Source organism: Eumetopias jubatus, unplaced genomic scaffold (genome assembly GCF_037043125.1).
Source record: "Eumetopias jubatus isolate StellerSeaLion01/CBP00866 unplaced genomic scaffold, mEumJub1_p1.0 scaffold_17, whole genome shotgun sequence".
Lineage (NCBI taxonomy): Eukaryota > Metazoa > Chordata > Mammalia > Carnivora > Otariidae > Eumetopias > Eumetopias jubatus.
In genome coordinates, this window is record NW_028274823.1 from 57,786,570 (window position 1) to 58,071,848 (window position 285,279).

The window sequence follows — 285,279 nt, forward strand, 5'->3', positions numbered from 1 at the left end:
GCGTTGACTCAGACATGGGCAATAAACTCATGCCAGCCTATTCAAATAACTACTGTATTTCATTGATTTTATGATGCTTTTTTTTTTTTACATTTTACTATCTCTAGAAATCAGTATGCATCTTCCAATCTATGACATCATCAATTCAATGAAAGATAGTATTTATGAAGCATTTATTATTGAACAAGAAACTACATTAGTTGTGGAATATACACGGCCCTTGTCCTCAAATATTTTCCAATGAAGTTGCAAGATAGACCGTGACAAAATTTCAAAATAGATGCTAGAGACATTGTTCCCAAACTGTGCACCAAGGTACCCTGGGACAAGTCAGCAAGTGTTTAAGTTTTCAAGGGAAATAGAGTGATACTCAACCTCTGTCGGACCCTGCAACAACCAGGTCAAAGTGTTCCTACCAGGAGTTCATGACAGATTGTACTATCTTCTTTCTCATGATTCCATATCCTACAAAGCTGAGTTTTTGGTTGCTGCTGTGATTAAAGCAAAAGCCAGGGAAAAATCAATGTGGAACAGAAAATGAGAGTGGCAGTGTCCAACCTGATTCTAAGGTTTGAGAAGTTGTGCAGTGCCCAACAGGTGCACACACCCTCTTTGTAATTCATTGTGGCTATTTAAGAACGGGATACAAATATTCTTTTTTCTTCTTATTCACGTATTAGTTTTTTTTTTTTCAAGTAGCTCTTAATTGTTAGGATATAAATACTAAGTTGTTCGGACGTCACCACTTCATAAATAGAACTGATAGGCATTTCTTCTGGCCTAGGCGCTTGGAGGAAAAATGGTGGAGACACTAATTTCTCTGCGAACTGAGAAAGTCTGGGAACTTCCCTGTTAGGGCCCATCACCAACAGGCTGAAACATAATTATGACTTGCTCAAGGTCACTCTGAAGCAAGGAAAACAAAAAAGTTAAACAAGTTATTTAAAATTTTGAGTTTAGGGGTGCCTGGCTGGCTCAGTCAGTAGAGCGTGTGATTCTTGATCCCAAAGTTGCTAGTTCGAACCCCACATTGGGTGTGGAGATAGATGACTTAAAAATAAAATCTAAAATAAAATTTTGAGTTTATTTTATCTTTAAATCTAAGTAATATTTGCACAAAGTAATATAAAGCAAAAAGGTAAAGAAATGCATAAAATGAAAAGCAATAGTCTCCCACCCCACTCTTCCTACCCCCAATCTCGCTTCCAGAGGTTATTCTGTAACAGTTTTATAATTTTAGTTCTGGTGGTCACCTCCCAAGCTCTAGTGTTTATCCTTTTACTTTGTGATTTATTTCCACTTTTAGACAGTCTGTCAATGCCTAAGAAGGGCAAGAACTTTCTCCTCCCTTTTCTAGCTGCTGACAGCATACTGCTGTTTTTATTTCCTCTGCTGATTACCTTGGGAACTTTATTTATTTTTAAAGATTTTATTTATTTATTTGAGAGAGAGAGAGAGAGAGCATGAGCGGTGGGGGGGAAGGAGTAGAGGGAGAGGGACAAGCAGACTCCATGTTGAGCACGGAGCCCGATTCGGGGCTTGACTTGGGGCTCGATTCCATGCCCGTGAGATCAGGACCTGAGCGGAAATCAAGTTGGACCCTTAACTGACTGAGCCACCCAGGCGCCCCTACCTTGGGCACTTTAAATAACACAGTTCAAGCGCTGACTCCCCCAACTTCAGGTGTTCCCTCCTGAGCCACTGTTATGTAGGATGGGGCTGTGCACCTTGATCTCTCCCTGAACCCCCACTCCCTTCCCCCTCCCCATTCCTACCTCCTCTGCCCCCCTCCCCATTCCTACCTCTGCCCTCCCTGCCGCTATTGTCCCACGCACAAGCTTTATGTTTGGTTCCGGAATCACAGTGAAATCTTCATTTTGGTTCTAGGCTGAGGTTGAAAATGAAATGCTCATAGGCACCATTTATATGATTAAGACTTTGTAAAGACTTGCCCTTCAGAATCGAGTGGGTACTGGCTCTCATTTCCTTTCTGTGGTCCGGCACTGGGCGCCTCGGGTCTCAGTATCAACGAGTGGATCCTCTTTGTTCTGAAAACGTGTTGTTCAAAAATCATTCCACATCTCACGTGGCTTCATGTTTAGATCCTGTCTTTCTTACATGGCTCCCCGCCGCCCCCAAGTTCCGAATCCCTGTCGGCTCGGGTGGAGGGCAGTAGCTGTGTTCTACAAAGCAGCCGGGAACCCCGAACTAGTGAATAGTGAACACGGCTCCTAGGGGAAACAGGGTTAGGTGGCCGCAAGCCTCTGGTCACCACTTTTTCATCAACAGAAGCAATACACAACCTTGTTTTAAGTGTGCTTCTGTTTAAAGACACCTGATATAATATGTATTGTTGATTCATCAACATTGAACTCACAGGAATTAGCGACTCTCACTTAACCTTGAACGAACCTCCTCTAACACACGTATTTCCCCCAGAAGTCACATTTATTTGCAGCCTTCTTGTACTCAGGAACACTAGACGGCACTTCAGGATGGTGCCTGGGGGCCATTTCGAACAGTGGAGTCACCCATGGAAAGCACATAGATGTGCAAACCATGACACTAAACAGGCCATGGAAAGGGCATGGGTTTCCTGAGTGGGAGATGAAAGAGGAAGGCCAGCCTCAGTAGAACTCAGCTGGGAAGGTGAGTGATTCCGCTCAAATGTTTTGCTGCCCTGTGTGTGTCTTTGCAAGACTGAAAAAGCATTGATTTGGGGATGACAAATAAAGTTTGGCAAGCAGGCAGACTCCCCAATATGGAATCTGTGAGTAACGAGGGTCAACTGTGCTTTCCTTCGTTCTCGTTGACAAAAGAGAAGTGTGGCTTTACCACATCCTAAAAATCACCCAGCTTCTCAGTCATCGTTCTTTGCAGGGGCCACTCTCTTCCCAGAATCTTTTATCCTGAAGTCCTCTGACCTCTGACCTCATGCTCCAGTTTGGAATGGTCGCTTCACCCGGTGGTCATCCTGGGACTGCCTTCCTGGCTCATCCCTCACCCAACCTCCTCCTCCTTCTCGGCTTACTGCCTTGTTTGCTTGGGGTCAGCCTCCTGTCATTCTTCAGAGACAGTACAGGGAAGTACCTTTTGGTTTCTTTCTTTTCTTTTTTTAAAAGATTTTATTTATTTATTTGACAGAGAGAGAGAGCACAAGCAGGGGGAAGGGCAGGCAGAAGGAGAAGCAGACTCCCTGCTGAGCAAGGAGCCTGATGCGGGACTCGATCCCGGGACCCTGGGATCATGACCTGAGCCAAAGGCAGACGCTTAACCGCCCGAGCCACCCAGGCGCCCCTACACTTTGGTTTCTTCCACAAATGGGACTGTCTTTACTGAATGATCTTTGGAAGAGCATTTGGTAGGGGTTATAATTTTTATCATCAAAATCATTTTGCTTCAACATTTTGAAGCCATCAATCCATTGTTTTTTTTCATCCAGTGTTACAGATAAGTGTGGTGTCCCCAACCCCCCAAGCTTTTTAGATTGTCTCTTTCTGTTCTAAAATTTCACAAGGATGGATCTAGGCGTGGGTCTTCCCCGAACCCATTCACCCCGCTCAGCCCTTGGCGATAAAGCCTGTTAAATCAATCAGAAGACTGGTGTCTTTAATAACTCCGGGCATTCTCTGTTACAGACTTGATCATTCCGCCCCATCGCCTTATTCCTCCTGCCGGTCCCTTCTCTTGCCGGAATGCCTGTAAACCAGGGGTTGGAGCTCCCGGATTGCTCCTCCAAGTCTCCCATCTTTTTCCATTTTTTTTTTCAGTCCTCTTAACATCTAATTTTGGCAATCATATTATTCATTTCCAAGAGCTCTTTCTTGTTCTCTGGTTGTTCCTTTTTTACATCAGCCCCTTCTTTTATGAGCGCACCATGTCTTCAAGTCTCTCTGAGACTAGTTAGGGTGTGTTTACGTGATCGTCTGTTCTGGAAATTATTTGATTCAGTCGGTCATCCCATGTATTTATTTTCATCTTTCTCTTTCACGTCAGCTTTCCTTCAATGTCTGGTGAGCTCTGGTCATGCCTTCGTGTTTAAGAATGAAAGACAAGGCTGATCATTAGAGGCAGATAGAAAAGCTTTCCTCAACTGTTGTCAGCGAGGCATGGATCCTGCCTGGGACCTCTGGGTGCGTGCCTAGGGCCTGCCATACAGCAGGCACTGCCTGCGCGCCCAGTCAGGGACTGAGAGCCCCCAAATGCCAGAATGAGAAAGCATTACTTTGTGGAGCTGCAGACGTCCTAGAAATTCTAGACCTGCCCTGTAGTTGTTCAATTTCTCTCTTTTTTAAAAAATAAGCCTTAACAGATTCCTTTTTGTAAATAAACAAATTTATTTATTTTGAGGGGGGAAGGGGCAGAAGGAGAAGGAGAGAGAATCTCAGGCAGGCTCCACGCTCAGTACAGAGCCCGACGCAGGGCTCGATCTCGGGACCCTGAGACCACGACCTGAACCGAAATCTAGGTGGACGCTTAACCAGCTGAGCCACCCAGGCACCCCACATAGTTGTTCAACTTCTTTAGAGAGGAAACCTCAGATTGTTAGTTGGGGGGATAAATGCGGGATTGCCAGAAACCCTGCCGGGAGGAGGGGAGGCAGAGGGACCAGTTCAGCCGGCCGTTCTGGACGCAGACTCTCAGCAAGTCCCCGCCTCTCACCCTAACCACCTTCAGTGCAGCTGCCACTTGCCTTTACTCTTGCCCATGGCCTCCCGTGCGACACTGTCTGCATGGTCCGAGGCACTTTCAGTCTTCAGAAACTTGTTGAAATCACCCACCTGCTGAAGATCCACACCAGCCCCCTGCCCCTTTGCTGTTTGGTGTTTATTTACCTTGAAATTCTTTACCATTGTTTTTGGGGGCTCCAAGAGAGGGGAAGCACTTGTGCTCTGTCCATCACGTAGAGCTGGAAGTGGAAGGTGTCATTTTAACTTAACATCTTAGCAAACATCATTTGGGAATCAGCCTAGAAATGAGTACGCTGGTAAGGAGAAAAAGCTCAACTGTTTTATAATTGAATAATAATGTCATATTGAAAAATTTAGATCACTTTCATCACCAGGTGAGTCATTGGTCTTGAGATAATTGAGGAATATAAAATTTCATATCAAGAGATTATGTGAGACCCCTTAGTATAACCAAATCAAATTCAGTGTGTCTGTATTTGCCCGACTGTAGCATATGGGATTCCTATAAACAATATTTATAATTATACTGTTATCCCAGAAGGGAGGAGAAAGAAAAGAAAAATCCCAAGCATTTGCCCTTATTGAATGAACTGCTTTTGGTGGGAAACAGCAAACTTTGCTTAACACCCTGACTGCCTGCCTTCATGAAAAGACAAAATAGTCTGGTTTCTTTGGACTAGTATTTTCTTTAATTTAAATACGTTCTTTCTCAAGCATAAAGAGCTGATCAAGAGGAACCCATTTTTTTTCTGCCTCAGACAACTTCTTGAAATTTGTATTACATGTAAACTGATGAGGAATATGACACACTCTAGCCAATTCGCAAGACGGTCCATTAGAAGCCGCCAGCAATCCTGATTTCAATAACCATTTTTCTGCTGCTAAGCTGCCGCAAAGCGGCTTTTAAAAAGAGAGAGCAGTCATTTGAGATTGGGAACGGTCACTGTGGACCGCGTGTCACAGGTGAGGGTTGGCTGGGCTGAAGAACCACCCTGACAAAGGATCTGGAATTACAAGACAGCTTATTTTAAAGTACTCTTTTGAGCTTGTTCTCTTCAGAAGTATACAGATCAGGGGTTGTAGGGAGGGAGTGATGGGGAGCAGCAAAAAGGTGATGGGGAGCAGCAAACGCTCACGGGGCAGGCTTGGGGGGGGGCCCATCTGCCTGCAGGCTGCTCCCGGGGGATGGAAAAATCTGAGGCAGAGCAGGGGTCCAGCTGCCTCTTCTTTAGTGAGGTGGGACCCTGGGGCTGGCAGGGGAGAGGGGCTTGACCCCTGAACATCAACAAGTCTGGGACCTTGTTCTATCCCTGCACTAGCAGAAGCCTTGGCTCCTGGAAGATTCTCCCAAAGTTTCTGTTGAATAAGTGAGCAGAAGAGTGAGTCCCCATAAAAAAGTATATGAATCAAAATGCTTTATCTATATATTACTTTAAACCTGGAAATAAGAGGTCTTGTAGCTTTTTAGTGATGGGAATGATTTTTTTTTAAAACTTTAAGTACTGTTTTAAAATTGCTGAGATGTATTCATTTTTTCATCCCCATGATATTTCTCTAATCTGTAGTATCGTGCTTCAGAATATCTCATATTGTAAATATTTATGAAAAAATGAGGTAGACACCGCAATGAAGCATCTTCACTCTGTCAGTTCAAAACTCTCCTTTGGGAGAATTAAATGAGATGAAATAAAACTCGGTAGGACATAAGGGAATTCAATACAAATGTATTAACTATATGTAGAAATATATTTTTAAAGGACATTAAAAAAAAAACCCTCTTAGCCTCACACCTAATAGAATTCTAGTGTATTTTGGTGTGTTATGTGTTACCCTACTACGTACTGTATTAAAATAATAGTTAGTATTATTTTGTAGCTGTAAAAACCATTCTCAGTAACACTAGCTAAATCACCTGCTCTATTACATTTCCATTTATGAAGTCCAAGGGCAAATCATTATTGCACAAGTAATACTTTCCAAACCGTTTTCATCCAAGGCCATCTTCAAGTGAATGAGAATGGTCAATAATTTTATCGTCATATATGTTAAAGCACATTAACAATTTATAATGTAAAGAGCTATATCAAATGCAATTTCATCAAAATGACACACAGATCAAATTAACGAAATTAACCAACCGTGAACGTTAGAAGCAAGCATTAACCCAATTTATTTAAATTATACTATTGGGTTACAAATCATTCCCTTTTTAAAAAGTCTTTCAAGTCATGTCCTGGAATAATCTGGGAGGAAGTCACCTGCCAGTGCATTCTTTATAATCCAGGGTCAGAGCGTGTGTGGCCAACTCCTTCGAGAGGGGATGGGGAGAGGAGAGCAGAGCATGGGTGGGGGGCGCAGATATGGCGTGGATTTAGGGTATATGCTGCTAGGGCGGTACTCAGTGACTTTTAACAGGTTTTGTTACCTTTGTTAAACGCGAGCTCAAGTTACTTTTTAAAAAAGACAAAAGGACAAGTTGATATATATTTAGTCTCTTCGTTATTAGCCTGCCATTGTCTAATATAAGTATATTTGGCTACCTATGGTATCGGTTGGATGAGAAATGAATATAAGTGAATGAATAAAAATAATTTTTATTCTTATTGGATCTTAGTCATGCAGCCCAGAAGAAAATTGTCTTCCTGAGTCTATTTATTCATGGAAAACAAAATAAAAAACAAACCCTTTACGGGGTCCAGCCTGGTCTCTTATCTTTTTGCTCTTAGGAATTGCAAACAGGAACAGTGGGCAAGTTGTCCTGTTTCTTCAAAATCGAATAGTTTCAAATTAGTAGTGAGGTTTATTGTTATCAACGGTGGCCTCTTGCTTCTCTGAGCAGGGGACCGACTTTGAGCCAAGATGAGCTTCTCAAATGAAGGGTGAGGAGATGCGGGAGTTTGCTTTGGGGCTGGGATTGAGCGTACCAGTACCAGACAGCAAGTAGACTGTAGCCCTCGGCGCTGCCTGATCCACCAGGGGCTTCCAGAGACATCCATGAGTGCTGGGCCCGAGTACATAGTGGGGACGGTTGTGGGCACTCAAGGCAGAGGCAGCGGCCCCGGAACCCCTCTTCCTCCATCCCTCCCTTGCTTGTCCCTCCCACCGTTTTCCTTACTGCCAGTCCTAAGGCAGGGGCTGCGCTGTGGGTGCAGTGGGGCTTGGGGGGGCTGTGGCTCCCACCGCCGTGTTCTATGCTGGTGATAGGCAGTGTCCTTCCCTGGTTATGGCTGTGTGCGGACTGGGCCTTGGCAGTCTGTATCGCTGCACCAGGTAAGGGCAACCATGAGGTGCCTTTCCATCTATGGGTGGAAGCTGCTAGACCTCAAGGGTGCAGCAAGATGGCAGATAGGAGGTACAGGGGACCAGAGCAGGGAGGGGGGTGTGGTGTGAGGCGGTGGGGGCTCCAGTCTTGCACCCACCACCTGTGGCCCTTAGCAAACTCATTGATTTTTTCAAAACCTCCCTGCCCAACCCTCCCAACTTTGCTCAAACAACAAACAAACAAACAAACAAACAAACAAAAAAGAACAATCTTTCAGGAGCTCCAACATATAAAACAGATGGAAGGAAGGGGAGCAGTCCTGGATGGAGTTGAGATGTGCCTGAGAACTTTGATGGCTGGGTTCCCACCTTTCCTGCTTTGGGCGTCTGAGAAATGACAGCCATTACACCTGCTGACCTGTGAGGTCCTTTCCGCCCTGAAAGATGCTCTTATTCTATGAAGATGCTCAAAAGGTCCCTCCTTCTGACCCCCCTCTGTTACATCCACAGACATGGAACAACCCGGTAGAATGAAGTCATATCCAGATGATCTTTCCTTTGAAGTGACTATCTTGTCATCCATAATTGTAGAAAAGAAAAACCAGACTTGAAAATTCTACTTTGCTTTGTTCCGGAACTGCCTCTTCTCCGCCCCAAGACAATAATCTACAGTGTTCACTGAAGAGCAGCGGGGGTGAAATCCAGTTTTGTAGCAAGGGAACAACGCTGGAGTTGGTTAGCACAGCACGGAAATTCTGGAAGACTGGAAGATTTGCAAGTTTAGCATACTGGAGGGGGACCCCGTGAATTATCATCTGATCTTAAAGTTTATGTTGTATATTATAAAAGCTATTGGAATTTACCTTTTCATATTCTACTACCACTATTTAATTTTAATGGCTTTATTGAACAGTGAAAGCAGCACAAAAAAGACGTCGCATAATATATGCCATTATTAGGGCCAGGCCAGTAAACGCAGGGCCTGGGTTTCCCAGGATCAGTTCGATTTTACTTTGTTACGTTTTTGTCCAGTTGTTATGGAAACACCCCAAATTTAGGTATCCAAACTATATCATCAGGACTGCCTCTTTTATCCAGAAACAAGCCCCAGATCTCTGATCAGATCATGTGTTGCAATTTTGGGTTAAACAATATTGTCGCCATAGCTAATCCTGGCGTCCCCGGAATGAGCTGGAGCGAACGTCCCTGTGCTGAGGCTGGTGGTCCGACGCGGATTTCCACATACACACTTCTGTCAAAGCATGAGAATTCTGACTTGAATTACTTCCTCCATTCCAAGTCCAAATTGGCAACGCCAGTCAAATAAATCGGGCAAAGTATGATGGATGGTGGGATGGATAAATGAACAGCAAGGGCTTCAGCGAAACCACCAAATTTATCTTATTTAATACTTTGTGACAAGACAGTTTAAAGTACAGTGTTGTGTGGCTCAGTCGGATAATCTTTATCTTTCATCGGACAGAGGCAGGTAAAATGGTGAGGCAGGGAAGTTTTTAAAATAAGACTTTGCATAATGAACATAATCTGAGAATCGCTGGGATGGAAGCAGCCCCTTGTTCTCACCCCAGGGAGGGGAGGATGTGGGCTGTAGAGTGAGGGTGCCTGGGTTGCGGTCCCAAGTCTACCTCCAGCTGTGGGCCCCACTTGACCTCTCTTTTTTTTTTCCGTGAGATGGGTCTGATAATAGTACCTACCTATCGCGCTGTTGGAAGAACGAAAGGGGTGAATACATAAAATGTGTCTGGAACAGTGCCTGGCAGGCAATAAGGCGTTTAATAAACATTAGCCATCGTGACTTATTTCCACAGAAGAAAGTTCTAGAGGACGATTTTCACGGAGTGCAGGCTGGCATTTCCCATTTCAAAAGCAACTATGACAATACCGTAGCGCTGGGTGTTCTGTGTATACCACGAGGCTTGAGCTCAGCAACATCTTCCTAGGAGCTTGTATAAAGGGGTGGTGATGAAATTAAATTTCCACCCTGGGGAAACTCCGAGAGCTACCCAATCTACTGAGAACTTCAAGACAGTGAGTACTTTTGTTTCTTCCAAGGCGCGGCACTTTGGGGCCCCTCCTAGTCTAATTCTGTATTCCCAAATTCCATGTGTCTGGGAATTCACAATCATCACATGGTTAGAATCCTAGGATTTCATAAAGTCATGATCTAAGACTGAAAGGGACTGGAGTGATCAAGTATTTTTAGTGCCCCCTCCTGATTTTAGCCACTGTAGAAGGTGTGGCATGGGAGGGGCGGTGGTCAGTAAACAGCTGGTCCATGACCACACAGTTCATGTGAGACCAGACCTACCACCAGCCCCCTCACCCTCACTTCTGGAAGCCTGGTCTGGGGCTGTTTTTCCTGCACTCGGTTATACCTGGCAGTGTTATGTACTCAGAAGCATTTGGGGGGCTCCTTTTGTGACTTTTTGGGGGGAGGAGAAATGAATTATCCTCTCAAACACTCATCTTTCCCTCCAACATAATTCCCAATATACATTCCAGTGTGCACCCAGGAGAAAAAAAAAAAAACCCTCCATCCTGAAGCTTTCACTAGTTTCCTTTTTTTAAAATACTACTTTCCAATATCGTTGTTAGAAGTTACGTCCTCTACTGGCTCATTTTTTTTTCTCTTCTAAATCTAATTTAAGATATTCACAGAAGCATAGCGATCAAACAAATTGTAAACTGTAGGTTCAGTTCGCTCCTCAACTTGAACCTCAGCAGCGCAGGCCGACCTCAGCCTCGCGAGGGAATTTACGTGATGACGTGATGACGTTGAAGAAAGAGGAGGAACTCTGGGTGGTCAGGCTTCCTTGGCCCGCCTCGGACCCTTTCCCCATCTCCTCCAATCCTCCTGCGTTCTCTGCTGAAGCCTACTCCCAGCTCTCTTCCATTTTAAAATTCTATTCTCCCTTTAAAAATTGTTGTAGCATTTTATTGCGGCTGTTATTACACATTATCAATCACTTGTAACTTCTTAATTGTATTTAGTTATGCAAGTAATACAGAAATTAATTCAAATTGTAAAATTTCAAATGTTGTAACAATGGTTACAGATGGGTATGAATAATTGTATGACTAAACTCTTCCTTGACAATCCCTCCAGTGCTCGTCTCTTTCAGTGGGTGTCTTTATAACCTTCCTCTCTATTTATGCGTGCATTTTTACTTACAGAAATGCATAGTATTATTTTGGTTTTTTTTTTTTACATAAATAGTACCATACAGTATGTATTGTTCTGCAATTGTCTTTTTCATTAATAATATGTCTTGGTGACCTTTCTGTCTCAGTATATACGGGCTTACTTCATTCTTTTTAACTGTTGCCTAATCTATCCAGAAGATAGATGTACTGGATTTTATTTAGCCATTCCCTATGATGGCCATTAGGTTGCTTTCAGTTTCAAAACTACCAAAACTCTACAATGCGAGGGAATTACCTAATCTGAGCATACACGTGCCTGCTTCCCTAGGATACATACCAAGAAATGGAATCGCTGGGTCATAGAGTGTGCACATTATTAATTTTAACAGTGCTCTCCAAATTGGCTGTACCAGTTTACACACCTGTTAGCAGTGTAAGAAAGTACCCGGTTTCCCACTCAGCTTGCCAAGATTAATCACTTTTTACCTTGTCTTACCTGCATATATATTTTATCTCCTAGGCTTGGAATGTAAGCTCTCTGAGAGCAGGGCCCATGACTTCCCCGTATGTGCATTTTTTCCCCCAAACGGAGGTGTTTAATAATTGGTTCTCAGTAAATGTTTGTGGAGTGATCTCCAACTACAACCTTTGCTCATCTCTGTGCAAAAAAAAGCACGTTTACCCAGAGCGCATCTTTTAGGTGATTTCTTAAGAATGAAAAACATTTTTTAAAAAGTTGGTTGGATTTTTGTACATCCTTCTCCCTGGACAAGTTACAGATATCTTTCATTTAAAGTTGCCTGCTGAAAACAGGATTCCCTCCTGCTCTTGCTGGTAGGAGGCAGTGAAAACAGACCTGGCTGTCTCAGACAATAGCTAGCAGGGTGTCCCAGCCACTGGGAAAAGCCTCAGAATCCCTGGGAACTAGATAGAAGATGGGATGGGGAGGGAGTAAGGTCAGACTCTTTGGAACATTCTGGATCCAAGGAGGGAAATTCTTTTACAGAGTTTTGAAATAGAGGAAACTATTAATAATGTCCAAACCCCGGCAATAAATGGATCCAGGTGAGGAAGACCTGTGACAGGCTAGCAGAACTGGAGTGGAGAACTGGAAATAAATGTATTTTCAATTTGGATCCAGGAAAGGGAGGTTTTAGAGGTGTGAATTACTGGATGCAAGATAAACTTTTCCTCCAGGCAGAGCCTATATTTATTTATATGATAATCTTGGGCTAAAGCGATTCTAAAAATCCATGAGCGTGGTTCCAAATCTTGCCGTCTGAACACTCATTTGAAAAAAAGGAGTTTTCCAAAGGGGCTAGAGATAACTTTCAGTTAAATATGAACGAATTGAGAATTGCGTGTCGCTAAATAAGAAACAGCACAAACCGAGGCGCATTTCACTCTTGATAACGTTTCCCTAGCTCTCGCCCACTGAACTGTTTCAATAGCAACTGTGCAGCCCAGGTCGGGTACAGTTGTATTTGGACACAAACACAAATGAGGAAAGTGAGGAAACCGTTTGCTAGGGTGGACTGACCGCCTCCAGGGGCGTGGGGGGCGTAGGCGCGGGCCCTGTCTGGAATTCCCCTGGGCTGGACGGGCACGGCAGTTCACCTGCGCCGCTGGAGTGCGGGGACCCTCTTTACCGTCGGGGCTGCACCGCCCCAGACACACAGGGACACGCACTTTCGTTTCTCAGCTCGCATCTTCTGGCCCTTTTCACCCCTTCGCGCACCATGGGACGGTTGTCACCAAACCCCAGCAGTGACCGGGCCGAAATCAAGCCCCCGGTGGCCCAGGTCGCGGCCGCAGCAATCAGAGACTGGAAACTCCTGGAGGGGAGGTGCATTTGGCCTTTTGGGGGCTCAGGGTCCTTTGGCCATTGTTGGGAGGAACAAAGAGGGCAGGAGCGGAGGGCGCCCCCATGAGGCAAGGCGGGGAAGGACACCGACCAGCAAGATTTAGGCGGCGGGCGAAGCTGGCAGCGGGTGCTCGGGGAGAGCGGGCTGCGAGCCGGGGAGGCAGGGCCGGTCCCGCCCGCCGCGCCCCGCACGCGCCTCGCGCGCCGTCTGGCGCCCGCCGCAGCCCTTTCCTTCGTCGCGGCCACTTTACTTTTATCCCCCTTTTTTCCTTTTATTATTATTATTATTGTTATTATTATATATATTTTTTCCCGCGCAAAGCGGGAAGCGGGGACTGCCCAAGGGAGCGGCGGAGGGGCCGCCATTTCCCGGGGAAAGCGCAGCGCGCGGCGGCACCGGGCGCCCCGGAAAGGGAACCGGAGGGGAGTGCCCGGCCCCGAGCCCTCCTCCGCGCCGGCCGGGGGCTCACGGGGCTCGCGGCGCCCGGCTTACGCGCAGCAGCTCCCGGCCTCGCCCCCGCCGCCCGCGTCCCCGGCCTGACCTTCCGCGGCGCGGCCCGCCCCCGGCCCCCGGCCCCGGGCCCCTTCCCTCCGGCCGGCGCCCCCGCGCCCCTTCCATTGTCAGCCCGGAGCGGGCCGGCGCGCAGCCCCGCACCCTCGGAGGGCCCCCCCCCACCCCCGAGCGGCCCACCGCCCCGGAGCAGTCCCCGCGGCGGCTGGGCGCCTCCCTCCTCCGCTCCGGCGCCCCGAACTCCGCATCCCGGGAGCCCTCGGCTCCCTCCTGGGCCGGCCTCGGCGCGGCCCGCCGCTGGACCCCGCATCCCGCCGCCTCCTCCCTCCTCGCCCAGGATGCCCCCCGCTCCTCGCCGGCCGCGGCAATTTTACCGCTTCTTTCGCACCCCCCCGCCCCCCGCCTTTATTTCGCGAGGAAGCAAGTTGGGCAGCTTGATTTATTAATTCTTCTGTCTTTCTTTTGCGGGGAGGGTCGGCTATCGGGGTGCGCCCGCAGGGGCCGGGCGGCGGGAGAGGCAGGGGTTCTCTCCGGCCCCGGCACTGCCCCCGCGGCGCGTTTTGTCTCCAGCCCCCGGAGCCCCCTGAACAATAATGCCATCGCCATGGCGGGCTCACCTGGTGCTGCGCCGCCTGCTCCGGGCGCCCGGTGCCCTCGGCGCGCCGCTCCCGGGGCGCAGGTTCGGCCCGCGCGGCGCCGGTGCCGGGCAGGACTCTTTGCCTTTCTTTGGGTTCTATCGGTGCTTGTCAATGGCGGCAAGCGGCAGTTCTCCGGGCCGCGGATAGTAGCGGGGGGAGGAGGAGGAGGGAGAAGGGATTGCTCCTTCTCCACATAACCACCTCTAGGAGGAGTCGCTCAGCCTCATCCCCCGCCAGCCCAGGCTCCGCGACGGGTCCGGGGCTTTCGGTGGGGCTTGATGAGCTATTGTCCTTCAGGAGCATTAATGATGAAACCGCCGCGGCCTCCGCGTCGCGGGCGGATCTGCCGGATGCGCTGAGGGCCACTTGCTAAGATGAGGCTTTCCCCAGAGCCGGGGACAGAAGCACTACGGTCACGATCCGGAGGCTCCGGATAGCAGGATCCACCTTTGGTGGAAGAAGACGGCGTGGGCGTTCATCATCGGGCAGTCCTGGGCAGAGCCTTAGAAGGTTAAAGCCCAAACGGCCCCCTTCGATGGTCTCGTGTCCTCAAATAATAACAAATACTGTACAGGAACATTCGTGTCTGCCACTGGGGCTGTTGCATAGGATGGCCACGGCCACGAGAACTGAGAATGTGTATCCATGCCTGTTGGCTTTTTATAAATTCAGACCAGTTTAGATTCCAGCGTCGCATAATTTTCGCAGATGTATGTTTTGGTGGGTGAGACATAATTTTAAATTCTGTTGCTTTCTCGTGTGTTAATTTGTAATGTCGAAGCAGGTATTGAGATTGGCACGGGGCTATTGTCTTAAGGACCAAATGTTAGTTTCCGGGAAATGTATTTTTACAGGGATGTGGCGGACAATATCAGGTGTGATCATGGGATTAGTAGTAGCTCTGTTCTACTGGAAGCCAGTGCTGTCCTTTGTAACTGGAGATGCAACCCCGGGGCTCCATGGCTGGGGGTGAGTCAAAGGAATGTGTTTATTGCTGGGAGAAATGTTCACTTGCTATGGGCCATCCATGCTTCCTCTGGTTTCTCACCCATGAGTCAAAGGATTGTGAGAGGCAAAATTTTGACCTCTTTAAAAAAGAGAAACCGACAGGAGAACACAGTTCTCCAACATTGATCAAATGGGTGCTTTTCAGAGCCTTTCCCATTTGGTAATATTGTGTACATTTGCCCCTATAAACCTGCAAATGTTTAGGCAGTGGGGAATATTGGGGTGACTGAGAGCCTCCAATTGCCTGAGTGGGAAAGAACCCAAATGCCCAGCTGCCCTCTGGATTTACACTAGTCAGTGGGGGCTGTTGATGGAATTAGTAGATAGCGCTTTAGACCATATGCATTTTGAACAAGTGTTTTGCTGAGAAATCTATCGACTTCCCAAAAGATCATGCATGTATCAGAAAGGTATAAACAAATCTCCGTTTGTTTAAATCTCATATGGCTTCTCAAACTATCCTGGACACAATGGTCTCAGTTTATGGAGACTTCCTTCACTCTTCTGCCTGTCCCTTTTACCCTCTCTGTGTTATGACCTCACTGTTCTTTGTCTTTGAAGGTACTCTCCAGGTCAGAAATCTAGTCAGGATAAAGTCCTCTTTTCCCGGGACATATATTTAAAGGGTTTCAAATGATCCCTTGGAGCATCTCAAATGATTTCCACTTCCCTGTTCTAGAGGAAGTGCCTATCTCCCTTCTCATACAGATTTCTGGTGTCCATTCTTGATCAGAAATAACCTCCAGGCCAACATTCAAAAGGGTTCAGGAGCTGTCTGGGAGTGCTTGAAAAATACTCCTACCCTGTGACCCACTCAGCCAGGCTGACTGAGATATAGTTGAATAATTCATCAATATATATTAAATTCACATTCTCCCTGTAACTTCGCAATAAAAATGGTACGTGTGGTCATTTTTATGTGCATTTTATGTAACTCATTTCATCCTAGCATTTTGTTCTGTGCTATCCTGAGAAAGGCTGGTCTAAGAATTTACTGGTCAGCATTCTCCCATTTCCTACCGGTTGTTTTCTTCCGATAGATGATGTAGTCACAACTCAGGGAGTCAAGGGGGGGTGTCAGCTTCATAAGACTCTTCTTGTTCCTTGAATAGAAGGGATCATAGAGTTCACCTGCCTTTATGTTATAGGAAGAAATTTGATATTCAGGTGGGTCAGGTGACTTAGTCAAGGCCACGTGGGTGAAACTCCAGTGCGCTTACGGATACCCAGCCTAAAGCGGTTTCCCCCAGCTCCAAACTTCAGAGGATGTATAGGGGACAAATAAGCAACCTAACATGCAGAGCTAGTTAAATTATACAAATTTATTAGTGGACATTTGACGCATGAACAAAAACTTAACCCAGATAATATTGTGTAGTTAAAATACATTTAAAATGGTCAACATAATTAGAAATTCATCAGTAATTGTAAGTTCTGCAGTGGCCTCTAGCTCAGGGAATCGCAGACAAGGGGAATAATAAATAGTAATAACGAGAGTTCACACTTAGGAATTTTTCCAGAATGCACCATACTTTCACCCTTACTAATTCATTTAATCCTCACAACAACTCTATGGGTTGGGCACTATTTCCTTCTCTGTATGGATGGAGAAACTGAGGCAGAGAGTGTATGCAAAACTTGCCTGAAGTTATGGAGTTAGGAAGTGGTGGTATCCAGTTCTTAGTCCCTGTGCTAATCTGGTGTGAGGGGTGTGTGCATTCACTTTAGGCAAAGAACTTTTGTGATTGGTCACAGGATGGAAAGTCCCTTGACCATTCCCAATACATATCCTCAAGGAGTCAGTGAAAAACCTAATTTCAGGAGGTTCGGTTGATTACCACTGCACTGAAAACATTTTCTTAAACTCCGACCTGTATATGTGGATAACATTATGAATAAAGGGGTTGATTGTGAGTTGACTCCATCAGCGACAAGGATGTCTAGCAAACATTTTATTGAGATGCAGGATGAACTGCTTCTCCACGTAGGGAGTCATGTAGCATGATTTAGAGATGGGGGGGCGGGGAAGAACCAGCCATGCAACTAGATTCATATTCTGTGGAGTCTACTAGTCATTCGTTCATAAAAACATCTATTTTAAAAATAGCTTCATCGATTTTGGCCCCCCAAACAGTTTTATTTTCTCGTGATCCCAATTTATGTGAATTGAGTGGATGTTTATTTTCCATGATTTGTTCTAATCTAGTTCATGACACCTATTATAATTTGTGATCATTTTACCCTTCTGAGATCTTGGTATGCAATTACCCTATTAATTTCCTGACCCTCGCCTCTTCCAGAAGGACTGTATCATGTGGGTATATATTTATATCTGGCCCACGTGAGTGTATGTGTATTATGTGTATAAGATTTATATATCCAGATTAATTTCATTTGAGAATTTCTGATCCTCTTTGAAGTAACTTGAGATTCCCGGGGAGTAGCATAAAAACAGATGGAAATCATTGGTTTAAGCTCTTCTTTGAATGTAAGTTTGGCAATTCTAGATGCTGTATTAATTCCATCAAGGCACCAACTGGCATAACTCTAAATAGCAACTCGGAGGCCTGAGGTTATGAGTGCAGACAAAGCACCAGGCTAAAAAGTACCCCACCATTCTAGGAAACGAACACAGCTTTTAAATGTACCCTATAACCTGAAAAATACTAGGCAATCTGAATTAAGATTTTTTACTAGCTAGAAATAATTAAAGTCTTCCCCGGTGTTATATTTTGAATAGCGAACATTTGATTAACATTTAATTAAGCATTTGATTTCCTTAATCAAAACTGGTGGCTTTAGGATCTTCATCACTTATGAAGGGGAATGATGTCTTTAAAGAAACACATAGGCACTTATTATGCCAACAAAGCCTATTCTTAGTAGTTCTGGTTAAAATGAACATCTTCGTCTCCTCACAAAAAGAACATCTTAATAGTCCAGGTTTTTAAAACAGCAACAAAATATGTCCTTTTTGATGCTAAGCCCTGGCCATTTGGTTCCGGGAGAAGGGGATTTATATGAGTGAGTATGTATGTGTGTGTGTGTGTGTGTGTGTGTGTGTGTGGAGATGAATATCTATGTATACACATCTCTCTATAAATTTATAAACATTTGGTGTGTGTGTTATGTGTGGCTATGTTATAAGATGGGTCATGATTGCTACTGCAGTAGGCTCAGAGTTAAGGGTGATTTGGATTTTAAAGGACTCTACCAAATGTTTAGCATTTAACCGATGATGAACTGTCCTGTAAAAGAAAATTAAGTGTTGCAGGTTTTTAAGAGAAATATGTTATCAGCCCTGAAGATGCAAAGTTGTGGTTAGGAAGAGAAGGCGCGGGGTGTCATTATTAATGGAAACAGAACCCGGAGCTAAGGGGAGTGTGCCAGTTGGGGTCTTGCTGTGTTCGGTGCCAGAGCTCCTCTGGGAGACCATCCCCTTACCTCCAGGCAGAACTCTTTGCCACGATTGTGATGGGAAGTGGCAGCATGCCTCTAGAGACATTGGACCTTAGCATCTGTGTTGGGAGATCTATGCAATGTGGACTCACACCCAAACAAAATTGCTCTTTACAATTTAGACCCATTCTAGAGAATGGGGGCACAGATTTTCCAAATCCACAAAAGCAGAATACCATAGTAAAACTGTAATTTATTTATACAAATGGTGTGTTTTTACAAAGGCCATCTGTCAGTTGACTCTCTGATCTAAAACAAATCTGTTTGTTCCCCCAAAAGAAATAACATGTCTGTTGAAAAAGGATTTATGGACGACAGGCTGCCCATTCCACCAGCCATTGGTATAATAGTAACTATTTATGATATATTTACTTCCACAGGAGTGCTGTGAGTGGAAACTATTACTTGTAAAGTATGGTAATTAATTTTCATTACCTCGAAGCCAAGAAATGGAGCCCAGTTGCATTTATTAAGATTATTGCATGAAAAACACATGTTTCTTCTGGGAAAAAAAAATCCAAATAAAAGTAGGCAGAGAGCTTTGGGCACGTGGTAGCTCACTGCTGTGATGGGTGGTGGTAGGGACATGGGCTTGCACTCAAGCATTGGATTCCTTTTTGGAGGACAAGGGGACAAATCATTATTGAATGACCCTGGCCACTTGATCCCTAGGCACCACTGATGGCCCTTATTGGAAATTAGATCTCACTAGTAATACTAAAAGGAACAAGGACTCTAGGCTGGGAGAGAGGGATATGGAAGAGGAGGGAAGACCCCCTGCTCCCATCTCCTGTACACAAAGGTGGCACTCAAGTGAATATTTATTAATATTTATTTCTAAATGGAACCTCATATTTTTTAACGGGCACTCTCTGCAAGAAACCGGGCCAGGTCACACGAGAAGTACAAAGAGGCATCTTCTATTCTCAGGAAGCTTGCCATCTATCTGATAACCGAGGGAATGGCAGTAGGTACAGAAATTATCAATGCGAAACTGTTAACAAGGGTTAGGAGTTACCTTGTCTCTGAACATCTTTCTTAAATTGACACCAGTTCCTACAAGCATTCTTCCAAAGCATTCTTAAAATTAGCTAAACCAGGTTTCCCCCCAAATGTCTTATTTTATTTTACTTACTTTTAATTTATTTTTTAGTTTTCAAACATTTTAAAAATAGGTAATACTTGAATAAAATAAAAAAAGTACCTAGGTCGACAATCCATAGGGTCCGTTCCCCTGTACCCCCCAGGCAGCCAGCCAAAGTTACGTTCCTTTGGTGTCCTTCCAAGCATGTACTTTTCTTCCTGTTTGTGGACAGAGGTCTTATCTGTCTTCCCTGGACTTTGGAAGAGTCCTAGTAGTCTGTCCTTCAGGGGACAGACTCTTAGCACGTGCACTGCTCTCTGCTGAGGTCTCAGGCAGAAAGGTGGACACAGAGGCTCAGAGGCAAGACACTGGTGAAGGTATAGATCTGGGATCTCCCGTCAGTGCTGCACAGGGAAAGACATTGGTCTCCAGACCTAGGAAAGTCCTCACATGGGATCAGTCAAAGCTCAGGAACACAACTGGCACCGAAATGCGTTTTGTCTCTCAGGCTGACAGTCCAGAATCCCACCTCTGAAGATAAGATAAGAGGACCGTCCCTTTACTTCCTGATGGATCCTCGGAGATGCCCAGATGCCACTCAGCTTTATTTCCCACAAATACCTCCTGGTAATGGGGCTAGAGATCAAGTGAGCTCTGCCTTGGACCCCCATTATGTAGACAGGTCTCTCAGGATAGTTAGACTGAGTCTGTTTGCCTCCAAGCTCCACACTGCAAAGGGCATCAGAAATGATGAGGTGGTTTTTGGTTGGGATCACATCCAAGGGCATTTCTACTTGGGACCTCTGCAGCCTGGGTCCACGGTCAGGGTCGCCTTCACTTAGGGCTGCTGCTCTCTGGTTGGGCTGCCATACTTCCCATCGGGAGGCTGGCCTCAGTCCAGCCCTTGGGGGAATCTGAGGGTAGTGGCCCGGGCATAGCACTGCCCCGGAGGCTGCATGGGCAGGAGGTTGATACAGCCAAAGCGTCTAGGCCTGTGGGAGAGCGGGGCTGGGGGCAGCTCATGGCTTCCTACAGCTGTTGAACTGTGGCCTCCTCAGCTCTGGTTTTCAGAACTTGCCTGCCCCTCTCCTACCCTTTATAGAGGAAATCCTGTGTCCACTCCTGGGCCTCAACATCACTTCCTGCCTCACCTAATTATTCCTTCGGTTTCATTTGTGCTGGGAAAGAGTACTCAAGGCAAGAGGGGAGGGAGTTCACGCTATAGGAGACTCGGTAACTCACACTTCTGCTATTCATAGAGGTTTCCACCTCAATTTCTTTCTTTCTTTCTCCCTCCTTCCCTCCCTTTCTTCCTTCCCTCCCCTTTGAAACTCTTAGCTTAGGTTCTTGGACACTTGGAGGTCCCCTGGGAGCAGTTAGGGCTCTTGGAAGAAACTGGGGTTCTGGAATGTTTTGTGTCAATGTGCATTTCTGTTGAGAAGATCCATCTTATGTTGTTGGCAGGTTCTCAAAGGGATTCCCGCCACAAAAGTTAGCTAATGCTGACTCAGTTTTCCCACATCGTCTCAGGCTCCTGTCCTCACCAGCTGAGCTCTGGTTCCACTGTTATGAGAAAATTGCATTCCTCCCTTTATGGTAGAGGTGGACAAACTTATTCCATAAGCCCGATAGTAAATATTTTAGGCTTCTTCATCATGAGGCAAAGCGGAGGTTAACATGTAGGTATCCATATAACGAGAGAGAAATTTCCGTAACAGTTTTATGGATAAAATGTTGACTATAATAACAGTAGAATACAATTTTTTTTTTGTAACACAGGTCTCCAAATGAGAAGAATGGAATTCTATCTTAGGGGTGATAACATTTCCCTTAATAGGGGTTCAAAGTTAGTGTTTGCAATCAGCAAAACCGGTTGCAAATGTTCATCTGCTAATGCATCCTGGCTAATCCACTGCCTGTATTCAGACTGCCATATTTAACTGGAGGAGATCCTTCATTACATGCAGAGGAGATTTCTTTTCTTTTTCACATAAGGGGAATAAATGGCTCAGGGATGGTCAGCAGGTGGAGGAAGAAACACACTTCTCTGTTGGGTAAGGAGATGAGCTGTTGGCACACCACCACACTTCCAACTTGTTTTATTTGTGTCCATATCATTCATGGAAGGAAAATGAGCTTAGAGATGAAAGGTGTGGCCCAGTCCCAGCTCCTCCACTGTGTGACCTTGGGCAAGTGATGGAATCTCTTTAAGTCTTAGTTTCCTCATCTATAAAATGATAATAGCAGTTAAGAACGGGGCTGGGGGGTGGTTACCAAATTCTGCTTTTGGAATTATGTCTTTAAAGATCTGCTGTAAAGTGAACCTAAAATGAATCTTTCAAAATGAATGTTACTTAATATATAAGCTTAATGTATTATAATATCAATAGCTTTTATTTATTGAACACTTTCCTCGTGCTTGGGACTGCAAAGGACTTCAATAATGGTAATGAGGTTAATACTAATAAACCCGATTGCATGCTTACGATGTGCCATGTACTACTCACTGATTTATAGGCACCAGCTCATATACTCATAATAACCACTTAGGACAGTTCCATTACCAAGAGAGGCTGGTGGTACCGCAACTTGCCTAAGGCAAGGGTTTACACCTGTCCCTATGCAGACTCTGACGTCTTTGCTTTTTGCTATTTTCTTCATTCCTTTCCACCTTCTCATAAAATGTTGTATCTGATTTTTAAAAAAGATTTTCTTTATTTATCTGACAGAGAGAGAGGGAGAGAGAGAGAGAGAATAAGCAGGGGGAGTGGCAGGAAGAGGGAGAGGGAGAAGCAGGCTCTCCAGTGAGCAGGGAGTCCCGAGGGGGACTCCATCCCAGGACCCTGGGATCATGACCTGAGTCAAAGGCAGACGCTTAACCAGAGCCACTGAGGCGCCCCGATTATCTGAGTTTTTAAAAAGTAAGCTCTATGCCCAACTCGGGGCTTGAACTCACAACTCACAAATGAGCCAGCCAGGCGTGCCCTCTGCGTCTGGTTTTTTAAAAGAAAAATTAAAACCAAGTAGGTGAGATTAGAAAACCTCAAATGGACCTTAAGCAAAACTTGTCTCTAACTTGAAACTTAACGGTTTTGAACCCATGGCCACAACACGGTTTAGGATCATGGAAGGGGACATGGGGTCATCCACTCTAACCCCCCGCCCAGCATGGGAATTCTCTATGTGACAGCCTGGGCAAATGGTCACTCAGCCTCTGTTCTAACACCTCAGTGGAGGAACTTTTACCGCTTTATTAGGCTATCTGTGCCACTGTTCAAGAATGTTAACAATGCGGGTTTTCAGACTCAAGCCCTGTATACGCTTGCCTTTGCCATGCTAAAGCCATCGAGTGCTGGCCCATCTCTCTCTGGCTCTCATCTCCCTCCCTTCCCCTTTCCTCCAACCCCTTTGGTAAAGAATTTAATGGAAATGGCATTTGAGCTGAGTGAGGACGGTGGTGCGGGGTGTGTGCGTGGGGGCGGGGCTGAGGGGCAGAGCGGAGGGGCGGAGGATCTGAGGCAGGGTGGAGGTGGGCCAGGCGGGGCGTGGTCCGTGTCCTAGCCGGTCGGTGGAGGCCTTAATGTAGGGAGCTTTGGACACCACGGTGAGGGCTTGGTCTTTCTGTGTTAAGCAGGGAGATCTTGGAGCTTCTTATGAAAAGAGGAATGGACAGTCTGAGCGCCATGCTTTGGGGATATCCCCCCGACAACTAGGGCCTGCACAATGGATAGCCCGGGCGGGAATCTCTGGAGCAGAGCTGGGCCCTTCCCAGCATGCTGTAGCATGTGTCCCCCGGCTCCTCGCACCCACAGGATCCTCTTTCTCTACGCACAGTAGAATTTTCTTTCCCCCCACCATATCACAGGACAGCTTATTACATTTTCAAAAACCAAGGATGTACATCAAAACAAGCATTCGGAATAAAAGAAGAACAGCCTTTGCAACGACTCACTGCAATTTATCTGGGGCAAGTTCACAGCCTCAGAGAGAATTTGTCGCCTAACCTTGTCTTGTGGGTCCCAAGTCACCCAGCCAGCCAGTGGCCCAGCAGGCGTCAGAACGGGGGCTTTCTGATAGAGAGTCCAAGGTCCTTTCCATTGCATCTAACGCCCCACTGAATCGCACCAGCCGTCTCCATATGTGCGTGTGTACAAATGCGTGTGTGGATACTACGTGCAGAATATCATATTACCACGCCAAAGGCTGGAGTAGACTCAAAATAATTCCACGTAAGAATTTTTGCAGTTGGGTTTTACGCAGAGGTGTGAAAACGGCCCAATCTCTTTATTGACTCGTGCTTATTTTCATAAAAAGATATTCTTCAAAGAGGCAGGCTGAGCAGATCCACCGAGAATCTTATGGTATGGTCACAGACGTGTGACTGATAGACGCGACCTCGCCCATTTTCCTGGAGATAGGATCTCACCCGCACAAGGTTGCAGCACCCTGTCCTTTGAGCACCGTTTTGCCGGGAGGACCGGTTCTCTTCCCAGCACACCACGCTGGCCCTCTCTCTGGTGATTCCTTTCATCCAGCTCATTAGATGGGGCTATTCCCCACTCCGTTCTGTTTGATGATCGTGAAATTGAGTGCTCCCAAATAATCTGACAAGTGAGCGAGAAGAACCTTATTTGGAGACGGAGGGGATGGTCACAATTAAGATCTTTAAGAACTTTCAAAAAGAGGTCCCCGCAGAGTGGCTTTGACAGCTGCAGCTCATTGAGATGAGAAACCATTGGCGCAGAACCAGCCAGTTCTGAACAGCAGGGTTTCCTGCTCTGTTCCAAAATGTTTATTTCTTTCCATGGTGGCTGCTGAAATGCAGGCTCTAGGAATCCTGCTTTAAATGTGCCACTGGGGACCCTGGGTTATTAAGGGTTATTGCTAGTGGTCCTCTGTCTAGGAAATGACTCGAGTTCTCCACCATGCATTTTTGAGTTGGCTCAGAGGACTGCATGGACTATGGAGTGATGTGTATGTTTGCTCTGCTAACCCATAGTCATTTGTAATGAGAATTATGTTGAGGACATACATAACCCAAAGACGCAAACGTTCAGGCACCAGACGCTCTCAGGTTTGTTTTTTTTTTTTCTTCCTCAGAATAAATTCTGTAGACTAATCCTCACACGCCAATGTTTCTACTTGCCAAGCAGAATGAGTGTTTGGATCACCTTAGCTCGTACCTACACACCCTTCAGAGGGTTACGGGTATTAATGATTCAATTGAACGAATAGCCCCCAATGCCTCTTTTGGAACTATTTAAAATTTTCTTATATTGTCCAATGTTAAATAAGATCCCAATTTTTCTACACCAAAAAAACAAATGATGTACTATATGTTGGCTAATTAAATTTTTTAAAAAATCCCATTTTTTGAATTCCGTCATCATGAAACAAACCCCGTGTTACACATAGTGAGAACATGATATCCCATGTTTTCACATTTGTGAACATCTTTTTTTTTAAATCAATAATAAAACTGGGCATTCTTTAAAAACAAAGTGCGCTGTAGCCCCTTTGCTGATCTTTTGAATGCGCGAGGTGTTTCCCTGGGAAATGCTATGAGGCTGATATTTTATGTGGCTAATCTTACTTGACTCAACCCTACGCATTCACAAACAACAGATGTTCATGGTATATTTTTCACTTTCCTGCTTGCTCTGTGAGCAATTAAGTTTATGGTAGGCTGTGCCTTTGTCAGGTCCTCAGATCTCTAGACAAACCTGGTATTTTCCTCTTGCTGATTTTTTTCTTCCCTCGGGATACAGGGTTTTGCTGAGGTTAGAGGTTTGTGGTAGTCTTCCTTTAGGTTTATTCTTGTTTTGGGGGTACAACTACTTCAGGCATAATGTTTCTGTTGGACGAAATTTGGAGGCACTCTGTACTTCTGCTTGAAATGTTGAAAACGCAGAATCTTTCCACAGAATTTGTAAATGCAATATGCAGTCTCCTGTTCACCAAACCACCACAAGATCTTCTGGACAATGCCAGGGTCTTCCAGAGAACCCACCCGGGTAGCTGATGGTCAGCTCTGCTTTTGGAATAACTGGTTCTCATCCCTCGTCTCTTGGCCAAATATTATTATTAGTTAGAATAACAGATCCATAAACATGTGATTTTAACTATCTTTAATTCAGTTCTGTCCCTGAAAGTTTTTGGTGAAAGCCTACCCTTTACTAGAATCTGGTTGCTAGCACACACAGCAACGCGTCTGGATCGGAACGGATAGGGCTGATGTAATCAAAACAAAGAAGCCAAGATAGTGAAGTGAGTCCCAAGGTATGAATCTTGGTCCTAAGGACAATATACACAATTTGCAGATTAAGTATTTCCATTCTAAGTGTTTATTGGTTTTATTTTTTTTCCTGATTACAAAAGTAAATCACATTTATTGTCAGCATTTTGGAAAAAATAGAAAAGTAATCATCATCTTTAATCTCAACATTCATAAAATAACCATTGCTGACACTTTCTTATCCTTCCAGTCTTTTTCCTAAGCATGTCTGTATCGTTCATAAAAAATTTACTTCAGGGGCGCCTGGGTGGCTCCGTTGGTGGAGTGTCCGACTCTTGGTTTCGGCTCAGGTCATGATCTCAGGGTCATGGGACTGAGTCCCGCCTGGGGCTCCGCTCTCAGCGGGGAATCTGCCGGAGATTCACTCCTGCTGCCCCCCACCCCTGAGCTCTCTCTCTCAGATAAATAAATCAGTATTTTAAAAAAATGAAAAATTTACTCTATATTGTTTTAAAACACATCATATTATAAAATAAAACTGATATATAGAAGATGACACAAATGTATAAGTTTAATATCAGGTATCACAAGGTGAACATTCTTGGAACCAGTATCATATAAAGAAACAGAACTTTGCCCACACCACCAGGAGTCACTAGATCTACCCCATCACCAACTCCAACCTCCTCACTTGCTACAAAAGTAACTACTCTTCTAGTTTTTGCATGACATTTTATCATTTATAGCTTCTATATATGTTATAAGCCCCATAGTATATTGTTACTATTTTCTCACTAAACTGTCAGTGATCTCTTCAAGAGATTTTTAAAAAAGGAAAAAAAAAACGCAACACTTTTCTATTTACCCAGATATTTACCATTTCTGGTGCTCTTCATTCCTTTGTCTCGATCCAGGTTTCCCTCTGTTGTAATTTTCCTCTTGCCTGCAGGACTTCCTTTAACATTTCCTCAAGGGCAGGTCTGTAGCCAATGCATTTGTTAGCTTCTTTATATTTGAAAAAAATCTTGGCTTCACTTTGGTTTTTGAAAGACATGTTTTTCTGGGTGTAATATGAGAGGATGATGGGTGTTTGGTGTTGTTTAGTACTCTAAAAGTGTTTCTCCATTTTTCTCTGGCTGGTATTGTTTCCATTCAGAAGTCGGTTGTGTTCTTATCTTAGCTCTTCTGGCTGTTTGTAAGATTTTTATCATTCTCATTGGTTTTAAGCAATTTGGTTATGATATGCTTCTGTAATTTTCTTCCTGTTGCTTGTGTTTTGGTTCATTGAACTTCTTGGATCTATGGGTTTAATAATTCTAATAAAATTCGGAAAAATTCAGCCATATTTCTTCAATCAGCTTTTGCTCCCTCCCCCGCCCCCCCCCCACCTTTAGGGGACTTCAGTGGCATATTTCATGCTGTGAGAAGTTATCCCACTGCTCACTGATTCTCTGGCGGAGGGAGTTCAGTCTTTTCTCTATGTGTTTCATTTTGGATAATTTCTATTGCTACGTCTTGAAGCTCGTTTTTTCCTGCAATGTCTAATCTGCTGTTCCTCCTGACCCGTGTGTTTTAAAAAAATTTCCAATCTTGCAGTTTTCATCTCTGGAAGTTCGTTTGGGTCTTTATGCTACTTTATTGAACACAAGGGCCGTAATTAGATTTGTTTTAGGTTCTCGTCTATGAATTCTCCTTCTTTCATTGTGGCATCTCCTTATTATGGGTCACATTTTCCTGTCCCTTTTCATGCCTGGTAATTTTTTTTTTTTTTAATTGGCTGCAGATAGTGGCTACAAATAGTTTAACATGTAGGGTGCTGGATAGTTTGCATTCCTGCAAATATTCTTGCGTTCATTTGTGGGATGCAGTGAGGCAACTTGGTAACAGTTTGATCACTTTGAGGCTTGCTTTCCAGCTTTGTCAGGTGGGATCAGAGCAGCTTTTGGTTTTAGGGCTGATTTTCGGGCGCTACTTAATGCCTCATGAATTACAGGGTTTTTCCACCCTGGTTGGTGAGACCATGGACTTGTCCTGGTTCTATGTCAGCTCCAGAAATTGCTCACCTTGCTCCCTTTGAGTGGTTCTTTTCACCAGATTTGGGTAGTTTCTTATATCTGTGTGCTGATCAGCACTCAAGGGTTTTCTCCGCAGACTCCTGGAGCTCTCTGTGCTCCTCTCCTCCCCTGTACTTTGCCACGTGGCCTTCTTGAACTCCAAGCTCGGTCTGTTCAACTCAGGAGGACTGAGAGGGGCTCCTCCTGTCTGCATTCTGGACTTGATGTTTTCTCCAGCCAGGATGCTGGGGCAACGATAAAGCCCATCTCATTTTCCCCCCCTCTCAGGGATCATTATCGTGTAGCCAGATAGCCGATGTCTAAAACCAGGTTTCCCCCGCTACATGTTGTCTCATGGTTTAGTTATTTCAGGCAGGAGGGTGAATCTGGTCCCTGTGACTCCATCTTGATGGGAAGCAGAAGTCCCTATCTTGACTTTTAGAGTGATTGCTTCCTTATGCTACTTTGTAGTTTTATCACCCAAATGTACATCTCTAGAAACTATACTTAGTCATGCTCATTAAAAAATTATCAGACATCTTTTAAGTCTCTTTTAATGCACAGAATCCTTCACCATGCCTTTTTTCCCTTGTTTCATTTAATCTGTGGAAGAACCTATAGTTTCTCATGCTGTGGATATTTGCTGCTGCATATTTGTGGTGCTGTTTAACACATGGCTCTGGTCTTTTGCATTTCCTGCAAATGGGCAGCAGATCCAGAGGTTTGGTCAGATCTGAGTTCAGTGTCTTCGGCAAGATCACAGTGCTGCTCTTTTTCATCAGGAGGCACATAATGTCTCGCCGTCTCTTTCTTTGTGATGTTACATTAATGCTTAATGCATAAATTTATTCATTCATTGAGCATTACAAAATGGTGATATTCTAATTCTTTAATTTCTTTTTCATTTTTTAGATGAAGTACCTTTATAAAGAGACACATAGCCTCATTACTATTTGATTACCCAGGGTACAGTTTATCTGGGAAGGCTGAATAAATGATTCATTTAAGATAATGAATTGGTTTCATATCATTCTCTCAAGATGACCCATTAGTTTTTTAAAAATCATTTTTAATAACATTATTAACTCATTGATTGATGGGTTTTAATCAATTGCAATTATTATCCTTTCTGAAGCTTAAATTGTCCCATCTTTTGCTGGGGGGAGCCTCTTCAAGTTGGCTCTCAGTCCTTTTTAACACCTTAGTAGCTTGGAAACCGCCTCTCTAGCCAGTGTGAGGAGATGTTCCAAGCTCATCTTATACAAATCTTGCCCCAAACCAAGAGTAGCAACTTCCCCAAGAAGCTCTTGTTTCTTTTTTGTGGAAAATGGTATTTCCAACAATCTGAGTGTAGGGATCAATCATTGCTAGTGGGTCAGTCTTGTTTTCAAGCTTCTTTAGTGAACAGAGCTAAATTTTGTATGTGTGCATGCCTTTAGGAGATTTAGATTGTTTCCGAACATCTCATGAATTCCTGCTGATCCTTCTGGGTCATACCCACAGAGTTGTGAAATCTAACCTCTTCTAAACGACATCTGCATCTCCTCTGTTTCATACCATGAATCCTGATTCTCAAGGACACAAGAGAGGATAGAATTAGGACATTCCACAATTACTCATTCACTTTATCTCTCACTCAAACGAAACACCTTCGGAAAAGTAATTGCGATGTTTCTACCACAAGTGTTATTACTAAGAACAGCGAAAGTACTTTTTTTTTTGGTGTAGTCTTGCCGTTCCGCCCCCATTTAAGAATAATGAACTATTATCTACCTTGTTTGAGCTTCAGCCATGGAATACTATAAACCTCTCTCTTTTAGGCCTCATTTAGTGTTATTGTTACAAATAACTACATGTTTACTACTGATCATCCTTCCTTACGTTAAATGTTTCTTTAGTCATTTTGCCGAACTGAAGTTCATTCATTTTTTTAAGTTTATTTTATTTCTGCACATCGGTCTTCTCTGAAGTTCATTCTTTAGTACGTTTTTCAGGGAGGGCTCATGGGACTGATATCCCCACGTTTTTGCATGTGGATAACATTTTTTGCCCCTTTACACTCAAATATCACTTTTGCTGCCTCTAAGATCCTTGATTTCCTCTTTTCTTCCTCTGACTATCTTAAAATTCTTCTGCATTTGCTCCTGGAGAAATATTAGTGTAGAACGGTTTCATGATAATCAAATTTTCTTTCTCTTATAATTCATCTGCCGTTTTGGCTAGATGCCCAAAGTATTTTTTTTTCTTTTTCTTTAAAGTTTAGTAATTTCATTAGAATATTTTGTGATCTGGGTCATCTGAGTCAATAATCTTAGGTACATGGAATGTGTTCTTTTCAAATGTCGTTCCAAAACTTTTTTTTTTTTTTTTCCCCAAGAAAGTTTACTCTGTTCCCCTGTCTTAGTTTTCTTCTTTGGAGATTTCTATTACTCATATACTGAATCTTCTTTACCTATACAGTAGTTCCCCCATATCCACAGGGGAAATGTTCCCAGACCCCCAGTGGATGCCTGAAACCCTGGAGAGTACTGAATTCTCTATATACTATGTTTTTTCTGTACATACATACTTACGATAATGCTTACTTTATAAATTAGGCACAGAAGAGATAACAATAATAACTAATAATAGAACAAATTATAACAGTATACTGTAAAAAGAGTTACGTGAATGTGGTCTCTGTCTCAAAAGATCTTATTGTACTGGACTCACCCTTCTTCTTGTGAGGATGTGAGCTGATAAAATGCCCACGTGACCAGCCGAAGTGAGGGGAATGACGTAGGCATCCTGACGTAGCGTCAGGCTACTATTGACCTTCTGACAACATGCTATAGCTTTAAAAAAGTTCCTGGTCTGATCATGCCAGTGCTTCCTGTCCTATCTGATTCTGGTTCTGATGCTTGTTCAATCTCTTTAAACCAAGTGTTTTGCTTTTTAGTATGCCTTGCAATTTTTTAAAAAAATATTTATTTATTTATTTGAGAGAGAGAGAGAGAGAGAGAGAGACAGAGCACGGGCATGAGTGGGGGTGGGGGCGGAGGGAGAAGCTGACTCCCCACTGAGCAGGGATCCCGATGTGGGGCTTGATCCCAGGACCCTGAGTTAGTGACCTGAGCTCAAGGCGGACGCTTAACCGACTGAGCCACCCAGGCGCCCCATGCCTTGCAATGTTTTGCTGAAAGTGGAACATTGTGTACTGAGTAAAAGAAAGTGCATCAAGAGGGTCTTTAATAATGTGGTGGGGAGCTGGAGCAGGAAACGAAGCGCTGTCTCGTCTTATGACTGAGTCCCAGTCCTTGGTGAGGCCCTGTCCCTGAGCTGTGAGCTTCATCAGTCCTCAGTAACCCCCGCCTCCTTTGGGTTTGACAGGATTGCTTGAGGGGGCTGGAGTTGGGTATTTCCCTTTCTCCAGGCTGGTTTGGCATTGATAAAACCCCGTGAGTTAGGCTTTGGCCGAATGCTTTCTCCTGAGGGTAGGCCTTGTTAAGAAGAACAGAATGTTCTGGCATATTTTAAAATGGTTCTTTTCCCCCCCTCCCCTGCTGGAAGCACGAAGGAATTTTTCTCTGATCTTCACTTTGAGGACCTTATCAGGCTCCCAGAGGAGGTAAAACGCACAAATGTGTGGGGGTTGCCCGGTGAGCGGTTCCCCTGGGGTTCCTAACTCAGACATGTCCACATGGAGCCTCCAGTGATTTATCATAATTGGGGTTTTCTTGCCCGGGCACTGATTCCCCCAGAAGTTTCTGGGATGTTGTGACTCTCTGTATCCACCTGTCTGTGTCTTCAGTTTTGGGGGGCTTCACTCTCCCATTTAGCACCTCAGACTCTCATTTAAAAGGTTTTACCGCCTTGGTGGGCCTGAAAACCCTGCTCCACTTCCCAGCTACTGTTTTCAAATTGAGAAATAGGGACATGGGGGAAAGGTGGGACCAGTATTCCCCTTCCTGGGCTTTCCTTTATTCTGAGTTCTTGGCTCTGTAGGTGCTGACGACTTTGATAGCGCTCCAACACCTTCAAGTAGATTAAAAAATGTTAGGCTAGGGGCGCCTGGGTGGCTCAGTTGGTTAAGCGTCTGCCTTTGGCTCAGGTCGTGATCCCAGGGTCCTGGAATCGAGCCCCGCATCGGGCTACCCGCTCAGCAGGGGAGCCTGCTTCTCCCTCTGCCTCTGCAGGCTGCTCCCCCTGCTTGTGCACCTGCTCTCTCTCTGTCAAATAAATAAGTAAACAAAATTTAAAAAAATTAGGCTAGCTTTTTTTTTTTTAAGATTTATTTATTTATTTGAGAGAGAGAGAGAGCGAGAGCGAGCATGAGTCGCGGGGAGGGGCAGAGAGAGAGAGGGAACCTGAAGCAGACTCCCCGCTGAGTGCGGTGCTGGATCTCACAACTCTGAGATCATGAGCTGAGCTGAAATCAAGAATCAGACACTTAACTGACTGAGCCACGAAGGGGCCCCTAGGCTGTCTTTTACAGTTTTTTCAGTAGAACAAAAGAAGCTAGGCTATCATTTTCAGAACAGAACCCGCTTCCCTGAGTTTGAATTTTGGTGAATCTTTAAGCTACTTTTCTAAGACTTCTAATTGCTTATTTTTTTTTTTTAAAGATTTTATTTATTTATTTGAGAGAGAGAGAGAATGAGATAGAGAGCATGAGAGGCAAGAGGTTCACAGGGAGAAGCAGACTCCCTGCTCAGCAGGGAGCCCGATGTGGGACTCGATCCCGGGACTCCAGGATCATGACCTGAGCCGAAGGCAGTCGATTAACCAACTGAGCCACCCAGGCGCCCCGCTAATTGCTTATTTTTAAAAAAATGGACCTCTTTCATGGTGTCTTGTACATTCAGCGTAGTTTCTGCACCCAAACATATCTAAGCAGTTGAAGCGTATGCTTTTGTTCTTTCAGTGTACTGGTGTCTGGTTCTTAGGATGTTCTTTCTCCTTTATGGAGCTTTGTGCCTTCACTTCTTGATTGTGAGCTAATCTCTACCAAGAGTCCTTTCTGTTGGAGTTCTGATACAGTATTTTTCTCATGGAGAAATTTGTATTTGCCTCTAGTAATACTCTAAGGGTTTCATGATCTCAGGGCAACTTTAGTGTTAATTTTAGGTTTATGGGTGGAGGGAGAATAGGATAGTAGTGGGGTGTCTTTTTGGATGGTGGGAATGTTCTGGAAGAGATAGTGATGGTCCTTACACAACTTTGTGAATAAATGAAAACCACTGAGTTGCACACTTTAAAGTGGTGTGAATTTTACTGTATGTGCAGTGTATGACAAAAACACGAAGAAAATCCAAGTTTCTGTACATGCAGGTAATGTAAATTCAGATTACACATCCCCACCGAGGGAGGCCCAGGTGGACAAGATGTGCGCTGCATGCCTGGGCCTGTGGAGAGTCTTTTTTAGTCCTTATTTAAAGACAGCGCAACAGTTCAAGGGGTTTTTATTCTGGCTCTTGCCTCATCTAATCCTTAGGCCTTGTTCCTGCCTTTGGTGGGTATTAAAATCCCAACCTCAAACTTTTATGCCTTAAGTCTAATACCTCTGTAAGTCACCAGGATTTTCTTCCTTCTTACCATTCTCATTTGAATTTTTTTTTTTCCATTTTTGCCCTGGGGATTTTTTTTCTCTTGCTTTAGGTTAGCTAATTATTATGAAAAGTTGGTTTAATATATTGTAGTGTCACTATAGTACATATGTTCAACACTTCCCCTGTTTTTGCTGCTACACAGAATACTGCAAGAAACATTCTTGTACACCTATTCTTCTGGGATCATCCTTTTAGTTTTTTTGTGAGGTCGAGTCTGAGAGGTGGAGGTGTTGAGTCTGTTGGGGAGAAAGGTTTTCTTTGCTCTTCAGGGTCCTCTGAGCCAGACTAAGAATTAAACTGACATGAGACAGATTAATAGGAGAAAATCATAATAAATCCTAATGCTTTTAAATCATACACCAAGCACCAATTGGCCCATAAAGATAATTCCCAGGCTCCCATGAAGGTGGTTCTAGCATCTGCTCACTTGTTCTGGAGTCCCTGAAACTTCAATTTTGTTCAGTCTTACTTTTTGGATTCACCTCTCAATTTTTATTGATTGATTGATTTTATTGATTGATTGATTTTGGCAGCAGTTCTTTCTGACTTAGGCTTATGACTCTCCCTTCTAGGATGCTAGCTTTCTTCTTCTCTCCCAGATTTTGACTGTCTTGACTGTCAAAGCTGTCTTGGATCTCCTCCCTCAGCCACTCCTAAGATCCACTCCTGGCCCAACTGTGATGGGCTGAAGTTGGAATAAAATAGCCATCTAGTCACTGAAACTTCTGTTTCTTTTGCTATCAGGGAGATAGCACTGGGGTTACGGAGAAGATGAGTACTATCTTAATAATCATATATGCAACTGACATTGATATTTTTATTTATTTTTCTAAAGATTTATTTATTTAGAGAGAGAGAAAGCAGGGGTAGGGAGGGGCAGGGGGAGAGGAGAGAGAGAATCTCAAGGAGACTCCCCACTGAGCTCAGAGCCTGATGCGGGGCTCGATCTCCCAACCCTGAAGATCATGACCTGAGCCAAAAATCAAGAGTTGGACGCTTAACCCTACTGAGCCACCCAGGGGCCCCTGACTTTGATATTTTTATGTGAATGGTAAGGAAATAGAGAGAATTGGCTAATGACCAGCATGAGAGTAAAGCTGTGACTTTTAAGCACAGAGGGTTTATTAGGAAAGAAAAAGTTTTATCGGGCAACATTTTGCTGCTTATTTTGATAGTTTTTAAACTGGAGGAGATGCAGTAGATGTTATATGCATGCATGTTAGCAACACATTTCAGTGTTTGAAAATTTTGCTAGTAAAATTTAAGATGCCTTGGAATGAGAAACACAGTCACGTGTCTCGCAATCTGCTTGAAAGACTGTAAATTACAAATGGTATTGTTTAGGAGTTGGCTGTGAAGTTGAATAGAGGTTATGGAGTCTGAAAATTATTGCTGGAAACTATAATTCTTAAGAAAAATGTCAAGGAGGTTCAGGAGTTTTGGAGCAGTATATGAAGAAGAGATCATTTCAATTCTCCCTCCTTGCTGGGAGAGTTGATTTTTCAACAAGGGGACAAGGGTGGACGGCGCTTCATGGAAAAAAAGCATTTTACGTCTGACCGCTGGTCATTATGGCCCAACCGTTGTTCTCTGAGAATTTGTTCTCTCTGTGGCGGTGGATGGTTTCCTGCTCTGAGTGATGTAGGGATTCAGAAAGATTTTTCTGTAAGTTCCAAATCCTTATGATTTATTTTATAAAAATTATTACATCCATTTTCTTGAATAACCTTTGAGATTGTTTGCCTGTTGTACTGATGTTATTTTTGATGATTAAAAAAAAATAATGAGATTTTGGGTGCCTGGCTGGTTCAGTTGGTTAAGCGTCTGCCTTTGGCTCAAGTCATGATCCCAGGGCCCTGGAATCGAGTGCCACATGGGGCTCCCTGCTCAGCAGGGAGTCTCTTTCTCCTTCTCCTTCTGCCCTCCCCGCCGCTCATACTCTCTGTCTCTCAAATAAATAAATAAATAATTTTTTAAAAAATGAGATTTCGGTATTCAGGAATGGACTGTCTTCTGTTTTTAATTTCCCTTGGAAATGGAAATATTTCTCAGGCTCCCTTTGGGAATGCAATTATCTGGTTAATCTTCGTGTGTTATAGAAGGAGTTTACAAAGCTTTTTATAGATATTTGTCTTGGGCTACTATAACAAAATGCCATAGACTGGCTGCCTTAAACAACAGGTTTTTATTTCTCATAATCTGAAGGCTGGAAATCCAAGATTAAGGTGATGGCAGATTTGGTTCCTGGTGAGAACATCTACCTGGCTTGCAGTCAGCCGCCTTCTTGGTGGGTCCTCACGTGGCAGAGGAGAGAGAGGAGAGAGAACTTGCTTCTTCTTTTTACAAGAACCCCCATTCCTGTCATGGCGGCCCCACCCTCATGACTTAATCTAAACCTGATTACCTCCTCACCTCCCATACCATCACATTCTGTGATAGGGCTTCAACCTATTTTTGAATAGATTTTAAATTTGAATTTTGAGAGGACACCAACATTCAGTCCATAACAGATCTTCTCATGCCTCTAAATTTCATTCCAAGGAAATGCCTCCTAACTCCACATTTCTAATAGAAAAAAATATACATAGCTCATATATACACACATATATAAGTTATATAGAGTATCTTGAAAAATATTTTGAAGTTGTACATATATATGATATAGGACATATTGGGTATGTGAAAAGTATTTTGAAGTTGTGCAAAGGACAATTTCTGGAACCACTGATCAGAATTTTTCTGTGTTTACTTGTAATAGACAATCCTCATCTTTCACACAAATGGTTTCCCATTGGTTTTTCTTCCCATTTCCTTTTCTTCCCTTTATTTCTTATCTATTGATAGAATAATTTTATTTTTTACTTTTTAAAGATTTATTTATTTATTTGAAAGAGAGCGTGTGAGTGGGGGGGGAGGGGCAAGGGGAGAGGGAGAGGAGAAGCAGACTTCTGCTGAGTGTGGAGCCTGAAGCTGGGCTTGATCCCGAGACGGAGATCATGGCCTGAGCTGAAAGCAAGAGCCAGATGCTCAAGCTCAACCAGGTGCCCCTTGATAGAACAATTTTAAAAGAAATATTGAAAAAAAAAATCAAATCCCATCACTCCACAGAAAGCACTTTTTGGGGAGTAAGTTCCATTTGTTAGTTTTGTACTTATATAATTAGAGTCTACGATCTTGTTTTCTGTTTATTTTTATTCCACTTACAACTGTCAAACACATTTCCCTAGTTACATCATGATCTTTTTCATCATCATGCGATTTTACGATTGCATGATAATTGGAAAGGATGAAATAGCGCATTTACTGAACCATTTTGATGGAAACCATTCTAAAGAGCAATAGAGAGAGATCCCCCCACCCCTTTCCCCCAAAGATGCAAGGGTCTTTTGGTCTGTATTCAAAAGCGCTAGGCTATTTTGGTGGATGCCAGTCAGAGAAATACCAGGTCTTTAGGGAATCCACAGTCCAGCTCAGAGACAAATTTTTTAAAAAAGTTTTTCATTACGGGGTGATGATCTCAGGGTCGTGAGATTGAGCCCAGAGTTGAGTTCCCCACTTAGTGGGGAGTCTGCTTGATTCTCTCTCCTCTCCCTCTGCCCATCCCCCACCATACACACACACACTCTCTCTCTCTCTAAAAAGTAAATAAATAAATCTTAAAAAAGTTTTACATTACAAAAACAAATCAAGCTTGCTACAAAAATTTTAGAGAGGAAAAAATAAAAGAAGAAAAATTAGCCTTAATTCCACCTTTGCTACTACCACTGTAGTATTTCCTTCCACTTTTGCTTTGTATTAGTACATTCTCCGCCCCCAAATTTGTTTTTTTTTTCGATTCTTTGTGTTCTGCCTTAAAAAAATCCCAGATTACACAAGTACATTCTTGCTGTAAAGATCAAAATAATGATTAAGTGGAGAGGACACAACAATGTTCCCCTTCATTCTAGCCTTCTAACCTCCCCTCCCTTTGGAGGTAAATTTCTATTCAATATTTGGTGAGCAAGATTCCAGTTTTATTCCTTTGCAGCTACATGTGTACAAGTATATATGTACATACACACACATATGTACATACATATAGCTATTTCTTTTCTTTTTGCAAATAGGATTTCTATATTGTTTTGTATCTTGGTTTTTCAACTTACAAGGTATCTTAGAATTAGTTTCACATTATTATTCTATATTCTCTTTAACAGCTGTTTCATATTCTATAGAAAGGATAATGCCAGAATTTAAAAATGTTTCTTTTATTGACGGACATATAGGATTTTTCCAATTTTTTTCTATAACAAACAACGTTACAGTGGATATTCTTGTACATTTCTTTTTGGAACATGTTTGAGAATTTCTATGTGGTGGGTCCCTTTAAGTTGAATTTCAACTTCACATAGTAGACACGTTAAAAATTTTGAGAGATTTTGCCAAACTGACTTGAATTTATCTCCTTTCTAATAGTATACTGGGGTGTTTGTTTCCTTTAATTCTTACCAAAGTTCACATCATTAAATAATTTTTTTGGTAACTTGTGCATGCTTTTTATTGCTTTAATTTGTATTTCTTTGCATTACGATAGATTGGGCTTCTTTCACTTAGCATGATGTTTTCCATATTCATCGATAGTGTAACATGGACCAGTACTTCACTTCTATTTTTGTTTGTTTTTTGGCTGGATAATATTCTTTTTTTTTTTTTAAAGATTTTATTTATTTATTTGACAGAGAGAGACACAGCGAGAGAGGGAACACAAGCAAGGGGAGTGGGAGAGGGAGAAGCAGGCTTCCCGCCGAGCAGGGAGCCCGATGCGGGGCTCGATCCCAGGACCCTGGGATCATGACCTGAGCCGAAGGCAGACGCTTAACGACTGAGCCACCCAGGTGCCCCTGGCTGGATAATATTCTGTTGTATGGATAATATACTACATTTTGTTTATCCATTACTCATCAGTTGATAGACATTTGGGTTGCTTATCCTTTTTTACTGTTATGAATAATGCTGCTATGAATATTAACATATAAGTGTTTGTGTGACCATGTTTTCAGTTTTCTTGGGTATGGTCCTGGGAGTGGAATTGCTGGGTCATATGGAAACTCTATGCTTAGATTTTTGAGCAATTGCAAACCTGTTTTCCTAAGTGGCTGCACCATTTTACATTCCCATTAGCCGTTTATTAGGGTTTCAGTGTTTCCAAATCCTTGTCAACATTTGTAATTACCTTTTTTTTTTTCTAATTATAGCCACCCTGGTGGGTGTGAAGTGATATCTCACTGTGGATTTGATTTAACTTGTTGATCATCTTTTGTACTTATTGGCCATTTGTATATCATTTTTGGAGTAATGTCTTTTAAAATTCTTTAACCGTTTTTAAACTGGGTTATTCGTCTTTTTATTGTGGAGTTGAAGAGTTCTTTGTATATCACAGATTCAAGGCCTTTATCAGATATATAATTTGCAAATATTTCCTTCCATTTTGTTAGTTGTTCTTTAGCTTTCTTGACAGTGACGTTTGAAGCACAAAAGTTTTCAATTTTGATAGAGTCCGGTATATGTATTTTTTAAAATTTTGTTGCTTGTGCTTTTGGCATCCTATCTAAAAAGGTTTTGCCTAACCCAAAGCCATGAAGATTTAATCCTATATTTTCTTCTAAGAGATTTATATTTTATGATCCATTTTCAATTAATTTTTGTAGATGGTGTGAAGTAGCTGCTCAGAGTCATTTTTTTCACATGTATATATCCATTATCGCAAGACTCTTTGTTAGAAAGATTATTTTCCCCTTTGAATTATCTTGATATCTTTGTTGAAAATCAGTTTATGTGAGGTTTTATTTCTGGACTCTTACAATGATATGTCTATCTTTTTAAAAATTTTTTATTGTTATGTTAATCACCATACATTACATCATTAGTTTTTAATGTAGTGTTCCATGATTCATTGTTTGTGCATAATACCCAGTGCTCCACGCAGAACGTGCCCTCTTTAATACCCATCACCAGGCTAACCCATCCCCCCACCCCCCTCCCCTCTAGAACCCTCAGTTTGTTTTTCAGAGTCCATCGTCTCTCATGGTTCATCTCCCCCTCCAATTTCCCCTCTTCATTCTTCCCCTCCTGCTATCTTCTTCTTCTTCTTCTTCTTTTTTTTTCTTAACATATATTGCATTATTTGTTTCAGAGGTACAGATCTGTGATTCAACAGTCTTGCACAATTCACAGCGCTCACCATAGCACATACCCTCCCCAATGTCTATCACCTAGCCACCCCTCCCCCCCACCCCCCACCACTCCAGCAACCTTCAGTTTGTTTCCTAAGATTAAGATGTCCTTATATCAGTGAGGTCATATGATACATGTCTTTCTCTGATTGACTTATTTCACTCAGCATAACACCCTCCAGTTCCATCCACGTTGTTGCAAATGGCAAGATCTCATTCCTTTTGATGGCTGCATAATATTCCATTGTGAATATATACCACATCTTCTTTATCCATTCATCTGTCGATGGGCATCTTGGCTCTTTCCACAGTTTGGCTATTGTGGACATTGCTGCTATAAACATTGGGGTGCACGTACCCCTTCGGATCCCTACATTTGTATCTTAGGGGTCAATACCCAGTAGTGCAATTGCTGGATCGTATGGTAGCTCTATTTTCAACTGTTTGAGGAACCTCCATACTGTTTTCCCCTAGGGGTTGCCCCAGCTTGCAGTACCACCAACAGTGTGGGAGGGTTCAGCTTTCTCCACATCCCCACCAACATCTGTCGTTTCCTGACTTGTTAATTTTAGCCATTCTGACGGGTGTGAGGTGGTGTCTCATTGAGGTTTTGATTTGGATTTCCCTGATGCCGAGCGATGTTGAGCACTTTTTCATGTGTCTGTTGGCCATTTGGATGTCTTCTTTGGAAAAACGTCTGTTCAGGTCTTCTGCCCATTTCTTGATTGGATTATTTGTTCTTTGGGTGTTGAGTTTGATAAGTTCTTTATAGATTTTGGATACTAGCCCTTTATGTGATATGTCATTTGCAAATATTTTCTCCCATTCTGTCGGCTGTCTTTTGGTTTTGTGGACTGTTTCTTTTGCTGTGCAAAAGCTTTTTATCTTGATGAAATCCCAATAGTTGATTTTTGCCCTTGCTTCCCTTGCCTTTGGCGATGTTTCTAGGAAGAAGTTGCTGCGGCTGAGGTCGAAGAGGTTGCTGCCTGTGTTCTCCTTTAGGATGTTGATGGACTCCTGTCTCACGTTTAGGTCTTTCAACCATTTGGAATCTATTTTTGTGTGTGCTGTAAGGAAATGGTCCAGTTTCATTCTTCTGCATGTGGCTGTCCAATTTTCCTAACACCATTTGTTGAAGAGACTGTCTTTTTTCCATTGGACATTCTTTCCTGCTTTGTCAAAGATGAGTTGACCCTAGAGTTGAGGGTCCCTTTCTGGGCTCTCGATTCTGTTCCATTGATCTATGTGTCTGTTTTTGTGCCAGTTACCATACTGTCTTGATGATGACAGCTTTGTAATAGAGCTGGAAGTCCGGAATTGTGATGCCGCCAGCTTTGCTTTTCTTTTTCAACATTCCTCTGGCTATTCGGGGTCTCTTCTGGTTCCATGCAAATTTTAGGATTCTTTGTTCCATTTCTTTGAAAAAAGTGGATGGTATTTTGATGGGGATTGCATTGAATGTGTAGATTGCCCTAGGTACCATTGACATCTTCACAATGTTTGTTCTTCCAGTCAATGAGCATGGAACGTTTTTCCATTTCTTTATGTCTTCCTCAATTTCTTTCATGAGTATTTTATAGTTTTCTGAGTACAGATCCTTTGCCTCTTTGGTTAGATTTATTCCTAGGTATCTTATGGTTTTGGGTGCAGTTGTAAATGGGATCGACTCCTTAATTTCTCTCTCTTCTGTCTTGATGTTGGTGTATAGGAATGCCACTGATTTCTGTGCATTGATTTTATATCCTGCCACTTGACTGAATTCCTGTATGAGTTCTAGCAGTTTTAGGGTGGAGTCTTTTGGATTTTCCACATAAAGTATCATATCATCCGCAAAGAGTGAGAGTTTGACATCCTCCTTGCCGATTTGGATGCCTTTGATTTCTTTTTGTTGTCTGATTGCTGTGGCTAGGACTTCTAATACTATGTTGAATAGCAGTGGTGAGAGTGGACATCCCTGCCACGTTCCTGACCTTAGGGGAAAGCTCTCAGTTTTTCCCCATTGAGAATGATATTCGCTGTAGGTTTTTCATCGATGGCTTTTATGATATTGAGGTAGGTACCCTCTATCCCTATACTCTGAAGAGTTTTGATCAAGAAAGGATGCTGTACTTTGTCAAATGCTTTCTCTGCATCTATTGAGAGGGTCATATGATTCTTGTTCTTTCTTTTGTTAATGTGTTGTATCACGTTGATTGATTTGCGGATGTTGAACCAACCTTGCTGCCCAGGGATAAATCCCACTTGGTCATGGTGAATAATCCTTTTAATGTACTGTTGGATCCTATTGGCTAGTATTTTGGTGAGAATTTTTGCATCCATGTTCATCAAGGATATTGGTCTGTAATTCTCCTTTTTGATGGGGTCTTTGTCTGGTTTGGGGATCAAGGTAATGGTGGCCTCATAAAATGAGTTTGGAAGTTTTCCTTCCATTTCTATTTTTTGGAAGAGTTTCAGGAGAATAGGTATTAATTCTTCTTGAAATGTTTGGTAGAATTCCCCTGGGAAGCCATCTGGCCCTGGACTTTTGTTTGTTGGGAGATTTTTGATGACTGCTTCAATTTCCTTAGTGGTTATAGGTCTGTTCGGGTTCTCTATTTCTTCCTGGTTCAATTTTGGTAGTTGATACATCTATCTCTAGGAATGCATCCATTTCTTCCAGGTTATCTAATTTGCTGGCATAGAGTTGCTCATAATATGTTCTTATAATTGTTTGTATTTCTTTGGTGTTGGTTGTGATCTCTCCTCTCTCATTCATGATTTTGTTGATTTGGGTTATTTCTCTTTTCTTTTTGATAAGTCTGGCCCGGGGTTTATCAATCTTGTTAATTCTTCCAAAGAACCAGCTCCTAGTTTCGTTGATCTGTTCTACTGTTCTTTTGGTTTCTATTTCATTGATTTCTGCTCTGATCTTTATTATTTCTCTTCTCCTGCTGGGTTTAGGCTTTCTTTGCTGTTTTTTCTCTAGCTCCTTTAGGTGTAGGGTTAGGTTGTGTATTTGAGACCTTTCTTGTTTCTTGAGAAAGGCTTGTATTGCTATATACTTTCCTCTCAAGACTGCCTTTGCTGCATCCCAAAGATTTTGAACAGTTGTGTTTTCATTTTCATTGGTTTCCATGAATTTTTTTAATTCTTCTTTAATTTCCTGGTTGACCCATTCATTCTTTAGTAGGATGCTCTTTAGCCTCCATGTATTTGAGTTCTTTCTGACTTTCCTCTTGTGATTGAGTTCTAGTTTCAAAGCACTGTGGTCTGAAAATATGCAGGGAATAATCCCAATCTTTTGGTACCGGTTGAGACCTGATTTGTGACCTAGGATGTGATCTATTCTGGAGAATGTTCCATGGGCACTAGAGAAGAATGTGTATTCCGTTGCTTTGGGATGGAATGTTCCGAATATGTCTGTGAAGTCCATTTGGTCCAGTGTGTCATTTAAAGCCTTTATTTCCTTGTTGATCTTTTGCTTAGATGATCTGTCCATTTCAGTGAGGGGGGTATTAAAGTCCCCCACTATTATTGTATTGTTGTCCATGTGTTTCTTTGCTTTTGTTATTAATTGCCTTATATAATTGGCTGCTCCCATGTTAGGGGCATAGATATTTACAATTGTTAGATCTTCTTGTTGGATAGACCCTTTAAGTAGGATATAGTGTTCTTCCTCATCTCTTATTACAGTCTTTGCTTTAAAATCTAATTTGTCTGATATAAGGATTGCCACCCCAGCTTTCTTTTGGTGTCCACTAGCATGGTAAATGATTTTCCACCCCTTCACTTTCAATGTGGGTGTGTCTTTGGGTCTAAAATGAGTCTCTTGCAGACAGCATATCGATGGGTCTTGTTTTTTAATCCAATCTGATAGCCTGTGTCTTTTGATTGGGGCATTTAGCCCATTTACATTCAGGGTTACTATTGAAAGATATGAATTTAGTGCCATTGTATTGCCTGTAAGGTGACTGTTACTGTATATTGTCTGTATTCCTTTCTGGTCCATGCTGCTTTTAGGCTCTCTCTTTGCTTAGAGGACCCCTTTCAATATTTCTTGTAGGGCTGGTTTCGTGTTTGCAAATTCCTTTAGTTTTTGTTTGTCCTGGAAGATTTTTATCTCTCCTTCTATTTTCCATGACAGCCTAGCTGGATATAGTATTCTTGGCTGCCTATTTTTCTCGTTTAGTGCTCTGAAGATATCATGCCAGTCCTTTCTGGCCTGCCAGGTCTCTGTGGATAGGTCTGTTGCCAATCTAATGTTTCTACCATTGTAGGTTACAGATCTCTTCTCCCGAGCTGCTTTCAGGATTTTCTCTTTGTCTCTGAGACTCATAAGTTTTACTATTAGATGTCGGGGTGTTGACCTATTTTTATTGATTTTGAGAGGGGTTCTCTGTGCCTCCTGGATTTCGATGCCTGTTTCCTTCCCCACATTAGGGAAGTTCTCTGCTATAATTTGCTCCAATATACCTTCTGCCCCTCTCTCTCTTTCTCCTTCTTCTGGGATCCCAATTATTCTAATGTTGTTTCGTCTTATCGTATCGCTTATCTCTCGAATTCTGCCCTCGTGATCCTGTAGTTGTTTCTCTCTCTTTTTCATAGCCTCTTTATTTTCCATCATTTGGTCTTCTATATCGCTGATTCTCTCTTCTGCCTCATTTATCCTAGCAGTTAGTGCCCCCATTTTTTATTGCACCTCATTAATAGCCTTTTTGATTTTGACTTGGTTAGATTTTAGTTCTTTTATTTCTCCAGAAAACGTTCCTCTAATAACTTCCACGCTTTTTTCAAGCCCAGCTAGTATCTTTAAAGTCATGATTCTGAACTCTAGGTCTGACATCGCACTAATGTCCATGTTGAGTAGGTCCCTGGCAGACGGTACTACCTCTTGTTCTTTTTGCTGAGGTGATTTTTTTCATCTTGTCATTTTGTACAGAGGAGAATAGATGAATGAGAGAACAGAATGCTAACAGGTTAACAACGTCCCCAGAAAATATACTCTAATCAAATCAGAAAAGACCTGAAACCGGGGGAAAAGAAAGGGAAAGAAAGCAGAAAGAAAAAAAAAAGAAAAAGAAAAATATAAAAACAAACAAAAACAAAAAACAACAGAATATGATCAAATATGATCAGGCTGGTGCATAAATCAGTGCCACACACTAGATTTTGTGTGTATTTTAGTCTGTTAGAAGAAAGTGCCTCCTAAAATTTTAAAGAAAGAAAGACATATATGTACAAATTAAAGGTTCATACGACGAAGGGATGGAATATGACTGTAAAGATGAAAATTATAAAAAATTTTAAAAAAGGAATCGATAAGAAGATGTTTGAAAAAAGAAAGAAGAGGATTTAAGAAAAGGAAAGAAAGAAAGAAAAAAAAAGGAGGGGGAGAGAATGTGATCAGGCAGGAGACTAGAACAAAGCCATACACTAGAGATTTAAGGTATATTTTGATATATTAGAAGAAACTGTATCTCAAAATTTTAAAGAGAGAACAACTTATATATATATCTGCGAAAAATAAGGGTAACTAATATGAAGGGATAGAATATGACTCTAAAAATGAAAAATAAAAATGTTTTTTTAAAAAAAGGATTGATAAGATGTTGGTTGAAAAAGGGAAAAAGAAAAATTAAAAAAAAAACCAGTTAAAAAAATTAACTTTGAGGGGCGCCTGGGTGGCTCAGTCGTTAAGCGTCTGCCTTCGGCTCAGGTCATGATCCCAGCGTCCTGGGATTGAGCCCCACATCGGGCTCCCTGCTCCGCGGGAAGCCTGCTTCTCCCCCTCCCACTCCCCCTGCTTGTGTTCCTTCTCTCACTGTGTCTATCTCTGTCAAATAAATAAATAAAATCTTTAAAAAAATATTATTAAAAAATTAACTTTGAAAGACTAATGAATCATAGTAAAAAAGCCATGAATTCTATGTGCAGTATTCCCCTAGCAATGGAGTTCTGCCGTTCTCATTGATCGGTAAACTTGGTCTTGGCTGGCTATTCATGCAGATCTTCTGGGGGAGGGGCCTGTTGCTGTGGTTCCCAAATGTCTTTCCCGGAGGTGGAATTGCCCCGCCCTTGTCGGTCCGGGCTAAGCAAGCTGCTTGGGTCTGCTCTCGGGAGCCTTTGTTCCCTGCAAGCTCTCCGTATAGCTTTGGAGGACGACAGTGAAAATGGTGGCCTCCCAATCTCCGCCCCAGAGGAGCCGAGAACTTGGGGCCCCGCTCCTCAGTGCGCCCCCAGAGAAAAGCAGTCACTCCCGTGTCCCCGGTCTCCAGCCGCACTCCGTGCTCACCCGGCCTGTGACCGAGCGTTTCTCTCTCTGGCATCCGACCCCTTGTGGAGTCTCCAAACCCAGCAGATCCCTGCGGTGTGCTCCCGCGCTTCTCCTCCCCGGGGAGGAAGGGGAGTCTCCCCGGATCTGCCGCTTGTTGGGTCCCTGCTGGAGGAGCAGTGGCCCGACTGTGTCACTGATCACCGTTTATGGCAACCCCGAGCTGAGAGCCTGCGCCTTGGCTCCGTCTCTGCAGCTGGCTTACCCGCTCTGATACCTGGGAGCTCTGCCGCACTCAGGCACCCCTGGTCTTTCTGTGACCCCAAGGGTCCTGAGACCACACTGTCCCGCAAGGTTTCCACCCGCCTGCTTAGCCACTGGAGCGACGTCCCTCAGTGGAGCCGACTTCTAGAAGTTCCGATTTTGTGCTCCGCGGCTCTATCACTTGCCAGAAGCGGCCCACGGAGGCCCCCTCCCCTGCCGTCTATCCTCCGGAATATCGCCTCGGATTCACTTCTCCGCACGTCCTACCTTCCAGTAAGTGGTCGCTTCTCTGTTCAGAGAGTTGTTGCTACTCCCTTCTTCAATCTCCTGTTGAGTTCGTAGGTGTTCAGAATGGTTTGGTCCCTATCCAGCTGAATTCCTGGGACCAGGTGAAATCCAGGTCTCCTACTCCTCTGCCATCCTGCTCACCCCTTGATATGTCTATCTTTATGCCGGTACCACATAGTCTTGATTACTGTAGTTTTATGGTAAATTCTGAAATTGGAAGGGTGAGTTCAACTTTGTTCAACCAAAAATTTTTTTGGTTATTCTGTTTCCCTTGGATTGCCATATGAATTTTAGTATCAACTTGTGAATTTCTGCAAGATAAAAGCAGCTGGAATTTTGACAAGGATTACATTGAATGCACTGATCAATTTGGGGACTATTGTCATTTTGAGAATATTAAGGCTTCTAATCTATGAACATGGGATGCCTTTCCATTTATTTTGGTCTTTAATTTCTTTCAATGATATTTTGCAGTTTGTAATGCACAAGTGTTGGATTTCTTTTGTTATATTTATTCCTAAGTATTGTATTCTTTTTAAGGCTATTGTAAATGAGTTGTTTTCTTAATTTCATTTTTTTGGATTATTCATTGCTAATGTATAGAAATACAATTGATATTTTGTATCTGTGTTGAACAAACTCAGTGAACTCATTTTTAACTCTAATACACTTCCCCTCCATTTTTTTCTTGCCTAGTTGTCTGGCTAGAACTCCCAGTGCAACGTTGAACAGAGGTGGTGAGAACAATAATCTTTGTCTTGTTCTTGGTCTTAGGGAGAAGGCTTTCAGTCTTTCATCATTAAGTATGATTTAACTGTGAGTTTTTCATAGGAGCTCTTTGTTAGGTTGAGGAAATTCCCTTCTTACTAGTTTTTGAGTGTTTTTTTACCATGAAAAGGTGTTGGGTTTTGTCAAACACTTTTTCTGTCTATTGAGATGCCCATTTTTTTGGTCTTTTATTATATTAACATAGTGTAAAGCATTAACTGATTTTCATGTGTTAAACCAACCTTGTATTTCTGGGATAAATCCTACTTGGTCATGTTATATAATCCTTTTCACATGTTGCTGGATTCGGTTTGCTAGTTTCTTTTTTTTTTTTTTAAGATTTTATTTATTTATTGGACAGAGGGAGTGAGAAAGCACAAGCAGGGAGAGCAGCAGAGGGAGAGGGAGAAGCAGGCTCTCCGCTGAGCAAGGATCCCAATGCGGGACTCCATCCCAGGACCCCGGGATCATGACCCGAGCCAAAGGCAGGTGCCCAACCATCTGAGGCACCCAGGCGCCCCTCGGTTTGCTAGTATCTTGTTGAGGATTTTTATATCAATATTTATAAGGGATATTGGTTTTCTTTTCCAGTGATGTTTCTGTCTGATTTAGGTATCAGGATAATACTGGTCTCATAAAATGAACCTGGGAAGTGTTCCTTCCTTTTCTATGTTTTGAAAGAGTTTTTGAAGGATCGGTGTTAACTTTAGTTTAAAAATCTGATAGAGGGGTGCCTGGCTGGCTCAATCGGTAGAGTGTGTGACTCTTGATCTCAAGATTGTGAGCTCAAGCCCTATGTTGGGCATAGAGCTTACTTTAAAAAACAAAGTTTAAGAAAAGTAAAATAAAAATCTGATAGAATTCACCAGTGAAGTCATCTGGTTCTGGACTCTTCCTTATGGGAATTATAAATTACTAATTTAATCTCTTGTAAGTATATTCAGTTTTCTATTTCTTCTTTAGTCAGTTTTGATAGTTTATGCCTCTAGATTTGTCCATTTAATTTAGGTTATCTAATTTGTTGGCATATAATAGTTCACAGTATTCCTTTTATTTCTGATAATTTCTTTTATTTCTGTAAGGTTGGTAATAATATGCTTTTAATTCTGATTTTACTAATTTCAGTTCTCTTTCTTTTTCAGTCTAGCCAAATCAATTTAAAAATTTTTAAAGGAAAAAATTTTGTTTTCAACGATTTTATCTATTTTTCTATTCTCTAGTGCATTAATTTTGGATTGAGTCTTTATTATTTCATTTCCTCTGCTTTTCTTGGATTTAGTTTGTCTTCTTTTTCTATTTTCTTAAGGCAAAATTTAGGTTATTAATTTGACATTTTTTTCCCTTTTCTCCCTCCCTCTCTCCCTCCCTCTCTCTTTCTATTTTTCTTTCTCTTTCTTTCTTTCTTTCTTTCTTTCTTTCTTTCTTCTTTCTTTCTTTCTTTCTTTCTTTCTTTCTTTCTTTCTTTCTTTCTTTCTTTCTCTTTCTTTCTTTCTTTCTCTTTCTTTCTTTCTTTCTTTCTTTCTTCTTTCTTCTTTCTTTCTTCTTTCTTTCTTTCTTTCTTTCTTTCTTTCTTTCTTTCTTTCTTTCTTCTTTCTTCTTTCTTTCTTCTTTCTTTCTTTCTTTCTTTCTTTCTTTCTTTCTTTCTTTCTTTCTTTCTTTCTCCCTCTCTCCCTCTCTTTCCTTCCTCCTTTCCTCCCTCCCTCCCTTCCTTCCTTCCTTCCTTCCTTCCTTCCTTCCTTCCTTCCTTTCTTCCTTCCTTCCTTCCTTCCATGGTTGTATTTTCATTTTCATTCACTCAAAGTATTTTCTAATTTTCTTGTGATTTCTTCTTTGATGCATTGGTTATTTAAGAGTGTGTTCTTTAATTACCTCATATTTGTGAATTTTCCAAATTTCCTCTGTTATTGACTTCTAATTTAATTCCATTGCAGTCAGAGAACATAATTTGTATAATTTCAGTCTTTTAACATTTACCTATTCTTGTTTTGTGGTCTAACTTATGGTCTCTTCTCAAGAATGTTTCATGTGCACTAGAGAAGAATGTGCATTTTCTTGTTTTTTTGGATGGAGTTTTCCGCAGATGTCTGTTAGATCTTATTTGTTTATAGTATTGTTCAAGTTTTCTCTTTTCTTGTTGACCAGGTACCTTGTTTTATGCATTATTGAAAGGGAATTTTTTTTAAGATTTTATTTCATTTTGAGAGAGAGAGAAAACAAGCAGGGGTGGGGGGAGGGGCAGAGGAAGAAGCAGAGAAGCAGATTCCTTGCTGAGCAGGGAGCCTGACGCGGGACTCGATCCCAAGACCCTGGGATCATGACCAGAGCCAAAGGTAGACGCTGGACTGACTGAGCCACCCAGGCACCCTGAAAGGAATTATTGATGTCCCCAAATGTTACTTTTTAATACTCGGTTTTTCTCTTCCATTCAGTCAGTCAGGTTTTACTTTATATATTCTGGGATCTGTTTTTAGGGGATACATGTTTATAATTTTAAATATCATCTTGATGGATTGACCCTTTTGTCATTATGAAATGTCCTTCTTTGTTTCTAGTAACAATTTTTGTCTTGAAGTTTATTTTGTTTGATATTAGTGTAGTCACTCCAGTTTTTTTTTTTAAGATTTTATTTTATTTATTTGAGAGAGAGAGAGAGTGAGAGAGAGAGAGCCCAAGAGGGGGTAGGGTCAGAGAGAGAAGCAGACTCCCCACTGAGCAGGGAGCCCGATGTGGGACTCGATCCAGGATCATGACCCGAGCCGAAGGCAGTCGCTTAACCAACTGAGCCACTCAGGCGCCCTCCAGTTCTCTTTTGATTACTGTTTGGATAGTATATCTTTTTCCATTTTTTTATTTTCAAAGCATTTATGTCTTTGAATTGAAAATGTGTCTCTTATAGATAGCATATATTTAGATCATACTTTCTGTTCATTCATTCATTCTGGCAAATTTTGTGTTTTGACTGGCATGTTTAATTAACATTTAATATACTTATTGATAAGGTGCTATTTGCATCTGCCCTTTTGTCAATATTTCTTTAAATATTCTTTTTCTCCCTTTCACTCCCTCTTCTTCTGAGACTCCTATTATGCACATGTTGGTATGGTGGGTGGTATCGCACATGTCCCTGAGGCTTGTTTAGTTTATTCCTTGTTTTTCTTTTCTGTCCCTCAGACTGGATAATCTCAATTGAATTATTTTCACATTTGCTAATTCTGTCTTCTGTATGCTCAAGTCTACTATTGAATCACTCTAGTGAATTTTTCATTTTGATTGTATTTTTTAACCCCAGGATTTCTATTTGCTCTGTGTAGCCACTGAAGTCTGTGCTCAGTTAGCTTAGACATCAGCTAATGATTAGACAGATTGCTCAAATGGCTAGACCCAATAAGTCTCCTATTCTTTGCCAAAGGTCTCTGTGTATGTGCTAGGGCATGTATTTAACACTCAGCCAGGTAATTTACAACTCTGCCGTAGCCCTCACTTACCGCCTGTACAGGGTCTTTTTTTTCTTTTAAAGATTTTATTTATCTATTTGACAGAGATAGACAGCAAGAGAAGGAACACAAGCAGGGGGAGTGGGAGAGGGAGAAGTAGACTTCCCGCGGAGCAGGGAGCCGACGTGAGGCTCGATCCCAGGACCCTGGGATCATGACCTGAGCCGAAGGCAGATGCTTAATGACTGAGCCATCCAGGCGCCCCACCTATATAGGATCTTAAGGTGCCAGAGGTGATAGTCAAGACCTTCTCAGCTCTTTCCTGAGCATGTGCATAGCCCCATGCATGCATGTGGTTTCTTAGATTACATATGTTGGAGCTTTTAAAATCCCCCATGGCCATTTCATTTCCCAATTTTTCCTTTCAAACTTTTTGGTTAGACTGTTGTTTGTCTCAATTGTTCCACACTCAATGCAGCCACAATGTTAAATAACCGCTGCTGATGGTTTTTGAAAAATGCCCCTTGAGAAGAGGCTGTTTACATTGGGATAACTCTGAATCTTGTCAATTAAAGATAAACCTATGAATAGGTCCTTCTAGAGAATGACCAGGTAATGGTCAGGTAATGACAATTCTTTGGAAATGTGGCCTTAAATGAGTTCCAATCTGGTTCGGCCTGCCAATCTCCCACCCTGACCCCAAATTTCTGCTAGGCTTCTGGTGTTCACTATGATTTCAGGCTGTCTGTCCACTGCTGAGCTGCGGAGGGATATATGGAGATAAGGCAAATCAAATGTCAGCCAGTTTTCTTGAGTAAATGCTTTCTGGATTGCTGCAAACGTATTAATTTCTAGAGTTTTGAAAAACTTGATTCTGACAATTTTTGCCATTGTTCTAGTGCTTTTATGGGGTAGTGGGCTTTCAGAACTGACAGTACAGCACACCACATCTCTTGTATGTGCACAGTTAATCAGTATTTTTATCTTCCTCTTATTCAGGATAGGGAGTAACATGAGGATGAGTTTATTTTCTCTTTCCCTAGGTCTCTACCATTTTCTTTGTTGAGATAGAAACTCTCAAAATTGGGAATTTTCTTTGTTCTAGATTGCTATCAGTAAAACAACAACAATTACTTAGGCTTAACTATACATTTTACTAATTTCTATGCACATACCAGTTTCTTATATCCCATGGTTTCCTTTTTGCTGGAGTACACTTTCTAGTAATAATTTCAGTGAGAATTCACAGTCTAAAATATTCTGAGTCCTGCGTATCTGAATGTCTTTATTTTGTTCTAATAATTGAACACTAGTTTGATTAGATATAGAATTTAGTTTCATAATTATTTTGCCTCAACTTTGAAGTTATTTGTACATTCTCTTCTTTTTAATATATTTTATTTAATTTATTTTTATTTTTTATTTTTAAAAGATTTTATTTATTTATTTGACGGAGAGAGACACAGCGATAGAGGGAACACAAGCAGGGGCAGTGGGAGAGGGAGAAGCAGGCTTCCCGCGGAGCAGGGAGCCTGATGCGGGGCTCGATCCCAGGACCCTGGGATCATGACCTGAGCTGAAGGCAGACACTTAACCGACTGGGCCACACAGGCACCCCTTTATAATATATTTTTAAAAATAATTTCAAACAAAGAAAAATTATGATAATATAAAGAACTCCTACCTAATCTTCATCTAGATTTACCAATTGTTCACATTTTCCCATATTTGTTTTATTATTTTATTTTTGTCTTTATGTCTTTCTATTTTTTTTTTCTGAACTATCTGAGAGCAAGCTATAGATATCCAACCCTTTACTTCTAAATACTTCAGTGTGTATTTTCTAAGGGCAAGAATATTCATGTATATAGCTATAATACCATTATGAACATGGGAAATCTAACATTGAACCATAGTGCTAGCTAATCCCCAAACTGTACTCAAGTGTTTCTAGTTGCCTTATCGTAAACTTGATAGTATTGTTTTTTCTGGCCTGGGATTCATTTAGTTCTCATGTCTCCTTAATGTTTATTCTTCGTTAACCTGGATCAGTTCCTCAGTCTTTCTTTGTCTTTCATGACGCTGGTATTTTTGAAGAGTACAGGCCTGTGTTGTTGTTGAATCGTCCTCCATTACGTTGTATTCTTACACCCAGTGTTGCTAGAATTTGGAGGTAGAGAGATGAATGAGAGTGTATTTAACTCAGCATAACCCACCCTCACTCTTGAAAAGCCAGGGGGATGTACAGTCTACTTTGGGAATGCCCAGTACCTAAACTCCTCAAGGCCTGTTCAAGCTCAGAATCCCTGGAGATTACATTTGCTAGCTCATTTTGGGGAGTTTGCTGCTCTCTCAGATGGAGCATGAGTTGGGGAAGAGACCTTTGAGTGTTGGTGCTATCCAGACCAATGTCTCCTCAGTCCCCATGTTACAAATCTACTCTCCAGGAGGTTGTATGCAGACTTTGTTCAACCACCCATACGGCTGTCAAGAGCAACTATCGTCACATTATATTGAAAACACCAATGGTGACAATGTGTCTCCAGCTGTACTATCGGCTGTGATAGTATCAGAAGAGATGTAGAGTCCAGTGACATCATCTTATGAAGAAGTGGGGCCTTAGGAGATGAAGCGCTGGGGATGGCCACATAGCTTGTTAGTGCCACAGCCACATCTTGAGTTAATATTTTGATTTATTATTTAAACTTGAAATGACTCAGCAATCCTAAGGAAATCACTGTTCAGCAGTGGCAAGAATACAGTGGTCATCTTAACTGTATGAATACTGGAAAGGGGGGGGTTGATAGATAGTCATATCTCCAGGACTAATATGCTGTGCATTTGCCAGCCCAATGACAAAGGTCAGGTGGATAATATGCATGGAGTATCATTGGAGGGGGCTCTATGAAGTCGAAAAAGAGACACCGTGATTCATTATTCTGAGAACATCTTAACTGTCAGCGCATTGAATTAAGGGGCCAGTAGCAAAGAGGTCCGTCCCAGTTAACAGCCACACATGTGAAAGGTCAGGGGTCTTTAATTCAGAGGAAAGATTCCAGCCATATAAACGTGGAGATTTATTGCTCACCCATGGTGAGTGTTATGAGATGTAGGGTCAACATCCTTCACTACATCTGCTTTTGATAAGCTCTACGGAGTTAGTTATTTATGTCAAGAGTTCTTAGCCCCAAGCAAAGCGGGGTGGGGTGGAGAGACAGCGAATAGAGGAGAAGAAGGGCACAGACCTCGCAGGGATCAGAAGGTTAATACTCAAATACAGGGCTCCATCAGTATGTGCTCAAGGGTTTTCCTGATTACACATTTACCAGCATAATGTATGAGTTGAAAATGATAGGTTTTAATGTCTGTGAAATAGGTGTGAGTATTAAATAGAGCAAAGCATTGCTTTACAATTGTAGAAAATATTTTTTGTTTCAACGGAAAAGTGTGCTTCATCTGTGGTATATATTCCTGGGTTAGCACAATCTAGATCTGTTCATTGTTTTTGAGCGAAATATAAATTCTGTCATGTCTGATAGTGATAACTGACCATCTCTTTATAATTCATCTCAACATTTCTCTTCTCCATATACATTTGTGCTCTTTTGACTTTTCTGCTGGGCTGGTTAAAACACTGTCTTGTTTCCTCATCACCTGAGTCAAAATCCTTAACATGAGTTCATTTTTATATCTGTATGAGAATCATGACTTTACCTTTTTCTGAATATTATCTTTTAACACAAAATCCTTCGGTAGGCCGACGGCTTGTCAAGAAGTTCAGCCACTCTCCTCTTCCATGTCTCTCTAAGATTTGGTTATGCAGACCAGGTCTCTGGAGACTTCTTTACTGGAAGTTTTAAACATTGGTATTTTAAAAAAACACACAGCTGTTTTCCATACTGTTGGGTTTATTAATTTGAAATCACAGGACTATGTATCTAAAGTACTCACCTGTTTTACCAATTTTCCTTCAAGGAGCTGAGAGAAGTTGATGGGGGCTTGGGGAAGACAGCAGGAAAGAAAATGTCAAGAAACAAGAAAACAGGGGGTGCCTGGGTGGCTCAGTCATTAAGCGTCTGCCTTCAGCTCAGGTCATGATCCCAGGGTCCTGGGATCGAGCCCCACATCGGGCTCCCTGCTCGGCGGGAAGCCTGCTTCTCCCTCTCCCACTCCCCCTGCTTGTGTTCCCTCTCTCGCTGTGTCTCTCTCTGTCAAATAAATAAATAAAATCCTAAAAAAAAAAAGAAACAGAAAACAAAAGAGTTACTTTTATATGCTTCATCTCAGTGCTATCATTTTAGAGCAGGAAGGACTCCCAGTCACATCTAACAACAGACCCAGATCTGGAACCTGTTATCTCCTTGTAGGTCTGCGCTATCCTTTAGAAAAAAGGAGAAGAGAGGTAGAAGCTTGTATTTTTAGAAGCCCCCCCACTCAGACCCACAAACTGTACAATGTAATGACTGTATTTCCTTTTTTTTTTAAGATTTTATTTATTTATTTGTTAGAGAGACACAGAGAGAGAGAGAGAGAGAGAGAGAGAGCACAAGCAGGGGAAGTGGCAGGCAGAGGGAGAAGTAGGCTCCCTGCTGAGCAAGGAGCCCGATGCGGGGCTCGATCCCAGGACCCTGAGGTCATGACCTGAGCCGAAGGCAGATGTTTAATGGACTGAGCCACTCAGGTGTCCCAGTGACTGCATTTCTGATGCCTTAATCTGAAGATAGAGGGCCCACAGATAACTGAAAAGTGAACACAGCAAGTTCCCCTCCGCTTGCCCTCCATGTGGGTCTCCTAGAATAACAGGCAGAGAGGGAGGGACCACAGCTCTGGAGAAGGGCCTTGAGAGTCCCCTTATCCCTAGCTGTTTTTCTCAGAATGAGCTGGAGGGACCATGGAGTCGAGTGACTTTGGGTGAGTTGCAAACATTCTGTCTCTCTTATAGAAGATGAGCTGGGTGCCGATGACCTCGAAGGCTTGTTTCTACTCTGACATGGTAGGAAGTCAAGGTCAAGCCTTTGGGTCTGCTGAAGAGGGAAACAACCTGCTATTCATCAAGGCTTTCTTTTGAATTCCATAGCCTCGTTTTAGTCATCCAGGAGGGATAGGTTGGCACTTCTCAGTTCAATGGGAATACTGCAGGATTTCCTTGGCTCTACAGTGGAGGCTGCCTGAGGTAGTCCTTGGGATTCCTGTCTGCTTTGGATGAATTGTGAATTCTGGGTCATTTGATTACATTTCTGCCTCAGTACAAATTTTCTTCATGGGATGTTAGACACCGATGAAGAAATTTTGGTCAGACCAAGAACATATTCAAAGCTTGAGTAGTTCATAAAAAATTGTTGAAAATTGGGGCACCTGGGTGGTTAAGCGTCCAACTCTTGATGTGGGCTCAGGTCATGATCTCAGGGTCATGAGATTGAGACCTGCCTCGGGCTCTGCACTGGGCATGGAGCCTGCTTAAGATTCTCTCTTTCCCTCTGCTCCTAGCCCCAACCCCTGCTCCTGCTCTCTCACTCTAAAAAAAAAAAAAAAAAAAAAGATTGTTGAAAATGATTTCTTCCCTAAATGCTCTTAAAGCTAATAAAATAATTATGATTATTAATCATGGGTCTTTAGAAGTCTCAATGGGAAAAGTTAACTTCATGCTCAATTTCTTTTTGGTTTTGTCCTAAAATAGAATTCAAGCAAAATAAAATATTAAACAGAAATTTCCCTTATATAAAATGTCCATCCTCCAACCAGTCAACATAATGAAAATTAAAACTTAGTAATTCCATGTGCATCTTTTGAACTTTAAAACAACTGTGCTAGCTGTTTTTATTTGGAGATGAAGCTCCACTCTTAAGTGACGTAGTCTCACATCTGTTAACAAAAGAGTCAGAACTAAAACCCACTCTCCTGACCCTTAATCTTTTCCTTTTTGTACAGCACCATCTTCCTTTCATTAGTTAGGAATGAAGGCTCCTTTTCATCATGAAACTCTCTTTTCCTTCTGAAAGATATTAAAGTAAAGGTATATAAGTTCTAAACAAACAAAGATAAAATACCATGATGTACATGATTTGTAATTTATTACTTAGATCAGCTTCCATTTTAGAAAAGACAGAAATAAAATATATAATTTATATTTACTTTTTTCTTTTTTACAGCGGAAAATATTTACACCGTAGACATTCAGTACAAAATAATACAGGAAACCCAGGATGACACAGACAGTAAAGACCATAGTTTCAGCAGAGAATTTTCTGGTTACTTTTTTCCTTAGCAAGTGGAAACATTAAGCTGTTGCCTAACCATTTTGCTAATTTAGCCAGTTACTACTTCACTTTTTTTTTTTTTTTAAGCTTAGAGGCCTCTCCTAAACAGCCTTTTAAAAAAAGAGTAGCTACACCACTCTTTTGGGTTTCATCCTTAGGATACCTGTTCTATCGTTGTGGTTCAGGCCACTGGTCCTTCTGGGTAGCTGTTGTACTCATTTGTTAAAATTCTCCCCATCTGGGAGGAGCAAAGCTACTTTTCAAGGAATAGTCAGATTTTTTTTTTCAGCTATGTCTTCTACAGAATATTCACGTGGCCAAGAATGTCCATCCTTGCATTTTATAGGGCCAAGGACTGGAAGGGACTGTTATTTAGTGAGCCAGTGGCAGAACTGAGACTAGAACCTGGATCTTCTGACCCCCACACATGTCCTTCCCTTGGTCACACTGGCTGGGATGGAGTTGTAGACTCCATCTGAGTAGACTAAAATCTGGCATTCCAGATTTTAGTCTACTTAGATGTGTTGAAGTGGGAGGCCAGAAGTTTCAAAGAGATGTGGGTATGGGTTAGCGGGGGGTTCTGCCCTCTATTTCAGAAATACTTGAGAAGGCACTTGTGAAAAGCTATCTACTCATAGGTCCTTAGGCAAACCCCCACCACCCGGGGTTGTTTTCCCTCTGGTTCACTTCTAGCTTGGACGTTATTGAAATGGAGTAAAAACTCCAGCAGAGGGAGCAGGGGAAGTTCTTTTTGACCTGTATGTTCAGGCATTGGCAAATTGAATCATGGCCAATTAAAAATCAAAGTCAGAAACTGGAAGGACAGAATAATCCAGCAGAGAAACAAGATTTGGTGAAATAGCACCTGATAATGGGAAGAAAACCACAGAGGTGGTGCCTAAAAGGATCAAGCTTCTAACATCCATATCCATCTATCAAAAAGCTTGTTCACTGCTTAAGCAAAGTGCTTTCCTCTGCCTATTTATACAGATAACTAACATACTTCCAAGTTATCAAGGGTGGTTAGAAAAAGAAATTGAGTGCACCAGAAAAAATACTCAAAATTATGAATGATAATAGAATAAGAGTGGTACTGATCACAGTAATAACAGACAGTTCTTAAAACACCGAGATATTACATATAAGAAGTTAGCGACAGCACAACATATATAAAATGGGTCTGTAAAATTGAAACATTTCTTGAATTACCTGAAAGCTGTGGGAAGCAAGGGAAACTCTGTTCCATTATCAAGCTCATCATAGAAATAAAACACTGTGCATTTAAACGTTGTCCGCCAAATGCACCAAATAACAAGGAAAAAAAAAGAAAAGCTTAAATAAAAGTAAAAGTGGGGCTCCTGGCTGGCTCAGAAGAACATGTGACTCTTGATCTCAGGGTCGTGAGTTCGAGCCCCACGCAGGGTTGTAGAGATTACCTAAATAAGTAAAACTTAAAAAAAAAAAAAGGAAAGTAACAAACGCATAAAGTCCAATTTGCTTCAATGAAAAGATCAGCCTGGGTTGCTGTGGCGGGTTGCAATATCCAGTTGGGCAGAGGAGGGTGCTCGCAATAAAGAAATCGGACACCTTTGCCCTTAGTATCGCTTTCCTGGTAGGTGGAATTTTTTTTAAACAGAATCACTGTAATATGCTATGAGATCTTGTCTTTTTTCTTATAAAGGAAGCTCTTGGACTTATGGCGGAGTCATTAAAATTCTTTGGAGCCCTTCTTAAAATCATTAATGGGAGAGGCCACGGTGCTGCATGGAGTCTGGGATAACAGACTGGTTGCTGGGGAAAAGCAGTGGTCTCAGGGGCAGGGATTTTGTCCAGAAAGGGTCCCTTTGATCAGTAGCGAGAGGTCAAGGTCGAGGCTCGGGCCTTATGAGGCCCCACAAAGGCCGTCATGTTCTTGGGTCACCACCATCCAGTGCAATGCCTTTCTGAGACTACTAGTAGCGGCCCCAGAAACCCTAGGTCTCCAAGCGCCCCAGAAAGGCTGCATCTTCTCGTGGCCAGCAGCCTGGGGGTGGGGGCGTGGAGAGCTGTGAACCATACTCATTGTGAAGAACATGACATGACCTCCTCAGGACTTGGTGAGGGACACTCGTACGAGTGGCTTTTTCAGAAAAGAAGACCTTAGCTGGAAAACCACACTTCCTTCAGGGCCCCCTTCCAAGTGGGAGACATCCTCCGTTTAGGATTAGGTTAATGTTTCGACAGGGGGACTAGAGGTTGCTCCCCAACACAGAACCAGTCCATTCCTCCGAGTTTGTGTATCAAGGGACAGTGGGTCTTGGCCAGTTGGTGTAGTGGAAATGTTGCTCTGTTCTGCCTCCACCCCTATGGGGTGAAGCTTGTATGACTTGCGGTTCTACATGGTCTATCCCCAGTCATATTCCCAGAGCCACCTCTTCCTCCTGCATGAACCTGCTGTGACACCTTCCAGTAGCACGTACAACACAGGTGCCAATTTCCTCTTACACACAGTTGTTACACACCCATGACAGCAGCAGAACCCCTTAGAGATTTATATTGCTCATTCTAGAGCATACACATTGAACTCTAATGGCCATGGTGATGGGAACCCTGCAAACCCCTGCTCCTTCATGGAACATACTGAGGGTCTTTCATGGAGGGCTTGGATGGCCATGGAACTGGCTTGCTTTTTGGGGTAAGCTATAGGACAAAAAGTTGGTTTTTGAGAAAAAGATTAGCTCTTCTATTTTCTGCCACAAATACCAGGCACTGGGTTTCTCTGAACATCTTATCACATATTGGAGACCTCATCCCAGATTCCAACAGTCCATGCACAGAAAGAAACCAAGTGAGTTCCTAAGGGAAAACGAAGGCACCCGCACAGGGAATTCTAGCCCCTTCTTGTTCACTGCAGCGTGGCATCCAGGTTTGGTGAGGAGGAAGCGTTTATCAGCTCAGGCTGGAGCCAGAAAACCTCTTCATGTTAGAAAAAAAATAGACACTTATGTGGTTAAAAAGAAAACCAAACAAAACAAATCCCTGATAGGCATAAAGACAAAGGCATTTGACTCATTTGAAATCAGCCAAAAAGGTATTGAATTCTAGAATCGCAAAATATTACACCTAGCTTCACCCTTGTGAGGATGGGGAAGGTTTGTTCTGCAACCTGCGCCTTCACCTGGAGATGTGGGGCATCACAGGTCTGCACTTACAAGTTCACTGTAACATGTTGAACTTCAAACCAATAGAAAACCCCAGGGATTTGCTTATGACCCTGAAACCAAAAAAACAAAGAAAGTATTTTTTCACCAGTAGGTCCTAAGAACAATGTTTTATCAGAATAAACACCAGCAATAAAGTAAAAGTGTGCATTTCCCTGCTTACGGGGAACATAATAGGAGAAATGATAGCATGTCAAAGACCATTGAAATGAAAGGCACCAAGAGTGTTTGGGAGGCAAACGGAACTGTCACATAACTTGACAAGCTAGCAGCTCTTTCTCCCAGGAGACTTTGTCTTGTGAAGGTGAGCTAGAATGGTGGGGAGCTCTGGGGGACAGAGGATGGGAATGGAGAAGGAGAGGGATGGGGGCAGGGACACAGGAGGGAACCAAGTGGTCTGAGGGTGAGAGGTGAATGGAGAGAAACCTGAAAACAAAAGAAAGCAGACCAAGGTCGGGTGGCAGATGAGGATGTGAGAGATCCGCAGTGGAAGCCAGAAGACCATCTGAGCCGAGGGGCTGGGGGCCTTTGCCCTGGGGAGAAGGGCTTTGGCAGCCTTTTGGCAAAGTGCCACAAATATCAAGAAGGTAGAAACCTCTCAGGCTCTCACCATCTGCTTTACCTGGTGAGGAGGAGCAAACCTCTGGCCGCAGTATGGAGGTAATAACGGGGCCCCCTGGAGACCAGTGACCGACCCGCAGCCCAGGAAAGGTCCTGCACGTTGAAAACATGACTTCTTTTTGGTAGAAGGCACTCATGTGTGAAAGGGATTTCTACAGGGGTCAGGATGGGACAGCTGTGCATGTTGTGGGGACACGCGGGGTAAGGAGGTTGGGGGGGGTAGGATGGCTCACTCCAGGGGGCTTAGCACCACAGTGTCTTCACGGGAGGCGCTTCTGACCCAAGCGAGAGCTCAGGGGAAGTAACTTTTTACAAGTCAGGAAAAATACAATCAGTAAAAAGAAGACATGACATCTTGCTTTAACATCAAAACAGAAATGATAGAAAAACTTAAACCGTTAGCAAACTATATACAGGTAAATGTTTTCTTCTGTAGAAAAGACCCACTGCCTGCAGTATGGACAGGTCCTTACCAAAAGTAAGTACAAGAAAAAATAGTAAAAAGTTAGTGCTTTTATCATCTAGGGATGACTCTTGAAAACTTTTTTCCCCCTACTGCCTAATCTATACAGTGGTCAGATATGTGGTTGACCTTTGTTATGCAATTCTGAAAATTACATTCTGACTGGCTTTGAAAAAATGCATTAAAGCTCAATTATAACTGCACCGAAGCTTCCTGCATTAGAACTTCTTCTCCTGAAGTAGTGAGGTAATGATTGTTAAGACAACAGGTTGATGGCTGGCCGGGGAGTCTTGCCCACGGTGTGCCCAGGGGGGAGCACAAGGAGGGCGGTGGGGGGGGCAGGGGGTGCTGCTGGGGAGGGGAGGGGCCTGGCACCAATAAAACATCTGTCAGCGTCAACAAAAAGGAGAATCCACATTCAACCAGGAATATGGGTAATGGGAATTTTAAAGAAGGATTAAAAAAATTTCCCTTTCAGGGAAAAGAAAAATGAAATCCTATGAGAATTTATGGGATTTTTTAAAGAGCAACTTCCCAGGGGGACAGTCCACAACCATCGTCCTGCCCCCCCCACCCCCCATCGGCCACCATGTCTACGACTCTGTGATTCAGCATCTTCCGTTTGTCCTCCAGGCCCTCTGGGTGGACACAAGAGGGCCTACTTTGAACCTGATTTTGCCAGAAATTTTAATGCATCCTTTCTCAAGCGACTCCAGGTGATTGAGGTTTGATTACGCAAAGCAAGATTTTTTTCTGAACCGTGAACGCGAACCGGTGCATTGTCTAGCCTTTACAGAGCGCTTTGCTGCGTTCCTGGTCCTTCCACCCACTGGTGAGGCAGGCAGAACTGCCAAGGGAACGGAGGCTGGGGAGGCTGGGAGCGCGGTGGCCCCGCGGTGGCAGGCGGCAGTCAGGGCCAGCATGCGCACCCGCTTCCTCCTCGCCACAGCGCTTTCCCTCTGGCTGCGGGACTTGCAGGCGTGTTTACTTTGGCGGACGCTTGCAAGAAAACACTTGGTCTTTGGAATGAGCGGAGTGCAAGAAAAATGTCTGTTAGCGGGTGGTTTCACTGTATTTCTTAAAGTGAAGAGAGCCAAGGAACAGGCAGTTTCCTCTCTTAAAAGGTGGCCATGCTGGATCTGTCTTCCTCGACCGTTATTGGCTCAGAGTGGTTTGCTGGCAGGTGATGAAGACCATTTGACCATATACAAATGTCCAGGATCCTGTGAGTCATTCAAAGTCCCCAAACCCATTCACTTGTGTGCCATGTCCTATAAGGATGCTTTTTTTTTTTTTTCTCCTCTGCCCTCAGGATGGCAGGAGTGTTGGGTGGCTGGTTAACCTGGCTGTACCCACCAAGCCCCACGTCATGTCTGGAGCACCATCCGGGCGCATTAGCTATGACTTTTGCCACATTCAGTTAGGCACAAGAGCCCCTGACCCCAAAGGGGTCCGAGATGGCCCCCTGCCGTTTGTCGGCAGCCCTGGATATGTTTCTCCCACTCAGGGAAAGAGGCTGCTGTTCCTACTAACAGCAAGCACCCAAAGAGGGAGGACGTGGAGTTATCAGTGAGGGTCAGGACTGGATGGACAGCTTTGTGGGCCGGCCACCGCGAATGGGAAAGACCATGAACTTGTTCTCATGCATCTTCTTTAACCTGTGGGGCTGAGAAAAGATGTTACCGAATTAAGGTGAGAATGTGTGCCAGTGACCCAGTCTTTCCATCTTGGAACTGTCCTGGGGAGGAATTCCTCTGAGCTGTCGGTTTATTCAAGAAGACGTTGCTTTCCTTTGAAAACCCTTCGCCCTTGGTTTCTGCCTTTCTCTGGCCTGCCTTCCCTCCTGATGTGGATGTCATTCCCGTTCTGATCTTAAGTCCCACTGGAGGGGAGTGGGAGTGAGAACGGGGGCGGGGGTCTCCTTGTGCTCCACCTGGCCTTGACCCCCTGGGCCCTAGTGTCAGGTTGCAGCTCTAAGGAAACAGGAGGGGTTGGGTCCTTGCCAGAGCTTGCCCTGAAAGGGCTGGGGGATGACCTGTATGTTGGGTCACAGTCAGTGTGGCCCCACCTCCCGCTCTGCCAGGTCAACACCTGTGGTCATGGCATGATCTTCAGCAGCATCCTCCTTTATTTGCAGAGGGTCCTCGATTGAACGAGAGGATATAGCCACCCTATTCATGGGAGAGGCAGGTGGCGAGGTGGTCTGTGTATGGTGACTGAGGGAGTTGGAAGGCGGTGGGTGGGCAGTTTCCAAGTATTGTCCCTTCAACAATTTGGTGAAAGGAAGAGGGCTTATTCCAGATCCTCTTGAAAATATGTAGCTTGCTGTCTCTCCATCACTGTCAGCTCCACACTGGCTGGAGCATCTCAAGACATCAGACTACATGAGTGAGGCCCTGGGCTCTGAGGGCCAGTGCAGGCGTCCCACCTCATTGCCCGGTCTTGCTCACGGGCTTCTCTCCTCTCTGACATCATCGCTCTTTCCTCTCGAAGACAGGTGCTCTCTGTTTTTCCAGCTTGGTACACTCATCAGCTTATGACATTTGAAAGAACCCAGGAAGTGAAAGGCTTCACAGGGATGCACCAAAGGAAGTTGAAGGAAATGTGTTGAGAAGGAGCTAGGAAGGTGACAGGTGTCTGGCCCTAGCCTCCAGCGGAGGCTTTCCAGGGTCAGAGCATGACCATGCTGGCAGCCCCTCTGCAGAGAGGCTGCTCAAAGAACTGCAAGTGTCCATGAGAAAGAGGCAGCCAAGAGCCCTTCAAGATGCAGGAGCCACAGAGGGTCCTAGCTGCAGGCTGCGGCAGAAATTCCAGCCGAGAGCTGGAGGAGACAGGCATGCCCAGCCTTCACTCTTCTGGTTAAGCTCTGGGCCTTAGGGAGGACAGACAGCCCCCAGTCTCTTGTGGTCACCCTCCGATCAGCCCTCAAGCCAGTCCCCTGGGAAGGGTTTGGCCCATGACCCTCTGTCCGGGGGCAGTTCCATCTTCTCCCTTCTCCAGGGCAAGGCACTTTCCCCAAGACTCTGGGCTGGCTGGGCTTCACTTCTTGGCCACCAACCATGGACTCTGGCCCTTGAGGAGGCAGAGAGAAAGGGATGTTTGAGAAGGGGCCTCACTGGGGATTGGCTTGTGGGGACACCTCCCTGGGCCAGGGGGATCCCACAGACCTGGCTAACCCCAGTGGACTCCCAGCATGGACCCACCCTCTCTACCCCCTTTCTTCTGCAGAAATCTCATTTGCCTTCCCCTGATTTGAGAAGCAAGTGTGGCCCAGGCTGATGCTCCAGGGAAGGGGCTGGAAGACGAGGTAAGGGAGAGAGCGCTTGTCCACGGCAGCCAGCTCCTCTCTCCTTCCTCGGTGGCAAACTCCCTCTCTGTATTCTGGCCACACTGGCAGCCATGCAGTCCTCTGGCTGTGCCCTCATCGAGCACTTAGCACATACGTCTTTGCATTGCTGGGCAACCCTGTTAACTCCTGGAGGGCAGACTGGGTCTCGGAGTCCATAGTAGCCCTGGCCTCCTCGCCCACTGCTTACACATAGTAGATGCTTTACTCAAGTAGACTGATGACTCAGCAGGTCATAGGTGTTTATGAGCCTTGACCATGGGACGGAGACATTGAGCTAGATCTCCAGGTCCCTAATGAATTAGAAAGTCCCTTCCCTCCAAGAGGTCACTGTCTGGTGTGGAAGACTGATTTTTCCTCCTCTAATAGAAGGTGGAGGAAGAAAAGAACACAGAATTCCAGGTTTTTCTAAGGAGGGAGACTCACCCAACTTAGGAACCCAGAAAAGTCTTCCCAGGGCCCTGGTGGTCTGAGCTGGGCCTTGAAAGGAGGGTAGAATTCTGGCAGGTGAGAAAGAAGAACCATGCAGGCAAAGGGCCTGGCGTGGGTGCGGGTGTGCAGGGGAAAGCAGAGGGTGAATACAGGGACCTGTGAGCCAACCCAGGCTGGGGAAGGCCCTGCGGGGCTGAGGCTCGGCCTCAGTCCCGCTCTGCCTCTGTCTACACCACTCTTCACAGATGCTTGGCTGTTCCCCGGAGGCAGGCCTTGGGACCTGGGGTCCTAGGAACCAGGGGGGTCACTTTGTGTGGGGAATTCTGCCTTAGCATATAAAACCCAGATCCCTTTCCCTGGGCCATCTACCCTCCCCCGCCGCAACCGCAGTGAGGAGCCTGCTGCCTCAAGGAAACGCCACCTCGAAAAATCTGCTCCTTGAAGAGAGGAGCAGCTGGTCCCTCCCTGGTCCTTCCTTCCCTGCTCTCCCTCTTCGTGTGTGCCCTCTTTCCCGGGTCACTCACCAGTGGCCCACCCTTCCCTTCTTTTCAGAGGCATGGAGCCATAGGTGCCTGACTCTCGGGGTGTCTGAAAGTGTGTCCAGGCTCAGGGCTGGGGGTGGGGGGTGGCCAGGCTGTGCTAGTGTGGGGGAGTACACCCACACCCACAGGGGCGCAGAGAACCAGGTATGGGGGAAGGCCGGGCGAACCTTACCAAGGAGGCACGGTGTCCTTGAATATTTGCGGGGTTTTAGGGATTCCCCCTGTGTGCCAGGTGGTTACACCTGTGTCACTTCACCTTTGATGAATTTAGCAGTGTAGACGCTAGTCAGAGAAAGAGTCTCTGCTGCCATCCCTGCCCCAGGAGAGCCGACCCCACGCACCGACCCCGCCAGCTCCGGCTACTCGCAGTCCCGTTCTTCAGGGTTACGGAGCACGCGCGTGCAGCCCACAGCGTAGCCATGCCAACTCCATGCAGCACACTATCCCAGCTGGAGGGCGCTAGCTAGAGGCGGCGGGGGACGCTCCAGTGTCCCAGTCCTCCCAGATGCCCACCGGGCCGTGGAACCCGTGGGTTTGAGGTTGTCAGAGGTCACCCAAGTCAACATCCTCATTTGACGTTTGGGGATACTGAGAGCTGGGGTAAGTCGTCCTGTGCCACATAGCTGACCATGGAGGAGGGACTGGAAGCTGAGCCTCCTGACCTGCTGGCCAGCGCCCTCCCCCTCCCTGGGCTACGCCGAACACCCCCCAGGTCTGTGGCATTTCATTCTGCCAGATGAAGTCAGGGCCCCCGGCAGGGAGGCCAGCTCTTGGCCTGGCAGGGCAGAAGCACAGAGTGAGGCAGAGGTGGGATGGTGTGGGTCTGGGCAGAAGGAGCCATTCCTTCCTTAGCGAGGTGGGGCTTTCTTTGGCCCACGTGACCACAGAGGCACAGGTCACTGACCTCGGTGAGAACAGTGATTTGGGCCTGGACCACCCCGTTCCACTGTCACTTGTGAAGTCAGGTGTTTGCAGGCCTGCGGGTGGGCAGTGCTGGGCAGTAAAAGGGTGCCTGAGCCAGTGCGCCGGGCTGGACACGGTAGTGAGCCCCTGAAGGCAACGGGTCTCAAGACCCGGCATTTGACAGTTCATAGAGAACGTTCGCCAACAGGACTGTAATTTGCCCCGTGGGGCGGGGTTTGGGGGCCGTGTCCACTTCCTGGGCAGGCGGTTCTCAGCAGAAGTGGCTGCGAGTCCCGGGAATGGAGTGAGCATCTCTAAGCTCCGTGAACGCTCTCTGGTACCGGCCCCTGGCACTGCCCTCCACTGCTCTGCGCTCCTGCAATGCTCCCATTCCTCTCCTTCTGGTGCACCGTACTCCTTGTGCTTCTGGCCTGCCAGATCCCCAGCGACTCCGCAGACTTCCCTACTTCTAATCTCCCTGCACCACCTCTGACCCAGACGCCAGTTGAGTGGAGAGGCCCAGGGGAGCCCCAAAGTCAGGCCCTGCAGGGAGGAGGGTCCGGGCTGAGGAGACACAATAAGCCTGCACACAGAGTCCACCTCTGTGAACTGCTTCCTGCTGGGAAGGGTGGTGTGGCCACTGAAACCGGGCGGATTGTTCCTTTTTGTCTCCGACTACGGGCAGCTTGCAGAGAAATGTGTGGAGGACCTTCCCCGGCCCATCTGGGCCTCTTGTCACCTCCTCTGTACTTATTTCTCCTTGACACTGACTTTTAGACCTTTTCACGTATTTCTTTGCTATTCTCTGTATTCTTGCGAGGGGCTCTTGGATCCCTGTGGTGTTAGCTGGGGTGTAATAAGGAAACGGATAACACCAGGACTTAAAGAAAGTGCGAGAGGTTTCTACTTGGCCAGTTACCAGGGCGTTCAGCTCCCACAGAAGCTCAGGGTCTGGAGCCTTCCCGCTAATGTTTGACTCTAGTCTGAGGCCATCAGTGGGTTCGGACTGCTCCAATGAGAGCCTGAAAGGGAGCAGGTGTATGAGAACCAGATTGCCCTGATTCTTCAGGACCTCCATTGGGGTGGAAGGAAACAAAAGGAAGGGGTGAGGGGCAGCACTGCAGGTGCCAGAAATTAGCAAATCTCCGGCTCGCCCCCCGCCCCAACCGGCAGAGGATGTGGGCGGGGCTGCATTGTGACTTTCGTGGGCCGCAGACACTTTCGCCTTTGTGGCAAAAATGGTATTTTATGACTGCTCTGGTAGAAACATGAATGTAACCCTGGCTGGATTCATTATTATAGATTCATTTTCCCCCCTGAATTTAAAAGAAATAAAAATGAAAATATTTTCTTAGCCCCTGGAAGTACAGCGGGCCCAGGCTTGTGGCACTTTGCCTAAGGCATTGGCCCTGGCTCGGGGTGAGAAGCGTCCCTGGACTCAGGATGACTTGGAAAGGGCCCCATCCTGGAGCTCTCCCACCATGTGCCAGCTGGTGGCTTGGGCGCGGGGCCCTGGGGTTTCTGCCCCGTGGGGAGGGGACAGGTGAGCTCCGTCTGTGACCAGAGAGACCAGCTTCAGTGCCACCATTTTGCGTTTCAGACAAGGAAGTTGAGACTCGGAGGAGGAAGCTCTCTGATTCCCAAAACACGGAGTGGACATCTAGAGTGGGAATGGTTGGTCCCCGTGGGTCTGGGCAACCTGTGGGACCCATTACCACCATGTGGCAAGGGTCTCCTGACCGAGAAGCCCCCTCACGTGGAGTTCATGGGACTGTGTGTGGGCAGAGTCTAAGTTTGCCACTGTCCTGTCTATGAAGAAAGGATCCATTAAGAAAAATGAAAATGATGGGCGCCTGGGTGGCTCAGTTGGGTTAAACGTCCGCCTTTGGCTCAGGTCATGATCCCAGGGTCCTGGGATCGAGCCCTGCATAGGGCTCCCTGCTCGGCAGGGAGCCTGCTTCTCCCTCTCCCTCTGCCTGCCACTCCCCCTGCTTGTGCTCCCTCTCTGTCTGTAATGAGGGGGGATGGTCACACTACCCAGGCAGTTTGTTATTTTCAAGCCCCAAAGCAACACCAATTTATGTTTTCAAACACCACACAGTAAACCTTCGGGCCACACCACAGGTAGTTCATACATAGTCTTTCAGGCACGGTTCCTGAGACCTTTACTAAGCTGTGCACTGCGAACAGAACTCTATAACCCTCTATTTCTTAAAAAATAAACCCAACTTCAGATGGCCAATGTGGCCCAGATTTGTGAGTGTTTTCTGAACGTTCTTGCTTGGAGCAGAATGGCAATGAGGCACACCTCTCAGCTGCTGGAGTGAGGGGGCCTTGCAAATCTGTACCCCATGACCAGCCACCAGCAGCAATGGCTGTCACTACTCACTGCCCTCAAAGGGAAGAAACACACAAAATCACCCCAATACCAAAAACAGTAACAAATAGCTCTTTGGAACCCTGGGGATTTCAGCAGACCTGAACTTGACCTTGAAACGCTCAAATGGCACCACAAGGAACTTGGGATATGTTACATACAAGAGACTTTGCTTAAGCGACCCCTCTGTCCCTCTCACTGTTGGACCTCACTTTTCCATACGCTACCCTATACTTCCGAGGACCCCTCCTTCTGGGACTTCCTGCTTTTGCAAGAGTGAATGTATTTAATTTAATGATTGATCAGGATCATGAGTTGCCAGGTTTCATTTTTTTTTTAATAATGAAAATCCATAAGAGTTTAAAATATTCTTAGACACACCTAGTGGGCAAACACCACTGACCTCCACGTCCCCGTGAATTCACACATAAGCTAGCGAGCACCTTGGTGCTGGCTGGCCCCCTTTGGCACCAGAACACAATAATTTATTAAGCTTCAATACTTAATAAGTGTGCACAAATATCATGCAAACATATGCCCATACTCACAAACAAAAAGTGTATTAGAGTCGTAGACTTATACAAAACATCTTGTAAACAAAGGGAAAGAGGTTGGCATTCTCTGTACAAAATATGCAGGTTTTTCTTTTTTTTTAATAATCTGTAAGATGCATCATACTTCTGGCATTTTCAAAAAGTGAAAACTGTATAAAAATAAATATTCTATGTACAAACACACACACAGGCCAATCCCAGGTTAGAGGTATCACTGCAAAACAAAAACACACAAAACAAAGTAGAGTTAGTGTCGGTGGGTTTGTGGGTGTCTCCTTCCCTTGTGGGAAAGGAATGTGCTCTTTGGAGGGCTGGGGTGGTGGGCAGCTTTGGATAGGGGCACCACCGCCCCTTGGGTGGAAGGCCCTGGTGCTGTCTGCACCCTGAAGACAGAACATCACTTTCACCGTCCTGTCACCCCCTTGGTGGACACTAGAGGGCATCTGCTCTCCATGTGGCCTTTGGAGGCCCAGCTGTGGATGAATCACTCCATCTTCCGGACTGCATTTATGGCGTGAACCAACAGAGATGAGGCTCTTGGGCTGCTTCCCCAAGACACTGTAGCTCTTGATAGTGACTCTTCTTCCCCTGCTAAGCTCAACCACTCGCATCTCCTGGTCAGGGATGCTTTGGGTACCTGGGCGTGTAGGGACCCCGCCTTGGGCCTGGTGTCTTGGTGGTTTCACTACTTTTAACCGAATCCTGTGAACTAATGAGATTCTGGGCATTTAGCACAAAGGAGCTATCGTCTGATTGTAAGTGTGCATCTGCTGTCACTGAGATAGGGCTAGATTAGCTAAGCACCAACTCGTGGACATGCTGGGGTCTCCAGCCCCTTTATGAGGACAAACCAACACCTGGAGACCACGGGGTGAGGGCTGTGAGACATCTCAGCAGGAGCAAAGTGGAGAGGGGCTGTGGAGGGAGGGTGAGCAGCACGTTAGGGCTTCTGGATTAGCAAATTGATGGCCCTTGTCAAGGGTGAGGAGCCCTCTGCTTTGGGGGCCCTGGCTGGGTGGGGTGATTTTGTGCAGGGGCACAGCACTGTGGTGTCAGACAGTTTTAAGGATGGCAATGCCAAGGGCGAACAAATGAAAACTCACTGCTGGTAGGAATCCTGGGACCCCGGGAGGGGCTGGGCTGCAGGACTCGTGTGTGCCAACATGGAGCTTTGGCAGTTTAAGTTCAAGGGGAAGGGTAGAGCGGTGACCCGGCCAGTCTCTAGGAGGAGGTAAGGAAGTGATGGGAGTGTATAGTTTAAGCAACTCAGATTTCCTACATCTGGATAAATGTCATCATGTGGCTTAATGGCTTAAATGGCCTTGTCTGAGCACTGTGAAAATAGCTACTGATAACTAATTTTAAAACGTGGTCTAGTAGTCCTTGGAGGAAAGGTGCTGTGGAAATTAACCACACAAAGCATAAGATGTCAGCTGTGTGGCTACATGGAAATTCGAGACGCTGGGGTGTGTGGATGCCTTAAAAAGCATTTTAAAAAGTTCTCTAAGTGCATGCAGTGTGTGGGATGTTTAATGGGCACCCTGCCTTCGGGAGCATTCCTTTCTGGACCCACGTCATTTGCAGAGAGGCCCAGGATGGAAACTGCACGTGCTTAATCACACTTGAGAAGGGGGCCGCAAGTACACCTGTGCCCCCAAGGCACCGCAAACCACTGGGCAGCCTTACCTTGTTCCAGCAACCCTGGACTGGTAAGCCGTCTTCACCCTATAGTGAGGAAGGAAGGCAGACGGCTCAGACTCCGAGACAGCCCCCCAAGCAGGTGGGACGGGGGACAAGGGCCACAGACACTGCGGCAGCTGATCAGGATGCAGCCCACCTCTTGTCTATTTCTCTTCTCTGCTGCAGGGCAGAGCCTCGGAAGGGGCTGGGAAGCCAGCCAGGCGGACTTCCCATTGACTAGGGTCCCATGTAGTTGTAGTGCAAGGCCAAGAGGGGCTGCCCTAGCCTGTCGGGTCAGCCCTAGCCTGTTAAGGACAGCCCTAAGCCCTGCGGGTCTCTGCTCTGGCTGGACTGAGGGCTAGGTGCTCATGGGTAAGTCACTCAGCGCTTGGCGGCCTGTCTCTTCCTCCATAAAACCTGGGGAGGCACGGCTATGTGAGATGGTCGCTACGGTGCCCCCAGCTCTACTATCTCAGTTGCCTCTCTTCCTCAGTGGTAAGAGGAAGACGTCTAGGCAGGTCCATGGGATAATCAGTGAGAAGGAGGACGGGACACAACGGGGCAAGCCACCTCACAGGGATCACCATGTGGCCCTGAGGTGCCTTCCGCAAGGCGACGCAGGCCTCTGGCACAGGCCTGGCCATCACTGGGAATTTGGGGAGGGGGGTGAAGTGGAGGATGGGATGCTGTGCGCCGTTTGTCTTCTTTGCTGGCGGCCCCCCCGCGGAGCACCTGAGTCTTCTTGGGGCCCGATGTCCCGGCTTCTCTGGCATACCCTTTGGGGAATCTGGAACTTTTGTGAGACAAAGTGGGGAGGGTGGGGCTGAGCCGGGGCATAGATCTGGCTCTCAGTCCGTGTCTACTAGAACTGCAGCCCAGATTCTAGAATTCACAGTCCAGGGCACAGCAAGGATGGACACAGGGTTTCAGGGGGACCGGAGCAAGTGGTCAGCCCAGAGGCCGTTGAAGGGGAGCCCTCTGTGCCCCAGACCAATCCCAGCACCGTGACAGGTGCCTAAACCGCTCACCTGGCGTTCAGCAGGCAGCCGGCCCGACACGGAGGGCCGAAGAAGTCTAGTTACCTTGTGCTAAGATAGCTGCCCCTGCCCCCACATCCACAACAACACAGCGCAGGAGACGGGGAGAAGAGCAACGGCAAGAAACACGGTTTGCATTAAGGACCAAATAAAGATGACCTTCGTTGTCCCCTCTGGGTCAGGGAGGGTCTGCAGGGGGAGGTGGGACATTCCAGGGCCTCATGAAGACCTTCTGCCCCCTTCCCCAGCCTGCCACGGTGCAACACTCCACATGACTCTGGAAGGGAGAGGAGCCTCCGCGGGCCACAGTGGCATTCCCATTGGCACATGAAGGTGGCGGGGGGGGGGGGCGGAGGAGAGCGAGGCAGGCAGAGGGAGCGTGGGAGAGAGGTGGCTGAAGCTGCAGCGGGCGGGACTCAAGGCGCTCAGACCGTGGGAGGCATGTGGCAGAGGGGAGACCTGGCTGGCGATTAGCGGAGGTCTCTGCAGGGGCCAGGGAGTCCTCCCATGGTTGCATGCTCGGGTTCATGGGGCCAGGCGGTGGGGAAGTGGGGGCGGAGAGCAGGGGTGTCAGTGGTGGGGAAACAGGAAGGAAGCTACTCTGTGCTCTTCTTTTGTTGCGTGCAATGGTCCTAAAAAGTCTCTACACGGGGCTCTGTGGTCACCTCTCAGGGTCACAGAGAATATTTTCTTATAACTTTTTCCCTTCTCTTCAAAGATAATTCCCGTGGGACCCTGGGGCAGGATTTGGGACCCGGAGCCCTCATCTGACTATTGCTTGTATAAAAATAGCTCCATGAACTCCAGAACTCCTGGGGACATTTAGGAGAGAAGGAACCTTTTAAACCAAGTGCCTTGGCATGAGGGGCCATCTTCTATTCCCCTTAAAGGGAGGCGAAAAGATAGCTGTGGGGGCGAGAGTGTCCCTGCCCCGAGGGGGCTGGGGGCTGGGGCCCAGCTCGAGCCGCACTGTGGCCACTCTGCCGGGACATGCTTGGAGAGTATTCCTAAGTGCCTCCAGTCTCCTGTCTTCCCTTCCTCAATAACATTCCCAACCATTCCATTCTCTTCCAGACTTGCTGGTGGTGAACCATCTAAAGATGGAAGGAAGGGAAGCCAAGGGAGGATCTTCTAGGGTCTTCCAGGGTTTGAGCAAAAGGGACGAGCCCTTTAGTCTCTAAAATCCTGCTCTTGGACTGTCCCCTGGTTCTGGTGGTATCACTGGGGCAGCGACCCCAGACCCAACCTGGAAGAATGGGCAGGGTGGCCCCCTCCTCTCCCTCCGTTCTAGAACTTCCCAGTCTCCCCGTGTTTATGAGCATGCCCATCGGTCCCCTGCCACCTCACGAGATGGTTGAGTGGGAAGGGCTGTGGGACCGTCTCAGGCATCTCATTCAAGTGTTTTGCCAGGTGCTCAGCAGATGCTTTTGCCGAACCAACTGCCGTGTGTGAAGGAAGAGGAGTCAGGGTTGCTACGAGCCTGCCCAGAGAATCCACTTCCCTAGCTCTCTTTCTGGGGGTAGGATGGCTAGAAGCAGCTGTGAAAGGAGAATCATATGCAGCCAAAGCTGGCTTAGGGGGCGGGCGGGACGGCTCACATGAAGGAGATGTGCTTTTGAAGCAGCTGTGGGAAGAAGCCAAGAAAACATCCTGGCAAACTTTGCATGCTTGAGGGGGCATGGCGGGGGCCCCTGAGGACCGGCCAGGGCAGGGTGACCCTTAGCGTCTACAGAGAGAAGGGGCGGGAGGCATGTAGCGGGGGGCGGTGTGTGGCCAGAGAGGCATGCAGGCGAGAACCACACACGTGGGGAAGCCCGAATCGGCCATGCAGGCAGGGGAGGGTGATGCCATACCAATGGGCATGGGGCATCCAGTCCGTCCAGCCCTGGTAACCCCGGCTCCCCTTTCTCTCCTTTAAAACCTCGGTGTCCCTGTTCACAAAACCAACCACGATGATTATTTAGGTCAAGGCTGGCCAGCTCCGACTGTGGAGTGGAGAGGCCCAAGTCCCACCCCAGCCAGGATGCAGGACCCTCGAGGCAGCTATAAGTAGGGCCCCAATCCCAGCGGATTCCCACTTCCCAGACTCAACTTTTGTGCTCTCTCTGGCTTCCACGAGAGCTGAGCTTTGGAACATGTACAGCCAGCCCCCTCTCCTTTTAAAGACTCACTTGGAATAAACATGGATGAACTTCAAATTTAGCGTATCATAATTTTCAGAACCTTCAAACGGATTGTGAGGGCACTTGAGAAGCCCAGCTAATGTGCTACAAATCCTTCCTTATAAGCTTGTTTGGGGGCTCCTGGAGGGGCTCTGTCTACTGATTTTGGTCTACGGCTTCACAAGCTTTAGTGGCATGGCTAGTGGCCATGGGGAGGCTGTATATTAAAAGCCCCCTTTCTGGCCTTGTTCTACCCCGTCTGGGGCCTGGTGTCCTGCATCCCGACGGAGGATTCCAACAGCTTGAACTGCTGGCCACAGAGGTGGCCACGAAACGAAGAAGGCAAATGTGTGGCTCGCAAATGCTACGCTGGCTTCCAGAGCTATCCTGGAGCGGAGGGCCGAGGCCTGCTCCAAGATCCCTTTCCTCGGGGACCGGGTTCTTGTTTCCACACATCAATTGTTCTGCATCTTCAGAGGAAAGGGATTCAGCCAGAATGACTTGCAGCTGTGGTTTGAGGGCACCACCACCAGCAGGCAGAATTTTCCTGGCCAAGTGACAGGATAGATTTGACAGCATCAGTGTAAGTATTCGCTCACCATCTTAGCTTATTTGCCTTCTTGGTTTCCAACTTGCAAACCTCAAGGAAAAAACCAGAACAATGCAAGTGATAAATGAAGACATACCAATGGGCAGGGGGCATCTAATCCAGGCGCTCCTTGGTCTCCCTTATCCCCTTTGGACCCTCTAGAGCCTTTCTTCCCCCTCTCCCCCTGTAAATAATGGTTTAGTCCAAGAGAAAAAAATAACATCAAAACTTTAGGATCATTCATGTGTTAAGGTTAGAAACAGAAAAAGAAAAAAAAAATAAAGAGGGAAAATAACATGGCTTAAATAGGATATTCTTCCCAATAGGATTTGAGGTCAGCACCCATCCCCACCCCTCTATAAGCTGGGAACCTTGGCTACAGCCAGTGGGCAGGGCGGCAGGGGAGGAAATCGAGGCCTGCGGGCTGGGAGCCAGTAGGGCTCAGAGCTGGAGGTGGAGGGAAATGTAGGAGGAAGCTACTTGGGGCCGGTTTTGCTAATTCTGAGCCCAGAGTAGGCCTGGGATGAACAGGGGGACCTACTTCCTTCTCTTGGAGGGTCCATTTTTGAAAGACTTTGACCTGACAACTTCGGTCCCAATTGGTTTTCATTCCTTTGAAATTCTATTAGGAGGCAGGATGATTTTATTTAGAGCCCTGGGGTGTGTGTGTGTGCGCGCGTATGCGTGTGTGTGTGTGTGTGTGTGTGTGTGGATGTGTGCACATACTGTGTGCACGTATGTTTGTATGAATGTGTGAGTGCGTGCTTGGGAATGTGTATACACGTGTGTGCATATATGAGTGTGTGCTTGTGCACGTGTACAAGCTCACACATGTACGTGTGTGTCCAGAGCTCCTGGGTGGCCCCTGGCTCTCTGATAGGTCCTCCCACTGTATGTGGGTCTCTGGTCTCTGGTCTGAATCAGAGGCAGCTAATTTGTACACAGACAAGTTGGTTCAAGGAACTCATTTGTTTCTGAAAAACTTCAGTAAGCTTCATCTTTCTAAATCGAACCCCCTTCTGTATGTGTCGGGGTCACTCTCCATTTCAAAAAAGGCTACGGGGACTTCTTTGCAATGAATTTGAGTTTGGATTTTCCTATGTTGGGTCTCCTTACAAAGGGTCCAAGTGTGCCCGTGGGGAGTCTTCTTGGGAACAGTTCTCCTCTGCTGCAGAAGGCGGACTCTCCCATGCGGGGGGGGCTTCCAGAATGCTCCTCGAGGTGGACAAGGCCTTGAAGGCAGGCAGCACAGGGATCAGAAGAAAGGCTTGGAGCCAGAGCGGGTCCCGCCTATGACCGGCAGTGTGTCTTTGGCAAGTTACTCAACCTCTCTGAGCCTCATTTTTCTTCACCTGTACCATGTGGATAATAGCACCTGCCTCAAAACTTTGTTGTGATGTCTTTGTGCACATTTAATGGTGCCATTTAATGGTGGCAGAGAGTCCGTGCTCGGTAATGATAGCTGCTTCACCGTGATTACTGTGGTGACAATGACTTCCCGCGAGCCTGTCCTGGAGCCAAGCCGGCTGCCGCGGTTTGGCCCGGTACGTCTACCGTGTTCCCACAGTAGAAGGTTGCACGGTTCCTGGGGGTGGGGGTGGGGGGGCCAAGGGCAAGAATGTTTCTTATGTTTCTCTGAATCTTTGGAAATGCCTCAAATTTCTTGGTTCCAGAGGTTCCCTATAATCGCCAGTGGATTGTTCTGAGTTTTCTAAAGTGCAGACGCTGCCTTGGAAAGTGATGTGTTCAGGAGGACACGTGTATGAGCATATTAGGTGCCATCCCATTGGCTCTGAGCTACGCCCGCTGATGAGAATGCGACGGCGTGAATAGTCCCCGAGCAGTGGACCAGCAAAACTGCTAGCTGTTTGACGGGAAGCCCCAGGGTAAACTTTCTCAGCAAAGTGGTCCCTCTTTCTCCTCGGGTCAGGCCAGTGTAAAAGTGAACGCAGTTGCCTACGTCCAGGGGGTGGACAAAGCTCCCGAGGAGTTGGTGGGGGTGGGGTTCCAGGTCCCGGATGATTTGCCTTCGGGCAACAGAGGGTCGGCAGCGGTGGTCCTGACTTTCAGGGTGTGTGGCTTGCACTATGGGGAGGCAGGTCCTAAGGGCCCAAGAAATGGCTTTAAAGTGGGTGTTCTTCGAAGGTATTAGAGTACTAGCTTTACCTACAACCGCCCTGCCTCCCACCCCCAAGGAGTGACACGAAAGTGGCCCTGGTAAAGAGGGGATAGTAGGCGGGGAAAGGGCAAATAAAAGGTTTCTTTAAAAAATACAGATAAGGAACTTGATTTCAGAGGAACTGAGTTGAAGCTGGGAGAGTGGAGGGGAAAGATGAGGGGGATGGGGTCTGGCGATGGGGCGAGCGCGTCTGCGCCAAGTACTGAAGGAGAGAAGGAAGGAAGAGTCTGGCTTAGACCAAAAGAGATAACGGAGGGCGGAGAGATAAGGAGGCCAGGCGGACCTGGCAGAGCAGGCCTCTCGCAGACACCCCAGCATGCGCGCACACCCCAGCATGCGCGCACACCCCAGCCGGGGCATCTTGGAGAGTGACAGCAACTGCCCTGCATGCACGTAGACTTTCCAGTTGGCTGGCTTGCAGGCAGCTCCACCCCTGCACCCAATTTTCCTGATGCCAAATGCCAAATTCATGCCACCCTTTATCTCCCCACCCTTTTAAGTTAGCTCCACGTGGGACTTGAACTCACGACCCTGAGATGGAGACTGAGCTGAGATCAAGAGTCGGACACCTAACCGACTGAGCCACCCAGGCGCCCCTGGGGCACCCTTTATCTTGTGACGAACATTTTCATCCTAAACGTGGCTCCTGGGCCAAATTCTCGGGGCTGTTAGAGGCCGGGAAGAGTGTCCCTTGTGACAAGGACAGGGCATTCTTTCCACGGCCATGTGTGCTCCCTTAGAAAACGGCCTGTTTTGGGCTCTGGGCCTTGAGTGCTACCACAAGGACCTTCTTCATTTCAGGAATGGGAGAGAGGCTCCAAGACTGTTTGCCTGGGTGGGACACAGAAGCGTAGTTTTAAGACGGGGTCCCCGTTCATGGTAAGACGGAGCAATGGGCTTGCGGCGCGCCCACTTGGGCCTCTCTAACGGGCCCAGGCATGACGTGCAGCGAAGTTCGAGAGCGGCCTGAGGCAGCCACCTTCTCATGCCTGGTGGGGCCGGGGCTCGGAACACCTGCAGCTTCGCCTTCACGAGCAACGGTGAGGCTTCTAACTAGAATGTCATCGAAGCCCCTCTGGTCTTTTCCTTTGACCAAAGCGTCACTGTTCTGAGCTTCCAGGCCTCAGGGAAAAGAACTGGCCATGGCAAAGTGCCGACTCTGCGTAGAACTTCCTTTGTTTTGAAGGCTTTCTTACGAAGCCCTCACATCTCCCCACAAGAGGTCTGCTAGGGCCAGTGGTATTAAGAGGTCTGTTTGAAGAGGTGAGGCGCAGGGGGCACTCTTCCAGGACATTCTGGCATCCTGAGAGTCGGATCTCTCGAATGGAGGACACAAGCTGTTCCTTGATCTGCAAACCTGCTCTTTGGAACTAGTCAGTTGTTCTTTAGAGGTTACCGGAAAGCGAGTTCGTGCAACCTGTTTTCTGGACTTGACCTTTACTAAGTGACCTATTGCTAAATGACAGGTGGGGCAGGGGAAGGTTTGTAGGGCCTCAGGGAGGAAAAGTGGAGGAGAAATATTCTCCCGCTGATTCCTGGGGCCTCACTGGCTCATTCAACAACCCCAGAGCCTTGCCTCAGCGCCGCCTGCCACCCGCCACCCGCTGCCCCTCCACCTGTGACACGGGCATCGGCCTGCCCCACCTCCACCTCCAGGGGAACGTGATCATCACTGGTTGTGCAGCCTTAGAATGGCTCACTGCCGCAAGCCAACTGAAAAAGTCGTAAGAAATAGTTAAAATATTAATTGAATATGCTAAAGACAACCAGAACACTTTAGAAATAAGTTAGAAAGGAGATTAGTATGCCAGCTAAGAGGTGGAATGATCAATTTTTTTTTTCTTTTTCCTTTGTGGCCTCAGTTCTTTGATGACACAGGAAGGAAGGTGGGCTTTCCCGCCTGCCTGACCAGCCAGCACATTTCCGGAAGTAGGTCTGATAATTCCAGTGGTTTCTAGACTTGGTCTTCCATGGACAGTTTGGTAAGCCTCACTCTGCCTGCTTCCTCTTCTTTATAGAATATATGAAGCAAATTGAGTTACTTTCGACAAGCTGCCAGGAAGGAGAACTTAGGGCTAGAGAAGAGTTCAATAAGTATCTTAAATGGAAGAGACTGGAATTGGTGCAGGATATAAGCATACAGATTCTGGCACTTTCTATCCATGAACACGGTTATCAGTGTTCAAAGATCAGCTGGAGGACCTGGGATCTGGGAGCCACCTGTTCTGCCTCTAAAGCTCTGTGGGAGCTTGGTATATTTTGTCGTGGTCCTGGCCTGTCTCTCTCTCTGTTCTTCCACTCGTTCTCTCCTCCCTGAGACCCTTGGACAACGTGACCCACTAGAAGATGTGCTGGGGCCTCTACGTGCTGTGGGTCACACTCTGGGGACCACTGTGATGAAGCAGCAGGCGAGACCTTCTGTGAACGGACCCACAACTCATCTCTGGGTCTGAGGCGGTTAAATGGTCCCTGCTGGGCCCAGAAGTGGCCTGTGTCAGATACGTGGCATGTGTCGCATCCTACCACATGGCTGTGGGGCCCGTGGATGTTCAACAGCTCTGTGTTGGTGATAATGGTAGAAACCAAAGGGACAGCAAAGGACCTCGGAAGATGCGATTCATTGCATGGTCCTGCGGGCTCTTTCCAAGAGAAATAATGGCTGTGATCATTTTTTAAAGGGTTGGCTGCTTACAACAGAAGTGCGCTTGTGCTTGGAGCCAGAATTTTTTTGTCTCTCACCAGTGGCCTGGGATGCCTGGCGAAACGAAATCTCAGAAGGCTATGACTAGGCAATGGTGGGTCTAAAAATACCATCGAGGGGTCCATTGGCAGGGCGCTGCAGAGAGTGGGCACATGGCTCCCGTGGCTGGACGGCAATGTTAATCTGGTGACCACTGTGGGATTCAGTCTTCCATTGCCAGGTGGGAAAAAACCATGCTTCCATTTCAGGATTAGGCCCCAGGCTGCCTGCACGCTACAGTAAGCTCTTTACTACAAAGCCTTTTAATTTCAGATGATTTACCAGGAAGAACTGTATTGCCAGTGTTGGGTCAGGAATCCCCAATTGATCATTCCACCACATCATGAAGACATTAGTAACCACAGCCAAAGTGCAAGGGCTCAGACTCACCCGGTTTCCTTTGTCTCCGGGTGGTCCATGTAAACCCTGCAATAAATCAAAGAAATGAAGACACGTTCATGAGAAAGGACAGGAGGGCCGTCCAGGCCTTCCTTCCAGGCTCAGAAAGGTCTGATGCCTAATTCATCAGAGACAGGCTTAATTATCCCGGTTTTACAGAAAGGGACAAAGGGACTTGACCTCTAGACACATAATGAGGTATGGGCGAAGCCAAGAATAAGGTTCCGGTTTTCTCTCTCGGCAGCCGAGGCCCTGGCCTGCGGCCCTGTTCCTCGCCTGTCCCTCCTGCTGACGGGCGGCAGGTGCTGAGGACATGGTCTGTGCGCAGAGCACTCTCCCGGCAGAAGAGGTGTTTGCATGGCTCTCCCGCCAGGCTCTTGCCAGAAAAGTGACCCCAAAGCTGCTCTTTTCAATTATAGGCTGTCCTCCATGACTTCAGCTAGGGAAGCAGCACCAGGCAAAGACTGGCTGGGGTTGGCTGGAGCAAACTTGCTTGGGCAGCCACAAATGGAGCTGATGAACAGATGTACAACCTTCAAGTGGGTGGAAACAGTGGTCCTGGCTCTCTTAGGCCATCCACTTTTACAACAACACAGCAGGAAAACTGGGGGAGGCAGTCCTGTCATGGAACATCTCCTTCTTGCATTATAATGATCTGGCTTTGCTTCTGTCCTTCCTCGACGGCCATGCACATTCATCTGTGAGACCCCCCCCTGCATCCCATCAGATGGTCCACGTGGCCGAGGACCTGGTATCCCAACAGGGCCCACGTGTCCCCAGGTTTGCCTCAAGCAGTGCCCAGCCGGGAAGTTCCACGACCACGGGGCTGTTGGCAGCTTCCTCTGTCATGGAAATCAGCATTCTCACTCGGTTCTGGATGTTTGCTCCAGGCTCTGGGTAGTCTGCCCCGGCAGGGCTGCTGCGGGGGGTAGGGCTGGGGGAGAGAAAGCTCCAGTCGCGTGACACTTACAGGAAGGCCAGCTGCTCCTGTTGGTCCCGTCACCCCCAGGTCGCCTTTGCTGCCCTGAAACAGGAGAAAGAAACCCATGAGCCCCCCCTGATGTGGGAACCACCTTCCGCCCACCGTTTTCTGTTCCTGTAGGAAACCCCGGGAACCTCTCCGGTCCCCTTCAAAGAGCCCTCTATGAAGCAAGGGCTCAGCGGAGGGTGTGACCGGTGTGGACTCCACCACGGGGGTGGGGGGGCTTGGAGGCCTCCCCGCCCCTCTCCAGCGGAGCCCATCCCCCAAGGCCCTCCGGAAAGACTGGACAGTGCCCTGAAGCTACTAGGTGGCCTCAAGCAGAAGCCGGGGCAGGGGGGGACAAAGAGCAGGAAATGAACATGGACAGAGAAGGGGGGGGAGAGAGGAAAAGAGCTTTGCTTTCTTCTTTGAGGCCACAACTGTCACCCCGAAAGCAGCCATCCTGGTCCCCAAAGTGGCTGTGATCTCGGGGAGGGACATCTATGCCCCTCTTCAGAAGCTCCCCACCCTCTGCACCCTCAGCCATGTGGTCAGTGAGCGAAGGGGACGGAGCCTCCCCTGTGGCAGAAGGTCCACAGATGCCCCGCACAGGGTCTAGCGCCCCCGCAGCCCTCTGGTGATCTCCCGCCCCAAATGTGCGGAACCTGGGGCCTGGCCGGGAAGAGCGGACCCGGATGGGATGGGCGGCCCTCCTCCTCCCCTGAGCCAAGGCCCCCAGCAGCACGGCACACGCACCCACTCCATGGGAGACAGTGACTGTGGGAGCTGGCCTAACGCCCCCCGGCCTCCTGACTTCTTGATGTTGCCCAGGATTTTCTTACACTACCTGGCACTCCGTTCCATGCTGTCTCCCTAAATCATCACAAGGCTTAGGTGTGTCTGCTCCCTGGGGAGCAGCACCTGGGGCCCAGCCAGACGGAGCCTGTGACCGATGCCAGGTGACCGGGAGCTGGGCACAGGAAGCTGTCTGTCTGTCCACTCATAGCGAGAAAGTGAGCAACCCAGTTCGGCCGGCTCCCCCACAGGCTATTGTGAGGGTCACCGGGCGAGGTCACGGATGAGGTGCTTGCTGGGCTGGGGGGACGGGTTGGGACTGAGGACCTGCGGCTGGGCAGGGGCGCCGGACCCCTCCTGGTGTGCAGGCTCTCTGGAGTCTGAGCACTCACCCTCTCGCCTTTTGGTCCCGCTGGGCCTGGGACTCCGATTGGTCCTGGAGTACCCTGGGGGGGGGGGAGCGAAAGAAAGCAGAGGTGAGGGGCCTGATGTCGGTGGGGAGCCCCGGGAGGCCTGCCCGGCACTGGAGATGAGCAAGGTCCAAAGGCCCATTTTCAGGGTTGGCGAGGGCCAGGCTCGTTCAGGGCAGTCATTGGACTGGGGCGTCTTCCTGTTTGGGGTGGGGGCCTCGGGCAGAGAGGCCTCCCCCTGCCTCAGAGCCAGATTTGAGGAGGGAAACCCTTTTGCTTCCCCACCAAGCTTGCCAAGGCTGAAAACAGTAGGAGAACTGCTGCTTCATTTGCTCCCTGAAGCGCTTGGGGGGGAGGGGGGAGGCCATCGGGGTGGGGGCAGGGGCCGGCACCTGTTTGCTGTTGCAGCTCCACATGCAGGGGTGGGGGCTCATGCCACAGAGACCGATGCAGACGCACACACACAGAGGCAGGTGCGGGGGTGGGTCATTCAGCTACTGTTCACCCCACCCGCCCCACCGTGGGCCACCTTGGCCTTCAGCCTCTGTCCCCGTGCCCCGGCCCTGTGGGGCAGGCCAGACTGGAGAGTGATGGGTGCGCTTCCGGTGTCTGCAGGCACCGGCCTGGCAGCGAGGGGGGTCCCACCCGCTCTGGACTCAGGGCTCCGGGGGAGTCGGGGCAGCTGGAACCTTCGGCTTAGAGGCAGGGTGGGGTTGGCTATGGCACACTTAAGCACCTTCCCCAGGTCCCCGATGTCCACCCCGACTAGAAGGAGGTCTATATTTCAGGTCTATATTGCACTGCCTCCGTGTTTAGGCTTCCTGCTCAGACGAGGCCCTGAGGATGTGGGGCTGGCAAGTGGGCAGTTCCCGGCGCTGCTCCGGGCTCGAGCAAGTGGGGAAACACCGATTTACGTTACAAGAGAAAAAAAAAAAAGAGCCATAAGACATCCTCCGTGCCCCCTCTGCAGCTATGAGGGAAGACTATGGGGTGTCAGAAATGAGAGCGGCCTGATCAGGGGTCTTGGCTGAGGACAGCACTGCAGGGTCACTGGCCGGCTTCAAGTCCAGCCTCGAAGGCCTATCAACGCTGAGATATTGGAGAAGCTTCTTGGCTCTCTGAGGGTCCGTTCCCCGCCCCCCCGTAAAAGGGGGGTGATGACACGAGTGTTTGCTTTTGAGGCCGCTGCCCGGTTGAAATGGATGAACGCACGTCACGCATTTGGCACCGGTAAATGTTAGTATTGGCAGGGCAGGTTATTCCTCCCATAACACTTTTCCTTTAAGGTTGTGATGTTGATTTAATGAGAAAAATACAACCTGAGGTCCAAAGGGGACAGAATCTATGACTTTGCCCGGCTCCCCTCTGTCCGGCAAGAATGGAGGACAGTTTTGGATTCTCGGATTCCAGCCACAGATCATCCCCCAGCCCTGACCGGCCACCTGGGGAAGGCACGCTAGGTGTGAGGAGGGGGCAAAGGGGCGGACTCGGGGGCTGGGGTAGGGAGCACAGCCCAGAAAAGAGGTCTAGTCTCTGAATGGGGGAGTCTACAGTGTCGCCTCCACAAACGCGTGGTGGGGAGGGGCTCTGGAAAGGATGTGGCCTCGGGCGAGGCCCGTCACCTCCTCTGCTTTCTGAGGGCACATGCCATAGGATGAGGCTCTGAGTGGGGCTGCGCTTGGTCCTCCCCCTCTCAAAGCTCTAGGCTCCCGTTGGCATCAGTTGTGGATCCTCTCCGCCTCCAGGCCTGTCCTCCCCTCCATAAATGAAACCCTCCAAATTCATCTTCCCCCCGAGTGTCATCCCAGCCAGCTCATTAGAACCTTGTCTGCCAGGCCTCAAAACTGTCCCACAAGGGCCGAGCTGGGACTCCCTGGCTGGTAGGGGCTGAGCACACACAGCTCTGGTTATGGCTCGTGGGCAGGGAAGTCCAGCCGCAGGCCCTGGACGGTCAGTGATCCCTAGACCCTGGGAAGGTGCCAGGCTTCAGTGGGAATGCCACTTCCCTAAAGACCTCACGGGGCGCCCTGGGAGGGGCCTGGAAGGTGGACAGGAGAGGAGAGACTCTTTTCCTGATGCTTCAGTTGTTTGTCACCGGAAGAAGGGCCAGGTGCTTTCTAGTCATGAGTAGGTGATGCCTGTTTTCTGGAATCAGAAAGAACGGAGAAAGAGGGGACCCAAGTGTTCCTCCTTTGCTCTGCATAAACCCCTTGCTGAGTTGCGGGGTGGCCAGGGCACCACAGGAAGCAGGGTCACGGGCCCGCAGATCCCTGAGCTGGGACTGTCCCATATGATCCTAGATGCTACACCCGGCCTCACCCCAGTACATACCAGAGGGGGCTGCACAGGACTAGGAAGCCCTTGTGGGCAGACAGGAGATGGACAGAGCTCACAGCACGAAGACAACACAGCATGACGGGCACATACAGACACTGTTGTGCTTGGTGGGCACGAGTCGTGGTCCCCGCCCCTGGGGCTGGGCTCCCAGGCCTCACTCAGCCCTCCACCCCATGTCCAGCGGTCAGGAGACCCAGATTTGAGGACCCTGGATCCATACGATGGCCAGGGGAATGCAGAGGAAGTCCACCCATCTTTGGTCAAGAGGCCTGAAGAAGCATTTCTGAACTGGGCACAGGTGGTACATTTCTGGTGTTGGTGATGGGAGAAGGCAGAACTCACTGGGAAAACGAGGCCACAGCGGGACAGGGACAGATGAGAGGGGTCACAGGCCGGGGGTGGGGTGGGGCGGGCTGAGGGGTAACGGAGAAGTGACACTCACCGGTGGCCCAGGCCTGCCGTCCAAACCTGAAGCTCCCTGGATGAAGGGAACATGTTTGACCGAAAGAAGGGGAGGGGAGGAACGGGAGGGAGAAAAAGGGACCGGGGGAGGGAAGAGGTGAGTGAAGCAGTGACTCCGGACAGACACAAATGCTGGTCATCAAACAAAACGGGAGAAATAAGCTTGGGAGGACAGGGGATGGTATTCACACGGAAACCAACAAAAACGGACACCGAGGGGCAGTGTGGCCGGCTGCCGAACAGAGGCCGGTAGGGAGCAGTGCAGACGGCCCTTCTCATCCTGTGCCCCCTGCCCCCCTCTCTCCTGGTAGCGCCTCCCAGAAATCCCTCTGCCAAGGGGTTGCAGCGCTCTGGGGAAAGGGGTGCAGAAAGAGAATTCATGGAAAGGTGTCTGGAACCAGAGGGAGGGCATCCTTCCCAGGACGGGTCTCCCTACAGAGGGACAAGCCTATGTGAAGGGTGGGTTGTCTTCCCAGCCTTTTTTTTGCACGGCTGTGGAGACGGCCAGGCTGGGGAACCCTGAGGAAATCAGTACTGAGTTATAGCACCTGGCTTGGGAACGTGGGTAGAAGCTGGCCTGCTTCTGCTCTGGGGGTGGCAGAGGGGAAGGCCCTCGGATGTTGGTCCTCCCGATGCCTGACCTTTCTCTGGCACTGCGTGGTTTGCAAAGCTCAGCACAAACGCAATCCGTTCCTGTTCTCCCAGACAGGGGCCCTTTTAGAGAAAGAGGCTTTGGGGGCAGCTGACTGGGACAGAGGTCTAAGGCCACCTATGCCCTGGAGTAAACTGGCCGGCGGGTGGGATGCTAAGACCCACTTGCTCTGTAGCATCCGGTGATATATGAGGTGCAAGCAGGTGCTCTGCCTCCAAAGCTGGGCTGGGAAGCTGCCCCCAGGACACACCTAGGAGACCCAGAGGGAAATTTGTCTAATGATCGCAATGTGACAAACCAGAGAGAAGGCAGTGGGGACACTCTAGCCCAGTAAGGACTGAGTTCTTAAAAACGGCTACCAGCTGAGCCTCAGAAATGAGCCTAGGCTTCAGGATTTTAAAGGTGGGGGAATGCCCCCAGGCAAGGGAGGACAGGGAAAAAGGTGTTGGGTAGTAGGAGCCTCCAGGGTCTCCCTTCTCAGATTTAGGATCACACACTTAGGGGATGATCCTAACTCATGGCCTAGAGAGCTGAGGTTCTCCACCCCACGGCATCATCAGCATTTCCTGAGGGGAGAGGGGGAGCGTAAAATAATAGAGATGCTTGGGCCCTCCCCCACCTCAATTCAACCAGAGTCTCCAAGAGTGAGCCCAGGGTAATGACTTGTTTGAAAAGCTCCAGGCAACTCCAGTGTGCAGCCAGCACTGAGAATCACTTCCGTAGGGCCAACAGGAAGAATTCCATAGGATGTTCTGGAAAAACAGGCTGCTACTCTATGGCATAAACTATGGAGGTGAAGCTGAAAATCCGAACTTCAACTAAATATCCACAAACTTTGTCTACGCAGTATCAATACCGACTTATCTTGAGACACCTGGAGCAGGGGGCACGGACTGGTAGTTTTCAGGCCATGTGCAGGCCACTGACATATTTGGCATGGTCTGCGGAGTTGCAAGTAATTTTGATTTAATGTTAGAAAATGGGGAGATTTCACATAAAATGCCAGATGTCCAGCTTCCTTGGAAAAATGAGACCATCTGGAAGTACTGCGCCCTCATTCCCCCGTGACGACAGTTAGCTGAACGGAGGAGGGACTGCTCTCCTTAAGAAGGGATGCGTGGCCTCCAGCGTGCCCCAGTCCCCACCGCTCCCTCTTGCCTCTCTGAAGTCCCCGTTGGTTGCCATTTGTGGAGATGCTGTGTTGTTTTCTTAAGCTAGCAAAAGTATTTCTCTGTACCCATGTCTCTACTGAAAGTTGACAACTTAGAGATAGGACCGGGCACTTTTGTCTTTCCTCTGGCACTTTCTTTGTTTATACAACCTGTTTGGTCTCTGCACCATTTGCATTTCGACCCCGGACTAAATTCTCCAGTATTCACTAGGGCCTTGGGGCCCTGAAGGTGGACAAGGGGAGATTTGTGGTTGAGTGGGGGCAGGAAGGCTCTTTTCTTGTGAGGAGTACTTAAACATTCTGGACACAGCTCAAGACATGGGAAGATGCCTGTTAAAGTCATCAGTTCCCTATAGTCTGTCAGGCACATCAGCTCCTTACATGTCCTCCGTCTGATGCACTAATGAGGGAGTGATCATACCTTTTGCTCTTGCTGTTTGGTTGCTGTGATTATATTAACCAGACCTTCAAGCTCTGCCCAGCTGGGGTAATTGGGCTTCTCTTTGTTCTCCTGCTCTTTATGGCTTCCCAGGGTGGGAACTGGCCTCGCGCCCAGGACAGAGGAAGCCCCAGTGGCTGGAAAGAGCCCCTTTGCAAGGCGATGGCCTCAGCAAAGGAGCGGCCTCTGGCATGGCCTAACCACTGACTTCATATGTGACCTCAAGTGACTCCCTCTTCTCTGGGCCCATCAGTAAGATGAGTAGACGGACCTGTGACGTCCATTCCAGCTTTCGAAAACCAAGCCACAAAGAGTGCCAGCCCCACTGGGGGGTGAGGGAGGAGGAAGCCCAGGGCTCCAGGGTGGGTGGTAGAGGGCATGCACCTGGACAGAGGGGAGGCATTGATGGGGCCAGGAGCCCACTGGGGCTTGGGGAAAAAGATTCACCCAGGCTAGGCCCCCACATCTGGAAATGTAGATGCCTCCCGAGCAGCACCTCGCCCCAACCTGGGGTCTGATCTCAGGACAGGCTGAGATGAGAGATCTGAGTGGCCTTAGCCTGCTGGGACCAGAGAATCTGCCTTTGTGCAAGCTTTTCTGCTGTAGTGGGTGCTGAAGATAGGGAAATAGGAGGGAGCTGGAGAACATTTCACCGTCTTGTTGCTCCCAGGTCCTCCAAGCTTGGCTCCCATTAAGGGCAGATTTTTATTGCCTCCGAATCAGGCACATGTAGGGCCTGAGGCTGTTCTTCAGGCCACTTGAGGCTCTCCAGCTGGGGGCTCCTTGGGTGGGGGGCCCTGTCTTATTTAGTTCTGCATTCTCTCCGACACCCAGGTCGGGACCTGGCCCAGAGGAAGCCCTCGGGAAGGGAGTTAGAGTCTACAGTCTTGCCCAGGCAGGAAAGCAAAACCACACGGAGTGTTCTGGAATGCTCAGAACTTTCGAACCCCCAGTTTTGCAGCAGCCTTCTCCCGGGGTCCGGCACGCCACCCCAGCCTCCTCAGGACCACCCAGCTAGGCTCCTCACAGGCTTGCTGGCTCTGAGATACTTACGGGTAATCCCAGCGGCCCTCGATCTCCTTTCTCTCCCTGGACACCCGTCTCTCCCTTTGCTCCATCTAGTCCTGCTTCCCCCTGAAGGAAAGGGAGGGGGGGAGATCACACAAGGGTATGTCTCAGACAACTCGTTCTTGCATTCTGGGGTCCTGGAGACAGGGGTGGGTTGGGGAGATGGGGGCAGGTAGAGGATGGAGGAAGGAGGGGACAGAGGTGGCTGGCCCACGGATGGAGGCTCTAGGAATCCTTGAATTCCTAGCCTGGTTCTACCTCCGTTAGACTCCTCGGTATCCCTGCGGTAATTGTGAGGTCCCCAAAGGAAAAGGGGATGGGTGGAGCAGAGACAGACCCACAGGGCAGTTCCAGATCAGGCTTGGGCAGAAGTGACCGTTTGCAGAGCAGGAAGACTGGGGCCCAGGAGAGATTGGCTGGCAGGTGCCTAGAATGCCAGCATGGGAGCTCTGAGGCTCCCCAACTAATTGGGACGAAAAATTGCCCAACAGTCTCCTGAGGAATACTGGGGGGGGGGCACGGGACAATATGCCATCAGTCCCAAGGGCCTCTTATCCAGTTGAAATGCTTTTGAAGGGGGAGATTGGGAGACCCCCCCACCCTGGCCAGAGACCAGTGGGCTTGGACCCAGGGAGGGGGCCCACACTACACCCCTCCCTGTCTCCACCTCTACTTCAGGGTGAGTGAAAGGTCTGGGGCAGGTTACTTGGAAAAGGATTTCATCCTTTGCTAAGAATCCAACCCATTACTCATAGGGTGGATTAATGGATGGGAAAATTCTAAATCGGAAGCCCGCCCAGTGTCAATGATGGATGTTAAAAGGACTTCGTTCTCTCCCGGTTGTAGCCACTGGCCAGTGTCAACACGATTCCATTTAGGGAAGGGACCGGCTGGGCCACCCGTCTCCAAAGGACTTTCCTTCTTTTCGGCCCTCTCTGACACCGCCCCTTCCCCACCCCAGCACCCGTCACGTGACCTCTTCTTACCTTTGGTCCAGGAACACCTTGGAGCCCCTGTGTTTGGAATCAAAACGAGGCCCATCAGAAATGCATTTCTAGGTAAGTCAAAAACACCTTGTCTGCAAGTTGGACCACAAAAGAGCAAGGGCCTGGGGTCCCTGCTCAGGGGAAGTGGAGGGGGTGCTAAGGGGGTTTGTGCTTGGGGCTCCCTGGGGTGGAGTCTGAGCCAGGCCTCCCCAGCCAGGGACTGACTGTGTCTCTCTGTGACCCCCCCCCCCCCCACAGCTGACCTAGAGCCTCATGAAGGGAAGATGCAGAAGGAACACAGCAAAGGTTGATTAGATTTATGGATGCGAAGTGCTTGGAGCAGTGTCGGGCACGTAAGAAGTCTCGGTAAATGCTGGCTGCCATCGTTCTTACTACTACTTCTGCCAATGACAATGGGTGACGCAGGGCCGTGGGGCCTGGGAACACCGCAGAGGAAGGACCAGCCTCTATTGGTTTAGGATGCTTAGGGGCCCTATAAAAGCCCCATCTTTTCACCTGTCACCGGGAAAGGCCAATCCAGTGGGGCTGGTTTTACATCACTTTCCATCTTAATCCAGATGTTTTTGCTGCTGGTTAGCCGGAAGCAGGAAGGGGGAGAGCAGGCGTCTGATAGCAAAGGGCAGAGCTTAGTGGCAGAGGGACTCCTGTGGGGTGGTGGGACCAGGCCCCGCGGCTGCCATGCCAGTCAACTGTTTCCAGGACAGCCGGCACGGCACAGTCTCCTTGGGTGTCATTGACATGGTGCCGGTTTAACATGGGAGGGCAAGGGAGTAGGGAGGGGCTCGTGGATGAGAAAATCCCACCCTGGGAGGAAGAGGTGACAGCAACTGCTGGGAGGGGATGGTAGGGACCCAATCACAGTGGGCTGAAATGCTGACGAGCCCTCCCCACTTACCGGAGGTCCGGGGGGCCCCTCTGGCCCTGGAGGCCCAGGAACCTAGAATCCAAAGGGAGATGGTTAGCCCACCCCCTGTTACACTCCCAAGTGGCCTCCCCTTCTGACATGGCCCACAGTCCAGCTGGGGACGGCAAAGCCAGAGGAGGACAGAGCTGCCCAGCCTGTGGTCTCCCCAAAGAAGGCTGAGAACAGGGCAGAAACTCATGTTGAAAAAAAAACAAAAACAAAAACACATTGCCAGGAAATGCTGTCAAAACGTCTAGCCTTCCAGATTTTCTTGGGAAAAAAAAAAAATAGAAAGAAAGAGTAAAGAAAAACCTGGCAGCAGTAGGCCCTTGTTCATGCATGGCCATAATTGCCTGGAACTGAATAAAAGCTTTCCCCTCCAGGTGGGGCATGAAATCTTCAGGTTACCCCAGTCCCCACCACTCCCTATTGTCTGTGACCTGGAACTTTGCATTCATTTGTTGTGTGCCTGGTATTTGAACTTGAGACCTTTGGCTTACAGGAGCAGAGATTGGTTATATGGAATGGGGGGAGGCTGAGCAGCTTTTGAAAATATCCCTCAAGTCCCCTCGGGCTTGTAACAGAGACTGCTGGTCTCTGCTTCCCTTTAATTAAAGGCAGGAGGGAGGCAGGAGGGAGGCCTGCCTGCTTCTTTCTGAGCTGGTCACCCCATCTCAACTTTGGGGCTCTTCTTGCCTTCCCAGGGTTCGAATCCCACAGAGTGTGGCCAGAGTGGTGACCCCTCTGTCAGGCCACCAAAGAGGAGACCCTGAACTTGGGCAGACCGGGTCCCTCTCATGTGTCTCGGATCCATGGACTTCTCAGCTCAATCTCTGGAAACTCCAGATTCTTTTCTTAAAAAGTTCACTGCTTTCTTTCTCTATTATAAATAAGTGATTCGTGCATCCTGATTGTGGTGGTAGCTACAAAGACCTATGAACGTATTAAATAAAATTCACAGGCCTATACACACTCCCCCCCAAAAGTCAATTTTACTGTACGATAATCTTGAAAATAAAAAAAATTTAAAGTAATAACAGACCCATTAAAATATTTTGTAAATTAAAGGGAATTGAAAGAATGGAAAGAATAAGTATGTGAGTACTCCTAATACTCTGCTTTACTTCCTTCCACTCTTTTTTTGATGCATAAAATGTACATGAATATATGTCCATGCTTAATGATGATTTTTTTATATATAATTTGATTCTCTGCTGTTTTGCATTTAACCCAAAACCTGTTTTTCTATTTTTTTTTTTTTTTTGCATGTTCCCCACAAGCCTCCTTTCCATGTCTCGACTGAGCGGCACGAAATGAGTTACTCCCCGGCTAGGGCCCGGAGCAGGGCTTGGCACAAGGAACGCTCCCAAACATGGGGACTATTATACCATTAATGTTATTACCATAAGTTATTGAATCATTTCCTTCTTGTTAGAAATGTAGCTTGTTTCCAATTTTTACTTCCTTCTGGAAGGAACATTTCTGTGTGTGTAGTGCTTTTCCTGAATCTTGGAGCATTTTATCAGGAGGCCATCCGTCTCTAACTCAGGAACATTCCATCTCATCAAGTTCGCTTCCCTGACTGTGGACGGGCCCTGGTGACACTGAAGGTGACAGGGGTCCAGGGACCTCTCTGGGGGCTGCGAAGCCTTGATGGTCCCTCCCCTGGCTCTGTGTGGCACAGGCCCTCCTGCCAAGCATCCTCTCCCTCACGTGCTGCTGAACTCTGTTGCTTTCTGGGCTCTTTCCCTGATATGCCCCAAATATGCCTGATTCTCATCTTAGGGGAACCTGGCTTCCACCCCAGGACTTCTCTCTCCCCACTGTTCTCTCCTCTTCCCTTCACCACCACACCTCTCAGAGTAGAATGCGTCTCTCTGGGAAGTTTACTTCTCGAGCTTCTAGGCAAACTCCTACACAGTCTTCAAGATCCTGCTCAAAGGACCCATCTTCTAGGATGCTCATCCAACTCCTCGAGCGGCTCACCATTCTAGTGTTTGCTGCTGGGGACCGTTCACTGCACAGAGGAGGTTCTGTTTCTTTTCCTACCTCCAGACTCTAGCACCGGGAAGGAAACCTGGCGGGTGCTCTGTGAACACCAGTCGGGGGATCGTGCCCTGGGGCTCCGAGGCTGGGCTACTGTGCTCAGTGACTGTTGAGCTTCTTGCTCGCTCCCCATGTCAGGCAGCTTTGCCTTTCCTTCTAGAGCATGGAAATGCTGGGCGTCCTGGAAGGACCGTGGGCTGATGAGGTCCCTGTCAAATACCCCCCATGACACAGAAGGCCAAGCCGCACAACCTACCTCCACTCCTGGCTCCCCCTTCTCCCCGGGCTCTCCTTTCTCTCCCTGTGGGCACAAAACACCATATGCTATGGGTGCCGACACTCGGAGGGCCGGGCACAGGGACACCCTCACCTCTGTGACAAACCACACTGGGGCTAGACAAGGCCGAGGTATTGTCAAGGACCACCTCGGAGGCTGAGGGGACAGTCAGCCTGCAGTATGAAGACTGGGCAGGGGGCCCGAGATTACAGTCTTTGGGGATCTGAGGTCCCAGTACGTGGGAGGAGGGGCTGATATCGTGTGTGGACCCTGCGGTGACCTGTGACCTGTTTCTAACCAATAGAATATGGCTTATGGCCGAGGTGATGGGATGTCACTCCTGTGATTATGTTACAGGCTCATGTTACAAATTATAACATGCCTACGTTCAGGTTATCACACACACACACACACACACGCACACGCACACACATGCACACACACACACACACAAACAGCCCTGTGTTGGCTGCAGGCACTCAGAGAGACTCCGGCTGGCCGTGGCTTTGAACAAGCAAGCTGCTCTAATGTGAACTGCCTGCTGTGGGCAAGAGCCTGTGGCCGGGAACCACGGGCAGCCCCTAGGAGCTAAGGCACTGACTTCGCCGACAGCGGCGAGCCTGGAAGAGGATGAGCATGTAGACCAGTGGCTTGACCACAGCCTCGTGAGCCGCCCCCCCGGGCAGAGGACCCGGTGGAGGCGAGCCTGGACTCCTGACCCACAGACACAGATCAAAGTGTGCGTTGTTTTCAGCCGCCGAATGTGTGATTCATTACGCAGCTGCAGAAATGACTCTGGCTCTAGGTACAGGGAGAGGGCCAGGGGTGGGAGGTTGATGAGGAAGCTTCCGCACCACATCCAGGAGCAGTCCCTCCAGCCCTGGAGCTGCTCCGCGGTGGAGGGGACACGTCAGGAGGCCGGGGGCTGCCTGCCTGTCCCAGCTGAGTCGGGTAGCCCCGGGGAGTGGCTCCCGAGGGACGCCTGCACCGAGTCACAGGTGGGACTGTTTGACCTCTGAGGTTTTTTATACTTCTAAGAGGAGAATGCTGAGTCTAAGACTCTAGCACTTTCGAGCCAGGCTAGTGCCTGAAGGCAGAGGCCACCACGCTGTGACCTGAGAAGTGGGAACTAGTGTTCACACTCCAGTGGTCCGCACGGAGTAGCTGTTCATCAAGAGGACCCGCCGGCCCCCTCCTCCCCCCGGAAAAGGCCAAGCAGGCAGAGGGTTAGTGCAGCCTCGTTGCAGGGCCAGGCATCCGCTAGGCTGGTGACCACTGTGAGGGGCACCCTTGCTCCCATGCCCTCATCCACAGTGGCCTGCTGACAACCTCGATACCCCACCCTCTCGCCTTACTGTAAATCCCGGGAGCCCGATAGGGCCAGGCAATCCTGTTGCTCCGGGTCTCCCTTGGCCACCTGGTTCTCCTTTCTCCCCAGTTGGGCCGTCTAGACCCTACAGATCGACAAAGATCTCTGTTAGTCAAGAGCGAGGGCATCGGTTGAGCATCTGTGACCAACTGTGGCATGCACATGTGACTCCCTTCCTTCAAGGGCAGGGGTCCAGGATGGTGCCCATTTCACAGAAGAAAACCACTGAAGCCCACGGAAGACTCCCGGGTCAAGTCAGCAGCCTCGGCGGACTAGGCAAGGTGCTTTCTCAGCACAGGCAGCCTCCCCTGGGGGTCGGCCTTCTGCATGCTTGCCAAAGAGGCAGGATTACACCCATGACCTCATCACCTTCCCAACAACCCAGTGAAGTATCCAGGGAGGGCATGATTAGCCCCATTTTAGAGATGAGAAAACAGAGGTCCTGCAAGCCTCAGGGACTTTCCCAAAGACACAGGAGATGACAGAATAGGCCCCTTCTCTTTGCGGGGGGGGGGGGGCAACTGGCCTTCCTAAAGCCAGGGACTTGAAGGAAACCCAGGGGAGTCCCCAGCCCCCAGCTCCCGACCCCAGGTTTCCAGCCCAGGCTGCAGGAGGCACCCTACAGAAGCCATGCTGGGGGTGGTGCACCTGTGCAGGCAGACATGCGTTCCCAGGAGAGGGTCCCGGCCGGCCCTGGCACTCACCGGGGGGCCTGCCTGTCCTGTCTCCCCTTTCTCCCCCTTCTCTCCTGGGCTCCCTGGGTGTCCGTGTTCTCCCTTCATTCCTGTAGGTCCAAACTTTCCTGGGGGGCCTTGGGGACCGGGAGGGCCCATGTCTCCTGGCTTGCCTCGAGGTCCCTTTAGAAGATATTAGCAACACTTATTATATACACTGATGGGGGGGGGGGGAGAGAGCACGAAAGAATGGGAAGTCCAAGGGACATGGCTCTTCTGTGCTTGACTGGCCCAGGCAAGAGCCTGTCCACCTCCCTTGGAATCGGAGAAACCTCAGGACCAGCCCCAGCCCATCCCAACTGGGTCTTCCCGGCTCCTCTGGGGCCAGCATGTGGGGCTCAGGCTCCTGCAGGATTGGCCCCCACGTGCCCCCACTCCCTTCCCCACAAGGCTCACATCTGGGCCTCTTCCAGAGCCTTCGGCTCCCACCCCCCACCATCCCCCATCAGCCCAGGTCAAGGTCCGTCTTCGGACACTCGTCCGGGAGTGTCTGTTCTTACCTTTTCCCCGTCGTGTCCTGGAGGGCCCGGAAGTCCAATCTCCCCCTGTGGCCAGAACAAGGGAAGGTCAGTGTCAGAGCAGAGAAGAGGCACTGTCATTTACGGCACACTGCGTCTGTGCCAGGGTCACCCCGGAGCTCTGTACTTGCACTGCCCCCATTTCAAGGTGAGGACCCCAGGGCAGAGCTGTGCGCATGAGGCCTGGGGCGTGCGCAGCGGACAGCTAGATCCTGGCTCCACAGTCCACATGTTAGCCACAGTCCCGCACGCTGCCTCTGAGCACCCCGGGTACCCCCTGGGAGGGGTGTCGCCTCCCAGTCCCCCTCCCCAGCCCAGCCCAGCCTGCCCCACAGGGAGCTCCCTGCATCTTCACATCAACCCAATCCTTTTCTTTAGGTCAGGGAGGGAGATAAAAGAGGCCTGGCCTCTGTCTTTGAGGCCAGTAAAGAACGAGCCACATCACCAAGGCAAAATGACGCTATGAGAGGAGCAGAGAGGAAGGGGCAGTGAATTCTGCCTGGTAGATCAGGGGAGGCTTCAAGGAGGAGGTGGCCTTGGAGTTGGGCTTGAAATATGAGGACTTGGAAAGGTAGGGAAGAGGGGAAAGAACTTCAGGGCAGGGGCCCTCAGGAGCAGAGGACAGAGGTGCAAACATGCAGGGCCTTCTGAGAAAATCACAGGGGTGGGGCAGAGTCTAAAGGGGAACAAAAGCAGGGAGCAAAGGAGAGGGGGAGATCGGGGAGGAGCTCAAGTGCCATGTTCCCTGGTGGGGGGGTCAGGGTCCCCTTGTGGTTCTGCCTGGAGCAGTGGCTTGTCTAGATCCAAGCTCTACCAGAGGAGAGAAGCCTGTGAATTACGGGAGCCCAAGTCAGACAGCGGGGGAAGAATGGCAGACTGAGGGGGCAGGAGTGGGGGTGGCTGTGATGGGGGCAAGACAGGGCCTGGGGGGCTCGGGAGCAGTGGGAAGAGTCAGAGGCCAGGCTGCAGTGGTGGCTCTGCAGGGAAGATGGGAGGGTCCCCCGCTGGCTCCCGCACTCGGGGACACAGGCAGTGCCTCTGTGGGGTCTGCCTCTCCCTTGTCAGGACAAGTGTTACCTTCTGGCCTGGGGCTCCGGGTGGGCCTATTTGTCCGGGAAGACCAGGGGGCCCCTAGGAAATAAAAGAAAGACCTGTGGAAGAACTTTCCACCCAAGGAGGGGTGGCCTGTTGCCAGGGGGCGGTGTATGTGGAGGCTAGTTTATGGGGATCAATCATTTTCAAACATCTCATCAGTGGCAGGAACATTTTTTTGTAAACGAAATAGCACGGGGACTCTACAATGTAAAGTGGGTAAGCACTGAGTGTGTCTGGGTTCGTGTTGGGGTTGGGGTTGGGGGGGGATCCTGGAGCCACGCCTACCAGGCTCTCCCTCGTCCTCCCTCCGAGCAACCCCTGGGCTCCAAGAAGATAAATTTCACCTCCCCCAATAGGGACTTCAAAATGTCTCCAGGAAACAATGCAAATATCCATCAATAAGTGCAGGTGTGTGAGACCCATCCAACGGAATATTACCCAGCAGTGAAAAATGAAGCAAGCCCGGGGGCCTGCCATGTCATGGATGCAACCCAGACAGTCTTTGCTGAGCTAAAGAAGCCAGACACAGATGGCTAGGCTGCACAATTCCACTCAGATGATACTCCAGAAAAGACAGATCGAATCCACCACGACAGAAAGCAGATCAGTGGTGTCCGGGGGCTGAGGGTGGGTGTGGGATTGACTCCTGAGGCACATAAAAGAACTTTCTGGAGTGCCTGGGGTGGTGGATCCACGGGTATATACATTTGTCGAAGCTCATCAAACCTCACAGCTAAAGTGGGTACCTTTTATTGTATGTGAATTATACCTCGAAGTTGACTTTAAAAGAAAAAGAGATTCCATGACAGTTTTGTTTTGGATATAGCTATTTCAAATAATATATTCTAATGTCCCCAAATGAAGCTCACTGATTTTAGAATCACGTGATGTTAATACCAACCTCTGGGGTTGAGGCATGATATGATTGGTGTTTGAGTCTGGGTCTGTGCATCCCCAAGTGTTCTGTGCCGTATGGCCACTAAAAATAGTAAGTGAAGTGAGGGGCGCCTGGATGGCTCCGTGGGTTAAGCATCCAGCTTCAACTCAAGTCATGATCCTGGGGTCCTGGGATTGAGCCCCACTGCGGGCTCCCTGCTCAGCGGGGGGTCTGCTTCTCCCTCTGCCCCTCCCCCCACTCATGTTTGTGTGTGTGTGTATGGGTGGGTGGGAGCTCTCTCTCAAATAAATAAATAACATCTTAAAAAAATAAAAATAAAACATTACGTGAAATGAAATTCCAATAGTTTGAGGACTTTGTGATCTCCTTTCTTCTCTCCGCCTGGAAGTTAAACCTCATGGTAGTTGTTTTAACTATAAATATTCACTACAAAAATCCACAGGCCTGTCACTGGTAGTAGGTACGCATGCAAAATCCGGGCTTGGAATTCACTGGTTTTCCAAGTGCAGAAAATGAAATTGATTTCTAGGAAAGGTGAAAACGTGGAGGTTGAGTAGCTCCTGATTTTTTAGGGTTATGGATTTTATGAGCTGAAGGTTGAATACAAGGAGAAACATAAAAGCATCCTCCTTTGTACCTCCATCTCCTTGACACGGCTTTGCAGAGACCCAGCATCTATGCTGAGACAAGAGTGCGCAGTGGAATGGGTGAAGAGCTCCTCCAGAGGACAGTCGGGACCACCCCCTCCTCCGGGGTAGGGGAGGCTACGGAGAGCCCCTGCTGAGGCTCGGCTCACCCTCTGCCCCGGCACTTCAGGGTCAGTCCTAACCCAGCAGACCTGCACCGGCTTTCTGGAGGCCAGACCTCAAGCCCTTGCCCTCCCCTGGCCCCCAACCCCCCACCCGGGCCCCCCAGCCCTCAGCCCGGTGCCCAAGGGAAGGAGGAAGACTTACCATCAAGGCCAGCGTTCGGATCTCCTAAAAACCAATGCCATGCAATCAGTTGAGGAACAAGTCAAGAGCCATCTGGAGGGTCCCCTAGGCCCAGGCATGGAAACATGGGAGCTGGGCCCCCCTTAGGAACACAGTAAGGTGGGCTCCGTGCCTCCCAACTGCATGCCGCTCCCACCTCTCCCCAAGGTTCACAGAGACTGGACAGAGAATGCTCTGTATCTCACCCAGGCTGCTCTGAAGCTGTCCTACACCAGACTCAAACAGGCCCTGAAACGGACTGCCCACTTCCCTTCACTTTGCCAAGGAGGGACGACACATCGTCTCTGCTTCTCCCTGACCACTGACTGGGACCCTCCCCTGTTCTCCCCTCTTCCCCAGAACCCAGATTTCAAGGCTCCGACATACCTCCTCGTAAACAACGAATGCAGAATAGGAAGATACAGAGCCACTCAAGAAACCAGGGGGACGATTGTTGGCATGCAGACAGGATCGTACACCCCATAAATGGATCCACAGAGGTACAAAGTTTCCTTTAAAGGATTGGTTCTCCACCCGGGGGTGGCGTTTGGCCCCTGGGGACATTTGGAGACATACTGTGGCTGTCAACCGGGGGTGGAGTGCCCCTGGCATCTAGTGGATCGGGACCAGGGATGCTGTGAAGCATCCTACGACATACAGGGCTCCCCTTCCCCGACAACTCCCCACAAAATGACCCCACGGATATTGGAGACATGGGGCTCCAGAACCCTGGATGGACCAGCACCCCCCAGGGTGCCAGGATGCTCCAATTATGGTGCTCAGTTCCCCAGAGCCAGGATAGCCCACCAGCCGGGCCAGACCAAGAACCAGGACCCCTGGCGGCCAAGTGAAGGGGGTGTATTTGCCTGGAGGCTGGAGACAGAGGCCAAGGGAGAGAGAGCAAGGGGGACACTCTCCTGGAAGCTCTGCCCAATAGCCTGCCCTCAAGCACACTAATGGGGGCATCGAAGCGCCCCCTCATAGGGCCGTGGTGCAGGGCCCAGAGGCCCCTGAGTGCCTCCCGATCGCTAGTCTCTGGGCCAGCTCCCACTCACCTGGAGAGCCTCGTTGATGTTTCCGTTGTAGTCCACCATCTCTCCTTTCCCTGGTTCCCCCTTGGTGCCCTGCAAGACAAATGCGGCCTCAAACCCAGGCCGGGGCCAGTAGGGACAGGGGTGCAAGGCTGCCTGCTGTCTAACAGACGGGATCGTGGCCAAGGCGGGCTGTGCCTGGCTGCACGCGGGAGGACCCAGAGCTGTAGGCCGGGGAGTCAGGGGTTTCTGAGAGAGGATGCCTAGAGGTTCTAGAACAGACACAGAAGACTCTTTGCGACAGACTCCAGTCTAGACAGACCTAGAGAAGCCCGAGTCCCGTCATGGCTGCCATGACCGTAGAAAGAGGTCTCTCTCCCTCCCTCCCTCCCGCTCAAGGCCCAGAGTCCAGCCATTCACGCTGTGACCCCAGGGGAGCGAGATGTTGTGCTCTGACTCCGGGGGACATGCACGTACCTTGGGGCCGGCTGGTCCCTGGTCTCCAGCTGCTCCAGGCTCCCCCTGTTGCATGACAAAATTGGAGTGAAAGGGGGACAAGGCTGGATCCGAGAGCACCTGCTGTCCCCAGAGGGGCCATTGTAAGGGGCCCTGGAGGGGCTGGGAGGCTTATCTTCGCTCAGGCCAAGAGGCTGCCGACCTTCCTGTGCAGGGAAGTGCAGGCTCCTTCCCTTCAGGAAGCATCTCCACCTGCCTCGCCTCCTCTGGGCCTCCCAGTGCCTCTGGGCTCCTCTGGCTTCTCGCCGAAAGACCTTCTTCCTGGTCTGGGCTAGTTGTTAGGGACTGCACCTGTGACCCGTGTCTGCCTGGCCGCCTCTCCCCCGCCCTCTACGGCAGCCACCTCTTCGGAGGACCTGGCCCTTTGCTTCTCTTTATTTCCATTTGGCTCACAGAGCAAGAGTCCGTGACCTGAGGGGTCAATAATTGCCATGGAGGGACCACGGGTTCTTTCAGGGGCCTCTCTGCATGTGAGAGCCCCAAACTGCAGGATGGAGAAAGGGAGTTCAGCAGAAGGCAGTAGGAGCGCTCAATCTCCCCACTGGGTGGGGTTGGGGTTTGTTGCTGTTGGAAACATGACAGAGCTATGGGGAATGCATGAAAACAAACCTCAGTCCCAATGGTGCTGGGACAATGTTAACATCAAAGACAAATTTTAAAAAATCAAGACAGAAAGTATATGTAAAGGGACAACAAGCCTTTAATATAATTTAATTCCACACGACCTTGCAGCTGATCAGCTCGTAGAATGTCGAGCCACTATCACCTGCTGATGACGTGCCCCTACCCTCCCTCCCCCCAGAGCATTTTTGTCCCTGAGCACCATGAGGGACCGGGCAGCCCCGACCTGACCCTCCCACAGGAAGTAGCTGGGGAGAAGTGGGAGCCCCACCTTCACCAGGGGCGTGGAAGCTAACAGAAGCAGGGGCTCTGGGTCCTCCCCCAGCCCAAGTGTCTGTCCCTGGACCAGCCTTTGCATGACTGCTGCCTCCATGGAAGGCTCTCCCCAGCCAGCAGGAGAGATGGCCACCCGGAGTCACGGCCCCATCAGCTTTGTACCCCAGGGGTCCGGCTGCAGGGACGGCCACCCCACTTGCTCTCCCTGAGCTGGGGCGTGAACTCCCAAGCTGACCTCATCTCAGACCTGCGAGCCTCTGTACCTTGTCTCCTTGCCGTCCTGGGGGGCCGGCCTGGCCATCAACCCCTGCTTCTCCCTGGGGAAGAGGAGAGACACGGGTGTTGTCTTTGGATCTCTGTCTTTGTCTGCACTGGCTTCTACTGACTCACCTCATTCTTCCCATCTGCCTCCCACCCACCCGTGGGCCCAGTCTGGGTCTCACCTCCTCCTGGCAGCCTGCCCTGTCTGCCCCTTTCCTCCTCTGAGTTCTGCACCACCTCCTGGCGTCCAGCCGGCAGTGCCAGGCACTCCTCAGCTCTGGGTAACACACAAGCCAGCTCTGTTGCAGCCCCCGGGTGGGGACCGACATGCACCCCCGGCTACCGGGAGGCAGGTCATTTTGGAACCTAAAGCACTTGGGAAGGCACAGCTCAGCAGTCCCGCCTGGGAGACAGAGGGGACCATGAAGCCTCCAGGCCCGAGAGGCCGAGGATGGGAGGCGCAGAGAGAGCCAGGAGGAGGCGCCCCCCCCCCCCCGCCCCGCGCATACTTCCCTTGGTCGGCCCTTTGCCTGGTCCTGAAGGAGGACACGGGCTTGGGAACAGTCTTCTAACTTCCCCCTCTTGTGTCCCAGAATGCAGGGACAGTAGTGACCAGGCTTCCCCGACCCCAACTCAAAACCCAAAACCTGCCAGGGATCCACGCCCCACGGGGTCAGACTCCGACTCTGGGGACGTCCCGGAGCCCTGCGGGCAGGGCCACCGTTGGCAAAGCTGGTGCTCAAGCCAGGGAGGCTCTATTCCCGCCACGGTCAGATGGGCACTTAGGGGGTTCGCCCGAGACCCTTCCCGCCACTTCATCTTGTCTGTCTGTGGGCTTCCTTCTGGCCCCCTCCACGATACCCCTGTGAATCGTGGGTCTGCTTCTCCTGCGGGGTTGTGAGCAAGCTGAGGGCAGGTTCTCTGCAGCCTCGCAGCCCAGGCAGGGCCCCGCCCACAGCAGCAGGTGGGTGGAATGAATGCGTGTATCATCTGAAATCATGTCCTTGCCTTATGAGCTCAGAAAGAGGCCATCCTCACTTCCCCGGGGCTGCTGGAGTAAACCGAGAAGTGCAGGAGGCGTCTGCTTCGGGAAACCCAAGCCTCACCACTGCAGTTTCCACCCAGTGTAAGGAAAGTGAGGGCAGTCCCATTGGCAGCTGACCCCAATTGCTGCTACCCGGCCCCCTGCCCTGCTCCCCCCCGCCGGGGTGCCAGCACCGGGTGGGGCCCAACTGATCACTGATGTCTATTCAGAGCCTGGGCAGGGGGCCCTTCTGGCTGTCCTAAGCCCTGCAGCTGTCCGTCCCTGACTCAGTTACGTCGTAGCTGTTGAATCATTGGGACCATCCATCTGCCCTCGGACTGTTTCTCTTAGATAGTCAAACAGTCACCACTTAAAATCAGGAGCTCAGTCCAAATTGTCTTTCTAGAATCCACTGGAAAAACCACATATCTGGAGCAGGAGAGAAGGCAAGGTGCCCAGGACGGAGTCTGCAAGAATGGGCTGAAGATACAGGTCACAGGCAGCATCTCCCTCGAGTGCGGATCCCAGGGAAACTCACCTTTGGCCCTGGGGGCCCAGGTAGCCCTGGGGGGCCGGGCTCCCCTCTGCCCCCTCCGATGGAGTTACCAGCATCGCCTTTTTCTCCCTGGGAGCAGAATAGGGGAGAGTGGGGGAGTAACCATCACTGGCCTGCCTAGCTCCGGAGGGAGGTGGCCCATCCCTGTCTTTTCTCCCCTCCCAGTTCCAAGGAGTGGGGGCAGCAGACCACCCCTCGGTCCAGGCTGGGCACAGAGGCTCTCAGAAGCCTGGCCTGGTCTGACTGGCCATGGGATTTGCAGAGAGAAGGGACATAGCTATTGCAGCGGAGCAGCTATGGAGCAAAAAATGAGACCCCTCATGCCTTGGGCCTAGACTCTGTCTCTCAGAGTGTGTCCATGGAACCCTCCTTCTGGGGGTGGGGAATATTTGGAAAGGTGAAGAAAAGGGTCTGGTGGCCAAAGGGTGTTAGGGAAGGCAGGGGGAAATGAAGAAGCTCAGGCTTCTGCCCCGCAGGGTGCTCTGAGCCCTGGCAGGTGAAAGTGCCCTGTGACGTTCCAAAGGGGCCTGACTCACACAGCTCTCCCCACACTTATTTGACCTCAAGTCTTCTTTTCTTTTTTTTGATGGAATGTCATGGAGCTCATGTCCTAGGGAGCACATTTTCAGAGCTGACACAGACATCTGACAAGGTCACAGCTACTGGTCTTTGAATATGGGCATTTTTTGCCAATCAGGGCCTCCCACGTGGTACCCCACGCACGAATCTAGCTGTGTTCCAGCTTCTTTCCCCCAGTCTGGGAGGGACACCTCCGATACTGGGGCCCCTGAATGGTCAGGGTCGGGAACGTGGGTGCGGATGAACCCCAAGGCCTTTACATAGAACCCACCATTTTGAGCTTGCTAATACCCACCTTCTGCCCCATGAGGCCGAATAGCCCAGGGGAGCCTACAGCCCCCTTTTCGCCCTGTGGAGGAAATACAGACAGTGCAGGGTTAGGAACGGTTTCTCTAGGATGCCTGGGAAGGCACCAGCCCCACCAGCATAAGGCCTTGGCTTTCTCTCCGCTGCCTCCCTGCTGCTTTGTGGGCCATCTCCCACCAGACCCCCACCTGCACCTGACTCCTTCCCTGGGCCACTTCACACTGGTGAGGGCCTGGATCATTGTTCTCCTTCTCCCGTATGGGCTGGGCCCTCATCATTCATGAAGCGAGAGGCGCTAAGAGCATTTAGCTCCTTTTGCTGGGTCTCCTGGGGAGAGGCGAGCAGTGTAGAAGGCCAGTAGTCGGGAAAGCTCTTCATTTTAACTGCTCTGCTCTTTTAATTTTTTAAATGTCTAGCATTTAGAGGCCCCCAGTCTCGGCCGACCTCCTCCCTGCCTCCGAGGAAGACAAACACCATCTCACTAGACTTCTCCTTTGGAGGACTATTTTGAGAAGTTTGCTTCCTGTGATGGGTTGGCTTGCGTCCTCCCAAAATTCCTATGTTGAAGTTCTAACTCCCTGTAGCTCCGAATGTGACCTTCGTGGGAAATAGGGTCATTATAGATGTAACTAGTGAAGTTATGAGTAGGGTGGGCCCCTAATCCAATACGATTGGTGTCCTCATAAAGGGGACATTTGGACAGGGGGACATGCACACCGGGAGAACACCATGTCAAGATGAAGGCAGAGATTGGGGTGATGCTTCTACAAGCCAAGGAACACCAAAGGCTGCCAGCAAACCGCTGAAATGAGGAGAGAGGCAGGGGACAGATTCTCCCTCACAGCCTGCAGAAGGAACCAGCCCTGCCGACACCTGATTTCAGACTTCTGGCTTCCAGAACCGTGGGACAATAAGCTTCTGTGGTTGAGCCACATGGCCCGTGGTCCTTTGTTCAGGCAGCCCTTGCAAGCTAATACTCTGCCCTAAGCATCTTCTTCCTCCATGAAGAATTTTCTCCCCCATGTCGTGCATCACAGCCCTGCTCTCACTGCACAGATAAAGAGGCTCCATGGCTGTGAACGACCCCTCCCGGCCTCAAGTTGCAGAGGCAGGCCCGCTCCCCAGCCCTCCCGAAGCTCCGTCTTCTACACCATGAAGACGGCACTTGGCCCTCCCAGAGTGGCCCGTATCGGGAGAGCACCCCAAGAGTACCCCACCAGGTCAGCACCCGAGAGCCCCCTCCACAGCTTGATGGCTGCTGGTTCTTGTAGCTAATTATAGAAATGGAGGGCCCTGGGATCATAATTTGCCAGGTGTCTCAGTGAATTTTCCAGCTAGAGCCATGGAAGATGCCACACCAAGTCTTTAGGTGTCATCCGCTTGCCACCTGCCCTGGGGTAGAAGGTGAATGACAAAACAGCCTGGGCTGTGCTGAGCTGGGGCATGCCCTGAAACAGGCCGAGTCTAAAGGGGAAGGATGCAGGTGCTGCCCTACGGAGGCCGGCCGTGCGGGCCGTGGGGATGGGGGGAGGGGAGGCTTTCCTTCTGCTGGTCTTTCCTCCTGGGAACCAATGCTTTCGAGGGGGGCGGGTGTGCTCCCGAGTGCAGGATCTCTGAAGCTTTGCCAGGCCACCGCGGCACTCCCCTCTTCCTGGGGACACATGCACCCCGGACACACTGCAGGCAGCACACGGGCCATGGGGATGGGGCAGGGAGTGGAGGACCAGCAGAGGCCAGTCTGAAGGGGACACACACTCAGAGACACAATATCCTACCCTCTGCCCCCTCTTTCCCGGCAAACCTGGGGGCCCTGGCTTCCCTGCTGCTCCTGGGTCTCCCTTTGGGGTAAGAAGAGAAAGTCACTGATAAGAGGATTGGGGGGGTAGTGAGGGGTACCGTGGACAGTGATCGTAAACCAGCGTTTCAAGAATACTAGTCCCATAAGATGCTCCTCTTAAGAAAAGGATGCTCTAGTCAAAAAGTTTGAAAATGCTGCACCAGAATTACAGTTTTAGAGCTTCCCAATATACATGTAGCATCTTAAAGGCCTGCAGTAAACAAACAAACAAACAAACAAACAAACCCCTGTGAAATATTTTTAACTCTGTACTTCCCAAACATATTTGGCATGGAAACTTTTTTCATGTTACATCCCTTATAGAACGAGACAAGAGAGACAGAGAGCCCTGCAGGCATAGGGAACAAGAGTTAACTGCCTGCTGGAGCTGGTGTGCAGGCAAACTGACCAAGCTCCAGGCCAGGATCCAGGGAGGGGGATTCCCTCCTGGGTGGACCCTCCTCTGCTCAGTCGGGCCCCCGGCTCCAGGCCAGCCTCAGGGGTTGCCGAGAGCATAGCAGTAGCTGCCCCCCCCTCCCCCCCCCCCGCCAATGCTTGATGCTCCGTGTAGCCCATAACATTCCCTCTGTATCAGTACCTTGGCTCCTGGGGTCCCTGGCTCACCCTGTTTGGAAAAAAAAAAAAAAAAAAAGAAGACTCCGGTAAAGAGATGAAGGAGAGAGAGTGAGAGCTAGTGCACGAATAAATGAGCAAAGGTCCTCATGGGGTGCGTGAAGCATCTGGCCAGCCCAGGGCTTCCCTCTGCCTAGACTTCAGGTCCCAGGCCAAAGGAGGCCTCCTGAACTCTTCCCGATTGTTCCCCTAGGTGAGGGATGTGGCAAGTGTGAGCTCGGGGGGAGAGGAAGGAACGGCCATTTGCTTTGGACATGGTGCCCCCGGTCTGTGGACCTGCCGGGAGATCCACATCTGTGCTTCTGGGTGTCCCCATGCATCTGTCTGCCAACCAAATGTGGTTAGTGTGCGATTCAGGGGAAGGACTCCTGCTCTCCTCTCGGGAGCTTTGCGAGCACGCAGCTGTTGGGATTCTGAGGTATAAAGGAAAGCACTGGGTCCCCTTGGCCCCTGGCATGGTGCTGCTCTAGCTGAGGCTGGCAAATCTTAGCTACTTACTATGCAAGGCTTAGTTAAAACGTCTCTAGTTCGAGTTGTGCATAATGGCATACACGTTGCCTTAAGAGAAATGTTTCTGAATCCTGTCTGCCTCCTCCTTGGCCCAGGGGCCACCCCACAGAGTCCCTGAAGCCCCAACTCCGTCTTCCTCTCTCCTTCCCTCCCAATCTGCCCCTCATGTGCGCAGTGCTAACGTGCCACTGACCTTCATCCCAACCACAGCAATTCCAGGAGCTCCCTGGCGGAGAGAAGAAAAAGGCATGGCGACCTGGGGCGAGCATGGAGGGAGTGGCCAGTTCCCAGCCTCCCCTTGGGGGGAATGCGAAGGCAGACTGTTTGCTTCTGCCTGCTGACCGGACCCACGGCAAGGGTGGGTGATTGCGTCTGGCACAGGGAGCGTGGGTCCCCAGGAAGGCAGAGGCTCTGAGCAGCACAGTTGAGTCCCCCCAGGCTTCCCACCACCTGCTCGGCTCCCAGGCCCTCCTGGCAGGGAGCCCAGGAGTGTCCAGATGGGGGTGTCTCTGGGGTGCAATGTGGGATAGGAAAGGGGGAGGAGGCGCTGGGAAGGGAAGGGGGTAGAAGGAGCACTGCGTGGAAGGGAAGAACGGGAGATGGCTGATTTCACCCCTGAGTGGGCAGGTGGGATTCTTCTCACAAAGAACTCTCTGGATCTGTGCCTTCATGGACTGGGGGGCAGCTGGGAGTGAACCCCATTTCCACATCAGCCCAAGACCAGCCACTTTGCGGTAAATAGGCTGCCAGATGCAGCACTTAGTCAATTGTAAGTGGAGGGCATATTTAGGGAGTCCTTACTCCCCACATGGGATGGCAACCAGAGCTGGGCTTTCCCGAGAAGCGTTTTTATGGCCCAGAGATGCCCGGGAGGAGGCCTGGGCCATGTCAGGAGGGTGCTGGGGAGTGCTGGCTCGTGGGCCAAACAGAAGCGCCCAGCCCGGAAGAGCAGGCTGACACCGCAGGGGGAGAGGGTAGGGGGGAAATGTGTACCCCGTCTTCAGGTCTCCACAGCGGATATGGGAAGGAGAAGGAGCTGGGCCTCCCAGGTGTCCCAGAACTTGGGAGAAAGGGCTGGAGCTCAGGCAGGGGCTGCAGGTGGGGGGGGGGTGCTACCGGAGACAGGGGGAAGGGCAGGTACCTTTGCTCCATGTTTGCCCGGCATCCCTGGCATGCCCCGTTCTCCCTGAAGGAAGAAATAAAAGAAACACTGAGAAGAGGCCCAGACTCGCCCGAGGCCTCGGCCCTTGGAGCACGGCCTGCAGGGATGTCCACGAGATACTCCTGCTGGCTGGTCTGGAAGCTTGGGACGCCTATCCAGCTCACGATGACCTCCGAGGACCTGGCAGCCACCGCAGGCCGTTCCTCTTAGCTACGTGAACTCACAGAAGGCCCCCCGAGAGAGAGAGGCTCACCAGCAGAGTCCGAGTCCCGAGGGGCTGCAAGAGGGCCTGTGCAGGACCTACCGCCAGCCAGGGGCCCAGCTGGGTCAGAGCTCGGTGCACTTGGCCACTCACCCACGCATCCCTCCCTCTCATCGCCACCTAGCACTTCCGGCTCCGTTCTCACTCCAGAAGCTTCGCTCTCGTGGTACCTGCTGGCTGAGCCACACGGTCTCCTGCCTCTCCTCTTCATCTGGGACTCCCCTTCCTCCCAGCTTCCTTGGGTCTAACCCTTCCCAAGGGCACGGGGGTCTTGGTCCTGCACGGCGCAGGGCCAGCCTGTGGTTTGGGGGGTGAGGGTGGAGGCAGGGTGCTGCCTGGAACCCATCCATGGGCACCAGGAGAACTGTAGCTTCGGGACACTGTGGGGTTTGCTCTACGAGCTCAGCAGTGGCCCGTCTTTCTCCTCAACCTCTTTTGCCTCCCCGTGAAAACGCCAAACCACTGGGGCGGGGCTGTGAGCTCAGGACAGGAAGGAGATGGCGCTGGAGATGACAGCCAGTGACAAATGGAGGTCAAGAGTAGATGAGTTGAGACTGACCTACTGTGTCAGAGAAGGGGCTGGTGCTCAGGAGAGGAAGGAGGGCAGCTCCGGCCTCGGCGAGTTGAGCCCCAAATGAAGCCCCAGCCCGGGCTCGGAATGCCAGCAGCGACAGGGGACAGTCAGCGCTCGGCTGTGGCTCCCTGTGTCTGAAGACAGCTGCAGGCTGGGGATGGCACCACAGGGTCTGGACACACTGTGTCCCGGCCCAGCCTCCCCACTCGGGTCCCAAGAGCTGTGGCCTTCAGGCCAGGCCCCAGTTCCCGTAGGCTTCCGGGCAGAGGGGGACACTGGTCCCACCTGGCCTCCATCTTTTCCGCTGCCTTCATCCCTTCTCTTCTGCCGTGTTCTGGGAAGTCCTACCCACCCTTCTGCTGGCCAAAGCTAGAACTTCTTCCACCCTCTCTGCTCCCTGACTGGGCCTCAGCGCTGGCGTCCGGGGAAGCTCCCCGGGACACAGGCTGGACAGTGACACTCCCTTACTGTAAAGTAGACACTGCCCGGCATTGACCGCAGAAACGGGGCCAGGCATTCCGTCCTCGGCTTCCTTCCCAGCCTCATCACCTGACATCCTGATACCTACTGCCTGTTTCCCTGAAAACACCACCCATTTTCAGGATTCCATGTCTTTTTTTTTGAGAGAGAGAGGGAGGAGGAGAGGGAGAATCTCAACCAGGCTCCACGCCCAGCTCTGGGCGTGGAGCCTGATGTGGGACTCGATCTCATGACCCTAAGAGCATGACCTGAGCTGAAATCAAGAGTCAGATGCTTAACCAACTGAGCCACCCAGGCGCCCCAGATTCTATGCCTCTCTGATGTTCCCTCGACACCCTGTTCATTTTTAGGGGCCTTGGTCAAATACCATCTCCTCTGTGAAGCCTTTTGCTATGCCCATACCCAATGCTGGTTCCTGGGTGCAGCGGGGACCACTCAGCATTTGTAATCAGCAGGCATGAATTAATGTCTGCCTGGGATGGTTCACCTCCATCCTCCTTGGACTCAGTCTCCGAATTCTGCAAAAGGCCCAGAATCTTTAGCTCCAAACACAGGAGCCCTTCCTCACCCTAACCCCTGACCCCTGACCCCTGAGCGACAGGCAAGGTTAGTGGATCCGTACTCAGGAGGTGAACACAGCAGATGAGTCATTGCCCCAGGCCCCAAATTCTGGGAAATCCCTCTTACAGGCCATTTACTGTGTCTTCCAGGGCCTGGCACAAGGTTAAAGGCTTTCCATCTTTCCTCTATTCAACCTCCAAGACTCCTCTCCGATGTGGCACTGGATTTTATTCCCAGTTCACAGGGGAACAAATGGGCTCTGAGAAGTCAGGTATGATCGCCAAGGTCATGCGGAGTAGGGATTTGAACACAGGTCTTTGCTGAAGTCCTGGTACCCATTTCTCTAAGCCAACCCCAAGCATCGATGGGCTGCTTCTAAAGCCCCTCTCAGCTGGAGGGCCCTCAGGTCCCTGCCTCGGAAGGGTGCAGGGGTCAGCGCAGGAGGGCAGCTCCTAGGGCTGGGGGGCTGGGTCTTTAACCCCACGCTGGGCGGGAGGACGGAGCTGGGCAGGGCCCTGCCCACCAGCACAGGCCTGCTCTGTGGCCAGCAGAGGGCGCCACAGGACCTTGTCAGAAGTCTGGTGACTGTGGCCACGAGGGTGTCAGAGGCCCCTCCTCAGAGGAGTCCCAGCCGAGGGCCCCTGTCACTGTCTCCTTCCGTGGACCCAGGATCTCCTGCTAACATTCCAACTGGTCCAACCAGGTTGACTTAGCCCCGAAGACACCCCAAAGACAGAGTCCCCAGCAGTGGGGGGTCCAGGTAGGAAATCAGTTTGGCCCTTCCACTTCTCCTGTCTTTCCCTCGCCTTCCCTCAATGGCCCTGGCTGCCTCTTCTCATCTCCATCTGGGGCAACTGGCTGGGAGTCAGGAAAGGCTGTGTGACCCTAGGTAAGCCTCTTTCCCTCTCTGGGTCCAGGCTCCTCCTCTGCAAAGTGAGTCAGACTAGAGTCCACTGGCCTGCTACTGCTCTGGCCCTTTCTCCAGCCACCGCCAGCCCTGCCTACCTGAGGCCTTTAGCCAGGAGAGAGGTCAGAGCTGGGGAGGGGACGCTGGGTCTGTCGGCAGCTGCAAAGCAAGGCTGTGGAGGTGGGAGTTTAGCTGTGGGGAAAATGCTGGTCTAGGACGGGTCTCAGGGGGTCTCTGCTTTCCCTCCCTCCTACCTAGAGGGACAGCTGCAGAAGCTTCAGCAAGGGGGGTGGGGTGGGGGTCTGCTCGAGCCCCATCTCTGGGCTTCTGTCTCCAATCTCAGCAGGAGCAGTGCAGAGCGAACCCCGGGGAGTGAGGGTTTCCCGCTAATTGGGGTTGTCCTCAGCCCGTGCCGGCTTGTATGTAAAGACAAAACCACCGTCTCCAGGGAATTCCGGGCCCCTTGGAGCCTCCTAAGGAGGCAGCCCTCCTCGTTAGCGTGGCTGACCTTCGCCCCTTCCCTCCCCTCTGGGTCAAGTCGCTTAATTCTACAGATGACCCAGGCTCTCTTGATCCCATTTCAGGCCTCCCTCACTCTATCCCTCTGTCGGGCAGGAAGCAGGGGTGCCCCCGGCTGACCCCACCCTGCAGGCTCATTCCCCTCTCATCAGGCGGGGCTTACCCCAGCCTCACCTCTGCCCTGGGGACCGGCCCAGTCTGACACCAGGAAGCACTGATTCTTGGATCTGTGAGGTGAGACAGGGCTGAGTCATTGTCAAGGGCTTCGGGGTGGCTGTGGACAAGGGCACCTGTCTGCAGGGAGTGAGAAGGGGGTTTCTTGCAGCTATTCCTAAAAGGGGGACCATGACTTCTGTTTACATAATTTTTCCCCTCAGTGTGTCTTTATGAGGGTCCTTCTGCCCATTTCTCTTCTTAAAAGCGTTCCTGTTTAAAAGGTTTAGGTTCGGAATTGTGCTGATTCACTAACTCAAGTGTCTTCATCTTAAGTACAGAGGGAATTCTCATAGTCTGTTCAAGTCTAGGGTCCCCAATTTATCCCCTCTCTCTTTGCCTCCCCTTACCCTCCCAGTAGGACACCAGGAGCTCCCCCAGTGGGCTCCTAGCAACCCCACCTGGGCCACTCTGTAGCTGGGGAGGTGGGCCCTCTGTGCATCGCCCAGGGGCACAGAGCATGGATGGCAGAGGCTGTAGGGGAACCAGGCCAGAGACCCCCAGGCCAGGACATCCCACCACCGAGGAGCCTGGCTCTTTAACCTCTTGGTTAACCCAAGAACGCCTGATTGCTGGCCAGGAAGGGGTAGGTTCCAGTCACTGTGGCTAAGAAAGCTCTGGGTGAGCACAGGTGGGTAGAGAGGGGGCTGCCTCGAATGACCTTGAAGGCCGGTCCCAGCCCTGCCTTTTATGATGCCACTAACTCTCCAGCCGGGCCTGGCCCAGAGCGCCTTGCAGCATCAGTAGGTTTTCTATTCTGGTCCCGGCTTCCAGGTGGAGGGACCCCTCGATTACCGAGACGGGATGAAAGGCAGCTCCTTGGAGCACAAAATGGCCATGCTCCTGTCCTATGGGAGTGGCCTCTTAATTGGTGATTTACTGTTTGTTGGATTAAGCAGGGCAGCGATTTGGCAAGAAGACATAGTCTGGAGGGGGGTGGGGGGCTTCAGGGTCAGCTCCCCAACCAAGCAGAGGTCAGGCCAGAGGAGTATGGGAGATGAATGGATCTCCCTGGGATGGAGCTCCCATGCAGCCCAGCGCCGTGGGGAGGGCCCCGGGTGAAGCAGCACCACACACAGACTCTTTGTTCTCTGCAGGGAGGAGGAAGGCCTGTCTGAGAGCTGTGCAGGGCTGGGGTGGGGGGGGTGGGGGCAGAGGCCAGCACGTGGCTCAGGCCTCGGGCCTGGACCAGGTCCCTTTCCTGGGCTGGGAAAGCCGGGCAAGGCAGGCTAATGTCTCTTTCTGCCCTAAGGGCAGAGGGTTCCTAGGCCTCCCTTCCAGGAAAAGGCAGCTCATTTCCTTCTTCGCTGCCCTAGCCAGCGCCAGACAGGAGAGGACTGGAACCGGGGAGATGTCAGCTCCTCTGGTAATTAGGACCGGCAGGAAGTAATCTGGGGAATTACCGGGGTCAGGCGCCCCATCGAAGGCCGGGGCTTTGGAAGGGCGGCTGGTTTGTAATCTCGATTTGAGATCGGTTGATTTTGTAGTTAGCTCCAAAAAGAAAAGTCAGCTCTAATTAATCTGTGGGCTTTGGAGTGTGGGAGAAACAGGGCCCAGAGAGCACAAGCTGGGGGCTGGAGGCTGGCGGGGTGAGACTCTCAGCCCCCACTAAGGCCTCAGATCTGAGGCTCATGTCTCAGATCCCTGCTCTGCTTTATTTTAAATGGTCTGGATGTGCCCGGTAGGATTTCACGGCTTTGAAAGAGTGCTGTCCCCACCCCAGAAGGCTCCTGCATCTACCATATCCATCCGCATGGGGCGCCCCACTGTGCATGAATGCTGCGGGAGGCCTGGGGTTCCTCAGGCCCTCCGAGAGCCAGAGGGGTACAGGGGGCCTTAGGAAGAGTGCACAAGTTGCCTTTTCCTGCCTGTAGTGGAAGTCCCGGGGCCATGCTAAGTCCTTGGGGGAATCATTTGGGGGGGATCAGTGCCCATGGACAAACACTCCACTTCCTGGGCTCTTTGACTGAAACGCATCAACCCCAAGGTTGGCTCGCAGAGAACCCTAGGAAGCTCAGAGAAAGGCCCGAATCCAGCCCCAGCCTTTTCCCTCAGGAAGGAGATCAGCCCAGTTCCCACCTTCTTTCCTTCTAGGGGAGGAGGGCCTACGGGAAATGGGAAAACACGGCATCTGCCCCCTCTCCCGGCTCATAAGGCCCAGGTAGTACAGTCATTCAGGGCAAGGATTTGGGATGAGAAAGAACTGTTTTTACTACTTCCTGGCTGTGGACCTTCCGGGACTCACCTCTGTGGGCCTCAGTTTGCTCATCTGTAAATTAGGGCTAAGAATAAAGCCTTCCTCTGAGGGTTGTTCTAAGGCTTCAGTAATATGATACGGGCACAGTGGCACGTCCACAGCTGGCCCGTTGAAAAGGCCAGTGAGGCAGCTGTGATAATGTTAGCTGTCATTCTGCAGACATGTGTCCACCCACGTGGCCCCCTGCTCTGACTGGCAGAGCAGAATGATCGTGCCCTTTTGCAGAACTGAAGAGGGGCGAGAAGGACCGGCATGGCCATACGGTGGGGGGCCAACCTGGGCTGGGTGGGTGAGCTTCTGCCCCTCCCGCCCTCACCCCAGTGCCCTAGACATCTGACCTTTAGGGCCTGTCTGATCTTTGCCCCTGGGGGCCCCACAGCCTCCAGGAGGAATAACCACCCTTAGAAGCTGCTCTGGCACATCCTGCCCCGCCGCAGGAAGGGGCTGTGTGCTTCAGGCACGGTCCTACCCCCAAGACTGCCCGCGCATCAATGCGACCCCTGCTGCCGAGTCAGCCGGACCAGCTCCGACACACTTACAGATAAACTCTCACCAGGTTTTGTGATCCACATACAGTCTGACCATACCCACCAATCCCCTTGAAAGAGAGCCAAGGTTGTAATGTTTTAAACACACCTGGCATCTTACAACATATTTAAAGTAGATCGGTGGTCATAAATGTGGATCAAATTGGTACCACATGGGTGCGCAACCCTGCTCTCCGTGTCTAGGCAGAAGGGCTGGTCCCAAGCAGGGCTGGGGGCAGCGCAGGGCCTGCTGGCCACACTGGGCTTTGATCCGAAGGAGCTAGAGAGGAAGCCTGCCTTGCTAGCCTGGCTGGCCTTTGAGAGGATGCCAGGCTGGGTCCAGCTGCCTGGGGCGGGGGTGGGGGGGGAGGGCGGCAGAGGTGATGATGGACGGAACTAATCATTAGCAAACTCTGCAGGCCAAGAAACATCTTTGCTAAGAGTTAAATTCCCCCCTTGCTGAAAGAAAGACCTCCCTGTATGTGTATCAAGTCTCCGGGACAGGGCAATGGAAGCAGATGAGGAGGGTCTGTCGGTTACCCCATGGGTTCCCCTTACATCCCAAACACAGGGGCAGTTCCGCTGCCTCTGTCCCAGCTGGGTGTTCCCACCACCAGCACTCGCTCCTTCCTCCTTGGGTGGTGGGGTGGGGACAAACTCATCTTCCCAGCAGCCAGCTGTCTCCCCCCACCCCATTCCAAGCCGAGAGAGGAGGAGAGAGAAAAAGAAGAAGCTCGGGAGATAAGCCTCCACATCCCAGAGAGGGCACAGGGAGCCTAGGCTGAGACCCTCTGCGGAGGCACTCACTTCTGTTGCCTGGACAAGAACGCTGGCCTGGGGGCTCGGGCGCGTGAGACCTGGCTTCCAGTTCCAGCATGATCCTTCACCAGCTGTACAACCCTGGGCAAAGCAGTAACTTCTCTGAACTTCTCATCTGTACCAGGGGGATAATGAGCTCTAACGGGTCACGGTGAGGACCAGGAGGGATGGGGACTGAGTGAACTTTGACCGAACCAGAGATGCGAAGTATTGCGGCACTTGTCCCTGGGCGTTAGCCTCTTGATCTCAGAGCTCTGATGGAAAGCAAACTTCTGCCTGGGGATAGTGGTCACTGGCTCAAGACCCCCGCGGCCCCAGTGGGGCTGGGACCGTGGGATGAGCACCTGCAGCCTCCTGAGAGTCACCTGACACCACAGCCTTAAGCTGAGGCCTCTCCATCCTCAGGACAATAGACCCCCAACCTCCTTTCCAGATGCACCGGGTTTTCAGTTGGTCCACAAATGTAGATGCCCGCCACTGGCATCGCTGTGCCCCCGGGGGCCTGCACTGCACCAGGAAGCAGTAAGTCTTGCGAGTCTGCGTGCATGGTTGGAAGCAACCACAGAGGCTATAATTTCCACTTCCCGACACAATACAAACTTCTCAGTTTATGCCGAACTAATTAAAGGTCTCTCAGGTCTTGCCATTTCACCCCCCCCAAACACCCATAAAACAATGCGGTGAAGGCAGCCTCCCAATTATAGAGTGTGAGGAATGTGCTTCTCTGGAGCAATCTGTCCCTTTCCCAAATCCCTCCCCCTTCTTGTCCCCCCTTTCCTTCCTGCCTCCTTTCTTCTCCTGCAGCCCAGGTCCGGGTCTGGAGCGCTGCACAGGGCTCCCCGCAATGGGTGGTGCCACCGGAAGGACCCAGGCCAGACTGAGTTCCTACTCTGCCACTTGCGAGCCATGAAACTCTGGGCAAGCCTCAGGTTCCTCATTTGTTAGATGGGAGAACAGTACCAGCCTTGCAGGGCAGTCACATGGAAGGACAGCCTGGGCACACAGTGGGCATTCAGTAAGTGGTGACTACTGCTAAGATTATTTTTTATGTTATTATCGTTATTGTAATGACCACCCCTGGGCCTGTGCTCAGATTGTTTCCCTGTCTAAAATGCCATGTCCCTTCAGATTTGCTGGTTGAGGGACCACAGTGGTGGGTTAAAAATGGCCATGAATGCTTTGCTATTCCTCCCACAAGAAGCAGAGGCAGAGTTCCCTCCCCTCACCCCACTGACGCCACATGACTTGGCCATGTGACTTGCTTTGGCCGACAGGACCTCAGATAGTGTGATGGCCTTGGATGCTTTGGAAAAGCTCTCATGCACTCAGACTTGGCAGGTTTGCACACGGCCCTGGGCCTACCATGCTGTAAGAAAAGCTGTGTAGCCTACTGGGAGCTGAGAGGCCATGGCGGGGAGAACAGAGCTCCCACCCCCACCCCCCTCGTGGCGTGCACCAGCCACCCAACATGTGGATGAGATGGCTTGGCCTCTCTATCCATCATCTGACACAACTGCATGAGTGAGCCCAGAGGACAGCAGCAGAACTCCCAGATGGCCCATCCACAGAACCAGAAAGAGAGAGAGAGAAATCATCCTTTTAAGCCAGGAAGTTCAGGATGGTTTGTTACACAGCTACAGGTTAACTGATACGCCCACCCAGTCACCAGGATGGGGCTCCCAGGCTGTCTTCTCCCAGAAGACTTCACAGACTCCTCCCAATCTGGAATTAATCTCTCTACCCCCCACCACCCATATTCACACAATGCTTTGTAACGATTGCTTAGCACAATCTGCCTTCACCAGGGTTATTTGTACAGGAATCCTTGTGTCTCTCTAGACTGCAGGTTGTCAGAAAGAAGGTCTGGGACCCCCCCACCCCCATAGCCCCCACCGTGCTCAGCATGGAGCTCTGCCCAGGGCAGACCCTGGTCATCTGCTCCCATTTACCAGGCCCTCGGGGGCCAGTGAAGAACCTGGCCTGCCTGGGTAGAGACACAGGGATGCAGGTTGTCCGTGGGAGACCCACCTGGGTCTGGGGTCGGGCTGGGCCACTGATAGCCTGAGGCCCTGCCCCTCTGGGCCTCCTCCTGCCTCAGATGGAGACACAGACTCCTGTCCAACCCACCTCACAGATGTGAGGCTCACATTGGGCAAGCGTGTGTGCAGACATGCGTGTGCGTGACCAAGTCCTGCCCCTGCTGGCGCTGTGGTGGAGTCCTACTTGGGTTATCACTGGGGATGTAGGGTCCTTCCCTCCCCTTCCTCCTTACCTTCCGGCCGTGGTAGCCCTGGATTCCTGGGTCTCCCTGGGGGAACAAAGAGAAGAAAATTAGTGAGATTTTCCCAAACGCCCCATTTTGGCTTGCGCACTTGCCCTCACATCGCCATTCCTCTTCTCAATGACTGTAAATCCTCCAGCCCTCCCTGGAACAATAGCTTGCTTCCTCTGAAGCCAACAGAGACTCTTCTTTTCACAACAAGTCCCCATCCTGCAGAGGCGGAGGCGTGGTGGAAAGGGTCCACCTGGCAGGGGCCCAGGAGACCTGAATTTTGCTTTTGATTCCACTGCTGACTCTCTGCTGAACTGGGACAAGTCACTTTTCCCCAGGGCTCTCAGCCTCCACACGTGCAAAATGCTTGGGCAGGGTCAGTGCTTTGCAGCTCCTGGTCCCCCGAGTGCCAGGGCACCCCGCTTCAGAGGAGAGTCAGTTTGACACGTGGGCTTCCAGACAAGGTCTCCCAAGGGACCAGATGATCCCGAAGGTCCCTTCCAGTTCTGACTCTGTAGGAAACCCTCTTTTATTGGGATGTTGTGACAGTGCCCCGGGCATCAACCTGGAGTCTCCAACCAGACTCTAAGCTCCTTGGAAGGTGGGATCACAGCGTCCATACCAGTCAGACTACCGGCTGTGCCTGGACACACAAGTGCAATCTCTGCGGGACCCAAGCTGTTACCAGGAGGAGGGGACATTTTGAAGTGAACAAAGTGTGACCCATCTCTCACGGAGGCCACTCTCAGCGGCTCACTCAGTAGCCCGCAGAGAGCTCTCCCACCCATTCAGCGCACGGCCCGGAAGGGCCCTCACCTTTGGTCCAGGAGGCCCGGGTAAGCCCTGTGGAAGCAAGAGCAAGGTGAGTGGAGATGGAATGTGCTGGCAAACAGAGCAGGTTGGCGTGTTTGCTGCGGAGGCTTGGGGCAGAGGAGTGCTCATGAGCTGTGGGTGTGCTAGAGAACAGAGCTAGAGGATCCTGGAACGGGATCTGAAACCTGTGGAGTGTGTGTGTGCGGACAACAGGCTCATAGCGCCCTTTGGAGCCAACGTGGGGGCCGTGGGTGTCCCTGCTGTGCTCAGCCACTGGAAAATAGGTCAGCGGCAGCCTGTTAAAATGACAAGTGTGGTTTGGTCCGCGTCCCTACCCACCCACCCACCTCCTAACTGGGACTCCTCCCTGGGACGCCAACCCTGCCCAGCAGAGCCTTGGTTTTGCCTTTGGCCCTGCCAGCCTTTGGGGGAGTCTTCTGTCTCCTTTGGCCCAGGGTGCTGTGACCACAGCCCTCGGCCGTGGGGAGGTGGTGTGGGCCGCGGGCCTGCAGGAGCCCGAGGGGAGAGGCGAGGGCAGGCTGGCTCCACTGCGGTCTGGGGCAGAGGTTTGGGCAGCACACACAGGCTGGAGGAAAGCAAGATGCCCAAGTCTGGTCTGTTCCCATGGGTTTCAAAACATGCTTCCTGGTTTTTTCCTTTATATAAACACCCTAACAACGAAAGCCACCTGGCTTGGGTTCAGTGAGTGGGAACCTGACATGTTTGGGGGGGTCAGGGTCAGCGAAAAAGTGGATTTTGGGTATTTTGGGGGGTTCTCTCAGCTTGGTTTGGTTTAGTTTCCTAAATTTCACTTCCTTTCAGGTTTTCCGTTTTCCCATCTACAAACCCATGGCAGTGAGACTAGTCTTTCTCCCTGGGGTCCCAAAACATAGAAGTATTTAAAATCCATTGTGGAGGTCGAGCTGGGCAGGAGGGCAGGCAAGTGAGGTTTTCACACCGAGCTGAGCTGCCACGCTGGGTGCCCTGGGTGGCCAGAGCTACCGCCGGGCCTAGAGGGGCCCTACACTGAGCCTCAGCATTGGCGGCTAGAGCAGCTGCGAGGCCCAGGTGTGAGGCTGAGCGACACGGAAGGCGGCCGTACTCGATGAGTGGCAGGGACACCGCCAACCCAGCCATTCTATCACTGGGAATCTATTGCAGCGAAAGCATCAGAAATGCACACACACATTTATGTTCAGGGATCTCTATCACAGAAGGGAGCTCTTTAACTACTCATAAATAGGCCCAGCAGCCCTAAAATTCATTTCATGGGAGACTCCAGCCCAAAGAAAGGGTGTGCTTTATGATGTTGAGTGAAAAACATAATGGGACACAAACTGTGACGTTACTCAGAACGCGACCAACCTGGAAAAATGTTTACGAGCAGACAAGTCTAAGGAGAAAAATGGCAGGACCCTCCAAACTGTTAATGTTGGTGAGCTCTGGATATGGCAAAATAGACAATTTAAAATGTTTTCTTTGTCCATGTTCCAAAATTTTCACAATCATGCATGGTGCTTTTGTCATAAGAAACAAAAACAGTTCTTTTTCAATCATGTGAAAGAAACATTACTAGACAGACTTTGTCCTTCACCCTGTCCCTTCAGTAACATAGGACATTCGTCTTGGCTCTAAGATTGAAAGAACCCATTGAACTGCCCGGCTGCTCAGTTGCACTAAATAGGTCGAGAGAGCAAGGTCCTGGCCAGGGCTTGGAGAGGGGGCGCTTGGTGGACCCTGGGTTTGACCTACTGCCTGAGCGTTGTCTTGCCTGGAGGGGGCGCCTCTTGGCTCCTGGGCCCACAGCACGACCCAGCAATTCCACCTCCGGGAATCTAAAGCCACAAAAGGGGCAGCCTCTTAGCGATTTCCTCCCTGGAAGTCAATGACTGCCGTTGAGCTGGGTTTTCAGAACCAGAGCACAACAGGTGAGTGTGGCAGGGATGGGCAGCTTCTTGCAGGAGCCACCCACGTCCAGTGGCCTTGCTAAGGTGTTTCTACCGTTGGGTGGGGACCCAGGTTCTTGTCAGCGATGTAAGGTTTGGATGCTTCCAGAGAATTCTTGGGACAGATCTTGGAAAAGGAGGTGGTAGAGAGAGAAAGAAGATACTTACGGGTGGCCCCATGGGCCCTGGCAGTCCCGGGGGCCCCAGAGGTCCACTTGGTCCAGGCGGGCCTGGTGGCCCCGGCGGGCCTTGGATGCCGGCCTGGCCCTGTTCACCCTGATGTTGGTGGAAACAAGAGTTAGGGGGAGAGCCCCGGGGCTGGGGAGCAGCTCCCGCCCCAGTACCATGCACCCAGTGAAGGCCCCGTGGTGGGCTCTGGTGGGCAGGCGGTGTGGCGTGGTGGTGATGATGCCGTGGTGGTGACCGCATGCAGGGACCAGTGGCAGCAAGGAGATGGCCAAGACACTAGGCCCCCAAGAGGTGGGGGGGGGGGTTGTCCAGAGAGGACCTGCTGCACAAGCAGCTGGTCCCAGAGCAAGAGCCCTGCTGGGGCAGAGGCAGAGGAGTGAGCGAGATGACCCTGCCCGACCGCCGGCACGCTCCCGGCCCGCTCAGATGCCGGGGGTCCAGCCCAGGGGGTCCTCAGCCCGGCCTGCCTCGGCCCCTCCCTCTGTGTGGCAGTCACATCCTCTGTCTACGCCGGGCCTCCAAGGCATTCAACGACAGCAGCAGTCCCTTGTTTCTGCTGTCTGATTCTCTGGCCTTGAGTGTCATAGAGGGTCCTTAGGTCAGAGGCCACAGAAGTTGGCGTGGTTCACTAAACCACTGGGCACTAGATCTCGTGTAAAACATTTGGACTGGGGGCTTCTGATGTCGCGCTGGGAGCCCTGGCACTCGGCACCCACATTCCTGCGGGCAGTCACACCTTTCGGGCCTGGCCTGGGTTCCCCAGGTGCCTCAGCCCCCACTCCCCCATCCTTTCTGCGTGTGGCCTGCTTCTGTCACTTCCGTCATCTGTGCCTGGCCTCAGAGCACAGTTGAGTCTGCAACCCTGAGCTTGGTTGATTTTGACACTGTCAAGTGCCATATGCCTACATGGGTCTCGATTAGTATTCTTCTGCCCTGCCCCCACTCCTCAGTCAGCTGCTCTGAGCCCAGCCCTCGTCACCCACTGTGCCTGTGTCCAGGATGGGCTGAGGGCCCAGGGAACTAGGGGTGGCATTGTGTTTCCTCAGGAGGAGGAGAGAGCCTGGTCCATGTGACCCACATCATGGGGTCGGGGGCCAACCAGAGTCCTCTTAGATCTAGACCGAAGCTGTCATGTTATTTTCTAAGTGAGCTCTCCAGGGACCGTCTGGGCTCAGCTCCTGTGAGAAGGGGCCCATCCCTGCAGACTGACTAAAGCAGAACAGGCTGGCAGGCGTGCAAGCTCCAGGCTGGGATGCAGAGGGACACGGGTGACTGGGATGTAGGGGGACACGGCCAGCTGGAGCTTCAGGCCGGCCAGCCTTCTCCTTCTCGGGGCGCTCTCAGCAACCCTCTGTGACAGGAACAGGGGGCTGAGGGGCCGTCAGCTGTCCTCCCTGCTGCAACCCCACGGGAGGAAAAGATGAGTAGAAACAAGGGGTGAGCAGCCTCAGAGTGAGAACTGTGGGATTCCAGCAGCACCTGCCGGAACCTCGCTCGGCTGGGACATCCTAGTGCAGATGGCACCCAGCATGGTCACCCTGGGGCCTGGCCTTCATCCTGCTGTACCCTCTGAGAAGCCACTCAAGGGCACAGAGGAAGAGGCGGGGGCAGAAATGGGTCATGAGGCCCATTCCACCGAAGAGAAAACAGGCTCAGAGAAGTTGAGCTCCCTGACCGAGGTCACGTGGAGAATTCCGTGGGGAGCCAGGACCCAAACCTGGAACTCCAGACTGTTCTTATTCATTCCAAATAAGCCCCCAGGAAAAAAACAAAACAAAACAAAACAAAACTGCTCCCTGTCCAACTTTCTGCACTTCGGAAATGACCTCCAACACCATCTGCCAAGTACATCATATTTCATATAGTTTCCTCTTTCAGCAAATGTCAGACTCAATGTTTAAGCGTCTTACAGAGCCTGTAAAGCAATATTGGTTTATTGATAGGAAATGGGCAAGCCTTTTTATGTCCCATGATGGCCAGCAGCAGAAAAACCCTAATCTCCAGGCAGGCTCTGCAGCAGGCAGAGTAGGGCCCCCTATGCTTCCCTCTCCGCTTTGGAAACCAGGTCAGGGCAGCACAGAAAGTTCTGGCTCGCCCACACCTTGCTCTTGAAAAGGGAGGGAGTAATGTGCAGGGGCCTGGATAGAATCCTGGGCACCCTCTCAATTTCTGCATCTGTAAGGTGGGCATGATGACGACGGCCCCTGTACCCCCGGGTGGCCAGTGTGACCTTATACCAGATAGTCCATGTGGCATTCTTACCGCAGTGCCTGGAGCCCAGGAGGTGGCTAATGCAACTAAGGCCAGGAGGTGGCTCCTGGGGGCTGAGGCAAGCGGCCAGTCTAAGAAGCAAGGACAGCTCTTCTGGAATGGGGTCTGACACAGGTAGGGGCAGGTGATGGGGGTGGGGGCTGGTGCTTCTCTGAGCTGCCAGGGGGCCCCCTGAAGAGCTGTGCTTGGAGTTGGTGTTGGGAGCACATGGAGGCTCTCGAGGATCTGGCTGCTGTAATGGGATATGCAGGCTCGAGTAGCCCACGCATCACGTGTCCCGCTATATTTTTAGCTGTTAATTGGAGGGATTTTTCAGCCTTGTTCAATCAGGAGCCTGAACTGCTGGCCTCTGGGCTCCTGACTGCTGAGTGTGGCCAGATGGGGGCTCTGGACCCTGCTGTCCGGCTTTCAGAGAACATCTCAGAGCCCCGCCCTTTCCAGCATCCCCGTGACCTTGGGGGTAACCCCTGCACAGTGTGAGGAGGGCTGGGGGTGTAAGTGGCAGCCGTGGGCCACCTGGCCTAGAATCCCGCTGCAATGCCTATGCCTGGATCCCTGGCTCTGCGGTCTCTTGTTTTCTGTTCTTTGCAACCTGGTTCTGTCCCAGCCTCCTTGGGTGCGTAGGGCAGGAAGAAGGAAGCAGTTGCTCACAATGATTACACCTGTTGGTTGTGGGCTACATTCCCTCTGCAAATTCCCTCACTCCTCAAACTCAGGTGACAAGTGATCAGGTGCTAAAACAATCCTTTTCTAAATATAAACGGTGTAGGTCCAACTGAGAGAGCCACGAATGTGGGGTCTGAAGACCTGGTCGCCGGCTTCCCCTTCTGCCTCTCGCTGTTTGTGGGACCTTGGGCACAAATTCACTCCTCTGGGCCTCAAATTAAGAATAGCTCTGGAACCACGCCAGGAGCTATCCGAAGAGCTTTGCACACACAATAACCCTATGCAGTAGGAATGGTTAATACCCTCATTTTACAAATGAAAAAGCGGAGGCACAGAGAGGTTAAGCAATTTGCCCCCAATCCCACAGCTCATAAGCGTCCCAGAAGCTGAGTGCCCTGCAATCTACTGGGTGTGTGACCTCAGGCAGCTGCCTTCATGTCTCTGAACCTTGACTCCTCATCTGTGAAATAAGCATGATCGTGCCTGAGTCATAAAACGGTTGAGAGAATGAAATGAAATCAGACCTGTCAAAGGCGCAGCCCTGTGGCTGGCGCCCAGTGGTGGCTGTCGCTGTTTTGAGGAGCAGGGGTGTGTGGTATTGGTGGATCTCCTGGGCTCGGGGGTTGTGTATCTCCACATCTGTGACATTCACGGGTCCCATTCTGTCTAATCGACTTGAACTGAAGTAGAGTGGGCTTCTGCCTTTGTCTACCGTCCCAGCCGGCCCGTCGGGGGCCGGAGACCTGCCAAGCCCCTGGGGACGCCACACGTGGTCTGGACAAAGGGAAGGTGTCTACCTGGAAGGTCCGTCTTTTTATGACTGGGGGTGGAGCCAGTCGCACTGAATTGAGGAGAGGCAGCAGCTGAAGAGAGAGATGAGTTGGAAGGCCAGAGGGCAAAGGCCAAAGATCGCAGATGTTCAGAATGATGCCGAATGTCGCCAGGAAGGCAGGGTGGCCAAGTGGGAGGGGAGGAGAGGAAGAGAGAAGAGTGATTAGCAGGCATGAGGCACAGGGAGGGAAGGTGTGGATGGCGCCCTCTCGCGGCTTGAGGGGGCGCAGCGCCGAGCTCGCCCTTGGATGGCACAGCATCCCCAAAGGAGGAGTGTGACCCTGCGGGTGTTGGCCAGCAGCAACCCCTGACTGGGAGAGTGGCCTCCTGACGCACAGCCCACCATTGCACTGCCGGCCCTGCCTGTCCCTGGCGGAGGACGGGGGCTGCTGGGCTGAGGGCAGCAGATGCAGAGGCTCTGGTCGGGAGCCACAGAACCAGCTAAATTGGTACTCAAAGCCAGGCTGGTGTGTGGCAACCACTGGGTTCTTTTTTTGGTTGAACGAGAAAGGCTAGCATCAGCGAATCTGAGGAGGATGGTCAAGGGCAGTGCCAAGTCGGGCTCCCGGGGGCTGAGCCGGCTGAGGGTGCGGCCAGTGTGAGCACAAGCTAAGTGCTGCTGAGGTCTCCCGCTGGGGCTGGTGGGTTTGGAAAATAAAGGCTGGGGGCAAGGATGTCTCCAGCATGTTCAACCACTTTTGGTGGGGAGGCAAGGTTCAATCACATTATCTAATGCGATTTTCATTTTTGGAAATTCTCCTTGCTTCCAGTCTCTCTACCAATGGAAGCTGAGTGCCCTGCGGCTTTAGGAAGTGGTTAGAGCCCATGTGACAACAAAGATGGTGTATAATTGACCTCTTGCTTTTGAAAGCATTTTAACTCACACGTGGCCCCTGGGATGAGTGTTAAGAACCAGGGGCCGCCTGGGCTGAGAACTGGGAGCCCAACCGTGGCTGGCCTTTCCAGGTCCCTGCTGCCTTTAGGGGCCTCGGCCGCCCCGAGAGCCCCGCCACCTCCCACTGTGGGGCCCGGGACGTGCAATGTTGGGCTCTGCGTCCAGGGAGTCTCTCAGCAGGGAGGGGCCCGGAGACCTTCCAGAATCCACAAACCTTGAGGGTAATGATCTGGTTGGAGCGCAGAGCCGAAAGAGTGCTGCTTAGGTGCTCCTGGCGTGGGAGGGGACCGAGGTGGCAGAGACAGGGCGACCGGGGCGTGAGTGCTGGAGCCCACAGACACCAGGTGCCCTGCACTCTGTCCCAGGGTACTCCGTCCCCCCACTCCCCACCCCTCCTCTCCCTCCCTCCCTGGGATGCTGCAGGCTGGAGCAGAGGCAGGGACCAGCCTGGATCTCCCATCATCCTGTGAGCCTGGAGGCCTGCCACCCCCATCGTTCCTGCAGAACCCTGGGAAAACCAACAGGCCCCTCTCCCTAGATGCCCCCTTGCTTTCCTACCCACTTCCAGATCAACAGGGGGGTGCCCGCTGCCTTGCTCTGTCCAACAGCTGAGCACCCAAATCTGCTCTCACCCCTGCCTGACTCGTTCCCTACCCTGCCATGGCCGGCCATAGCTTTGCTGCACTCCATGGCCAAGGTGCTTCTGGAGCCTTCCATCCCTGCTCTCTCTCTCTCTTCCTCCCCCTCCTCCCCCACCCCACCCCCACACATTCACTAAGGACGGACAATGACACGCTGCCAATTACGTGTCTGCAGTTGTGTTATCTTTTGTGCCGGGGGATGCTGTCTTTCTTTCGGGTAACATAACAATCCTGTGAGCCCATCATTTCAAATTAACACAGCTGACCTTCTATTATTGTATCAGGACCAGGCGAGCCGGAATACCAGGGCCCCTGCGTCCCCAGGGCACACGCCACTCACGGGCTGTCTGTGTGGCTACCGGCCGGCGCCCCCTGCCCGGGGCCCAGCCCGGCTTTGGCCTCAACCCCTGCCCCAGCTGCTTATGGTGAAGGCCCCCTGCAGCCTCTCCCTGGCCCAGGAACCCCGGGGTCAGAGTCTGAGTGGCGGGGCACTGCTAGAAAGGCCTCCCGGTGGCCTTCCGGAGCCATGGTGACTCTGAGCCTGACTCGCACTTGTCTCCACTTCCTCAGTCTCCTTGCCTGATGGGGTGGCAGCCAGGGAAGCCACACCGTGTGTGTGCTTCTGGGCACAGTGAGGCCCGTGGCACAGGGATGGACACACAAAGATACTAGGGTCTGAGAGGGACATGTTTCTAGTCCCAGCTCACTGGGGCTCTCAGCAGAGGGCCCACATCTTCGCCCTCCCTGTCCCAAGAATGACCTCTTACTATACTGGTGCCCACGTCGGCAACCTCCTAGTAGGACCACAGCCGGCTTTGGGCTCTATATCTGGGGACAAAGCAAAGCAAAGGAAGGAGCTGGGGCCTGGGGGTGACCGGGAGACCATCCCAGCTCAGAAATCCCCACCCTGTTTTGGAGAAGGCCTCCTCTAGTCCTAAGGAGGCAAAGCAGAGACTTTATCCTTGAATCGATACAGCCAGCCCCCAGTTATCTCCCACCACTGAGGTTTGGGTCATCTGCAGCAATGACTAACCCAAAAGTCCCTCTGATTCAGCCGGGGCAGGCAGCCAGACATGCACACCCAGTCACACACGCACGCCGGGCAAGGAGTCAGACCCACAGACTCACAGCTGCACAGCCTTACAGAGAAGGCAATGTGCAGAGGAGAGGCAGGGCCAGACACCCGGAGTTCCAGATGCACACACACGCGGGCAGGCTTGCAGGCCAGCCAGCACAGGCGCAAACACCCGGAGACACGCTCAGGCGGGGGAACACCGGCGCTGGAGACCAGTTCTGCGCAAGCACACTATGGACCACCAGGCACACTCCTGGGGACTGGCTCCCCCCTCCCCTACAGCTGCTCTCTGGCTGCTGAGCACAGAAGGGGGTTGTATGCTTCTGTTCCCCAACCTCTGTGGGCGCTGGGGGCCCCAGGTGGATGAGGCTGAGCTGGGGGCGGTGCCCCAGGGATGGATCAGTTTTAGGGGTTCACTTACCCGATGTGGGTACTCTCCACACTGACCCTGGGGAAGGGAGGGAAGGAGAAGAGGGCGTTAGGCACTCTGGGGAAATTGCGCCTCAGAAGCATCCTCAGGACCAGACCTACTCTCCGCCCACCAGCCCTGCACTGGTCCTGGATTTAACTGAGGCAGGAGAACTAAGTCCCTCCCTCTCCCCTGGCTGGCAGCAGAGAAGAAACCCTGAAGGCACGCCTGGACATGGCCCCATGGAACACAGGATAGGATTCTGCTGCCGTATCCCACTTGCCATGACTGCAGTCAGGAGTTATGCTCCATGCCTGGCTGGAGGTAGCTTCCAGAAAGGTCGACCCTCTGCGTGGGCCCACACAACGGTCCTGAGCAGAAGCCCCTGGATGGGAAGTGCAGACATGGAGGCGGGCTGTGGGCCCTCGGAGACGCCTTTTCTGAGGTGGGGGTGCCAGGTCCCTGTACCGTTCGCCCAAGCCCAGCCCAGCAGAGTCTCCAACAGAAATTTAAGGAAATGGAGGATGTACGAGGCCAGGAAGGGAGCTAGACCAGTGGTTTACAAACGGACACCTCAAAATCCTAGAGGCACATGGCGGTGCATCAGGAAGCACCCTGGGCAGAGAAGGGGTCTGCGGAGGGCCAGGCTCCCAGCCACCCTTCCTCCAGAGCACCCTCCATCTTCTCTACTGCGGCACCACCGAGGGTGCCCTGGTTCTGTGGGTAAATACTGGCATTTGAAAATAACCACTCTGGACCACTTTCTACCATTAGGGAGGCTGTTTCCTGCCATGAAAATTCCAGAAAAACCTCTATTAGGCTTACCTTTTCTCCTTTTTGCCCTTGAGGTCCCTAGGAAGAGACAGAAATGGCAGAGTTAGAAAGTGAGGCTAAGGCCCCAGGGGCCCGAAGCCTCCCTGCTGGGGAACTTGAGGGTGAGGTACCAACCGGCTGTCCTCGGGGACCCGTCAGGCCCTGCGGGGAGGAAACACACACAGGTCAGCAGGCGCACCGAGGCCGGGCAGGGGCAGGGGTGTGGGCCCCAGGCGGGGATCGTGCTGGGACTGGGGCTAATGCAGAGTCCTGAAGGCTGGCCTCCACCACCCAGGGCCTGGTCCTCCTGTGCCCGAGATGTTCTAGGTGGTGTGGCCCATACAGTGAGTCTCAGCTTCCTCCTCCGTTGTGGGTGTGACTAGGTGACTGGCGCCCGAATGGGGCCATGAGGAAGAGAAGACACCATCCCTCCTCCACTCCTCCATCATCCCCTCATGGGCCAGCTGTGAAGGAGGCTGCATGGACACCTCAGGTGGGGCTCTGCTGTTGTGGACTGCCCTGCCTCACGCATGGCCTTCTTCTCATGAAGCAAAGAAGTAGAGGTCCAAAGCCTCTAGGGGACCCTGGCACATTCTGTCTTCTGCTCAGCACTGCCTCAGCATGAAACCCACTGAGCCAGAAGGGCTTCGGGGTACATGTGGGGGGCTTTGGAGAAACCTTTGGTGAAGAGAGAAAGCAGGAAGTTGGCGACTTGAGCCACGTTCTGGGCCCCTCAGAGGAACAAAAGGGGTCTTGGGGCTCCTTCTGGGATGTCTTGTCAAGTGTGCAGGGCTGAGAAAGAAGTCTGGGTTCAGGGTGGACCCCTGTCCTTTGAGGAGGACACAGGGTTCAGCTAGTTGTCTCAGCAGCTGACCTGAGGCTGGTGTGGAGGGAAGAGGGGAGGACACGCACCTCGTGCTTTGAGGACCCGCTCCGAGGCTGGCGTTCAGGATGGGCTGAACTCACACCCACACTGGCCCACGGAGAAGACGCTCACGTCAGCTCCACCTCCCAGATGAGGTGATGGAGTTGGGGCCCTGCGGCTCAGTGAGCAGGGGTGCTGGGACAAGAGCCAGGGTCCGCTGACTGCAAAGGTCCAGCTGTTTACACTCTGCCACGCTCTCCAAACTGAGCTGGGGCTCAGAAGGCAGGGCTTCTGGACTTGGCTGGAGCCACAGGCAGTGTCTCAGCCTCTAGGGCCCTGAGGCCCCCTCAAGCCACCATCCTGAGGATCCACCTGCTGGACCCGTCTCTTTGGGATCTCCCTGCAGGGGCTCATGTGGGTGGAAGAAGAGCCTCTCTTGCCCCCGACTTGTCAACTGGACCAATCACCAAACTGGGAAGTTCCCAGCAGGTTCACGGGAGGGGACAAGTGGCCTTTGGGACAATCCATGGGGCACCGCAGCCCATCCGGCTGACCAGGTGTTCAGCATAAGACCCACAGAACATGCCACATCTGGCAGGGAAGCAGCCTGCAGGTGACCGGGCCGCCCCCTCTCATGACAAAGAGAGGCGAGGGATGAGAAGGGGAGGGCCAGCGGCTGAGGACAGCAACACAAAGGTTTGGGGCTGCAGAGCCTTGGAGGCTCCAATCCAGATGTCCCTGATGGTGGCCCATGGTACAACAGCGGTTCCCAGAGGTATTGCGTTGACACCACACAGTTTCATGTCAGTGGACTGCCAACATTTAAGAACAAGGAGAGTATGACACAAATCTGGATTTCAAGTTTCTCTTAAATATTTCAAGGTCCAACAACACACGGCACCAATTAGCTCTAGCTGAATAGCGGCTGCCCCCATAAGATGGGTCACAGGGGATGCGCTAAGGTGCTTGGCCCCCCTCCCCTGGGCCGGGTACTGTCGTGAGCCCTTGGTGTGAATGCCATCTTCCCACCCTCAGGTCAGCTCTGAGCAATGGGATAAGCGCACTCAAGAGTCCCGGCTCTCCTTCCTGGCACCTGTGGGGTCCCCAATCCTGCCTATGCCTTACATTCAGTTCTGGGGGCTCCTGTGGGGTGGGTGGGGCAGGGGTGATCCCCTTTTGAGGTGAGGACACTGGCTAAGCATGTGAGAGTGAGCCCTAGCACCCCATGCTGGACGCCTAGCAGAGGGGAAACCATTTCGGGATGGAGGTGAGTAGGAGACAGATGATAAGCAGGCCAAGATAATTACACGGGACAGTGTGTTGAATTAATAGCGCGGGGTCCCCGTGCCAAGCCAAACAGAAGCCTGATGGTTCTGGGGCCTGTCAGATTCTGATGGATGACTAAGAGGCAGACAGGGGATCTATTACACTGGTGTGGGCTCATGGGAGATGGGATGACCTTAGCCTTTCCCCCCCGAGTTGGTTCTGTCCCCCAAACAGACAGGGGAGACTCATGGGTGGTTCACGGGGGTGGGGCAGTGGGGTGGCAGAGGAGATGCCCCATAGAAGGGCTCCTTTCCCTCAAGACAAAGGGCTCTGGCAGCAGAAAAGAGTGTGGCAAGACCCCACCACATGGGTCTCAATCCCAGCTCTGTGATTTAGAAGCTGTGTAGCCTTGGGCAATACACCCAACCCCTCTGTGCCTCTATCTCCCCTTTTGTAGAGTGGGGATAGTAAGCTGTTACGAGGATTACGGAACAGTGCCTCGTTGACCATCTTATTACTTCTGGGTTGCCACGGACTGTGTTACGGTTAGTGTCAGGCCACTAGGAAGGGGAAGAGGGTGGCAGGGAGGGGTTGAGGGAGGAAGCACCCCAAACGCCCGGCATCTAAACCCCAATGCCTCTGGAACAATGGCAGCATGGAAGGGTTCCTGCCTTGGTCTCCATTGCTTCCCACGGGTGCCAAGCAATGCTTGGAACAGGGGAGGGGCAACAGGACATGCACCTGCAGTGGGGCTGGCCGTGATGGGTAGGAAAGCTGGCCGGGCACCTGGGCTCCAAAGCCAACTCTCCCATCCACGGCCTCCAGAGCCTCACTGCCCTTTTTCTGTGGCTATTTTAAGAACTTGCCTGCCTCGGGCCTTTGCACGTGCTGTTTTCCCATGTCCGGAATGCTCTTCCCCATTCCTTTTTCTCTTAGTTAAACCCTCATCCCTCGGGCCACCGTTCACGTCTTTCTCAGAAAGCCTCTCTGACCCTCAGCCTGGGTGAGGTGCTGTTTACTGGGGTTTCTCAGGCTAACTGGCACTGCCTTTTTATAGCACGATTGCCAAGGTAATTTGTTAATTATGCGTCTGATTGTTTAAATGCACGTTCCCCCACTAGATGGTGAGCTACAGGATGGCAAGGACAGTGTCTTTCTTACTCCTGTCTGAACCCCCGCTACCTGGCACAGTGCCCAGCGTAGTGCAGATACTCAGTAAGAATGTGTTAAGGGGAGGCAGGGGGCGGGGAGATAGGGAAGGTGAGAGGGAAAGGGAGGAGAAAGGCAATAAAATGTGGAGGGAAGGAATTAGAGAATTGGATTTGGATCGGGTTTCTGATGCTCCCTAGCTGTGTGACTTAAGGCAAGTTACTTAGACTCTCTGAGCTTCAGTTTCCACCGTGTCAAGGGGCTACTAGTAGGACCTGGAGCACAGGCTTATGCTGAGGATGAAGGAGATGACACGCATAGGACTTAGCTCCGTGCCCACCACGTAGAAAACCCTCAATGAATGTTAGCTGGGCCTGAGTTAACTGGATAGGCTGAAGCCCAGAGGGTGCTGAGTTGCTAAAGGTCCCATGCAATTTAGGGGGAGCTGGGGCGAAGGCCAGGTCTCCTTTCCCATCCACAAAGTTAGCCACCTCTGCACCCCAGTTGTGAGCGGAGAGTGTCCTCATGCCTGCACTTGGAGCAAGACGTGCACCAGAGCCGGGCTGGACAGGGAGGCGGGGAGCCTGCCATGCTACACATTCCAGGCCCTTCTGTAGGAGGGGGGTCCTCCCAGTGTAGAGATGACCACCCGGGGGAGGCTGGATAGCATCCCAGCCCGGGGCTGGCCCATCTACTCCTTTTTTTTTTTTTTTTAAGATTTTATTTATTTATTTGACAGAAGGAGAGAGACGCAACGAGAGAGGGAACACAAGCAGGGGGAGCGGGAGAGGGAGAAGAAGGCTTCCCGCGGAGCAGGGAGCCCGAGGCGGGGCTCGATCCCAGGACCCTGGGACCATGACCTGAGCCGAAGGCAGATGTTTAACGACTGAGCCACCCAGGCGCCCTTGGCCCATCTACTCTTAATGGCCCATCCCTTCCATGGAGAACTGGCCCCCTCCCCTGGAGGGGGTGGCCCTGGAGAAGGGGCCCTTCTGGAAGGAGTGGCCTGGGGGAGACCGTAGAGACAGGAAATCCCTTTACAAGGCTTTGCAGAAGGTGGAAGGGGCTGGGAGGAAGGTGGGGACAACCGTCCGACTCTCCAAGTCGGCTTTGTGCCCAGCTGGGACAGGAGCGCTTGGAGTCCTGGGGCAGCCCGGAGCAGGGCCGGCACTAGGAAGTCCGGTTGCAGAAAAAGAGCTAGATGGGCTCCGCCCCGCCCCCCCCCCCCCCCCCGTCCGGTTTACATTCAGCCCTGAGGCAAAGGCGTGGCAGTTTGGGAGCCCCTGCCTCTACCTCTGTGGGACACTGGCGACTTGGACCCTCTCCGGACCCCCTTTTCCTCATTTTTCAGGTGGAGGAGCCCCCTGCCCACCTCTCCTCCCTGCGTTGATGTGAGGACCTAGGGGTTGCGTTGTATACAGCTGGGGAGTGACCGTGGGGGCAGCCACTTGATGGTCCCTGTGGGTCCCCTTTGCGGGGCGGCACTTGGCTGCGACCAGGCTGACCCCCCCACCCCTCAAGGGAAGGCAGGAAAGCTGGGGTCTTACCATCTCCCCTTTGGGTCCGGGGTGGCCCTGGAAGGAGAAGGGTGTGAGCGCCGGGTACACCGCACCCCGAAACCCCCGCCCTGCCCCCTCCATCAGCCACTGCTCATTTTGCACACGTCTTTCCTCATCTGTCCTCTTGCTCCCTGCCCTGGGCCCGCTGGCTCAGACGTGGTCACCCGCCCGCCCCCCCTTTGCTGGGTCTTACTTAGCAGCTGCCAAGCCCTCAAGAGCCCCTGCCCCATGCACACACCCGGGGCAGCTGGGAGGCACGCTGGGTCCTGGGGGCTGAGTGGGAAAGACCACCAGACCCCTCGCTGTGCTCAGCTCTGGGCTGCAGTGGGGGACTGACCAGGCGGGTGGCCAGGCCCTCACAGCGGGGGGCTGGGCTCCGGGGCGAGGCGAGTGCGTGGGGCTGGGCTTGGCACTCGTTGCCTTCCCTTGTCATCTCTGAGGGCAGCAGAGGGCTCCAGCTCTCCCCCAGCTCTCCCCCAGCTCACGCCTTCCGAGGAGTGGGGCGGGGTCTCCCTTCCCCCATGAACATTTGGGTCTGGGGCCCAAGCCCAAAGGATTAAAATGGACAGAGAGAGGAGCTACGGATGGGGACACAGACTCCATGTGGATGTGGGTATGTGGGGAGTCCACCAGGGTGGGAGACTGGAGGAGATAGGGTGGCGCAGGCGGCTGCCTGGTGGTGCTGGGGAGCAGGTGTGGACCGGTGCCCACGCTCCATTTCGAGTCAGCGGCTTGAGCTCTCCACCTGTCTTCCCTCCCTGCTGCCTCCCCGCCTCACCCCCTACAGCAGCCCCTTCCAAGGGCGCCTCAGAAACACCAGCTTCTAGGGCTGGTTCTTGCTCCAGACGCTGAGAACCCAGCTTGGCCGGCCGTGGACTCGTGCCCAGGGGCGGCTCCCTGGGGCCCCAGCGGGGGCAGCTCATTCCATCGGCCCCTCCCCACCTCACATTGGCAATGATTTCCTGCCCCGGGAACATCCATTCTCTCCGGAGTTTCTCCCGCCGAGTAAGGGTCTTGCAGAAGGACTGAGGACCCGGGGTTAGTGACCTGGATCAAGCGGGGGAGAGGAGCTCACAGCCCGAGAGGGTCCACTCACCGGTTTGCCATCGAGCCCAATGGGACCCTGAAAAGGAAAGAGGCCACGTGTCAAGACGACAGCACAGGTCTCCTGCCAAAGAGGCGGCCTGGGGCAGTGGTTAAGGGCACAGGTTCTGGACTCCAAGTTGGGGTTCAAGTGTCTGCTTGACCACTTCCTGGTTGTATGACCATGGGTAAGCTTAAGCCTCAGTTTCTTATCCTACAATGGGGATAATAGAGTCTTTCACGAGGGGTCTTTGTGAGGAGTGAACGAAATGCCACCTGTCCAGCACCCGGCATGAGGGACAACCTGAGGGAGGACAGTCACCAGGGCGATTGCAGACCTACCTCCTCCTCCTTCCCCTGAGTGGAAAGTGAACTGGGTGTTGCTAGGAAGCCTGGGACTGGCTAGCACCAAGGGCCCGGGGAAAAGGAGAGCTAGTTGCTTCCCTGCCCTCCTCTTGGAACCTGTCCTCGACCCCTCGGGCGGGGGTCACAGGGCATCCTGAGGGCCACCTGACCGCCTCCTGCAGGCGGGTCTCCTCTCCAGACCAGGTCGGAGGTTGCTTCCCTGAGGTGCATCATCTGTCCCACATTCCAGTGTCCTGCTGGGGCTTACCCAGCCTGTGACTTCCCCCGCTTGTCCCTTCATTTCCCTATGACTGTCCCTGTCCTGTCTTGCACTCTGGGCTGAGTGTCAGCTACTCTCCTCAGCGGCTCTCTGGGAGAGGCTGCGGGAAAGGGTCCTTGCTGACCAGAGTTTGGAAGGTCGAGAGCAGCTTGAGGGCTGGCCCCACATGAAGGTTAACCCAGCCAGGCCCAGGGGTCACCGGGGCCATGGCTCACCCGGGCCCTCCCTACTTACCGGAAATCCAGGGAAACCTCGAGTGCCCGGCTGACCCTGGAAAGAGCAGGAGAAGACTGAGGATGGGTGAGGAGGGGATGAAGCTGGACCGCGTCCCCTTTGCTCCCAGAGGGCCTGTGTGTTGCCTCCCACTCCTCTGGGGTCCTCCGGGGGAGATACTCCCCGTGGTGAGCTGGCTATAGGGGAGGCTGGAGAAAGATGGAAAGAACACCAGAGGAAGGCTCCTCCGGGGCCTGGGGAAAAGGAGGGGCCCAGCATCTTTCGGGTCCTCCATGCCCTGAACCCCGACATACGAGCCGGTGGCTGGAGGACATGGACAGTGGGGACTGGCCTGCCGCACTCTGAACTCCCGGCTGCGATCTTCTGAGTCCTTTTCATTTATACAGTCGTTGCCAGGGCCGATCACATGAGGATGGTTTGGACAGCAGAAGCTGACCTTCAGAAGGTGTGTTTTCAGGCCACACGGGTCAGAGCTCTCGTTTTTCTCTTGCCCTGGCCCAGCAGGCCCCGCCCCCAGTTGGGCAATCTCTGGGTCCCCCAATCTTTGTGCCCACTCACGCCCATTCTCCTGCAGGTGCAGAGGGCCACTTGGGTCGGTATTTGGGCTGGAGACTAGAAGCCGCCGGTCACGGCCCGGTGGCCTCCGGTCCAGACTCAGGACAACAGAGATGTGCTGAGGTCAGAAGCAGCGTGGGGCTGGGCAGACCCAGGGCTGGGGAGGGCTGAGCGGGCAGTCAAGGCCAGTGGTCCCTTCTTCTCACGTGTCATTCACAGCCGATCCAGTCTCACTAGCCCCGTTCCCGCCCCATCTCCCCTACTCCTCGCTCAGGCACACCGTTCACCTGCTTTCCCTGGACATACCCCATCTTTCCCACTGTCAGCCCTCAGCTGGGCGTCTCCCTTTGACCGAGGCGGCCACAGTGTCCTCTCAAGCTTGGGCCTCCGAGTCTGGCAGGCTGAGCTATAGTCCTGCCTCCAGCAGCCTCAGCTGGGTGACTAAGTCCTTAGGCTTCCCTTTCCTCGGTCCTATAGCATGGGGACAAGAGCGTAACCTCACAGGGTCACTGAGTCACATCCAATTGTACTTGTAAAGACTGCTAAAATGGTAGCTGCCGCTAATCCATCAACGTTTGCTGGATTGAACCGAACCAAGGAGCACCAGAATAAAGCCCTCGGAGCCAAGTGGCAGTTTCCAAATCAGATCCCATCGGGAGGGAGATTTCTCCATATCCATCTGCTGTGAAGCGGGAACATCTCCAGGCTGCTTGGGTCTTCCGTGAAGCCACGACAGGAGTGCCCAGAGGCCTCTGCTCGGGGGACACGGCTGAGTGGGACGGGGACCCTGCCATCAAGGTGGGAGCGTCAGTCAAGTGGGGACGGACCTGCAGTGTCCTACGGGGTCAGTATGGGTTTGTGGCAGGCAGCCCAAGGGCAGGAGGGAGGACATGCCACTCAAATGTCGGAGAGCCCCGGGCTTCGCTCCTCTCAGGGGTAAGTGATGCTAAGAATAGCACTAAGGAGAAAACCCGGAAACCCTGCGATGTGGCCTCTGGAACCTCACAGTGTAAACTTTCAGCTACTCCGAATGCTGAGAGGCCCGAGGACAAAGGTCAGGAGGAAAGGATTCCAAGAAACATCTTCAGGTCCCGCTCGGGATAATGTTTACACGGTAGGGATAAGCACATGGTTTGCTAATTACAGAGCCTGCCCAGGAGCAGGATGCATCTCCCCAACTCAGAGCCAAATCCAGGGCTAACCAAGGCTTTTTCGGGATCTTGGGAAGAATGTTGTCACTGACCAAATGGAAACTGGGACTCTACTTCCTGGAGATGCTGGGCTGGGTAAGGCACTCGGGGAGGCCTGGAACTGGATTTTAATTACATCTCTTCAGTTACACGCTGAAGTCGACCTCTCTTGCAGTGTTTATTGGCCGGTCATTTACTCGTGAACCGCCTGTTCGTGTTCCTTACCAACAATTTCCCCTTGCTTGTTTGTTTCCCATTGGCCCGAGGACAGCTCTCTGTCAAGGTCGGTAACTCTTTGAGGGTCACCTGCGTCGCCAATATTCCTTCCAATTTGGCATTTGTCTTTTTCATGCTGTATTTCCTGCCCGATGGAAGTTTTGCATTCAGGTGGACACACTTATCAATCTTCTCCTATGGCTCCTGGGTTTTATTCCATGTTTCCAGGGGACCTCCCAGGGTGGACTTCATAAATGTCTGCTCACGCTTTGTCCTCGTATTTTATGGTTTCATGTCTTACATCTGAATATTTTATCCATTTGGTATTTATTCTGATATAACAAGTGAGGTACAGATTCAGTTTTTTTTTTTTTTTTTTTTTGGTTTTACCTTTTGGTAAATGGCTTGTCCCCTGTCCCAGCATCATCTCTGAAACAATCTATTTTCCTCTTCCTACTGTGAAATGAAACCTTTACCACGGACTAACTTCCCAGATGCGTTTGGCTTTCTTTCTGGCCTTCCCATTCCATCCCCTTTAACTGCTCTGTTTTTATAATACCCTGGATATCGAGTAGAACAACCAGTCCTGTCTTCCCCTACTCCCCTTACCCTATTTTTCAGAAAGTTCCTGACATCCTTATGAAAGCTTACTTTTTTCCCCCCAAATGAAATGAATATTATTCTGTTAGACTCCAACCCCATAAAAAATTCACTGGGATTGGGATCATATTAAAATTATGGATTATAGATTTATTCATAGATTAATAATGCATTAATACTATGTCCTTCCATGTAAGAACAAGGGGGATAAGCTTTACATCGCTCTCCCAAATCTCTTCTCTTAATTCAAGGCCAGGGTGGAAAGGGAGCCAAGAGGATCCCTGCTTTTTGGAAGTGGACCCCGATGCCTACTCCTACCCGTAATTCGTGTGGGGTAAAGCCACAGAGACAGACAGAAGGCTCACTCTCCCTTCCTTTCACTCTGACCCCTGAGTGAGGGTCAGTCCCATATCTGCCCAGAGCCCGCCTCCCACTCCAAGTCCGTGCTGACTAACTTTCAAACAAGACCCCGTGTTGGTCAGTGTGTAATCGTTGGCTGAGGTGACAGAGGGTGGGAGAGAAGAGCCCTGCTTTGTATAGGATCTGCTAATCTCTGTGGTGTAAATAAACCTCCCACCACAGCTGATTTTAAGCTACCAACGTGATGCCACTGAACACAGAGTTGGGAGGGGGTGTGCATGATCTGCTCTCATGAGCCGGGTGAGCCAACTCCAGCTCTGACCTCCAGCAGCAAATGGGGGGCCAGACATCTCCCTTTGGACATTACAAGGACATCTCAAGTTCATCATGTTCTGGTTAAACTCATCTTCCCCAGCAAAATCCGCTCGCCTATCTGGAGAAGGCTACCACCATCTACTTGGTTACTCAAGTCAGAAAGGTGGAGTCATCTTGAACTCCTCCTTCTTTCTCAATCCCCAATTTTATCATCAGTAAATAGGTCACTTCCACCTCCAAAGTTCCCACCAGTCCAGCCCTTGATTACCGCAAGCGCCTACCAGCCAGTCCCCCACCTGTAGCCGCTTCTTAAACACGCTCCATGCCAGGGCAGGGATAGGAGATCTTTTTAAACTGCAAATCTGAGCACGTCCATCCTCAGCTGAACACGCACCAAGGCTGTCCACTGCCCTCAGGATAGAGTCCCGACTCCTGAACACCCTGTCCAGGTTCTTCTCGACTGGGCCCTTGCTCACCTCACTGGCCTCGGCCTTGCTTTGCTATGTAACGTACTTTCCCTGTTTCTCCGGTAGTTTATAAGAACCTCTTACCGGGGGGCTCCTCCCCAGCCTCACAACCTGGGAACCTCTGCTCTTCCTTGATCATAGTTTAGTTACCCCTCCTTCCTGGAAGCCTTCTCTGTCTGCCCACACCCCAAGGCAGGTGTCTCCGCCGCATATCGTTCCCCATAATCCTCGGCCACAGAATGCTTGCCCACTTGGCCTCTCCCCCTTAATGGCAAACATCCCCTTGGTCTTCCCCTGCTCCCTGCGCTCACCAGCTGTGTGTGGCTTCCTGGGAGGAGTTGAGGTGGTTGCCCTGGTCTCTAGCGAGGACTCAGCGGGGGAGGCCCCAGTCACTGGGGTGATGGTCACCCCCACAGGCCAAAGTAGAAGGAGGCTGGGCTTGGTTAAGCCTCCCGGTACTATAATCCCTCTCCTACCACCCAGGCTGCACCCACACGGAGAACTGTTTCTTCTCCTGAAGGTAAATATCCCTTTTAAAGGGTAGAGCTTGAAACAGGGAGGGCAGAATTGCGGCGAGAATGTTGGCTTTGGAATGAGGCGAAGCTGGACCAGCTCAAGCTCTAGCACTGACCTGCTGAGTGGCCTCAGGTGAGTTAGGAAAGTCTCAATCTCCTTCTCTGGGAGATGGGCTGGCGGGCCTGCCCCACAGCTTTGTTGGGAGGACCGACAGAGGCCTGGGCATAGGTGGGCTTCCAGCACAGGCCGTAGGACAGGATAGGGGCCCAGGGGACGGAATTTATCACTATTACCTGAAGAGAAGGTACTTCTTGCCACTGGAGTCAAATCCCGTGCAGGAGGTATGGTTCCTCATCATGCACACTGAGCCAGAAGCCAGGGGCGCTGAGGCAGACCCCTGCCCCCGAGCGTGTCCTCCAAAGGGGGGCCTTTTCAACAACTTTTAGGTAGCTCGTTGGCACGGTGCTGCCAAAAGGGTGTTGGAGGGCCGGTGTGATTGACACAATGGGGTCTGTGGTCAGACTGGGAGGCAGGCCGAGGTGGGGGCCAAGGGGTAGGGCCTGTACTCTGTTACTCTTCTGTCCACCCAACAGGCCCGTCCTGGCTTGGTCCTGGCCGTTAGAGCCCGGGGACTGGCTTTCTCGGTGACCTTTCTTGGTGACCTTGCCAGGAGTGGCTGGGTTCAGGGCCTGCTCGTGGCAGTTCCTCTCATGAAGCTTACGGCCCATTGGAGCAGTGGCCACATGAGCCCAGAGGCCCGGATGCCAGTAACCCCACGGCCCGGCGGTCTGTTGCAGTGGTGGGGGAGGGGGTGCAGAACGTAGACTGAGCCACGCGGCCCGGGCTGAGCACCTGAATCCCCACGAGGCCGCAGTCGAGTGAATGATCTTGGGCAAGTCGCTCGGGCCCTCTGTGCCCGGCTTTTCTCACCCATGAAATGGAGGGGCTAATAGTACCTCCCGGTGGGTTTCTTATGAGGATTAGGTGAGTTACAGTATGTAGCAGTCTTAGGACGCTGCCTGCCCCAAATTCAGTGCCACGCGTCAATCCTTAACATCGTCCCTGGGGTCAGAGCCAGAGGGAATCTTGCCCAGGAGGCCAGGTCTCTGCAGCCCGGGACCCTTTCAACCCTGCCTCCAGCCTCGGCCCCCCACCGGTCTGCCAGCCCTGCTCCCCAGCTCTGCCCTTTGGCTCCCCACCCTGACCCACCCCCCGCCTCCAAGCAGCCCTGAACGGCAGAGCCTCAGCTCCTCGCTCTTGGCACAGCCCCTGCTGTGGATGGGATTTAGCAATCGGCTCTCTGGTCCTGCTCCCTAGACTATGGGTAGGAGATGTTCCCACTTGCACTGGCTCCTCCTGGTGAAGGCAGGGGAATGGGCGGGCTGGACTCCACACCTCCACTGGGCTAGCCTCAGACTCCCAGAGGCTGGCCCTCTGCTTCCCTCTCCCTCTCACTGTGCAGGCAGGACAGGAAAAGTGCACAGTAGAGCATGGAGATGGTGGCCTGATTTATGGGGGAAGCCCTGGGTGCCAAGGGTCCTGGGTTCTAATCCTGTCCCAGCCTCTATGTGTGGGCCCCTGGCCCCTCGCTGGGCCTTAGTTTCCCCTTCTGAGGGGGCTGTGCTAGACCATTGCTGAGGTCCTTTCTACCCTGACATTTGGTGATTGTCCTGATGCCCTGTGGTTTGGGCTCTCCTTACCATGGTCACAGTATCTTCCCACATCATCACCCAGGTCCCCTTTTGGTCCCTAAGGAAACATATCGGAGGGGAAGCCTCTGATTTCTCCGAGCCCCGGGCCACTGGGTAGAGGGACTAAGAACGAGGTCTTTGAGGACGAGTGGTGGGGCAGGCCTCTGCCGAGACCAGGAGTGGGTGCTTGGGGCAGCGGATCTGGATGCTGGGTATCTGCTCCAGGGGCTTCTGGAAACAAGGCTTGTCCCCTGGAAAGCTGGAGCAGCCCATCTGGGGAGGGGTGAGTACTTTCTCCCTGCCTGTAAACAGCAGGGCCACCTCGCAGCTGCTGGCTTCCTGGCCAAAGGGTGGCCCTCGTGAACCCTCCCGAGAAGCTGCAATTTAGGTATATTTAGGCAGGCCTGGCCTGGCTGACCATATTATAGGCGGTGGCTGCCAGGCCCAGAGGCACACCCAGGACTCGCTCCCCTCCACCCAAACCCTTGTCATTAGCTAGCCCAACACCCCCACCCTGAAGAAGAGCAAAAACCACTTACAGGAGGGCCGCGGGGGCCGATGATGGACATGCCGGCATCTCCTGGGGCCCCCTGTGGGGGGGGGAGAGAGAGAGAGAGAGAGAGAGAGAGGGAGAGAGAGGGAGAGAGAGGGAGAGGAGAGGGACAGGGGCAGGGACAGGAGGGGGGAGGGGTGGGCAAAGGAGGAGGTAAGGAAGCGAGACTGGCAGGTGGGGAAGGGGAGTGGGGTGGGGGGTTGCCCAGCCAGAGGCCGGGAGAACAGAGGGGGCGGGGGGGGGGGCGGCGGTGTGGAGGGAGGTGGGGGATCACAGAAGAGGAGACACCAGGGGCGCAGGAAGCATCCGGGAGGGAGTGAGAAGGGCAGCGGGAGGCCGGAGGAAGAGGGAACAGAGGTGAGTGGTAGCATAAGATGTGGGACCAGGGAAGGGCGGGGGGGGGGGGGGGGGGGGGGGGCGGGACCCAGGCAGAAGAGGGAAGAAGGGATTCAGTGCAGGGATGAGCAAGGGCAGCTCAGGGAGGGGAGGGCACACAGCTCAGCCACGCCGCTGCTCAGGCCGCAGAGGCCCCCTCTAGGCCCTGCCCGGTGCCCTCCAATCTGCCCCGGCCCCACCCTAGCCTCAGAGCCTCTGAGGCCTTCGCCCCCGCCCCAGCCCCCCAGATGCCCATGTGGCGCACATCCCCGCAGCAGGTGAGCCGGGCTGCTCCGTGGATGGAGTTGCTCGGAACAGGGGTGGGGACAAGACCCATGCTCGCTGTGTGGGCCCCACGGCCCTGAGCCTGCAGGCGGGGGCTGCCTCGGACCTCCTAGGCCTGATGTGAGAGTGACACGGAGGGGTGAAGTCGGGCCAGAATTCTCAGCCCCGAGAGGATGGCGGCTGCTGCTGAGCTGGGAGCTCCAAGTGCCATCCAAGGGTGGCCGGGCTGCCCAGATATCTACACCCGTGTGTGGGGGGGGGGGCGGGGGGGCTGCTGGGGGCAGGGAGGGCGACAGAAAGATGAAGGTGTCAGGGACACAGATGGGGGTCAGAGACGATACCCTGGCAGAAGGATCTAGACCATGCCCTGCTGTGCGGAGGGCTGACTGCTGCTTCCCACCAGGGGGGCTCCCAGGCCTCCCTCCCAGGTCTTGCTCTGCCAGGCAAGTCACAGAATCTCTCCCAGCCCACATCCGTCCTCTGTGAACTGGATGCTGAGGGCTGCTCGGCTACCCTCCCAAGCAAAGGCTCTAAATGTATTTGTGACTGTCATGCCTCACGCCCAGGTGAGCAGTGATGTCAGATTTGTAACTGTTTACATCACGGCAATGATACAGTAATCACTACACGAGGCACGGTAGTGCAATGGCTAGGAGCCAGCCAGAACCCTTGGGTTTGAAGCCCAGCTCTGCTCCTTCCCAGCTGTGTCACCTTGGGCGACTTAACTTCCTTCTGCCTCAGTTTCCTTACCTGTCTCATAGGATGGGTGTGAAAGTTTCATGAGATAATGTTGTAAAGTGCTGAAAAGAATGCCCGGTGCATGAAGGGGCTAGCAAGTGTTTGCAATTGTCCTTAGGCACCGATCGTGTCCTTCATCTTTCTCCTGGGCAGCGTGGAGCCGCAGGAGGGAACGCTGTGAGGGTGGGGCTCCTCTCCAGCTCTGTCACTTGCTGCTGTGTGACCTTGGGTCTGTGAAGCTGCCTCTCTGTGCTCTCATGTAAATAAGAATATTGAAGCCTCCCTGGAAGGGCTGCATCAGTGTTAGTTGGGAGAACAGAGGCCAAACACCGTGGCACCTGGCGGTTTGTGCTTAGTACATCATAGCTGCGAGTGTTTTGCTGCCATTGTCATTATTTTGGAGATGGAGAGACTCGAGAAACATGCACTGCCATGTACAGGCAAGGAAGTACTAAGCTGGGCATCGGGAGGTCTGGCTTCTCGCCCCTGCTCATCATTATTGGTGTAGGATCTTCAGCAAGCCTCACCCCTGCTCGGGGCCTCAGTTTCCTTCTCTGTAAAGGGAACTGGTTAGATGTGTTGCTCTCTGATCCTTCAGGATCCACCAGGGCTAACGCTCAGAATGGTCTCGTGGGCTTCTGGCTTCTGAGGGGGGCTTCACTCTAGGCCCCTGGGAGTCTCTCTGGGGCAGCACGACGAGAATTTCTATGTCTGAGGGCACCAGCAGTAGGCTGGGGAGGGACTAGAACCAGCTGCCCCAAACAGCGATGGTGCTCCCCTTGGCTCGGGGAAGGGGGACGGCGAGGCCACAGGCAGACTGGGTGTGTGGGGAGACCCATGCAGCAGGGAGGCTGGGCCCTTAGCCAGGAGTCAGGGGCCCGGACACTGGGCCTAGAGAGCCTGTGAGGGCAGAGTGCTGGGGCCTGTATGCTGGGAGGAGGGCTGAGATGGGGGCCTCTGGAAGCACCCCGAGAATCCAAGGGGAAGAGACTGGGGCAGAAAGGTGGAGGGCAAAGTGAGGACTCACCTTCTCGCCTGGTTGGCCCTTTACTCCCTGGGGCAGCCGCATGCAACGCAGGAGAGAGAGAGAGGGAGAGAAAAAGAAAAGGTAAGAGAGAGGCATACGCGCGAGAATCTGTGTTAAAGGCACGATGACCAAACAAAAGAAATCGTGGTGAAGTAAGAAACGAAACAAAACATAGATGTTGACACATGACAGGTGTCCCTCCTCCAACAAGCACAGTGCAGGGTTGGCTACCGATTTAGCCCCCAGGGCCCGGCCCCAGCCAGGCATTCTGGATAAGGGAGAGAAACAGAGGCAAGATGTGTGTGTGTGTGTGTGTGTGTGTGTGTGTGTGTGTGTGTGTGTGTGTGTGTGTGTGTGTGTGTGTGACAGAGAGAGAGAGAGAGAGGGAAACCCATGTGTGTGTGTGTGTGTGTGTGTGTGTGTGTGTGTCAGAGAGAGAGAGAGAGGGAAACCCATCCAGGTCAGAAAATCTGAGAAGCCACGAGAAGCCATGTCCCCAGCTCACTGGGTCCCCGGAGGTGGTGGTGGTTGGTGGGGAGGGAGCATGAGGGAGACTTGTCCAAGGACTGTGTTGTGAAGTGGAGTTTAGTTGGTTTGAAGGTCCACGTGAGCACCAAGCACAAAGTTTTGCCAAGCTACACACGCTGGGAGCCCTCAGGGCTGGCCAGGCAAGATGTCAGGAGAGGGACAAGAGGAATACGGGAGGACGGACAGTAGGACAGACATCTGAGAGGATGGAGGATGGGTCTGGGCTGCAGAGCAAACCGGGCAGTCACCAAGGGTCCCTGCAACCACAGCAATGCGCAGAGAGACAGCTCTGATCTACCCGAATCCACTGAAGCCAGGGGTACCAGCTCTGGTGAGAACCACAGGGGCAACTCAGGCATTTCACACCCCTGGCCACCCTCGTCCTCATCAGGTGGCTGGGGCCAGGGCCCCTACTGGGCAGCCAAATGGGTCCATTGTCACATTGAAAATAGCACAAGTAGCATGAAAACCCCAAGGGGCTGGAAAACAGAAATGGGGGGCTTCCTGTGGCCTTCCCTCCTGCCCCCACCGCTGAGGGTCAGAACTCGGCTCTTGATGGACACTTCCTGGGTGCACACGTCCACAGGGGCCCAAGAAGGAGGGCAGGAGGGGGAGGGCAGGCAGTGGCACTCAGGGTACAGAGTCCTGACGCCCAGCTGTTAGGAGCCAGGATCTCGGCGTCTGACAGTCAGCTTGGGTGCAAGCCCCAGCTCCACCCCCCGATCCCGGGCAAACTGAGCCTCAACAAGCTCATCAATAGGACGGGTTCCTGGAAGGCTCCGGTGGAGAACGTGCCTGCCTCAGGCCCACGCACAGCGAGCCCCTGAGAAAGGCTGGCTGGCTCTATTCTCCCTGCTGCACACGGGAAAGGACCAGTGACAGCCTGAGGGACTCAGGATTTGGAGTGAGAAAACTAAGGCAGAGGGACAGGGTCAGGCAGGACCTCGGGAAAGACACTTAACATCTGAGCCTCGGTTTTCTTATCTCAACAATGGGTGGAAATTGTGCCTCCCTCCGGCAGCTCTTGGGACCCAACGAGCTAGTGTGAGTGAGGCTCTCAGCACAACACCCAGTGCAGAGTGAGCGCTCTCGGGTGTTAACTGTGACTCAGAGGCCTTTTCTCTGAGCACCGGGCTCACACCAGGCAAGCAAACTCCCGCAAGGATGCCATACCCAGGCCTAAGGCCAACCAGTGAGGAGGTGAGGTCACGAGGCAAGGCATGTGAGTGGCATAGAAGGATGGCATGGGCGGAGTTGGGGGGCCCCGGGGAGCCAGAGGGAGGTGGAGGCTGATAGCTCTATCAGGGGAGTCGGGGGCCGACGGGGAGAGTAGCCTGGGCATGTCCTAGACTCACTTGGTGCTGGTGAGGCCGGCGTGTGGCCATCACCCCCTCAGGCTGCCCCCAGTGCCTGAGCTGCCCTTTCTAGCCCCTTGGAGGCTAGCAGGCACCCGGGACAAGCCTGGCTCTGGGACCCCGAGATCTAGTGCCGGCCCTCCCATTTCTGAGCTATCCCCTCCCTGCGGAACATTCCTGTTTCCCTTTCTTCATCTTGAGTTTTCAGCAGGAAACATTCAGTGTCTAACTCCTAGCCTCACGGTGAGGATTTGGAGGCACCGCCTGGGAGCCAGCCCTGTCCCCCACCCGCTTCTAGTCTCTGTCTAGGGAAGGCACCCCTGGAAGCTGGCTCCGCTGCAGCTTCCATGGGCATCTGAGGCTGCATTTGTCACCGTCTGTTGCTGTTCTTGCTAGGGGGTGGTGGCAAAGGAGCTGGAAGTCTGGAGAGCTGCTAGCCTCGGGAGGTGGGGGAGCGGTGGAGCGGGTGGGAGTCCCCCTGAGGTCAGGAGGGGCTTGGGCCTCATCCTGTCCCTTGGGGGGGGGATCAATAAAGAACTTTATCAGTGCCATTTCTTGGATTTTTCCTTTGCCATGGCAGCTGGATGGAGAGTAGAGTCATACTGCAAGATCTGAAGGATTGGAATAAGACCTCCTCCCTTCTTCTTTCCAGGCCCTCTCTGAAGCCGACTTGGGTGGAGGAAGAGAGAGGTCTGACCCCCTCCTTGGGGCTGGGGAGGTTGCCATGGTTTGGAGGACAGGGCGGCACGAGGAAGCAAGCAGCGGCCACCCAAGCAAGTACAAACGCGCCAACTCACCACACGTCCAGGCATCCCAATGGCACCTTTGTCCCCCTGACGAAGGAGGCAGAAACAATTAGATGTGGCTGGAGCCAGGCCAGCATAGGAAGGACCCCATGGGCTAGCTATGCACCCAAGACCTGCTTTGCATGGGCGGCTGGGATGATGCCCACTCAGCCCCCAAGGACTGTTAGGCAAGCAGCCACCCCTACCACGATCTGCTCTCAGCGAGGTGCTGTGGAAAGTGCACTAACCTAGGAGTCTGGTCCCCAGCCTGAGCCTCAGCTTCCCTATGGCGTTTCACGAAGGGTCCAAGGCCCTTCCTCTCTTAGACTTCTGCTGTCACAAGTCTAGCTTCGGCTTCACCCAGGACGTGCCATATCCTTGTCCCGCTCAACTCCAAGGCACAGAGCCCGGTGAGTGGTGGCCCCGTGTGCCAGGGGAGCGGTCTATCTGTGCCAGAGCCATGTCCCCCAGGCCCCCCGTCCGAGAGGTCTACGACAGCGTCCTCTCCCTGCCCTCCTCTCGGCGACCCCCGGCACCGACAGGAAGGACGGTGAGCCATGTGGATACGGCCGCATTACGAGTTTCAGCCGCTCAGAGGGATCCACTTTGTTTTGTAGCCAGGGGTTACATCTTCTCCCTCTGGAAATCTGCTTAGTAAGTTTTGTTCCTCTCCCTTTTGGTAGAAAATATTTTTTTGCAATCATACGTGTGCAGACATCATAAAATCTGGGGTGGGGCCTGGGGTTCACTAGAAGTCTAGAAGGACAGAAAGCAATGGGGGCCAAAAATCAGATGGTGTTTGTTCTGGCTTCCTGGGCAGGAGAGAGCTGGGTTTGTGGGTTCCCCTGAAGGGTGTGGGCACTTCTGGGGCGATTCTGTGTCTGCTGACCCCACTGAGGCAACAAGCTTGAGGGACAATTAGCATCTCAAGATGTATGTGGATGCACCCAAGGACAGCAAGTGCTCTGAAATGAGGGTCTTCTTACACACAGGGGTCGGTGGTGTCTCTAGGAAATGGTTCACCCTTTGCAAAAGAGTGGTGGGGTAGCAGCAATGGTGATAAGCCTGGATCTGTTTCCATGCCTCCCTCAGCACCCGTGTCTCTCTCAAGGGGCTGCTGGAAGGATGCAGTAAATGATGCCCTGGGAAAGCCTTCTCCCAGCGCTTGGCCCCTGGGGTGTGTCACATATGCAGTGTCTACAGGTAGTGAGCCCGGCACGGCTGCGGGCAAGGGAATTATACAGCACGTTTGTGCTTCAGAGTTTTGCATTTCACAAGGGGCTGGCTGCAGCAAATCTTTTTTGCGGGTCCCTCCCAGGTACCCCCACGTGGAAGCACGAGGGGGACGAGGACCCAGGGGTCGGCGGTCTGCCCTTCCTGCTGAGGACACCAGGCCTGCCGCATGCAGGCTGTGACACCCCCATGGCCCGCTCACTCCTGGGCTTCTGAATGATATTGCAGGCTGTGTATTTTGGTTTCTCTTCGTTTCTTTTTTAAAACTAATGTTCTTTGCAGTCTTGGCCATAAAATGCTCGGGTTAGGGACAGGCATGGAAGGGCCAGAGACTAGGAACTCTGTGTAGCAGCCCCTGCTCTGTGAATTGCCCCCAAATGCTTTTTAAAGGTGGACGTTGTCAGAAAAAAACAAAGTCTGCCCACGTTCTCCCCAGTCATCTGATCTTTCCCCTCCTTGGATTTCATGGGACTGATTCGCCCATCCTCCTTTGCCCTGGGGCTCGGTACTTACTGGGAGAGTTTCCAGTTTCAAGGCTAAACACCCTCCCACATGCATTTCATTAAGAAAGTCACTGCTGGACTTGAATTCTAGAAACTGCTAGATGAGTCAAGACATTACAGTGTAATTCACGTCTAAAAGAAGAGTAACCGGGATGCACAGAAGGGTCTGGAATCCAATGGATGTGGCCCTCGGTGCAGGGAGGGCAGGCCGGGGCCAGCCCCGGCTCACCCTCCACACCGCACCTCGGCCCAGTTGGCTCCCGCCTCTCGCCCGATTCCCACCCCACCCCCCGCCCCCGGCCATCCCAGGGCCCCAGGCATCTAGCACTCAATGCATCTGTGCCCCAGGCTACATCCCACAGAGCCATGTCTCTGAAGACTTTACAGACTGTTCTCAAATGTCAAGCATGGACCATAGGAAACAGAGGTATGAAATGTGTGTGACAACATGGCCCCCACAGGTCTCCACTGAAGCTTGGACAATTGGACAAGATATTTTGCCTCTCTGAGTCTCAGTTTCCTCATCTATAAAATGGGTATGATAACAGCCATTTCACTGAGTTGTTGAACAAATCAAATATATGAAGAGTGATGAGCATAGTGCCTGGCCTGTAGTAGGGTCTCAATAAGAGATGGCTCGTGGTATTATTTCTACTTTTAATCCAAAGTCCCCATGGTTACTTGACTCAGCCTCTCTGGCATTCAGAAATGGTAACTGGGGGGAAAACAAAGTTTTCGTGTCTCCTTTTACTGGAGGTCATAGGACAACGGAGGGACAGTGGTCTTAAGCTAAGCTGGTATGCGGGAGGATAGCCAGCGAGCCCGGCCAGAGGCTGCTACCCTTCCAGACCCCCATTAGAGGGCCTTCAGTCTAGAGGTCAGGTCCAGCCTTGGAAGAGCCTGCATGCTGCCATCTGCCTGCCTGGGGCCCCAGGAGGGCTCCCCAGGAGCTTCACCCTCGGCTGTAGGTTAGAGGTGCTGGAGAGAGGCCTCTCACCCAGACACACCTGAAGGAAAGCAGCCACCCGACCTAGCCAGCCCTTGGCGCGAGGAGAGCAGGCAAGGGAGATAGAAAGGAAGGATGAAGTTGAAAGCTACTTACTGGGAGGCCGGGTCTTCCAGCAGGACCCTGAAATAAAGGGGAGAGTGAGGTTTACGAAGGTCACGGTGTTAATACCCGAGCGTCCCACACTCTGCCCAACCAGCTGCGTGGCCTGAAGCCAACTGTGCTCTAGAAGCCTCTGTTATTTTATGAACAAACTGAAGGCAGGACCTTGATCACTAAGCTTCCTTTCAGTTTTAGCATTCATTCATTCATTCATTCATTCATTCATTCATTCATTTAGGAAAGCAGTTAGTAGGGGTCTCCTCCATGTCAGGCCCAGGGAAGGTGCAAGGAGAAGAAAGACAAGAATGTCCCCTCCCATGTCTCGGCCCCTCATGACTCAAGGATCATCAGGCTGTGGGTCTCACTCACTTTCTCTTTGAGTCTTTCTGTCTCAGTAAGTGCGATATTCTACCACTCTTTTCCGGCCCTGAGTGGCTCCAGGTGCCTGTCTTCACTGACCGCAGCATGGTCTTTCAGCTCTGTTCCCCATTACCCTCCTCCTCCTGCTTAGCACAATCCGGGGCACAGACTAAAGGCTCCATGTAATGGATAGGAAATCCCACTGGAAAGAGGAAGACCTTCAACAAAATGTGTATCAGTGCTGATAATTACCATCTGAGCAACATGCAGAGCGGGTGGCTCCGAAACCAAGCAAATCCCAAGAAAATCATGTCTTTTTAGTTCTGGCGCTCAGCTTCCAGATGCATCTGCTACAAGAGGGTGGCTGAGAAACAGCTCAAATGGTGCCTTGGGGGCATCATGGAGCACCTCGTAAAGGGGAGGAAACACCTGCAAAGAGCTTCTGGAGCTGAGACGCAGCGCTGGCAGGGCCGGGGCACGGAGTCCAGGAGAGGTGGTGACAGAGACAGTAGGAAGGATTTAGTTACAAGCACGGGCTCTGGAGTCAGCCTGCCTGTGCTCAAATCCCGGCTCTGTCACTCCCGAGTTGGCACCTTAATGAGCTGTTTGGTCTCCCTGTATCTCAGTTTCCTCATCTTGTAAATGGGAGAACAATGACAGCTATCTCTTAGGATCACAGGAGATAATGTATGCAAGACACAGGGACTGGCATACAGCAAGTGCTAAATAAATGCTACCTATTACAGTTATTGGAAAAGAGCACTGGCAGGAGGTGTGTGGAGCAGGCCTCGGTTTCTCCTTGCGGAGACTTTTGCTACAGATGTATTTTCTCTCCTTCCAGACATCCTGCTCTTCCTGTGACGCCAAGGCAGGACCAGGGTCCCGGGGTGCTCACTGGAACACCAAGACCATCTGCTGCAGGGCTGCTCAGGCAAAGCCGGGCAGCACCAGGAATAAGTCATCCCCCCTCTGGCCCTTGTTCCTGAGGACACCCCGGAGGCGGTGGTGCAATGACTCACCCACAGAGAATCGAGGTCAGGGAGTCCTTGGGGAATGCTGGGTAATGGTTCTCATGGGAACAGGATGCATCCCCATCTCTTCACTCTGCTTGATTTTGCCCCCATGGCACTAAAAAGTAAGCTCCCCGGGGCAGGGATTTTTCTGTTTTGTTCCTGAATGTGTTTCCAGTGCCTTGAGGAGTGCTGAGCTCATGGTCAGTCCTTTATTCCTATTTGTGGACCAAGGAACCTGAGGGCGAATGCTCAGAACCTGGTAACTCGGCCTCCTTCTTTCCCAGGCCCCCACAAAGACAGCTCAGGCACCAAATTAGCCTCCTTAATCCAGAGTTTTCGCACTGAGCCAGTACCATCTTCCTGTCACTTCTACGTTGCCTGGTCCTGATGCCACCAGGGAGTGGGCAAGACGTGGGGCAGCCACCTCCTTCACATCCCAGGGAAGGGAACAGGCCTGCTGAGGGTTTCCAACCCCACACAGTGGGTCTACCCCAAATAGGGACAGAAGGGACAGATTCCTACCACTCCTCTGTACCCACCACCTACTCATCCTACCTCATCTGCACATGGGAGGGACTTCCTTTGGGTCTCAGTACCAGGAAGAGCTGTGTTTCACTCAAGCGCCAGGGGTGCTCCTACCTTCCTGCAGCCTGACTTGAACAACTCTGCTTTCCTCTTTGCTCTGGCCACCAGGAAGCTCGGAGCCCAGTCAGTGGCTCATCTTGCATAAGAGGTTGTCATGTCATTAGCTCTGGATCCTTCCTGCCTCGGCTCCCCACCCTCCTCCATCGTTTCCATTATCTCGTTTGTAAATCACCCCAAAATGTTTTTTTTAGAATAAGGTGGGTAGAAATAGATGAAATAAATAAATTAATAAAAACCATAGAATAATCATTTCCTCTTTAAAATGAAAGGCTTACCAGAATCTTTGTGGATCCTCTAGGGTTTAAACGAGTTAATATATTCTAACTGGAAATATATTCTAACACACACTTGTGTGTGTGTATATATATATATATATATATAATACATATATATACACGCAGACACATACCATTACATATATATTCCTCACAACTCCTGGAAGAGGCAGACACTATTACTAACCCCATTTTACAGATGAGGAAACCAAGGCCCAGAGAGGTAAAGCATCTTGGCCAAGGTGACGTAGCTAGAAGTGGCAGAGCCGGGCTTCGGATGCAGGCAGTCTGCCTCCACAGCCCATGCCTGCATCACTACGCAAACACAACAGTGCCTAACAGCTAGTAAGGGCTAACTAGGATTTCAGCAAGGATCACCTTCAGTCAGGGTGGCAGCTGGACATCATGTATTTCCCTGTGTTCCTCCGGAGAAAGAGGCCTCCCTACCTCCCTCCGCCTTCTGTTTCAGCTTCACAGTTCCCATTAAGAAGTTCTGTGAAATCTATAGCAGGCGTGGCCCGCAGGTGTCAGCTCCAATGCGCAGACTCCAGTGGATTGGCAGCGACTGAGTAAAGCGTTCTGTTAAGAAGCCTCCTGATTGATTAGCAATGTCTGCCATGGGCACAAAGGGTGGGGTGGTGGTATCCACAATTTCTCTACCATCTAAATGTTTCTTGCTGCTACTTAAATCCAACCTCCTTGGTTGTGTTCTCTAGGCAGTGGCCGTCCTGTGTCCTTGGGAACCTGGGTCTTCCAACTGGAGGGGCTCCTGAGAGACACTCAGGGTGGCAACAGGCACTGCCACCAGCCACCATCTCTCTATCCCTTGCCTCCCTCAACAGCATTCTTCCTTTGCAGGAAGCAGATAGAACAGGGCTAGGAGGTGACTCCCACCCTGGCCAGCTTCCCATTTCCTCCTTGTGGTTTCAACCAGGGAAGGGTGAAGGTGCAGGCCACGCACAGAGGCCGGGTCGGGAAACTACTTGGGCACCGTCTCTGGCTGGGAACCATCTGGGGGGTGAGGCCAGCAGGTGAGGCTTCATCCCGAGCTGACACTGGCAGCTTGGCCCGGCAGCCTGGGGGTGGCGGGGGGATGGGCCGGGTGTCTGGAGGGGGGAGCTCCCAGGAGTGGGGGAAGTAAGGACTCTTTTTGGCTTTGTCAAGAAAGAAGAGTTTTGAAAAGCAGCCCATTTCCAGCAGGTGGTCTGTTGAAGTTTCCTATGGTGGAGTTTATTTTGGAAGATTGATGGCAGGAATTGAGATCTGACATCTAAAACCTGCCATGATAAATCATCCCCCTACTTTTGGGGACTGACACGGTTTTCCTCCCTCTGTAAGCGGCGGTCGGAGAGCTGGGCAGGACGGGCAGCATGGACTCAGTGAGCCTTTTCAGGACCAGACGGGATAGTAAATAATGGTCTGACTGCAAATTGGGCCGGCTGCTCTCGAAGGGCAGACGGAGAGAGGACCGACCGTGCAATGGCGGCTCTGAGCAAGGCCAGGGATAGCGCTGCTTTCAGGAACCTTGACAAAGATCTGGTGTGGGGGCTCCCCCTTTCAATTCCAATCCCCAGCTTCCCCCGCCCAACCCGCCAACAACCTCTGGGCCTTTTGTTGGGGTATCAAATGCTGTCTTCAAAGAAGATGTGCTCCTATTCTCCGGATCCATTACTTCATGGAGACAGTCTCCTTGGGCTCTTCTCAGGTTCTTTGGAAGCGATTGGGCTCCCGGCCCCGCCCTGGGCCTTAGGGCGACGCCAGGGGAAGGAGCCGGACCTGCGGTAATCTGTGTTGTCTCACACTGTCCAGCCCACTGAAACTGATCTCTCACATCAAAATACCACCAGCACCAGCGCCACCAGCAACGACCACCTGCTGACCACCTAAGTGGGCCAGAATGGAGCCGCCCACACAGCAGGGTGGACAGCAGGTCCCGGGGAGCAGTCCACGCAGAGCCACGTGCTGGCTGACCTGTCTCCTGAAAGGCCAAGAGACCTTTCAGGACCAGAACTGAGTAGAGATTATCTTTCTTCTTTCTTATACCTGGAGCTTCTTTGAGTCCAGTTGCTTCCTCTGGGGACAAAGGGGCTGGGCCTAACAATGGAGCAAGCCAGCCTTTCAGATTGAAATTGGGACCCGCTGTGCCCCAGGGGCAGCCATTGTCTTGCCCTGGAGAGGTGCAGAGGTGGTTGGAAAGTGAAATGGAGGCCTCCTTCCCCGGGTCAGCATTCTGGAGGGACCCCGCAGAGTTGTGCGGAGAGTACAGGGGCTCCCCTGGAAGACGGCGGGCCCAGCTGTCAGTCCCCCCTCCCAGGGCCCGGTTACCAGCAGGGAGCGAGGCCTTTCAGATGTGCTAGCCCCGGCTGCGGCTGGAGTTACTTACAGGAGGTCCTGAAAGAGACAGAGAAAATGCCAGGGTCAGTGTCACTGCTGGAAGGACAGGCAGACCTGCCTCAGAAGCAGCGTCCAGAAATCCTTCGGCTAAGGGGTTTCCATCTGGTCTTCGACGTTTGTATTTTCCTGGCCCACTTTCACCAAAATAATCTCTCCCCCTTTATTTCGTCTCCATAGTTTCATTATTGGATGAGAAATCTAGAGGTCTGGGCCCCAGGCGCAGCCCACCTGGGGCCCTAACTTCCCGCCCCGTAAAATGGGCTCCTGGGGGGCCCGCCCCAACCTGGGGACACAGTTGCTTTGCAGAACACAGGGCCGTGGGCACCGAGGCGACATTGCAGAACATCAACGGTGTGACAGAACCTCAAGAGATGATGGTTCCTAGCTTGCTCGCTGTCCTCTCCACGCTTCCACGAAGTAGCACGGCAAACAAGCCGGAAGCAGCTGGGGCGAATGACATGCCTCACTAGGTTCCCCAGCTGCTGTCTATCTGGCCTGTCCTGGTTTCTGTTTAGCCGTGAGTCAGGCGTTTCTACCCTCCTGGGTCTGCTGCCCACTCCCTCCTTCTCCCCGCCTTCCTGTGCCCAGGGGACCCCTCCCTCCACGCCTCTCTCTTTTTTCTCTTCTACTTCCTTTTTTTGTTTTAAGATTTTATTTATTTATTTAATTGACAGAGAGAGAGAGAGAGAGAGAGAGAGAGAGAGACAGAGAGAGAGAGAGAGACAGCGAGCGAGACAGAGAGCACAGGCAGGGGGAGTGGGAGAGGGAGAAGCAGGCTTCCTGCGGAGCAGGGAACCCAATGCGGGGCTCGATCCCAGGATCCTGGGATCATGACCTGAGCCGAAGGCAGACGCTTAACCGACTGAGCCACCCAGGCGCCCCTCTTCTCTTCTACTTCTGTCCACCCTGCCCACCCCCTGCCCCCCAGAGGCCTCAGCATTAGCCCCCTCGCATTGCCCATGACAGCCAAGAATCACAAACGCCGCGTTCCAGGAAGGGGGCAGGAGGGTGGGTGCAGAGCGACGGTGCAGAAGTGGGAGCCGCTGCAGGATGGTGAACTGAAGGCCTTTCTGCCCAACGTGAGTCATGAAACCCCCCTGGGCCCGTGGGATTCCCAGCTGGGCCTGGTGCGTCTGCTGGGCCCCTGGTGACCTGGCCACGTTAACACAGCTGCTACTCCGCTTCTTTTATGCTCGGCCAAGAAAGACTCCTCATGTTTCCCCTGGCCCCGCGCATTCCCCGAGCCGGCTTCCTTCTCCCTGCCTTCATCTGCCTGCTTCTCTGTCCGGCCAGGAGGAAACAGCCTCTTTCATGCTGGCCCCTGTCAAGCCATCACGTTAAGGAGGAACAAAATGTTTTAAATTAAGAAAATAATAAGTCAAGAGGAGTAGTGACTGGGTGGGGAGGGCCGGGGCAGGCCGGCTGGGTTTGCAGAACAGCCAGAGGGAGGGAGATGGCATGAGGCAGGGAGCATCTGGGACCTATTAGGCGGCATGGCAGGGCGATGTCACCCAGAATCTGAAAATATCCCTTGAGTGCAGCTTGCTGGAGGGACCTCCTGGCTGGGGGAAGCGTCCTCATGAGAAGCAGGCTGGTGACAAAGTTCAGTCCATGGCAAGTTTCAGATGGTTTAGCCACATGGAGAGCAGATGCCCTGCACCCTCCGGGCCTGACAGGGCCCCAGCTGCCAGTGCCACAGGCTCTAGAGGAATCTCTGGCGACAGGGCCTTGCTTCAGCAATGGCCCAGCCTGCTGTTAGGCACCCCTGCCGCGTGTGTATGCTGGATGCGGCTGGGCAGCCGACCCGGGGCTCTGGGACATGGCACAGGAGAGCTGTTTGTTGGGTCCACCCCAGAGTGTACAGAACAGGAATTCTACTGAAGATTTCAAGGGTTTTTATATCATCCTCACCACCATCGACACTGCACACACCTCCATGGTCCTTACTAGGTGTCTGGCACGATTCTAAGCGTTTCCCATTTGGGGGAAGGTTCTATTATCCCCACTTTGCAGATGAAGACACTGAGGCACAGAAAATCTGAGCTACTGTCCCCAGACCCTTCACTACAGTGTCTCTCTCCACACCTACCCACAAACTGCTCACAGATCTGCCCCCTCTCCACACCTCTCCCTCTCCTGCCTGCCCAGCTTCTCAGCCTCTGGCTCTTCTCTCTAGATCCTTCCATCTCTCGGTTATAGGATCCTTCTTATGCAAGGGTATCTAGCTGTGTCAATCTCTTCCAGGGTCCTCCTCCCCCACCCAGACTTTAGGAATGGGGAGAGCCCCCGTTTGTTACTTGATTCTGTACCTTAGGAAGGGAAAGAAGGATAAGGGAATTATTAAAAAAAGAAAAAAGAAGAAGACTATTTCTATCATAAACATGTTTCCCTGTCACTGATGATCCTCAAGTGTTCCCCTGGAAAATCTTCCGGCCCTTGGAAAACCTAACTGCTGCCCTGCCCCCTGCCAACACTGGATGCCACCATGCTGTATTCAATGCCCAGCAGCTGGAAGGTGGCTTGTGAAATCCACCAGTGCCTTGATGTTAGAGATGGGTCTCCCATGTGGCCACCTGGCCATCCTCAGTAACATGGCCACTGACCGACCTGTGCCACAGCCAGGCACCAAAGGGCAGGCTCACCCCAAGGCAATATCAAGTCCTCATTGTACAGAGGGGAAAACAGAGCCCAGGGAGGGTAGTGACCATGCAGTCATGGTGTGGGTGGGCATAGGGATGGGGCCAGAACCCAAGGCTCCTGACTCCCCAGCCCTGGGTCTTCCTAACAAAGTCACGCCCATACTGCCACAGCCCAAGGGAGGAGGGAGACACCTGACTCCACCCCTGGGCCTGACACAGCGAGGGGTGGGGAATTTCCAAGACCATGCCAGTGCCCTGGGGCGAGCAGAGGAGCCTGCAACGAGGCTCCCAGGGCAGGGTCCACAGCAGAGGTTCTGCCTGAGGCCCTCCTCCCTCCGCCTGATGTCTGTTACCTACCACCTCGGTGAGGACGCTGCTGTCCTCTCCAGGGTTTGGCTGACCTCCTTCAAGTAAACAGTGATGGTCCTCCTGAACAGACATGGAGGAATGGACTTCTAGGAAGAATCCTGGGATATCATTCTGGGTCATGCCTTTCTTCAACCATTTTTTGTATGTTCGTTCATTCATTCAACAAACATTTGACAATCGCCTGCCATGTGTCATTCGCTGTGCCGCACTGTGCCGGGCTGTGGCTATATAGAGATGGATAAGGCACAGTCATTGCCCTTTGAGGAAGAAAAACTTCATTATTTAAGCACCTAATACCTACCAGGCCCCAGGCTAAGCTCTAGTGATACAGAGATGAATAACTCATTTCCTCTCCTTGAGAAGGCAACAGTTTCCTATGTTAGAAAGCTGGAGAAATTCCAGAGAAGAGAACTAAAATGAACAAAAGGATTTAGGGAGAAAGGTTTGCCGCAGGAGGATGCATCCATTCAATCAACAACATTTACTGAGTGTCTACTACATGGCAAGCGTCCTGCTGAGCACGGTCATTAGAACAGCACATTTAATCCTTACAACAACTATGTGAGGTGGCCACCAGCATCCTCACATCCCGCATGAGGAACCTGAGGCTTCGAGGCTAAGCGATCAGCCTAAGGTGATCTCCTTGTCTTAAGTGGTGGTGTCTGGCTTTTATGTGTGTGCGGGTTTTTTTTTTTTTTAGGCTGAATTTCCGCACAGCAGAGCCTGGATTTGAACCACGTCTCTCTTACCCAGAAGCCTGTGCTCTCGAGCTAGAGGTCATGAAAGTCATGAGGGGTGAGAGGGGATGCCTGGTCCTCAGCCTCACACCCTTCTAATGTGGGCAGGTAAGCCTCTTCCCCCTCCTCTGATGGTTTGGCCCTGTCCAGACCCTGGATCCAGTCCTGGTCCTGGAGGGAGAAGCAGAGAGCCACAGGGTGTGCCCAGGTTCCATGTCATATGAGCCGTGATCTGACCCTGCTTGACCGCGGGGCTCCAGGCAGCTGGGGTCCTAGCCTCGACCCATGCCTCCTGCTGCCTGCTGCCAGCCGCCTGCGCTGACCACCTGCCGCTTGGCTCTGCCACGTGCCAACCCACCCATTCTGCCAGGACACTTGCTTTGCATCCAGGCTCTCCTTGGAGCTGGGGTGACAGACGGAGCTGGTCATGCTGTGCCTCCTGGAGCCAGGTTTCTCAAACGAGGGCAATTCTGCACCCCAGGGGATAGTCCATTGGCAATATCTGGAGACCTTTTAGATAATTACAACCGGGACGCTGCTTCTGGTCTCCAGTAGGTACAGGCCAGGGATGCTGCTAAACATCCCAAGACGCACAGGCAGCTTCCTACAACAAAGAATGAGGTGGCCCCAAATGTCAACTCTGCTGAGGGTAAGAAACCCTGCCCCAGACTAATGGGACCAGTCCTGTCTGGGGGCTCCTCATGTGCCTACAATCCTGCCTGTGCCCCTACATTGAGGCCCCAGCCGTCACTCAACCTTGCGGTTTGCCCACTTTGGGGATCCCATTCTTCTATAGGTTGGTCTGTTCTACCTCCACTCAAGACCTTGTTAGGACAAGTAATAATTCATGTATTGAGCATTTATTCTGTGCCTGGCACTATGCAAAGAACCTTAGGTATTTTATGTCACTCAGTCCACCCAACAGCCTGGTGAAGTTGCTACTATTATTATTATTATTATTCCCACTCTACAGATGAAAATGCTGTGGCCCAGGAAGAGTTTAAGACATATATTCACGGTCCAGAGCTCATGCATGCCTGAGATGGCACTCGAACCCAGATCTGCCTGACGCCACGGTGGCGTGAATGCAGCGGGACCCAGCCTTCCGGGACCATGGGCTCCTCGGAGCTTGAAGAAGTTACGTGCATGAGAAATAAATGGAGCCACTTCTGTCTTAAGCGGTGGTAAAGGAGAGAAGCATGAGTAGCCTCAAAAACCCTCGCGAGAAATTCATCAGTGACAGGCATGATGGCCTGTTAAGGGAAACTGAATGAGCTCCCAGGCAGCCTCCGTTTTTGAGGTTCACATCAAAGAGAACAAGAAGCCCTTCTTCCTTCCAGCCCCATGGCAGGAACACTGGCTTTCAAGGGAGGGCCAAGGCCAATTTCTGGGCAGCACCCCTGGATGTGATGCTCTGGGAGCGTGCCTGACAAATCCAGCTCTATGACTGACAGAATACTCATTGAGCTTCACCACAGCCCAATTCCCATTTTACAGATGAGGACACTGAGGCTCAGAAGGGACATACTTGCCTATGGTTCATGGCTGGTAAGTGGGATCCTGAATCCTAGTCCAGTGCTCTTCCCAGAGCAGCCTACCATTGGCAGAGCACTGTGGGGCGGGGGGAAGGGGCTTTACATTTCTGAGAAAAAAATACACAACTATTCAGACAAGGGTGTGCCGAAGCCGCTCGTCCTATAGTCTTGTGAGAGCCAATTGTATGCATCTCTTTCCAACTCTATGTTCAGTAACTTCACATTGGCAGCTGGAAATTGGCCATTGTGGGAGTATTCACACCACAGAAATTGGCAAAAGCTACAAAGTAGCTCCCGGCCCCAAGAGCCATCTGTTAGTCATTTCCTAGCACAGTGCAGCTTAGATCTGTCCCATGATGATGTCTCCTGGCCATAAGACATCCACAGACCTTTCCAGTGTGGCTGGTGGAGAGTAACAGGTCCTGAGAGGAGTGGGCAGCAGTTAAAATCACACACGGCATATGATCTCCTTCTGCACTCATTGCAGACATTGCTAATCAATCACAGCTAGTCTTTCCCCAACGAGCCTTGACAAGGCTTCATCATTCTTTCCAACACAGCCACTATAAATCAGCAGGAACTGGCACGTGAGATGGAACCTATTAGTCATCTTGGAACTAGAGGCACCTGCGGCTGAGACTTGGGGAAGCCAGTAGCAGGAGCATGAGGGTCCTTTTCTGACTTATCGGGTGAGCTGAGTGTAGCCTTGGGGCATAGCAGAGGTGGAGATGGAGAGGCTAGTAACCCAGGACCCCTAGATACGCCTCACACCAGGGGTAGAGACTAGCTTTCGCTGCAGCACTCTCTTCCCACCCCATCCCACTGTCCAGAATGGCAGAGGGAGCGGGAGGCGTGAGCAGGGAAGGGAGCAGCCAGTGAGATTCCCCTCCAGTTTACTTCATCCTCTGGCCCCAGGAGGTCCCCAGGAGGTCCCCAGGTGACTTACTGCTGCCCCATCAGGAGCCATCAGAGGGCAATTCAAGTGGCCACCTCCCTGCAGATACCACGGAGGTGGCCTTCATCCCTGGCGGGGCCTCAGGCTGGCTCCAGGGGTTTCTGGAGCATTCTGCCCTTGGAAACCCTTCCCTTCAATCTGGAGACTGTCCCCTTTCACGTCCTGGTTTCCCATCTTCTTTGGTGAGTGCCTGGGGACAGGCAGAGGGTGGCAGGACGAGGGCAGGCTCCAGGCCCTGCCTGGCACTTGGGGACCCAGAGGCTGTGCCTGGGTCTCACACTCTCTCTCGGTTGCCTCCCCAGCAAGGGGAGGAAGGAGGCAACCTCCTTCCTTGCCTCCCTCCTAAAGTGACCCCGAGTTTCCTCGAGTCTCCACCATTCTCCACATGGCCCCAGGTCTACAGAGGAGCCCAGCCCAGGCCCAGCTAGGAAGCGGTGAGGGTTGAGTGCCCAGGGCCAGGACCCTTGTGAAGATGGCTCTGGTGGGGTCAGTTTGAGCAGGCCAAGGGGGAAAGCCCACAGCTGAGGACACCAAGGGATGGGAGATCTGTTCACCAGGGAAGGACTGCAGTTCCCTCCACCGCAGACCCCCACAGGCCCTGTCCCTGGGGGAGGCAGCCCCCAGGCCCCGGAAAGTAGCTGGAGGGCTGCTGGGAGGGCTCCTACAGGCAGGGAGGAGAAGGAGCGTGGGGACCTGGCCGTGGGGGCCCTGCCCAGGGGACAGAGGGCCACGCCCAGCCCCAGGCGGGATGGACAACAGTTCAGACCAGAGATGGCCACCGGCCACCCCTGTGTTCCCTCAGCTGCAGCCCTGGGAGCAGGGCGCCTGGAAGGCTAAGTGGTGGGCAGAAGTGGCTGAGTTAGCCCGGCCTAGTCTGCCAGCCCTCGGCGGAGGCCGGGGCTTGAGGGCAGTGCTGGGCGCAGGATTAGGATGGTGAAGAAGTGTGTCTTGGCACACTTGAGCTGCGTCCCCACCATGCTGACTGCACACGTTTCTTATCGCAAACATCCGCTCAACGCCGGCCGTGTGGGCAGCTGTGCTGGATGGGGTGAAATCACACACTACCGCTGTTCTTGGGGTGCTTCTTCTCCAGCTCAGGAGATGCCGCCCCACCTCCAAGCGACCCCGCCCCCCCCCCGCCCCCGACACCCCATCCCTGAGCCTGAGCTTCGGGCCAGCTTCTCCCTCCAGCAGAGCTCACGCGCTGGTCACCCCACCTACTGCCGCCTGCAGACCTCCCAGACCCCCGAGTCAGGCCCGGGCCACCCCCCTGCCCCGCCGTGGCCCCCCGGGTTCAGCCCCAGACCCTGAGTGCCATCTGGGCCAGGTGTGCTGTGGGTCTTGCTGTCCCCTCTCCCTTAGGGCCTTCAGCCACCTGAAGTGCCCACTCCCCACGGAGCTCCCGCCTGGGGTTGCTCTGTGGCTAGATTTTGCCTTCTTGAGGCTCTGGTTTCACCTTTCCTCATTTGATCCACAAAAAAACCCTGAAAGGTGGGAGCACTTATGGGGGGCGAACCATGATACAGGTGGGGGACTTGCTGCCCACAGCCTCTTGGGGACAGCCCAGCCAGGGAGCCTCTCCTCTGGCTCCAGCCATCTGTGCGGCTCCCGGCCTGCAGACCCGTGCTCACCGCCAGAGACAGCGCCGTAGGGGCAGGCGGTCCTCACGAGACCCTGCGCTGCCACTCCCAGCCCAGAGCCAGGCTTTACTTTCTTCCCTGGGCTGTCACGTCAGTCCCTGCAGGAGGACCACACCTCTGACCCTGGTCCTTCTTCCTGACACCGGATCTGGCCGCCCGTATCTGATGTTCCCATGGAAGGCCCTGCTTGGGGCAGCTCACGCGTCACCACCCTGCAGGCAGGGTCCCACTGGGCAACTGCTGGAAGGAGAGAAGGGAGGGCGGCCAGCCAAGGGTCGAGGCCCTGGTGAGACCCACACAGGACATTATCCCTCAGAGGCCCGGGCCAGGCCATAGGCTCTGTAGTCTTATCTTTAGACACAAACCTCTGCCTCCTGGGGAAGGGCTTTTTAATGTTCAGTCACATTTATTGATGACCCAGTGGGGGCTGGCCTCCTGAATCTTCTGTCTCAGCTTTGTTGTCAACACTAATAGGTCCTGAGTACTCACCAACCTCCAACAGGAGCCAAGCGTGTTACACGTCGTCTCATTGACTCCAGTCCTACAAGTAACACGCCTATTATCCACACCTAACAGATAAGGGAACTGAGGCACAAAGGCCAAGTTACAGGCCCACAGTCAGACAGGGGCACCCAAGCATATCCGTAGCCCCAGAGCTATGCAGATCCTCACCAAAGATCCCTAACAACCCTAGCAGGCAGGTTCGGTACAGATGGGGCTCTTGAGGCACAGAGAAATTACATAATTTATCCAAGGTCACACAGCTGGTAAGTGGCTGAGCTGACATCAGGAACTAGCTACACCCTAAAGCTTTTCTTTTTAACCCCCGTGTGTATTGCTTCAACCATGGAAGCAAGTAAGAGTCAACAAAACTTAGATGGTGGGGCGAGAGGGTCAGACTGTGGAGAAAGAAAATCCGCAGTATGCCCTTTCTAGTCCCCCTGAGGATGGTGCGACCTCATCCGTGGGCTTACTTCAAGACCCCCATCATCTCTTTCTTCAAGCCAGCGCCCTGAGCGCCCCGACTGGGGATGGCTGCTAACCCCGCGCAGACATTGCGCATCTGAGTGGGAACCCCAGCCAGCCACCTGCACACATGGTCTCATGGTTTCATTGTTCCCTCCTTTACAGAGAAGTAACAGAATAGACCTGACGTGACTTGACAACTTGGGTCTTTTGCTTATCAAACCAGGCCCCCGCCCAGAACGGTGGGTAAGAGCATTGGTTTGGGAGACAAACAGCCACTGGTTCAAATCCCGAAATTGCTGCTTGCGAGCTGTGTGACCTTGAGCCAGTTGCTTCACTTCTCCGAGGCCCAGGGTCCTCTTCTGTAAAATGGGGTAACGATAGTGTCAACCTCATTGGATTTCAAGGAGTAAATGCGAGAATGCAGGTAAGGGGTTTTAGCACGGGTCCTGGCTTAGAGGAAGCACTCAGTAGATGGGAGCTCTGAACTTCTTCTGGTTCTGAATAATTATGCTACCTTCCTCTGTGTTCTAACTGGAAGGACGGCTAACCCTCAGCTCTCCCCGTGCACCGAGCATCATTCTCCGTGCTTTCGGGTTATTACCGCATTCGGCCCTTCCCGAGCCTTACACGGCGGCCACCTCTACCACTCTCATTTCACAGACAAGAAGACAGAGGCACGGCGAGGTGGTACGTCCCTGCTCGGGGTCACAGGCTGACTCTGGGGCCCCCGCTGTTAGTCCGTCTGCTGCACTGCCTCTCAGATGAGCCCCCGAAACCCTGGAAACCAGGGAGAACAAACAGACAGGGGTCAGAGCAAGCGGAGATCAGCAGAGCAGGATGGGGCTGGGTGACCATTTGACTAAAATAGTACAGATTAAAGTCGCCAGCTTTGAACCAGTGGGACAAATTACGCATTTCTTGCTTCCTTGGGCCCCTGACACTTCCCCGTTGGGGTCAGAATCAGAAGTCCTGAGTGAGGAAGTCTGCGGGGTAGGTCTTGCTGGTGGAGGTCACAGGCCCAACTCTAGATTCGGGCCAGGGCTGCTGGCATTGTTCTCTGGCAGCCAGCTTCCCCGACAGTCTCCGGCTCGGGGCAGAGGGGCCGAGCTGCCTGAGCACAGATGAGGGCAGGGGGCCGGGGCTGGGGAGAAGTTCTCCATCAAGTCACCTGCCCGTGTAGTCGGGGTGGAGATCCATCAAGGATGGGGCACCCATCAAGCTCTGCTGGGTCTGATCCCCGATTCTATTTTGATATGGATCTGGAGTCCCACTTGAACTTGTCACCTTTGACCGAATCTCCGAGAAGCAGTGAGGTCCTCCGTGTGACCTGGAGAGAGTTCTCAAGGAGATTTCCCACCCCAGCCCTCCCCTTAGGTCCTTCCCAGGAAGTGAGCAGCTGAGGAAGTCAGCAGTTGAGCAAACAGTGCTCCCCTCCCACATCTAAAATGCACAAAATGTTCTCCAGCAAAGGTCGCATCATTAAGTACAGCCGCTGCACACCACCTCTTCCGAGCAGTTGGCCTTGATTTACCACGACCCCATGGTACCATGCTCAATTCTCTCCCAAGCCCTCCAAATATTGAGTTGGTTGTCATTCTCATTTCTATGTACAGATGCTAATTCCCTGTTTTTCTTGTCTTGTCTTTTCTGTTAGAATGTGAGTTTTCTGATGGGTGCACTCATTCACTTTTTAGTCACTAGTCCAAGAGGAGCGGAGGGAGACCAGATGCTGCAAACCCCAGGGGCCCTCAAGGAGCCAGATAAGTAACAAATGAATGGAGCAGGCCAGGTGCGCTGCGTTAGGGCAGGACAGAGACTGGGGCCAAGTGCTAGAGGCTAGCCTCTGTGCCTACAACGGAACTACCACCCGTGGGCTCCAACCAAATACTGCCAGGGTGGGAGGCAGTCTCACTATTGTTGGATCTTGAAAATATTCAAGAAAAATGGGATGTTTTACGCAAAATCTTCTGGTTTCTAAATGTTGATATAAATTGAAGAAAATATAAAAAAACTACTCTGCAAGGCAAAAAAGAAGCTGCATTTGGGCCGCCAAGTTGCTGATTCGCAATACACAGTCCCTGGGGGCCTTCCAGGCCTGATGTATTCCAATTCCATAGCCCGGAGCTGCGGGCCCAGAATGTGTGCTCGGTTAATCCTTGCCGAATTCGTGAATGAGTATGTGGGCAGGTCCCCTGGCTAGCACCCGAACTAAGGATCTAGGAAGGAACGATGTCGTCACAGCTTTTGGAAACTGACTTGTGTTGGAGCATGAGCTTTACCCCAGTGTGGAATTGCTTGGTTATGCCACCTTCAAGAGTGCTTACATCTCTCCCCCTTTGCCTCCTTCCTTCCACGAGGCATGGAAGCCCAGAGCCGAAGCCCAGCAATGACCAAGGCCCAAACCACAGGATGTCAGGAGTAAGATAGTGGGGCTTTACTCAGGCCTGGAGGGGAAGCAGGGTTACATGGAGCCATGACTGGGAAAAATTAACAATCAGTGAGGTACTTAACTGCCCCTGGCTATCTATTTTTCTTAAATCTTACTGTAATTTGTATACAGTTAAAAATATATATCATGATTAGTAATTAATAAATGTTAATGCTCTGTCATACTACAGAGTGTTTTCATTTATAATGGCATAATCAAGTGAAAAATTTGCTTGTCTCTTGTCTTTCAGTTAGTTATGTCTCAAGCAGCTGTGTTCTTTGCCCACAAGGCCGTGGTGAAGGCGTGCGTGTGTGGCTGTGGGCCAGGGAGCCAGAAAGAAATACATGGGCAACAGCCTGGAGCCCCTACATGGGCCTCCTGTCACACCACCTGCCTCAACACCACCACACACGCCTGAGCCCCAGGATGGCCACAAAAACACGTACTGTGTGCCAGACAGCAGCAGACTGCGTGCTTTCTAGTCATGACTTCTAATTTTCATAACACAACTTTCTGCAAATATGTTCACTTCCAGGTAGCTATAGGACAGTTCAATAAAGTTAAATGGATTGTCTAAGACCAAAATGGTGGGGCCGGAATTCTCACTGGGGTCTGTCAGACTACAAAGCCCACCCTCTTTCCACACCAGTGCACTCCCTGGAGCACTGGGTGCTTCCACTCTTCCTTCCACGGGACAAAGGGGTACATCATCCACCATTCTCCAGGGAACCACTGGCAGGGCTGAGACGAAACCCAGATATCAGAGCCCTATTTTTAGTACCAGACGACTCTGGGAGAGCAAATACCTGAGACACGTATCCCTACTCTCCAGCCGGGGCCCATGGCAGACACAACTAGTTGATTTCAGCACGGCTTCTTATACTTTTGGCAGCCACAACCAATCCACTGGAGCTGGCATCTGTGAGGAAACATAGTTGCCTTCCTTGGCCAGGGTCTCAGCTGCAGCTGCAAGCGAAAGAACTCTCATAACAGAGGATGTAGAGGCTCCAGCCAGAGTCTGGTGGCAAGCAGAGATAGACACCGCTATCTGAGACACGTGACAGGAGAAGGACAGGAGGGAAAGGAGAGGAATAGGTGAGGCCCCGCAGGCTGTGCGCCGGCCGGACAGGCTGGCACGGGACCTCGAGAGGACGTTCGGGGCTGTGGGGTGCTGGGGGTGAAGGAGGATCCAAGAACTGGAGACATCTGAGCTGAGAAGAGTGAAAACACTTTGGATCTCACATTTGGCTTTGCTTTCTAAAAAAAAGGTTTGTTTTTCTGACATTTATTTATTGTTAAAACAGCTCTTTAAGAACATTAAAGGACATTTTGTGAAAGAAAAGCATCGTCCCTCACCCCCCAAGCCCCCTGCTCTCCCACAACTGTTTCCAGTTTCCCTCTCTGACCCTCCTCCACACGGAGCCCTACATTTGCAGGGTGGGAAGGAGCACGCACGAAACGTGGCACACTGCCTCTTTCCCTTGACAAGGTAAACACATTCCCACATCGTGCAGCCTTCCAAATGCCATTTTTCAAAGGGCTGCACAATAGATCATGATTTAGCTAGATTTGTTGGCTGCTAGATCTGGAAGTTTCTATGTTTCTTCCTATTTTATGCTACAATGAATACCTCTGTGCCGTTAGCACCTTTGATAAATGATTTTCTTAGGCTAAGGAAGTGGGATTGTTGGGTCAACACAGAAACTTTGTATGAACATCGTGGTTATGACTTTTTGCTCTGGCTGTTGACCTCACACCTAAGAGGTCCCGGGAGTTTTCAGAGCACTGTACTTCGAGCTTGGAGGTTAGGAAGCTTACTCCAGGTCACCCAGCAGAAAAGAGGCTCTGTTGGAACTAGCACACGTCCCTCAGTCTCCTTGTCCAAAACTCCTGCCCCCGCTGTAAGCCCAGTGTGCAGTGGTGGGGGTGGGGGTGGGGGCTGTTCAGGGGGAGGGGGTGCTGTGCAGACCCTACAGGAAATGGGGACAGAACCACAGCATCAAGAGGAGGGTGAAGTCTCTCTCAGTCGTGCCCACCAGCATCCCCTCCTCGTGGAATGTCCCTTCCCCACGGGGGAGGCCCTGTCTGACTTTTTAAACATGAGAAGAGGCTATTTGGGCGGGGGTGGGTGGGGTGGGCAGGTCCCCCAGGACACCAGGTTGTGTTACCAGGTGCTGATTCCCATGAAGGAACTCACAGCAGAGAAGCCTCTCCCCACTGCGGCTGTGCACAGAGCCCCTCCACCCCACCTTCCTGCAGCTGGACAGGAAGCCCCAGGCTCGGGCTTTGGCAGGGAGGGCAGGAGAGTGTGAGAGCTCTCTGCAGAGGGAAAAGCTGGGTGGTCTCCAAAGTTCTGGTCCTTTTCTACCCGAGGCACCAGGAAAGTACAGTAAACACAGACTGAGCAACCTCTGCCCCAGTCCAACCCCTGCCTCAGCCCCAGCCCAGCCCCTGCCCCTGCCTCAGCCCCAGCCCAGTCCCTGCCCCTGCCTCAGCCCCAGCCCAGCCTCTGTCTCTGCCCCAGCCCCAGCCCCAGCCCAGCCTCTGTCTCTGCCCCAGCCCTGCCTCTGCCCCTGCCTCTGCCCTAGTCTCAGCTTTGCCCTTATTTCTGCCCCAGCCCTGTCCTCTACCCCTGCCTCTCTGCCCCAGCCCCAACCCCAGCCCAGCCTTAGCCACTGAGAGTCCACCTTGGCTGAGAGCACACTTCACTGCCCAGGAGAAAGATCTGTCCGTTTGGCCCAGCCAGGCCCACTACGCTCCCCAATCAGTCCACTGGAGTCTCCTAGGACTGAATGGGTGAGACTCTAGGTCATACTCAGTGCCACCCTGGACCTCACCCCCAGCTCACTGTTCCAGCCTGGCGGTCCATGGAGCTGCAGAGCCGGTGCCCACACCCAGGGCCAGGACCTTCCTGGGGCCATATGGGCCAGCCTCCTCACCCAGCAGAGTCCTAGCCAGCCCAGGGTCAACAGTTACTTCTGGGGGCCTCGCCCTTGGTGTCTGACACTGTCCAAAGTTGCCACTGGGGTTACAGAGCTGAAAAAGAGAGTGAGTCCTGGCATGTGATGCTAAGCAAGTCAACCTCCGAGCCTTAGTGTCCTCATCTGTAAAATGGGCATGAAGCAGCACCTACCTCAAGGGGGTGTGGTGAGAATTCCATGGGACGATGTATGTGAGGTGTTCAAACTGGTACCCAGCACACAGTACGTCCATGCAAATTATTACATTTTACATTGTTACTATTCTTTCTAGTTGCAAGCAACAAACATTAAACAGAAATAATTAAGTGAGAAAATTCAGGCATTGGTAACTGCTATGAAGAAGTACGTGGTAATGCGCTGGACGGGCCTGGGACTGGGGAAAATGCTTTAGCCTCAGTGGTAGAGAAAAGCTTTTCTGAGGAAGTTATTGGCATTGAAACTTAACAAATGAGAAGGAGCCAGTGTGAGAGGATCCAAGGGCTGATCATTCCACCCAAACCGTGACAAGTGTAAAGGCCCTGAGATAGGAACGAGCCTGGGTCTCAGGGAAATAGAGAAAAAGGCCTAAGTGGCTGGAACTGTGATGTCTCATATGGTAGCCAGAAGCTACCTGTGGCCATTTATGTTAAAATTAAATAAAATTAAAATTCAGTTCCTCAGTCTCACTAACCCCACTTCAAGTATTGAATAGCCACATGTGACTAACGGCTACTATATCGGACAGCACAGGTATAAAATATTTTCATCATTGTAGAAAGTTCCATTAAGCAGCTCTGCCTTAGAGCTTTGGGAGAAAAGAAGAGATTGCCATGAGATTTGGCAGGAAGGCCACGCAGGGACCAGACTTCAAAGGATCTTGGAGGCCAGACTGATGAGCTTGGTCTCGTCCCCAGTGCACTGAGAGACCTTTGGGGTGTCCAGACTTTGGCTTAAGGGTAGAGGTGGAGCTCCCTCTGATTCTCCCACTTGTCTGAGCCTGAGGAATCCTCAAAAGTCAGAGCCGAAGGGGAACAGATGTGTTCACTGAGTCTGCTAAACCTCCCAGTTCTGAAGAGTAAACGGGAATGCCACAGAAACTTCCGGGGACCTGGCACTTTCCCAAGGGATGCGTGGCTCCCCGTCGTGAAGGCCGAGGTGGAGCGTCTGGTCCAGGCTATGTCCTGGCACCTGTACAAAGGCCCCAGGGGTGGGTGCTGTGCTGTGCCCCCTCCCGGTTCCCCTTCGGAGGGTGAAGGACAGTCCCCCAAGACGCTGAAAGCAGTGTCGTCGTCAGTTCTCTTCAGGAACTGTCTTGGCTGAAGAGCACCACCTCGTCTGAGCCGCCTCAGCCCCTCGGCTCACAGGAGAACAGCCGGTCTGTCCACTCACGGGTGGGAGACAGCCAAGGAGCCGGACAGCACGGCAGTAAGCACGAGGGCAGCACTCCGTCCAGCACGGCCCTGCCCAGAGGCAGCGTCCTCCTCCAAGCGCGGATGGCCACCCGGAGGTCCCCACGGGGCCCCGTGTTGAGAAATCCTATCTGCCAAGCTCCCCCAGCCACACAGTTTACACATGTGGGCCCACGTCCCCTCTCCAGGCCTCTCCCTAGGCCTCTAAGCGCGGTGTTGTAATCCGCATCCTGCCGGAAGCAAGGCCCAGGCTTTGGAGAGCCCATGATGAGCCCCATTTCCCCCAGCTCCCAGAGGCCAGAGCTGGGATTTGAACTCCCATCTTAAGAGATTCCAGAATCCACTCTTTTTGCCGGCACTGCACCGGACGGCCTAGACTTCCAGAGTTCCACACCCAAGGGTTCGTGCATCGAGGGACAAATCCATGTTACGGAACATGGACATTTGGGTCTCATCTCGCCTGTGCTGGAGTCAGGAACCTCTCCCTCCACCCCCTGCTCACAGAGCGGGTCTGATGGTGTGACCACAGCTACTGTCCGCCATCTATCACGGTCGCTACTCTTCCAGGCTCTACAAACACCGCTTTGATGTGCTAACAGCCCCTACTGGAGACAGTGGCTAATAAATCATTCGGTGGAGCCCAGGATGGTCAACCCAGGCTGCTCTTCTGACCTCTGACCTCACTCAGGCGCTGGCTGTGGGACCAGTGCATATCCCAGGCATGGGGGCAGGACAATTCAGGGAAGCTGCAATCTGCTAGGCAGCCCACAGTGGGCAAGGCCTGGAAGGAGGCCAGGAACATTGTGACTTCAGCAGATGGGAAAAAACACCCATAAAAGAGTCACTTGGGGATGACAGCGGTGACCCGCCCTGGGGACAAGATGAGGCAGCCTGGGAAGATGTCAGGAGATACTCTCCTTGTTGACAGCCCCCGAACACGACACAAGACAATGGAAGGCTACACAAGGCTTCTGAGAAACCAGTTCCCCTATGCTACTAGGGCCAGAAAGTCCTCGGAATGGGGGCCCGGCGTGGGGGAGGCTGAGGCCGGGTTCAAACGGAGATGTGGAAAAAAAAAAAAAAAAAAGAAAGAAAGAAAGAGAAAACAGCCTCTCCTCTTATTATCAAGAAATAAGAATAGAAAGCTGCTAGCATGAATAATCCCAAAGCCCTTCCCCAAGAGCAGAGCAGAGGGCTGACCTGGCCGCTGAGTCTGGTCCCCACCATGGGCCTCCATGGCCGGGCGGAGGGACAAGGCGAGGGCCCCACTAGGGCACCAGGGCATCTCTGCCAGCCTCCAGCTGTCCTCCTGGAGGAAGTGGGAAAGGGATTTCAGCAGAGAGCAACTCTTATCTTGTCTCTGGGGGGACCAGAGAATGGGGCTGGGGCCTGGAAATGACCTTCCTTTGGTTTAGGGCCAGAAACCTATTGCTCGAGTCTACGCCATATCACCCAGAACATGCGTGATCTCGGAAGCTAAGCAGGCTGCGGCTTGGGTTAGTACCTGCATGCGAGAAACCTATTGCTTGTCAGCATGGTGATTCAAAATGCTTTTACAATTCTAAGACATGTAAAAAAAATGGTTTTGATATTTCTCTTTGTTTTTGGTAAAATTGTTCAGGCAATTGCAGTCCATCTGAGCTGGAGGGGAACATGGAGAAAAACTCCCCTCATGGCTCAGGCAGAGAAGGGGGTCAGGGGATCTTGGGCAGCTGGGGACGGTGACAAGAGCAGGAAATCCCATGGGGACAGTGTTGCAGGAGCAAATGTGGGCTGGACGTGGCAGCCCTTGGCTCACAAATGTCCAGACCGCCTGTGACATGGAAGGAGAAGATGAGCTGTCAGAGGGGGGCGGTCAGGGGTGACAGGGTCCCCTTGCCTGTCCTCCCGCTCCCCGAGAGCACCAGCTGTTTCTTCTGGGGCGGGGGGGGGGGACTTCGTTCTGTTTTCATAAGGGGATGCGGGTCCCTTTTTGGTCCAGTGAAACATCCTGGTCCATACGTCTCCAGAAAGACACAACAGAAGTCTGGGGAGGGGAAGGCAGGTGAAGCTGACGCCATCTAGGAAACACAGAAAGTCAGGGTGCGCCTGCGGGCTGACCTCTCTTTCACTGAGCGAAGGTTGGTTTATACTCCCGACATCCTTACAACACCAGATTGGAAGTTTCCTGGCGGCTACCTGAGCTGTGCAGCCTAACAGACCTGGGTTCAAATCCCAGTGCCTCGTAGTAGCCATAGAGCCACCAGCAAGTTTCTTTTCATTTCTCTGAGCCTCCGTCTCATTATTTATAAAATGGAACGAATAGTACCAGCTTGCAAGACTATCGTGACGGCAGGACATAGGGACGTAAAGGCCTTGCACTTAATAAGCACTTAATAAACTCCAGCTTTGTTTCTTGCTAGGAAGCCGTCACGTGGGTGGAGGAGGTCCACCACAGGGTAATGTTAATTTATTTCAGGCACGGTTTGCTCACACTTTGTCACTAGCCTCGGACACTCATGCAGCCACCGGATCCCATCTGCCTGGCAACGTCTCCCCCAGAGCCCCTCGTCTCAGCTGGTTCCAGTCGTTCCCCCTCCTTGATCTAGAGGGCTTGAGCCAATGACCCTAGAGCTCAACCCACTATAGGACCCAGACTCGGGCAGAGGAAGGAGGCTGACTCGCATTCCTCTGGGTGAGGATCTAGCCTTGCGCAGGGAGAGGGCCCCCCTCCCCACCCTCCGTCTCTCCCAGTGGGCCAGCCCCACCCCCACTGAGGACCTTGATGGGGAAAAGCTTTCGAACGTTCTTTAAGTTTCTTGGCCGATTTTGTGGGGCCTGCCACATGGCTTTTGTGGGTCACCGACAGGGAGGGTAAAGGAGAGTAAGAGCCCCTCCTCCACCTTGGCCAAAGGCCCCTGTCCTTCCCTCGGAGGGCTCCGAATCCCTCCCCTGCAAATGCCTGTCCTCCCAGGCTGAGATGCTGCAGAGCCAGTGGTTTATACACAGACCCGTTATTTATTGAGAGGCTTAGGGCCAGAATGAGATTGTGGCCACATTCTCTTCTGTCCTGGCTCTTCTCACCTGGGTTGTAAGCAGGGAGGGAAGGAGAAAGGGCAGGGAGAGAGAGAGAGAGAGATGAGGGGACAGGAGGGGCGTATGTTGAGGGCCTACTCTGCGCCTGGTCTTGGAGGAGGTGTCCACAGGTGCTTACACTGAATGGATTGCAGCAGGTCACTAATCCACGTGCATGCGTAAGCAGTGCAGAGGTGTGCTGGGAGACAGGATGGTGTCGTGGTCAACAGCATGGCTCTTGAGTCAGGCTGTGGTCCCAGCACCAGCCTTGACTCTTAAGGGATGACCTTGTATACAGACACAGTCCTTCACTTCTCTGAGCCTTCGTTTTGTCATCTGCAAAATGGGTAGGAGAATTTCTACTTCCCAGAGTTCTAGAGAAGCTGGAGTCAAGCCCCCAGTATGGTGCGTGGCAGCCTGCAGGAGATGGTGGCTGTCATGGGGAGGAGGGAGAGAGGCCAGGAAAGACGGAAAAAAATAGGAAAGGGTAAGGTGAAGTGTCTGAGCACGAGAACTCATCGCCTGTCTCCACCTGGGAGTTGGCCAGCTTCTGTTTTCTAGCAGCATCGTGGGGAGGAGCCCCTAAAGGATGGCGGATGGTGGATGGAGGAGGGCAGATGGCAACTCCCGCTGGGAAGGCCCAGCTGAGAATGATGGAGGGAGATCTAGAGGGTTCTGAGCAGCAGAGCTGCCACGACTGCCCCCATCCCAAATTCCTGCACAGCTTGCTCATTGCAGAGCGACCTCAGGGGGTGGGAATTTGGTCCCCCCCCCCGGGGGGCTTCTTGCTGAGAATCAAAAAAGCACCCTGTGTCTTTAAGGAGGCGCCTGTTGGGAGCACAGGAGGGAGGAAGGTTAAGATGATTAGCTGGTGCTAACAAATTTAGGATGTGGAAGAAGTCTTTTCTTGGCTGTCCATCAAAGGAAGGATTGAATGTCCCTGGGCTTGGAGCGAGCAGAGGACGGGAGGAAAGCACTGGGGGAGGGGAACAGGAGGGCAGTAAGTGTTTACCAGCTGAGCCTTCTCCCTGGACAGGCCTTCCCGGGCACTGGGGGTGTGTGGGAGCTGGGCAGGCGTGTGGGGACCTTGGCTGTGTGTCCAGATGCTGGCCTTCCCATCAGCCTGTCTGTCTGTCGTCGCCCCTCCCCCACTGCCCCAACCCCAGCTCAGGTTATGTCCAAGCAGCTGGGCTGAAAAGTGATCCTGGAGGAAGAAGTCCCTTCCTGTTGATTAGGAACGAGGACGCCTTCCCCCAACCCCCCTCCAGACGGACCAGACCCCCTCCTCATCCAGGCTCCCTGTCCTGGGGCCACCCCCGGCCCCTTGTCACCCAGGGCTGGGCCACTCTTCATCTAGGTTCGCCCGTAACCAAGGGAAACTTGCCCGGCCTCCCAGAGAGATCGCAAAGCACTCAGGAAAGCCTTCATAAAAGGTTATTTCCGGCACAGGCTGGAAGGGGGGCCTGGATCCGTGCCACGTCCAGGAATGGTTCATTCAGAACTGCCTGGGCATGGCTCTGTGCCAGGGCTTGTGCCCGACACTGGGAAACGGGATAGCGGGGCCCTGTGTCCGTCCCTGCCTCAGGACCTGCCCCCGGGGACCTCGCCACCCAGCGGGGGTGGGGGGGGAAGGAAAGAAGAGCATGAAGAATTCGCTCAAATGAAATGTCTATAGAACAGTGGCTTCCAGAACTCAACAGGAAAAGGAGGGCTGGGAAGGCTTATCCAAATGCAGATTTCTAGGCCACCCCCTTGGAGATTCTGAGGCTGTAGGTCTGGTGTGGGCCCTGGGCATCTGCATTTTTAAGCAGAGCGGGTGATTCTGCTGCAGGTGGATGTCGGCATTGATTTGGAAGAAGGCCGACAAGTAGGGGACAGGGGTAGTGCCAGGAAGGGGTGTAGGGACGGGTGCAGGAGGCAGGAAGAGCTTTCCAGATCTGGTGGCCTGAGCTGATTCCTGCTGGGGAGGGAGGGCAGGCTGAGGGAGAGGAAAGGTGAAGCAGGCTAGCGGGGTGCAGAGGCTGAGGGTGGCGTGGCTGGAACACAGGAAGAGACCAGGCTGAGCCAAAAGTGAAATCATGGAAGTACCCCGGGGGAGGGTCATGTCTTCAGCAAGGGAGGTCTTGCTTGGGTTTGCAGTTTGGAGAGACCTTTCTAGTTGCCAAGTCGCACGGGTGGAGGGGACCAGAACGGAGACGTGGGCAGGTATTAGGAGGCCGTGGCAAGAATCTCCACGAGGGCCGACGGTAGGGCGCAGTAAGATGGTGGCAGAAGGTGGGGAGGGTGGACAGTCACAGGGAATGCCAAGGAGGCTGAGTCCACAGGACATGGTGCCTGGAGGACGGAGGGGGACGGCCAGGGAGGAAGCCACAGTGGCTCTTCAGGTTCTAGTCTCGGAGGTGGGTGGAGAGGGCTGCTTCTCCCCGAGGCTGGAGATACAAGAGGGATGAGCTGATTTAGGGGAAGACGAGGAGTCTTCAGTTTTGGACTCGGCAACTGGGAGCTCCCTGTGGGCCATCTCAGTAGAGACGGACAGTGGGCAGGTAACGGGACATACAGATCCAGAATGAGGGAAGAAAAACAGGCTAAAGATATGGATTTGGGAAGACGGCAGAGCCCACGTATTTGTGGCTTTCAAATTTTCGACTCACCGAGTATAAGAAGGTCAGTCACTCGCAGAAGCAAAAAGCCTCATGAAATAGTAGCTCCCGGACCAGGCGCGATGTGCTTAATATTTTCTACTTCACTTGTTTCTATTTGATTTCATTTAATTAAAAGCAATGCTGGTCACAACCCCCTAAATTGATTTTACGCTGATAGGCTGGGACCCGCAATTTGAGAAACACTGACGTCCATGGAAACGGGAGTCACTGGAGTGAACGAGGTCACTAGGCGGGAGGGTTTAGGGGGCCAGGGTGGGCTCAAGGGGCCCCAACACTTCAAGGAAATGAGGAGGCAGAAAAGGTGACCGACAAGGGTCCCGGAAGAGAGGAGAACATTGTGAGAAGAAAGGAGGCAACAGCACGTGAAGTTTGAAGAGCACGTGGGACCCAGTGGGACATGGCTGAGGGGAGCTCCGAACCCCGGCCCTGGCCCAGACTCAGGGAAGGGCAGCACACGATGAGGCCTCAGGGGCACGCTGGGCATGCTACAGGTAGGGAAACCGAGGCCTGAGGGGGTGCAGGGCCTCACCCCGCAAGGAGACCTGGGACTCTCTCTCCTCCCTATCTCTGTTCTTCAGCCCCTGGCCTGTTACCCCATCTCTATTGAGTACATGTGGCCCCTTGGGGTCTCAGGAGAGATGTGTGTTCTCATCCTTGCTCGTGCTCGAGGACTGCTTGCAGCTGAGTAGGACATGTGTGCTGGGGACCAAGAACCTTCGTCCCCTCAGCTGAGGCTCTTATCATGTGCTGAGGGCCTACTATGTGCCAGACCCCGTACCAGGCCCAGAACCTCGGGAGACCTAAACTAATCGGGGTGTGGGTTCGAGACAGCTTGCCTTGCATGGGACACGTCATCTAAGGCCTGAGGCGTGAGTAGGAGCGAGCTCGGCCATGACACAGAACAGACTGTATCAGGAGCCTAGGGAGGTCTACCATGCACTTCCCATGGATCCTCTAGGACTGAGCAGTTCTGGGGTACAGAAATCAGGGACTATGTCCTGGGATCTGAATATTGGAAAGGTATGGGGAGCTGGAGACTGGAGGTGCTCGGTGGCCCAGAGACTGCCAGAGCCCCAGAGACCTGGCCAACGGCCCCTTCTGCATCAGCCACTTCCTTTGCAACTCAGGCCCAGACTGCCCCTCCCGTGACTTCTCCATCTTCCCTGCTGCCCGGCACCACTGGATACAGGGTTATGCGAAGTGGGAGAGTGCCCGTGGCTTGCCCCAGGCTGGCACTTTCACAGAGGGGACCTCGGGAGAAGCGCCAAGCCTTCCACGGAACAAATCAGAAGATGCAACTCTGAAAGGATCTTAGGCACCATCCAACCAAACATCTTATTTTGCAAATAAAGAAACTGAGGGACAGAGAATCGAACGACTAATTAGGTGAGTAATTAGTGACATGGTTCTCTTACAGTTTACTCCAGTAAACTCCTACTCATCTCTCAACACCCGTATGAAGTCACCTCCCCTGGGACTCCCCAAACGGAACCCAGGCCCTCCAGAACAAAACCAGCATACCAACCCAGGAACTGAGACTCAGTCCCACCTGCTTCCCCAGCCTGGCTGTAACTGACAGTGTGGGACCCTCTCTCCAGGGTGCATTCACCTGGCATAGATACTTTATGGTTTCAAATGCCTTTAAGCTAGGTGAGGCATGGCTGGCCATGATTTTAGGAACCTTTAAGTCCTGCTCAAAGGGTCAAACAGGCCAGCCAACACTTCCCTTCTCCAAGACAGAAATGACAATCTCTGTCATCATCATGCCCACGATGACAGCTGACCCTTCCGTAGCATTTACTCTGTGTCTGCTACTGTGCTAAGCACACCACATGCATTAACTCGCTCAACCGCACAACAACCCAGTGGGGTGGCTACTATTATTTCCCTGTTTTACAGATGAGGACTGAAGCACCAGGTTCAGACCACCTTGAATTTGCGACGGGACCAATCTCGATGGCAGGATGTTCTCACCTCCCTTCGTGAGGTATTGCCCCTGTGTATTTGTGGGCATCTCTCCTGGACGTTGAGCACCGTGTCTTGTTTAAGTTTGGGACTTATCGCAGACCTACCACAGTGCCTGGCCCAGAGCAGACGATCAACACATTTTCCCTGACAGGTAAATGAAGGTCTGTGGATGCCTAGCTCTAGCACGTTCTTTTTGGCCGGCGGCACCTCTCCTGGTGGCTGCAGCAGGGCACTGAGAGTGAACATGGAAGTGAGCGCCCTGCCATCAACCCTCACCATCCTCATCATCCCAGTAAACATGAGTTGAGTGCTAATTATATGCTCGGTGCCGTGCGGCTGGCTGTGCATTCGTTGGCTCATTTAATCATGTCACGATCCACAGAGCGAGACTTCTCGTTGTCTGTACAGATCAAAGCTGTCCAATAGAACATTTGGCAGTAATGGAATGTTCTACATCTGTGCTCGTCCCATACAATTTCCACGAGCCACACGAGTACCTGAAATATATGGCGGGTGTGACCCAGGAACTAAAATTTCAATTTTATTTAATTTTAATTAATGTAAATATAGACTCCTATGTAGCTAGTGGCAGTCCTAATGGACATGGCCGTGTGGACGAAGGAAGATCCAAGAGGTTAGGTAATTTGTCCAAGAGCCCACATCTGGTAAATGGTAAAGGTGAGGACTCATGGCCAGGGGGGGTCAGGCCCTGACCCCCAGCCTTGGGCCCCCCATCCCCAGGCTGTAACTCCATCTTCTTGCCTCGCCCCTAGATTGTGGGTGCAGTGGGGAGGAGTTAACATCATCACACTAGTTCCAGTGCAGGCGGGCGACCTCCACAGCCCCCAGGTGAATCCCGGGACGCTTTGTGTAGTGTGGCCGACCTATGTGAGACTCAGGACCTCCCTGGGTCCCCTTCCTGTTCTGACAGTGGGCACAGGAGGAGACGATCCCACATCCTCCTGCATGGACATCCCACAAACCACAGTTTTTTTGCAAGAGGACTTTGGCCACAGGCTCTGAAGCCGGGGAACATAAACAGTTTATTCTCACCGCATGGGGGTCAGCATCTGGGCGCCCACAGCCTGTGCTGGCTCTTAGAAACAAGGGTGTAGAGAAGACTATGGCATTGTCGAAAGCCAGGATTTGGGCTGGGGATAATGTTAGTGCCCCGTGAGCCTGGTCAGATGAATGCTGCGGGGGGTGGGACACAGTCCTTAGAGATGCCATGACCTGGGGGGAGTGGAGGGCTACAGAATAGGAACATCACATGGGGGCTGGGTAGGAGGACACCTGGTTCTCGTCCCTGCTCTGCACAGAAGCCAGGGAGCTTTTCGTGACACCGACCTGATCAGGTCATGGTTCTGCTCACTACACTTCAGTGGTTCCCTGTTGCTCTTAAGATAAAGACCAAAACCTTAACATGGCCTGCAAAGCCCCGTACACTCCAGCTACTTGCTGGCCTTCCGAACCTGTCTCATACCACTCTGTCTCCCAAACTCCCTGCTCTGGCCACCCTGCTCTTCCTTCCGTTCCTTGTTCTTGCCATATTCCTTCTCACCCCAGGGCCCTTGCACGAGCGGTTCCTCTTTGCCTGGTCAGTTTCTACTGTTTTTTTTTTTTTTTTCTTAAAGATTGTATTTATTTATTTGAGAGAGAGAGATAACAAGAGAGAGCAGAGCAGGAGGGAGGGGCATAGAGAGAAACAGGCTCCCTGCTGAGCAGGGAGCCGGACTTGAGACTCAATCCCAGGACACTGGGATCATGACCTGAGCTGAAAGTGGACGCTTAACTGACTGAGCCACCTGGAGCCCTCAATTTCTACTCCTTAAGGATCACTGCCTCAAGGAGCCTTCCTAGACCTCCCTGACCTTAAGGACTTTTTCTAGTTTTTCATGAAACCCTGTATGTCCCTTTGGCGCAGCTGGTTACCATTGCAATTTTACATTTGCTGGTGCAATTGATGGAAGCCGCCTCCCCCGTTAAACTATAAGTTCTGTAAGGTCAGGCAGGTGTTATGGTTTGCTCACCCTTGGGTCCCCAGCACCTAACAAAGACCTGGCATGGGGTGAGTGCTCAAGAGCAACAGTTGAACGCATGAATGCATGCAAGGATGAAAGGACGCTATTGTGATTTTGTGCAAGGCAAATCTGTTCTTTGGGCCTGATACCTTAAATGATGACTTGTGGAGAATCTTCGCCATGCCAGATGCTGGGAAGGGCACAGACTGACTGTCTAGAGAGGAGACAGACATGCAAACAGCCATGATGACACAGCAGGGTAAGGTTTTGCTCAGAAGACCCACAAGCATTTAACAGAGGCATTTGGTGGGGGCGAGGCTGGGAATCGGGGAGGGTGTCCCTAGATAAGGTTCTGTGGGAGGACCCGCTGACCAAGGGCAAAGCAGGGGCAAAGGCCTGGCAGGGAGAGAGCCCCGAGGAAGGCTGAGCAGCAGCGAGCCCACAAGGTGGACGGGGGGCCGGGGAGAGAAGGGGCCAGACGGCCGAGTGAGACTTTGTTGTGAAGGCACTGGCGCCGCTGTGGGGTTTCAGGCAGAGGGTTGACAGAGGAGTGTCCTGCGTCAAAGGAGAGGACTGAGCAGGCAGTTTAGGGGTCCTCCAGCTCTGGCGCCCAGGGATATGAGGCCCATGGGGCTAGGTTGGGGGGGTTCCGGAGCCCACTGCCAGCAGAAGCCTCAGGGGACTGATTTCCTCTCTGACGTCAACGTAAAGGTCACACAGATCCCAGGTCTCTTCTCAGGAGTCACTTAGGGCTCCAATTTGTCTTTTTACCCAGATCCCTTTGGGATCCTGTGACATTCCCAGCCTGGACCACCTCGTGGAGTAACCAGTCCCCTGAGCTCCCGAGTCACTATGAGAAGCAGGACTTCCTTTAATTTGTCCTAAACTTACATGGCTCAAGTTTCAAAGGGGGGCCCACGATCCTAGTATTTCGGAAGTCAGTGGGGAAGGAAATGCAGGAAGGGGAACTCGGGACATCTTTGACTCCAGGGCCCTCTGCATCTCATCAGCCAACACGCCGTACTCCCACAGCCATCAGGATGGGCCGCCCGTCTCCTCCTGCCCCCCAAGCCCAGGCCCTCTCCGCGGGGTCTAAGCCGGGCAAGCCTGATGAAGCAGAGGTGAAACCAGGCCATTCGGCTAACTTCTCGCTCTAGCACTCGGACGCCACTGCCGGGGGGCGTGTCAGTTACAGGGCCCCCAAGCAACCAGACTCCTTCAATGCCACCGACTGTCCTCTCTGTCCAGCCCGTTCTTCCAGGCCTGTCCCATCCCTCCTGGACACTGGCCCCCACCCCCAGCACCTTGGGCTGCAGCCCCTCTTCATTGCCCTTCACACTGCAGCTGCACGCTTCCCTCTCCCACCCCCATGGGCAGCCCGTCAGCAAGGCGGCCAGCATCATCTCCAAAACATCTCCTCTGTCACTGGGAGATGGGCACCCACAAGGGGCTCTTCTCTCCCTGCTTTTCCACCTCTGTAATCCATTCTCCATGCAGGCCAAGAGGAAGGTAAAATGTAAACCTGAGTGTGTGGCTCCCCTTCTCAAAACCCTTGGCTCAGTGAGGGTGAAATTTACAAACCAGCGCCAGAGGTGTGCAAGGTGCCACAGGGCTGGCCCCACAACCCCTCTGAGCTCCCTGTTTTCTCTCTCCTTTCCCTCATCCCATCAGGCCACTCTGACCTTTCTCTTCTTTAGACACTTCAAGCTCATTTCCACCTCAGGGCCTTTGCACATGCTGTTCCTGCTCAGAACGCTCACTCCCCAGCCTCTGATTTAACTATTTAATTCATTTATTCAATCGGCACCTTTATTGTGCTTTATTCTATACCAAGCTTACTCTCAGCACATTTTGAGTTCGGATTCACTTGTTAACTCTTCACATGGCTAGTTCCCTCTTGTCAGGTCAAATGCCCCCTTCTCCTGGGGGCCTTCCCTGATCACCATCAAACACAGCTATGCTGCTCCCCACCAATCAGACCCTATAGAAAGTACGTCTTGATTCACTTTCATCATAACAATCAATGGTATTTTCTTATTTATTTCCTTAACGTGCTTACTGGCTATCTCTTCCACCAGACTGGAAGCTCCAGGAGGGCCGACCTGTCTCTCAGACTGATCCGTATATCCCTGGAGCCTAGCACCATGTCTGCCCAAGAGAAGGAATGAATGAAGGGGTCACCTCTCCCCAAGAAGCTTCTAAGACCACCATGCTTTCTAAACCCCACAGCTGGCATGTACAAACTACAGGATCTAGGTGGGCTATGTTTCCTGTGGACACTGCTTAGAGACCCAGTGAGGGGAATGGCTTCTAGAAGGAGGGGGTTTGGTCTTATCTACCTTCATATAAATATGAAAACAACAACCGGCAGGTTCAGAGCAAATGGCAATCCACTGTAGAGCTTTCAAAGGACCTGCCCAGATACGAATCCAGCTACTCCGTGAGGCTGTCATAGCCCCATTTGACAGATGCGGGAGCTGAGGCCCAGGGAGTCAGGGCCACACGGTGTGCACAAAAGCCAAGACTCGCCCCCATCTCCCAGCGCCGATCTCAAGTCTTTACAAAGGGCTGGGTCCACCTGAGCACGGGTGCTCTGGATACAGCATGGGGCTCAGTGGAGATATTTATGTTTGCTGCAGCCGCCAGGCAGCCTAGAGAGGCTCCTGCTCACAGCCCGCGGGAAGGGCTGATCCCCAGGGCACTTGGGAAGAGAGGCAATGTGAGCAGTTAAAAGGGTGCTGGGCTGGGGTTCAGGAGAGCGGGGTCACAGCAGCTCAATGCCATTGATTAGGCACATTCCCTGTGCCAGCCACTGTACCAAGTGCTTTACACACATTTCCTTAATGCCCACAACAGTGCAGTGCAAGCATTGTCATTGCCCCCATTTTGCAGATGAGAAGGCTGAGGCTCTGAGAGCTTAAGTCACTTTCCCGTTGTCACACAGTTGGATCCCGGAACTCAGCCAGCAGACAGTCGTGCCACTGGTTAGTCGGGGTACTTCCAGCAGTGGCTGGGTGACCCTGAAAGAGCCTCTTGTCCTCTCCGGGTTTTAGAGCCTACCTGTAAAGCCCCGGCTCATACAAGATCTTGTCTAGGCCCGTCCGACTTTAACATGAGTCAAGGAGGGATGAGACAGGATGTGTGGCCACTGGTGTTTCCTGTGGCCCCTGCAACCTGAGGAAGGGCCTGCCTGTTTGCCTTGGGGCAGCGGCAGACTGTGCTCTGCCCAGGGCACCATGGACGGAGTGTCCAGGGACAATCCATCCCCAGGGCCCCAGCCTCCTGTGCTGGCTGGATGACAGAGACCAGGGGTACACAGGAGTGGAGAAGGGCTGGGAGACCTTGGGGCTACCAAGAAAGTGACTCATCATATCCACCGGGGTGGGGCAGGGGGGAGTTAAGGTGGGCAAATGCTATGAAGAATGTACACCCCATTGCACAGCCGCTGAAATGAACATCAGAAATGGGATCCCAGCCTGGGCTGCCTTTGGATAATAAAATCTGGTACCTTCTCTGTATGTGTCTCCCTCCCTCCCTTCCTCCCTCCCTCCTTCTGTGAATTTTTGAGCCTGTTGTTCTATAGAAACATGATTGCATGGCCTCCGGTGTCCACCCCTCAAGGGGGATGGGCATGGAGGACGGAGAGCTTAGAGCCAAGGCCAATTCCTAACTTTTGTGGGATCCGTCACCCTTGCAGAAGCCAGTAGAAGGGTGAGTGAGCAAACGCTCCAGGGAGAGCAGAGGAGGTTGGACCTGACTTCATTCCTAGAAATAGTTGTGCGGTGGGTAGTGGCTTCAGGGGCCCGTTGTTTTTAGGGATGTGGCAGTGTGTTTTGTTCTGTCAGGAAGAACAGGCTGTCTGCTGGCATCCGGAACCAGACACCCAGCTTGGCTGGAGCTCTTGGCCTCGGGAGGCAGCAAGGCCCCGTGGCGCTGGCTAACACTGGTCATGGGCTGTTCTATGTCCCTCTGCCTTGCCTTCATTTCCGTAAAACGCCCGCCTCCCTGTGACCCCAGCAGTTGCTCTGGGGACCATCTGGGGGACAGGATGTGGTGGGATGAGTCTAGCAGGAATGGAGAATACCTCCAGTCCCCATGGGGCTGTGCAGGTTAGGGCAAGCTCCCTTTGCCCTCTGGGGGCCTCCTTTTCTCCAACTGCAAGATGAACAAGTGGACACCAGTGGGTTTTACATCCCGGAGGGGCGCATGCGTCCCCAGTACAGCTGCCCCATCCACACCAAAGGAATGGCAGAGGTCACCTCCGGTGGAACGGGGCGTTGGCAGGACTGGGAGGGCAGACACTCCTGCTCCATACCTGGTCGGAGGGCTTGCTTGGATGCACAATTAGGCCAATCCCACCCCCAGAGTAAAGGCTCCTAACTCGTGGCTTGCTCCTCTTGTTTCTCCCTCCGCTAAGTTGGGGAGCACGTTGGCAGATGCCAATATTATAACTCTACGTGTTGGGAGCTGTATTCTTCTAGAGTTGAACAGACCTTCCAAAGTCAAGTTCTCTCTCATGGTAGGTGGAGGAGGCACAAAAGGCTGAAGTGGAGACAGGAAATGAATGATCTGTACCTACAAAAAATTAGGCACAGTGGGCATCACGGGCATGCCCAAGCTCGATTAAGCAGAAAGGAAACTCGATTATCCAGAACATGGCCCTTTTAGGAGATAAGGGCACGTAACTTCAAAATAATGACATAACAGTGATGAAAGAAAGACCTCCGCGGACTTCCAGTGCCGTGCCTCAGAGTCAGTGCACATTCAGGCCCTTGAATCATCTACCCCTTTCTCACCCCCATTCCTTAAGGTAAAAACAGAGCATCGCATGCTGGTCGTTGCCTCTGAGGGCTGATCAGCAAAGGACAACAGAAGCCGGGGTGATGTTGTCAAGTGTCTGGAACTCTAAGAATGCGGGACCCATGGACCGGAACCCGCGCCAGCCATGATTAATGGCTAAGGCCGCCATGTCCAGACTCACAAGCACCGTGCAGGAACAGAAATTCATTTGAGAAGGACGGGCACTAGGTTCCAGGCCTAAAGGGCAATGAGGGAGGCAATTTCGGCTGCCAAAGCCCCCCAGCTCTGGGCGCCCCAGAGCCTGGGGACGCAGATGGGCCAGCCCACCATACCCACGCGCAGGCAGGTCTGGGGACACACGGCCAGTCTGCCCCATCCACGCTGCTCCCAGGATGTCTGGGGCCCGCCCCGCCCTCCCTGCCGGCTTGTCATGGTGAGCTGGCCACGCTGTGACAGCTCACATAACTATGCGGAGAGCCAGCGTCCACTTATATACCCGTCGCCTGCTGGGCATTTTCCTAGGGCTCCACGCCAGGCTGGCTCATCGCATTTCCTCCCCACTTGGGCAGGTTGAAGTGGCGGGCGCGCTCTGCTGGAGCCCTCTGCCCAGGTTCGACCCCCATCCCTGCCTCTGGGAGCCTCCCCAGGGCCTCCACTGGGGGGAGGAGTCGGCCTAGCCACCCCGGCTCCTTCAGCAGCGCCCCCGCGCCCTGGGGACACTCCCACAGTGCCCGGCCGGCCCTGCGGCACACAGACAGATGGGCAGAGGCTGGAGGGGTGGCAAGAAGTCCAAAAGCAAGTCTGTGAAGTGCGCTGGAAAGAATGGCAGGCAGGCCCGCACCCAGCCCTGCTGCCACTCAACTTCTGTAGGGTCTGACCCTTTTGGAATCCTCTCTTCCTTTCTTTGTCTGCCCTGCCCTGCCCCCCACCCGCCTCTGCCACACCCCTGCACGCCCAGCCAGCTCCCCTCTGTGCCGGGGGCCTCTCCTGCTTCTCACCCAGGAGCTGAGTCCCGGGGCCCTGGTGCCTTAAGTAAAAAGGCCATCTGTGCAGGCCACCGTGTGGGTCTCCACAGCGTCCCTGCCTTGGTCTCTGCCTTGCCCATGCCCCACCTCCCAGGGGCTGGGATCCTGGGGCCGGGCCCAGGACTGCCGCTGGGCGGCCGGCAAAGCACGCACCCACCCCACCTGCGGGCCTGCCCTGTCTGCGCCCCGGGTCTCTGCAGCTGCTGCTGCTTGTGCATCCCTTCACCCGGACTGTGAGCTCCTCTTAGTCTCCTGAGGACGGGCCAGGGCACAGAGCCAAGGCTCCAGGCCTGTTTGTCGAGTGAGTGACGGAAAGACACGGAGCCAGAGAGGCAGAGAGAGGGAAAGCAGGTCTGCGTTTGACTTCTGGTTCCCTCGGCGCGACATCACTGTGGCTCCAGCACATGCCAGCTCTGGGGCCCTGGCCGCGTTACACACCTCTTTGGGCCTCGGTCCTTCTTCCATGTAAAACGAAGATAACCATAGTATCTGCCATATAGAGTACGTACGAGGCTTCCAGGAGGTAATGTGATACAGTGCTGAGAACGGCGCCTGGCACAGATACACTTTGTTGCCACTATTAATGAACGTCCTCCAGCCTCATCTGGCACCGCCTCCCTGGACGAGCATTCTGGCCATTGCCAAGTCCTCGCTTGTTTGCTGAGGCCCAGGACAGCGCTCAGCCGGCTGCAGGACAGACCCTAGGGGACGTGCATCAGAATCACCCATCTTCAGATGTTTCGGACTTGGTTTTCAGTCCCAGCCCTGCCACTGCCTGATGCTGTATCCCCGATGGGAGCACGCTGCGCTTCAGGGTCCTCATCTGGAAAACGTGGTCACGGGAGTCTTCCCCTCAGAGGGATGTGGGCAGGAGGACGTGAGGCGTGCAAGGCACAACGCGGCCATCACGCTGGCTGGATCGGAGACCATCCAGGCCGCCCTGATGGTGGGGCGGGACCCCACCAGGGAGTCTCTGAGGTGGGAGGCTGGCTGGGCTGTGACGAGGCATGGGGGCAGCCCGTGACGGAGTGGGCGGCCGGGAAGCTCCAGGAGGAGGAAGCGAGGGCTGCATCTGTGTGCCCAGCATATCCCACCTTCCAGTCCCTTATAAGGGTTACAGGCCCTTGCTGTTGACCGCCCCTTTTCTGTAAAGCGGCACTAATATTCTTCCAGCGACACTATGGTAGAGCCGTATGGGGCAGAGTGGGCAGAGGCTAGACCTGGGGACCCTCCACGGAGTCTGGGCCCGGGAGCCCCTCTGCCCTTGGTAGCTTGGCACAAGGCCCTAGCTCCATGGCACACATGGGGATGGAGCTGGCATGGGAGGAATGACTCTCCAGCAAAACATGCCCCTGCCCTCTCTGCGCCCTGAGCAGGGACCTCCGCAGCCAGCCCGATGAAGGCCTTTCTTCTCTAAGGCCAAAGAATCAGAACTTTCCTACCCCACTGTCCCGAGGACGAGCCCTCCCAAGGCCCTCAGCACTTCCACAGGGACATCCTGCCTCCCACCCAGCCCACCCCAGATGGTCCAGAATAGAGCTCTGCACCCTTCCTCTCTATCAGACAGCCCTCTGCTCTCTCCCTGTAGGCAAAGGCACTAGCCTTCAAAGCCTTGGGCTCAAGTCCTGGCTCCGTCTCCCAGCCACCACCCATGTGATCCGTGTGATCCGTAGACATCGGAGCCTCAGTGGCCTCAGCTTCGAACCGGGGAGAACCACAGCCCCACCTCACAGACTGCTTGTAAGCTGTGCTGCAGGCGTGAGCTGTGACGCTCTTTCTTGATGTAAGTACCAGCACGGCCATTAGCCGTTACCCGGGCTCACAGGCTTGTCACTGCCGTGCGCTGTCCCTTGCCCACATGTAACAAATGGCCAACACTTGCCCATTTTCCTTCTGTGATTTTTACCACTCCCCTTGGCCCCTTCCACATGCTGCTCCACGTCTTCTCTTAGTGGGGCCGGGCTGCCTCTTCTTGGCTCCTTCCTTGGCTCTAGCTCGTCCTCAGCTGCAGCTCCTCACAGCCGGATCATGTTCTGTCCTTTCCTAGAAACCCTCACGGCCTCTTTAGGGTGATGTCCAACCCCCTCCATGGCTACCTCTCCCACCCCAACTTTTCTTTCCAGCCTTATCTCTTACTCCATCCTTCTGTGGGAGCTTGCTACAGTCATTCTGGATCATTCCTCCACTCCCAGAGTGAGGAGGGAGTGAAAAAGCCTGGTCCTTAGGTCTCTACACTTTCACTACACAGTTCCCTTAGCTCACAATGTCTTTATATGAGTTTTTATTTACTGACGATTTACTTGTCTTTCAAGGCTTGCTTTCAATGACACTTCTTCCACAAAGCCTTTCTAGATCCCTCCCTTTAAAAGCGATCACTCCTTCTCTGGCATTCTCCAACCCTGTTTAGCATTTACCTAACCCTGGACAGGAGGGATTGTGATTTACCTGGTATTCCCAGGGCACTGAGCAGCTGCTAACCCTCTGTGGGTCAAGGTCACTTGCTGACGTAGCCCACGAGCAGCCCAGAGCTGTAAAGAATATATAGGCAGCCCAGAATTTTGTCCGCTGGGGTGTGGCCTGCCTCTGCGGGGTTGGGGCTAGGAGGTGGAAGGTGGGGGTTCACTTAATTCCTCTGGCCACAGTGTCTGCCCTCACAGGACAGGTTATAAGGGTAAGACTCTGACAGCTGAACGTCTGCTACAAACGTGTGATCATCACAGGGTTGGATGGCTCTCTGGGACCTCAGGCAGTATGTCTCTTCTTTCTCCTGGTCTCCTCTGCTGGCTTCTCTGACACAGGGAGGTGGACAGACAGAGAGAAATGGACACACAGCGGGTGCTGCTGCCTACCTGTGAGCCCCCCTCGCCCCCCTCACCCCTGTCGCCAGACAGCCATCCCTGATTCTTTGGAGTTTCTGCAAAATTCCAGAGTCACCCACACTCCACGCAACAGCTGCTACAAATGTGGCTCGTTTCTCTCTCAGGACGCAGAGCGAAGCTGACAGCCTGCCTCCATATGGGTAAGGAGCGTGAACATGACCCTTCAGAAAAGTCCCACTGCCCAGTGGTTCCCGCTGCAGGCTGTTGCTGGACACAGTGGCATGCAGGGAGGGTGAGTCTCTTCATAAACCCCAGTTGCAAGGTCCTTGACCCACGGTATCAGCGGTGATCTCAAACACCCCGTCCAAGGAGCCAACCATCACCCTACTTGTGACTACCCCTCTCTCTGCCACAGTCCATGGCTCTCTGTGTCCCCTGGCACTCACACAGCCCACATCCCGCTAAGTAACTGCATTGGAGGCAAGCCTAGTTGCCTTTCCTCTAATATCTTCCATGGTATAGGACTCCACAGTTGACCGAGAGCTCTTGCAGTAACCCTGTGAGATCATTATTTATACGTAAAAGAGATTAGCTAATGGGAACTCAAAGGGGTCAGTGGCTTTTCCAATGCCGAAGAGCTAGGCACGGAGAGCTGGGGTTCACACGGGGGGCTCCTGCCCCATGGGAAAGGCCACCATCGCCAATTAGTTACAGAGTCCAGCCCGAAGGGCTCCTTCCACTTCCTCTGATCCAACAACACTCTCTATTCAGCCTTATGATTAAATAATGTTTTATCTTGAAATATCTCAGACATTCAATGAGCAATAAACATAATATAATGTATTATTGGGCAATAAAAAGGAATGAAGGATTGTTATATGTTACAGCATGGATGAACCTTGGAAAACGTGACACTAAATCCATAGAACTAGGAAGTAGATTAGTGGGGATGTGGGGGTGACAGCTAAAGGGTCCAGGGTTTCTTTTTGGAGGTGCTGGAGTGTTCTAAACTTGATTATGGTGATGGTTGCACGGCTCTGTGAACAGACCGGAAACCATCGAATTGTACACTTTAAATGGATAATATAATGCAAATTATCTCTCAATGAAGTTGTTACCAAGAAATAGCTTGAACCTGGCATAGCCTCCATCCAGCTTAAATGTTACCAATATAGGGGCGCCTGGGTGGCTCAGTCAGTTAAACATCCAACTCTTGATTTCAGCTTGGATGGTGATCTCTGGGTCCTGAGATCAAGCCCGGTGTTGGGCGTGCTCCGCGCTCAGCAGGGAGTCTGCTTGAGATTCTTTCTCCCCCTCCCTCTGCCTGCCCCCTCCCTCTGCCCCTCCCCCATTCATGCTTGCTCTCTAAATAAATAAATACATAAAATCTTTAAAAAGAAATAAAAAAGAGTTACCAATATAGCCAAACCCTCAGGGACCCCAGCCCCACCTCATCGCCCCCCCCCGCCGCCGCCCCCCCCAAATGTGATGCTTATCACTCCGGTGCATTTCTTTATACACTTATTACTTAGGCAAATATTCCCTGAATAATGTGTCTTGTTGTTTTGTGTTTTTAAACTTTATATAAATGAATTATATTGTACATATTCTCTTGTAATTTGTTTTTCCCCTCGATAGGATGAGATTCACCCCGGTATTGCTTGGCCTTGAGGTCAAGTTCATCCACGCTCCCTGTGTATGATATTCCATTGGTGAAAGTACCACAGTTTCACATCCCACAATGTGTGTCTCCACTCTGCTTCTGACAAATATTTAGGTTTTCTTTTCCCTTTCCCCGCAGTGCACATGGGACCGGGAACACCCTGTCCTCCCTTATGCACGAGTGAGTGTTTCTCAGGAGAGGCGGCTCTGTGGAGGCCATCACACACTTTGTCAAATACTGTCCCATTATTTCCTCATGCATAAGGAAACTGAGGACCAGAGAGAGGACGTGACCTGCTCAGAGTCCCTCAGGGTCTGGGACCGATGCCCAGTCCAAGGCTCTTCTAGCCACAGCACACTGCCTTTCCAGAACCCTCCATTTCCTTATTTTTATTTCGCTGCAAATCCCAACGACCACCCAGCGGGCCTTATCAGAGCCAGTCTAGGAGAAACACATTATCAGTGCTGTCCAGGAGGGCTGGGGATCTGGCAGTGCTTTCGGGAGGAAACAGGGAAGAAATGAACTTTGGAGAATGCCCCAGGCAGCTCCGAAGTGCCGAGAAGGGCAGCCTTGGGAGGAGAGGCCCTTCCCACGCTGGCTCCCCTCACTGGGGACTTCCTTACCTCCTCGAGGTAACAGCCAGCCTCCCACCCGGCTAGCTGCTTGCCTGAAACGGAGCCAAAAGGCCGCAGGAAGTGCCTGTATCTGGAACCCAGGGTCTGAACTTTACTGACTGGCTGTCTGATTTCTAAAGCACAACACCCTGGCTCTGGTTCGGCCCTGGCTCCCTTTACCTGCAGCCTCAGCTCTGGCGCATGGGTGTTACCAGGGAGCCTGCTGGGCATGCAGCAGGGACACTGGCAGGAGGGGAGGCCTGAGGGGGGCAGCAGGCCACATTAGGGATTGGGACTTTTAACCTAAGGGCGAATGAAAGGAGGGCGTGCTTTAAGTAGGGTTGTGCATTCGTTTATCAAACACCATTCAGGGATCCGAGGAGGAGCTGTGAGGGGCTCCTGCAGGGAGTAGGGTGAGAGATGGTGGCAGCTGCAACAGGTGTGCTGGTGGAGGCGCCAGGGGCAACCGGCTGGGCGGGATCAGTGGGGCTTGGTGGTGGATGGGATGTGAGGGAAATGGCGGGGTCCGGACTGAATCCCAGGTTCCAGCCTCGGTGCTGGGCCTGTGTGGTGGTGGTGGCACCATTCCCCGGGACTGGGAATGTTGGCTATGGGCCAGGTTTGGGAGAAAGATGCTGTCTTCAGCTGTGTGAGCTTTGAGGATGGGCGACCTGTGACATGTCCAGGGGGAGATGTCATGGAGGCTGCCTGGTGTGGTGTGTAGGTAGATTCAAAGGTTCTCCCTGCCCGAAAACCCACAGAGGCTCCTCTCAGTGTGTAAGAGGCTCAGGCTGAGTTTTGCTGTCAAGTGCTGGCAGAATCTAAATCCACTAAATGGTCGGTGATCACAGCCAAAGAGAAACCTTCACAGGTGTATACATCCTGGTCTGTTTTCACGTCCCACTTGAAGACACATTACTTGTCCCAGTAGGTGGTTTTGCCTGGATTATATACTGCGCGCACACCAGGCATTCTGTTAGCATGGTGACCAAATAGCAGAACGAAGGAGCAAGGCTCTGGTAGGAGAGAAGGATGGAAGGAGCTGCGGGGATGCGGCAGCAAGCCTGGAGCGGTTAAGAGTCCATCAAAAAAAAAAAGAGTCCGTCAGGTAGAAACAGAACAAAGCCATCAGAACAGCATGAGCGGCTGTGAATGGGTGAGACACTGGTGTAGGGGCAGGGCAGGTGAGTAGTCCAGTTTTACTGAAAGACAAGGAGTACAGCATAATAGGAGGCTGGTCGGAGCCCAGGCTTGAGAGATAAAAAAAGTCCTTATGATTGGGATGGGGTGTGTATGAGCACTAGGGAGCCATGGATGGTTTCTGAGCAGTTGAGTGGAATTGATAGGACACAGCGATGATGGAGTATGTGGGTGAAGGAGAAGGAGGCGTTGATGCTGCCTGGGGTTAGAGCCTGGGGGTCTGGGAGGTCAGATGGGCCCTGCGACAGGATTGCAAAGGCGGGAGGAGGAGGAGGTGGGCGGTGCCCGAGGGGGAAGGTTGCTGACACAGCACAAAAGCTTGGCCGAGGCAGAAAGAGGGAGAGTTGGAATACTATCGGAGGGTCTCTTATCAGGCTGGCCCTCAGGGATGTGCTTAAAGGATTAGCCAGGAATGACTCACAATTAACCCCTCAATTATTTGCATATAAAACAGAGTTTACCTGAAAACAGTATCTCTTTAGTGGCAATGTTCTGCCTAATGCAACCATCAGCTCTGCAATCTTTTTCTTTATTAATGGCACCCAGGGACACTTTGGTCTAAATGCTCCCTTTTCTGGGTTAGCTGAGTCTAAACAGAGGAGATCCACAGGGGAGGGGGCGTTGTGGGTCTGCTCTGCTGTAGTCCAAGAGAGCTGAGGGGGGCCCAGTCTAGGATGGAAGCTCTGGCCATAGTCCCTGCCCAGGAAAATGCCCTGAGACTGCTGCGGAGGGGGAGATTTGCCACCAGGGCAACCAGGGTAAGGCTAGACAAAGAAAGGGCTTCAGGACATGTGAACACCAGCTCTCACCACATATGGAAGCTAACCAAGCCCAGGGGGGCTGTTTCAGCCTGAACATCAATTGCCAACTTTCCTTGCTGAAGGGGCTTCTCTGCCCTCAAGCCAGCCTCCACGTCATTGCTAGACACTGCTCTAGACTACAAACGGGATCAGGCCTCATCCCTGCTCCCCAACCCTTCTCTGACGCCACATCACCTCCTGAGGGGTAACAAAGCCAGAGCAGGGGTTACTGCTCGCCACGCCTGCACCCACAACAGACATCCCTAAGCGATGACCACACCTTCCACTGAGCCTGGGTGGAGCCTCCGAATCCACGCTGCACACTCCGGGCAGCCATTACTAATCAGTCACCCTCAGGATGAAAACCGTTTCCCTCTCTTGGAAGGGGGAGAGCTGGAACTCCTCGGCCTGGCCCTTTGCTGTCTGTTCCCACCCTTATTTCAGATCACCGCTGCTATGCTATGCTCCAGCTTCCTCCAACTGCTTGTCGTTCCCACATATTCCGCCTTTTTCTTCTTCTCAGAGCCTCTGCCCGTGTGGGTGGAACGGCGTCTATGCAGATTGCTAGTCTTTCCTCCGTTATCCAGCAACAGACTTGTGTCTGGGCGCCCGGCTGCCCAGCAGAAAACCCCTGCCGGGCCTCCCGGGGGGAGCTGGTAACCATGTGACTAAGTGCTGGCCAATGGGATACGAGCGGAAGTGATGCATGTCGGGATTTTTTTCCCCTTCAAGTTTTGCTCTTAAAAACTTGGGATGGTGAGACCAAAGCAATTGCCAGCATCGTGCCGCATGAAGGAGCTGGCAAGTTCACCTTCCCAGCCCGGCACCACTGTCGTCCGGCCTGCTAAGGAAGAGACCTCCGCTCCGCCTTGTTGGAGTCCCTGTATCGGGAGCTCTGTTGTTATGGCGGCAGCTGAGGCTCTACACTAACCAGATGCCCCACCACCAACCTCCAGTGCCACCTCCGCAGTGAAGGCCTCCCTGAGCCCCAGGCTCCTCTGGGCTCCCTGGCTCGTTAGCACACTGAACCAGTGGATGGCCACGGACTCTCCCACAAACCAGGCTGAGGGCCACCTCTCTCCGGTTCATCCACGCTCCGAACCACGGCTGGCTCAGGTGCGAATGCACAGACCCCACCATGCCACCCCCTCGTCCCCGCTTTTGCAGTCCAAACCTCTGGAACTCTGGGCTCCTCTCTCCCCTCGGAGATGAAGCCCACAACGTGGAGCCACCTTCTCCCGCAGCTGGCTGTCGGGGCTCCTTCCCACCGCCAGCCCTGCCCAGCCCCAGCGTGGCGGGCCTGAAGGAGCTGCTTCCTCGCTGCCTGGAGCCCGTATTGTCCTGCTTCTCATTTGGTACTGAGAACAGGGACCGAAATGGGAGTTTCCCTAATCTTTGTATTCTTCTTCTCAAGTGGCCTGGGAAGTCTCACGGTGCGTTTATCTGTTCCCAAGGCCCTTCTCCCGTCCCACCGGGCCGAATGCTTTGCCAATGGCCCATGCTTACTCCTCTGAACTTCTGGAGGCTGTGACGGCCCGAGCGAGGCACACCCGTCAGCACCCTGGCCCAGGCCTGCCGGCCCATCACAACCGTGGAACACAGTGCATGGGGCCCAGGAGCAGCGAGATCTCGGGGAGTGCATGGCTATTTTGGGACAGGGAGGATCCTGGGAGGATGCTGGTGAGGTCAGAGTAGGAGGGGAAGGAGGTGGGTTTTCTGCCCATGATTATGTGTCCTGAGCCCCATGGGGCCCAAGGCTGCCACGAGGAAGAACACACCCAGGACTCCGCCTTAGCCCAGCCAGCCGCAGAGGCGGACTGGGGGCAGGCATGGGCTCAAGATCCTAGGCTTGGATCCCAGCGGCCACAGAAGGCAGGAGGAATGCGTGTTTATGTGTTGTGTCCCAAAAGCGGTGAGAGATCAGCATCAGGCAAGATGAAGGGCAGTCTTGGGTTGGGGTGGGGTAGGGTGTGTGGTGTGTGAAGGAGGGGGAGGTATCAGAAACCAACCAGAGGGCAGATGGAGAACACAGGAAAGAACCTAATCGTTCAGGAAGGGTAATTAATGATCCTTTATTGGAGATGCATTGAGCATCTACTATGTACAGGCACGTTATGAGATGCTGGCAAGACAAAAATGGTAATGCTTTGACTTTGTGGGTAGCACTTTCCAGTTGTATAAGTTCTTCTGCAAATATCAGGAACCTCAAAGTGGTTCCTAAAGTGGTTTATAAACTCTGACGTTAAGGAAATAATCTGAGATGCATCATTTAGGCCCAAGAAGGAGAGAGGCGTTCTACTCTTGAGTTTGGAGGTTTGCAATTATTTTAGAACGTCAAAAACCCACTCTGCCTGTTTGGAGTGTTCTTGTAAAGGTCATCCATCAATATGAAGGGCTCGGTACTGTTCCTGGCACATAGCAGGTACTGGGTTAGGGGCTGTGGCGGAAGTGCAATGACTCATGACAGCTTGGCAGCCACCTGGTGGGCAGCCTTCAGTGTGGAGGAAGTAACTTCACCGTGTGGTGAGAACCCCCCCGGTTGGGCAGAAGGGGCAGGTGCAGGGACCCACCCAACAGGACCTAGCCCGTCCCAGCAGATGCATTTTATTCCGTGGTTCCATTGTCTGAGATGCCTCCGCACGGCCCTTCCAGTCCCTTCCTGCTGCCACTCCAAAAAGCTGGGAGAGCATCTTAGCCTTCTTCCGATTTTGACTCAATTTTAAGTCCTCTGATTAAATTCTCCTGGTGCTACCCATTGCTACCCATCTGGCTCTGATCTCTAATCTGGGCCAAATTGCCCTCTGGGTGATTCTCGAACACCCGGGGCACCGCCCCCCCCCAGGAGCCCTGGCTCTCTCCTCCCATCTCCTGCCAGCTGGGTCCCTGCTGATGGCTCCTCCCCACAGGGGACCAGCATCAAGCCTTTTCTGGTCCCCACTGCGTCCCTCCTTCCCCCCACTTCTGAATCGTTCACCGTGGCTTCATCACTTCCTTCTCCCTGTCCAAGACCCCTGGGGAGCCCACAGACTCCCAGAAGTGAGGAGAGATGAAGCAGCTTTGGAATTGTCTCCTTCCCGCCACATCCTTCCCCAGCCTCCCAGCCTCCCAGGACCACCTGAGCCAGACTCTCCCAAGCACAAAATTGACGACTATCAGTTAGACACCCACTTGGAGGGTGGGCAGGACACATGAAGCCCAATCACAACGGAGAGGGAGAAGGGCAAGCCTCTGCCTTACCATAAATGTGCAGCCCACGGCACCCCCCCCCCACACCAGGACACGGTATTTGATAGGATTTCTGTACATCTTTAAGTACAGGAGGAACTGAGGAAATAACAGTAATAGTGCTTCCTAGCAATCAGGAACGGTACTAAGTACTTTCCATGATTACCTCACTGGGTCTCCACCATACACCTGCAAGGGGGCCCTTATTCCCACTTTCCACACTAGGCAACTGAGGCTGAGAGGTTAAATCATTCTCTAAAGGTCACACCCCTGGTAAATGTCAGAGCTGGACCTCAAGCCTCTATTTTCTCCAAATGTCCTGCCCTTCAGCAGCATTATAGACTTTGAGCGAAAGATGATTGCAATTGACTGAGAGCCTACAGGTCAGGCTTATCTGAGGCCTCGGCTTCCTTAGAAACCCTGATGCTACGGGAGCTCTGCCCAGGCCCCGCTACCCTTCCCTCACCTTCATCGCATCTCATTAACCTTGGCAGTCTTCTCCCAGAAGCTTTCCCGGATGCCAGGGCTCAATCTCCTGGGCCCCGAGGGAGGGAGGGAGGGAGCTTCCCAGGACTCCAACACCCTTTTAATTAACCCGGGCGACCCTCTCCCGACAGGCCAGCTGAATTCCGTCATGGCCCCACCGTTTCCTGGGGCAGCACCCTGAACTGTGACTCCCACCCCAGCTCCCTCACTCTTCTGAGAACGTGGGCCCTCCGTTTCCCATATGCTCACCACCTGTTGGCCTCCATTGCCTGGCCTGGGGCCCCTGGGTGAGGACTACCAAGGCCCCTGGGCTCCTGTGCCCTGCGGGTGTCCTGCCTGTGTCATGTGCCCACAGAGAGTGTCAAGGGGCCTACCTGGAGCTGGCAGAGGCCCTCTGTGATTACTCCAAAGTGTCCCCCACCCCAAATCCTTTTTGGAAGTTTCCTCCCTCACCCCCAAAGAAGGACAGTCTATTCCAGTTACTTATGGGAACAATGAGACTTGCCCGTCTGTCATTCTCATAGCTTAATCATATGGCCAGCAACCTAGAAAAGTCCTCGTGAGCTATAACTTGTCATCGTTATTAATGGCAGACAGTGCCATTGAACCCAACATCCATCAGGGCGCCCAGCACAGAGCAGGAGCTCCAGGTGAGACGCAGAGGAAGAGTACTGGAACGGGCATCCTCACCAATGATCGGAGCCGAGAGGGCTGGTCAATGGCAAAAGCAGAATCTGAGTCCAGTTGATGCCCCACATCACCTTGCAGCCTGTAGCCTGTGTGCATTAATGCATGCAACCGTGACGCGGCACCCCGAACGCACCTGAGCCGTCTAGCTCGGGCAGGCCAGTCTTACAAGGATGGAGTAATCCATTCATCCGTGTAACACGACTGTACACCTACTATGTGTCGGGAGTTGGGGGCACAACTGTGAACTGGATGAGCCAGGTCCCTGCCCTGATGGTAAAGCTCCGTGATGTTCTGAACGTGGCCACACCCATCATCATATCTGATTTCGCCACCTGGCGCACACCCCCATAGAAGAGTTGATGAATGAATGAACACTTGAATAAATGAAACCCGCAGAGGGAAGGTAAGCCTCACAGATTTTGTCATTCCCGTCTTTCACGTGAAAAGGGACGCTCTGAGCAGGTGCGGCTACAGCACACCCACTAAGAGGGCTTCTGGTGCCTGTCCCCCCATCCTTGTCTGCTATTCGCAGAGCTCCTTACCTGGCGGACAGTGACACCCTGAAGACGTCTTCGGGAGGGCCTCCCGGCGCCTCCGAGAGTGGAGCTTCCATTTCTGCAAAAGGAGAGAGGAGAGGAGTGACGGAAACGGAAGGCCAAGCCCTGGGAAGGGTCTGTGGGCTGGTGGGGACGGAGGGGGAGAAAGGGCCGCCTGGGGGCTGGCAGGAGGACTGTTCCGGGATCAAAGACTGGCCATGGGCGTCTGCGTAATAAGAAGCAGATGGAGAAGGTCCCATCTAGGGAATCTCAGTGTCTGATGTCTTAGGAGTGCTCTTAAAGAAATTAACCCCAACCCCAGGGCCCTATAAACCAGCTGTGGCCTTCCTGCACCCCACCATCATGGGCACAAAGACCTGCTTTTCTCGTCTCTCTGCTAATTGTTTCCTGTCTAGGTCTGGGCTCCTGATTGATCCCAGTGTCAGGGACAGTGACTGTTCTTCTAGGGTCCCTCACAGCCAGGCCCAGGCAGGCTGGGCAGGGGTAGGGGATAGGAGGCTGAGCAGGTCACCTGCCCCACTATCGAACCTCTTCTTTGCAAATCATTGAACCAATCAGGAAGGCCCCCAAGGAAGTGGCAATGAGTAGACCGGGACAGCTCCTGCTCCCCAGGAGCTGCCATTTCCACCGTGGCAAACAGACAGGTACATGGCCGCAAGCACCAGGGCCTGGACTGTGTGCTTTTCAAAGGGCAGCATGCTGAGCCACAGAGGGTGGGCCCCACTCGCACAGGAGTTGCAAGTGACGCGTCCAGGAAGAGGCTGCCGAGGTTCATGTGCAGTTCTCAGACCCTGGGCAGATTCGAGTCCCTACCTTACCGGGTTCATGGGAGGACTGGGATGGTCGATGCATCGAAGGGAAGGTGCCTGACACCCGGGAGGCACTTGTGATACTCGAGTTACAGGGGAGGAACCCAAGGCGCAAGGCGGGGGAGGGGAGCAGGGAGATGAACACGACCAAGGTCAGAGGTGGACAGTGGCACTGTGCTCTCTGATGCTAGCTCAGCAGTGAGAACCTGGTAGCTCCCAGGCCACATTGGCCTTTAGATGTATTTTATTTGGTTCCTACAGTGGTTTCTTCCCCCCCCCCCCCCCCCGACTGGATCTGTTTCCAGCAGTTTGAAGTGACTGATTTCACATGTAGACCTGGCGGCTCACAGTTATTGACTATGACCAGAATACTGAAGTCCCTGCCATAGGAAGCGGCCACCCTGCCATAAACATTTCTCCATCATTGGCCTCCTCACTGGCAGAGCCTGAATTTCTAGTGACACAGACCCCTGACATTTCCACGGCTTCATGACAGCCATGAGACTCTAGCACAAGTTAGATGCCATGGTGCACCATCCAGGCCTCGCCCACTGGCCTCGCTTTTATTCACTGCCACGATCCAGGTGAGAGCTCCGCAGGTAGACGGTGTCTCCCCGGCCGCATCAGCTCAGCTCGAGGCCCCTGCTTCTCCAGGCTTCCAGGCTCCCAACCCAGCGCCCCTCCCCCCACGCCCCCGTCAACGGACGGTCCTGAGAGAAAAGCAAGCAGAAGAGGCCTGCAGAAGCTCCCGCCACCAGGCGACCTGGCCACCTGCGCCTGTGACCGCACCGGCCCCTTCTCTCTGCTCCTCCCATGCGAGGCCAACCGTCCAGCTGCGCACGGGGACTTCCCCACCCGCCTGCATCGGCAATGGTCTCCTCTAGACTCCATCCCTGGCTCGCATCAGGCTCCGTCTTCTCTGTAAAGGGCCAGCGAGTGAATATTTCGGGCTGTGTGAGGCACACGGAGACACAACCCCTCAGCTCTACAGTCAGAGGTGAGAGGCAGCCACAGAAAACTCGAAAACCAAAGAGGCACAGCTGTGTTCCCATAAAGACATATTTACACAAACAGGCTTCGGGCGGGATGCAGTGGTCGCTTACCCACTCCTGACATCATCACTGGGCCAACATGCTGGTGTCCCTCCCACCATGAAAAAGAAAGGAAAAGAAAATTCCTCTCCCGACCAAGCTCCGTCCGAGGCAAACTCCTCCTCTCTCTCTCCTGGAGCACTCCCGCCGGGCTCCTACTCGCCCTCCGCCGGGTGCCATCCCCCAGGTCACTGGTGACCTCGGTGCTGCTAAGCCCGGGGGACTGTCCTCAGCCCAGCCTGTCACAGTGTTTGCTAGCCCCGCCTTCTCCCTGACACACTTTCCTCACTGGGCAGCAGGATGCCCCTCTCCCAGTTTCCCTCCTGTCACTCTGTGCTCCTTCTATCTCCTCTGCCGGCTGCTTCTCATCTCTGCGGAGGCCGAAGGGCCCAGCCTCACTGCTTTCCTCTCTGCTCTGGCTCCTGGGGACCCTCCCCCCGCCTCATGTCTTCAACGCCATCTGTGGGTGACAATGCCACCCTCCCTGCACCTCTAACCCGGATCTTCATCCAGAACCAGACGCTTGACATCTCCATTGATAGGATCTCAAAATGCGCTCGGGAAAACCGGACTCCTCATATTCTGGCCCCACCCCCCGCCAGGCCTGCCCCTCTGCTGTCTTCCTTGTCATAGGGAATGGCGACTCCATCTTGCCAGACCTTGAGATCATCAGGGTTGCCTCCTTCTCTCTCACTCCACGCCCATTTGGTCAGCAACTCCTGCTCTCTATTTTCTAGACACATCCAGGATCTACCCCTTTCCACCACCTCCACACTACACCCAGTTCAAGCCTGGTCATCTCTGGCCCGGTCACGGCGATAACCTTTTGATGGGTCCCCCTGCCTTTGCCCCACAGAGCATTCTCAACACGGCCACCAGGGGGCCACACAGGCCTCCTAGATGCTCCTGCGCATGCCTGGCTTTCTCCTACCTCAGGGCCTTTGAACTTGCTGGCCTGCCCTCTTGCTCTCAGTGAGGCCTCCTCTGCCCCTGGTGCCCTCCTGTAATATACTTGCTATCCTTCTTCCTTGTTTTATCTTTTTCCGCTGGATTTTGTTGTACTGTTAGTTCATTTATCTTGCTTACTGCCTACCGCAATCACTAGAAAGTAAGTTCCACAAGGACATGGATATTTTGGTCTGTTTTATTCACTGCCATATCCCCAGTGCCTAGAACAAGGCCTGGCATATGGTAGGTGCTCAATAAATAGCTGTTGCTTACAAATCAGGATACTTCACATAAAGGTCTGGATTTTTGGTCTCTCTTGTACAGTGGAAGGATCTGGTGATACTGGGCCATGATGATGACTGGGTGAGGCTGAGTGATGGCTGCCCCTGTTAGGTAGGCGGGCGTGTGCTGCCCAGGTCACCGCAGTACCCTCTCCCTGGTCAGCTTCACCCTCTTAGCCCACCAGCCTGGCCCCCTTAGGCATCTGAGTTGGAGGCTCCTGGTGGGACATGCCCAGGATGAGGCTCAGGGTGGGCAGAAAATCTTCTAAGGTCCCGGTGTGGACCCCCAGCCGCCCTGGACAGAGCAGCCTTCCCGCTCCACCCCTGCTGGCGGCCAGGGCCTCCTGGAATGCCCTGCATGGCCAGAGCCGAAACAGCACCCGCCTGATCTTTGCAGCTATTAAAATGCCTGTATCGGTATCAAAGGGAAAATGCCAGGCGGCTACTCACTCCCCCCAGAGAATGCAGAGAGGCCTGGCCTTGGGTTTCTCCCTGCGCTCGGTCCCAGGGCTCTTAAAGGGCTCAGGCTCTACCTGGGCCTCTGTAATAGGTGGGCAGCTCCAAGTCTTGGTGTGGAGGATGGAGCCCAGAGCAGGTGACTCTGCACTCCACAGCTGGGACCTTGACCCTGGTACCTCCCCTCTGGGGGAATCCGCAAAATGAGGCTGTTGCCCCCTAGCCAACCGCCTAAGTGTTGCTGTGGAGAGTGCCTTGGAAACCATAAAGCACTTACCAGGAGGAATTATTAAATAAGTTACTATTAATAATAATAGCTACACATATTGAGCAGTATATATCAGGCACTGTGCTAAGTATTTGGGTGGAGAATGTCATTTAATAGTTAATTTTTGATATTATTAGCGTATGACTCCTATCAGGACCCACCTGCCCTTGGCGGCTGGGGTAGGACTCTATTTGGGGTTAGCACAGACAGCTTCAGACTCTGCTGAAGGATCCACTACACGCAGAGCTGGGCAGTGTTGATATGGGCCTGTGCTATAAGGGGTCCTTGGGAGTACCAGGACCTTGGGTTCTGCGCCCAGCTCTCCCGCTGTGTATTAAGCAAGAGATATAATCCCTCCAGACTTCGATTTCCTCATCTATAAAGTGGGGCTAATATCAGTTAACCACTAGACTACACAGGACAGATAGAGGGACAAAGCGAGATGAGAACCAAAAAACAAAGAGTGTCCAGATGTGAAGAACGGTGAGCACCTGCTATACTAGCTTGTTTTTCTCGGTGGCCAGGTGAAGGCCCCTTCTCTCTTGAGCTGGTCCCAGGCCTGTCTCCTCCCATCTGCCACAGTGAGGCTGGCCCGGCCTCCGGCCCTGCTGGGGACATGTGGTCAAGTCTCCTGCCATGCTCCTATTCCTGCGAAACACCAAACCCCTCTTCCTGGAAGAGGGAGGGAGAGTGAGGGTCCTTCCTGCCTGCCACCCTGCCCTTTGACCTTGAGGACTAGAGGCTGAAAAAAGGAGCTGCCCATTGAAATGACCACAGTGAGCGAAGCTCCAGTCCCTGCAGCAGCGTCTGATTACAATGCCTGGCACAGAGTGGTGCTCGATGCCATCTGCTAGAGCCCTTTTCATTACCCCTCACCATACTGCTGAGCTGGCACCCGGTGGGAGACCAAGCCAGCTTTTTGAGGGCAGGGCCTGGTCTGGTGTTTTGATCCACACTTGAACTGAATGAATCACGTTGAGGTCCACCCCCTAGCACCCATCCCTGGGGTGCTAGGGGGACGTAGGCTTCAGGAGCATTTGGATTGATGGAGATGGGAGAGGGAGGGCATTCCGGTGAGGAGCAAAGGCTCAGAGGCAGGACGGAAGCTGTGCGGGGCCAGCCCCTGGGCCCAATCGCAGGGACGGCAGGAGGGGGCTGGCCCCACAGACCAGCTTTGTTAAGGGGACAGGCCCATGGGCGGCTGCATGCCCCAGAGCACAGGCAGATCAGTGTAGGGAAATCAAAACAGAGGAAATTGAGACACTCAACCCACATCCGCCCAAACTGGACTCACCCGGTCTGCCCTGGGTGCCGGGAGGGGGTGCCATGGGGTGCGCCTGGGGAACTGTCTTCTTCCTCCCTCCACAGTTCTCTTTGTGCCACAGACCTGGCACCCGATCACAGACTCCCAGGGCCATGACACAGGGGCCCGAGGGTCTGCCAGATGCCACGGGCTGTCTCTGCCCCCGTTTCACCAGACCCACACAGCCGTGTGGCTCCAGGCTCTGCAGATCAGAAGAAGTCAGGGGAAGGAGGTGAATGCCCCTGTGTGAGCTTTCCAACCTTCCTATGAGAAAGTCTTTCCTTTCAGCTAACCTCCAGCCCTGCTGCTGCCTCGGAGAGTCAGGGAGTGGGGCCCTGGAACGATGTAAATGGGCGTGGGAGCCAGGCTGGCAAGGGGTCAGAGACCACAGGTTCAAGGGGCCTGGGGTTGTCTCCGGTCCGCTGCAGGATGAAGCAGAGTCCTGGACCTGGAGCAGGGAGGGGCTGGGGTGAGAGTGCTAGAGTGGAAGCCAGGAACCTCTTCCCTCCTTCCCTCCTTCCCTCCTTGGCAGCAAATAGGTGTTGAGCATCTATGTAGATGGGAGCCATGCAAAGTGCCAGGACATGCGGGGGCAGAGCAGACACAGAGGCGGCCCTGGGGCCCTTACTCTCCAGGCAGGGGCACACGGAGTCTACAAACCACACACACCAACCAACTGCCACTGTCATTGAGCTCTGGCGAGCAGGGGTGAGGCTCTCCAGGTTGGTTCATCGTGGGGAAGTGACGGCAGGGCGGAGACCTGAGGGTGACCAGCAGCTAACCCAGGGGAGGGCCCAGGCGCAGGGAAAACGACTGACACCTGACACCATCATGGGCTTCTCATGATACAGGCAGGGCTCCTGCCTAGATGGATCCATTCCACACTCCCAGCCACCACTCTGAAGGAGGAACCCGAGACAGGGAGGGGCGGGCTGACTTGCATAGTGACAGGCAGCCAGCGGGGGGTAAGGGGGGTGGGCAGAGGCAGGATCTGAACCAGGAAGCGGGTTCAGAGCCCAGGTCCCTCCACTGCACACCTGTGTTGTGGGGGAGTGCAGGGGGGTGGGGTGGGTTTGACTCTTTTCCAGAAGACGGCCATACCGATTACTGGAGGGCCAGGCACTGCTCAAAGCACTCATTTTACCTTTTTAAATTCTAAAATCATCACTCAATAAGAGGGAGATACTCTTCATTATCATCACCCCATTTTTTAGAGGGACAACCCAAAGCACAGAGAGGTTAACCAACTCGTCCAGCATCACACAGCCAGGAACTAGCCGAGCTGGACTTGAACCCAGCAGTCTGGCTCCACAGTCTGTGCTCCTAACTATGCCAGGGTACGGCCATGTGGCTGGACTCTGAAAGTGGGGGAAGGGGAGCTCTGAGGCAAGAGAGGGGGGGCAAGGGCCCGAGCTCTTCAGGCCTCCTGGGCCACATTAAGAAATTTATTTATTTATTTATTTATTTATTTATTTATTTATTTATTTATTTATTTATTTAAGATTTTATTTGTTTGACAGAGAGACACAGCAAGAGAGGGAACGCAAGCAGGGGGAGCGGGAGAGGGAGAAGCAGGCTTTCTGCTGAGCAGGGAGCCCGAAGTGGGGCTCGATCCCAGGACCCTGGGATCATGACCTGAGCCGAAGGCAGATGCTTAACGACTGAGCCACCCAGGCTCCCCCACATTAAGAAATTTAGTGTCTGGCCTGAGAACAATAGGAAGTTACTGAAGAGCTGTAATTAGGGGAATGTGGTGACTATTTAGAGCTTTTGAAAGATCACCCATGTTGCTGTGTGGATACTGAAAGGGACAGGGCAGAGTGAACAGGAGCAGGTGAGTTAGGAGGCTCCTGCCACAGCCCAGGAGACTGTGGGTAGCCAGCTGGGGAAGGGCACACAGTGACAGAGAGAAGGGGACAGGTCTGCAGGAGGCTGAATGGTGCAGGCGGCCGGGCCTGGAGTAGGTGCAGCTGGAGACCAGTGCCTCTCCAGATGAAGGGGTCTGGGGAGGGGGGGACTTCCTGTTCAGTTTAGCATGTTGGGGGGGGAAGTAAGCCTGAGAACCAGGGATGTTGTGGGAAATTCCTGGTATAGTTCATGGCTCCCTTTCTTCCAACACTCTGATTCTATGGAGTGGGGGAGAGGCTGCAGGTAGCAGGACCATCCTCTGACCTCCCATATCTCTGAGTCTCCCCCTACCCCCAGGAAACCACAAAGGCCAGCTCACAGGGACTAAGGCTCTTCCTGGAAGAGCCCCAGCTAATGCCCCTTTAACCAGCCCCCTTTCTGCCTCCTTGTTCCCAGAGGTCCCCCTTCCCATCCTGCCCTCCAGACCACCTTGTCAGAGCATGACCCAATGCAGAACACCTCCCCATGACGGCTTAGTGGCACCTTCCCGGGGCATCTTCAGCATAATAGGCAAGTCTAGGTGTCGAGTCCCCTGGATGGCAGAACCCCGGGCCCTGCAACAGCCTTCCTGGGGAAGATGTGTCCTCTGGGGGCAGCAAGGCCTCCCCTGCTGTAACTGAACCAAGAGAGAGGCGGGAGCCTCGTGGCGGGAGGGCGGGCTGGACACGGGCCTGGGGGCAGTGAGGAGGCCAGAGGCTGGGGTGGGCAGGGGTGGGGAGGGGAGGCAAAGGGGCTGAAGAGGCAGCAGAGGCCCAGGCTGTGTGGGCTCTAGGCACACGGGGCTTCAGGAAAGCCCACAATAGGCTCTAGGAGAGGAGACAGGGGCCCCGGGTGCCCCTGGAAGGCTGCGCCCAGCCTCTCAGGCAGGCAGTTCCTCCCCTTTGTGTGTGGCTTGCCCTTGCCCTTTGAAGGGGAGCCCCGGCTGCCAGCAGCCTTATCCCCACCCTTTTGGCCACAAAAAATTTTCTGCAGGGAGGCCCCCACCCAGAGCAGGGGGCATTTGGCATGCAGATGGGAGGTGGGGGCAGGGGGGGTGGAGAGTCAGCCTGGAGCTGCTGCCAGGCTCTGCAGGCAGCGCAGACAATACCCAGGAGAACCGGGGACCCCTGTCTGCCCCAGCCTTCCCAGGCCCTCCCCAGATCCCGGCCTCAGTTTCCCTCGGAGAAGCCTGCTGACTTCCTTTACCCACTGAGGACTCTACAAACTGCTTCTGAAAGGGCCATAATCCCACTAAAAGAGGTGGGGGGTTCCTGAGGCTTCTGAAACCTTCCTTCTGGATGGCAAACCCTCCGTTGATGTGATTTTTCAAAAACAAAATAGAACAAGCCCCCAATCAACCCCCTTCTTTAAGCCCCCTCGACTTTTTTTTTAAGCCCCCTCGACTTTCAAACTGTGCATCGCATGGTAGCACTTTTATTGACACCTCTGACCCTCATGACTGCCAGCCCCAGCCTCTCGGCGCTGCTTGGGACCTGGGGAGGGGTCTGGGTTCAGATGCACAGGATGCCCGGGCATGGGGCCACAGCTAGATTCTGTATCACGCCGTCCCTGGGGCTGCCAGCCACGGGGCTTGTTAAACACCTCACTGCAAGACCCTTGCCACGGGGATTCACTTTGGGATTTGGGGCAGGGGGTCAGCCTTGGTGTGTTGTTCTGCTCCCCAGGGAGCTGGGCCAGGTCTTTGAGGGTGTGCAGATGTGAGGAAGGGAGAGCAACTTTAAACAGAGTTTAGTTGTTATAGAGCTTCTACTCCTGTCTTGCTCTAAGGAGGCACTCGGGTGCATGGACAGCCAGCCAGACATGGATTATACCGTAAGGGAGTTGGGAGGTAAGGAGAACAAAGAGAAAGCAAGGGCAGGGTGATTACCGGGAACTGGGGTTGGGGTTTAGGCAGAAACTTCTGCCAGATGGACTAGCCTGTGCCACAGGGTGAAACCCGGATTTGGTGCTAAGCTTTCAGTGTCCAAGAGACAAGACAGATCCATCCCTCCTGGGAAGCCAAGCATTCTGGAAACCAAGGCTGGACAGGGATTTTCCTAAGGCTCCTTCTCACCGAGGCCTGATGTCACAAACGGTGTCCCCCATGTCATTTTACAGCAAAGATGGTAACGCAAGCCTGATGCCAAGTCACTCGGTCAACACCACCTCTGCAGGGGCTGAACCAGACTGAACGGGTCCCTAGCCCCTGGTCTCTACGACCTGCCTCGGCTGACCTAGTAGGGAAGGGACTTCACACAGATGGTGCATACTAGTGGCTTCAGAGTGTCAGCTCTGGGGCCAGACTGCTTGGGTTCAAGGCCTGGCTCTGCTACTTGTTGCTGTGTGACTTTGGGAAAGTCACTTCACTTCTCTGGGACTCCATTTTTCTCTTCTGTAAGAATATAAAATAAAATAGAAAAAATATCAATATATAACCACTTCAGAGGATCACTCGGAGAATTAAATGAATCAACAGAGGGTAGAAATCTTTGAACTGTGCTCAGTAGATATTAGGTATTAATAAAAGTTATGGACCAGGTACAACCCCACCTTACCTCCTCCTCTGATGCTGAGGGAGGCAGTCAGGATTACTGCCGCTAGTAACTGAATGATTTCATCTAATTCTGCAACCACCCCGTGAGGAGGATGTTGGCATCCCCACTTTCCAGATCAGGACACTGAAGCTCAGGTCACATGACCAGCGGGTGGCAGAGGTCCAAGTGACATCACACGCTGTGGGCTTGCCTACTTTACTCTTTTGCCCAAACCAAAAATGTGCCGGGCAGCCTGGGCAGGTGAAGAGGAAGCTCCCGACCGTTGGGCGTAGGCGATGGGAAGGGATAGACGCCCCCAGCTGCTCTGTCCAGGCGGGAACCCAGCCCACCGAGCCATCCCTGCTCTCCCAGCCAGCACCAGGGTGCAGCCCTGACTTAGGAGGAGTTCATCCTTTCCTCTCTGCTGGTTGCTGGGAAACACCCACCTCCAGGGAGCACCCCTGAGCAAATGCTGAGCCTATAGCTGGGTCTGGGGTCGGGGTGTGGGAGGGCAGCCAAGGGAGATGACTTCACCAGCCTCTAGCAGAGGGACCTTAAACCATCAACGAAGTGGTGAGGGCTGCCTACTACATGCAAAGTCCTGGGTGAGGCTCAGTAAGGGACCTGGTGACTGTGGGCCCTTCTCCCCCACCGGATTGTGTGTGATCAAATGCAGAGACAAGATATTTAAAGGCAATAGAGAGGAGAACACACTGCACAATGAGCTTAAGCCTGAGCCACGGATGGCAATTAGATGCACACTGACTCTAACAGGGAGTGGCAGTCTGGAGTCTGTGTTGAGAAGGATTCTGAGGTCCACCTAGGTTCACAGGGAATGTGTTGAGGGGTTAGGAATGGCTGCTTTGATGCTGGGACGAGAGAAGTCAGCACACACCATGTCTACATTTTCCTTCTCTGAGCTAGATGTTTGGCATGGCCAGCAAGTTCTGCAGGAAGTCAGAGCAGGGAGAGAGCCCATTTAGGGTTGGAGTGGTCTGGGGAAGGTTTTCCAGAGGACGCTGGGGCAAGTTGAAAATGATTAGGAGTAAGGGAAAAAAGGCATCTTTCTGAGAGCGTCAAATGGTGAGACTATACTTAAGGCAGATGGCATCTTTTCTTTGATGCTTTGACGTTCCCACCACCTTCCTATGAGGGGTGGCTACTTAATGAGGTCCTCAGTTTGGTTCGGAGCTACCCACTAGTTTTAAGGCCTTCGGAGAAGCTGTAAAACGTTAACAACTCCCCCTGGCGTTATCTGTAATAAATATTGCTTTGTATTTTTCTTTTAACTGAGAGTCAAGAAATTGCTCTTGGTCTTGAACACCAACTGTCACTACTTAATGATAGCTTTCTGGAGCAGTGTTGAGAAGGATTCTGAGACTGTACATAAGCTCAATGGGAAAGTGTGCTGCTATTGATTAGCAATGTCTGCTGAGGCCAGGGAATGGGGAGTGAAGCACACACGGCATGCCCGGTCTTTACCACCACTTGACCAGACAACTAAGTATATGGGAGGGAGAAGGTGTGGTGTGGAACCTGGTTGCAGAGACTTCAGACCAGTTTTCTTAGAAAACAGAAGAGAGAGGGGGCTGGGATTGAGGGGCTCTGAGGATCTTCCCTCCATTAACTCCCCACAAGATCACTCATGCACTGATACATGCAGAGTCAGACGCAGTGGAGGCTGGGTTCATGGCTGGCTGCATGCACAGGTGCGTGGATCCAGGGTCTATCTGATTATCGAGGCCCAGGTCCCACCCCAGCAGCACATACATCCCCCGTAAGGCCCCACTGCCATCCCCGTTCCGGCATTTCCCTCCTAGGGGACTGAGATAGGACTCCCCCATCTGGAGCCCAGTCTTTCAGACACCGCTTTGATCTCTCCCCTGAATGCTCCTCTGGAAAAACAAACAAACAAACAAACAAACAAACAAAAACAATAAAAGGCCCCTGTACACACCCTATAAATGGGAGACATTTCTGTTACAGTGGTGGGCATTGTTGTTTTTAGGGATGAGAGAGTCTGCCCCAGGTTTCTCAACATTTTAGCCTGGAAGCTTCAACACCCCCCAGCCCCCAGGAAATTCCTGGAGGTGGAAAATGCCCTTAACACCCAAAGGATTGGATCATCGATAGCAGGTTGGAGGTTACAGTGACATCAGTCTTCTCATCTGTAAAATGGGATGATGAGAGTGTCCGCCCCTTAGGGAGGCTGTGAGGATTGGAAGAGGTATCACGCACAGCATTGGCTGCCGGATGTACCATATAAACGTGAGACCCTCCCATCAGGGGAGGCCGTTACTCTTACTGTCAGGGAAGGGGAGTCTGCCGGGCATCCCCCAGTGCCCACCTGGAAGGTGGCTGCTGACTCCCATTGCTCCCCCTTGGCCGACAACACAGACCTGGCTATTCTCAAATCCAGACCCTTCTCTTTCACGGCACACCCACTGCCCAGCCCTGGGTGACATCTGATTTCCTCCATTTGGGACATTCCAGTTCCTTTCTTTACAGCAAGCAAACCAAGCAACAGGCAGCTGGAGTGCTCATTAAGGGTCCCAGCCCAGGAGAGAGGCACCGATGGGGGAAGAGTGGGGGCCTGAGGTCTGGAAGCCACACTGCCAGCTCCCCGCAAGCTGGCTCCCCGCCCCGTCCTCCTCTCCCCGCCCTGACCCTCCCCTCCCAGTGGCCAGGCCACTCAGACCCAGGCCTTCTGCTTGCATCTGCCTCTGGCCTGCCTCCTTCCAGGCTCCGCTCCCACTGGGTCCCCTCGGCCTGGCCTTCCGCCCGCCTCCCAGATTTGGTCTCTGCCTAGCGCGTTGCTTTCCCCGCTGGGATGGGTGGTGTGCATGTGTCCCTGGGATCCGGCCTCCAGGCCACCGAGTAGGCTGTGGGCTTCCTCAGGACTGCCCTGTCCAATGCCCTTCTTCCGTCCCTCAGGGAGTGGCCCGGGCTCACCTGCTCCAGCATGGCTTGCCTGCCCCAGATCCTGGGGAGCCCTCTGGGAGCACTCATACCATCCTGGGCCTAGTCTCTGGTGGTGGCACCTTCTAGTGCATCCTCCTACCTGCCATATCCTGAGAGTCTCACAGCACCCCCAAAAGAAGGAACCTGAGGTTGGGGGTGGCATGGCTTGCCGAAGGCCACAGGGCTGGCAAAGCCCAGCCAGAATCCTGGTTTGGGACCCCTACACTCATGGGGTGCCTGTGCACCCTTTAGAGCAGGAACCCTCTGTAAGTCCGTGCCACAGAATCACTCTGTTAACAAAACTGCCTCCCCGGCTCTCCTCTGCCTTTTCTTCTCACTGGGGTTTCCTCCGCTCCACCTTCTCTCTTCTCTGACTCTCTGCTTCCTCACTTTTGCCCTTTGCTCTTTGCTCTGACTTGGAAGAGCACACGTGGTAAAGAGAAGGCCTAGGGTGGAGGGAGGCCTTGAGTTGCTCCAAGACACCTTTGCTGGCCCAGAAGTGGCTTGCTCCTAGTGCAATGCTGTCCCACAGAACTTTCTACGATGATGCATGTGCTCTATATCTGCACTGTCCAACTGGTAGCTGCTAGCCTTGGGTGTCTCTTGAGCACTGACCTGAAAGGTGGTCAGTGTGACTGATAAACTTAATTTTAAATTGTATTTGATTTGAATTCATGTAAGGATAATGAGTTACATGTAACTGTATGGGACCGTGCAGACCTTTGAGTGTCATTTCATGAAGCCTGGGCTGTAGGTCCCACCCAGGGGATACCTCCTAGGGCCATCTCCCCACAGGGGAGGCCACCCGCCACCTCCACTCCCAGGACCGGCCCTCCCTCTGGCTCCAGGGCCCTCGGCTACTGACCTCAGTGCCCCCCGCTGCAGCCCCCGTGCCCATTCACCTCACTCTGTCCCTACCTGCAGCCCAGTCCGGCTCTCTCCAGCCGAATCTTCCACCACTCCGTTCCCCAAGGCCAACCCCTCCCTCTGGCTTCCAACCTTCAGACTGCTGTTCCCTTTGTCCCTTGGAACAAGGCCCCTCCACTCATCCCCTTTGGCCTGGAAGTCTCCGATTCACCCTTTAAGACATCACTCGAAAATCACTTTCCCAGCAAGCCACTGCCCTCCCGTATGCTGCATGTTAATACATTCCCCAGACCTCCTCGGCTCCCATCACCCTAGCATTTTTCACATGACAGGGTCACCGCCCGGGTCTCCTTTGTGCCTTATTTGCCTGTGAGTAGGAGGGCAGAAGTGTGTCCCCTACAATGCCTGATCCACAGCCGGCTCTCAGGAAACACTTGCTGCCTGAATGAAAACGGACAGAGGAAGGCAGCAGGACATAGTGAAGAGCACTGGAAGTGGGGTCAGGAACTTGGGTTCTAATGCTGGACCTCGCCATGTGACCGGAGTAACCCACGGCCCCTCTGTGGGCCTTCATTTCCCCATCTTACAGATGGGGGTCAGGTCAGATGCTCTGGCAGATGAGAGGTCTAGAAGTCAGTGGGTGCAGCGGACACTATGGTTGGCAGACAAGGAATCAGCACGTCCAGTAACACGGTCAGCCCCCAGGCCCTGCGAGCATGAGACTTGACGTGGCTAAGTCTCAAGGGGAGGAAGCAAGGATCTGCGGCATGCCCTGGCCAGCAGCGGGGGGCCGGGGAGGGGAGAGGATGGAGAGAGGCACTGAGCGGAGCTCCCAGGAGTCAAATGCTTGCCCCTCAGCTGCCAGGGCCCCTGAGATGCCTGGGGGAGCCCTCACTGCCCTGACACCATCTCCACTACCCAACCAGTCCCATGTGCACTCTCAGACAGCTAGCAGAGGGCGCTGGCTCGCACTGCTGAGCGCAGACACTTCCCAGGGGACTTGCGGGTGGCCTGGCAGAGTCCTGGATCCCCTGGGTCCTGGCAGGGCATGGGAATGAGCTGCCGGCAGCACTGGGACCACCCTCTCTGCTCTGGTCCTGTGACCTCCCTCTCCTTGACCACACCAGAGAGCCTTTGCCTGGCAGCAGAACCCGAGAGGAGCCTGGCTGCAGGGCACCGGAGCCTCGGGCCAGAACGGCCACAGCGCCCACCACAGTTAGAGCCGGGTTCCCATGCTAATCACCATCTCAACCAGTTTGCCAGCTCAGAGGGGTAAGGGTATTTGCTGCAGGTCGCATAGCTTCTAAGTAGCAGAGTGGGGATAAAAACCTTCTCCCTGCTCTTTACTGTTCCACGGCCCCTCGGACGAAGGAAGAGGTCCCCTCCCAGTTCTTCCTCGGGGAAACCTTCCTTGGCCAGCCCGGTCTAGAACCTCTTCCCAGACCACTGCAACCCTCGCCGGTGGGTCTCTCCTTCATTTGGGCCCTGGATCCCTTGTGCTGTTCCGAGTCTCCTGAGTCCCCAGGACTCCCACTCGAACTGGCCAGTTCTTCCTCTGGTGGCACCAATAATGCTGCCTGTCCCTCCTTCCTTGGGAGGGCGGGCGGGGGGGGGGGGGGGCGAGCTCTCTTCATGTACTCCTAAGATCGCCATGGCTAAACAACACTAAAGGCTTTTAAGCCACTTAGGTTCAAGGACATTTCAAAAGGGGGGAAAGCTCAGCATCCTCTTCCCAGAAAAACACACAAACATAAAATGATGGGGACCATTCGAGGGGACCAGGGAGAGGAAACGCGGCTTATAAACAAGAGGGTATGGGCTTATTTGAGCCCCAGGACAGCAGAATCAGGGAGATCCACACCTGGGCCCTAGCGGTCTGGGGCAGTGGGCAAGGACGAGGACACCACTCCCTGCAAGGACAGCCCCGTCTGTCCCCCTCAGCCCCTTGGATGACTCACTCCCTCACTCTCTCTTCCCCGCTGAACATGGCAATACAAATCAGGCAACGCTGATCCTCAAGGGATGGATGCGAGGGCCGCGAGGGCCCATCAAGCTTCCGCCGGGGCCACCGGGCACACATCCCGCCGCGTGGGCGCTGGGCGGCCCTCACACGGCCCTGGCGGGGTGCCGGGCGGGAGAAGTGGGGCCTGGCAGCCTCCGCGCGCGCCTCGCCTTCCTCCACCTGCCCCGCGCGCCCAGGCGCTCTCAGCGCGGGCCGTGGGGGGCGCCTGCGGGCCGCGGGAGCTGAGGGGTCCCACGCAAGCCGCCGGGGTCCTCGGGGTCCTCCGAGGCCCTGCAGGGCAGCGTCCGTCCCCGCCCCCACCCACCCGCAGACAGCCCCTGCGGGGCCCGGGCGCTCCGCGCCGCCGGGAGGAGAGCAAGCGCCCGCGGGCGCGCCCGCTGGCCGAAAGTTTGGAGGCTGCGCGAGGGGGCGCCGCGGGGAGGGATAAAAGCCAGCAACAAAGAGCACAGACCTCATCCAGCAGTTGGTTGACTCGTCCCAAAATAGCCGTCTCCATTTGCTGCTCCCCACGCTCCGCTTCCAGGCGCAGCACCCGGGCCTGCAGCTCGGCGGTCCGAAAGTGGGCGAGCAGGCTGAGCGCCAGCGAGCACAGGGCCAGCGCCAGCAGCCCGCACGACCCCGGGCTCGGCAGCCGCGCGCAGCGCTCGGCCGGCGCCACCGCCGCGGGCGCGCCCGGCTCCCCGGGGCCGCGGGCACCGGCTGCTGCCGCTTTGCGGGCGCGCTCCGCTACCATCCCCTCGCGTCTTGAGAACCAATAAATAAATAAATAGAATAAATAAAGGCGAGAGCCGCTGCTCCGAGGCGCGATGCGAGCTGCTGGCAGGGGGAAAATGCCCCTTTCCTTTGCTCCCGGCAGAGGATGGAAAAATTAGCGGCAGGAGGGGAAAAGCCGAAAAAAACACAACCAGCCGTAATCGGGGTGCACCCAGGTGAGAAGAAAGTTACTTCGAAGAATGTTCCAAGTCCAGGAAAGTTAGGGGAATCTGGACGGCTCTCCTTCTCTCCGCCCCGTTTTTCCCTTCAAGTGTTGGCAGAGTCCTGGAGTTGGTTCTGCGCTGTCCGTCCTTCTTGGTGTCTCGCGTCTCGCGGGCGAGCCGGTTTCAGTCCCGCGGCGAAGGGGCGCGCATGGAGGGCCCCATGGGCAGAGGTGGGTCGTGGCCGCTGCCGAGGAGCGTTGGGGCCGATTCCGGCGCCTCTGTAACTTGACACACTAGCTGTGGCTGAACGGATCGGATGAGCAATCCGTGCTACTTCCCAAACTAATCTCTCCCACCCCCCTCCCTCCTCCTCCTCCTCCTCCTCCTCCTCCTCCCCTCTTCTCCTCCACCTCCTACGGGGGCCGACGGTTTGGATTTATTTATTTATGCAAACTCGCCCGGGGTGGGGGGCGTGGTGTGCTGGGCCCGCCGCCCCAACCCGCCGGCCCGGGAGCCCCTCTCCCGCGCTCCTTGTCCCCTTTGAAGTGACACTGGGGTTATTTATAGGCAGGAAGGGGGTGTGGGGTGGAGCGGGGGCTTTACTTCTCTCCCTTTCTCCGGATTCACACCGAGGGCCCTCTTTGCCTTCCACCAAAGTCACAGGGCCAGGATCACTCTGCTTTCCGAAAAGTTGGCAAAGGCAGCCTTAGGGATCCTCCAAGGAGCGTGGCTGTGTTCTTGTCGGGCACCTGGATGGATTTCTAGATCTTCAGCAGGACGATCTAAATCCCTTCGGCCACCATTGCTCCCACCCGCAGGTGTCTTGGGTCTCATCCCCTCCCTCTCACCCCAAATCAGTTTCACATTGGGCTCTGTACCTCCTGCGCCCTGCAGCCCCAAGGCTTTGGCGGGGGCTCATTCCACCTACTACATCTTTAACATCTTTACTCTGGGGTGAAAAGTCAGCCCTCCAGGTGGCAGCGGAACTGACCTTCTTTTCTCTCTTTCAGGACTAAGACATAACAAGGTACAGGAGAATAAAACTGAGCAGAAAGTTTCATTCCACGGTATCTAAGAGTCAGTTCCTGATTCCTCTCCTTCCTGCCTGGCACTGATCTGAGACCCACTCCATCCCTCTGCCATCAGAGCAGCCGGCCCAAACAGCCCAGCCATCGAAGGAAGGTGAGCACTTCTTACACTCACTCAGACTCCCTCCCCGTGCAAGAGTCCTTTGCTAACCCCGCTCCTTCCTGCAGTCATTTCTTAGGCTCCGGTCAAGAAAAACTGGTGGCTGGAGGGCATTTTGTAGTTTCCTCTCTTGTCACCTCCCCCACTTTAAGTAACATTGTATCCCAACACCTTATCTCCCTGCGCCTCTAGACATTCCTGCAAATGAGGTGGTGGGACGGAGTTCCTGGAGAAAGCCCACCTCCCAGGAACAGTGGGCAGGGGATGAAAGCCTGGCCTTTGGGATGTGAAATGCCGGTGGGGGTGACAAGAGTGTTGTGATTCCATTTTAGAATAACAGCTGTGCCAACTTCACATTGTATATATTGACTTGGTGGGGCCCGATATATAACAGAGTATCAGGGCACACCTAACAGTGTGGCACATTTAATAGAGTAACGTGGTAAGGTAGTACTCATATGTAATCGATGCTATAGCCTCGCCTGCTGGGTCAGTCAGCCGCATGGAGGACTACAGGGTTAGAAAGTGATGCTGTGGAAAGCGCTGGTGGCCAGGAGTTCCAGGTCAGTGCCAGCTCTAGCATTTCCTTGATGTGGGAAACCCATGTTTCCCCACCCGTGATGGATGTCTCCACTGGGCTGTGCACACAATCCCTGAGAGAACACGCTGGCGTTGGAGACCACCAGGGGGCGCCAGAGAATTTCTGCACTAAAATAACGTGCCAGAGATTGGGGGACTTGGATCCTCTACCCCCACCCCCACCCCACCCCCAGACAAGTGGGAATGGAGGGACTGAACCTGGGCGGGGGGGTCTAGTTTCATTCCTTCCACCTTCCACAGGCTGATCTTTCCCCTTTCAGGACTTAAGGAACTCTCAGGAATGCTAAGGCAGTGAAACCTCTGATTTGGGGCTGGAGCATCCTCCCTGGCGGGAAACAAGGAAGGACGTGCAGGGCTAGCCTGACCCCAGCATCCCAACTCATATGTCTGAGCCTTGGGGTCTTCCAGGGGACTCTAGAATCAGAGAAACCTGAGTCTAAATCACAGTGGTGTCAAGCTTGGGGAACTTAATGAGGTGATACCGGTAAAGCACTCAATGGTGCCTGAAACAGAGCAGGCTCTCAGAAATGGTATCTGCTTCTTCTTTAGGATTCAGGCTTGCTCGTCCCAGCCAAGATGCAGCCACTTCTGGGCTCCCAGTTGTGAAACAGAAAGAAATGTCAGTCCCAAGAGAAAGCAAATGAGTCACAGTCTCCATTTTTCCATGACTGGGGGTAGCAGCTGAGTGGGGGGCCCTATCCCCAGATGTCCCTTCCCTTCTCCCTGCATGTTCTGGGGAATTCCACCTTCCAGTGAAGCATTGCGGCACCACAGGCACAGAGGAACTGGGTTCATCTTGAATGCTCTTTCTGCAGAAGTCGGGGCTGGGACCCAGGGACACGGGGCTGAAAAGACCCTACTTTCCAGGAGCTCAAAATCCAGTGGGGAAGATTGGATATGTGCAAAAACAACAGCCACATGAAGCAGAACAGTGAAAATCCACAAAACAGTGCACAGGCTACAAGAAAGTCCTTTGGGGATTCCCAGGAAGAAGGGAAGGGGTCTTGTAGCTCAGGAAGTATTTCTTGTTTGTACCAAGAAGAAGGCTTTCAACGTTAACCCAAAGACTTTGAACTTGCTCTGTGGCCATGCTTCTACTCCTAGAGAAAAAGAGATATTCTGGGTACCAGGACAGAGAGTTAAGAAAAAAAATGCTCCTATGCACATAGGCTGTGCTATTCATCAAGTATTTTCTGTGTTTTTCTGCTTCCCCGTATTTGCTCCTGCTGGACTCTCTGTCAGAACATCCACTCTTTGCTCATCAGCTCTCTGCACCTGAAAATCCTATCATTCCCACTTCTTTTCTCCTTGTTTGGGGCTTTGACAGCATCGACCTCCCACTTCCTGAAGCTGTTACCATCCCAGATTCTGAGAGCCCACTGCTTCGTCTACTCCTGTCCCTCCGGCCTGATTTTTAGTCCTTCCTGAAGACTCCTCTCCCTATCCCTGGGTCAAAATGGGGGTTACATCTCCTCAGGATAGTCACAGAGACTCTGCTGGGCTGTGCTCCCCACAGCTCTTAATCTGACTGCACATCAGAATCACCTGTAGAGGCCACAGGAGCGCGGATCCCTGTTGTTTTATCTCCAGAACCTATTCTCACTTCTCCCCATAACTGTGGCTCAGTTTCCCCTGGGGGGGGACCCCTTACTCTCAGTCCATGTGGCTCTGATGGGACTGACCCCATGCCCGGCTCTTACCTTCTAAGATTGGGAAGGGCTTTTTAAGAGAGTACCAACCAGAGCTGCAGGAGGCATCTTGCCATGATTCATAAAGATCTTACCTGAACATGAAGCGAGCACGAAGGCAAGCAGAGGTGCAGAGAGACTGAGTCCTGAAGATGTTATTTAAACTCCTGGATCAAACTGTGCCTGAAGCTCATCCATGCCTGCACTTTTCAATTACAGGAGTCATTTTTGCTCAAGCTAGTTTGAGTTGGGTGCCTTCTCTCACAAGTAAAAGAACCCAGAGTCACAGATAGGGGCTCCCCACCTTAGAGAGTGAGTCAGAAACTCCTTGTGGTCAGAGTAGGGGCATAGGGAATCCCAGTCTCCCATTCTATTTATAGAAGTTCCCTGACACTTCGGGGTGTGCATGCAAGGTAGAAAGTCACTGTGCTGAGCACTTCTCCTGGGGTGAACGTATCCCTCTCGAGCTCCAGTTTCTGTCTTGTCAATGATGACTATCCAGTGTGAACCCACAGCCCACGTCCAGCACTCCTCACCCACCTCCAGCTGCTTCCTGGCAGCTCCGTTAAGGGCTCCCCACCCCACCAGCTCACCTCATACTCAGTGTCCCCTGTTCTTCCTCCCTGTCATTCCCCTGGCGTGTGGCATTGGCATCATCCTGCTGCTCAGGCTGGATGGGTGCCTTCTCCCTCGCCCTTACATCCTTCACCCATTTGGGACCAAGTCCTGTCGATTCCATCTCCTTGGTTTCTTTCAGATCTGTTCCTCCGCTTGGATTCCTCTGCTCCCACTGCCTGTCCCGTGTCTAGCATCTAAGCAGACCCAACTTTCCCGCATAATAGTGAAACTGAGCCCAAGGTGGCCTGGCCCGGGACCTGCCAGAGCATTCCCCATGCACTGCACACTCCCTGTTGCTTACTTCTTTCCCAGGCTTTACGATGGTTGGCACAGATATCGCTCATCCCAGCTCCGTTTCTCACTTTTGAATGTAGCGAGCAATGAGATAGAAGGGGCCTGGGCCCCCGGTGGCTTTGTGGGATTGAGTTGCCAGACAAGCCTGGACTTCCATGTGAAGGAGAGTAACCTGTCTCATTTGAGCCACTGTTATTCTGGTCTGTCTTGTGCCGCCTAAACCATGTCCTATGACCTGTGGCTGCCTTCTCCCCTAGGCTGTGAGTTTCCAGAGAGCAGGGCTCAACTGTGTTTATCTCTGTATGCTCAGCACTCCGCACAGTGAGGATGCCCAGGAGATGGCGTTTGAGTGACTGCGCAAAGGAGTGGACAACAGATGAGCTCTGGTTCCTGCTCTCTCCCAGCCATATTGCTTACCTTGTGCTGCTGCTTCCTCTTATGTAAGATTTAGGGGTTGATGGGCAAGGGAGGGAAAGGAGAACTGGGATGGATAAGGCCTTCCCAGCTCAAAAATTCATCCACTCAGTGAATATTTATGGAGTGCTTTCTGTTGCCAGGGCCCCAGCTGGTGCTGGGGACATGCCTGTGCCACATGGCAGGCTCATGGTGGAGGTGCACAGGGACAGTGCTACAATGCAGGTCATGGGGGCTGCTTGGGGAGTGCAGAAGAGGAGCGCCTCCTAAGTTTGGGGTGTGAGGCCTGAAGGATGAGCCGAGTTAGTCAGATACTGCGGTGTGGGGAGGGCTTGCTCTGCAGAAGGATCTGCCTGTGCAAAAGCCCAGAGGTAAGAAGGAACATGGCACTGTGGGGAAACTGAGTGGCTCACCGTGCTTGAAAGACGCAGTGTGGAGGAGTGAGGGCTTGGGGTGAAGAGGTGAGCAAGACCTGGGTAAGATGAGAGGTTTGGACTCTGTCCTGAGGGTGAAGGGTGCCCCTGTGCTGGGTATTGGGAGCTACTGACCCATCTCCCAAAGAGCACGAGCTGAGGTCCGGGTAGAGAGATGGGGAGCAAGGCAGTTCTCTTGGGCTCCAGCTGTCAATCCTGCCTTTGCACAAGCTTTGAATGAAATGTCTGCCCCGGCTAGTATACAGTAGCATGCAGTGTCTCCAGGGAGAGTGCTTTGGGTTTTGGGGGCCAGATGAGGGCCCCTGCTTGGAGCTGCAGATCAGAAATTTGGAAATGCCTTTTCCTGAGTCCCCACTTCCTTCCCACGCAGCCACGCCAATCAGTTCACCGGCTGTGGCTGCAGAGCAGGGGATGGGGGTCAAGGGGCAGGGGCTACAGATGTGCGGGGGAGGGCCAGCCTACCCAGGGGGCCCTGGGAGCCTTGTTAACTGGGGCCAAAACAAACTCTCTCATTAAGTAGAGAGCGGAGCCAGGTGCGGAGGCTGTGCTGATGACATCGCCAGGGGCCCCTTCAAGCCAGCCACAGGGCTTGGAGGCGTTTGGGTGCACGTGGTTTCGGGCCATGATCGACTGTGTGCACGTCTGGGGGTGGGTGTGACCCCAGCTGCCGTCTAGCTAGACTCTCACTGCGTGTACTCACCTTTATCTGCTCTTGTGTTTTGGTGCACGTGACATCATGCTCATTTCTGCATCCGCGCACGAGAAGGCATGTGCAAGGGAGTGCAAATGCCGTGGCTGACCAGGGCTGCCCAACAGTGCCAATGGGCTGTCTCCAAGCCACTCTCAGTGTGTGTGTGTGTGTGTGTGTGTGTGTGTGTGTGTATGCGCACGTGCGTGCAAGTGCCCAGAAAGGGGTGTGTACTGGCCTCGTGTGTATAATCGGCTTTGGTCCAGATGTGCATACAGGAACATGTGCCTGCTTCTGATTGGTTGGGATCCCGAACTGTCTCGGAGTGAGCGTGGCTGTGACCAAGGACAGTACTGCAGTCATCTGTAGCTACATAGCAAACCACGCCGAGACTTCACAATTCTGGGAGTTGATAGGGTTCAGCGGAGTGGTTCTTCTGTTCCATGGAGTCATGGCTGCGTTGCGGAAGCTTGGCACAGGCTTGTCTGGGGCTGCAACATTCTAGACTGCCTCTCCTTCTCCAGGGGCCACTCTAGGTGGCTTCTCATCATTCCAGAGTCTTTACAGCCTGGTGGCTGTCTTTCAAAGGGAGAACCAGTGAGCAAGTGCTTATGATGCCTCTGCTTGGATGACACTTGCTCATGTCCAACATGTGGCCCAAACAAGTCACATGGCCAAGGCCAGATTCATGTGGGAGGGGACTACCCAAGAGCCTGATCCAGGAGGTGTGGTCCCTTGGAAGCCACAGATGTAACTGTCTCCCCCAGTCTGAGATGGATGTTTGGTAGGACCTGTCTATAGGTTCGTTTGACTCGTAAAAGTAGGATTTGGGGCATATTGTGTTTGCAAAGGCCATGCCCAACTGTCCACCCTAGTGCCCAGACCTTTTCTAGACCAGTAACTGGAGGCTCCAAGCAGCCCACATCCCTCTGGTGTCCAGTGGTTCAAAAATAACTCAGCAGACTTCTCCTACCTGGCCTCATTCCATTACCAGGCAGATGCAGCTCTGGGGCCCATTTTCTGCTCACTTGGAGGCTGTTCTGAGTGGTTTCAGGAACTGGCTCCACTGTTTACAGACAGTGTGACCTTGGGCGAATAATGTCGCCTCTCTGCACCTGGTTTTAAAATCTGAAATCTGGGGAGGACCCATCCTATCTTGTAGGGCCATCATGAGGATTGGATGCAGTGGTCATGCTAAGTGCCATGTCAGCACTCAACACGAGACCATCATTGCCACTATAATACTGCAGAAATTTGGGGATGCATGACAAAGACCAAACAAGAGTTCATACCTCCCCTGAAACCCTGTGTTCCTACCGCTGAGAGGAGGGATGGTGGAGGTCACTGACCCATCATTCAGTCCACACCTATTACTGAGCTCCTGGGTGGATGCAAAACCCAGAGTCAGTGCTCTGTGAGCACTGCAATCCCATGGGGCCTCTGTAGGGACCTATGTGCCATGCCAGGCAGCGTGAACAGAAGGCCAAAAATACAGGCAGATGAGTGACTTGGGATTTGGAGAAGAGGAGATGGATGGAGACTTGGATTTGGGGAGAAGATGCAGGAAGGGTTCCCGGAGGAGGTGAGTCCTGAGCAGGGTTCTGGAGCATAGAAGGATCCAGATTTTTTTTTTAAAAGGGCTGAGAGAATAGAACAGAACTTCCAAACTTTTGTGGTGGATTTTTGCCAGGGATGTATCATGTGATCCCCTGAACCCCAATAGCCCCAACCATCTGTGTCTTCCATCTCTTTCTTCTCGGGTGGCAGGGGCAGGTCATGTTTGGCACACATACAAACACTCCCATTCCCACACCATGGGCAGACATCACTAATCAATTACAGAACACCACTACACACACCCCCCTTAGGCTTCTCAAAGCAGGAAGCTATTATCAACCAGTCGAGGTTAGCGCTTGGGGTGAAAACATTCTGCTGACTCAGGTCAAGTTGAAATAAAGCACCATCTTTGAAACCTCGAAACTCTGAGTCCTGGCCTCTCCATGTGTAAACTGTGTGCCTTTCAGTGTCTTTACCCCTCTGGATCTCAGCCTCCCGCCGGGGGCAGGGGAATGTTAATTCCTATTCAGAGGAACCTGGGAGCCTCAAATGAGATCATGTGTGCGAGGCTCTAATATAGTACAAAATCCATAAGACATGATGATGATGATCGTGCTGCCAGCAGACGTCAGAACCCATGAGCAAAGGCATCCATTGGGTCCCATTTGCAGCTTTTTGGAGTAAGAACAATCAGTTGAGGGGGGGAGTGAGGGGCAGACCCTCTGAGCTGTCAGCTGTGAACACAGGGCTCGGAATATGGGCCTCGGCACAGGGAGGGTGGAAGGGCATCCCGAGCATGTGCTCAGAGGAGCAGCCCAGGATTTGGGCTCTCCCTGATGGGGGGAAGAGCTGTCAGAAAGGCAAGCAACTGCGGGTGAAGAGACAGATGTTTCTGGTTGATGACAGATGGGTAAGGAAGAGCACAATTAGTTTACTGAAGCCGATCCCTGTTTACCAGCATCTGGAAACTGCAAGTTATGGTGTCGTGTCTCTGGGTGCTCTCCTGTTCCCCGCCCTCCACCCACCCCCACCAGCCGCCCCTGCCACCACCATGACAGTCTTCATCTTGACCGTGGAGCTCAGTCGTCGAGTCTCCCCTTAGGAGCAGCTCTCCTGGTGTGAAGTGGAGAGTATCCCTACGCCTTGCCCAGAAGAAACTTGGTAAATCCCCCAAGCCTCCATGAGCATATGGCACCTGCAGAAACTGCACAGAGAGGTCAGAGTGTGGTCGGTCACACAGCACACTAGTGCAGAGCCAGAGCTGGGCCAGGTCTCTTCTCTACCAGGCATCGCACAGCCCCCAAGTTTAAGCCTATCCCAGTATCTGGACTGCAGCCAATGGCCAGTGAATCCAGAGGACGCTTTGCCCTCTAGTTCCTTCTTCAGCAGTAGCTGTGAACACAGAACTGCCTGGAACATTTATTCCTGCAAACCTCATTACGAAGGCCTTTTTTCCTTTCTCTTTTTCCTAAAGGCTGTAGCTTTGTTAAGGTTATTTCTGAAGCTGGAGAGAGAAATGCCCTGTTTGTCTTTCCTACACACCCCACCCTCCATCAGGAAATGAGGGGTCTTGCTTTCTTTGAGCAATTCATTCCTGACATGAGCTTGCTGCTGACAGTCAGGTCGGCTGTGGTTGTGTTAACTTTTGTCTTCCCTCAGCTTTTTAAGGCTCTGGGACAACATCTGGAAACAGATGTTTGCTTGGAGATGGAGCAGGAGTAGGAGGCACTAGGCCAAAAGCAAGGCCCCACCCCCAGGGAAGGGGGGCAGATGTGCAGAAGGTTGTGGCAGGCTGTGGGTGCTGGGAGAGGGTGGGAGCCTGGCACATTGGAAAGAGCAGCTCCCCCTTTGGGCTAGACACAGGCGCCTGTCATGCTGGGCCTGCCTAGGGATTAGGGACAGTGCTGCAGAGGTGCTGGACTCAGTTTGCACAACTTCCCTTTTGGTTCCCGTCCTATGGCCAAGGACTAGGAGTACAGCTCCTTGAACATGTCACCTTTCTTGTTTCCCAGAGATGGAAAGTTCCTGAAAGGCTGGAGACCTCATCAGATTCAAATTTGTTGAGGTTCCAAATGTGAAGTTCAGGGCTCAGCACCTTATAATTCTCAGGAAAAGAGTAATAATGGTGGTGATGGTGGTGACGGTGGCGGTAGAGATGGTGGTGGTGGTGGTGATGGTGGTGGAGATGGTGGTAGTGGTGATAGTGTTGGTGGTGATGATGGTGGTAGAGATGGTGGTGATGGTGGTAGAGGTGGTGGTAGAGATGGTGGTGGTGGTGGTGGTGATGGTGGTGGAGATGGTGGTGGTGGTGGAGGTGATGGTGGTGGTGATGGTAGTAGTGAAGGTGATGGTGGTAATGGAGGAGATGATGGTGGCGGTGGTGGTGGTAGTTATGGTGGTCATGGTGGAGGTGACGGTAGTAAATGGGATAGGTGAATGTGCATACAAACTAGGATACCCACCTGCTCACCAGATTTCTCCCAGTTGCCACATCTGTACTCAGCACATGACCAAGCTGGACCAATTGCAAGAACACATGTATCTTGCCATTGTGATTGGTCCAAAGGATGAACAAGTCACACCAATCAGGGACTTTGCTTGGAATTTTCCAATCTGAAGTTGGAAGACAGAAATTCTTTTACTTTTGGGTCACTATGCAGTAAGGATGTAAATCCCTGGCTCACTTGGACAGGGGTCTGTCTGCAGAAGGAGAGAATTAAAAGAACAGCAGAGAGAAGCAGGGATAAGAGATGGAGAGAAGGAAAGCATCCTTTTGGCATTCGGATGTTGAGTCCCCTGGGCATCATTATCCCTGGGATGGTCTTGCCCTTTTGATTTTGGGTGTGTAAACCCTCATCTCTCTGTCTTTTTCTTTCTCTCTCTCTTTAAGCTCATTGACTTGGGTTTCTGTCACTTCCTACCAAGGGCTCCGACGGATCATGAGCAGAAGGTGATCGTGGAGGTGTTAAGATGATCACATGAGAGGAAGCCTAACAGTGATGACAGTAGAGATGACAATGAGAATAGCAAAGACAACATCAGTGTTGGAGGTGGCTATGGTGATGAACTGCTGCTCATATCAGAGGTTATGGTGAATGTGGTTTACATCAGATGGTGACATCAATGGGAATGATATTGGTGATGATGGCGGTGGTCATGTGATCGATCATGAGAATCAAGGTGAAGAGACTAAGGCTTTACCAGCCTAATCTGGGTATATGTCTGAGAAACACAGGTTCAAAAGATCCAAGAAATGACCACAAAGAAATGATGGGTGAAGGAGAACAAATTCTTCCAGAATGTCAAGTGCTGTCCTTTTTCTTAACTCAATAAATCCTAGTTGAACCTGGACCTGGAGAGGAGGATCGCAGATGGTACCCAGAGAACTTCATAGCTATGTTGGAACCTTCTGGAACAGAAAGACCCAGGGTCCCCAACCAGGTCCTTTTGACAATCCCAGGTGCCTCCAGGGGTTCAGACATCAGGCAAGATGAACTTGGGTGGGCCAGCAAACATAAAAGATCACTGCATCTTGTGTCTGACCATTTACAGTTTAACTGTGGAGATCTGGGACTATTTGTTCATCACGGTCTACTTGGGGGAAATGAGTTACTTCTGGAGAATAATAGCAACTAATTTTGTTAATCATTTACTGTGTGCCAAGGACTATTCTAAGTGCTTTATATAGATCATCTTGCAGGATGAAATCCTCCCAACTGTACGTATTTCTATTTGCCATGTAACAAATGAGGACACCGAGACGCAGAGAGGTTATGTAGCTTACCCAAAGCCACATTGTTAAGGAAGGGAGGGTGGGAAGCCAGGCGGTCTGGGCTCTGGGTCCCATCCCTTGACTCCTACCCCTCTGGGAAATGTGCTCAGGGTGATAGGAGCACCAGGAATGCTTCTGGTCCAGGACCTTCTCCAGTGCCTCCCCTTCTATTCTATTCTACCCAAGAAAGCATTTTCCAAAAGGAGGGTCTAAGGCCAACAAGGACAAAGTGAAGTCCTGTGGGTCCCACAGAAAAAGCCACCTGCTTTAGGGGGCTGCCTGGTCATGTCATTTCCCATGTGGGGAGGAGCTCTGATGGAGGAGAGCTGGTGTATTGGGAAGACACCACCTCTCCCTTGGGGTTTAGCTTCTCCTCTCAAATAGAGGGCTCTTGTGAGCAGTAGTGAGCTCTATGTTTCTGCCTCAGGCATAAGACTGTGGCTTTGGGGTCAGACTTTGGGGTATATAATTTTCGCTTCACCAAGTTGGGCTGGTAACTATTCTCTGAGAATCAATTTTCCCCCCTGTAAGGTGTAGACAATAATTCCCATTTCCCATGGTTGTTGAGAGCATTCAGTGTATAAAGGGTCCAAGCCCAGTGCCTGGCATACAGGAAGTGCTCAATAAATGTCAGCCAGTTCTTATATTGATATTTCAATTCCCTGGACTTCAGTTTTCTCCTTTCGCATTTTCCTTCTCACTCATGAGCAAGCTTTCTGTTCTGCTCTAAGGAGAGGCCTAGGAGGGAAGAATCCTGTGGCTCAAGAAACCCAGACCTGACTTTAATACAGGAGGGTCAGTAATGGCCCCAGAGCCATCTCCCTCCCCCAGAAATTACAGATTCCTGTAGTTGTACTTTTACAAATAAACACATGCCATTTCCACAATGGAAAATTTTCTTTAAAAAAATAAAAAAGAAAGTAAAACACTCTCCTGTCTTTTCCCTGGGCCAAGTGGAACTAAGAAAGATAAATGAAGCCTTTTACATAGACGTGGGAGGTTCCAGCTCTGGCCCCCATCCTGACGTGGTTGGAGCTTTGCTGGAGACTACAACAGCCTCAGGAGCAAGCACCATCCCCAGTGCCCCTGGGAGGCCTTTGGGGGGCTCTGCAAAGGGTATGTCTCTTTTGGGGGAGGAGGAGAAGGCCACTCCCTTCCTTTTAGTTCTCTTTTTTCCTTCTCAGCAATGCCCCCTGCAGGCAGCCAGAGCCACTGCACTTACTAACCCTATTTAATTCCGCAAGGTTGACCACGTGTCCGGCACCCCACACCCAGGCCCTGATCAAATGAAGATACTTGGTTGAGCATCTGCCTTTGGCTCAGGTCATGATCTCAGGGATCGAGCCCCACGTCAGGCTCCCTGCTCAGAGGGGAGCCTGCTTCTCCCTCTCCCTCTGCTGTTCTCCCTGTTTGTGCTCTCTCTCTCTCTGTCAAATAAATAAATAAATAAATAAATAAATAAATAAATAAATAAATAAAAAAAATATTAAAAAAAAATTAAAGAAAAAAGAAAATATTTGTCCCAGATCATCCAGCCAGTAAATGGCAAAGCCAGAACTAGAAGGAAGGCTCTGATATCCTGGCCTAATTTCCTCCCATACCTGCCACTCTCTGCCCCCTCAAAGCACAAACTCCAGACACTCTGACATCAATTCGTTGGTCTGGGCCTGATAAGGAGACCTGAATCCAGAGTTAGAAGCCACGGGCTCTGTCCAACTACACTTTCACCCCCCACCCCCCGCGTCCCCCTATAGGTCACTACCGGTCCTGAGTCTCCCTTGTCTTTTCTGCAGAAAGGGGTTGTTGCATGAAAGTCCCAGGACGTAGCAAGGACTCAATATATACTTTCAAATGCACACACAAGAAACCATCGTTGTTTCGCAAGGAAGGATTTGGGGGACATTGATGAATGGATCTGCCTATTCTGAATTTTCCACTTTTTTGGCAATGAACGTACATTGCTTCTCTAAGAAAACAAATGTTTTAAATAAAATGCAAACAAGATGTCTGTGCTTTCCCACTACATTTCTTTTCCTAACACTATTATATGGACACTTCCATGGGCTGCCCAGACTTGAAGGCAGCTCAAAAATGTTTGGAGTGAATCAGTTAGAAGGCTTTGGGTTGCAAATGATGTGACCTAGGATTAGCAGAGTAATGCAGCACCACCTTCTTGGCTTCAGTGATTGGTTCAAGGATAGACACATGACCCAAACTGGGCCAATGACCGCTAGGCCCAGGAGCTTGTTTCCCATACTTAGGGAAGCAGAAGCTCCTCTTTTCTGTTGACTTTGAATCCGGGAGCATGTCTCCTGGAGCCGCTGACAACCATCTTACCACAACTTGGAGCCTGAAAACAAAGACAATCAGAAAACGGTAAGTCTGAGAAATGGAAGTGGACCACGAGTGCTTCTTAGTGATAATTTGAAACCCTGGAACAAGCTGCACCTGAGGCTGGAGCTGTCTTGGATTTTCAGGAATATGTTCCAAAAATTCTTTTTGCCCAAGGCTGATGCATTGGGTTTTCTTTCCCTGGCACCCCAAAGTGTCCTAACTGGTAGAGCATGTGTCTGACTTACCCCACCCCACACACCTTGGGCTAAAAGCCACTGATTTATTTTGTGCAGGACCCAGACTTTCAATGAGGACATGGTTTCCCTGCCAAATGCTTCCTTCTGGGGGTGTCGAAACATGAGGTCTGTTAAGAAGAAAAAAGATTTGTCTACAATGGGTTAAAGTCATGTGGTCAGGCCATCATCACTGTGGTCATTACTATGAAGTGTTGAAGAAAGAGGTGCTCCAAAGGGAGCAGAAGAGAAAGGCAGGCACGGGTCACCCTGACAAAGACATCACTGGGGCAACTATGGGCCACTCCCTGGGGAAATTAAGCCTGGCTGTTAGGAATGTTTCCCAAGAGAATGTGCCTGGCTTTGCTGCAAATTCCTACACAAGCCCTTCCTCAAATGGCTAAATAATCTGAAGAGCTTTGCTATGTATTTTTCATTCCACACACTATTTGCTTTGCCCGCCTGGCCCAGCCGGCCAAGTTTAACCCGATAGAGACATTCTTCTTGCAGAATTCAAGTTCATGGATTCCCATAACTGGAGGGACTGTGTGTCCATGGTCCCTCTGTGTAGCTTTGATTGTGTCCACCTGAGCCAACGTCACCGAGCATCTTCCCCTGCCAGGTCCTCGGTGAGCACTGATGTGAATTAGATGCAACCCCTTTTGTCTCAGAGAGCTCGGAGCTGGGGGACGGAGGATGTGAGGGCAACAAGCTATTATGCCAGGCTGAAAGAAATAAGGGCACGTGACGGCTGGGGTTGCAGCATGGGAATGTTGGGAGCAGGGGGAGGGGGCTGCAGGCATGGCAGGACTCAGAGGTTCTGCCTTGGCACTTACCCTGCAATGGTGGGAGAAACTCATGCCAGGGAGAGCGGGGAGGCTCTCCAGGCCAAGGGAACAGTGGAGCAGGGACACAAATAATACGAAGCCATGTGATCATCTTTCCTCCCATCTTCCTTAGGCTGTGTATCTGCATCTAAAGCTCAAAGGAGGTTATGAAAATATCATGCTCCAGGGGTTAACTGTCAAAACTGAGACTTCACGGGCATATTATGGCTCCTATCCCTAATTAAGTTCTTGCTTTCGTGGCCAAGACTTTCCTTTCTTTGAGCCAATGTGACAAGCTCAAAGCAAAGCCAAGAATTGTATGTCTTGTAGCATCATGGTGGTTTCTAACCCAGCCTGCTGCAGGAGAAACCGCTGGCAAATATCGCGGCTCCAAACTCTTATCTGTCACAAATTGGCCACATGAGATCATGAGCTGGTGGTGGTGGTGGTTACCATTGCCACACTGTAGGGGGTTGGCTTTTGAGCACAAAGGATTTGAGAAGGGGGGCGCTGAATCTGTTTCCAAAAGGTGATGATGGGGTGGGATGGGAGCATGGACTGAGTGAAGACGTGGCCCAGAGAGGAGAGGGGAAGCTAAGAGGGGTGGGCCAGACACAGAAGCCGGATCTGGGGGCATAGACACTGACTATTTCCTGGAGTTTACTAGCTCTGCTATGGGGCTTGGGACAACCATTCAGCATCCCCGTGCCTCCTTTAGGAGAGATAAAAATAACTGGGGGGGCGCCAGGGTGGCTCAGTCGGTTGAGTGTCTGACTCTTGGTTTTGGCTCAGGTCGTGATCTCGAGGTCGTGAGATTGAGCCCCACATCCAGCTCCGCGCTCAGCAGGGAGTCTGCTTGGGATTCTCTCTCTCCCGCTCCTTCTGCCCCTCCCCCCACTTGTGTGCATGTGCTCTTTCTCTCTCAAATAAATAAATAAAATCTTTTAAAAAAATAATTAGAACCTCTGATAGTGGGTGATGATGTATTAGTGATCAAATACTGCATAACAAGTCATACAAAACGTAGTGGTTTAAAACAGCAAAAAATTGATGATCTCTGATGGTGTCTGTGGTTCAGGAATTCAGGGGCAGCTTGGCTAGGCAGGTCTAGCTTGGGGTCTCTCATGAGGTTGCAGTCAGATGTCAGTCAGGGTTGTACTCATCTGAAAGCTTGAGGATCCACTTGCAAGCTGTCAATGGCTTTTGATGGCAGGACTCAGCTCCCTTCCAGGTGACATCTCCACGAGGCTGCTCGAGTATCTGCATGACATGACTGCTGCCTTCCCCCAGTGTAAGGGATCCAAGTGACCAAGATGGAGACCGCAGTGCCTTTTATGATCTACCCTTGGAAGTCACATACTGTCACTTCTGCTGTGTTCCGTTTGTCACGCAAGTCCGTCCTAATTCCATGTGTGGGGGGTGCCTACCGAAGGAGTCGAGAGGCTAGCTAGCCCAGTGTTCCCGCCAGCCCCCACGATGCATGATCCTCCCACGTGCTTCCCAGGCCCCCCGAAATCATCAGCTCAAAGTCCCGAATCTCATCATTTAAAGCAAATGCAGGTGTGGATAAGGCTTGTCGGGTATAGTTCTGCATTCAGTTTAGTTGGGGATGAAGGGACTTGAGGAGCCAGGAGGGACCTGGAGCATGATGGGGCAGGGAGCAAAGGATGCGGGAATTATAGTCAAGGCAAGGAGCAAGGTATGGGAGGGGGAAATACCAGAGGGGGGGGAAACATTGGTTAATATTTCAAAACACTAACCTGAAGTGTTGTCAGGGCTCCCCTGAAATTCAGAGCGGTTTAAGTGACGCTGTAAAGGTAATGTCACTAGTCACAGACAGATCCAAAATGAGAATCTGGAACCTCCTTCTGGATGCCAAAATACAGTATTTGGTCATGCTTAGGGATGGTGAGAAACCCTGTGTGTCCACCAGTTAGACTGGAACCGACCTGGGAGAGAAAGAACTGAAGTAGTTTCCATCCATTGCCCACGAGCTGCCTGGCATGCTTCTAAGCACTTTGAGCAAGCAGAAAAAAGCTGCTGAGCCAGGTCCCAGCTGACTCTTGAGGAGCATTGTTTTCTTGGAGGAAATCTTGAGAAGCGGGCTCTGGTGAGGGGTCAGAGAACGCTGTCATATGAGGGAGGGTGAAGAGACAAGGAAGATTTTTTCTAGAGGTGAAGCATCTCTTAAAGCTGTCAAGGAGCAGGGTAGGGGGCGGAAAGCACTTATTCTGGGACTCTCTGCGAGACCCAAGGGACACAGGGAGTCAGACTTCAGTCCTGCTCAAGGGAAGACCTAAGGATTTGTCTAAAGATGGAAACAAAATGTGGTGAGTTCCCCGTCAGTGCGATGATGAAGCAGAGGATGGATGAAACTTTGATGGTAAGACAGACCCTTGGATGGAACATCTCAAAGGTGTCTGCCCCCTGAGATGTGATTCTTCACTCCCACTGAGTTCTGGTATCTTCCACCTTCATTCAATCAATCCCAATAATCCATATCTCATGGTAAATTAGACAGGTGCTGCCTGAAGACATCAGCAACTCTGAAAAACGAGAACTAGAACGTGAAATTAGATCACAAGGGAAGGTCTTGCCTTGCCTATGAAAGCAGGCTATTTCCAAGGCTTCCTTCATATGTAAGCAATCACCCTGGTAATTGACATCATTGTTCACTCCCAGCACATTGTTCACCAAGACCTTGCCTCCCACTCTTCCTGAGAAAATGGAGGCCATCAGGTATGAGTTCTCAAGTCCCAGGCGTCCTCACCCCCGGCCCTTGCACCAGCCAGACTCATCTTGCTTCCCTCACTGCAGTCTCGGAGGATGAGCTATCTTTCTGTTCAAAGCCAACCACCCCACCTGTGTCTTTGACCTCCAATTCTCCTGCCTCCTGTGAGAGGCTACCCCATCAGTCATCCTTCCCTTTCTTGGACCTTCACTTCTCCCAGTTGCTGGCTGCTTCTCTTCTGCCTAAAAATATACTCAGGCCTCTCATATGCAAAAAAACCCTAAACCCCGCCATATGCTCTGCTAGCCTCTGTCTAAACCTCCCATCCTCATCCAATCTTCTCGAAAAAGTAGTCCACACCTGCGTTCTCCCATTGCTCAGTACCCATTCATACTTCAGTCCATTGTCAACTGAAGTTGCTCTTAATTACTCTTAATGTTTTAATGACCCTGACTGACCAATCAGGTGGAATTTTTATAATCCTTAACTATCAAACACTGCTCTTCTGGAACTTGCTCCCTTGGCCTCTGTGATATCACCTCATACTTCTTGTTGTCTTCTTTGTATCTTTCAAGAGCTCTGTGGTAGCCAGTCTCCAAGATGGCCCCCAAAGATTCCCACTGCCTGGAGTTTACCTAGTTTACCTAGTTACATAGTCACCTCCCACATTGTAACAGAGTCGGACAGCATGACCAGTAGAATATGGCTGAAGTAATGATATGTCACTTCCAAGATTAGGTCATAAAAGACCATGTGTTTTCCATTTTGGTCTTTCTCTCATTCTCTGTCTTGGCTCACGTACTCTGGGAGAATCCAGCGGCAATATATTGAGGACCCTCAGGTAGCCTGTGGAGAGGCCCACTTGTCAAGGAACTGAGGCTTCCAGCCAATAGCCATGAGGAACTGAGGACTCCAACCAATAGCCACATGATCGAGCCTTCTTGGAAGTGAATCCTCTGTCCAAATCATGGCTTTAGATAATGCAGATCCAGCTAACAGCTTGACTGCAGCCTTATGAGAAACCCTAAGTCAGAGCCACCCAGCTAAGCTGTTCCCAGGTTCCTGACCCTCAGAAACTATGAGAAAATAAATGTTTGTTTCTTTAAGCTACTAAGTTTTAGGGCAACTTGTTACTCAGAAATTAATAAGAGGCCTTTTCCTTGACCCCATAATGGAGCTCCATGAAATGTTGTTGTTCTGTGGGATTCCACTCTGGGTGACCTCACTTCTTCCTGTCCGCCCTGCTGGGGTGGGGCGAACACTATGGGTTGCCTGTCTAGTAGTCATCCCACACCTCCTACTTCTCTCCTGCTGGCAGAATCCACTTCCCATAGTTGGGGCTGAAAATACCAGAGACTTGTTTACTAGCCTCCCTTGCAGCTATAGTATGGGTACAAGATCCAACCCTGGCCTAGGTACCTGAGGAATAGTCTGCTGTGTGCTCTGAGAAAAGTTTCTCTTCCTAATAAAAGGAGGGAAATTAACGAGAGGCTCTCCTTTTGCCTTGCAGCTTTTAAATGTCATGTGAAGCAGGATGCTTGGAGCTATAACATCTGCTATTCTGGGAAGTGCGTTTTTTTCCCATTATTCTCCTTGGCCACATTGACAGCAAGCCCTGGAGAAGGTGCCCTCCTTGGGGGCTGAGCAGTTTTCTCAGCCTGTTTCCTGCCTGCAGAATTTTGCAAGCCCAAGGGTTCAACCTTGAATAGTCATAGACCTTTTAAGTCCAGGACTGTGATTTTTTTTTTTTTTTCCTCCCGGTACCACTCATTTAAAGATGTAGCAATCTTCTTATTTGATTCTGGACAACTTCATGTACCATTAACTACATCGTAAGTTTTTATTCTAGATATTCATTTTAAATTGACTGAATTTCTTTCCTCTCTTGTCCCCATTGGCCCCACTTCCTTGAAGTCACTAAATTTTTGGGCAATTTATCACAGGTAAGTTGAGTCTGGCAGACTTAGATAGGAGAGCCCTCCTTCCAGTCTCTTTCCCCTGAGTCAGTTTGTCCAATTGAAAAGTTGGCTTCTTAGTCTCTTCAGAGTTTCAACAATGGATATGCAGCCATGCCATCCATTTGATAGTTGCCAAGGCTAAGATTTTTCTCTGGCTGCATTTAAGGGGATTTTTGCTTTGTGATTGGTTTCAACAATTTGATTGTAATGTGTCTTGGTGTGGTTTTCTTTGTGTTTATCCTGATTGAAATTCATCGAGTTTCTTGAATCTATGGGTTTATATTTTTCATCAAAGTTGGAAACTAGCTGGTCATTATTTTTTTCAAATACCCACACTCTTTTCCTGGGACTCTCATTACATGTGTGTATGACCATTTGTCCATCAGGTCAGTGAATCTCTGTTAATGTTTTTCTCTGATTTTTTTTTTCCTCTCTGTGTGCTTCAGTTTTTCCTGTCTTCAGGTTTCATTGATCTTTTTTCTGTCATGTTTAATTTGCTATGTAGGCCATCCAGTGAATTTTTCATTTCATATATTGTATGTATTAGTTAGGATTCTCCAGAGACACAGCACCAACAGAATCTATCTCTATCTCTATATCCATCTATCAAGAATGAGATTTATTAAAAGGAATTGGTTCACACAATTATGGATGCTGACAAGTCCCATGATTTGCCATCTGCAAGTTGGGAAAAACCAGTGGCCTGAGAACCAGGAGTGTTGATAATAGAAGCCTCGGTCCAAGGGCAGGAGAAGACCAATGTCTTAGCTTAAGTAGTCAGGTGGAGAGAGAAAATTCAATGATTTTTCATCTCTTTGCTCTACTGGGGGACTCTCAATGGATTGGATGATGCCCACCCACATTGGAGAGGGCAATCTGCTTTACTCAGTTTGTGAATTCAAACACTAATTTCTTCTGGAAACACCCACACTAACATACACATAAATAATGTTTAGTGAGACATCTGCCTCAGTGAAGGCCATTCTGGCCTCAGTGAAGTTGACACATAAAATTTATCCTTACCCTGTATTTTTCAGTTCTAAAGTTGCATTTGGTGCATCTTAAAAATATGTTCATTTATTTTCTCATTATTTTCACATTTTCCTTTACATAATTGAATCTACTTATAATGGCTGTTTGAAATTCTTGTCTGCGAATTCTATCACATCTGTCATGGCTGAGTTGATTTCTTTGGACTGATTTTTTTTTTCTTTTGGTTTTAAGTATCATTTCTGTGCGTCTCATATCTAGTGATTTTTTATTGGAAGATGGACATTTTATATATTACATCTTCTTGAGGGCTGAATTTTGCTATCATTATTTAAAAGGTGTTGAGTTTTATTCTGGCAATTTACTCAGAGGCAATTTACTCCTTTCAAAGCTCATCTGTATGCTTTGTTAGGATGGATCTATGATAGTCTTCACTCTAGGACTTGCTAGGTTAGCTTTATTCCTTAGGTGTGGCCTATAGGAAGTTTCCACTAAATACTCTGGGTGCTTAATGAGGTTTCTCCACCTTGGCTGGCCTGAACCTGAACATCTCCCAACTCTGTTTGAGCCCAGAGAGTGGTTTGGTTTACAACACCCAGTGGTTACTCTGTCTCTGATATTTGTTCTTGTCCAACTTCATGGAGACTCACAGTACATGTGCACAGTGTGGTTATTAACCGAAGGCTCCAAATGAGTCCTATGCAACCTTCTGAAGCTCTTTCTCTGCATAGCTCCCTTGTCTCCAGTACTCTGCTCTGCAAATTCCAGCTGCATCTATTCTCTGAATTCTGATCTCTTGTCTTCCCAAAACAGTGAGACTTCTGTGCTCCACTCGGGCTTCACCTCCCAGGCCCTGGTCTGGTAAATGCCTCTAGGCAGAAAGATTGATCAGTGAGTTCATCTTATTTCCTCCCCTCAGGGAACACAGTGTTGTTCTGCTGTTTATCCAGTGTCTGAAAACAGATGTTTTGTGTATTTTATCTAGTTCTCTACTTGTTTATGGTGGGCAGGGGCTAGCCCAGTATCTGTGACTCCATCATAGCCCAAAACAGAAGTCCACACAGGATAAGTTTTCCTCAGCCTTGCTGACTGAAAGCATTTCTCAATTTTACATTTTACCATTTGGGGTTGAGCAGCCGTTGTCTCTTCCAACCCCACAAGCACTAATTAGGGGACATTGAATTCTCTCTCATTCCTGCTAGTCAACAAGCCGGTTCTTTCCTGACCCTATCCCTTTCTGTCTATTGCCAAGCTCAGCCAAAGGCAGGCATCATAGCTACTAACTAGAGTTTTCTAGTGTTTTCTGTTCCTGGGGTTACAAGTCCTTTGGATCCTTCACCCAAATTCATGTTATTGCAGGGCATACAGTTAGACATGTTGGAGGTGGCAGAGCTAAAGATCTGGGTCCTTGATAACATATCGAGATGACGAAGGAGCCCAGGACCTATCTCCAAACTTATTAAGTGAAATAAATAAATGCCTTTATTTGTTTTAGGCACCTTTAGATGTGCATTCTATTCCCCACAGCCTAGAGCTTCCTGATGGACACAGGGTGGTCCCACCTCCTTCTATGGTTTCTAAGCTCATGCCCCTCAGGTCACTGTCACCAGCTCAGATCTTCCCCCTCAGGGGCAAGCTCAGACATCCACCTGCCTGCAATCCTCTCCACAGGACATCCTGCCCTGTGCTTCAAACGCAACATCCAAAATCGATCTTATTTTCCCCTTCTAAACTGCCTTCCCTCAGGATTCTCAATCTCAGTTGAAAGTACCACCATCTGCTTTGCAACCCAAACTGTAAGCCTGGCTGTCATTCTGGAATTCCCCTTTCGCTCTCCTCTTGATATCCATAAATCACCACGTCCTACTAATTTTGTCCCCTAAGCATTTCTCAGATACATCCCCTCCTTCCCATTTTTCCTCCTGCTAATGAAGACAGGCCCCTGGCACCTCTCTCTTGGGCTACTCACAGCCACTGCCTTCCTTCCAATGTGTCCTCTGCCCTGCATCTATCTTTCCAAAGCTCAAATTTATCTGGGTCACTCCCCTGCTTAGGACATTTTAATGCCCCTGCCCTTGTTTATATGATGAAATCCAAACCCTTACCAAGGCTCCAGGTTCTGGCCTCTGCTGACTTCTCCTGCCCCAACTCTTGCCAATCCCTGTCTTCATGTTACATCCCGGTAACACTAATTTGTGGCGGCTCTCCCTAGTCACCCTGCTTCTTCTCCTCTCTGAGCCTTTGTGAATGCTGTGCCCTCCCTGAGATGCCACCTGCCAACTCTACCCCATCCCCCACTTTTTCCCTGCAAGCATCTGTACATCCTACCAAGTAGAGGGTCGCCTTTTCCTTCATCTAGAATCTTCCATGGTGACACCAACCTCCAATCTTGTACAGTTATCCTTTTCTGTGCCCCAGTAATCTTCATACACATCACTCCTACCATGCCTACCACTTCGCTTTGCAAGCATGGTTGTGTGTCTTTCTCCTCCTCCAGACTGAGTGCCTTGAGGGCAGACACTGGAACTTACTTAGTCTTGAGTCCCAGACCATGGCCTATAGTAGCTGTGCAATGAATGTTTAACAACTAAATGAATCACCCAATAAATCCCTTAGAGCAGGTCTCCTACAGACCATCTCTGGAATGCTTAGTGGTTAGCTCACTCAAGTAAGTAGATTAACTTAAAAATAATAAAACTGTGTTTCCTTAAAATCATTTTCCCACCAGCACTTTCCTTTAATTAGTACAGTCAGGGACAAGAGTGTATTTGTGGTGAGGTTTCCATAGCACTTCTCTTAGAAGGGGTATTATGTTTCCAGAAGCAAAGAATCATGGCTTAGGAAGAAAAAATGTGAACAGAGCATGGCATGGATCTGAGAAGTTGCTGGAAAAATTTTCTAGGCCATGGAAATTAGGATGTGCCTTGAGCATCCATAAGGGGCGTGACTGTGGATGTGGGCAACTTGGTGGCTGTTGGACTGTCCCTTTCTGCCAGTTGCCACTCTTACCAAAATTCCACAATTAGATAGTCACCCCTTTTGACTATCCATCATCCTCTCCTGTGGAACTCTTACAAGCCAAATTTCCTGTGGAAGGAAGTCCCTCTCTCCTTCCAGAAATTGCTTTCTTCTGCCTGGAAAGCGTTCACCTCCTCCTCTGTCTACCCCAATTTTTCCTATTCTTCAAAATGTATATTCAATCCCTTCCCTCCCACAAAGCCTCTCCAGATCTTTCTTTTAGGGTTGTGAATGCCTCAAGGGCAGAAACCATTCAACGTTGTCTCCTGGGTACCTGTTACAGATCCTAGCACATGGTAGATGTTGAATAGATGAAGGGTGAACTGTCCTGGACTCATTCATACAGTCATTTTCCCATCCTTGTGCTTACACCCTGAGGACTTCTGTCGATGCTGGTTCTCTGGTACTCCGGTGATCACTTATGCCTTGTCGAAGGTCTTCCGTCCTCTAATGAGATGTTCTTTTTGAAGTGGCTTTTAAAAAATAACACCGGGGTGGCTCAGTCGGTTAAGTGTCTGCCTTCAGCTCAGGTCATGATCCAGGGTCCTGGGATTGAGCCCCGCATCGGGCGCCCTGCTCAGAGGGGAGCCTGCTTCTCCCTCTGCCTGCAGCTCCCCCTGCTTGTGCTCTCTCTCTCTGTCAGCTAAATAAATAAAATCTTTAAAAAAAAAATAACACTTCCTGAATATAGGCTAGTTTTCTCACCAGGGCTCTCCCTGCGGGTGGGGACTGGGGGGCACCTTGTGGACAGATGCTTCCCAGCTTGGAGAAGATGGCGAGGAGAACACTTCTGGCATATAGCATGTGGGACACCATTTGTACTTTTATTCTGGACCCCCAAAATGATGGGGCACCTGCTTGTGGGTACCCTGGGGAAGGTGGTGAGAATTTTCATACAGGGTCATCAGGCAGGGGCTCAGAAAAGTTTAGTGGCCTGGGTGGCTATTTCTTTCTGGCCTGATGATTAAACTGAAGTCATGGGTCAAGTAGTATTGGCCTATGCATATGCGGTGGGAATTTCTTGCTCTTGGGTTGGCAGGTGAAGACTCAGAGCCCCTGTGGCCCCTGGGCCCTCAAATGTGACTCTTCCATGAGGGTCTCTCGCCAGGGCGGCTCACTTGACTCTTCTTGGGAGCCATTCCCACACTCTGGTCCTCATGCCTCCCCTCATCTCTACTTTTCCCTTTACACTACCCTAGACTCTGGAGACCCTCTCCCAACATCACCCTGGTCTTAGACCTTATTTCCTTCAGGTTCTTTCACCTAAGGACCCATTCAGCCTCCCAGCAACTGAGAAACCAGCTTCCTTTGCCTGATGATAGACAGATCTCCAATCCTCAAAATCTCCAATCCTCAAATGAGGAAGTGAGAGGAAATATTTGTACCCAACCTTTTCCAGTGTGATGGAGAATGGGGGAAAAAAAAGAACAGTTCAACTTCCAAATTAAAGAAGTTGAGTCTTGGTGCAACTACTGTGGAAAACAGTATAGAGGCTCCTCAAAGAATTAAAAATAGAACTATTATGTGATCCAGCAGCTTTACTTCTGGGAATATATCTGAAGGAAACAAAAACACAATGTGGAAGAGATATCTTCACCCCCACTTCACTGCACAGCCCCAGTGCACTGCAGCATTATCTACAATAGCCAACATGTGGAAGCAGCCCACGTGTCCACCAATAGATGAAGGATAAAGAGGTGGTATGTATGTGCAATGGAATATCATTCAGCCACGAAAAAGAAGGAAACCCTGCTATTTGCAACAACATGGATGGACCCTGAGGGCATTATGCTAAGTGAAACAAGTCAGACAGAGAAAGACAGATATTGTATGATCTGATTTATTTGTGGAATCTAAAAAAACCCCAAACATACAAAAACAAAACTCATAGAAAAAGAGATCAGATTTGTGGGACCAGAGGCAGGGGGTTGGGGGAGGGGAATTGGAGGAAGGTGGTCAAAAGGTACAAACTTCCAGCTATAAGATAAATAAATACTAGGGATACAATGTACAATGTGATGACTATAGTTTAAAAAAAAGGCAAATCATTCTTGTGTTGGATTGGATGACAAGCTTCCTTTCTTCACCCCTCTTGGCAGCCATGCCTTGTCATGGCCCCATTACAGTGGAGCATTTTTCTTTGCCTCTTTCCTCTGGGCAAGGCCATATGACAATGGCCTAGGGCAGAAGTGAAAATGCACCTGCTCCTTGGGAGGCTGCATGTGTTTCTGCTTCCCTCTTACACTTCTGTCACTGCCATGAGGGGAACATGCCCTGGCCACCCCCTTGCCCTGGGAAGAGAAGAGAGACAAGGAGTAAAGCCCCTCCAACTGACCCACAGACCTGTGATGGGAAGTGGCGCAAAGTAGAGCCCTTGCTCAAGTCAAGTCTGGATCAGTTGAGTCTCAGCCAATCTCCCTGAGAGTAAGGGATTATTGTGCTAAGTCACTGAGTCTTGGGGTCATTTGTTATGCAGCATTATGGTGGCAGTAGCCAACTGATATAGCTCTTCTGCTAGACGGCCAGGGTAGTGCAGTGAGCACTTAGTCGGTGCACAGCGCACATTGAGTGCTTCGTATTTGGTTATCAGTCGAGCCTTGCAGGCAGGCATCAGAAAAGAATATGAGACTATCAGACCTGGAAGAGCCATTAAAGGAGTTCTGGATGGAGAAACAAGATCGAGTAGACCTGTGACTTGCCCAAGATCACACAGGGAATTGTGGCTTATCTTGGACCAGCACCCAGGGCCAGAGCTCCCCAACACAGTAAGCTGACTTCCCCGCTTCCTGTGGGCCAGCCCGATGGGAGCTATGGCTTCATCTTGCTCCTCCCTTGGCCTCACGGGGGAGCTTCATGTCATTGGGCTGGGATTCTGATGAATGGGAAGTGGTGGTGAGGGAGGAGAGGCAGGAAGAAGGTCCAGCCAGACAAGACTCCGGATGAAAGCAAGGATATTACATCTGCACCCCTGTCTCCCTCTGGTGCCAAATGCCCTGTGATGGACCCCAGCCCAGTCCCCAGGCTGTGGGCCAGCTTTCATGGCCTCGTCTTGGGAGGGGCACTTGCACTCAGGTGCTAGAGGCCAGATGGCTGGCTCACCTGTCATCATTAACCTCTGGCCCCCCAAAACCCCCTGGGAACCCAGTACAGACAGCCATGGAGATGGGCCAGACAGAGTCTGGGAAGGAGTGGGAACCACTCAAGGAGGAGTCTGCTGCTCCTTGCTGTTTGTGTCCCTCTGCACACCACAGGCCCTGTGGCGCAGAGTGGAACCAGCTTCTGAGACTCTTGCTGGGGGAAGCCCATCAATCTCCCTGTGAGCAGAGCTGGAGAAAAAGGGAGCCCTGGGTCAGGCATTTCAGGGACTTCCTTGAGTTCACTCCACTAGAAAAGCAGAGCAAAAGAGAGTGGAAAGGACACCAAGCAGGGAATCAGAGACTGGGGTTTGGGCCCCAGCCTTGCATCTTATTGGAAACCTATGTGACCTTAGGCAAGTCACTTCCCGTATCTGGGGCTCAGTTGTCTGTTCTGTCAAACGGCCCTTTTGGAAGAACTGGCTTAGATAGTTAGAGGGTGCCCTCAGCCCTAATATCCTGTGATAGTATTGGGGTTAAAGGCATTCCTCCGTTCCTATGGAATAACAATAATAAGAACTCATATTCATCCGATCCTCGATAAGTGCAAGACACTGAACTGAGCACTTGCATGGGGTAGCTCAGTTCAGGCTCACAGTGATCCTAGGAGGCAGGTACTCTTATTGTCTCCATTTTACAGATGAGGAAACTGAGGCTCATCAAGGCTCAGTCACTCACTTATGTCCACCCCGCTCATCCACACGGAGCTTCAAGCCTGGGCTACCCCACCCCAGAGCCTTGCTTCCAGCCTCCGTGCTGCGTCTCTGCTGATGGACTTAACTCTTCCCCTGGTCTTTCCCTCCAGGATCCCCTCCTTCTTCCAAGACCTTCTCCTTGTACACTTCCACAGTCAGAGAACTCCGGGCCCCAGGCTGGAAGAGCCCAGGATGCCTGAAAAAAAATCCCTTCAATCACAGGGATGGATGCAATTTAACCATCACCGTCTCCGTGCTGCCTCTGTCACGAGGCCAGCCTTGCCCTGGGGCGGGTGCCCAGGTTCCCCTGGAAGGACATGGCCCCGTGCCTGGGGCCGTGGGGGGGTGTGCAGAGATCACTGTCCTCACCCTCCCCTGATTTTAGGGGACGCACTCCATCATGTGGGGATGCAGTGAGTGCTTGCTGGTTGCATGTTGGGGTGACGGAGTCAGCAGTGTGGGCTACAGCAGGCAGAGAATCAGCTGCTCTGTTCCTGTCTCTGAGCTCCCATAACTCGGGAGGCAGGGAGGCACCAAGACTCTGGAGATGAAATGCCTCTGGGCAACCAACTCACTGGTGGTTAGCCACAAATGTGTTGGGGGGTGGAGAGGACGATTCTACCCACCAGCACACGCCCTCTCTGGAAAGTCCTCCGCTTGCCTCTCCCTTGAGGCCACAGGCCCCTTGCACCGACAGCCCCTTAATGAACCAACCACAGAGTCTGAAAGTCTAGTGCAACACTAAAATGACTGCTCGGGAAGGGAGGCACAACGTGGAGATGCTCACAAGTCTCTGAGTCTTGCGTCCTGAAACCCCCTGTGATTCCACGGGCCACTCTTGGTGGGGTTGGTGCGGGGACCAGCCACTGCTCGGTGTGATGGCCTGAGTGGGGGGCTGAGTCACAGCATCAGCTCCACTGCTGGTGAGATGAATAGGCTCTCAGAGCTGCAGTGAGAGATGGGGACAGTAAGCCAGGCCCCCTCATCACTCCCAGGGAGGCTCCCAACGGGCATGTGACAAAATGTGGGAAGGTGCTTGGGGAAGTCACGGGCTGCAGAAAGGCTGGAGAGCATGGCGAGGGTTCTGAGGAGGGTTTCCCTGAGAATCCTAATTCCTTGGGCAACCATGGAGCCTCCCTAGACCTCAGTTCCCATTCATTCACTCATTCATTCACCGATTCAGGGTCATCGGTGACACTGGTACCCATGCAGGCTGCAGGGCTGCCCAAGGCTGATACTCGGCCATGTGATCTTGGTTAGATCATTTCCCACTTCTAAGCCTCAGGGCCTCCGGCCTTGCAGGTGAGTAACACCTGGAGCCCGGGAATGGGCCCAGCCGGGCTGCACATGGCCTGCTGCAGGGGGCTGCAAGATGCACAGGAAAAGCAAGCCTTCTAGAAACTGGTAGATGTCATTCCACCCCCAGCTGCCCCTGCTGCAGTTGCTTCTCTGAGTCTCTGCTTCTTGGCTGCGTGGGATGGATCGTCCTGGCCTCACAAGGGTGTCATGAGATACCATAGCTGCAGCTCTCGGCCTGTGCCCAGGAACAGGTGCTTGATCAGGGTGAGCTCTGCCTTTCTCAACATTCACCATCCAGGAGAAAATAGACTTTCTGAACTCTGGTTTCTCATGATCTTGCAAAGCCTTCATTTTATTCAGGGAGGTGTTGGCCCCACCTGGAGGTATGAAGTCTGAGAATACTTTGTCCAGCAATTCCCCTGCCTTTTCTGGGTCTTTCCCTGTCCCATGACCCCTGGCCCCCATGAAAGTCATGTCCTGTCTCTTTGAAACCCAGCATTCTCATGTTCTTTCCCCTCTTCCTATCCAGACCCTGCCCTTGGAAATGGGCCAGACTACTTATTTATATTAAAGTGTAAATGACTGGCATGGCTGGGGTTTTGCCTCTTGTTGGGGGTGGGTGCATTCGGAGGGAAACAAAGCCATCTGTGGGCTGAGTGATTAGAAGGTCCTTGGGGCATCAATGTACACATGAAAGAGTTATTTGTGGGTTGGAGGGACCTCCCTGGAGGGGGCCCAGGATTCTCCTAACACCAAGACTCTTCCTGTTCTTTGAGCAAATCGGCTCCACAGGGCACCCAGGACCTCAGCCCGCCCCTGGTGATTTCAACCCTCCTTTTGGGAGCCCATCTGGACCCCAAAAGGCAGCTGTGTCAGGGACTCCCAAGGAGCCCCACAGACCCCACCCTGACTCCAAGCCCTGCCCTCGCCCCAGCTGGCCTTGCAGCTCCTTTGTCTCTCTGCTCAGATCCCAGCTTCTGGGGAAACACACTCGTCCTGGGGTTTGGGAACAAGACGGCCTGATTCATGCCAGGCCTCTTGTGTTTACATTCCTCTGGTCTTTCTCCTCTTTGAAAAAGAAAAGAAAAAAAAGAAAAGAAAAGAAAAGAAAAGAAAAGAAAAGAAAAGAAAGGAAAGGAAAGGAAAGGAAAGGAAAGGAAAGGAAAGGAAAGGAAAGGAAAGGAAAGGAAAGGAAAGGAAAGGAAAGGAAAGGAAAGGAAAGGAAAGGAAAGGAAAGGAAAGGAAAAGAAAGGAAAGGAAAAAGAAAAGCAAAGAAAAAGAAGGAAGGAAGGAAAGGAAGTGAGGGAGGGAAGTAAAGGAGGGAGAGAGGAAGGAAAAGACTTGAGCTTTGGCCACAGGAGTTTAAAATGGAATTTTGCCTCTTTCTTTCTTCTTCCTTTTTTCCCCCAACAGCAAATTACCAGGCTCTGAAAGGAAAAGGTAGGGACGCCCCTGGGTGTTAGAAGAGAGGGCCTGAGCCTCCTGCGCTGTCCCAGGGAGTGGGGAGCGACTGGTTTGGAGGCGCCCCCCCCACCCCCAGCATTTTCAGAACCTTGCTGCCACCCCTCACTTGTCATTCCCTGCTGCCCTAAAATCAGGGGAGGGCGAGGACAGTGAGCTCTGCACACCCCCCCACGGCCCCAGGCACGGGGCCATGTTCTTCCTGTCGTGCACTGTTCTCCAGCTCGTCTTGTTGGCAGATCCGTTTTTCGCCACGGGCACCAGGAGTTGCATGAAAGAAGAAATGGGTCTTTTTCGTTCACACTGCCCCTACAGCACGCAAACAGCCCCTGAGAGACGGGAGGAGAGCTCAGCCCACGCCCCTCAGCTTGTTACTGCCAACACCTACCCTCGGAAGTCCGGGCCTCCAGACCCTTCCCCACACGTGTTCATACACACCTGCTCACGCACACACTCAGGTGAACACACACACAAGCACACACCCATGCACACACCTATGCGCCGGCATGGAGAGGGTCTCCCTTCTTCAGAACCTCTGAGCTGCGGAGGGGGCGGCGGGTTTCTCAGCACCTTGGGAATGACCCTGAGGTCAGAGCCCCCCGTTCCGGGCCTTTGCCTGAGGAAGACGAAGGCAACTCCACTGTGCCTCCCTCGGGGTCCCTTAGCTCAAGGACAAAGGTGCAGAGCCACCTGAGCTGCTGAGAGTCTGACCAGCCCAAGGCTGAGAATGTGCAGGGGATGCATAAACCTATCCCTGCCTCACAGATGGCAAAGCTTTGGCGGGGAGACTGAGGGATGTACCCAGGCAAGGGCAGGCAGGAGCCAGGACGTCTCCGTGGCGCTGTCAGCTCCCTGGCCCACCTCCTGCTGCCCTTGGCTGGGAGAATGACATTGTTCAGGGAAGAAAGCAGGGTCTCTGCCAGAGCCCATCTGGCCGGGGCCCCCCGAGAGCACCCAGCCAAGAGGGGTCTGAGAAGCTGCCAGCTTTCACCACCAGGGCGCTGGGGAGACCGGACATGTCCTGCCCCCTGCTCCCTATCCCTCTTCCCAGCCGGCCTCTGGACAGACCAAGCTTCCGTCCCCAGGCTGAGCCGACCACCCTCCACCGTCCGTGGTCCAGGGGCTCCCTGAGGGTCTACTGCATCAGGGAGATTTTTGAATCCCCCCAGTAGGAATGTAGAACATGGGTTGCTTTACAGATAGGGCAACTGAGGCTTAGGGATGTTATGTCGAGTCCAGGGAGGCACAGTTTGTGAATGATGGGATCAGGAGTCAAGCCTGAGTTGGTGATGCCCCTCAGTCTGTTCTCCCGTATAAATGCCTCCTCCCCTGGTGGATTTCACACCCGACCCTAAACTAAGACTTCACCAGCTTTCCTCGGCACAAGCTCATGGCCCTCATGCCCCATCCCAGCGCCACCGGGCCCAGCAAACATCTGCAACCTGTCTCTCATCCAACCAGACACCAAGGTCCAGAGAGATAATCCTTTCCTCCTATGTCTACAAAACATACATTGCCTCTTAAGTTTTTACACCCAGAAAAAAACCATTGTTTAGGCAAACAGACTGTGGCACACCCAGCCCCCCATCCCAGTCTCGTTCCAGCTGGAGGCCACGAACACCCTCCTCATAGGGCTTACGGCACATGCCCCATGGAAGGCTGTAAGGCTTGGCTCTGGATAAGTCAGTGAATCCCCACGTCATCATTGGACGGCAAGGTGGCACAGTGGAAAGAAGGCCAAGCTTCCAACCCCAGCTTTCTCTGTCACTGGCTGGGTCTCAGTTTCCCCACTTTTGAAGTGACGCAGGTTCGTCAGATGCTCCTGAACGCCCATTCAGTTCTGCGCTTCCGCGTGCTCTGAGCTGCCCAAGGCCTGACCCTCCCAGATGACATGTATTCCAGGCCCTGCGAGCGAGCATCTGGTTTCCCACGTCAGTGTTTTCCAGACACGCTTTCCTCATCTCCACAAAGCCCAGGGGAGGCGGTGACCAGGAGTTCCTGCGGACAAACAACACAGACAGATGCCCAGAGAGGTTATGTGACCTGCCCAAAGTCACACAGCAGACTCAACACCAGGACCCAGCTTCCTTTCATTGCCTTCCAAGGGACACAGTGGCTCCTTTCAAACTGAGCCACAGGAGAGGGCACCCTGGGGAGAGGAGCGCAGGCGAGCTGGAGAATGGGAACAATGTTGGAGGGCCGAGCACATTCCTGTCCCCTCTGTCGGCAAGGCTTACCAGCTCTTTGAAGTAATGAGGGATAGGCGGGCAGCAGGAGAAGCCCCCCCGAGTCTGCAACCCAGCTTTCCCCCGCAAACAGTGAGCAGAGAGCGCCTAATGACTCCCAGCTGTGCTGGAACCTTCTCTCGGCCCCAGGGAGCTGCCTTGGAGTCTGGCTGCTGTGTGCGGCCGCTGTGCGAACTGCATGCCGGCAGTGAGCCTGGCCACCAGCGGCCACCAGCGGCCACAACCACGGGGCCACTGGTGGGGGGTGGGGGGGCGGGGGATGGGCAGCTGCCTCTGTCCTCAGCACGGATCTCCAGAGTCAGCCGGCTTAGCAAGGAGCAGGGCTCCGTGGCCAAGGGGGTTTTGGCTCCTGCTGTCCCTCCTCTCCTGTGGCTGATAGAATGCACCCAGCCTGGGGGGTCAGAAGGGCACTCAGGGCACGTCTCCCATCCCTGCCAGGCAGTGCCCAGGGGCCAGGCAAGAGCAGCTCAGGCTACGATGAGCCAAAGGCTCTAGTGTGTGAATGCCCGTCCCACCCCGCCCTCCCACCAGCAGCTGAGCGCTTAGGCCTCGATGCTAGCCCAAGCTCTGTCATTTATGGGCTGTGGGACCTTGGGCAAGTGACTTAACCACTCTGGGTGGGTTACTTAACCTCTGAGGCAAATACCTATCTCATAGGGTTATTGTGAGGGTAACTAAGTAACACAGTCCTGGGCACTGGATAAATGGCTCTTGTTGGTATTATTCCCACCGTCACCTACCCCCCTGCTCTCCTCTGCTTCAGCCCACCTTCCCTGGTCTTGTCCCTCCCCAGCCCACCTCACTCTCTCCTGGTGTCACAGAACGGGCAAGACCAGGGCCTGAGTAGTGATTCAGTCAGGAGAGACAGCAAACCACTTTTTGAATCAGGTGGTTTATTACTCCCATAGACAGCAAATGGAAGGGTGTCAGAGGTGCCAGCTCACCGGGGTCCTTGTCCCACACACTAGAGGATGACACCAAAACAAAGGGGGCCCGATGAGTGCAGTGCGAGCTGTGAGATACCCCGCTGCCAAGGAGCCCGCCCTACACTGCCCCTGAGCCGTTTTATACTGTGCAGCTCTCCCCGGAGGGTGTGCAACGGAAGCCTCGGATCTCACCGGAACCCAGGCGGCGGTGAGAAACGGGCTGGCGGCGGTGAGAAATGGTCTCACGGCAGCCGCCCAGGGGAGACAGGGAGGTGAGCGGGAAATGGCCTGGCAGTGGCTCCTACCAGGGAAGGGTTCCGGGAGGACCGCAAGGTGTTCCTCCGACACTTGGGTGACGGGTTCGACCTTGGCTGAGTGGCCTGCTGTCTCCCTTTCCTCTCTGCGGCGGTGGGGCCCCAGGTGTTCATGGCGACGATGATGACAGCCCGCATTCATTGGCGGCACTCTGTCAAGCCTCGGGCTGAGTGTTTTGCATGTCTTGATTGAAATGGACGCAAACCACCCCCGAGGTGCTACTGCTTTCATCATCTCCTCATTCCCATTTTACAGAGGAGGAAACCGAGCCCCAGAAACACGAAATAACTTGCTCAAAACTAATGGTAGACCTGGGATTCCAACTGGCCGTCCCACCCCAGAGCCTTAAACTTTTCCTTTGGCTCATTTATACTGGTATCCGTTCTGTAGTATCTCATGAATATCTGTCTCCCCCATGAGGGGACAAGGGCCTTGCCCGGGGAGACCTGCTCTCCCTCCTGAACTGCTGGGTCTCCAGGAGCTTGGTGCATGCAGGGGCTTCTGGCGGATGCCACCAGTGCCGCCACCCCTGAGCTCCCCCCGCCTTCCAGCACCTGTGTCTCTTTGCCCAGGGCTTCTCTCTGGCTCCTGGAGTCCGCTCTGCCTGGAAGGAGCCCTCAACCACTGACCGACAGGAGCTGGTAGATGAACACCCCAGGTCCCTAGCCCTTTGGGGGAGATGACTCTGTGTCACGGGCTGTACACCGGCTCCCAGAGTCCCCCAGCAAGACGGAGCCCCCATTGCCCATTGTGGTGCCCTGCTGGAAACATACATTTTCCTGGCTTCTTCCATTACCCATCTAACTTCCCCATTCAACTACCAACTCATCCCAAAATAAACCTCACACATCGTAAGTTACTTATATTACATCCTTATGTCAGAGTCAGCTTCTAGGGGAGCCCAGACGGAGACAGTGCTTTGTGTTTGTAGAAGAGACATGTGGGGTTATAGAGAGGTAAACGGCTAGCCTCACAGTCCTCTACAATTTTCATTGTTATGATAAACATTTATTTCTTTGGCCATTACATTCAAAATATATTTACTTAGGGGCACCCGGCTGGCTCAGTCACTAGAGCATGCGACTCTTGATCTCAGAGTTGTAAGTTCGAGCCCCACATCGGGTGTAGAGATTACTTAAAAATAAAAAATAAAATAAAATAAGTATGTTTATTTAGAACACCGTAAACCCCACATTGGAAAGACAAACTCCTGCCAAAGGGGAGGCGAAGCATGCCCTGGATCCCCCGGACAGGAAGGCCATGAGTGCGTGCAGGGGAAACAGGATAGCACAAAGGCCTGGGAGTGGCAGGAGTGGTCAGGGAGGGCTTCCTGGAGGAGGGAGCAGGGGGAGCTGGGCCTTGAGGAAGGTTTGGAATGAAATAGATGGTGAGTGGAGCTGTCAGGTGTTATTGAGAGTGTGAGCTCCCTCTCCAGGCGGGGGCAAAGGAGGGATGAGGGTTGCTTGTGGGGTGGCTGGGAAGCCCAGCTCTGCTGTTCACTAGCTGGTGACCCTGGGCAATAACTCAGCCTCTCTGAGCCTCCCCTCCTCATCTGTACAGTGGGCATCACAAGCGTGCCTACCTCAGGGGGTGGCTGCGATGATCAGACAAGGCGATGTGGGCAAAGAGCCTGACATGGAGCGTGGAACCAGGCCCCAAACATTACCGGTGCGGGGACACTGAGGGTTGCTGCCTGACTCACGGTCTGCAACCAGACAGCCCGGGAGGTGCGGGGACGCCATCCGGAGAGGCGCCGTGCCGGCTCCTCTCACGTCCGGCCTCTGCAGTCAGGCCCTCAGGTAATCTCATGCAAAATGAGATTTGCATCTCAGCTCCACTTGCCTCCAACGAGCTAGGGCAGAACTGGGTGAAGGGACAGAGGGGAACACAGTTTATAAACTGTTAAGTACCTGTACTTTGGAGAGATTAGAGTGATGGCACCAGGGACTCAAATTCAAGATGGGACTCCTCATAGCAGAGATTTTATTACAGGGCAGGAACTCCTGGAAATTTCAAGCTGGGAATGTTTCTAGATAGAGTAATCTAGTTCAACACCCCCCCACACACACATGTTGCATTTTAAGAGGCTCCAACCAGCCCAGGAAAGGAGGACGATTTACCCAAGGCCAGACACGGCAGTGTCAAGACAAGGAACAGGGTAAGGACTTGAAGCAAGGACTCTGGTGGCCAGCCGGTCCAGGACACCTTGCTCCCCACCGAGTTTGCCAGGAGCAAGGCCACCTTCGAAGCAACCCCCCTCCGCCCCACTTCTGTCCTCCGCTTCCCCTTTCCAGGCTAGGCCATCTGTCTGGCTTTGCCCTCCCCCGCCACCTCCTGCCCCCACCTTCCACCCACCCGAGCTCCGTATCCGCACCACTCCCTCCGCTCCCACCTGGTGACTTGGCTCTGGGTGTTGATCTTAGAGAAGCAGCATTGGCATGGGTCTGTGTTTGTAAGATTCCCCACCTCTGTTTATTGGTGTTTATCCAGTCGTGTCCTGTCTGCCCTTCTAGCCTGGAAGCCAGAGCTGCTCATCCTGCCTCCTGGTACCATCACTCACTCCCTGTGGGCTCTGACCTCTGTCCACAGTGGGCACCAAGAGACGGCCACCAGCCGGCCGACATGGTGCCCGGCCCTGGGCAGGGTGCAGTGGCTGGCACAGGTGGGAATGTGAGGATCCCCCAGAGAAAAGGGGGCTGTGTTTCTGGAAGCATAGGAACAATCATAAGTTTTTAAATTCCAGTTTCCATTTATCGCCACGTGCTCTATGCAGGGACTATGCTAAGTTCTTTTCCACGTGCCATCTTGCTGAAGCCTTACACCACCTCTCTGTCGGCTATAGTTATCTATTGCTCTTATTTTTCAGATGGAAAGGTTTACAGAAGTTATATTTAGCTGCAGATCACACAATGCATGGGTGGTGGAGCCAGGATTCAAACCCAAGTCCTCTTGGCTCCCAGTCCACAGCTGGTCATCACTACATTATACTGCTTACTCCTCCCACGACCCACCTACAACTGGAGTCGGCCCCCGCACACTGCTGCAGAGGAGGGAGTTTCCACAACCCCTGGAGGCTCCTCCAGAGGCGGAACAGGTCCCAGCCATCTCAGAGCCACCTGCCAGGAAACCTGGGACCCAGACAGCCGGGGCGGGGCGGGGGTGGGGAAGACCGCTACCTCAGAGTCAGATATACGACCAGTGAGAGTCTAAATGGATTCAGCCTTTTAGAGGACAATTTGGCAGAAGCTAGCAAAATTAAAACATGCCCTACTCTCTGACACAGCAATTCCTCTTCTAGAAACGAATCACCTGTAGGCACAACCGTACCCAGACACGGCTGTTCATCACAGAAGACCTATGGGCGTAGTGGCGCCTATCCACAGATGTTCACTGCGGATGACCTATGAGTTCCTCAGTGGGGGGTGGGTGTGCAAGCTGCCGGGTGGCTGTGAGACAGCCGTTAAAATGAATGGGGCAGACATATAAGAACTGATGTGGGAAGATCTCCAAGACATCTGGGAAGCAGGAGAAAACAAACTGCAGAACACTGTGAGGTGGGTATTTAAAATGCCCCAAACAGATCCAGTGATATGTAAGTGCAAATAAACGCTAAGAAAATGGGCTGCGATGATACATAATAAACTGTAAACACGAGGGACTCCAGGGAGAGAACAGGTTTGAGAGGATGGACGTAAAGTAGGAAAAGTAGAATTGTTACCATTTGCTCCGAGCACTTGTGCATTTTTTTCCTAATGAGAAGGCGTTCATGAGCCACTTGTGTGACTAAAATCCAAAGCCAAACCCCAGATGCAGGCAGCTCTCCGTGGGGCCGCTCAGGGCTGGGAGCACCAGACGCTGGCCTCACTGGCCCCCTCTCTCTCCATCTCCCAGTTCCCGGGGATGATAGTAATGCAACTGTAACGGAGAAGGGTTTTCACCCTGTGTGCGTGCTTCCACTTCAGCCAAACGACCGAGATATTTCCTGGCATCTGGGTCCCCCGTTGCAGGCAGAGGGCGGTGCTGGTGGCGGTGGAGGAGGAAGAGGGAGAAAGCAAAGGCTGAGGCTTCTCAGCTCCACTGTGGATGAGCCCGGAGCGGCGCGGTGCCCTCTCCGTGTGGGGTCACCACAGCCAAGACCGGCCCGATGATGCGGATAACCAGGGCGGCAGGGGCACTGCGTACATGGAGGCAGGGTGCCATCGGAGGCGGGGCTGGTCTACACGGGATGGTCAGTTCAAGTGGAGGGCTGATTTTTCAGCAGAGGCAGCTGGATACTTAGAGTCTCCTGGGAGGTAGAGGGAGCCACCCGTGCGATGAATCCTCCCTGTGAGCCTTTCGGCCTCGGGAGAGTGTGCTCAGGTCCCCCTCTGGGGCCTGGGCAGCTTGACACGCCAGACCTGCACTCCCCATGGGAAGGTCTGGGAGGCTCGGACACCAAGACTGGTTTAAAAGCACTGGTTTTGTCCCCAGGGCAGCTAAGCCTGTACCCCAAGCCTGCCACACCACCACCCCCTCCTCCCCGCCCCCAGCACAGAGAGCAGCAGTGGCTCGGCTCATTCTGGGAGATTGTCTCCCTTGCTTTACTCTAAACTATGAGCTGGTGACCCCTGACCAAGGTCTTTACTAACCCAAGTCCAACCTGCCTTCCCAGGCCTACCCACATGCGCTCTGGCACACAGTGGCCGCTGGTGTGGCATGGTCTCTGGGGGATCCTCACATTCCCACCTGTGCCAGTCATGGGCTCCAAAGTTCCGGGCCTGATTGTGTTATGCACTGCTGTGCAGACTTGAAGTTACCTAACATCTCTGCGCCTGAGTTACCTTGTCTACAAAGCGGGCGTGGTAATAGCACCCACTCACAGGCTCGTGGGAGCTAATTGAGCTCATTTACAGTAAAGTCTCCGTAATCAGAGAAGCCAAAGATGAACTTCTGAGCATCAACGGGACATTCCCCCTCACTGTGCAGACAAGACTCCCTGAGATCCAGACAGGGGAGGCAAATCTGTTAGTGACAGAGCAGGGACAAGGTCCAGGCCCCCTTCTCAGGCCTGCCCTGCTCCCTCTCGCTCACCTCTGGCTTGCGTCTGTTCCATGCCTCCCAGAAGGCCAGTGCTTTGCCATCCCACGGAGCAGCGCTTACCTGCCGTTAAGTGAAAGCAAACAAACAAACAAGCAAGTCTCTCTGAAAAAGTGGTACTATCTTTGAAAAAAATCTATGGATGTTACTTATGTCTGCACATGCTTAGTAAAAAAAGGTCTGGAAGGAAATAAACCCAATTTAGCAGGGAATGAGGACTCATGTTTTATTTTATATTCTTTTGTCATGATAAATCTTTCCTTCTGCTTGGGCCAGCTTTGTAAGATAGATGGGTAGATGGATGATAGCTGATAGATGGGCAGATGATAGCTGATAGAATGCAATCCTTTAGAAAAGCTTCAGGTGGCTGGTCACAGAGCGCCCAGCTTGTCAGCATGGCCCAGGGGCCCCATGCCTACATTCAGGATCACGAGGATCAGAGAGGTGGTGAAGGCGGACACGACTTGCAGGGGTAAGCCCAGGAGAGGAAAGGCGATGTCTAGGTGAGGAACTCCTGAGCTGGTGGCCCGACCTCTGGCTGCCAGCCGATCGGGGGTATCTGCAGGGCTGACCTAACTAGGGACATTCCAGAGCCTGTTCACCTCGGGGTACAGATGTCACGTGTTCCCACGGCAGGGTTTGGAAGGCAGAGCTAGACCGGGAGGAGCTGATGAGGGGGTCCCTGTCCCTTGCCATTCTACTTTGTGGTTTGTCTTCAATTACCTTTAGTTGTCTTCTTTTCTGTTTTTTAATTACCGCTTTATTGAGTTATAATGCATACACTGTATAATTCACTCACTTAAAGTGTGCAATTCGATGATGTTTAGTATCTTCACAGAGTTGTGGAACCATCACCACAACCAGCTCCAGAATATGTTCATCACACCAACAGAAACCTCATACGCAGTCACTCCCAATCTCCACTCACCTGCCCCCCTACCCACTTTTCGTCTCTGTAGATTTGCCTCTTTTGGACCTTTATATGAAAGGAATCACCCAATATGTGCCTTTTGTGACAGGCTTCTTTCACATAGCAGAATGTCCTCAAAGTTCATCCATGTTGTAGCAGATGAATTCTTTATTACCAAATCATATACCCTTGTGTGGATAGACCACATTGTGTTCGTCCATTCGTCGCTTGACAGAAATTTAAGTCCATTTCTACTCTTTGGCTCTTACAAATGATGCTACTATGCACATTCATGTACAAGTATTTGTGTGGATGTCCATGTTTGTTTCTCTTGGGTATATCCCTAGCAGTGGAATTGCTGGGTCATGTGGTAACTCTGTGTCTAACCTTTTGAGGAATTGACAGACTGTTTTTAAAAGTGGCTGCACCATTTTCCATACCAACCAACAGTGTATGAGGGGTTCCAAGTTCTCCACCTCTTGGCTAATACTTGTTATTATCTGTTTACTTGAGTATAACCATCTTAGTCATAGATGTAAAGTAATCATTTATTGTGATTTTTATTTACATTTCTTTGATGGCTAATGATGTTCAGCATCTTTTCAGTGCCTATTGGCCATTTACATAGCTTTTTAGAGACATGTCTGTTGATATCCTTCAACTGGGTTATTTGGGTTTTTTTTAAATTGAATTACAATTGTTGTTTTATATTCTAGATTCAGGTCCCTCAATAGATATGGGATTTGCAAATAATTTCTCCCATTCTATGGGTTGTCTTTTCACTTTCTTGATGGTGTCCTGTGAAGCACAAAAGTATTTAAATTTGATGAAGTCCAGTTTATCTGGGTTTTTTTTTCCTTTGGTTGCTTGTGCTTTTGATGTGATATATTAAGAAACCATTGCCTAATCCAAAGTCACAAAGATTTACAGTCAGGTTTTCTTCTCAAAGTTTTACAGTTTCTAGTTCTTTAGGTCTTTGATCCATTTTGAATTAAGTTTTGTATATCGTGTGAGGTAGGGGTCCAACTTTCTCTATTTGCATGTAGATATCCAGTTGTCCCATCTTTTGATGTCCCATCTTAGATATAATGTGTTTATAATATTTTATTTTAAAATTAGTATGTTTGGGATGTTAACAAGTCCTTCCATACTGCACAAGATCAGAGAGATATTCACTTATATTTTCACTTAAAAGTGGAATTTTACATTTCATTCATGTAAGATGTATTTTTGACATTTACATTTTTAAGCTTTTCATTTGAGTATAAGGTGGGGACTACAGATGGTTCCCCTCCTTCCCCCATCACCACCCAGTTACTCTGCAGCATGTAGGGAAACACCACAGCCTCCCCCACTGTTCTGCTGTGCCACCTGCATCATGTACCAGCAGGACCCTGGGGGTGGAGTCAAATCATGCAAGTTCAATTCTCACTCCAGCTTCATGCCTGGTGGCAATCTTTGAACCTCACCGGGCCTCAGCTTTTCCCAACCTGTAGATGGAAGCAATCATTTCTGCTTGTCTGCTTCACTGGACTGTTGGAGACAAAAGTCATTAAGAAGTTGCAAAAAGCAAAACCATGATAGTGTGATGATGCCAGTAGCAAAGAAGATTCTGAGTGGTCAGACATGGGCTTCCCCCATTCTTGGCATTCAGGGGGAATGACTGCTTCTGATTGGCTCACTCCGTGGACACTAGGGAACCCCTGGGGTTATACAGAGTGGGGTAGGCTCTCTAGGGAGGGGGCTCCAGAGTACAAATGCCACAGCGAGCAAAGACTAGACTGGGTGGAGAGTCCTGGGAGTCAGGGCAGTAGGGTCCTGGTGCTCAGGCTGGGGTGGAGGAACTGGAGTGGGTAAGAGGACCCACCCTGAATGTTCGGGTGGGCCATAGAGAGGGAGAGTTAAGGCCAGCTCATGGGAGTCTGGGAGGAGCCCAGAGGCTGACTGGGTAGCTCTCTCATCCTCCGAAGTCCTCACGCGAAGCTGGCTGATGGACAGGCCTGACGGCTTCTGTCACAGTGCCTGAGTGAGAACTGATCTGCCCAGATGGTACTGCTGTGTAGTACCGGGAGTTTTTATGTAAGTCAGGCTCTCCCGCCAGCCTGGGAGCTTCCAGAGGGCAGGATGCATAAAGCCTGACACACAGTAGGTGTTCAATAAATGCCTATGAGTGAAAGAAAGAAAGAATGAACGAATAACTGTGCTTAAGCAACACGCATAGGGATTCTGCTAAGTCAGGCTCCCTGGGCCCCAGAACGATCCATCCTGTTCTGAGGGGAGGTTTGCTTCTTCCCTGAAACACACGCCATCTCCAGGCTTTCTCTCCTGCTGTTCCCATGGCACCACCTTCCCCAAACCCTTTTTCTCCTCAAATCTTGGTATCCAGCCTCCCAGAACCTGTTCTCTGAAACTGGCCTCTCTCCTTCTTCCTTCTCATCCAGAACCTCAGACTCCTTTCTCCAGAAGCTTCTCAGTTCTCCCAGAATCTCCTCTCCCTCCTTCCCAGAGTTCCTCGGAACAAACCCGTTTAGCAGTCACTTATATGCTGAGCTGTGAGTTTGGCCAAAAGCCAGATCCTTTGGTTTCCCTTTGTGGGGGTGTCATTTGCTCACTGACCTTTGCTTTGTAGAAAGAAGAAAGCCTGAAATCCTCCTGCAAATCCCCACCCAAATCCTGCTCTTGTAGTACGGACAACCCAGAGCTCTTTGCAACACACTGTGTCTGGAAAAATCTGAGCAGCCCCCACATAAGGCCAGTGTTCCAAACTGGGAAAAACAATTTCCATCCTGATGAGCCACAAACCACCCCCGGGGCACCCACCACGCACACGGCACGCAGAGACCAGAGCCAAGGGCATGGCCCGGCCCAGAATACACTCCCACCTTGCCTGGTGGAAACAGAGGAGGATGGAGTGGAGAAGAGGGGGAGATTGGGGGTGACAGAGCCAGGAGGGTGGAGCAAGAGAGAGATGGAGAAACACACTGTGGCCCAAACTTGCAAATATCAAAACCCTGTCCTCACTCCCTCGTCTTCCACTCCCACTCTCTGAGAAGACTGGCTCTGTAATGCAGATTCCCCCACATGGTAAGAAGTCCTGGAGGACTTCTCTTTTTTTCTAGGAGCTCGGTCATGCAACACACATCTGCTAGGTGCTGCAAAGTTATTTTACAGGGCACCTCTGATGGGCCATGGCTTCCTGTTCATAGATGGACCCCTGAAATGTAGAAACACAATTAAGGGAAATATGCTTCTGTTTTAGTGTTAATTTAGAGACTGGTTCTAAGTACAAAAATCGAAAGAGATACTTTCTAGAATATTCCATGGGACCCTTCCCCTGATTCCTCCCGGCAGCCACACATTCTGTTCATTTCCTTGTCGGGTCACCTGTGCTACCTCGGGAACCACTGCTTGACTTTAAGTTGGGACCTCCACCCACTTTCACTCAGGGAACCCCTGGATCACACCTACTGATTCAGCAGCTACCAGTGTGCCCTGAAATGCAAACCAGGAAGCCAAGAAACACAGTGATGTCTGCGGCTGTAGGAAATTGAGGAAAGAGGTTTATGAGCCTAGTGTTCTGCTCAATTAAGCTGTTGCTGGGCATTTCGAAACTGGGCCAAACACAGAAACACACTTATAATCACTTTGTGTTAATTCCTGGCCACTTGCTTTCCATATTCCCATTATTAAACGGGAAAATATTTTCCCCTTTAATATAGAATTCAGGTTTCCTTTTAAAAAATGTCATTTCATTATATCTTGGAGTCAAAATTTTCCCTCCAGAGGAATCCATCTCCAATGTAACAATTAAAGTCAATGAAAAATTAGGATTCAATACAGGCAACTAATTTTGCATTGTTTTCCCTCCCTGCTACATCTGTTGCAATCCTCTCTTCTCTCATCCATTCTCTAAGCCTTGTGGCTTTTAGGGCCCCTTGCAGTTGCTTTCTGTAGCTCTAACAGACAACCATGAAATCCTGAGCTTAACCCCTGAGAGAAGAATGGTCTGGGAAGGAGATCAGAGTCCATGATGCTTAAATACAGCCAGATCCCCAAACGTCAGCTCACGAGAACTGCAGTTATCAGCTCAGAGCTGGGACAGTCCTGGGAGCTCATCCACCTCCAAATCGACAATGATCTGTTTTCCAGAACCACCCTCTCTCTCTCTTTCTCCCTCTCTCTCTCCTCTTTTTGAAATTCTCCAGAGGTAGACACTCCAAAGGCACCTGTTCTAGAGTTTTGTGGCCTATAAGTGTTCTCTCTATACCTTACTGCTGTCTCACCAGCTCTGGCCACTGGCGAGGGTTGACAGATGCAGTCAAAACAAAAACATCACAGTAGGAAACTTTGTTCAGTTTTAATTTCAGAAAAAAGGATGGGTAATTTTTTAGGATAAGTATATCTCAGGCAATCTTTGGGATATACTTGTACTAAAAATAGTTTGGCATTTATTTGAAATTCAAAGTTAATCGGAAACCCTTGGGTTTTATGCGGCAGCTCTTGACATGACTATATCTCAGGCTGATGTTGACCAGGGACTGTGAGTGTCAAACCCATTCCCAACTGGAGACTGGCCTTGAAGCACTGACTTCCCACTGCAACCTGAGCAGATCCGCCTTGTCCCGTAGGAGAGAAGGTGCCTTGGATACCAACCCCTGGGCTGGAGCACAGTCCACATTGGGGTCCGTGTGTTGAATTCAGTGTGAAAGGCCATGATGTCTGATGACTGATTGCCATCCCGTGTCAGGAAGGATGGGAGAGGGTGCCCCCGCCCACTGGCCAGGTCCCAGCAGCCAGAGTGGGACACGAGGCAGGGCCCTCCTTACCTGTGTCTTTGAGGAAATGCCACATGGAATGCACTGACAGGCCTGCGGAAGCCAGAGCAGAGGCTGCTGAGAGAGGGGGCCAGGTAGGAAGCGGTAGCCAAGGAACAGATCCCAAATAGGGCGGAGGGAAAGGAAGCAGAGAAGGAGGGGAGGCGGGGAGGAGGCACAGAACCAGAGCAGAGCACGGATTTGAACAGCTTGGTGAGTGGAAGGAATTTGCCAGGCAGAGCTGAGAAGCTGCCTGGTTGAAAAGGCCCAAGTGGACTGCAGGCCTGGAGGGCTCCCAGAGGAGGAGAGGAGGCCGGCTGCAGCAGATTGGGCCAGAGCTGGGCGGGTTGGGGCCCACTTAGGAAATCGATGTCCTACTAGCCATGGGCAGTTCGTCATCCTCTCCCCTTCTGATCTGGCCGGGATGGGTTCTGGGACAGGTGAGGCCAGCCCTGCCCCAGCCCGCAGGTGCAGAGGGTCTCAGGATGTCCTGAGAGTGTGGGGCACCACCCAGAAAGGCAGGGAGGCTGCGGGCAGAGCAGGAGAGGCAGAAACGGGAGGGGGCCTCCTGAAGCCCCAAAGAGAGAACGTTCTTTTTCTTTTTTTTTTTAAACACTTTCTATGTTCTGGCCACTGACGTACTCAGCATCCTCAGCTGCCAATAGAAGAAACTCAAGTCAAGCTGGCTTAAACCATCAGGAGAATTCTCTGCCTTTAAGAGGCTGGGAGCCGAGGTTGCTTTATGTCTATCTGGACTGAGAGGCCCAAGCAATGTCAGCAAGCTGTCTCTTCCTCTTGTTTCCTGGATCTCTTTTTCAGCATGTTGGCTCATCACACGATGCTCCCTGTGGCTCTGGGCTTCCATCAGCCGCGGTGCTGGCAATGACCCCGGCCTCAGCCCCCTCGGTCTGGCTCGGTTCACATGCTCACTCCTGAAGTATCACTAGGCCAGGAGGAGAGAAGTCCCTGATGTAGCAGGCCTGGGTCAAGGGTGTGAGTCTGGGGGTCGGGGGGGGGGGGCGTCTGCATGCCCATGTTGGGGACTGACTGAGAAAGAGGTGGTCCCTCAATGGAAAATTGGAGACCTTTAGCAGAAAAGGTGAGCGGTAAGACCCGGATGCCGGTCAGATTAAAAAAATCACTGAGATCCAAGAAGATGAGCTTTCACATCAATGCTGATTTCATTTGCTCCTTGCAGTTGAGGGTGCTGGATTAGCAGCTTATTTTACGGAGAGGGAAACTGAGGCTCAGAGGCCTTGTGACTTGTCCAATGTCATGGAGCAAGGTGCGAACTCAGGTTTCCTGGTCCTGACATGGCCTCACCAAGAGAGCTGGCCTGGGCCGCTGCTTTCGCAGTGGAAATATGGGGAGGACCCAGCCCAGAGAGGCAGCTTGACCCACGGCTCCGGGCTCGTCCTGGAGGTTCTGGCACACCCCCCAGCCCACAGTGTGACACTGAGCACGTTACCCCCTGGGCCTCAGTTTTCCCATCTGTAAAATGAAGCATGCAGATCGAATCAGTGGCTTTCCTTTTTTTTTCTTTTTTTGAGCTGTAATCCAGAGTAAGAAATGCCTTACTCCTGACTCAGTAAAAACACCCACAGATAAATTTCATGAAACAATACTGACCCTTACCACAAGCAGGACACTCCAAGATCTAGTTTGTTTATTTCATTTTTTCAAAGCTAGTTTTTATCTGCCCACTCTTGAAAAACCATACTGGCCTAGGTGGCCTCCAAGGGCCTTCTTAGAGGTCAAGTCTCCTGGGCAGGGGCTTTTGGCTTGGGATATCTCTGAGGTGCCCCAGGGCACAGGGAGGAAACTGAGACCTTGAAGGAAGGAGCCCTTGCTCGCGGATTCCCCCACCCCCAGTGCTCTCATTTGCTTCTCCATCTTCCCCGGGGGCCCCTAACTGCGGGTCAGAGGTGCCTCTGAGATTGTCTGTACTGTGTGAACTTAGGCAGTTCCCTTCCCTGGAGCTTGATCTGTGAAAGGAGACAATAAAAGTAGAAGGGTGGACAAGGCCCTGAGCAAAGACAGCTCTGCACGCTGCCTCATGTGGATCTGGGACATTGCGGGCAGACCCAGTGACTCCAAGTTCCCCCAGCTCCCTCCTTGCTCCACCGAGCCTGTGGAGCCAGCATTCTGTCCATAGGTCCGTCTGTAGGTCTGTCCCACCCCCTGTGTCCCAGAGCATCTCACGAGCAGATTTAAGGACACCAGCTGCATCTATCTGGGTTTGACAGGCAGTTGAATCAGAGCCTGCAGTTTCTGTTTGAAGAACACGGGGACACTCCGAAGGGAGGCCTGGAGAATGTGTAAGGAGATACTACCGACGGCAGTGGGTTGACTTGCTGTCTGTCAAACGCAGCCCCGCTGACGGGGCTTCGAAGCCTTAAGTGGTCAGCTCCCAACTGTTTCCTTGGAGCTGAGTCACTCAGACAATTTCCTCCTCCTTCTCCGGTCCGCGCTGAGTTGAACTCTTTGGAGTATCGGGCCCGGTGACCGCTGGGCTTCCAGAGTGTTGGCCTCGGGCCAAATGTGGGGGTGCCAAACCTGGCCACCGATAGGATTTTTAGAAACTGACTTTTAAGTACACAAATGATAAATGAATACAGCCTCCCTTTTAAAAATTAAAGAACTGTGGGTAAAACCAAAGGCCCCATCAAGCGCCCCATCCCAATGCATTCCTTACTCCCAATCCCTCCCCCATAACCGCCCCCCCAAAGGTATGTGTTTGGTACAAAGACAGGCAATGTTGGACACAGGGCTGTGTTTTCTGTACTGTAGATTATATCTGCGTCAGAGACTGTTCACTACCTACTCAATAACCAATGGCACCCCTTTCTTCCCTGCTAACAGAACCTGGTGTATTCAAGTAGTGGACAGAAATCTCTTGAGATCAGGAAGAATATATTCCTCCCCCCTCCCCCCAGAGAATGAATCATGATTGCTCTAAACAATTTTTGATAATCTCATCCCTTTAACCAGAAAGGTCTAAAGGTTGGCAGGTGCCCCAGTTCTTCCTAATTAGATATAAAGGGAATTCTACTGTGGTGGGGAAGAAAAAGACAAAACTTTGTGAAGAAAAACCCTTTCACTTCTCCCTTCTTCCTGCCTTGAGTACAAATGTGATGTTTGGAGCCACAGTAGCCATTTCATGACCATGAGGCAATGAGCAGAAGAGAAAGCTGAAAGGATCTTGAAGGATGTATTGCTGAGCAGCTGACCTGCCTCCAGCCAATTGCTACTGCTGGACTCCTTGTTATGTGAGAAAAAATAAACTCCTCTTCCTTTAAGCTATAGGAGAGTGGGTGCTTGGTTACTTAATGCAAAAATGGAAACCTGATTCAGAATTACACTGTCTAGTCTATGGCCATACCACCCTGAACGGGCCCGATCTCGTCTGATCTCGGAAGCTAAGCAGGATCGGGCCTGGTTAGTACTTGGATGGGAGAATTACACTGTCTATGTCAATCTATGGCTTGCTTTTTTCCCATTCAACAATGGTTCTGAGACCCATCCATGTAAGTGCATAGGGATCATCTTTTCACTAGGAAATTGTGTTCCGTTGGGGAAGAAACCATTATTTCAGTTAGCTCTTCCTGAATGGGATTATTTTGTTTCCTTCTCATTTTTGTTTCACCACCAATGCTGGAACAAACATCCTGTTCATGTGCTAATGTTTCTTCAGGTAGGCTCTCTGAAGTGTGATGGCTGGATCATAGGTGATGCACATTTTCAGGGTTAATTCTGGCTGAATTTCTATGGAAAGCGATTGTAGCAATTTATACTTCCATCCTGGTACAGATGGGTCCTAGCGCCACCCCCTTGTCTACTTTTCTTTGACCATAATAATGTTTGTGGTTTTGCCAGTCTGATGATAAAACTGTCATTGTGTTTTAATTTTTCTGATTCCTAATGAGGGTGAGCGTGCGGGCGCGTATGTATCAATCATTTGCGTTTCTTTTGTAAGATGTCTATTCAAAGTATTTGCTGTCACTTTTCCATCGTGTCATTTGTCAATGTTCTGTTTGTAGCATGGTATAACAAACATTTGTCTGTAAACAAAACATTACGGGTCTGTAACCATTCCTGATATATTATGGATTCTGACCCTTTCTGGGCTGTCTGTTTCAAGTCTTTTCCACCAGTGAGTTGCTCGTCTTTACCCCAGCCCTGCGGCAGCCAGACTCTTGCGGTGAGTCCCGGGACACAGAGTACACAGTGGCGGAGCAAGGACTCGAGACCAGGTCACTTAACGTGAGGGAGAGTTTCATTTTCCTTCCTTCGGTCCTGCTGCGCCCCTGGTGTTCAAAGATAACAAGCTGCTTCTCCTCCTCCCACCACCTCCCTGGCCGTTCTCTCCTCCACTTTTGTCTGAAGTTTCCACCCTAGGGTCACTGCTATGGGTAAAACATCAAAGGAAGGACATCATTTCTGAGATAACCTTGGGTTCCCCAGAAGAGGAGGAAAAAGCACATGAAGGGGTCATATTTGGGGGGTCCTCTCTCTCTAGAGTCACAAGGATCTGGGGGAGCCACATGGTCTACCTCCCACGGTCCAGTGAAGATGGCAACTCCATGTCATCCCAGGTCCTTGACTGCAGCTCCCAGGACCACTGTTCCGGATGTCCACTCCTCTTGCCTCCCGCAGCCTTCCTGTCAGAGATCCTTGGGGTCTCTCAGGGGCCCAGCATGGGCCTGGGCTCTGGTCTCCATAGCCTCAGGTCCCCCACACACCCTTCTCTGCCCAGCCCGTGGGGCAGGGCGGTCTCTCCGAAGCTCCATCTCAACAAGGGCTCCGGCCCGTCCCTGAGTCATCCTCTCTGCTCTCCCCAAGTCACAGCCACACACGGTAAGCATGAGTAAGCATGAGGACCCTCTAACAGCCTTGGCTTGGGAAACAAAAGTCCCCTAACCCAGTGGCATTAAGCCCCTTAAATGGCTTCTCCTCCTTGGCCCTGCTCGCAGTGCTCCGCCATAAGATTAGGGCCAGAGCTTCAGCATTCCCAGCTGCAGAAGCCCTCCATTCAGCCTCCCCTTGGTCCCAGATCTGCTGGGTGTCCTTGGGCAGGCCAGTTGACCTCTCCGAGTTTCTCTGCTTCTGCTCTGGAAAGTGAGGTTTCTGGTCGGCACGCACTACCCAGGAACCTCCTTCCCCGGGGTCTCCAGATGCCTGGGAATGGAAGCCAGGGAACATTGTGGGCTGTGCCCTGCCAATGTCATGCTTCTCCTGTGGAACTCGAGTCTTTCTAGGTCAGCCTGAGACCCAGAGGCATCAGTGCCTTGGGATGTCTGCTCCTGGTTTGGCTTCTGGATCAAGTCCTCGTTCTTGGATCTTCCTCTGCCCCCTTCCCCTCCTTGCTGCCCCCAAGGACGCTGGAGCCTCTGCAGCAGCGTCCGGCCTGAATCTCAGTCCCAGAAGCAGCAGCTCAGGTCAGAGGCCTCAGGGCCCTGCCCTGCAGGAAATCCTACGCTAGTCTGTTGTGGGGCCCTGCCGGCGGCAAAACTCCTGACACAGGCCCCACAACCCCTCGGGGCTCCCCTCTGCGGGGAAGCACGTCCCCCGCACCAAACCATCCCCCGCTGTCCAGACATGCCATGTTCATTCACACCTCCAGTTCCTTGCAAGAGCGCACCCTCTTTCCTAATACCCTCTGACACCTGTGTCTACCTGGAAAACTCCTACTAAGCCTTTAGTACCTTGATGCCCAGTCTCCCCTCGCAACAGTCAGGCTGTCCCTCAGCGTCTCCAGGCCAGTACGTAGAGTCACGGCCCTGCCCACACTGTGTTTGATCACTTGTTGGCTCTATGTCAACTCCAAGCTCCAGGACGAAGTTGGCAACTATCTTTGTACTTCATGCTTTCAAGACAATGACACAGAATGAGTAAATCTCAAGACATGGAGACGGGGGGAGACAGAGAAAGAGTGAGCGAGAGAGGGAGAGAGGGAGTGAGAGAGATGATTCTTTAAAACCCTCATAAAGTGGATGAAATATTCCCTAGTTTTCCAATAAGGAAGTGAATCCTAGGAAGGTCAAGTCCTATGCCGGACGGTCCCACTGCTTGAGGGTGGTGGGAACAAGGTTTGGGTCCAGATGGCCTGACTCCAGGGCCTAGGCACTCTCCCAGAGTGCTCTGTGGCTCCCAAGGGACAGCCTTTTGTGGACTTAGGACTCGTGGTCTGGCCAGGTTTCTCTGAAGGGGGCAGAGAGAGAGTCAGAGTGGTCAGCTGTGTGCCCTGGGGCGATCCGCTTCACCTCTCTGGTCCAGCTTCCTCAGAGGCAGAGCAGCAGTACCCATCTTGCAGGGACATCTTCCCAGGGCCTTACTTGGTTCATCTCAGACCCAGGGTGGAAGGGGGCTTTGAAAAGTCTGCAGGGCCAGACTCCTGTGTGAGATTCCTTTTCGTAAACACACAGAGCAGAGCCGGCCAAGCCCAGACCCCATTTCCCCTCGTGGGAATCCACCTCTCCTCTCATCACCTGCCTGCTTTGGAAACAAGCAGGGTCTGGCCAGCTGCCTCCCTCCCCGCCTGGCCTCCTCTCTCTCCACTAATGCACACGTGTTATCACATTCTGGGATGCGGGCCCCAGGTACCCCAGAGGTTTCCACAGTCAGCCTGGATCCTGGGTTATCTAGCTGGTGAGTGGGGAGAAGGTGCCAAACAGACACACACACCCTTGCTAAGGCCGACCTGCCCCCGGGAGGCTCTGGACCAGAAGGGAAGGAAGACACAGGGGCAAGGCCTGGGAGGGTGTTTGACTGCAGTTCTCTACAGCAGGGGGCCTCGGGTCTGCCTCCCCAGGAGCTGTCAGTCCCACATCCAGCCTCCCTGCACCCCTCAGGCCTGGGTTAGCTTATTTCAGAAAGGAGCAGTGAGGAAGCATGGCCTCCTCCTTTGGTCGGTGGGCTCGGGCTGGGCAGAGATGGGAGGGCGCACTCATTCACACAATGAGCACTTGTGGAACAGGCCATGTGTGTCAGGCTGGGTGCTGGGCGCCAGGGCACAGGCGTGGTCCCTGCCCACAAGCCACTCCTGACTCTGTGGGTTAACTCTCATGGATGTTTAGGAAGGGGGCCCTATCACAGCTCTGCATGCTTGTACTGCTCAGAAACAGACTCTGTACTTGGACTTGATTTTGGATCACGTTCCTTTCCTCCAGCTGCGATCTTGTTTTATTCTCTGGGTGACCCTGGGAGGAAAGCAGGGCAGGGGAGAGTCCCACCTGGTACTAGTTGACTGGAAACTCTGGAGTACTATGTTCAAAGAGAGCCTGATGTTACATCTGAGCTCAGCGTGATAGAGTGCTGTGATTGATTAGCGATGTCTGCAGTGGATGCTAGAAACTGGAGGGATAGTACCTGCACCGTGGAGAAATTATCCTTGTGCCAAAGTGTGCCCTCCTCAAGGGCATATATCAAATCTTGTTCACGAATGTTCCCACAGTGCCTGGCACATGCCTGGCACAAGGCTGATGCTCACAACTATACACTGTATATAAAAGAAGGACGAGCAGTGACAATGTGGTGGCCCAGAGTGAGGGGTGGGACTTGTCCGAGGACATGTGGTGAGGGCCTGTCTTGTCAAACCCCATGCCCTCCCCACCCCCAAGGGGTGTATTTGTATCTCCATCTCGGGACAGTGATTAAAAGCCTCCATTCCCCATTCTTTTTTAAAAAAGATTTTATTTCTTTATTTCTTTATTTATTTATTTGAGAGAGAGAGTGAGCGCAAGCAGGGGGAGCTGCAGGCAGAGGGAGAAGCAGCCTCCCCACTGAGCTGGGAAGGCTGACACAGGGCTCGATCCCAGGACCCCAGGATCATGACCTGAACTGAAGGCAGACGCTTAACCGACTGAGCCACCCAGGCGCCCCTGCATTCCCTGTTCTACACAGGACTTTGAAAGCCAAAGTTGCAGGTGACCCAGGCTGGGGGAGAATCTGGCTGGAAGAGAAGGTCGCTGTGCCCTACGCATTCAGGGAGGGCTGCTAGGATTGCACGTTGGGTCTGCTCTGGCCTAGAGAGAGACCAGAAACACAGAGTGGTTCTCTGCATGCAGAGAAGTGAGAGGAAGGGGGGCCCATTCTCCTGGGGGGGTGTGTTGTGGGGAATCAGTCCCAGAATATACCATCTGTCCCCGGACAGGAAGGGGAGAGACCTTCTCTGTTTTGTACAGATGGCCAAAAATATTTCAGAGGGCATTCGGGCTTAGATCTGGCCACAACAGTCCTAAAACAGTTCAAGAATTTTTTAAAGAATCCTTCCTGGCTGCCAAGGGGTGGAGTGATCCCCATCCCCCAGCGTTGTGCTAATGAGCATCTCTCGATGGGGTTCTTTATTCTCAAAGTGCTCCCATGACCACTCTCTGAGCTAGAAGGAATCATAGAATGTTAATGCTGAAAGGATCCTTGGAGATCCTCAAACACTGAGACCCAGAGAGGGAAAGTGACTTGCTTGAGGTCACACAGAGAACTGGGTAGAGCTGGGCCAATTCCTGGCTGGGGCTCCCAGCCTTTCTTCACGTCTGTGACCAGGTGATGGTGCTGCAGGGTTCAGGTCTCTCTGGGAAGGTAGGAAGGGCTGGGAGCTGTGACAAGGTGGGGGGGGGCGTGGTGCAGCTGGAGAGAGCCTTGGGGTCAGGCCCCAGCCCCACTCAAACGTTTAATCCCCAAGGTAGTGGCCGGTGGCTGCCCCATCTGCCCCAGATCCTACCCATGCCACCCACAAATGATTTCTCATTCATTCATTTATTTTCAAACATTTTTTGGGTTTGTTTTCCATCCTTTATGTTTACAAGGAGAACTATATAAACAATCTCAGAGAGAGGCCACCAGCTCCGACCAGCTGCTTGGGTTAAGGGCTGAAGTCAATATTTTTGGGAAATGGGTCTTCCTCCCTGCCCCCTCCCCCCCCCCATCTGGACTGGAGGCCCTGTGGTTTTAGTGGAACACTGTGCCAGGGCAGGGAGAACAAGGCAGGCAAGAGTGCTATGCTGTACACACCCTGGTTCCACTGGCCCGAGTCACCCAGTCCCCCATTTTGCTGATGGGGAAACTCCTAAGCCCAAGGTCACATGATAGGCCAGTAATTGGCAGAGCCAGATTCAAACCCAAGCAGTCGAGAGTTTAAATTCTTGCCCCTCTGCTAACGGGGCCTCATCAAATGGAGGCAGGCTACAGGAAGGAGGGAGGTGGGAGGTGAGGGGAGAGGGGTGGGGAGAGCAGGGTTGCTACTCCCTTCCAAGGAGGGGCCTGCAGGGTGGAAACCTACCCCCACCCATGTTCCTGGGAAATACTGTGTGGTATGTATACACAGCGTGACACACACACGGAAACACACAACCGCCTTAGAAGTATCCACACACGATCACGCACAGATACGGACCCCATGCAACGGTGCAGGCCACAGCCCCGGGACATTGTCTTCACCTGAAGACTTGAAGCGGCTCCTAGATGCTGGCCCCAGCTCCCTGGCAGCCTCAGCCTGACTTCCTCCACCCTCCCCTGAGTCTGGGCAGGAAGCAGGACTCACATTATCGTGGCCAGGAAGTGTCTCACTTGCCCTTTACTTTGGCAGTTCCTCCCTTTTTCTTCTTATGCAACTGCCCACTCGCCACATGCAGGTGAGGAAACTGAGGCCAGAGAGGGAAAGTGACTTCCCTGAGGCCACACGGTGGGGCTTCCTTTAGTCTATATTTCAACACTTCACTAGCTTGAGATCCTCCCTGGCCTTATGAGAAGGATTAACAGAGACTCCCTGGAATTGGGGGTGAGCCAGGCCTGGAGAATGTTTGCTGAGTGAGGAAGTGAATAGTTGGATGGGTGGGTGGATGGATGGGTGGGTGGATGGGTGGGGGGGTGGATGGATGGATGGATGGGTAGGTGACGGGTGAGTGGATGGATGGGTGGGTGGATGTGTGGATGGATGGGTGGATGGGTGGATGGGTGGATGGATGGACGGACGGACGGATGGATGGATGGATGGATGGAGGTGTGGATGGATGGATGGATGGCTAGATGGCTGAAGTGAATGGGGAGTGAGTGAATGAAGGAAGGGAGGGAGGACTGAATGAATGATGAATAACACATCCAGATCCTCCAGGGCTTGCAATTCATTCACATGGAAATAGCAGACACAAGAGCATACTCTGCCCTCGTGGACTTGTATTTTCATGGGGAAATTTGATAATATTTTTTAAATGCAAAAATAGAAAAAGGACCCACTGAGGAACCACACTCTATAGCATCCTTGCTGCCCAAGAGCCAGACTTTTGGGAAGATTACCAGGTAGTCACCCCTGCACCATCATGCTGACTTGGGGTGGGGGGAGGGCACTGACTTCCATTTGGCATCTGACCCAGGGGTAAGCTCACCATCCCCTTTGATTTCCTGTAGCATGGCTGAGAGGAGGCTCATGTGGACAAGATTTTACTATAGGCTTGAAGGTACTAATAGAGAAATAAACCCAGAGGCTGGCATGGACCTTCATTAGGGTTTCCAGGTTTCTGGCATTCATGTCCATTTTTTCCTATTCTGGTATCGATGCAGGCATCATTAGTTGATCCCTGAGCACAGGATCTTTCTCTGAACTGTGATCCAGGCAGCCACTAGCAGTCAGTGGATGCTGACATGTAAATAATGCCTATTTGCCATCCTTTGGCTGAAGAATCTGGCCGTGGGGATGTTGCTGACATGTCTTCAGCCCAGGGAGTCCTTGGAGAGGCCTTCCTGCCTGCTTTTCCTCCTGCTCAGCACAGGGGCTAATATGAGAACCAGACACCATGCGGGGCTTGGCCAGAGGATGAGACAGGAGCCCCATTATTGGAACTGGAGTGCCCAAGACTGACATATCTGGGTCTAAACCCCAAACCCTCGACTCTCACAGTCCACTGCCCAAGGTCATCCATGAGTGGTGGGGCCCGGAGAGGAAGCCAGCCGCCCACCTCTGATCCTTTCCAGGGCTCTACTTTGCCCTCCTGGCTCTGGATTTTAGGGAGAGAGGAGTTCTGTTTATCAGTCTGGGGCCTCCTGACCTTCATTTGCTGGTGAGCCCTTTAGCCTGCCTCCTCATTTCTGAAACCTGGTGTCTCTTCACAGAGAGATCTTACAGCAGAAGGGGTTAAGAGGTATGCAAAGCCATCTCGTGTCTCCCCAGCGGGGGCAGTACTGAAATACTGAGGGGGGGAAGAGGCAGTTTTTTCAAGTGCCCAGCCCACCCGTCTTGCTCCTTCAAGACCTGAGTAGAGCATACTTCTGGCGAAGCTGAAGCCTCTGAAATGATTCTGGGAGGGCCCTGAGAGAACTGGCAAGGGCACGTTTATTACAGCCTGGACACAGCTGGGTCAGGAAATAGTGGCACTGATTCATGAAACGGGGGTATGGAGGGTTGCATACTGGGGAAGTGGGCCGGTGGTTTGCCGATGCTGTGAATGGGGGGTTAAGGGCCACATGGGTGGGCAGAAGTTGTGGTGGGGCGGCTGGGTGCTGAGTGGGCTGGCCAGCAATCAGGGCTTGGAAGTGAACAGGCTTGGGAAAAGGTGGGTTGTTGCAGCTGGAGATGGCCTGGCCAGGGTGTTGGCTTGGGGTGGGCCAGGCAAATACCCCAGGCTGCAAGTGTGTAGGGTAAGCACTGTGAGTCTGGATGGGGACAGGGAACATGTGTTCTGAGGGTTGGCAGGGCTAGGTATTAGCTAGGTGGGTTGATGGTGGCATGGCAGGTGAGGGCGAGCTGGTCAGGTGGGTGGGTGGCAAGGCCACCTGTTGGGAGGGGGTTGAGTACATAGACTGGGATCAGGCCTGGGAAGGCAGTTTTAGGCTGAAGATCTGGACTCTCCACTCCATCACCTCCTTGGCATTTGATATTTGGCAGCTACTGGATCAAATGCCAGGCTCCCTTGCTGCCTGCTTCAACTGCAGACCAGCTTGCAGCCCTCTGGACTCCCCACCCGCCAATTAACCCACTCTGGTGCCGAGGGAGTGGACCTTGGGGCGGGACGGTGGCTCTTCAGGGCAGTGGTCAGGGCCCAAGCTACTTGAACCAGGCCCGCGTGACCTCTGGATGCTTTCCAGGAACCTCTGGTAAGGGTCCTCCCCTCTCACATTGCACAGGCTCAGCTGTTGGAGGAGGACGCAGAGTCGGGGAGGACGCAGCGGGCGGCTTTCCGCAGGGAGGCGGTAATCATGTCTCGCAGAGGAGCGGCAGGACTGAGGGCATGAGAAGAGAGGTGCCAGGGCAGAGGAGAGGCCGGGGCGGCTGCAGGGGACACCCACGGACCTAAAAAGATCTACTCAGTGTAGATCTTTTGCCAGAGTTTGAGTGTGAATCTGGGCTGACACAGGCTTTTGTATCATCCAGGAAGAAAGAGCCAAATCAGCAGACCAGTTAGGACGGAACAGGATGACAGAAGGACCCTTGAACCCCCTGAGAGTCCGGAGCCAGTTTGCATAAGTGCCGGAGAACAGGGGCCGTGTGACCAGCCTGCTGGCATCTAAACCCCACCTGGCTTTGTGACCTGAAGCAAGGCACTCAACGTCTCTGTTCCTTGTTCATTTCATCAGTGAAATGAGAATAATATGACAATATCTACCTCACGGGGTTGTGAGGTTTCAATGAATGAACATGTCAGAGGTGCCGAACAGAGTGTCCGGCCAATGGCAACTCGCCACTATTGTTATTTTATTGGTAATGTTATGAAGGCAGACTAGCCAACCCCTTCTCATTGCCCGGCTGCCTACCTGGGCTCGTCTCCAGAGTCTCTCGTCTTTTCCTTAGGGGAGACCCAGGGACAGCCAAGGGCAGCTCTGGTGGTACCCAGTCACACCACTGCTGAGTTTTGCAAGGCAATGGAGGTGCATTCATTAATTTCCAGGCAGAGAATATCCCACCAGGCCCTCGTCTATATCAGGACCAACCCCACCCAGCCTAGTACCCACCCCAAATCAAGGAGCAGTGGGGGAGGGGGGGCAGGAAGAGAACAGTGCCTAGTGGAGGGGGCCTTTTCTGGTTTAGGGAAGGCTAAGGAAGAGAGGAGGCGCCTGCCAGGCCCCCGGCCCCAGCTCGCCAGGGGACAGGTGCAGAGACTGCAGGCCGCTGTGGACTGACTGCAGGGAAGATGACAGGCCAGTGGGTGGCCTCATTGCCGGGCCCCCTCGCCCTGCGAAGGCCTGGGCATCAGCTGTCCCGCCAGGAGTGGCTTCTGTGGAAGGGGCTGGCCGCCGGAGAGGAAGCCCAGAGCGTGCCAGCCTCCCCGAGGTCCAGGTCAGGGACCAAGGCCAGCTCTCAGGCCACAGCTGCTCCGCTGGCCCACCCCCCAGGAACTGTCAAGTGCACAGTCATCCCAGCCAGCTCGGGGCCAGGTGCTCACTCTGGAGTCCCGCTCGACTTCTTGCTTCTGGTCTCAGTGACTTTTCTGTCCCCAGGCGGGTCTCAGACATAGGACAGACCCAGGGTCCTAACGAGCTGACTTAGGGGCTTCTCCAAGGCTTGGGGAACAGGGATGTGCATGGAGCAAGGGAAGTTCGTGGGGCGCGGCAGTGGGCAGCATCGCCCCCTCCCTATAACGGACTGTGGGACCCTGGACAAGAGAAGTCAAGTCTCTGTGCCTTCTTGCTCTTAGCTCTAACGTGATGACTGAGCTTCTTCCCATGGGAGGGCCAGGAGGAGATGTTAGTACTGTCTGAGAAAACTGAATCTAGGACTTAAAAAGGACCTGCTTACCAGGGCCATAAAACCACCACTTCAATTCCTTCTCTTGTCGTGCACATCCGGGCCCCTCACGGCTGACACACGCGCACCCGGGCCTCGGCACAGGGGGCCTGCTCTGTGGCCTGGCCTGGGGAGCCAGCCACCTGGGGCCTCTCCTCAGGTCTTGGGCGTCCGAAAATCCCACTGAACTGGCAAAATTGGAGGAGTCGAAGGGCAGGCAGACTGGCGCTAGCTGTGTGCGCGGGCACGCGCTGTTGTGTGTGCGTGTTTGTGTGTGCATGTGTGCGTGGGGCTAAAGGCAGATCAGAGGGCTCTGGATTTCTCCGACGGTCCAGCACAGCTGGTAGCCCCTAACATTTGTGGAACGGTGGGCTGTAACTGCCATCATTTCTGTTCCCCTTCGGGGTGGGATAATGAAGAGGAAGAAAAACAATTTTTCTTGCAATTTTCCCAGGAAGAGACATGGGCCCAGAGAGGTTAGGTGACTTGTCTGAGGCCACTCACTGAATCAGAACTAAATCAGGCCAGGAAGTTGGCCTGTTCCCAGCGGAGGCAGCGTTCAAAAGCATCTCAGGGGTGTCCTCCTGCCCTGCCCTTCAGGGGACCCCCCGGAGGAGGGCCATGGGCCAGCGGGCTCTGAGCAGCAACCGGCCTATGTGCTGGGCCCCGCTGCGCAGGACCTCATGGGGCAGGAACACTCCGAGGGCCTTGGCCTCCCAGAGCAGGCTGCTTTCATGGAGCTACCATCAGTTTCTCACTCCAGCAGTCCTTCCCTGACTTTCCAGAATGGGCCAAATGGACAGGAAGAGAGAGGGGCGGACAGCACCCCAGGGGGGCCTGTGAGGGCAGAGCTCTGCCACAAGGCAGAGGAGCATGTGGGAGGCAGCGACCCAGCTGGTCCTGGCTGCTCTGTGGCTGTGGTCGTGTGCGGAACAGTGGGCTGTCCCCGGTCACGCTCGGCCAGGACTGGAAGCCCTACCCCCTCCCAACCAGCCGAGGCTTGCTGCAGCCAGAGCATCCAGGTCGTGAGACGCAGAACAACGGGGCCCCGTGAGCTCGCCTTATGCCCAAGATTCAATGTTCAGGGGAGGAAATGGGGCCCAGAGATGGGAAGAGGCTTCCCCAGATCACCCTGCAGCTGTGGGAGAGCCGGGCTTCCCGATGACCCCCTCTCCCTGTGTCACCCCCCACCACCCCTTCCCGGTGCTCTTTCTACTGCAGCACCCAGCTTGGGTCTGACCGGTGAGCTGGTCATTTAAGGGGATAGCTGGTATCCCCGGAAGCCAGGTCACAGTCCCCAGGGCAGAGCACCCCGAGGATCCTATCCCCTTCCTTCTGGAACAGAGGACAGCCCCACAGCCCATTGTGCCGGGGAGGACAGAGCCTAGACCCTTAAGTCTGTGGCAGTCCGAGTCCAGGACAGCAGCCCAAGAGGTGACGTGCACGCCGGTCTGCCACCTCCCTTGGCTGGGGCAGCCAAGGCTCCCTCAAGATGAAGGTCAAGGAGTGCCAAAGAGGGGGGGGCTCCACTTCCTCCCAGCACTGCCAGGCAGACAAGCAATTTTAAAGTCGAACACACCCCAGGTCCCAGCTCTTTCATCCCTTTGCTGCTCTGTATGGTCCCGGCCAGGGGGCTAAGGTGAGTGGGGGGGAAAGCCAGAGTCTTGGCCAAGAGAGCCATGTGGACAGCCTCACAGGAGGCCCCTCCAGAGGCAGGAGAACCGCCAGCGCCTGCACTGGCGTGGGGCTATCAAGCCGTCTGAGCTCGGGCTCAGCACCGACCTCATTCAGCACAGGATGACCCAGAGCCTTCTTACCCAAAGGATGCTGAGGTGGCGTGGGGACGTGCAGGGGTCCCACAGGGAGTTGCTGGGAGGGATCCTCAGTCCCTTCTTGGCATCAATCCCCTCCTCCGAGAAACTGCGCCCAGGAGGAGGGAGGAACCCCAGGCACGAGAAGAGACCGAACTCAGAGTCCAGAGTTCACCTTCTCTCAACCCCCTTGCGTGCCTCAGTGTCTCTCTGGAAACAGAGCCACTTTCTCTTGACATTCCCCTGGCTGAGAGACTGCAGGTTCTGGAAATGATTCATTACGGGCCCTGGAGACTGCCACACACCGCAGACACACTCGCTTCGCTTCGTGCCTCCAACTTGCCAAGCTCCTGCCGCGCCCCCCAGGCCTTTACGCATGTTGCCCTCCTGACACAGCACTCCACGCTCTTCACCTGGTGTCCCTGAAGGACGAGAGCAGTGGAGACATCAGCCAGGATGAGTCCTGGGCTCCCACGTGAGGCGGGAGAGATGGGGAAGAAGCAGCAGAGGAAGAGAGAAGGAAGACAAGCAGGGGAGCAGGTCCCGGGAGCTAGGGAAGAAAGTCACAGGCTGACTGGCGGGTCAGTGGCAGAGTACGGACCTGAACCCGGATCCCGGGTTTGAGCCCGGCACCCTGTTCTCTATGTCCACTACCCCAGGCCTGAAGATGATGCCTGTGGAGGGCCTCGGGAACATGCAAGGATGAGGAATCTCTCTCTACCCATCATCTCTGAGCCATAACCCAGGGTCAAACCCCAGTGCCTCCCCACCTCGGCTATGAGGCCATCCTGCTCACCCACCTGATGGGACCCCTCCCTCGTCTGAGCCTTCGCGCATCCCAGGTCCTTTGTCCCTCTCCTCCCCCACCAGGCCTGGCACAGGGGGGCTGCGTAGTCAGCAGTTGCCGGCCAGAAGGAGAAGACCCTTGCGGCCCAGCTGGGCTGTTCTGCCCCCTGAGCACAACTGTTCTAGACCTCCAGACATGTCTATGGAATGAAAGAACCAAAGCAGCCTTTGCAAGTGGAGCCTGTCTCTTCAGGGCCTCCAGACCCTTCCTATTCCTGGCCTGTCACCCCTACCTCACCTTCCCTGAGGATCTTCTATGAGAGGACACGGCCTTTGTGCCACAGGGAGAAGGAAGGAAGGTCTCCGGCTGTTGAGCATTCTCACCAGGGCCTCTGCTCCTGGGAGCCTGTCTGGATGTTGGGCTAAGGAAAGGGGAGGGAGCTAGGGCCTGTGGCCTGTGAGGAAAGCTCCGAGGTGGAGGGGTGAGTGAGGAGGCATCAGTCGGAGGCTGACATGGGGGCTCCAGGGCCTTCCCACTTTCAGGCCCGGCAGGCCTGACCAGAGCCCTGAGCAGTGTCCCCCCAGTGGCCCTATGGTTCCCGGCCCCCAACCCCCACCCTCCCACCACCACTAGCTCTTGGAGGCCCTGGCTCAGCCGGTGAGGTCCAGTTGTAGGGCAGGGACATGGAGGCCAGCACCTTTCCTCCCTGGGTAAACAGATGACTTAACGGCTTAGGGCGAGAAAAATAAATAGCCCTGGGGCCAGAGCTGGACTCTGGCACAGGGAGCTCACTTTTCCTTCAAGAAGCTGCCTCTCGCTGCCCAGGAAGCCCTGGGACACTTGGCATCCCCTCCCCCAGCCACCCACCAGCTGGGGGAGGGCCTGGTTTGGCTTCCTACCATTTCCCCTCCTCCAAATTCCAACCACAAGGAAAAGGGGCACCTCCTAGATTCCCATCTTCTCAGTGAAAATTGTCTCATGTGCAAATGATATTGGGGGAAAGAAGGGCACAAGGGCATGCTGGGACCAGTCCTAAGAAATCACTGGGGGTACTCATGGGCCAGAAGAGGGTATGAGCCCAGCAGTACCACTGGCTCACTGGGTGAGCCTTGGGCCAGTGATGTGACCTCCCCGTGTCTCGGCTGCCCAGAGAAGGGGGCAGTAAGAGTGCTCACCCCACAGCGTTGCTGTCAGGGCTAAATGAGATACTGGTGCAAGGCGCACACCGGCATATACAGCGAGCGCTCAACTAAAGTCAGCTAGTATTGTTATTTTATTATTGTTTATGCCACACAGCTGCTGCCCTTGGGCTCTGGCTCCTACTCTAAGAGGGCCGCTTCACCCCCACTTCACACACCAGGGTGGGGGGACTGCAGTCCCGAGGCTGCACCCCCATCCCCAGCTGGGGCCAAAATACCCCGAATCTCTGCACTAAATACACCCTCTCCTCTCCAACATAAGCATCAGCCTCCACCCAGATGTCTACTCTCCGCTGACACCCAGCATCGAGCTTTGCAAACATCTGGATGGTGTGCCTTGGCTTTCTGCAAAGTCCAGATGTTCGGGCAGCGTGTGGACTCCCCTTTCCGGCCTGCCCCAGGAGTGGGGGGGGGGCCTCCACAGGTTGTGGAGAACATGTGGGATTGTGGCAAAGCCCAGCCCCCGCCTTCCTGGGCCTCCTCACGGGGGGCCGCACGGGGGCGGGAAGGGAAGTGGAACAGAGAGAGCCCTTCGCTCCAGGGCGCTGCCTGTCACGGGCCGAGCCTGGCACTGCTGGGCCCTGTGGAACGGGAGGGCCAGCGGCCCCCTTGCCTGGAGGAAGGCCAGGAGGGGCACTCAGGGCCGGTAGGCGTGGGACTCTGCAGACCTGAAGCCCGGGGACTGGCAGTCAGGACACCTGGCTTCTAGCCTGTGCGGTCGCTGTGTGACCCTGGGCAAGTCACTCTCCCTCTCTTGGCCTCGGTTCTGCATTTGAACAGTGATGGGCTGGGTGAGACCAGTGGTTATTCAATCCGACCAGCATCTGAACACCCAGAAAGCCTATGAGAGGTCAGCCCTCCTACCAAGGTCACCGCTACCCTGAGATTTGATTTCACCAGGTCTGGGGTGGGAATGGGGCCTGGGAATTTTTAATTTTAAGGTGTGCCTCCAGGTATGGGAGCCACTGGCCCAGATGGTGTGTAAGAACCTGTTGACCTTCTGGTGGCCTCCGTGTGATATCCCTTGGTCGTGGTTCTCACAGTCGCTCCGGAAGGCTGACATCAGCCTGCTCTAGCCCCAGACAAGCACAGTTGAGCTAAGAGTTCAGGCAGAGCCCACAGGACGTGCATGTGTGAGAAGAGTGGAGCTGAGTGGGGCTGAGTGTGTGGCGGTCAAGGGGGACACGCTTCTCTGCACGTGTGGGGAGCGTGAACATGTCGATCTATGCGTGTTGTTGGAGTATGTGCATGAGTATGTGTGAGCATGTGTGTCTCTGAGAACACATGTCATCACAGTGAGTGTGTGTGTGTGTGTCCATTCAGCACCACTTGCTCTCCTGTCACTCTCTGAGAAGCTGCTGGGGAGGGACAGATGCTAAAATGGCCCAGGAAGCTCCTCTTGCCCCCATTCTGCCCTCCCTCTGTGTAATGGAGGGGACACTTGTGCCCTTGGGGAGTGGCAGGGCTGGGCTCTGGCCCAGACACACTGCAGGGAGTGGCTGGGGAGGGGGCTGGGCTGGGTCAGATGAGCCTGGAAACTCAGCTCAGCCCCTCTGAGGTCTCGACAAAGCTGGAGCCTTGGGGACTCCAGGCAACAGGCCACAGAGATCCTCCCTCCTACAAGACTTCTAGAATTTGTGGGTGGCCTTGAGCCTGGGCAGAAGTCCCAAGGGCCCTTCGATCCTGCCGATTTTCCTCCAGCCCCCTCTAAGGGTCTAGGAGGTTGAGAGCCTCGGGCAGAGGGGAAGGCACCCTATTCACTGTCCAGGTTGCTGTCTGTAGGTAGCTTGCCCTCTTCACCCTGTGCTGGGCCCACGTACTCTTTCTTTTCCTCAAAATGAGTCCGTCTCCTCCAGCTGCATACGCACACGAACACACATGCACACACACTTCCACGGGGAGAGCGAGCAGGCCCAGGATCTCCTGGCTTCAGATCCCATTTCAGCCCCTGGCTGGTGAGTCCTTCGGCCGCCTCCTGCCAGGGTTCGCATGAAGCCCCCACCTGACAAGGCACGAAGGCTCTGAATCTGGAGGCCAGGTCTCAGCTCCCGGCACAGCCTTCGCCTTGCTGGGGAGCCCTGGGTGAGAGCAGGACCAGGTTCAGATGTAGGCAGACCCCAGCCTCCTTCAGGGAGATTAAGCAATAGGAAAAACTATTAGGATCTTACTTTACACGTAATGACTAATCTGACCTTCACTAGAACCCCGAGGTAGATACTATTATGACCTGATTTTGCGGGAAGCCACTGAGGCCAGAGATAGGAAACAGCTTGTCCAAGGTCACAAAGGGAGTCAGTGTTGGAAACAGGACACCCAGCCTTAACTGCTGAATCAGGTCGCTCAACAGCACCTTTTCCACTCCTGGGCGCTAACAATGTGCCAGGTGCTGTGCTGAGCACTTTCCATCCGTTCACTGATTTTGTGGGGTCCTGCTTCTTTAAGGACCAAAGCTGGAGGAAGAGGAAGCAGGAGAGGGCATGACGCGTGGTTTGGGAAGAGAGCCACGGAAAGCTAAGGAGGGTAGCTCAGGGTATGGCAGCAACGGGCAAACTTTGTTTTATTTTTAATTATTTTTATGTTTTTTTAAGATTTTATTTATTTATTTGACAGAGAGAGACACAGCGAGAGAGGGAGCACAAGCAGTGGGTTGGGGGGACGGAGAGGGAGAAGCAGGCTTCCTGCGGAACAGGGAGCCCGATGTGGGGCTTGATCCCAGGACCCCGGGATCATGACCTGAGCCAAAGGCAGACGCTTAACGACTGAGCCACCCAGGCACCCGCAAACTTTGTTTTAAAGAGCTGAACAGTAACAAAGATTATAGGTGATCTTTGTCACAACTGCTCAATTTTGTCACTGCAGGGCCAAAACAGCCAGAGACAAAGTGCAAGGGAACAATTGTGGCTTTGAGCCAATAAGACATTATTTATGGAAGAGGAAATTTGAATATCATATCATTTTCACATGTCCCAAAATATTCTTCTTTTGATTTTTTTCCTCACCATTTAAAAATGTAAAAAGCCTTCTTAATTTGTGGGCTGTTACAAAAACAGGAGGGCTGGATGTGGCCGGAGGGCTGTCATCTGCCAACTCCCAGAAGGGCTCAGCTCCCGCTATGCCTTGCCTCTGGGCTGGCCCCTGCAACTCTCCCGCCTTTCTGGGCTGCTGCGCCCTGACGTCGTGCTGACCCCGAGTTCTGAAGGAGAGCCGGACAATGGCCAGTCCTGACCCAGAGCTGGGATCCAGATCTAAGCCAAGAACTCCCTTAGGGGTCTAAGTTTTCAGCACCACCATTTCCCGGCTCAGGGATGTTGAGCAAGTTTCTTAACGTCTGAATTAGCATGGGATTCCCTTCAGGTGCAAAGGAGAGAATTTCAAATCAATTGCTTAAGCTAGTAAGGAGATTTCCTGGCTACTGTATTGAAACATCTAGAAGTAGATCTCATAGTTTCAGGTACAGTTAGATCCAGGTGCTCAGATGACGTTGTCCGGACTCTCTCTCTTTCCACCTCTTGGCTCTGTGTTTCCAAGTTGACTTCAAGCTCCATTATGGTCTTTCTAAGGGGTGGCAGAGGTGGCCATCAGCAGCTGAAGACTTTCTGTTTAGCAACCCTAGTTGAGAGCAAACTCCACTTCCCCAAGCACTTAGTAAATTTCCAGAAGATGCTCATAGGCTCTCGTTGGCCAGGTTTGGGTCATGGAACCCCAGCTGAATTAATCACCATGTCCAGGGAAAATGGAGTGTCTGGTTTGCCTCTGGAGCTATGGGGCAGTATCAGCCCCCGCTGGGTCAGCACACGCTGGGAGTGGAGGAGGGGTGGCTCCCCAAAGGAAAATACAGAAGGAGGACAAGTGGAGGCTGTAGGAAAGACCAGCGGCTGCCCGCCATAAAATCGGGAGGTCTGCATTCTCTTCTATAAACGGGGTAATGACTGTACCTCACAGCCAGTTGGCAGTGGGTAACATCTGCTCTATGTCAGCCCCAAGCCACTGTAAAAGGGAAAGAGGAAAATTCGGTGCATCTGGTGGGTCTTTCATTTGGGGGACCTCTGATATTCACACCACAACCTCCTATTAAAAGAAAGTCCCACAGAATATAAGATGGCACAGCTGCTATGGAAAACCATATGGAGGTTCCTCAAAAAATTAAAAATAGAACTACCATATGATCCAGCAATTCCACTTCTGGGTATATACCGCAAAGAAATGAGAGCCGACTCAGATATGAGTACACCCGTCTTCCTAGCAGCATTAATCACAGTGGCCAAAAGGCGGAAGCAACTCAAGTGCCCACTGATGAACAAATAAATAGACAAACAAAACGTGGTATATAGTCAGTGGACTATTATGCAGCCTTAAAAAGGAAGGAGTTCATGACACACATGGATGAAACTTGAGGACTTGTCATGCCAAGGGAAAGTAAGCCAGTCATGAAAAGGACTCATATTGTGTGTTTTCACGTAGATGTGGTACCTGGAATAGTCAGATTCAGAGAGACAGGAAGGAGAAGGGTGATCGTCAGGGGCTGGGAGGGCGGGGCACAGAATTCACTGGGTCAAAGCTCCACGGTTTCAGTTTGGGATGATGACGAGCTCTCGCTGATGGTTGCACAACAGTGTAATTGTACTTAATGCCACTGAGCCATATACCTAAAAACGGTTAACGTGGTAAATTCCATGTATGTTTTACCATAATTTTTTAAAAAAATTTTTAAGAAGAAAGTCTCACAGAGGCCAATTCTTAATTCAAGGATAATTAACCCAAACTCCTTTCAGAAGCAATGGAAAATGCGGGGGGGCAGGGGGGAGGGTGTCAGTGGGGCAAACTCCTCCCTGAAGCCCTCAAACCATGCCAGGTCAACGTCGGGGGTCCCTGTCCCCGCACACTAGTGGATGGGAACTCTGCCTCTCTGGGCCAGTGGGTGGCTGAGAGGCTGTGGCCTGTTTTCGCCACCCTGGCTGAACGCTCCTTCCCTCTACACAGACACAGGACAAAAGCAGTTGCTTCCAGCACCACCACATGCCCCTCCTGAGAGTGGGGGTCCTGCCTCCTGCACCCTAACACACCAGGCCCTCAAGGGCCTCTTGCCTGGGAGGACGCCAGAGGTTCAGGGGGGGTCCCTGGGGTTGCACACTGTCGGTCGGTGGCAGAGCCGGGCCTGGACACTGTGTCACCTCCTGAGAGCCGTCCGGACGCTGTGCTGAGTGGCGGCCATCTGTCCCCACACTGCGACCCTACTGACCTTGAAAACTGCACCTCGGCTAAGGTCACTCCTGGTGCACAACTTGAATAGCTCTTAGAACAAAATTCAAACTCCGAATCACCCCCAGGGGTCAGTAGGCTTGGCCCTTGGTGTCTCCAGCCTCATCTCCTGGGTCCCTTGGTGGGCAGGGTTGCCTGCCACATGACCCCCTGCAGGCCTCAGCCTGCTGGCTCCTCCTCTGGGAAGGTCTCTCTCCCGGCTGTCCGTGGGGCCTGCTCTATGCCCCGCTCCAGGCCCCCACTCAGATCCCATTGCCCCCACAGGTACCTGATCTAAAGTGGCCTTTCTCAGTGGTTCCCTGGCTCTCCTCGGGTCATTTCCTTCCCAGCACTCACCAGCTCAGCTTCCTTCAGTGGGGAGAAGAGGGACCCTTGCATCATGCCAGCTACGTGGGACCCACCGAGCTCTGGCTTCCCCAGCAACTGCCTGGCGGGGGTGGGGAGCAGCCATCCAGTCCCGAATGACACCGCACTTACATGGTGGGCAGGGAGGGATCAGCGCAAACACTGTTTGTTCTTTCTCCCCATGTGGTGGCTTGTTCGGGACCCAGTGGTTCCGTGGGACCTTTCTAGGGACAGTCCACAGAACTGAGCAGGGGGCTGCATTCTCCAAGAAGCTGAGGCCGGCATGGTGACATGTCACCTTGGTTTTGCTTTCCTTCCACCCTGCTCTACTTCCCTCCCCTCACTCTTGCTTCCTGGGGTTGCATCCACCATTAAAGCATTAGCACACAAGCTTTGCTGCAGGCTCTGTTCTCTGGGGAACTCAAGCTAAAAAGTGTTGACTTTGGTTAAAACCAACACAACACCTAGCAAAAATAAGTGCTGGAGAAGGACGGATGGACAGATGGAGGGATGGATGGAAGCCTTCACTAATAGAACACAGCAAGGAACTGCCTCTTAGTCAGAGATGCAAACGTAGATACCTATATATTCAAGCTAAAAACATTGGTGCAGAAAGCCAGGGAAGCACTGCCCCACATATATGCCCCCATCCCCGTTCCCCTTCCCTATACTAAAAACACACACTCGGATACTCCCCCTGACCTATGTATAGCTCGGTCTCTTCCAGATCAAGCCCCTTATGAGCGAACCAAGAGTCGGGAAAGAGGTCTGTGACACATGGATGAAAACTCGCCAGTGGCTAGATAATCCTCTTGAAAAATGAGAGCAGGGTGAACACACGTGCTCTTGCATACCAAACGCTGCTCTAAGCACTGTGTGTATAAACTCACAGGATCCTCACAGCCCTATGTGAGCTGGATACTACTACTCCTTGCCTCTTATAACAAAGGAGGTAACTGAGACACAGAGAGGTCATGTACCTTTCCCAAGTCACCCAGCCAGTAAGAGGCGGAGAGGGGGTTTGAACCCAGGCCCCCTGCCTCCAGCTGCTGTGCTCCTACACACACTCCTATAGAGAGGGTAGACAGTGCTGGTTGGGATCCTGGTTTTCCCGTCATCCCAGCCTGGGCTGCCATCGAGTAAGCCAGGCAGGCACGAGTGACCTCTCTTCCAGGTGACTCTCGCATATCCATGTAACAGCTGGCTTAAAGGGAAGCCCCACCCCAAACAGCCACCCCCAGCAAGACCTGAAGGAGTCCCTCTTCTCTGCTTGGGTCTGTCAGAGGAGGAAGGAGGAAGGGGCAGCTTTAGTCTGCATGAAGATTTATGAGTCTCCATCTGCAGACTTCTCCATTCTCCAGATGGAGGGCCCCTGGGGATCCCGTCTCAGAGGAAGGGAAGCAGAGCGATGGTGTAGAGAAAAAGCAAGAAGTGATGAAGAGAGGCTAAGAGTGTAAGGTGGCCTCACCCCTTCCCCGCCAAGCCAGTGTCCATGTGGCTGGCTCCTTGTCATTCAGGTGACCACTCACATGTCCCTTCCCTAGAGAAGCCTTCCCTCATCACGGTCTAAAGCAGTCCTCCCACGCCACCCTGCCCAGGACCCTCTGTAATTGCCTCCACTCCACCCAACCTTCTTGGACAGCGTCTTACCTATTTGTCTGCCTGTTTCTTCTCTGTTTCCTGAACTATAACTCATGCTCCGTGAGAACGAGGACCTCGGTGTCAGCTGTCTCCCAGCACCTACCGTGGTGCCTAGCCCACTGTAAGTATGTAATAAATATTTGTTAAATGAATGATGGGAATGTCAACAAGTGCTTGTTTAATTAAGTCTCAGGCAAAAGAAACCAACAGTAGAACAACCTTCCCAATTTATGAATAATAAAAAGGGGGGATCAGATAAGTGTATTTTGTTTACCATTCCTCGTTGATCCGGGTGATGCTATACTTTTTTTTCTTCTTCACATAAACTCAGAAGATGGGATTCTAGGAACTTAGGTGGGTCATAAACAGGCTAGGTTATACAGCTGAACAGGTTGTGCACTGCACAACTCTGGGGAGTGCCATCCACAGTGGAGTCTTGGGGAAGATCAGCCCTGATACCTATATGGGAAGGAGAAGATGACAGGGAGTGAGAGAGAGAGAGAGAGAGAGAGATGATTCCGTTCATAGAGAAAAGGATCAAAACAGACCTGGGCAAGCATCCACATTAACTGCACTTTCTCTCATTTTACAAATAAGGAAAATGAGGCCCTGAAAAGTGAGATAACTTTACAAAGCAGAGAAGGAACAAAGCCAGCCAGAGTTCCACAAAGTGCCAATAACATCACTATCATCCTGCCTCTTACTATATATTTCACCACCCTGTAGGGCTTCTAGGAGACCGTTCACTCCTTGGAGAGAGAGCAGTGCCCTGCTCCAAAGCTGAAGTTGAGAACTTAAAGTCCTCCAAGACAGCATGCAGATTTCCAATGGAATAAGCCGCAAGCGGTCAGACACCATGTCTCTCTAGTCCACCACCACCAGGCCCCCACCCCTGCCCACGCTCAAGGTTGGTATGCGTGATCAAATGATAACACCCTTTACTGAACACTAACTACCTGCCAGGTGCTGTTTCAAACACTTTACACATATTAACTTACTGAATCCTCTCGACACTCTTATGAAGCCAGTTTTATTACTGTCCTCATTTTACAAATGGGGAAACTGAGGCACTGAGCAATTAAGTAACTCACACATGGCACACAGCTAGTAATGAGTAAATGAGTGAACAAACGAGACTGTTATGTCATCATTGAGTCCTCCTAAAATATCCCACCCGGGACCTCAGAGAGCGCAGAGTCTGCCCTCAAGGGAGCAAAGGGTTCTTCTCCCTGCAGGAATCAGCACGTGCACTGGTCTGGGGGGCGGGGGAGTCTTGAGAGTGTCCAAAGATGGGATGGGACTGGAAGGGCTTGGTGGGGCCAAGAATGGAGCAGGCCTGTGGAGGAAGTGTATTTTGTTTGCCATTCAGAGGTGCTAAGTGGAAGGTGGTAGGGGCCCTCATCTACACACTCACACACATGCAGTGTCTCCAGCTGACAGGAAGAGGAAATGCCTTGCATTTTCCAGCCGCTTGTCCCCAGGCCAAACTTAAATGCCAGCCCTAAAATAAAAATAGAGCCTGTGCAGAGCTATGCTAACAGCTCCCTCCTGTCTCCGTCACCCTCCTCCCCTGATCCCCTCAGGTTTATTTTTGAATGAGGACACTTCATGAAAGTAACTTGATGCTGCAGAAACCTGAGCGCTTCTCTTTCATGTGTCCTTCCATTCAGGTTTCTGGAGGGGGAAGAGAAGGAAGGAGGGAAGCATGACTGCCTTTGGTTTAGGAGGAAAACAAAGGGGATGCATACAGGTCCGTTCTGTGTGATTCAGTGACCTGGTTGGCACTGAGGATTTGCCAAGCTGACCAACCATGCCAAGCACAGCACAGGAATTAGAGTCAAATATACCACCTCTGCCCTCAAGGCACTTGCAGTCGCCATGAAGCACGGCCCAAACACAGGAAAGAAGAGCACACTGCCCAGGGCTAACTCCAGGGACCCCAAATCAGTCCTAAAAGGCCACCCCTTTGAGCTTGTCCAGAACTTACCAGGGCAAATAAAAGCCAAGGATGAATACCTTCTTACCTAATGTGTGACTAGAAACAAGGAAAGGAAATCCACTCTTGCTATTCTTCTTTAACATTGCACTGGGGTTGAAGCCAATGCGATAAGGCAAGAAAAATAAATAAAAAGCATCTCAATCGAAAGGAAGAAGCAAAACTGTCTTTATTTGCTGGTAACATGATCACCTACACAGAAAAACCTATAGCACCTACAAAAAAGTTACTGGAATAAGTGATTCAGAAAATTGTAGAACGCAAGATCAGTATTCAAAAATTAGTTGTATTTCTATATACTAGCAGTGAGTAATCAGAAATTGGAATTTAAAATACTGCCATTTACAATAGCATGAAAAAATATGAAATTCTTAGGGATAAATAAAAGATGTGTAGGACCTGCACACTGAAAACTATGAAGCATTGCTGAGAGAAATTAACCAAAAGAACCAAATAAATGTGGAGACAAGCCATATTCATGGATTAGAAGATTCAATATTGTAAGAATGCCAATTTTCTGCCAAACTGATGTATAGATTCAATGGAGTCCCAGTAAAAATCCCAGCAAGCTTTTGGGAGAAATTGACAAACTGACTCTAAAATTTTGTGGAAATGTAAAACATCTACAACAGTCAAAATAACTTTGAAAAAGAACAAAACTGAAAGCCTTACTCTATCTGATTTTATGGCTAATTAGAAAACTATAGTAATCAAGACAGTATGGTATTGGTATAAAGATCAACGAAAATAGTAGTCCAAAATAGGTCCACATATATATGGTCAGTTGATTTTTGACAGAGGTGCCAGGCCATTGGTAAAAGATAATCTTTTCAACACATAGTGCTGGAGCAATCAGATACCCATATACAAAAAAAAAAAAAAAATAGAACTCTGATTTGTAATTTGCACCATTTACAAAAATTAACTCAAAGGATCATAAAGCTAAATGTAGGAGCTAAACTTATAAAACTTCTAGAAAAAAAAACACAGGAGAAATCCTAGTGACTTTAGGTTTATCAAAGACTTCATAAATAGGATACAAAAAGTACAAGCTATAAAAGAAAAAATAAACTGAGCTTCATCAAAATTGCAAATGTTTGCTCTTCAAAAGATGTGGTTATGAAAATGAAAAGGTAAGTCACACACTGGGAAAACCATTTTCAACACATTTATCCAACAAAGACCTGGTATCTAGACTGTACGAAGAACTCTTATAATTCAATAAGAAGACAACAAACAACCCAATTTTT

At 51.9% G+C, this 285,279-nt stretch overlaps 1 protein-coding gene across 1 annotated transcript; it reads right to left on the bottom strand.

Moving 5' to 3' along the window:
* Window positions 1-14,499: 14,499 nt before the first annotated feature.
* On the bottom strand, window positions 14,500-212,876 carry COL13A1 (collagen type XIII alpha 1 chain). Its single transcript, XM_028109525.2, has 42 exons — window positions 212,595-212,876; window positions 196,701-196,773; window positions 153,479-153,486; window positions 148,797-148,823; window positions 145,971-146,006; window positions 143,291-143,317; window positions 140,852-140,902; window positions 134,403-134,438; window positions 133,557-133,583; window positions 132,449-132,475; window positions 127,757-127,783; window positions 127,634-127,660; window positions 126,821-126,847; window positions 124,898-124,954; window positions 123,755-123,820; window positions 120,000-120,107; window positions 117,889-117,915; window positions 117,073-117,108; window positions 107,661-107,705; window positions 106,713-106,745; window positions 105,975-106,001; window positions 103,529-103,582; window positions 102,637-102,723; window positions 101,077-101,130; window positions 99,878-99,922; window positions 99,425-99,493; window positions 98,352-98,375; window positions 96,483-96,536; window positions 95,388-95,432; window positions 94,858-95,010; window positions 94,140-94,238; window positions 92,764-92,808; window positions 90,453-90,494; window positions 89,537-89,563; window positions 88,536-88,616; window positions 85,201-85,236; window positions 82,404-82,457; window positions 81,226-81,279; window positions 80,247-80,282; window positions 75,035-75,121; window positions 71,156-71,194; window positions 14,500-14,577 (listed from the first exon to the last, which is right to left on the bottom strand). The coding sequence occupies exons 1-42, from the start codon at window positions 212,874-212,876 to the stop codon at window positions 14,500-14,502; spliced, it is 2,337 nt and encodes a 778-aa protein (XP_027965326.1).
* Between the last annotated feature and the right edge of the window lie 72,403 nt (window positions 212,877-285,279).

Coding starts and splice junctions, on each gene's coding strand:
- COL13A1 (XM_028109525.2), bottom strand. CDS start 212,876: ATGGTAGCGGAGCGCGCCCGCAAAGCGGCAGCAGCCGGTGCCCGCGGC. Junction 101,131..102,636: donor CTGGGCCCCCAGGGCCAAAG/GTGAGTTTCCCT, acceptor CCTCTTCCCCAG/GGAGAAGCAGGGGTTGATGG. Junction 82,458..85,200: donor ACGGCAGGCCTGGGCCACCG/GTGAGTGTCACT, acceptor CCCCCCCCCCAG/GGTACTCCAGGACCAATCGG.